Source organism: Aulonocara stuartgranti (assembly GCF_965226115.1).
Source record: "Aulonocara stuartgranti genome assembly, chromosome: 11".
NCBI classification, from domain to species: Eukaryota; Metazoa; Chordata; class Actinopteri; order Cichliformes; family Cichlidae; genus Aulonocara; species Aulonocara stuartgranti.
This window is the reverse complement of record NC_138947.1, coordinates 27,052,465-27,295,847: the sequence shown is the minus strand read 5'-3', so window position 1 is coordinate 27,295,847 and position 243,383 is coordinate 27,052,465. Positions and strand designations below refer to the sequence as shown.

The 243,383-nt window shown below is 40.3% G+C and overlaps 19 protein-coding genes and 7 long non-coding RNA genes across 43 annotated transcripts; 12 read left to right on the top strand and 14 right to left on the bottom strand.

The window, feature by feature from the left end:
- Positions 1-8,737: 8,737 nt before the first annotated feature.
- Positions 8,738-9,657, top strand: LOC309716823. The gene is made up of 3 exons (XR_014279523.1): positions 8,738-8,773; positions 8,955-9,329; positions 9,441-9,657. It is a non-coding gene; the product is annotated as an uncharacterized lncRNA (long non-coding RNA).
- Positions 9,658-17,234: 7,577 nt separating this feature from the next.
- On the bottom strand, positions 17,235-67,371 carry LOC309717614 (fucolectin-5-like). 2 transcript variants are annotated; one of them, XM_082552299.1, is made up of 5 exons: positions 21,287-21,555; positions 20,969-20,992; positions 20,003-20,300; positions 19,447-19,595; positions 17,235-17,962 (listed from the first exon to the last, which is right to left on the bottom strand). In XM_082552299.1, the coding sequence occupies exons 1-5, from the start codon at positions 21,318-21,320 to the stop codon at positions 17,616-17,618; spliced, it is 852 nt and encodes a 283-aa protein (XP_082408425.1). In that variant the 5' UTR covers positions 21,321-21,555; the 3' UTR covers positions 17,235-17,615. The 2 variants fall into 2 exon arrangements, with proteins under 2 accessions (XP_082408425.1, XP_082408426.1); XM_082552300.1 differs by lacking the exons at positions 19,447-19,595; positions 20,003-20,300; positions 20,969-20,992; positions 21,287-21,555 and adding exons at positions 65,046-65,194; positions 65,921-66,215; positions 66,561-66,584; positions 66,879-67,371 and having other exon boundaries at positions 17,240-17,962.
- On the top strand, positions 41,210-42,472 carry LOC309718138. The gene is made up of 3 exons (XR_014279877.1): positions 41,210-41,413; positions 41,708-41,731; positions 42,432-42,472. It is a non-coding gene; the product is annotated as an uncharacterized lncRNA (long non-coding RNA).
- LOC309718139 lies at positions 42,474-44,734 on the top strand. The gene is made up of 3 exons (XR_014279878.1): positions 42,474-42,710; positions 43,118-43,272; positions 43,450-44,734. It is a non-coding gene; the product is annotated as an uncharacterized lncRNA (long non-coding RNA).
- LOC309718141 lies at positions 48,860-50,634 on the top strand. The gene is made up of 3 exons (XR_014279880.1): positions 48,860-49,060; positions 49,467-49,615; positions 49,793-50,634. It is a non-coding gene; the product is annotated as an uncharacterized lncRNA (long non-coding RNA).
- LOC309717618 lies at positions 53,905-55,178 on the top strand. Its single transcript, XR_014279760.1, has 3 exons — positions 53,905-54,114; positions 54,409-54,432; positions 55,143-55,178. It is a non-coding gene; the product is annotated as an uncharacterized lncRNA (long non-coding RNA).
- LOC309717619 lies at positions 55,220-57,709 on the top strand. Its single transcript, XR_014279761.1, has 3 exons — positions 55,220-55,421; positions 55,828-55,976; positions 56,154-57,709. It is a non-coding gene; the product is annotated as an uncharacterized lncRNA (long non-coding RNA).
- Positions 60,110-64,582, top strand: LOC309717613 (uncharacterized protein). 2 transcript variants are annotated; one of them, XM_082552298.1, is made up of 5 exons: positions 60,110-60,475; positions 60,770-60,793; positions 61,504-61,786; positions 62,193-62,344; positions 62,522-64,582. In XM_082552298.1, the coding sequence occupies exons 1-5, from the start codon at positions 60,442-60,444 to the stop codon at positions 62,866-62,868; spliced, it is 840 nt and encodes a 279-aa protein (XP_082408424.1). In that variant the 5' UTR covers positions 60,110-60,441; the 3' UTR covers positions 62,869-64,582. The 2 variants fall into 2 exon arrangements, with proteins under 2 accessions (XP_082408424.1, XP_082408423.1); XM_082552297.1 differs by having other exon boundaries at positions 60,111-60,475; positions 61,492-61,786.
- A 314-nt stretch (positions 67,372-67,685) lies between the features above and the next one.
- On the bottom strand, positions 67,686-84,157 carry zhx1 (zinc fingers and homeoboxes 1). 2 transcript variants are annotated; one of them, XM_082552294.1, is made up of 9 exons: positions 82,941-84,157; positions 80,302-80,632; positions 79,726-80,189; positions 79,199-79,402; positions 78,678-78,893; positions 77,833-77,997; positions 76,454-77,677; positions 76,302-76,330; positions 72,900-75,731 (listed from the first exon to the last, which is right to left on the bottom strand). In XM_082552294.1, the coding sequence occupies exons 2-9, from the start codon at positions 80,516-80,518 to the stop codon at positions 75,701-75,703; spliced, it is 2,550 nt and encodes an 849-aa protein (XP_082408420.1). In that variant the 5' UTR covers positions 80,519-80,632; positions 82,941-84,157; the 3' UTR covers positions 72,900-75,700. The 2 variants fall into 2 exon arrangements, with proteins under 2 accessions (XP_082408419.1, XP_082408420.1); XM_082552293.1 differs by lacking the exons at positions 72,900-75,731; positions 76,302-76,330 and adding an exon at positions 67,686-72,860 and having other exon boundaries at positions 82,941-84,154.
- A 325-nt stretch (positions 84,158-84,482) lies between these two features.
- atad2 (ATPase family AAA domain containing 2) lies at positions 84,483-97,577 on the bottom strand. Of its 2 annotated transcripts, XM_082552291.1 has the most exons (30): positions 97,025-97,577; positions 95,853-95,986; positions 95,464-95,519; positions 95,164-95,350; positions 94,940-95,033; positions 94,709-94,790; positions 93,954-94,124; positions 93,718-93,838; positions 93,334-93,348; positions 92,408-92,509; positions 92,086-92,194; positions 91,860-91,975; positions 91,429-91,603; positions 91,245-91,333; positions 90,747-90,906; positions 90,499-90,589; positions 90,115-90,292; positions 89,876-90,012; positions 89,563-89,689; positions 89,168-89,354; positions 88,337-88,522; positions 88,003-88,138; positions 87,580-87,776; positions 87,129-87,288; positions 86,886-87,008; positions 86,435-86,605; positions 85,625-86,335; positions 85,242-85,375; positions 84,915-85,043; positions 84,483-84,689 (listed from the first exon to the last, which is right to left on the bottom strand). In XM_082552291.1, the coding sequence occupies exons 1-30, from the start codon at positions 97,217-97,219 to the stop codon at positions 84,657-84,659; spliced, it is 4,506 nt and encodes a 1,501-aa protein (XP_082408417.1). In that variant the 5' UTR covers positions 97,220-97,577; the 3' UTR covers positions 84,483-84,656. The 2 variants fall into 2 exon arrangements, with proteins under 2 accessions (XP_082408417.1, XP_082408418.1); XM_082552292.1 differs by lacking the exon at positions 93,334-93,348.
- A 195-nt stretch (positions 97,578-97,772) lies between these two features.
- On the bottom strand, positions 97,773-101,711 carry psma2a (proteasome 20S subunit alpha 2a). Its single transcript, XM_082552301.1, has 8 exons — positions 101,603-101,711; positions 101,023-101,099; positions 100,740-100,872; positions 100,508-100,630; positions 100,170-100,251; positions 99,967-100,040; positions 98,802-98,859; positions 97,773-98,720 (listed from the first exon to the last, which is right to left on the bottom strand). The coding sequence occupies exons 1-8, from the start codon at positions 101,641-101,643 to the stop codon at positions 98,604-98,606; spliced, it is 705 nt and encodes a 234-aa protein (XP_082408427.1). The 5' UTR covers positions 101,644-101,711; the 3' UTR covers positions 97,773-98,603.
- A 1,307-nt stretch (positions 101,712-103,018) lies between these two features.
- Positions 103,019-105,265, top strand: mrpl32 (mitochondrial ribosomal protein L32). The gene is made up of 3 exons (XM_082552302.1): positions 103,019-103,220; positions 103,386-103,582; positions 104,751-105,265. Exons 1-3 carry the CDS (start codon positions 103,124-103,126, stop codon positions 105,000-105,002), a joined length of 546 nt encoding a protein of 181 aa, XP_082408428.1. The 5' UTR covers positions 103,019-103,123; the 3' UTR covers positions 105,003-105,265.
- Positions 105,266-108,298: 3,033 nt separating this feature from the next.
- LOC309716712 (telethonin) lies at positions 108,299-109,715 on the top strand. Its single transcript, XM_082550682.1, has 2 exons — positions 108,299-108,614; positions 109,025-109,715. Exons 1-2 carry the CDS (start codon positions 108,481-108,483, stop codon positions 109,383-109,385), a joined length of 495 nt encoding a protein of 164 aa, XP_082406808.1. The 5' UTR covers positions 108,299-108,480; the 3' UTR covers positions 109,386-109,715.
- A 184-nt stretch (positions 109,716-109,899) lies between these two features.
- Positions 109,900-113,456, bottom strand: LOC309716711 (coiled-coil domain-containing protein 127-like). The gene is made up of 4 exons (XM_082550681.1): positions 113,212-113,456; positions 112,550-112,687; positions 111,578-111,822; positions 109,900-111,361 (listed from the first exon to the last, which is right to left on the bottom strand). Exons 2-4 carry the CDS (start codon positions 112,677-112,679, stop codon positions 110,915-110,917), a joined length of 822 nt encoding a protein of 273 aa, XP_082406807.1. The 5' UTR covers positions 112,680-112,687; positions 113,212-113,456; the 3' UTR covers positions 109,900-110,914.
- A 58-nt stretch (positions 113,457-113,514) lies between these two features.
- Positions 113,515-125,047, top strand: sdha (succinate dehydrogenase complex, subunit A, flavoprotein (Fp)). The gene is made up of 15 exons (XM_082550680.1): positions 113,515-113,621; positions 115,739-115,822; positions 115,963-116,124; positions 116,257-116,400; positions 116,692-116,856; positions 116,959-117,107; positions 117,190-117,314; positions 119,389-119,557; positions 119,650-119,845; positions 119,946-120,117; positions 120,392-120,510; positions 123,179-123,290; positions 123,399-123,529; positions 123,616-123,729; positions 123,853-125,047. The coding sequence occupies exons 1-15, from the start codon at positions 113,559-113,561 to the stop codon at positions 123,937-123,939; spliced, it is 1,992 nt and encodes a 663-aa protein (XP_082406806.1). The 5' UTR covers positions 113,515-113,558; the 3' UTR covers positions 123,940-125,047.
- A 12,166-nt stretch (positions 125,048-137,213) lies between these two features.
- On the bottom strand, positions 137,214-152,601 carry LOC309717011 (uncharacterized protein). Of its 2 annotated transcripts, none has more exons than XM_082551201.1 (6): positions 152,537-152,601; positions 152,120-152,388; positions 151,766-151,985; positions 151,525-151,660; positions 150,782-151,102; positions 137,214-138,545 (listed from the first exon to the last, which is right to left on the bottom strand). In XM_082551201.1, exons 4-6 carry the CDS (start codon positions 151,648-151,650, stop codon positions 138,387-138,389), a joined length of 606 nt encoding a protein of 201 aa, XP_082407327.1. In that variant the 5' UTR covers positions 151,651-151,660; positions 151,766-151,985; positions 152,120-152,388; positions 152,537-152,601; the 3' UTR covers positions 137,214-138,386. The 2 variants fall into 2 exon arrangements, with proteins under 2 accessions (XP_082407327.1, XP_082407328.1); XM_082551202.1 differs by having other exon boundaries at positions 151,766-151,894.
- Positions 152,602-154,266: 1,665 nt separating this feature from the next.
- fxyd3 (FXYD domain containing ion transport regulator 3) lies at positions 154,267-165,778 on the bottom strand. The gene is made up of 8 exons (XM_082550838.1): positions 165,572-165,778; positions 159,559-159,592; positions 157,991-158,023; positions 157,783-157,806; positions 157,461-157,535; positions 157,314-157,350; positions 156,824-156,867; positions 154,267-155,079 (listed from the first exon to the last, which is right to left on the bottom strand). The coding sequence occupies exons 2-8, from the start codon at positions 159,590-159,592 to the stop codon at positions 155,060-155,062; spliced, it is 267 nt and encodes an 88-aa protein (XP_082406964.1). The 5' UTR covers positions 165,572-165,778; the 3' UTR covers positions 154,267-155,059.
- Positions 165,779-168,237: 2,459 nt separating this feature from the next.
- Positions 168,238-168,752, bottom strand: LOC309716796. The gene is made up of 3 exons (XR_014279517.1): positions 168,728-168,752; positions 168,601-168,633; positions 168,238-168,311 (listed from the first exon to the last, which is right to left on the bottom strand). It is a non-coding gene; the product is annotated as an uncharacterized lncRNA (long non-coding RNA).
- A 6,808-nt stretch (positions 168,753-175,560) lies between these two features.
- On the bottom strand, positions 175,561-177,911 carry LOC309716816 (secretory phospholipase A2 receptor-like). The gene is made up of 3 exons (XM_082550876.1): positions 177,370-177,911; positions 176,666-177,284; positions 175,561-176,277 (listed from the first exon to the last, which is right to left on the bottom strand). The coding sequence occupies exons 1-3, from the start codon at positions 177,648-177,650 to the stop codon at positions 176,077-176,079; spliced, it is 1,101 nt and encodes a 366-aa protein (XP_082407002.1). The 5' UTR covers positions 177,651-177,911; the 3' UTR covers positions 175,561-176,076.
- Positions 177,912-180,405: 2,494 nt separating this feature from the next.
- Positions 180,406-185,033, bottom strand: LOC309717608 (uncharacterized protein). The gene is made up of 6 exons (XM_082552290.1): positions 184,744-185,033; positions 184,311-184,425; positions 183,705-183,931; positions 183,069-183,216; positions 181,721-181,843; positions 180,406-181,631 (listed from the first exon to the last, which is right to left on the bottom strand). The coding sequence occupies exons 2-6, from the start codon at positions 184,393-184,395 to the stop codon at positions 181,549-181,551; spliced, it is 666 nt and encodes a 221-aa protein (XP_082408416.1). The 5' UTR covers positions 184,396-184,425; positions 184,744-185,033; the 3' UTR covers positions 180,406-181,548.
- A 653-nt stretch (positions 185,034-185,686) lies between these two features.
- On the top strand, positions 185,687-190,945 carry LOC309717423 (cell adhesion molecule CEACAM6-like). 3 transcript variants are annotated; one of them, XM_082551985.1, is made up of 7 exons: positions 185,687-185,837; positions 187,006-187,353; positions 187,449-187,670; positions 187,759-188,031; positions 188,218-188,299; positions 188,400-188,433; positions 188,538-190,945. In XM_082551985.1, the coding sequence occupies exons 1-7, from the start codon at positions 185,798-185,800 to the stop codon at positions 188,571-188,573; spliced, it is 1,035 nt and encodes a 344-aa protein (XP_082408111.1). In that variant the 5' UTR covers positions 185,687-185,797; the 3' UTR covers positions 188,574-190,945. The 3 variants fall into 3 exon arrangements, with proteins under 3 accessions (XP_082408111.1, XP_082408110.1, XP_082408112.1); XM_082551984.1 differs by having other exon boundaries at positions 187,003-187,353; XM_082551986.1 differs by lacking the exon at positions 185,687-185,837 and adding an exon at positions 186,777-186,875 and having other exon boundaries at positions 187,003-187,353.
- A 90-nt stretch (positions 190,946-191,035) lies between these two features.
- On the bottom strand, positions 191,036-196,977 carry LOC309717421 (lachesin). 2 transcript variants are annotated; one of them, XM_082551981.1, is made up of 9 exons: positions 196,896-196,977; positions 196,649-196,791; positions 196,334-196,416; positions 196,030-196,235; positions 194,145-194,405; positions 193,417-193,728; positions 193,157-193,256; positions 192,301-192,364; positions 191,036-191,953 (listed from the first exon to the last, which is right to left on the bottom strand). In XM_082551981.1, exons 1-8 carry the CDS (start codon positions 196,948-196,950, stop codon positions 192,304-192,306), a joined length of 1,221 nt encoding a protein of 406 aa, XP_082408107.1. In that variant the 5' UTR covers positions 196,951-196,977; the 3' UTR covers positions 191,036-191,953; positions 192,301-192,303. The 2 variants fall into 2 exon arrangements, with proteins under 2 accessions (XP_082408107.1, XP_082408108.1); XM_082551982.1 differs by having other exon boundaries at positions 191,036-191,949.
- Positions 196,978-196,988: 11 nt separating this feature from the next.
- On the top strand, positions 196,989-221,849 carry hpn (hepsin). 6 transcript variants are annotated; one of them, XM_082551978.1, is made up of 14 exons: positions 196,989-197,078; positions 197,766-197,801; positions 199,592-199,734; positions 207,860-207,967; positions 208,148-208,213; positions 208,391-208,520; positions 208,607-208,726; positions 208,916-208,956; positions 209,243-209,408; positions 209,721-209,911; positions 210,839-210,934; positions 211,193-211,335; positions 211,519-211,683; positions 220,970-221,849. In XM_082551978.1, the coding sequence occupies exons 3-14, from the start codon at positions 199,698-199,700 to the stop codon at positions 221,012-221,014; spliced, it is 1,308 nt and encodes a 435-aa protein (XP_082408104.1). In that variant the 5' UTR covers positions 196,989-197,078; positions 197,766-197,801; positions 199,592-199,697; the 3' UTR covers positions 221,015-221,849. The 6 variants fall into 6 exon arrangements, with proteins under 6 accessions (XP_082408104.1, XP_082408105.1, XP_082408102.1 ...); XM_082551976.1 differs by lacking the exon at positions 196,989-197,078 and adding an exon at positions 197,096-197,149 and having other exon boundaries at positions 197,724-197,801; XM_082551975.1 differs by lacking the exon at positions 196,989-197,078 and adding an exon at positions 197,526-197,603 and having other exon boundaries at positions 197,724-197,801.
- Positions 212,220-215,928, bottom strand: LOC309717424 (uncharacterized protein C14orf93-like). Of its 2 annotated transcripts, XM_082551987.1 has the most exons (7): positions 215,540-215,928; positions 215,284-215,345; positions 215,087-215,184; positions 214,887-215,005; positions 214,439-214,756; positions 214,274-214,332; positions 212,220-214,184 (listed from the first exon to the last, which is right to left on the bottom strand). In XM_082551987.1, exons 1-7 carry the CDS (start codon positions 215,621-215,623, stop codon positions 214,076-214,078), a joined length of 849 nt encoding a protein of 282 aa, XP_082408113.1. In that variant the 5' UTR covers positions 215,624-215,928; the 3' UTR covers positions 212,220-214,075. The 2 variants fall into 2 exon arrangements, with proteins under 2 accessions (XP_082408113.1, XP_082408114.1); XM_082551988.1 differs by lacking the exon at positions 215,087-215,184 and having other exon boundaries at positions 215,284-215,645.
- An 80-nt stretch (positions 221,850-221,929) lies between the features above and the next one.
- LOC309717419 (B-cell receptor CD22-like) lies at positions 221,930-228,080 on the bottom strand. Of its 2 annotated transcripts, none has more exons than XM_082551973.1 (11): positions 228,032-228,080; positions 227,893-227,947; positions 227,440-227,778; positions 227,140-227,364; positions 226,255-226,533; positions 224,912-225,202; positions 224,654-224,732; positions 224,035-224,065; positions 223,722-223,883; positions 223,526-223,635; positions 221,930-223,203 (listed from the first exon to the last, which is right to left on the bottom strand). In XM_082551973.1, exons 2-11 carry the CDS (start codon positions 227,930-227,932, stop codon positions 223,143-223,145), a joined length of 1,617 nt encoding a protein of 538 aa, XP_082408099.1. In that variant the 5' UTR covers positions 227,933-227,947; positions 228,032-228,080; the 3' UTR covers positions 221,930-223,142. The 2 variants fall into 2 exon arrangements, with proteins under 2 accessions (XP_082408099.1, XP_082408100.1); XM_082551974.1 differs by having other exon boundaries at positions 224,654-224,729.
- Positions 228,081-230,267: 2,187 nt separating this feature from the next.
- On the bottom strand, positions 230,268-239,974 carry LOC309716438 (sialic acid-binding Ig-like lectin 10). Of its 3 annotated transcripts, none has more exons than XM_082550237.1 (19): positions 239,865-239,974; positions 239,689-239,799; positions 238,879-238,977; positions 238,625-238,736; positions 238,373-238,518; positions 238,183-238,303; positions 237,643-237,779; positions 236,552-236,674; positions 236,152-236,298; positions 235,543-235,648; positions 234,806-234,969; positions 234,519-234,668; positions 234,237-234,368; positions 232,648-232,729; positions 232,383-232,431; positions 232,159-232,245; positions 231,886-232,019; positions 230,965-231,087; positions 230,268-230,824 (listed from the first exon to the last, which is right to left on the bottom strand). In XM_082550237.1, exons 2-18 carry the CDS (start codon positions 239,735-239,737, stop codon positions 230,985-230,987), a joined length of 1,941 nt encoding a protein of 646 aa, XP_082406363.1. In that variant the 5' UTR covers positions 239,738-239,799; positions 239,865-239,974; the 3' UTR covers positions 230,268-230,824; positions 230,965-230,984. The 3 variants fall into 3 exon arrangements, with proteins under 3 accessions (XP_082406363.1, XP_082406362.1, XP_082406364.1); XM_082550236.1 differs by having other exon boundaries at positions 239,689-239,754; XM_082550238.1 differs by having other exon boundaries at positions 230,268-230,765; positions 239,689-239,754.
- Positions 239,975-243,383: the final 3,409 nt, after the last annotated feature.

The following is a 243,383-nucleotide window of genomic DNA, read 5'->3' as shown; positions in this document are numbered from 1 at the left end:
TCTGTGGTCCCTGAACTCCACAGCACTCAACCAGCTGTGAGACATGAAATGTGTGCAATTTTAATTTAAAATGCCAGCTGTTATTGAGCTTCACTCTTGATAGGTTGATTTAGAAAAGTTTATATTTCATACTTGCTTGAGGACAGAACCCGATTCATTTTTGCTTTAAATAATGCTTCATGAAACGTGAGGTCCGGACTAAATGGCAATGCTTTGGCTGCTGAGACTAGGCAACAGTAACTCAAATATCCACTCGTTAGAACCAAGGCATGCAGAAAAGTATCTCTGAACACAAAACATGAACACAATTTCTTGACAAAGGCAAATTAGACATAAAACTCTGGGAATGCTTTGCCTACTGAACAGCCTCACTCTGAACAGGAGAAATGTATATTCCATCTGCTGATCTTGTTGATCTGTTTATTTTCATATTTTTGTGTTCCAGGTGCTGTATGTTTGGTTTTCCTTATATTTTTCTATTTGTGCTCAATGCTTTTATTATGTAGTCCCGTATTTTCCCCCTTGTTCTTTTTTTTCTCCATCCTGTCCACTTAGACAACACATGAACAAGAAGAGCCTGTAGAGAATTTATAGAGAACAAGTTATAAAAGCAAAATGTGTTGAGCCCAACAGTGCTTTCAGATTACAAGTGTGCCTGCAAAAGCTACAAAACAGGACAGGATTTTAAGTAAATAAAATAAATAAAACCAGCAACAACAATGAAACACAACATGTTAGACACTGAAGCATCAAATCAAACAGTGTTTCTAAGTTTATAGGTTGATTTTGAAAAGATTTATATTTTATACTTGTTTGAGGTCAAAACCCAAAAAAATCTCGATTAAATTATGTGAACAGGTGAGAAGCATTTGCTTTAAATAATGTTGCATCAAGACTGAACTGAATGTAGACACAGAGCAGAAAGCAGGGCTTAATGGTTGACTGGTTGAGGGGCTTTTTTTTCTAGCAGTTTGTTAATGATTTACTGATTGTTACAGTAATTAGTTTTGTTTTAGTTGTTGAAAAGAATTACTATCAATTAGTTATAGAGTAGATCAAAATTTATAATTTAGAAATTGTAACTGTAACATTATGTTACTCGATACCTCATTATTCACCCATCTTCTACTTGTTATATAAATTTCCTGGTATGGAAAAATATTTGCATGTGCTGCTACTTACGGACAATGTAAACTGAAACATAACGACCGTGGTATGTTCACAGATGCAAATCAGTGTGGGGATGCTTTGCCTAATGACCATAACAGCCTCACTCTGAGTGTTAACAGGAGAAATTTATATTTAGCTCACAGTCCCAATCTGTACAAATTAGAGATGGACCGATCCGATATTACGTATCAGTATCGGTCCGATACTGACGTAAATTAGTGGATCGGATATCGGAGAGAAATAAAAAATGTAATCCGATCCATTAAATATCAAAAAAGCACCTCACAAAACTTGCGACATGGCGTAACTCGGCTCATAACTGTAGCACGTAGTAGGTGTCACGTGATAGAGCGGCTGCCTGTATTTGTAGCCTCACTACCAATCCGGCATTTCATCTCCGAGGAAGTTATTCCAGAGAGAAGTAAAGCAAGTGTGTAAGTTCATCTCTGAATGTTTGTAAAGCATTCCCATGTTAAGCTTAACAACCGATATATGGAGCGACTGCCTCTCTCTCCCTCTCCTGCTGCTACTTCAATCATGAAACTGATCAATGATCAGCTGATCGTCGCGAGTCTGTCTCTCTGGTTTGTTTTTGGCCCACTTTGCACCAGAAAGAGGAAACCAGCGGCTGAACAACAGCAGCACGTTTAAGCTTGATAAGCTGTTGTTAGAATGTATTTAATATAACTTTCTACACCAGGATCTTTTTCTACGTAGCTGACCGCTGGTAACTGTGCAGGGGCGGATCTAGCAAAGTTTAGCCAGGGGGGCCGATAGGGCATTAACAGGGAAAAGGGGGCACAAAGACATACTTTTTTTTCTTATTCTCATTTTAAATGTCTAGCTTTTAATAAATAATTATCTGAATCTTACACCCAAAGTTTTAATCTGATGTAAAATATATAGAAGTCCATTACTGTATATAGTAACTGTTAAGTCTAATATACCCTAGTAAGCTATAGTACTTTTTCCTTTGGGAAGGTACCATCTGTGCAGTCTGCAGTTCTGTTGAAGAAAGATGTTGAATCTATTTAATTATTCTTGAAAAATAATTGATTTCAACATTATGCACTCCACACTGTATATAAATGCCACTTGTTTTGCACATATTCAACTCTGTATATTTTATATATTTTATTATTATTATTATTATTTTATTTTATTTTTTTACTATTTAATTTGTAAAAATGTGTATACACACACACACACACACACACACACACACACACACACACACACACACACACACACACACACACGTAGGAAAATATTTAGTATACACATCCAGAAATGCATACACTATTATATATTGTACATATATTTATTAGTTTCAGGTTGGCCATTCTTGTATTTTGCTCGTTTGTGTTGTTGTGTTTGCACATCTCTGTTGCTTGTGGGGCTCGCACACAAGAATTTCACTCGCATGTGCTGTGCCAGTGTGCCTGCACATGTGATGTGACAATAAAAAGTGATTTGATTTGATTTGATTTGATTTCTGGGCATTTTTTTCACACTGCATCAAATTGAAGTTGATTACGTCAATTAAGCCTTTTTTGTGCCACGGACCGGTTTATGCCCGACATTATTTTTCACAGACCGGCCTTTAAGGTGTCGCGGATAAATACAACAAAATAAAACTAGTACCGGTACCGAAAAAATGAGGATTTATTCATGACACACGTGAAAAGACCCAGGAAAACAGAGTTAACGATAAAAACGATAACAAAATAACGCTGAAAACCGATAAAAATCCCTGAAAACTATACATTTCACACCTGAGTATCAACTCTCGCGGCCTGGTACCAAACGACTCACGGACCGGTACTGGTCCGAGGTCCGGGGGTTGGGGACCACTGAATTAAGCATCATGAGGTGGAGGGTGGTTCCTTATTTTATTTTTTATTTTTTGCTGGGAGTTTTAGAACCCTATTAGTTAGGTTGCTTACTCTTTAAAATACCAGAATAGGGAGGATGGAGTAGGTTTAAGTTTATTAGATTGATCAGTATTGATGAACTATGAAATATTTTGGGTGCAGTGTATTTTTTGCATACAGGTATAACAGAATAGCTTTAGTGTTTTGTTTTGTTTTTTTAACTTGAGTATGAACTTATACAAAAAGCAGCAAAATATTAAAAAAAACAGTTTTATTGATTAAAAAACACACTATATCGGATTCATATCCAAATTTATGATATCGGTATCGGACATAAAAAAGTGGTATCGTGCCATCTCTAGTACAAATATAATGTTTACTTTGTCTCCAAGGTCAGCATCTATGAGCATTCATATCTGAGGGATCAAAGATGTTGTCTCTGCAGCAGCTGTGTAGCCCACTGCCCTTTAACCCCTGGCACTGGTTCAACCTGGGACAGATGTGTTTGCAGCTGCTGGACAGAAACACAACCACAGATTGGCAAATTGTCGTGATACATTAACACTACTTTTTACAGCAGGTCATCAAACATATAACATTTTCTATCAGTTTCATCAGGACAAGGCAGAAAACCAAACCAAAGCACATGCCAGCTTCACTGAAGTTGCAGCTAAAATAAAAATGGAGGAACAGGCTTGATGTTTAGTGAATGACTGGCATTTGTAAGATTAAAACCAAATAAGTAAAGAACACTTTCATTTGAACAAGAAAGATATAATATGCAAATACCTCACTTATTTTAAATGCATTATTTGCAAAAAGGTTTAAAACATCAGCTTAGATATATTTTTTTCCCCCTAAATTACCGTCACAGCAGGCAAAGCATTAAACACATATCAGAGGACACCACTTAGGGAAGGAGGAAAATATGTAATTTTGTAATAGTCAAAATTCCCTTGAAAGAGCAACAGGTCTGATGTTTAGTGTATGATGGTGTCACAATGTGCTTTGTGGAAGGTGGTTGTTGCTTTGCAGACGCAGATGCAGAACACAACCCACATCCTCATCTCTACTGCTCAACCCACAAATGCATTTTCCTTACAAATGTGGCACCACTGAGGGGAAAATAAACAGGCTTTCCCACAGTGTAAGATTTATTAGTAAGAAACATTGTTACAATTTTCTTTAAGTTACAATTTTTTTTTACCATATTCAATATGTTTTCACCCCAAATTTGTTTAAGGAGGACAGAATTCTGATCTCAGATCTGTCTTTGGAAAGGATAAAACTATTTACTCACCTTTTCTGTTTAGTTATCCTGTATTGTGCTGTGCGACGACTAAAACAACTTTCTTAGCATTAGAATTTTCACAACACAATTTCAATTTGTAAACATTCTTACACTTGGTACACAAGTTAAGTATCTGCATAACTGCACTAAGGTGTTAATGATGCAAAAATCATATTTTGATTGGAGCTTTCATGTTGAAACTTCTGCACTTTGGTAACTTGTCTCTTTTTTCACATGACATTTTGTTAATGTCAAAGAGTTCACAAGTGTTCAAATACTTTTTCTTTAAATATGCAAATTCTTCATTATCCTTTAAATGTGTGTGAATCTGTGTAAATCACAAGAACTGTAATCTGAACTCTTGACAAGCCAGGTTAGGGTTTGTTTTTTGTTTTATTTTGCTAACATTTGACACTGAACAGTTTCTAAATATTCTAGATATAGTCCTAACAAAGTGGCTTGAGTTATAAAACCTGCTGCAGGTTAATCTGGATCAAAATCAGAATAATCCCTGAGGAAATTATGTATTTCCTTGTAACATTGCAGTAAATCCGTTAGATTGGATCAAATTGGTGTGGAAATGATTCATTTTTACAGTGCTGTGATTGTTCTTTCTTAATAATCTGTATCAAAATTACATCCAGACTGCTTCCTTCAATAATGCCTTTCCAATTTCTTTGTACTGTTGTACTAGGTATGACTGTGCAATGACAATAAAGAGTTATCTTATCTGTTATCTTATCTTATATACTATTCACATAATTTTGCTGCCAAACAGACAAACAGTCAGCAGTGGTTGACAAACTTTGCATACTGGCAAACCTGTATATCAGCTGTTTACAGGTTTTGATTTAATCCTCTTATCCACTGCAACACTCTGTGCTACAATGTTTAGCCAATCTGAATTCTATAAAAAACTTAAAATATAACACAAATCAGGTACATGTAAAGGGGTATTGCAAGACTGAAATCTATTTAAAGCATGCAAATTTTTCCCTGTTTTTTATATATCAGATTTGTATATTTGTTATACCAATCTCAGAGAAGGATTCTTCCCTGTCTGGACATTTGCAGATGTTGGTAAAAGATGGCAATACGCTGGAACAAACTGGTCATCAAAGCAGACGTTTCCCCCAGGAATCTGGAATATTTCCTTCTTTCTTTAAAGTGACAGTGTTTTGTGTTTTGATATTATTTATATCTAAAATACTGAAGCTACATGGTACAGCTGGACAGATTGTGCTAAATGGAAGAGAGACTTAATTCTGGTATCTTAAATCATTTGTTTTGTTGCATTTGACTAAGTGCCTGGGAATACTGCACATATTCAATAAATTAAGAAAAATACATTAATATTGTTGTAAATTATTATATTTTATAGAACTGAACTTGACTGGTTAAAGACCCCAAATGTTACCCTGACAGCAGTAATAAATATGCTTATTACTATTTTTAATAAGTAATAAATACACAGACCACCATGTTCCCTGAAATAATTTTGCTAATGTTAATGAGATGCAGCCTAAAAAGGCTTGTTTTACATCAAAATCATTCTTTATTCTACTTAAATACTTATTAATGTGAACAGAAGTTTGGCTACAGAAATTAAAGAAATGATTTAAATAAAAATAGTCATTCTTTAATTCATTTATAAATTCATTGTGTATTCCCATCCGTGGTACAGAGCTACAGCTTTCAATAAAACAAGTGTTGTAGGTCAAGTAACCCAGGTAACAGAATTAATATGCTTACAGTTTTTGCCCACTGCTTGAACACATTTTGCAAAACCCCGCTCGCTGTGCCAAAACTGTACACACAAGTACACATGACACAACACTGGGAAATATACCATTCACATCTGTGCCAAATTGGAACTCTACTCCCAAAACCTAAACTCTGCTGTCAAAACCTAACATTCCTTTGTCAAAATGTAACTCTGTTGACAAAATGACACATACTTGCATCATATGCAAACACTCACAGATCAGGGGGAACACACTAGTCTGCTGTACATAAAACACTGCAGTCCTTGATTCCCATTGTTTATTCAGAAGGCACATTTACAGGAGACACATTTCCAAACAACCATAAACGCAAATAGACCTACTCAATACTGTACATTGCAGTACCATGAATACAGGTACAGCAAATAAAACAACAACAACAACACAATAGTACTGCAATAGAAAAAACACTATACTGTAAACACAAAAAACCATGACAATTGTGCATAAGTGGGCTCATGGATCCCGCCGTCTGTTGGGGTCTGGCCACAGGACCTCATCAACATCGCAAGCAATGTCCTCTCCCGCTAGGCACCGGGGTAAATATCCTCTTGCTCTCCCTCCATCCATGCTTGCAAAGTTCTTGGAATGGCTACGCTGAGGGCTTTTTGTAGTTGGCTAATTGGTGTTCGGTTTTGCAAGTAGGTGCCTTCAGGTGTGTATTTGAGTGGTTGCAATTACCCGATGTGTTTTGTATTTTGGATACATGTGTTTTCCGAATGGCACCCTGAGATTTCATTTTGTGAGCGAAGTGTCTTATGTATGAAATAGAGTGTAGCATGCAGGACCATGTGTGTTGCATGAGGGAGTAGGTGTGTTGCATAATTGGTACTGGGGTGCAAAGCAGCGCTTTTGTTTAAGGTAGGGGTACATGTGTTTGAGGTATGGTAACAACAGCTTCACGTTGTGTTACTTTAGTCTAAGCATGGGTTTATAGTGTTCAAGCAACGGGCAAAAACTGTAAGAACATTAGTAGTCACAACGACACACATAATTAACGTCACAACAGATTTGCACATTCACCTACCATCTGTTGCACAATATTAATGCTGAGTTGCTTTTTGCATGAATTATAAATAAATTGTAAAAAAAAAAAAAAAAAAAAAGTCTGTTCAGAGTAAAAACTTTATACTTTAGTGTTCAACACATTGTTTCACAAATGCAAACAAAGATACTGAAATTTAAACTTCATTTGATTTTTGTTGTTGTTTAAAGAGGAAATGAAACACTAAACATGAAGGCTAATTTACACCACTGAGACATGCTTTTATATGTAACACTGTCTGTGAGCTGGATTTACGTAGCGTTACGTAGTAGTAACTAGTAACAGAACCAATAACTCAGGGGACAATAAGGACACAAAAACTAAAATTCCGTCTAAGGGGATCAATTTTGTGCTGCCACTGGCTGTAACAACCATGTTTATGTTAAAACTGTCCAGTTTCATTCTTTATTTCCTAAGCAGTAAGTGGTTCTTTGTTGTTTGGCTAGCTGCGCTGAACTGTTCGGTTTTGTAAAGTTTTAATGAATGAGGACTGTGTGGAAGTCACCAGATCTCAGTCCAGTAGAGCACCTTTGGGATGTGATAGAAAAGGACTTTTGGATGAGCAGCTGACAAATCAACAGCAACTGTGTGATGCTATCATGAGGCAACACACATAAACATTCAAACACATAATTCTCTGCACAGATTGTTTTCCTTTTGACAAAAATCTGTTGTCAGTTGAACAACAGATTGTGCTGCATCTCTTCTTCAGCACAGTATGTTCATGGTGACACTGCCTCTGATTTACAGTTTTTGCTCGTTGCTTGAACACTATAAACCCATGCTTAGACTAAAGTAACACAACTTGAAGCTTTTGTTACCATACCCCAAACACATGTACCCATACCTTAAACAAAAGTGCTGCTTTGCACTCTGGTTGCAATTATGCAACACACTTACTCCTTTATGCAACACACATGGTCCTGCATACTACACTCTATTTCATACATAAGACACTTCGTTCAAAAATGAAATTTCAGGGTGCCATTTGGAAAACACATGTATCCAAAATACAAAACACATCGGGTAATTGCAACCACTCAAATATACACCTGAAGGCACTTACTTGCAAAACTGAACACCAATTAGCCAGCCACAAAAAGCCCTCAGTTTAGCCAATTCAAGAACTTTGCAAGCATGGATGGAGGGAGAGCAAGAGGAAGAGGAGGAGGAGGTCAAAGAGGCCATGCACGGACCCATATTTCTGATGATATAAGAGCAACTTTGGTGGACCATGTCATCAACCATGGCCTGACTATGAGGGAAGCTGGGCAGAGAGTCCACCCACATCTAAGCCGCTTCACAGTGGCATCTGTAATAAGAAAATTCCGACTAGAAAACAGGTCTGTCTTCATCTCACTGCCTTCTACTCTACTCAGATGGTTTTCATAGTACTGTTCTACAGTTACCATATCAAGTGTACAGGGTATTGCAGGGTGCTAATGCTCCTTTTGCAGCCAAAGTGGTAGTTTCTATGAAACATACCATGATTACTTATATTGAAGTACAGTGTTGTACAGTGGATGATACAGTATATACAGTGAAGTACTGTAAGAAAAATAAGCAAACCGATGACAGGGTCAAAGGACTTCGAGCTGAATATGTACGGGTACGTGTAACTGTCCCTTACATTTACAATAGAGTATTGGTGAAGTCCAGTAGCAGCTGAATATGTACCATATCAGTACCACATGGATCCATTCTGAGAGCTACACAGGTACCTGTGTGATGGGGTGAGGGTGCTGTATGTGTAGCACTGTAGTACAGTGATATGTTCCCCTTTTTTTCAGAGAATCTTGGCCATGGATGGAGCTGCACAGCCTCATGAATACATTTTCATTGATGAAGCTGGATTCGACCTGAGCAAAACAAGACGACGGGGTCGTAATGTAATTGGCCAAAGGGCAATTGTGCACGTCCCAGGGCAGCGCGGGGGAAACATCACATTATGTGCCGCCATATGCCTTCGAGGGCTTCTGCACCATCATGCAATACTAGGTCCATACAATAGCCAACACATACTCACATTTCTAGATGCTCTCCATGATATAGTTGTACAGAACAGACCAGATCAGCCCAGGTTTGTGGTGATATGGGATAATGTCAGTTTCCATCGGGCTGCTCTGGTCCAGGCCTGGTTCTCCAACCAAAGTCAACTTGAAGTGGTATGCTTGCCCCCTTACTCACCATTTTTAAACCCTATAGAGGAATTTTTTTCGGCTTGGAGATGGCGTGTATATGACCGCTAACTACATGCCCGCATGCCTCTTCTGCAGGCAATGGAACAGGCCTGCGGCGACATTCAGGTGACAGCAATCCATGGATGGTTTTGACATGGAAGAGGATATTTTCCCCGGTGCCTAGCGGGAGAAGACATTGCTTGCGATGTTGATGAGGTCCTGTGGCCAGACCCCAACAGACGGCGGGATCCATGAGCCCACGTATGCACAATTGTCATGATTTTTTGTTTACAGTATAGTGTTTTTTCTATTACTGTATTATGGGGGTTTTTTTGTTTTGGTTTTTTTTGCTTTATCTGAATTCATGGTACTGCAATGTACACTATTGAGTAGGTCTATTTGCTTTTTTGGTTGTTTGCAAATGTGTCTCCTGAAAATATGCCTTCTGAATGAACAATGGAAATCAAAGACTGCAGTGCTTTATATAAAGTAGACTAGTGTGTTCCTCCTGCTCTGTAAGTGTTTGCATATGATGCAAGTATGTGTCATTTTGTCAACAGAGTTACATTTTGACAGAGGAATGTTAGGTTTTGATAGCAGAGTTTAGGTTTTGAGAGTAGAGTTTCAATTTGGTGCAGATGTGAATGGTATATTTCCCAGTGTTGTGTCATGTTTACTTGTGTTTAAGGTTTTGGCACAATGAGCAAAGTTTTGCAAAATGTGTTCAGGCAACGGGCAAAAACTGTAAGATGGTGGGTAATAATGTTTTCTACCAGCATTTGGCGCCTAAATTGTATTTATTTTATTACAGTTTTTTCTGATTGCTTAAGCACATTTTTTGTAACTATTGGCTAATTTTGCAAAACTCTTCACACAAATAAGAAAACCTGTCACCCAATAATCAAAACATTGTAGTTCTCTTGCAAAAGCGAACACAGCTAGATTAACTCTTCACACCTTCGTAAAAATGGTGTTTCCGTATCAAACAGTACACACAAGCCATCATCTACTAAGCACACAATGCGCCAACTGCACACTGATGGTATGAATACAAAACACATCTGGCTTTTGCTTTCTCTGTGCACAAGGTAGGCTATGTCAGTTTGAGCTCATACTTCTGTCATAGATCCATAAGCATAGAGGGATCCAAACTTCAAGTACTGGTGTTTATTCAAACACATCAAAACAAACACAAGTGTTTATTTCCAAGTATAGGATTATTTTCAATCGCCATAATGACTATATGGGTTACTTGGTCTGCAGTGAACATGCTTCCTCTGCCCCCAGCATCTGGTCATCTAGCAATTCTGTAAAGTAACAATTTCAGTATTTTTACATCAATGGTATTGGTGTGTTTCTCATTGGCATATGGCAGTGCTACAAATCTTTGTGCGAAGTGACTGTACTAACCGATTCTCATTTCAAGATGTCCCTATGGTACTTGCTACAGTGTAGCGGCTCGAGTTAGGCTGGACCCGTTGGCCAGCTACCCTCAGGGTCATTCCACGGTTGATTACATGGTCCACTATTGTAGCTCTGATGTCATCAGCAATTCTATTTCTTACTCTTCCTACCCTTCCTCTCCCCCCTCCTCATCTTCCTCTCCCCCCTCCTCGTCTTCCTCTTGCTCCTCCTTGTCCTTGTCGTCCTCTTCATCCTACTTCTTCACCTCCACGTCCTCTTCCTCGGCCTCTGTCACCACTCTGGTGACAGTGGCAGAGAAAAGGACATTAAAGAAACTGATGGACATTATGGACAATGCTAGGCATCCTCTGCACACGGCCATAAACAACCAGAAGAGTCTGTTCAGTGACAGGTTGCTTCTCCCAAAGACAAGAACTAACAGACTTAAAAACTCCTTTGTCCCACACGCCATCAGACTGTTTAACTCCTCTCTGGAGGGGAGAGGGAGGGGAAACAGGAGGACAAAGGAGGGGGGAACAACTAAGCTGTAGTGCCTCTGCACCTCACTGTACAATACCTTGTGCAATACTTTTGTAAATAGTCAACGGTGCAATAGACTCAATACTTGAAATGTGCAATTCACTTGTATTTTTATTTTTATTCCTATTTATTCTATTTATCCCCTTTGTATATTTTATTTATATTGTCTCTGTATTTATATATATGTGTGTGTGTATAACTCTGTAACTTCTGTCGGTGCTGTGCTTTTTTGGAAATCGAATTTCCCAGAGGAACCCACCCGAGGGATTAATAAAGTTCTATCTTATCTTATCTTATCTTATCTTATCTTATCTTATCTTATCTTATCTTCTACTTCTCACTCTTTCTGCTCCCTCCATTGTACTCCGCACACACAGCTTACCTGTATTATAGTGCTTAGGCTGATTGCAAAGTGAACTAATTATCTAAAAAAGTTTTCACATGTGAAAGTGTGCCAGACAGTTGGCAAGTTAGTGTTAATGATAGCCATACATGTGTATACTTTTGCTAGGAGTGTGTTGGAAATTTGGAAATTGAGTGTTGTGCAGTGAATTGTGCCTACAGTTTTGCAAAGTGTGTGTTACAAAATTGCAAACTGAGTGCAAAGCAGTTTTTGTGCTTTTAGTTTTGCAAACTCAGTGAGTGGTTTTGCTATAAGTCTGAATAGTTTTAGAGATTGTGCTACAGGAATCACAGTTAGGGTTTAAGCATTCAGAAAAAACTGTAATAGAGTTATTAAGTTTTGTCATAGCCCTTGGAGGAAGCACTCTCTAAATACTGTTTTAGTTCAGTTTTTTAGTTCAGTGTCTTGGTTGTGTGTTTTGTTTTGTTCTTGTGGTTTTGTTTGTTTGTTTGTTTGTTTTCCCCTTTCTTGATGATAAAAAATATAAAAAGGAAGCAATGTCAGCCTATGGGGCAATTTGTAATTGTTACTTGTGCTTGGTGCTTCACAATAAAAATATCTGAAGAGAGAAGAAGAGCTTAAAGAGCAATTAGAGAACTGTACAGATTCATTTCCATGTTACAGTTTTTTACAGACGCTAGGACACATTTCTCAATACTTAGGTCACGTTTGCAAAACTCCTCACACAATGAGCACAACAGAAGTCAATGTGGGCTAAACTGAGGACCAGTTATCATTGTTTTGGCACAAAATGCATTCAATGACTACATCTCTCAAATTTCATGAATTATCTTCTCACTCAGACACAACAACTGCCAAAAATCTTTGTACGTACAGGACATTTTGCATGTGCTTACATACTGTTTTCAAAACTGTTAAACTTATGGCCAAAACAATAACACAATGCAAAACTTAAAAAGACAGCAAAATGCAACAGCAATATTTTATTGAAACATATTTTAAATCTAAAAATGCAGTTTAACCAGCCACAGCTGATTCTCATTGTAGATGAACATCTACACAGGTGTTACTCCTTCAATTTTTCAACTCCTTCAATTCTGGCATGCCAGAAGATTCTTTCCTAGGTGTATTGCCCTAGATGACATAAGATGTGATGTGGATGAGAACCTGTGGCCAAATGGAGGAGACCGAGTAGATTAGCATTACTATTGTATGTGTATCAGTGGATGGTGTGTATACAAATTCTTGTATTTTGGGATTACTTAGTGCAAAAAAATAAAAATACATAAACAAATATTAACGAATTCTGCATGATGTCTGATTCATTCCAGTAACATATATTGAAATTATAAACAGAGATGTGTCCTTGTTTTACACAAGAAAACACTGTGTAATGCTACATGTTGTTAGTGTTTTTTAGGTCATTGTTTTGTGGGTGACAAAGTGTGTTTGTCGGCTGTCAACCTTTGCTAGTGTTCTGGAAGAATGAGTTTATTTGAGACCTGAATAAAGTGTTTTGGTAGTTGTAGTGCATTTTGAATGTGAAATGAACTGCTTTGCCAAGCTGACGGTCAGTTAGGAGGATTGTGTGAAGTGTTTTGCAAAAGTGACCTAAGTATTGGGAAATGTGTCCTAGCGTCTGTAAAAAACTGTAATAAAATAAAGCCTTAATTTTTAACCTGACTTCATACAGTTTTCAAGTCACAGTTCTTGAGATTTAGAGATTTGTTTAAACATTTTGAGGCAATGGAGAATTTCTGTATTTACATGAACAACAAGTAACTGTATTAATTATTAAAGTGTACAGCTATGAATACAGATTAGAACGTTCACTATTCACAAACAAAATGCAGTGTGGAAAATAGACGTGTGTTTTTACTTTTTACTTAAGTCAACATCAAGTGCATTATGTATAGCTGGCACAGGTTAAAGGGAAAAGCAGCAAAACACAGCATGCATTTCACTTTCATAACATAACTTTCAAAGTTGGATGCAGACCTCAGATCAGAATTCTGTCCTCCTGCAGATGCGCTGCTGCATTACGACGTCACTGCTGTCACTGAGAACAGAAAACTCTAATCATGATCTCAGCTGTTTGATTAGAAACAGACAATCACTGATCCTGCAGGAGCAGGAAATGAATTACAAACCTTTGTAGCCCTCATTACAGTTGTTCGTTCTACACCGTGGCAGTGGTCACAGCGTTTTAAGTGGCTTAAGCTCTTAAAGCTGATCTTTAATAAAACTTTTGATAAATATTTAGCCTTCCCCACATGAATGAGAGTTCAGTTCGAAGGCTTAATGACGACCACATTCACTGTGCTGTTTATTACAGCCATCTTCAGCTCGTTCTTCACTTCCCTCCTGTCTGTGTGCACATTTGTAAACAGTCTACACTGGAGCGTGAGAATGTGTTTTATGCTGCTGCCAATCAGTCTCTAACAGGCCTGTCAGTAAGATCTTGTTCCACCAGCGCTGTCTGAAGCTGTGCAAACACACAGTGGCCCGGCTCTCTCTTTCCTAGTAATCCTCCCTCATCTTCTCTGGGAGATGAAAGAGAGAATTAATGTTGGTGTGTGAAAATGAAGAAGTTTAACCCCAAACAGCCTGGAATTTAATCTTTGTCACAGTGTGTGTGCAAGAAGCAGTGCATCTCACCTCAGTGAGATTCTGTTAATGTTGCAGATCAATTTACCATATAAGCTTCCTCGCCCTATAACGGTTTAAGCAAATCTGGGGTGAAAACATAGTGAATGTGGTGTCACATGGTGCCTAATGGTGCCACATTAAATGGTGCCACATTTTTAAGGAAAATACATTTATGGACTGAGCAGTAGACATGAGTTTGTGGGATGTAGCCATAAAACACTTGCCAAAATGTCAAACTGTCTAATTCTTTTTAATTTATTGTCTCAGTCTCTCCTTTGTCCATTGTTGAGTCATGTCGTGTGTGTAAAAGTGCTCCTGCAGTCTACACAGCCAGTGGACTCCTCCTCAAATCCAAGCTTTGAGCCAGACTCTGTCCTCACTGAGCTCTGATGCCTCCTCAGTGTTTCTATCCTCCTGCTCATCATGTTGATTCACACAGATCTCAGATGAAAAAGATCCTGTAAGGTTTAAATATGGCAAAAACAAACAAACATATTCATAATATTTCTGTAACATAATTCTATTTATCAGGAGATTTTGAATAATTAGTTTTGACTGGCTGTTGTGTGTGTCTTTCGTGTCGTGTCATTTGCTGTTAGGTGTCATAAGTATATTGGATGCAGATAATTTTAAAAAGCTGATAAAAAGTCACATGATGGGATGGTCACATGATAGCTGACAGTATTCACTCTGACTGTTCCTCATGGAAAACCCAGTCAGGTAAAGAATTACCAGTAACTGGGCCAACTCCAGCGCTCTGTCTCTCTGTCCCAGTCTGGTGCAGCATCGGGCCATCCCCTCCACTACATCTTGTCTAATGGTCAGGTTGTTGTCAGCGATCCACTGCAGGCAGCTGCTGTAAACCGCTGGTCATGAATGAAGACTTTTTTGCATCATTTTTAGTTTGCATCAGCTGTATAGGTTTGTCAAGAATGAAAATACTAGCTGAGCTTAAGCCGGATACTATTTGAGGAAGTGTTTGATGTAAGAGAGCACAGACTAAATTGAATGAGTGACAGTACCTGATAGTTTCCTTGTCTCACAGCCAGGTCACCTCTGAACTTGTAGACTTTCTGCTTCTCCAGAGAATCTTCAGTATCCAGAGCAGCACTGTCACAAAACCACTGCAGAGAGGAACAACTTTACCACACAGCACAAAGCTGTTAGAGGATGCTGCTCAGTCAGTCACTGCCAGAGAAGTACATGTCTCCACGTCTATGATATTTTTTATACATAATGCAATTTATGCTCAGAACCATAAATATCAAAGCAATATTATCTATTATTTGATCTTGAACTTGAACTTCCATGCAGAATCATGATGAAAAGAAAGTACACCAAAATCAAAGGTCTTGCACATTAGGGCATAGAAATAATTTATTTTCTGCCAAGTTCTAAAACTATTTAACTACAACCTGAATAAATGAACATCAACATTTGTTCATAAACAACAAACACAAGGCTAAAACATTAAAGTCCACAAGTCTCGTGCAACATTTTTGTTACACTAGTGTAGAGCAACAAAAGTGTTGCACTACATTTTGCAACATTGTTGTTTGTCCTGCACATAGTAATTCATGGTAGACATTTATCTAAAATAGCTAGCATACGTTTTTATGGCAGCTTATGACTGTTGTAAAATCTCGAACTTGCTGACTTATCTAGTAACTTACAGCAAGTAAGGGACTCTCACAGCTGGTGTTCTAACAATAGAGAGACACTCACTCAGTCTGTGGCCTCAAACAGGCATCTCCATCCTTCCTGTGCCTTTCCCCATGAAACTGCAAGTGCATCTAATGACCGCAGACTCACTCACTGTTTAAAAGAACTGAGGTACAGTTTTGAAATTGAACTTCTTTTTCTTTGGACATCTCAGGCACCTGGTTTGTAAATTCATTGTTCATATATAGTTTGTTGTGTTATCTGGCAAGAATTTAGAGGACTGCTTTAAGAGGATTTTGGTCTTATGGTTTTAGCTGTTTATTTGAACATTTTCAGAAATTAAACATTCTTAAACATCAAGAAAGCATGACGATTGTAGACGGCCCATGATCACTTGTATTCCAGACACACTATACTGTTGAATATGATGTTGGCCCACCCTTCAGCTATGACAGCTTCAACTCTTGTGGAAGGCTTTCCACAAGGTGTGTTAATGGGAATTTTTGTTCATTCTTTCACATTTGTGAGGTCAGACACTGATGTTGGACAAGGACGCCACATCAGGATGCCTGGCTCATAGGCTCTGCTCTCATTCATGTTCTAATTCATCTAATCTAATTCATCTAATCTAATATGGAGTCATATTGGAACAGGAAGGGACCATTCCCAAACTGTTCCCAGAAAGATGGGAGTATGAAATTGTCCCAAAAAATATGCTGAAGCATGAAGAGTTCCTTTCACTGATAATGGAGGTGTTTAAAACACCAGAATTCAATGATCTGGATGAGTGAATATAGTGTATGAACACATATCAGCTTTTCTTGACACAAAACACAAATGTGCACATCCAGAGTGTCCTCCCAGCTAAACAGATGACTGCGCACAGATAAGAGACACTTGCTTCTGTGCAGAAAGTACCGTAGAAAAATTTGAAGTATCATATTTGACCTCTGACCTCTCCTTCAAATTCAAAATGATAACATGTTCATTAACCTCCTAGGACCTGGCATCATATTTTGGGTTGTCTAGACCAAAATACTTAATATTGCTCTACAAGGCCCTGATATCCACTTACGAGGACATTATACTGCCACTTTTCTATCGAAAGTTAAAACTAATGTCCTCATATGTGGCTCTCATTTTATCAGAAACAAAAATCAGGTAAAAAAAAAAAATCAGGTAATTCTTTGTTTTTACATTCATCAGGTCCCAATAAACCCAAAGAGCAAAGAGAAATTAAAAAAGGATGTCATGAAAGAGTTTGGGTCTTAGGAGGTTACATGCAATTCAGATAAAAATTATACAAATTATATATTTTTTTTTATTTTTTTTATTTTTTTCACAGCAAATTTTCATGAGACATACATGAGCAAATCAATAACTCCCAAAAAATTACCTTCAAGAGAACAAAAGCAAATTAAGATTAATTTCTATTTATAAACTGCATTTAATTAGATTACAAAAAAAATATAAAATTGCGTTATTATACCACAGAATGATTATTTTTTCTTAATTTCACCACTGTTTATCTTCCTGCTACACTGAGCCTGAACCCATCACCTTTGATTTATTAGAGGAAAGTTTGCTACAACCCAACAAGCCACTACTGACACCTGTCTAACTGAATAAACAAAACCAACCCATGGATCTTCTTACACTGCACAGATGAAATTATATTTATCATAAATAGACTTCTTGTACCACAAATGGTTCCCACTTGTATTCATGGCACCACTTATGCTACAGTCTGCTGTTCTTGTGTCATCTGGAGCCCACTGATTAAAACCTACACAATGATCATCAGCCCAGAACCAGAGGTGCAGGGTGCAGCTGTAGTGAAGACCCAGCCAGACAAAGGGAGTGTCAGCCTTCTGAGCCTCCAACTCAACCCAGACCTGGGTCTTGTTATCAAGGATGGAAACCAGATCCATGTGTTCCTCTCTGCAGTGGTACAGGGCGTCTGCCCATGTCTTGTTCTCTTTAATCAGTTTAAAGGGCTCTAAAAGGAAAAACATCAAAAACATGAAACTTAGAAGCATCAAACCAAACAGTGTTTCTGAGTGTCTAACATGCTGCGTTAATCTAAGCACATAATTCTTCTTACTTATTCTCGCTTATTCTTTAAATGGTCTGTATTTATATAGCGCTTTACTAGTCCCTAAGGACCCCAAAGCGCTTTACATATCCAGTCATTCACCCATTCACACACAGATTCACACACTGGTGATGGCAAGCTACATTCTAGCCACAGCCACCCTGGGGCGCACTGACAGAGGCGAGGCTGCCGGACACTGGCGCCACCGGGCCCTCTGACCACCACCAGTAGGCAACGGGTGAAGTGTCTTGCCCAAGGACACGACGACCGAGACTGTCCAAGCCGGGGCTCGAACCGGCAATCTTCCGATTACAAGGCGAACTCCCAACTCTTGAGCCACGATTGCCCTCAAAGAGTTTCTCAGTCTTGTTCTCTAAAACCTAAAGAATTATGCGTTTGATCAACTGGTCCCGTAATGGAATTGATACCCTGCTGGGCTTGGGAGAGCCCGATTGTCCTGCGGAGACGTTTGCTGCAGGATACTCGATGGTCGGTTGCGTCGTGTGTCTGGCGACACTCTCGATGGAGGACATTGAATGACATCTACCAATTCGGAACCACAATAACAGAGTTCTGGCTGATTGGACCTGGCTTATCGAAGTAAAAGAAGCGGCTACAGCTGTTCAAAATCCCATAAGGCTGCCCGACATGATAGACAATGGGCAAGGCTGTGAGTACTCAGATTGTGTTTTGAACGCAAAATGGATAACATCTTGGAGAAGAACAACAGGAATTGAGAGGATTGGTGCCAGCTGAAGGCCTGCCAAGGTTGAAGCTGACTGGAACAACAAAAATTCTTCCATGATAACAGGATTGTTGTCAAAACTCTTTGTCCCTCCTTTAAGGCCATCCGCGTTGATCGAAGATTGTTGACTTTTGCTTAACCGGGTGAAGGGACACTTTCTCTCGGCTGAACACAGAAAACACACACACACACACACACACACACACACACACACACACACACACACACACATGCATGTACACTGACACAGACCTGCACTCACCCCCCACCCCCTCCAAATGCCTTTGAAGCTTATGTCTTCTATGTTGTGAGATGTGATCTTTCATGTGCTGAGGTGTTTTTTTCTGTTCTCAAACTGATCTCGCTGTTGGAGCTCAGCCTGGGGGGAGTTCTTTTTTCTCCTCATCTTTCCTCATGTTGTGCATTTTCCATTGTTATATCTCTCTGACCTGACTTCCCCATGTGATGCTGTGTAATGTGTGTATGGTCGGGAGGGTAAGATGGCGCTGGCAAAGGTCGGCAGCCTTAACCCAATTTCCCTCGGGATGAATAAAGTATTACCAATCAATCAATCAATTTACACATTTATATTGACTCTACTGACTGACCAGTTAACTTAGTGGGTAAGAATGTTTTATTGTACCTTTTTTTGTGCCTTTCATCGTCACCTCACACAGAATCACAAGCCCAGATGTGTTTTTGTACACAGTTACATAACGCCCCCACTTTGGTCCATTTTCACAGTTAAATGTTTTATTTTCTTCTCTAGTAGTTGTGCTTATTGTTGCACACCTGTAAACAAAGACAAAAGGTTGGACAGATGTACAGAAAGAGTTTCTGGCTCTGTTTGATTAAATCATGCTGTAAACAGTGGAGACAGTCGAACAGCTGGATAATAAATGTGAGCTGCTGTCTGAGAACATTTTAGAAAGAAGGAAAACACCTACAAATAAACAACAAAGGAAAATGAGAATAAATAAAGATTTTTATATTCTTCACATATACTTGATTATTACTCCAAACCACATCACATCATATTAGACCTCCTATTTCATCTGATAGAACTGATACAGGGTTCTCTGTGTTACTGTATTACTGGATTTAAATGCACTTAAATGTTCATAAAATTATCTAAAAACATTGGACATGCTGGAGCCTGACTGAGAACAGAATGATTCAAAGTAAGATGAAGGTATTACTCAGTGGTGTCAGCAGCATTTCTCTCAGATGAGTTCCCGATGAGGATGTGAGCGCCTTCTAGATCAACATTGTCTTGAAATCTGTTGTAAATACTGATGCAGGAAATTTCATATAGACCCAATAAGTCAACTGTCCACCAGCTGATGGGCTGATATTCTACAGTGTTAGAACATGTTTCTTTATTTCCGTCCAAAGCTCTGTCAGCAGTGTAATAAACACCATGCTGATCTGTGTAGACTGAAGACTGAAATGCCACTTTGTCATCCAGTTTGATAGTTTCCCATCCTGGACTACATCCTGATGATGTGACAGAAAGTAAAGTAAAGTAAGAAAAAGAAAAGAAACAATGTCAGTGGCAATAATACTTCAGACCAGGTCTTCTAGTGTTTTTTAGGAAAAATCTCCTTTTCACTCCTAAATAATGAATCTGAATTATGACTTCATGATCTGACTAAATCTTTTGTGGCAAACATATTACACACACACACACACACACACACACACACACACACACGCACACACAGGTTATTTCCAAGCAGCCTCACTACATTATAAATGTTGAATAGTTTTGCAGTTAGTGAATAAAAATTCATCAGAATTTATGAAATGAATAATTTGACTCTCAAAACATATCAAAGACTGCACGTTTATCAAAGCATTTATTTCTAAATCACGTTGATCACATATCATAGAACATAATTCAATATAAATTTACATTTATAACATATATTTATACAGATGTTTGTAAAATTGCTTCAGTCCAACAGAAAATCCCCACATGAAACATTCCCACAGATATGACGTCTACTGTGATGCAATAAATAAATAAATGAATTGAAAAATAAAATATAAAAATAATTAAAAAGGCATAAAATTAAATACTTTACAAATAAGTATATTCAGAACAGAAGCACCATCATACTTTTGATATAACCTGAAGAAACTGATTAGAAATGCACTCTTACCTGGATCCTTTTGAGTTGATCTTCCTGTGAAGTTTCAGAGAACGATGTAAGAATGAGTGAATTACTGCCAGCTCTGATATTGTTGTTTGGTAATACAGCAGAAAGCACAGAATGTAAACCATCCTTCAACACTCAGAAATAAAACTGGCTTTACTAAAGTCAAATCCTCTTTAAACTAAATGAAACGACTTTTGCTTTATCGAGCAGTTTGGATCAACTCACAGTAAAACTGAACTGTTATATTTGATCTTTTTCATTCTTTATAACGATCATTGAAACATCACTGTGCCAGGCAGGAACATCAAATGATCCACTTACCAATCAAAGTGATGAACAACAGACTCCACAGCATCTTTACTTTAGACTCTTTGCACAAATGTGTCCTCTAATAAGAGAAAGAAAAGACTTCTACCCTCACTCTGGAGTTTTCTGTAGACACACTGATGTTGATATGATCCCCTCTCTGAGTCAGAGCTGGATTTGTATTTCTGTCACTTCCCTCACAGCAGAAAACATGAAAATATTCATTTCTCTTGTTTACACTCAGAGTGAGGCTGTTATGTTCAGTAGGCAAAGCATTCCCAGACTTTTACATCTGATTTGCAGATGAGAACATACCACGACTGTTATGATCACCATGTTCAAACTACATTCTGTGTGCATCCAAGTACATGCAAATACTTGATACTTAGCATAGCAGGAAATTTACTTCACCAGTGGAGGCTGTGTGAATAAAAGGTATTCAGTGACATTTCAATAGGTGGACATTTGGTCTACTTTAAAGAAAAACAGAGACATTATTAACAATCGGTCATTCATTAATAAGCTGCCGGGAAAAAACCTTCACAAGTCCATCATTGTGTCTACTTTCTGCTCTGCATCTGCATTTAGTCTGGATTTCATGTTTCATGCAGAAATTATTTATGGCAAAGTGCTTCACACACTGCTGAGTATTTGTAAATGTGTGCATGAGGGCAGGGATGCATGTTTGTGTCTGTGTGAGCCTGTTTCTCTAAGTCTATGTCAGGCTACCCCCAGGTGTGGGACCGATCTCACCACACTCCATACCAGTGGTTGATGCCCTCGGGCATCGGTGCGTTGGTTCAGAAGCCGGGCCTGGAAGTCCCAAAGTCAATATGGGAGACACCGCCAAGGGTGGTCAAGAATGACCGGACTAAGATCCTGTGGGACTTCCAGATACAGACGGACAAACTGGTGATAGCGAACCATCAGACATACTAGTGATGGACAAGCCACTATACCGAGTAATAGCAGCATCAGGAATAACGAATACCAGAAGCTGGAAAAACAACAAGGGCTGAGAGAGGAGGTTAAGAAGATGTGAATGGTGAAGGCAACAGTGGTCCATGTAGTAATCAGAGCACTCGGGGCAGTGACCCCTAAACTGGGCAGGTGGCTCCAGAAGATCCCAGGAATGACATCTGAGATCTGTGTCCAGAAGAGTGCAGCTCTACGAAGAGCAAAGATACTTTACAGGATCCTGGTAAACATTTGTAATAACGGATGTGTGTGACTCTGAGTGAGGCACAGGATTGCTAGATCAAGGCTAGCGACCTTAAAATGGAGATTCCAGAAACTTTCTTTACCGCGATGATCAAGCATCAACACTTAAAATTCGAGAGCACTTCAGTCAATGTGATATTGATGTAGTTATTTTTATTCTCAGATGTTACCTGGGTCATGGGTGTGGAACCTTTTCTCGGAAGACCAGTGGAAGGTTTCCAAAGCCTTATCAATTCTCCTACTCACCTTTGACCTCAAAAGTCAAGGAAAAGAGGTTTGGAAAATGAGACTGGAAGCACATTTGGAATGCAACCTGGGTTAAGAGGCAAGAGGAAACAGGTGGAAGCACAGAAAAAAAAACATAAATACGACGAAGCAGGGGAAGTACACACATCAGAAACAGAAAACAACATTTACTGCAAAAACACAGGAAGACACAACTGAACACTTACTTAACTGAATTACTTCTAATGCACTAGTGGTTTATAAAACAGAGTGAAAAGGAAACACTGTGTCCCTGTGGTTCATGTTTTGATTTACTCTTTGCATGTGACATACTGAATGTAAATACAGAGGTTACAGTCACACGCTGTACTCAGCAAAATCTCCAGTGTTAAATTAACACTGGAGAGTGTCTATATGGGTCCACACCTCTGAGTGTTAAATACAACACTGTTGAGTGTTAAATTAAGACTTTTGACAGTGTTATATGTTTAAAAGTAATCTAGTCAGTTTTGAAGATTAACAAAGACTAACACTGAGCAGTGCTGATATTCTAACACTGGAAAATAACTCAAAATGTTAGAAATATTCCAGTGTTAATTTAACACTGGAGATTTTGCTGTGCTTGTCCTGATAACTTCATATATAATTTTTACACTGTAAAATGCTTGTTTCAGTTAAAATGGTCATTTGCACAAAAGTGTCTTTTTAATGTTTTCAAAGGGAGACAGTTCAGTAACGACCACCACCCGATGCCCCTTTTATTCAATCCATGAATTTGAACCAGTGATAACTATTCTGAATGCGTCTGTATGAGCAGTGAAATTACGGCATTTAAAGGGTTTTAATAATATAGGCTTCATTAAAGCCACAAAAACAACTGAGATCAGGTTCCACACCCATGACTGTATTTTGAACGGATGTAACACTGATTTCATCAAAAAAAGGACCAGAACTTCCTGATATCTTTCAAAAGACAATCTGTGTTTTGTGCAGGATTTCCAACAGGTAAGCTGTGCAATAGTGAGCAACTGAGTGTAAAATCTTTACTTTCTTGAAAATCGTTTTTTGCAGTGTATGTAACTGAACTGATTTCTTTTGACACACATCTTTTTACTGACAGTCTGTCACCTAACCAGCCTCCTGCCGCTCAAGTCAGCTTCAGTCTGAAACTGCTTTTCATTAATCATATTTTTTAGGGTCTTGTTTCCCTCTGACAGCTTTGAATCAGCAGATGAGCAGGAGAGTGAGGGACAGCAGGAGGAGACCGTGAAGCTCAGCGAGGACAGAGTCTGGCTCAATGTTTGCACTTTTCAGGACAAGGTACAGCGTGTGACTGTAACCTCTGTATTTACATTCAGTATGTCACATGCAAACAGTAAATCAAAACATGAACCACAGGGACACAGTGTTTCCTTTTCACTCTGTTTTATAAACCACTAGTGCATTAGAAGTAATTATTAACCCCTCAAGCATGCACGCCTAACCCTAAATGCGATCTCCTCCCTTTGCCCCGTATCTGGGGGTGTTGGTGCTTCAGAGGTTAAACTCTCTCCTGTAGTTTAACCTCTGGACCAGCTTCTGGTATTCGTTATTCCTGATGCTGCTATTACTCGGTATAGTGGCTTGTCCATCACTAGTATGTCTGGTTGGTTCGCTATCACCAGTTTGTCCGTCTGTATCTGGAAGTCCCACAGGATCTTAGTCCGGTCATTCTCGACCAGCCTTGGCGGTGTCTCCCATATTGACTTTGGGACTTCCAGGCCCGGCCTCTGAACTATGCCAGCCATTTGGTTATCATGTTCCATGTATGCCCTGCACGTTAGCATCTTGCACCTTCCTGCTATGTGGTTCATAAAAGTCATTCCTTATTTTACTGCCCTCTGCCATGGCAAAGTGCAAGTCCAGCATTAAACTTATGTGGTTCAGATTTATTAGTAAATGGAAAACTTTCTTCCATGTAAATAATTCTGTGTAGATGAATGGAATAGAAGACCATTCATGGCCACCATGAAAGTCAGAGCATCTTATTCTAAAAGAAAAGAATAAAATTATTCAAACAGCATCAAGGTGGGAAGAAATTTCACAAACTGACTTGTTGCAGTGGCGGTATCCTTTTACAGTAGCATGCTCGAATTCAGTGAGTTCTTTAAAATTACAAATTTTGTTTTATTACAAGAAACTCACAGACCTGTCACAGGTTTAAACGAACTTAAAACACCTGAGTTTCCTAACGTCTAAACTATCAATATTGAACAAAAAACTATGTATTGTAAGTATATATGGTCCAAATGTTGATGAACCCTCATTCTTCCACGGAATTTTTTAGTGCACTCTCTGAACACCTCGATTGCACACTCATTCTTGGCAGCGACCTCAACCTTGGACTAAATGAAGAAATGGATAGGCTCAACACAACAGGAACTCAGCGCAATTGGCAATCCACAAATATAATCAAACAGTATATGAGCGACTTTGGCCTTCGTGATGCATGGCGCTCCCTTCACCCCAACAGTAAGGAATATACTTTTTTCTCACATTTTCATCACTCCTACTCTCATCTGGATTATTTTTTGGTCAGCAGCTCACTGCTGAGTGACATTTCAGACACTGAGATTCATCCTATAGCTGTCAGCGATCATGGTCCTGTATCTTTAACAGTGGCGTGTCCAGCGGGGTGGCCTGGGGGGGCACAGGCCACCCCCCCAACCAGACCGGCCACCCCAGGTGCCACCCCAAAGGCAAAACAATAAAATTCAATCAAATATCAAATGTCCGATTATGTTTTCACGGTGAAGCTCAGATATCCGAGTGTAAGTGAATGCAGCATCGGCTTCTGCGCTATGCGCATCACGTTAGCAAAGGTAGGAGAGCCAAGCTCGAAAGACGGCACTGCAGGAAACAATTTTTCGGTGAAAGAAAATGAGGACAGAATAAATGTCCCGGTAAGTAATATTAAGTTTGTTGAGTTTAGTAAACTTCGGTGAAATTAGAATACCAAGGAAAAAATAACACTTAAAGAATTATTGCAGCCATGGAATATATCAGACAGTATGCTACTGAGGGCAGCTAACATAAGAGTTATGAGTTATAAGATATAATCTAAGTCGTAACATTGCTGTATGGAGTTGCAGGTTAACATAACTGGACTGGCCATCGGGCATACCGGGCATATGCCCGGTGACTTATTTTTTATTTATTTTTGTAAGGGCATGAACAATGAGAGGTGGTGGATTGGCCAGATGCAGGGGCCCGTTCTTCGTACCTCGCTAAGTAGGTTAGCTGGATTAGATTGTTGACGATTTCGCGTGATCCTGGATCGTTCGGTTCCCCGAAGCTCATCCGGGACTTGCTGTCATAGCAACAGAGCCGTAAGCGTAAACCTGCTCGGGAGCAGGTTTACTTTATGTAAACAGGATTAGATCGCGGCCACGCAGGTATGTCCGCTTCATTTATACGAAAGCAACAGCGATAAATAAATAACATCAATGTAACTGAAGATAATGCAGCACTTGATCCTTTTATTGATTTCACACAGATACATACAGGTCATTGCCTAAAAAAGGGAAATGTACTATTAACATTCTATTACATGTATGTGATTATTACAGATGTAATTCATATTTCAGAGTAGTAATTGTAAATTACTTCGTGTAATCAAGATGAGAGACCACGGCTATAAAAGCGAAGGTGGATTTGGGAAGCCTGTCGCAGCCATGTCCTGTCCGTTTACGCGAGCAACCCATTGCGGAAGGTGCAAGATTGATAAGGAGAGTCCTCAGAATTCAGCGTATATTGCGGGATAGACAGGATCCTTTAGCTCAGCGCGACAGTGTGCTCATTGAGAGATATCGATATTCCCGTGAGGGTATTATTCACTTAACCAACTTGTTGACGAGGGGGTGCAGGACCACCACCTGTCTTTTTTTGCTCTGCCCTTTTCTTGGTTGCTGTTATAAACAAACAAACAGAGTATTCCAGGGTCTCTTTCCAAGAGACTAAAAGCAATATAAGTGATAAATATTACCATTCTGTAGAATATTCTTATATTTCACTTTTACTTGTTCCCATGTTCTAGTGGGTCCTGTTGTGGCTCTAATGTGAAAGGGGATATAATATAACAATATAATATAATGTAATATAATATTGGATAATATAGTGTGATATGATAAATCTACCCTACCGCCTACTGGTGTTGGCCAGAGGGGCCGATGGCGCGATATGGCAGCCTCGCTTCTGTCAGTCTGCCCCAGGGCAGCTGTGGCTACAACCGTAGCTGCCTCCACCAGTGTGTGAATGTGAGAGTGAATGAATAGTGGCATTGTAAAGCGCTTTGGGTGCCTTGAAAAGCGCTATATCAATCCAATCCATTATTATTATTATTATTAAATTACTTACGAGTTTAATTTGTCAGCAACTTTCTGCCAGCCCTCTCTCCTTGCTTTTGCAGCCTTTGCAGTGTTCCCTTGCGTTCTGATTAAACTCTGAAACTCCTGAAATCCCTCACTCAGGAGTTCTTGCTCTGCTGCCGAAAAATACCGAGCCGAGCGCGCTCCTTCGACATTTTCGCCGACCAATCAGAGGGTTGCCGATCAATGTTTCTACTATCGATGCTTAGCCCCTTTTACGACACCCAGTGATGTCACATTACTGCGTCCAGCTGTAGTAATCGTCAACAGCAGGTGTGTTCGGGGAACCGGATTAGCGAGCTCACGGTTAGCGCGATGATTTGATCTTGGATGTGTCATTTGATCTTGGATGTAGTAAGCGACGTACGAAGAACGGGCCCCAGGTCGATGTGTAAAAATAACTCAGGTGTTTGGTGGTGGCTATGGCGGGGCTTCCACAGAGGCCAGCAGGTGGATGAGGGAAGGGGAGGCAGGAGGAGAGACCCGAGGCAGCCGCCGGTCCTAGTGTCAGGTGAACTGAACTTCAGGTAAGAAGTTATGACCTGCAGTCTATCTGGGTCAGATATAAACCAAGTTTAGGTGGAGTTTATTTTCGTTGTGCTGACTTTTTACCGTCAGTTGCAATAACTCATACTGCGTTCTAGCCAGCTTGACGGAGTTTTTATACAGCTGGGTGGGTGCTATGATGTTACTGATAGTGAACTTTATTTTATTCATACGTTTAGTTAGTAGAGTTGCCAACGGCTCCTTAAAAAATGGAATGGTCCCTCAATCAGAGAAAATATTACACGTTTCGTATTGAGCCAAGAAGGAACACAGTTTGTCCCGAACTTCAGCTAGAATGGAAAAAGACACAAAGCTGGAGTTATTCTGTGTTTACGCTGCACAGCTGTCTCTTCTTCTCTCATTCTCTCCCCTCCCTCTCCTGTTTCTACTTCAATCATGAAACTGATCAATGATCAGCTGATCGGCTTTTCTCTCTTGTTTATTTATCGCCCACTTTGCACCAGAAAGAGAAAACCAGCGGATGTCGCGCTAAACAACAGCAGCACGTTTAAGCTTGATCAGCTGTTGTTAGAATTTATTTAATATTAATTTTTAATATCAGCTGATGTTTGCTGGAGCCACAGCTGTAAAGCTGCTGGTCATGATGTCAGTTTGGTTATCTGGTGAGAGGGAAACATGAAGATGAAACCAGGAGATGTCCTTACTGAATCATCAGAGCTGTGATGGAGAAACAGGTTTACCTTTTAGGTGACATGAATGAGTTGAAGGGAAGTTATGGACTGTTTCTGAGAGAAAAATAACACCAGGATCCTTTTCTAAGTAGCTGACAGCTGGTAACTGTGCAGGGGCGGGTCTAGCAAAGTGTTGCCAGGGGGGCAGGTAGGGCATTAACAGGGAAAGGTGGGGCACAAAGAAATACTTTTCTTTCTTATTCTCATTTAAAATATCTAGCTTTTATTAAATAATTATCTAAATCTTACAACCAAAGTTTTTATCTGACATAAATGTATAGAAATCATACATATACCAACAAGACGGTGTACATATGGAAAAGATATATATAAATTTTATAAAGTTTGTAAATGTCTTGTGTGAAACTTGTATGAAAAGCATACAAGAGTAAAAACAGATATAAGATCCCTTGAAAGATTATATAATGAATCTTGTATGTTTTGGATACTTACTAAAACAATATATGAAAGTAATGAGAAAGTGGCCACTTTCATGAGTTAAGTCATATAAGTTTTTACTATTTCTTTTCCATATGGGACTGTCACAACAGCATTTGTTTTCATTCAAAGTCTTTATGGCTTTACTACCTGGTGGGCCGGTCTGTAGTCAAAATGCCCGATTTTCTGTCCCAGTCCAGCCCTGCAGGTTAATACTGGCAGTGTCACCATGCCAGCTGACTGTATTTCATCATCAGCCAGTGTTGTTCTTGATCAATATTACCAAAGTTTACCATAAGGCAGCATAGAAAGTATTTACTTGCTTTCAGGTTTTATTCAAATGTTAGTCTTTTCATTTGTTTCCCCACTTTTTTCCTGTTTCAAAATCAAACACCAGTTTGTGAGAAGATTATCTTCTTTTTTTAATAGGCAGATAAAGTTTTGCATTGGAATGGCTAATTTGTCAATTGTTTGTTACAAATGTTCGTATTTTAATATTCAAAAATGTTTTTGCCCAAAACATATGTGCAGTATATGTCAGTAAAAATACTATGCAAATATTGCTGTCCTTGACTGCTGAATAAACACTGACTGATTGTATCTCTTGTACTTTATCAACGCAGTATCTAAAAACTTTGCACCGTAGTGGTTAAAATCTCATTCTAATAAGAGTTAAAAGCGCATTCGGTTATTAGGTTTATAGGATTATTGAATTATGGTTAACGGTTGGTTGAATTTTTTTTAAACATTATCTGCCAATTACATCTGCCACCCTTCTCCAAATCTGTGCCCCTACCTGGCCCCCCCAACAAAAATTTTCTAGACACGCCACTGATCTTTAACACTAATGCACAAGAATAATACTACGCCAAGTAAAAACTGGAGATTTAATACATCATTGCTTAAAGATGAAGACTTTATTAAATATTTTAAAAAGGAATGGACTTCATATTTAGACTTTAATGACACTCCTGGAATATCTGCTTCTGTTCTATGGGAAGCAGGGAAAGCTGTGATGAGAGGTAAAATAATTTCTTTCTCATCACACAAAAAGAAAGAAGAAAACAAAAATATTCAGGAATTAGAAAAAACCATCAAATCACTAGAAGAAGCCTACGCATGCGACCAAGATCAGGAAACATTGAACAAAATACGCAAAACAAAACTAGAATTAAATGAAACTATTAATAAAAAAACACAATTCCTTATACAAAGACTTCGCTTGCAGAATTTTGAACACAGTAACAAATCAGGTCGATTTCTAGCTAACCAGCTAAAAATAAATAAAGAAAAAACAACTATCAGAATCAGAATCAGAATACTTTATTGATCCCTGGGGGAAATTATTTTTTGTTACAGTGCTCCATTTTAAACCAACAACTATATGTGCTGCTAAAGATTTATCGGGGAACACAATATATGACCCTGGAAGAATAAACAACATTTTTAGGGATTTCTATGAAACTTTATACTCACCACAAATAAACCCATCTAAAAATGAAATTGATCTGTTTCTTGACAACGTAACTCTTCCAAAATTACTAGACAGTCAAGCAATGGAACTGGATTCGCCACTGACGCCAAGTGAACTCCAGGAAGCCCTGATAAGCATGCCCAATAATAAGGCTCCAGGTCCAGACGGCTTCCCTGCAGAATTCTACAAAGAATTCTGGACAATTCTGGCACCAGTATTCCACAGCATGTTGCAGGAAATCGAGGAAAAGGGCAGACTACCACCAAATATGAATTCTGCCAACATTAGTCTCCTGCTAAAACCAGGCAAAGACCCTTTATTTCCCTCAAACTATCGTCCAATTTCTCTTTTAAATGTAGACCTTAAAATAATCTGCAAAGCTCTCTCAAAGAGATTAGAGAAAATAACCCCCCTCTTAATTCATCCTGACCAAACTGGTTTCATAAAAGGTCGGCACTCCTCAACAAACACTCGTAGATTACTTAATTTAATAGACTACTCATACGATAAAAACATCGAAACCATAATATTATCTCTAGATGCAGAAAAAGCATTTGACAGAGTTAACTGGAAATTTTTATTCGCAACTTTACACAAATTTGGTTTTGGAAACTCTTTCATAAACTGGATAAGAATATTATACAATTCCCCAACAGCTCGTATCAGAACAAATGACCAGACATCCTCCAGCTTCTGTCTCCTGAGGGGCACCAGGCAGGGATGCCCACTCTCCCCTTCACTTTTTGCAATTTTTATCGAACCTCTAGCAGCAGCATTTAGACAGGCTACAACAATTAAGGGCATAAAATGTAAGAGCATAGAACATAAAATCAGTCTCTATGCGGATGATGTGTTGCTTTTTCTGCAAAACACACAAACCAACCTCTCTGAGGTAATTACTCTAATAAACTGGTTTTCAAGAGTTTCAGATTATTCAATTAACTGGCCAAAATCTACAGTTCTTCCCATTAACTGCTCCTTCCATAATTCTTCCTCTGCCCCACTACACCACCAAGTGCGGCACATTTCCTTACTCTTAAATCCCCCAAATTATTATCTAAAATATACAGAACACTTTCTAAGTTAGATGAATCAATATCCCTTCCTATTGCAAAGTGGGAAGCAGATTTATCAGTCAGCTTAGACCAAAACTTCTGGTCTCAGGTATGCTTAAAAACCTTTAAATTGATTAAAAATCCCAGTTTGCAATTAATACAATACAAAACACTACATAGAGTGCACTATACAGGTCATCGGATGTTCAAGATGGGCTTTACATCTTCCAACAACTGCTCACACTGTCAAGGCAATACACCAGACAATTATATCCACACTCTTTGGTTCTGTCCACCAGTGCAGAAGTTTTGGCGCGAGATATGTGAAGACTTATCAAAGTGTCTGAAATGTAAAATTCCAACCTCCCCTTTAGTATGCTTGTTGGGAAAATTGGATGAGGTCACTACAGAAACTACTACAATCCACATGGTTTTCACTGCCCTATGCATCGCCAAGAAAACGGTCCTCATGAACTGGAAAAATAAAAATAATCTTAATTCTAGCCAATATAGAAACTTCTAATGGATCACATTAGTCTCGATATAGCCTCTGCCACCACATTAGATCAATCCCTCTGGGCTCCATTGATCGGCTCCATCACTTAGCGGGGGTAGGGGGTCGTGGTTTGGTCCTGCCTCAGCTACTGTGGTTAATATGGAGTTGGGACAGGCTTAGGGCGCCTGGAGGACCCCTAGAGACATTATCCCTGGAGGGCTTAACCCGGGGGTTGTGTTCATAACCTGGTTAGTGGCTCTGGTCGCTCTTAGAGGTTGTTCTCCTCGTGGCTGCGTGCAGCGGGGCTGGAGGATGGTCTGTACTGGTGGACGTAGGTTACTGGCCTGGTGGCCTGGCTGCCCCTGAGTGGATCCGGGGCAGGCGTGGGGGTTTGGGGTTCGGGGGTGCTTCGCCTCCGTGCTGGGGCTCTGGCTGGGCCTTGGGGGCTTCGGTCCTCGTCGGTGTGTCACCGAGGTTGTGAGCGGGTGGGTGCACGGGGACTCAGCCCTGGCGCAGGGGGCCTCTTGTGCATCGGCCTAACTGGGGGGCTCTTCAACTGGCGGGGAGGTTGTTCCATCCTTGCAGGAGTCCACTCTGCAGGTGGGGGAGAGACATAAGAGAGGTGGAGAATAAACTTAACCTGGGTGTCTGTAGTCTTGTGTAGTCTGGGAGACGATTGAATGTTGGGGTGGGTACAGTTTCCTCTGCGGTGGGGTAGGGTGGGCTGCCCCGGGTCCTGTGGGGCTTGGCAGTGCTACCGTAGGCCCCGGTCTGGATGGACCTGGGCTCCCTTGCCTTGGTGGGTACCAGAGGACGAGGGTACCTACTGGGGTCAGCGGGGGAGCTGGCCCTAGGGAGGGGCATCCTCCCCTCCCTCCTTTTCCTCCCCATCCCTGGCTACCTCCCTCTTCCCGCTCCACCACACTCACCCACACAAGTAGGTCCTTGGGGTGCGGGTGTGTCACAAGGGTGCAGGGGAGACACCTGCTGCTCTCTGGCAGCAGCACCATGCTCTCCCTTGTTTTAAATGCACTTTAGAACAACACGCAGCAACACTACACATGAGCGGGAGGAGGGAGGTATGGGGTCTTCACACACCCCCGTTCTCTGCTAGCCATCGGGGCGGGGGGGCTGGGAAGAGATGTTAGCTGTCCGATTGGCCTCCCTGCTGCTGCGGAGCCTGGGACGGTCTGCTTGCCTCCACCCCGGGGGGAAGGGTAACATCTCTTGGGTCTGGGTTCTGTTTCCCCCTCTGGGGGCGAGGGTACCTGGACCCGGGGTATAGAGTATGTTTGGGGAGTGTGATTGTGTGTACATGTCCATTTATGTCAATCCTTACGTTGGGTGAGTGCTGAGTGTTTGTATATGTGTGCATGAGGGTGGGAATGCATGTTTGTGTCTGTGTGTCTGTGTCTATTTGTCAGGTCGGGTCTTAGACTCCACCTCTCTGGGAACTCCCAGGCCCTCCAAGGCCTATCTCCCCTCACCACACTCCCTGCCGGTGACTGATGCCCTCATGGGTCGGTGCATTGGTGGTTCTTGGTGTCCGGGGCTGGGTACTGGGTATGTACCGGCTCACTCCCGGTGGCTACTTGGTAGGGCCTGGCGCCTGTTGCTCGGTCAGGCCTCCTCCTCCTCTGGGCCTGCGGCTCGGTGCACTCTGGCTCAGCTGGCTGCCGGCAGAGCCGGCGGGCACGCCGGTGCAGCCCCCTCTAGCTTCTGCTCGGTTAGATTAATGCGATGCTGTTGTGTTTAGTATGCTGGTTGGGTTTTTTTTTTGCTTGTTTTCTATTCTTCTTCTCTCAACAGGTGATCCAGGAGATTTTTTTCTCCCCCCTTTTCTCACTGTCCCTCTCCCCTTCTGTTTTTCTTTTCCTTCCTCTTTCTTTCTCCCTTTCCTGTCCCTCACTCATGTCTGTCCCGTCTGTAACATCTGAAAATAAAATATAATAAATAATAAAAACAAAGGTCAGTCAAATGGACCAATACGGCAATGCCACGATGATCCATTTGGCAAAGTAAATCCATTGGGTATCCTTGTTGGTCTTCAGACAACAATTCTGATGGCTAAAGAACCAAATAGGACAGGCAAAAGAAAAGAAAAAAAAGAATGACAAATTTTTCGGGTTTTTGTAAAGACAAACTGCAAAGCTGAGTCTTACACATCCATGACCAGGGTGCATTTGTGTGAAAGACCCAGAGGAGCTCAGATATGTTTTTCCCCACAAAAAAATACTTCAGGAACCAGTGATGCTATATACTCTGAGCATGTACTATGGTCAATGTAACCTCTATGAACCTTCATGAACTTTAACTAATTAAATTCAGAGATTAAAAAAGTAACCACATTGTTTATAATAATATTGTAATGTTCTTAAAATAAGTGTAAATCAACATCTGCAACATTTCCAGTCTAATATTTTCCTCCTCAGACTCATTCTAACACAACAATACGCTTTAAGACACCACTTAGCAATACTTGGCCAGCTACGCCACTTAAAATCAATATTTAATATGAAATCATTTCCAAATACTAAATCTTTAAGTGATGCCACTTTAAAGAAAAAAGTTATTCATTTTTCACTATAGTAGATTCCAAATAACACACTGTGGTTGATGATGGAGGTTTTCTGCTTTCTACCAGAGCTCCATCTACAGTGTGCTGCTTGACCTTTATGCATATCTGCAAATCTCAGGAAAGGAGGCAACTCTGTTACATTCACTGAGATCAGCAGACGTTTAGAGTTTGAGAGTCAGGCTGCTGTGTTAACATTAATAAAAATAAATGAACCTACTAAAAAAGCCTTTTCCTGCTCCTTCTCTATCTCCTCTGTTAAAACCCTCTTTGCTTCCACTGGTCCATTCAACTCGATTGTTTTTACATCCTGCTACTACCAGTCCAACTATTTATATTAACCTTCCTCATCCTGCTATTAATAATAATATGGCAATTATAATAATGACTGTGGCTCAAATGTAATAAAATGATTTTTGTGGTTTTATGTGATGGTCAGTGACCAACATGCATCATAAATATTTTTAGACATGGACACATGCAGGTAATAAAATGTTAGTGTGCTAATATATGCTGTGTTATTGCAGATAAACTTGTTAGACTGTAGTGGACCTCTTATCACTTCTGAAGGCTGACTCATGTGTTGAAATTGGTTTAGGAGCAGTTCTGAGCTCAGGAGCTGCTTCATGTTTGAATCTCAGATCCTCATTTTATGCAGCAGCGCCACCTACTGCTCAAAGCAATGAACTACCAGATGAGGTTGAATATTGTCTCCTTGGTCTACACACCTCCATGTTCACTGAGCTGTGTGCTTTATCACTACTCTTTCACCCTCTTTTACACATGAACACAGTGACAGACCTGAGTCTGAAACCAAGTACCAATGAAAAGGAAGTAGATTAGTTGACTTTTTTGCGAAATAATAATAGTCAAGAAATCGTAGTGATCAAAGAGGAGAAAATGAACTAAAGTAAATAAAAAATAAACAGTGGATTAGTGTTAAAGTAATGATAAATAAATTGATAAAATTAACAGTGACATTTAAAGGTGATCAAGTACTCAAGGATGAATGGAGAATTTGATTGCTGACTGTATGAGAGCTGTTGGGGTGAAAGGAAGATGAGGTTGGAGGAGTGAGTTAACAGGTTAATGTGTGGGTGTAAAACAATGGGGTAATAAAAAAAGAGAGAAAGAAAAATCATGAAAACAAAGAAAATAAAAAGTGTGGAAGTGTGAGTGGGAAATTGTCTCCAACTGGGGGAAGCAGTGACGCTACAGGTCACTTTCTTCCCCTGCTGGACACAAAAGAAAACATAATTAGGAGTGTGGTGGATGAAAACAATTAACAACAACATCAAGAAGATTTTTGTGTTTGCAGTTAAGACCAAATAAAAATTTCATTTTTGGGGTTTAAAGTCAGTAGAGTTCAAAACAAAATAAGCAGAGATGTGTTGCTTTAGGAGTGATGAAAACATGTGCAGTCACAGTGAATAATGAAAGTCTCTCAGTCTGTCGATTACAGGTGGGGAACGGACCTGGATCAATTCTCCACGGGCAGCAGTCGGAAGAAAATTATAGGTTAAAATCATTAGAAAAAATGGAAACATCCAGCCAGAATTTTTTGGCTGAATTGTTTTGCAGCTTCCCGTCCTCATCCTGAACAAGCAAGCTCCAAGGAAGCTAATCTCTCCCTGAAGACACAGAGTGCAGTTTCAGAAGCACGAGCATGAACATCAACAGTGGACAGAAGTCCAAGAGACAATACCAGAGTCCTGAGCAGAGAGGTCCAGCAGCGCTGTGGGCAAACGGCATCAGAAAGAGAAGAACCAACATCTAGATTGGATGGATGGAGATGCGTTTCCAGCAAGCTGCAACCTCACTGTGTCTGAGCTCGACATTTGCCATGTTTGGAGTGAGATGGCAATGAAAGAGACAGTGGGACAAAGAGAGACACGGGACAAAGCTGAAGAAAACTGACTGCCATTGGACTGAAAAGTGGGAGAGAAAGGAGCAGAAGAGGGCTGAGGCTGCTGTTTTAGTGTGGGGAATCAAATTGGGTGAAGGAATCCAGGGAGACAAACGACTGCCTGGAAGTGGAGGATTGACACAGTGTCCAGACCACCACAAAAGGGGGAGGAAGACAAGCACTGAGGTATGCAAGTGTACTGTTAGAAAAATGGAAAGGTGACACCACACATGCACATAATATGCACTGGAGATAACAAAAATCATACACAAAGTGTTACACATTAAAAGAGGGTATTTGTAGAAGGGGTTAACAACACTCAGCGTGGTTGCCTATGGTAACCTGCAAGCATTTGGGGTTTAGCTGTGCCTGACTATGACAGAGTTTTTCCATTTAGATGTTTCTGAAACAAAATTTGGAGTGAACCGAGTTTTGTTTCAGAAAAAAGAGGGAAGGTACATAAAAGGATACATAAAAACAGAAAATGTATTAACCCGACTAACACACACACACACACACACACGTAATGAAGATCAAACACAATTTTAAGTAGGCAATACTGTTACCATCATCCTGTCTGGTTTATTGAGTGGGTTGAGAACTGATACATAGACGACTGAATTAGTATTATTTTGGGGAACATGATAGCAGGGGTGAACAGAATCCTGAAGCCAGAGTTTAAATGAGTGAAACTAACAGATTTTTGTTTTGTTTTGTGTTTTGTTTTGTTTTTGTTTTTGTTTCTGAAGTATGGGTGTTTTCTCACCTATAAGAGAAAGAATATTCTGTGACAAGCCTTAAGACCGGGCTTCTGTATTTTTTCTTTTTCTTTTGTTTTTCAGTTTTATTTGCCATTTTTCATTTCATTTTTATTTTTTGAACAGTGCACTGATTTTTATTTGTGAATTTCTTTTCTTTAAGCAGATCTGCACGTCGGGAATTAAAAGTGCTACTCGTCGTCAAGAAAATTGTTGCAAGTGAGCTTCTCCACATTAAAATGGGCTCAGGAGAAAGCCACTTATTTGGGACAATTAGAAAATGAGAGTCCCTGCCTAAAAAGGATTCAGCGAGGTAATCCGATCTAAAGTTCTTCTTTTCTTTTGAAATGACGTCATTTTGCTGAAAGTGGAAGCTAAATGCGACGACAGGTTCCACTATCAGCAAAGAAAGAAAGAATGGATGAATGAATGAATGAATGAATGGAAATAAAAACAAACTGACTGACTGGTAAAAGCTGACAAGACTTGACTACGACTCAAGGTTAACCTCCACCTAGACAGGACAAAAGGGTGGATGAATTTATGTGTTTCCTTTTCAGGAGCAGAAAGATGACAGCAACATCCGAGGTTGCGTGATGATTTATCCTTTTAAATGCCATTTTCTGTGTTTGTGAATCTACCAGGACATTGAGGGCTATCAGGAGGGACTATGCGCTTACCTGCTGCTCTCTGGCAGGTAGCTCCATGCCCTCCTGGGTTTTAATTGCACCTTAGAACACATATGCATCAACACTACAATGAGCGGGTGGAGGGAGGTTTGGAGTCTTCTCCCACTCCCGTTCTCTGCGGCCTGCTGGAGCGGGAGGGCTAGGTGGAGTTGGCCGTCCGACTGCGGTCTGGGGTGTGGGGCCTCCCTGCTGCTACGGAGTCGGGGTGGTCTGCCTCTCCCCACCGCAGGGAAAAGGGTAACACCACCTGGGTCTGGGTGCAGTTCCCCCCTCCAGGGGCAAGGGTACCTAGACCCGGTTTGTAGAGTACGCTTGGGGAGTGTGATCGTGTGTACAGCGTCTCTTTATGTCTGTCTCCACGTTGGTTGAGTGTGGAGTGAGTGCATATGAGAGCATGAGGGTGGGAATGGATGTTTGTGTCTGTGTGTGCCTGTATGTCTGTGTCTATATGTCAGGCTGGGTACCAGACGCCACCTCTCTGGGGACACCTCAGGCCCTCCAAGGTTTGGAGGCCTATCTCCACCTACCACCACTTCCCCTGCCGGTGGCGGACTCCCTCAGGTGTCGGTGCGTTGGTGGTTCTTTGTGTCTGGGGGTGGGCGTCCAGGTACACACCGGCTCACTCCTTGGCGGCTGCTTATCGGGGCCTGGAGCCTGGGGCTCGCTCGGGCCCCTTCGGGGGTGGGGTGCCCCCGGCCTCTCGGCCTGGGGCTCGGTCACTCAGGCACAGCTGGGGGCCGGCGGAGCTCATGGGCGCCACTGCAACTCCCCCTGGCTTCTGCTCCGCGGCTGCTGAGTGAACCCTCATCGGGGACTCTCCTCAGCTCTTACTGGAACAGTGGCGCGGCTGCCCCTCTGTTGGTCTTCCATGGTCTCTTGTGTTCTGGGGGCCTCTGGATGTCTGGAGTTTTGATCTCCTCCATACCTGCTTCACACCCTGGAGGACGGGGCTGTGGCCCCCCCACACTCCCTAGCAGATCGTTACATGGAGAAACCTTTGGAATACAAGCGCGCTGATCCACACAGGTATGCACACGGGTGTTCACTGCTCGTAGACCCAAATTACACCTTTCTTGGCTGCTACTTCGAAGCACATCTGTCCTGCGTGCTGCACAACAACATTGAATATTTAGTATTTACTGCTGTTTACACTTAGCTAGATTAATGCGATGGTGTTGTGTTTAGTATGTTGCTTTGTTTTTGTTTTTTTTGTCTTTTTTTTGCTTGTTTTCTATTCTTTTCTCAACAGGTGATCCAGGAGATTTTTATTTTTTTTTCTCCCCCCCTTTCTCACTGTCCCTCTCCCCTTCTGTTTTTCCTTTCCTTCCTCTTTCTTTCTCCCTTTCCTATCTCTCACTCATGTCTGTCCCGTCGGTAACATCTGAAAATAAAATATAATAAATAATAAAAACAAAGATCGACCAAATGGACCAATACGGCAATGCCACGATGATCCATTTGGCAAAGTAAATCCATTGGGCATCCTTGTTGGTCTTCAGACAACAATTCTGATGGCTAAAGAACCAAATGGGACAGGCGAAAAAATAAAAAAATTAAGTGAGCCATGTTTCTCCAAAAAAAAAAAAAAAAAAGCTTCTCGGATGAGAGGTGAAACGTCTTCAAGCAACTTAAAGAAGTCCAGACGCTTTTCTTTGCAAGCTCCTTTGACTACACCCATAGTGTTTTAACTGTCACGCACACACATCCACACAGGGATGCGCACACAGTCACACACGAGCACTCACATAGACACATGGGAACGTGCACATGTAGGCATTCATGTGCTCGTGCACATAGACACAGACAGAGTTTGCAGCACACCGTAGGGGTTTTATGATGGGGTCCTTCTATAAAACTGTGTTTCACAGACAAAGGGGTGAAGATTTTTGCAGAGGGACACCGGCCTCGTCTTCCCTTCTAGAAGTGCATGCTTAAATGAAGATGAGTAAATGAAGATGAGTAAGGATGAATAAAGATTTTGTGAAAATGACTACTGAGTCCGGTGCCATCTCTGGATGCTCGAGGAATAAAAAGAACCGGGGTAAAACTGATTTCGCAACATATGGAGTGGGGTGAGCTCGGCCCCCACACCTGGGGGTAGCCTGACATAGACTTAGAGAAACAGGCTCACACAGACACAAACATGCATCCCTGCCCTCATGCACACATTTACAAATACTCAGCAGTGTGTGAAGATAAGATAAGATAAGATAGAACTTTATTAATCCCTCGGGTGGGTTCCTCTGGGAAATTCGATTTCCTATAAAGCACAGCACCGACAGAAGTTACAGAGTTACAGAATATTATATATATATATATATATATATATACACACATACACACACACATATAAATACAGAGACAATATAAATAAAATATACGAAGGGGATAAATAGAATAAATAGGAATAAAAAATACAAGTGAATTGCACATTTCAAGTATTGAGGTCTATTGCACTGTTGACTATTTACAAAAGTATTGCACAAAAGGTGTCGCACAGTGAGGTGAAGAGGCACTACAGCTTAGTTGTTCCCCCCTCCTTTGTCCTCCTGTTTCCCCTCCCTCTCCCCTCCAGAGAGGAGTTAAACAGTCTGATGGCGTGTGGGACAAAGGAGTTTTTAAGTCTGTTAGTTCTTGTCTTTGGGAGAAGCAACCTGTCACTGAACAGACTCTTCTGTTTGTTAATGGCTGTGTGCAGAGGATGCCCAGCATTGTTCATAATGTCCATCAGTTTCTTTAATGTCCTTTTCTCTGCCACTGTCACCAGAGTGTCCAGCTTCATGCCGACCACAGAGCTAGCCCTCCTGATCAGTTTCTCCAGCCTGGATGAGTTCTTCTTTGCTGTGCTGCTCCCCCAGCACACCACAGCATAGAAAAGTACTCCAGCAACCACCGACTGGTAAAACATCCTCAGGAGCTTCCTGCAGATGTTAAAAGACCTCAGCCTCCTGAGGAAGTACAGTCGGCTTTGGGCTTTTTTATACAGGTGCTCTGTGTTGCATGACCAGTCCAGTTTATTGTCCACCCACAGCCCGAGGTACGAAGCACTTTGCTATAAATAATTTCTGCATGAAACATGAAATCCAGACTAAATGCAGATGCAGAGCAGAAAGTAGACACAATGATGGACTTGTGAAGGTTTTTTCCCGGCAGCTTATTAATGAATGACCGATTGTTAATAATGTCTCTGTTTTTCTTTAAAGTAGACCAAATGTCCACCTGTTGAAATGTCACTGAATACCTTTTATTCACACAGCCTCCACTGGTGAAGTAAATTTCCTGCTATGCTAAGTATCAAGTATTTGCATGTACTTGGATGCACACAGGATGTAGGTTGAACATGGTGATCATAACAGTCGTGGTATGTTCTCATCTGCAAATCAGATGTAAAAGTCTGGGAATGCTTTGCCTACTGAACATAACAGCCTCACTCTGAGTGTAAACAGGAGAAATGAATATTTTCATGTTTTCTGCTATGAGGGAAGTGACAGAAATACAAATCCAGCTCTGACTCAGAGAGGGGATCATATCAACATCAGTGTGTCTACAGAAAACTCCAGAGTGAGGGTAGAAGTCTTTTCTTTCTCTTATTAGAGGACACATTTGTGCAAAGAGTCTAAAGTAAAGATGCTGTGGAGTCTGTTGTTCATCACTTTGATTGGTAAGTGGATCATTTGATGTTCCTGCCTGGCACAGTGATGTTTCAATGATCGTTATAAAGAATGAAAAAGATCAAATATAACAGTTCAGTTTTACTGTGAGTTGATCCAAACTGCTCGATAAAGCAAAAGTCGTTTCATTTAGTTTAAAGAGGATTTGACTTTAGTAAAGCCAGTTTCATTTCTGAGTGTTGAAGGATGGTTTACATTCTGTGCTTTCTGCTGTATTACCAAACAACAATATCAGAGCAGGCAGTAATTCACTCATTCTTACATCGTTCTCTGAAACTTCACAGGAAGATCAACTCAAAAGGATCCAGGTAAGAGTGCATTTCTAACCAGTTTCTTCAGGTTATATCAAAAAGTATGATGGTGCTTCTGTTCTGAATATACTTATTTGTAAAGTATTTAATTTTATGCCTTTTTAATTATTTTTATATTTTATTTTTCAATTCATTTATTTATTTATTGCATCACAGTAGACGTCATATCTGTGGGAATGTTTCATGTGGGGATTTTCTGTTGGACTGAAGCAATTTTACAAACATCTGTATAAATATATGTTATAAATGTAAATTTATATTGAATTATGTTCTATGATATGTGATCAACGTGATTTAGAAATAAGTGCTTTGATAAACGTGCAGTCTTTGATATGTTTTGAGAGTCAAATTATTCATTTCATTAATTCTGATGAATTTTTATTCAGTAACTGCAAAACTATTCAACATTTATAATGTAGTGAGGCTGCTTGGAAATAACCTGTGTGTGTGTGTGTGTGTGTGTGTGTGTGTGTGTGTGTGTGTGTGTGTGTGTGTGTGTGTGTGTGTGTGTGTGTGTAATATGTTTGCCACAAAAGATTTAGTCAGATCATGAAGTCATAATTCAGATTCATTATTTAGGAGTGAAAAGGAGATTTTTCCTAAAAAACACTAGAAGACCTGGTCTGAAGTATTATTGCCACTGACATTGTTTCTTTTCTTTTTTCTTACTTTACTTTACTTTCTGTTACACCATCAGGATGGGAAACTATCAAACTGGATGACAAAGTGGCATTTCAGTCTACACAGATCAGCGTGGTGTTCATTACACTGCTGACAGAGCTTTGGACGGAAATAAAGAAACATGTTCTAACACTGTAGAACAACAGCCCATCAACTGGTGGACAGTTGACTTATTGGGTCTATATGAAATTTCCTGCATCAGCATTAACAACATGGATCATTTCAAAGTTGATCTAAGAGACGCGCACATCCTCATCGGGAACTCATCTGAGAGAAATGCTGCTGACACCACTGAGTAATACCTTCATCTTACTTTGAATCATTCTGTTCTCAGTCAGGCTCCAGCATGTCCAATGTTTTTAGATAATTTTATGAATATTTAAGTGCATTTAAATCCAGTAATACAGTAACAGAGATAAACCTGTATCAGTTCTATCAGATGAAATAGGAGGTCTAATATGGTGTGATGTGGTTTGGAGTAATAATCAAGTATATGTGAAGAATATAAAAATCTTTATTTATTCTCATTTTCCTTTGTTGTTTGTTTGTAGGTGTTTTCCTTCTTTCTAAAATGTTCTCAGACAGCAGCTCACATTTATTATCCAGCTGTTCGACTGTCTCCACTGTTTACAGCATGATTTAATCAAACAGAGCCAGAAACTCTTTCTGTACATCTGTCCAACCTTTTGTCTTTGTTTACAGGTGTGCAACAATCAACACAACTACTAGTGGAGAAAATAAAACATTTAACTGTGAAAATGGACCAAAGTGGGGGCGTTATGTAACTGTAACTGTGTACAAAAACACATCTGGGTTTTTAATTCTGTTTGAGGTGACGATGAAAGGCATAAAAAAAGGTACAATAAAACATTCTTACCCACTAAGTTAACTGGTCAGTCAGTAGAGTCAATATAAATGTGTAAATGTTGACAGTAAGAATTATGTGCTTGAATCAACGCAGCATGTTAGACACTCAGAAACACTGTTTGGTTTGATGCTTCTAAGTTTCATGTTTTTGATGTTTTTCCTTTTAGAGCCCTTTAAACTGATTAAAGAGAACAAGACATGGGCAGACGCCCGGTACCACTGCAGACAGGAACACATGGATCTGGTTTCCATCCTTGATAACGAGACCCAGGTCTGGGTTGGGTTGGAGGCTCAGAAGGCTGACACTCCCTTTGTCTGGCTGGGTCTTCAATACATCTGTGGCTTCGACTTCTGGATCTGGGTCAACGATCAGTGTGTATTTTTTGATCAGTGGGCTCCAGATGACACAAGAACAGCAGTCTGTGGCATGAACACTGCCATGAATACAAGTGGGAACCATTTGTGGTACAAGAAGTCTGTTTATGATAAATATAATTTCATCTGTGCAGTGTAAGAAGATCCATGGGTTGGTTTTGTTTATTCAGTTAGACAGGTGTCAGTAGTGGCTTGTTGGGTTGTAGCAAACTTTCCTCTAATAAATCAAAGGTGATGGGTTCAGGCTCAGTGTAGCAGGAAGATAAACAGTGGAGAAATTAAGCAGAACTTTTCTATTAACACTCAGAAACATGTTATTATTATAAATTACTTTTGATTGTATTTCATGATACACTGATATGATGATTATATGACACTTAAAAAACTTAAGCATTCAGTGTTTTCTATAATTTTGAATTGACATATATATATATTATTTCCTTTAGTTGTAAATGGATTGTTGGCCTTTGAATTGTTTTACTCGCGTCTCTCATGTTTAAACCTGCTGAACAAATAAAACATAAACTGGAAAACAAATGTTTGTCAATTCAGTTTATTTTTGTTGGGATGTTTGTCAAGTTTACAGACATTCAGTGACTGTGTTTGTGTTTCAGATTGTCTCCTTTAAATTCACTAAATAACTCCATATATGATTTTTACACTGTAAAATGCTTGTTTCAGTTAAAATGGTCATTTGCACAAAAGTGTCTTTTTAATGTTTTCAAATGGAGACAGTTCAGTAACGACCACCACCTGATGACCCTTTTATTCAATCCATGAATTTGAACCAGTGATAATTATTCTGAATGAATCTGTATGAGCAGTGAAATTACGGCATTTACAGTGTTTTAATAATATAGCCTTCATTAAAGCCAAAGACACTGAGAAAAGGTTCCACACCCATGACTGTACTTTGAACTGATGTTACGTTGATATAATCAAAAAAGGCCTTAAGTTCCTGATATATTTTAAAAGACAAAATGTGTTTTTGTGCAGGATTTTCCAACAGTTAACATCTGAGAATAAAAATAACTACATCAATATCACATTGACTGAAGTGCTCTCCTTTTTAAGTGTTGATGCTTGATCATCGCGGTAAAGAAAGTTTCTGGAATCTCCATTTTAAAGTCGCTAGCCTTGATCTAGCAATCCTGTGCCTCACTCAGAGTCACACACATCCGTTATTACAAATGTTTACCAGGATCCTGTAAAGTATCTTTGCTCTTCGTAGAGCTGCACTCTTCTGGACACAGATCTCAGATGTCATTCCTGGGATCTTCTGGAGCCACCTGCCCAGTTTAGGGGTCACTGCCCCGAGTGCTCTGATTACTACATGGACCACTGTTGCCTTCACCATTCACATCTGGTGACAGCTCTTATGCAATAGCCACCATGAAAGTCAGAGCATCTCATTCTAAAAGAAAAGAATAAAATTATTCAAACAGCATCAAGGTGGGAAGAAATTTCACAAACTGACTTGTTGCAGTGGCGGTATCCTTTTACAGTAGCATGCTCGAATTCAGTGAGTTCTTTAAAATGACAAATTTTTCGGGTTTTTGTAAAGACAAACTGCAAAGCTGAGTCTTACACATCCATGACCAGGGTGCATTTGTGTGAAAGACCCAGAGGAGCTCAGATATGTTTTCCCCCACAAAAAATACTTCAGGAACCAGTGATGCTATGTACTCTGAACATGTACTATGGTCAATGTAACCTCTATGAACCTTCATGAACTTTAACTAATTAAATTCAGAGATTAAAAAAATAACTACATTGTTTATAATAATATTGTAATGTTCTTAAAATAAGTGTAAATCAACATCTGCAACATTTCCAGTCTAATATTTTCCTCCTCAGACTCTCATTCTAACACAACAATACGCTTTAAGACACCACTTAGCAATACTTGGCCAGCTACGCCACTTAAAATCAATATTTAATATGAAATCATTTCCAAATACTAAATCTTTAAGTGATGCCACTTTAAAGAAAAAAGTCATTCATTTTTCACTATAGTAGATTCCAAATAACACACTGTGGTTGATGATGGAGGTTTTCTGCTTTCTACCAGAGCTCCATCTACAGTGTGCTGCTTGACCTTTATGCATATCTGCAAATCTCAGGAAAGGAGGCAACTCTGTTACATTCACTGAGATCAGCAGACGTTTAGAGTTTGAGAGTCAGGCTGCTGTGTTAACATTAATAAAAATAAATGAACCTACTAAAAAAGCCTTTTCCTGCTCCTTCTCTATCTCCTCTGTTAAAACCCTCTTTGCTTCCACTGGTCCATTCAACTCGATTGTTTTTACATCCTGCTACTACCAGTCCAACTATTTATATTAACCTTCCTCATCCTGCTATTAACAATAATATGGCAATTATAATAATGACTGTGGCTCAAATGTAATAAAATGATTTTTGTGGTTTTATGTGATGGTCAGTGACCAACATGCATCATAAATATTTTTAGACATGGACACATGCAGGTAATAAAATGTTAGTGTACTAATATATGCTGTGTTATTGCAGATAAACTTGTTAGACTGTAGTGGACCTCTTATCACTTCTGAAGGCTGATTCATGTGTTGAAATTGATTTAGAAGCAGTTCTGAGCTCAGGAGCTGCTTCATGTTTGAATCTCAGATCCTCATTTTATGGAGCAGCGCCACCTACTGCTCAAAGCAATGAACTACCAGATGAGGTTGAATATTGTCTCCTTGGTCTACACACCTCCATGTTCACTGAGCTGTGTGCTTTATCACTACTCTTTCACCTTCTTTTACACATGAACACAGTGACAGACCTGAGTCTGAAACCAAGTACCAATGAAAAGGAACTCTTGATTAAAATAACTTAGAATATATATATATTTTTTTAAAAACAAGAACTTCACACTGTGATAATAAAACACACCATGACTTAAGTCTGATATGTAGATTCCTGTGCTTTCGCAGCAAAAACCATGATGCTGCTTTACTTTGAATATCCCAGCTGCTTCTCTGCTCCAATGACCAAATGTATTTAATGTGCACAAATCAAAGTGAGAACTGCACTTCAAGACTGTACATGATGGAATTCATGTTATTAGTGATGAATAGGACTCACCCTGCAGCAAAGGTGCAGAAGCTACAGGGGGCTGCAGTGATGTGTCTGCAGGCTGTGCTGGCAGCCAGCTGCGGCAGAGTGCCGGGCCCAGCCACGCGAGGTATGAGGGCCCCCTGCCTTCTGGTAGGGGCCTGACCGAGCCACGGGCGCCAGGCCCCGCCAAACAGCCACCGGGAGTGACCCAGTACATACCTAAGTGCCCAGCCTGGACACCGAGAACCACCAACGCACCGATACCTGAGGGCATCAACCACTGGTATGGAGTGTGGTGAGATCGGCCCCCACACCTGGGGGTAGCCTGACATAGACTTAGAGAAACAGGCTCACACAGACACAAACATGCATTCCTGCCCTCATGCACACATTTACAAATACTCAGCAGTGTGTGAAGCACTTTGCCATAAATAATTTCTGCATGAAACATGAAATCCAGACTAAATGCAGATGCAGAGCAGAAAGTAGACACAATGATGGACTTGTGAAGGTTTTTTCCCGGCAGCTTATTAATGAATGACCGATTGTTAATAATGTCTCTGTTTTTCTTTAAAGTAGACCAAATGTCCACCTGTTGAAATGTCACTGAATACCTTTTATTCACACAGCCTCCACTGGTGAAGTAAATTTCCTGCTATGCTAAGTATCAAGTATTTGCATGTACTTGGATGCACACAGAATGTAGTTTGAACATGGTGATCATAACAGTCGTGGTATGTTCTCATCTGCAAATCAGATGTAAAAGTCTGGGAATGCTTTGCCTACTGAACATAACAGCCTCACTCTGAGGGTAAACAGGAGAAATGAATATTTTCATGTTTTCTGCTGTGAGGGAAGTGACAGAAATACAAATCCAGCTCTGACTCAGAGAGGGGATCATATCAACATCAGTGTGTCTACAGAAAACTCCAGAGTGAGGGTAGAAGTCTTTTCTTTCTCTTATTAGAGGACACATTTGTGCAAAGAGTCTAAAGTAAAGATGCTGTGGAGTCTGTTGTTCATCACTTTGATTGGTAAGTGGATCATTTGATGTTCCTGCCTGGCACAGTGATGTTTCAATGATCGTTATAAAGAATGAAAAAGATCAAATATAACAGTTCAGTTTTACTGTGAGTTGATCCAAACTGCTCGATAAAGCAAAAGTCGTTTCATTTAGTTTAAAGAGGATTTGACTTTAGTAAAGCCAGTTTCATTTCTGAGTGTTGAAGGATGGTTTACATTCTGTGCTTTCTGCTGTATTACCAAACAACAATATCAGAGCTGGCAGTAATTCACTCATTCTTACATCGTTCTCTGAAACTTCACAGGAAGATCAACTCAACAGGATCCAGGTAAGAGTGCATTTCTAATCAGTTTCTTCAGGTTATATCAAAAGTATGATGGTGCTTCTGTTCTGAATATACTTATTTGTAAAGTATTTAATTTTATGCCTTTTTAATTATTTTTATATTTTATTTTTCAATTCATTTATTTATTTATTGCATCACAGTAGACGTCAGATCTGTGGGAATGTTTCATGTGGGGATTTTCTGTTGGACTGAAGCAATTTTACAAACATCTGTATAAATATATGTTATAAATGTAAATTTATATTGAATTATGTTCTATGATATGTGATCAACGTGATTTAGAAATAAGTGCTTTGATAAACGTGCAGTCTTTGATATGTTTTGAGAGTCAAATTATTCATTTCATTAAATCAATAAATTTTATTCACTAACTGCAAAACTATTCAACATTTATAATGTAGTGAGGCTGCTTGGAAATAACCTGTGTGTGTGTGTGTGTGTGTGTGTGTGTGTGTGTGTGTGTGTGTGTGTGTGTGTGTGTAATATGTTTGCCACAAAAGATTTAGTCAGATCATGAAGTCATAATTCAGATTCATTATTTAGGAGTGAAAAGGAGATTTTTCCTAAAAAAAAACACTAGAAGACCTGGTCTGAAGTATTATTGCCACTGACATTGTTTCTTTTCTTTTTTCTTACTTTACTTTACTTTCTGTCACATCATCAGGATGTAGTCCAGGATGGGAAACTATCAAACTGGATGACAAAGTGGCATTTCAGTCTACACAGATCAGCGTGGTGTTCATTACACTGCTGACAGAGCTTTGGACGGAAATAAAGAAACATGTTCTAACACTGTAGAACAACGGCCCATCAACTGGTGGACAGTTGACTTATTGGGTCTATATGAAATTTCCTGCATCAGCATTTACAACATGGATCATTTCAAAGTTGATCTAAGAGACGCGCACATCCTCATCGGGAACTCATCTGAGAGAAATGCTGCTGACACCACTGAGTAATACCTTCATCTTACTTTGAATCATTCTGTTCTCAGTCAGGCTCCAGCATGTCCAATGTTTTTAGATAATTTTATGAATATTTAAGTGCATTTAAATCCAGTAATACAGTAACACAGAGAACCCTGTATCAGTCCTATCAGATGAAATAGGAGGTCTAATATGATGTGATGTGGTTTGGAGTAATAATCACGTATATGTGAAGAATATAAAATCTTTATTTATTCTCATTTTCCTTTGTTGTTTATTTGTAGGTGTTTTCCTTCTTTCTAAAATGTTCTCAGACAGCAGCTCACATTTATTATCCAGCTGTTCGACTGTCTCCACTGTTTACAGCATGATTTAATCAAACAGAGCCAGAAACTCTTTCTGTACATCTGTCCAACCTTTTGTCTTTGTTTACAGGTGTGCAACAATCAACACAACTACTAGAGGAGAAAATAAAACATTTAACTGTGAAAATGGAACAAAGTGGGGGCGTTATGTAACTGTGTACAAAAACACATCTGGGTTTTTAATTCTGTTTGAGGTGACGATGAAAGGCATAAAAAAAGGTACAATAAAACATTCTTACCCACTAAGTTAACTGGTCAGTCAGTAGAGTCAATATAAATGTGTAAATGTTGACAGTAAGAATTATGTGCTTGAATCAACGCAGCATGTTAGACACTCAGAAACACTGTTTGGTTTGATGCTTCTAAGTTTCATTTTCTTGATGTTTTTCCTTTTAGAGCCCTTTAAACTGATTAAAGAGAACAAGACATGGGCAGACGCCCGGTACCACTGCAGAGAGGAACACATGGATCTGGTTTCCATCCTTGATAACGAGACCCAGGTCTGGGTTGGGTTGGAGGCTCAGAAGGCTGACACTCCCTTTGTCTGGCTGGGTCTTCAATACATCTGTGGCTTCGACTTCTGGATCTGGGTCAACGATCAGTGTGTATTTTTTGATCAGTGGGCTCCAGATGACACAAGAACAGCAGTCTGTGGCATGAACACTGCCATGAATACAAGTGGGAACCATTTGTGGTACAAGAAGTCTGTTTATGATAAATATAATTTCATCTGTGCAGTGTAAGAAGATCCATGGGTTGGTTTTGTTTATTCAGTTAGACAGGTGTCAGTAGTGGCTTGTTGGGTTGTAGCAAACTTTCCTCTAATAAATCAAAGGTGATGGGTTCAGGCTCAGTGTAGCAGGAAGATAAACAGTGGAGAAATTAAGCAGAACTTTTCTATTAACACTCAGAAACATGTTATTATTATAAATTACTTTTGATTGTATTTCATGATACACTGATATGATGATTATATGACACTTAAAAAACTTAAGCATTCAGTGTTTTCTATAATTTTGAATTGACATATATATATATTATTTCCTTTAGTTGTAAATGGATTGTTGGCCTTTGAATTGTTTTACTCGCGTCTCTCATGTTTAAACCTGCTGAACAAATAAAACATAAACTGGAAAACAAATGTTTGTCAATTCAGTTTATTTTTGTTGGGATGTTTGTCAAGTTTACAGACATTCAGTGACTGTGTTTGTGTTTCAGATTGTCTCCTTTAAATTCACTAAATAACTTCATATATGATTTTTACACTGTAAAATGCTTGTTTCAGTTAAAATGGTCATTTGCACAAAAGTGTCTTTTTAATGTTTTCAAATGGAGACAGTTCAGTAACGACCACCACCTGATGACCCTTTTATTCAATCCATGAATTTGAACCAGTGATAATTATTCTGAATGAATCTGTATGAGCAGTGAAATTACGGCATTTACAGTGTTTTAATAATATAGCCTTCATTAAAGCCAAAGACACTGAGAAAAGGTTCCACACCCATGACTGTACTTTGAACTGATGTTACGTTGATATAATCAAAAAAGGCCTTAAGTTCCTGATATATTTTAAAAGACAAAATGTGTTTTTGTGCAGGATTTTCCAACAGTTAACATCTGAGAATAAAAATAACTACATCAATATCACATTGACTGAAGTGCTCTCCTTTTTAAGTGTTGATGCTTGATCATCGCGGTAAAGAAAGTTTCTGGAATCTCCATTTTAAGGTCGCTAGCCTTGATCTAGCAATCCTGTGCCTCACTCAGAGTCACACACATCCGTTATTACAAATGTTTACCAGGATCCTGTAAAGTATCTTTGCTCTTCGTAGAGCTGCACTCTTCTGGACACAGATCTCAGATGTCATTCCTGGGATCTTCTGGAGCCACCTGCCCAGTTTAGGGGTCACTGCCCCGAGTGCTCTGATTACTACATGGACCACTGTTGCCTTCACCATTCACATCTGGTGACAGCTCTTATGCAATAGCCACCATGAAAGTCAGAGCATCTCATTCTAAAAGAAAAGAATAAAATTATTCAAACAGCATCAAGGTGGGAAGAAATTTCACAAACTGACTTGTTGCAGTGGCGGTATCCTTTTACAGTAGCATGCTCGAATTCAGTGAGTTCTTTAAAATGACAAATTTTTCGGGTTTTTGTAAAGACAAACTGCAAAGCTGAGTCTTACACATCCATGACCAGGGTGCATTTGTGTGAAAGACCCAGAGGAGCTCAGATATGTTTTCCCCCACAAAAAATACTTCAGGAACCAGTGATGCTATGTACTCTGAACATGTACTATGGTCAATGTAACCTCTATGAACCTTCATGAACTTTAACTAATTAAATTCAGAGATTAAAAAAATAACTACATTGTTTATAATAATATTGTAATGTTCTTAAAATAAGTGTAAATCAACATCTGCAACATTTCCAGTCTAATATTTTCCTCCTCAGACTCTCATTCTAACACAACAATACGCTTTAAGACACCACTTAGCAATACTTGGCCAGCTACGCCACTTAAAATCAATATTTAATATGAAATCATTTCCAAATACTAAATCTTTAAGTGATGCCACTTTAAAGAAAAAAGTTATTCATTTTTCACTATAGTAGATTCCAAATAACACACTGTGGTTGATGATGGAGGTTTTCTGCTTTCTACCAGAGCTCCATCTACAGTGTGCTGCTTGACCTTTATGCATATCTGCAAATCTCAGGAAAGGAGGCAACTCTGTTACATTCACTGAGATCAGCAGACGTTTAGAGTTTGAGAGTCAGGCTGCTGTGTTAACATTAATAAAAATAAATGAACCTACTAAAAAAGCCTTTTCCTGCTCCTTCTCTATCTCCTCTGTTAAAACCCTCTTTGCTTCCACTGGTCCATTCAACTCGATTGTTTTTACATCCTGCTACTACCAGTCCAACTATTTATATTAACCTTCCTCATCCTGCTATTAACAATAATATGGCAATTATAATAATGACTGTGGCTCAAATGTAATAAAATGATTTTTGTGGTTTTATGTGATGGTCAGTGACCAACATGCATCATAAATATTTTTAGACATGGACACATGCAGGTAATAAAATGTTAGTGTACTAATATATGCTGTGTTATTGCAGATAAACTTGTTAGACTGTAGTGGACCTCTTATCACTTCTGAAGGCTGATTCATGTGTTGAAATTGATTTAGAAGCAGTTCTGAGCTCAGGAGCTGCTTCATGTTTGAATCTCAGATCCTCATTTTATGGAGCAGCGCCACCTACTGCTCAAAGCAATGAACTACCAGATGAGGTTGAATATTGTCTCCTTGGTCTACACACCTCCATGTTCACTGAGCTGTGTGCTTTATCACTACTCTTTCACCTTCTTTTACACATGAACACAGTGACAGACCTGAGTCTGAAACCAAGTACCAATGAAAAGGAACTCTTGATTAAAATAACTTAGAATATATATATATTTTTTTAAAAACAAGAACTTCACACTGTGATAATAAAACACACCATGACTTAAGCCTGATATGTAGATTCCTGTGCTTTCGCAGCAAAAACCATGATGCTGCTTTACTTTGAATATCCCAGCTGCTTCTCTGCTCCAATGACCAAATGTATTTAATGTGCACAAATCAAAGTGAGAACTGCACTTCAAGACTGTACATGATGGAATTCATGTTATTAGTGATGAATAGGACTCACCCTGCAGCAAAGGTGCAGAAGCTACAGGGGGCTGCAGTGATGTGTCTGCAGGCTGTGCTGGCAGCCAGCTGCGGCAGAGTGCCGGGCCCAGCCACGCGAGGTATGAGGGCCCCCTGCCTTCTGGTAGGGGCCTGACCGAGCCACGGGCGCCAGGCCCCGCCAAACAGCCACCGGGAGTGACCCAGTACATACCTAAGTGCCCAGCCTGGACACCGAGAACCACCAACGCACCGATACCTGAGGGCATCAACCACTGGTATGGAGTGTGGAGAGATCGGCCCCCACACCTGGGGGTAGCCTGACATAGACTTAGAGAAACAGGCTCACACAGACACAAACATGCATTCCTGCCCTCATGCACACATTTACAAATACTCAGCAGTGTGTGAAGCACTTTGCTATGAATAATTTCTGCATGAAACATGAAATCCAGACTAAATGCAGATGCAGAGCAGAAAGTAGACACAATGATGGACTTGTGAAGGTTTTTTCCCGGCAGCTTATTAATGAATGACCGATTGTTAATAATGTCTCTGTTTTTTTCTTTAAAGTAGACCAAATGTCCACCTGTTGAAATGTCACTGAATACCTTTTATTCACACAGCCTCCACTGGTGAAGTAAATTTCCTGCTATGCTAAGTATCAAGTATTTGCATGTACTTGGATGCACACAGAATGTAGTTTGAACATGGTGATCATAACAGTCGTGGTATGTTCTCATCTGCAAATCAGATGTAAAAGTCTGGGAATGCTTTGCCTACTGAACATAACAGCCTCACTCTGAGGGTAAACAGGAGAAATGAATATTTTCATGTTTTCTGCTGTGAGGGAAGTGACAGAAATACAAATCCAGCTCTGACTCAGAGAGGGGATCATATCAACATCAGTGTGTCTACAGAAAACTCCAGAGTGAGGGTAGAAGTCTTTTCTTTCTCTTATTAGAGGACACATTTGTGCAAAGAGTCTAAAGTAAAGATGCTGTGGAGTCTGTTGTTCATCACTTTGATTGGTAAGTGGATCATTTGATGTTCCTGCCTGGCACAGTGATGTTTCAATGATCGTTATAAAGAATGAAAAAGATCAAATATAACAGTTCAGTTTTACTGTGAGTTGATCCAAACTGCTCGATAAAGCAAAAGTCGTTTCATTTAGTTTAAAGAGGATTTGACTTTAGTAAAGCCAGTTTCATTTCTGAGTGTTGAAGGATGGTTTACATTCTGTGCTTTCTGCTGTATTACCAAACAACAATATCAGAGCTGGCAGTAATTCACTCATTCTTACATCGTTCTCTGAAACTTCACAGGAAGATCAACTCAACAGGATCCAGGTAAGAGTGCATTTCTAATCAGTTTCTTCAGGTTATATCAAAAGTATGATGGTGCTTCTGTTCTGAATATACTTATTTGTAAAGTATTTAATTTTATGCCTTTTAAATTATTTTTATATTTTATTTTTCAATTCATTTATTTATTTATTGCATCACAGTAGACGTCAGATCTGTGGGAATGTTTCATGTGGGGATTTTCTGTTGGACTGAAGCAATTTTACAAACATCTGTATAAATATATGTTATAAATGTAAATTTATATTGAATTATGTTCTATGATATGTGATCAACGTGATTTAGAAATAAGTGCTTTGATAAACGTGCAGTCTTTGATATGTTTTGAGAGTCAAATTATTCATTTCATTAAATCAATAAATTTTATTCACTAACTGCAAAACTATTCAACATTTATAATGTAGTGAGGCTGCTTGGAAATAACCTGTGTGTGTGTGTGTGTGTGTGTGTGTGTGTGTGTGTGTGTGTGTGTGTGTGTGTGTGTGTGTGTGTGTGTGTGTAATATGTTTGCCACAAAAGATTTAGTCAGATCATGAAGTCATAATTCAGATTCATTATTTAGGAGTGAAAAGGAGATTTTTCCTAAAAAAAAACACTAGAAGACCTGGTCTGAAGTATTATTGCCACTGACATTGTTTCTTTCCTTTTTTCTTACTTTACTTTACTTTCTGTCACATCATCAGGATGTAGTCCAGGATGGGAAACTATCAAACTGGATGACAAAGTGGCATTTCAGTCTACACAGATCAGCGTGGTGTTCATTACACTGCTGACAGAGCTTTGGACGGAAATAAAGAAACATGTTCTAACACTGTAGAACAACGGCCCATCAACTGGTGGACAGTTGACTTATTGGGTCTATATGAAATTTCCTGCATCAGCATTTACAACATGGATCATTTCAAAGTTGATCTAAGAGACGCGCACATCCTCATCGGGAACTCATCTGAGAGAAATGCTGCTGACACCACTGAGTAATACCTTCATCTTACTTTGAATCATTCTGTTCTCAGTCAGGCTCCAGCATGTCCAATGTTTTTAGATAATTTTATGAATATTTAAGTGCATTTAAATCCAGTAATACAGTAACACAGAGAACCCTGTATCAGTTCTATCAGATGAAATAGGAGGTCTAATATGATGTGATGTGGTTTGGAGTAATAATCACGTATATGTGAAGAATATAAAATCTTTATTTATTCTCATTTTCCTTTGTTGTTTATTTGTAGGTGTTTTCCTTCTTTCTAAAATGTTCTCAGACAGCAGCTCACATTTATTATCCAGCTGTTCGACTGTCTCCACTGTTTACAGCATGATTTAATCAAACAGAGCCAGAAACTCTTTCTGTACATCTGTCCAACCTTTTGTCTTTGTTTACAGGTGTGCAACAATCAACACAACTACTAGAGGAGAAAATAAAACATTTAACTGTGAAAATGGAACAAAGTGGGGGCGTTATGTAACTGTGTACAAAAACACATCTGGGTTTTTAATTCTGTTTGAGGTGACGATGAAAGGCATAAAAAAAGGTACAATAAAACATTCTTACCCACTAAGTTAACTGGTCAGTCAGTAGAGTCAATATAAATGTGTAAATGTTGACAGTAAGAATTATGTGCTTGAATCAACGCAGCATGTTAGACACTCAGAAACACTGTTTGGTTTGATGCTTCTAAGTTTCATTTTCTTGATGTTTTTCCTTTTAGAGCCCTTTAAACTGATTAAAGAGAACAAGACATGGGCAGACGCCCGGTACCACTGCAGAGAGGAACACATGGATCTGGTTTCCATCCTTGATAACGAGACCCAGGTCTGGGTTGGGTTGGAGGCTCAGAAGGCTGACACTCCCTTTGTCTGGCTGGGTCTTCAATACATCTGTGGCTTCGACTTCTGGATCTGGGTCAACGATCAGTGTGTATTTTTTGATCAGTGGGCTCCAGATGACACAAGAACAGCAGTCTGTGGCATGAACACTGCCATGAATACAAGTGGGAACCATTTGTGGTACAAGAAGTCTGTTTATGATAAATATAATTTCATCTGTGCAGTGTAAGAAGATCCATGGGTTGGTTTTGTTTATTCAGTTAGACAGGTGTCAGTAGTGGCTTGTTGGGTTGTAGCAAACTTTCCTCTAATAAATCAAAGGTGATGGGTTCAGGCTCAGTGTAGCAGGAAGATAAACAGTGGAGAAATTAAGCAGAACTTTTCTATTAACACTCAGAAACATGTTATTATTATAAATTACTTTTGATTGTATTTCATGATACACTGATATGATGATTATATGACACTTAAAAAACTTAAGCATTCAGTGTTTTCTATAATTTTGAATTGACATATATATATATTATTTCCTTTAGTTGTAAATGGATTGTTGGCCTTTGAATTGTTTTACTCGCGTCTCTCATGTTTAAACCTGCTGAACAAATAAAACATAAACTGGAAAACAAATGTTTGTCAATTCAGTTTATTTTTGTTGGGATGTTTGTCAAGTTTACAGACATTCAGTGACTGTGTTTGTGTTTCAGATTGTCTCCTTTAAATTCACTAAATAACTCCATATATGATTTTTACACTGTAAAATGCTTGTTTCAGTTAAAATGGTCATTTGCACAAAAGTGTCTTTTTAATGTTTTCAAATGGAGACAGTTCAGTAACGACCACCACCTGATGACCCTTTTATTCAATCCATGAATTTGAACCAGTGATAATTATTCTGAATGAATCTGTATGAGCAGTGAAATTACGGCATTTACAGTGTTTTAATAATATAGCCTTCATTAAAGCCAAAGACACTGAGAAAAGGTTCCACACCCATGACTGTACTTTGAACTGATGTTACGTTGATATAATCAAAAAAGGCCTTAAGTTCCTGATATATTTTAAAAGACAAAATGTGTTTTTGTGCAGGATTTTCCAACAGTTAACATCTGAGAATAAAAATAACTACATCAATATCACATTGACTGAAGTGCTCTCCTTTTTAAGTGTTGATGCTTGATCATCGCGGTAAAGAAAGTTTCTGGAATCTCCATTTTAAGGTCGCTAGCCTTGATCTAGCAATCCTGTGCCTCACTCAGAGTCACACACATCCGTTATTACAAATGTTTACCAGGATCCTGTAAAGTATCTTTGCTCTTCGTAGAGCTGCACTCTTCTGGACACAGATCTCAGATGTCATTCCTGGGATCTTCTGGAGCCACCTGCCCAGTTTAGGGGTCACTGCCCCGAGTGCTCTGATTACTACATGGACCACTGTTGCCTTCACCATTCACATCTGGTGACAGCTCTTATGCAATAGCCACCATGAAAGTCAGAGCATCTCATTCTAAAAGAAAAGAATAAAATTATTCAAACAGCATCAAGGTGGGAAGAAATTTCACAAACTGACTTGTTGCAGTGGCGGTATCCTTTTACAGTAGCATGCTCGAATTCAGTGAGTTCTTTAAAATGACAAATTTTTCGGGTTTTTGTAAAGACAAACTGCAAAGCTGAGTCTTACACATCCATGACCAGGGTGCATTTGTGTGAAAGACCCAGAGGAGCTCAGATATGTTTTCCCCCACAAAAAATACTTCAGGAACCAGTGATGCTATGTACTCTGAACATGTACTATGGTCAATGTAACCTCTATGAACCTTCATGAACTTTAACTAATTAAATTCAGAGATTAAAAAAATAACTACATTGTTTATAATAATATTGTAATGTTCTTAAAATAAGTGTAAATCAACATCTGCAACATTTCCAGTCTAATATTTTCCTCCTCAGACTCTCATTCTAACACAACAATACGCTTTAAGACACCACTTAGCAATACTTGGCCAGCTACGCCACTTAAAATCAATATTTAATATGAAATCATTTCCAAATACTAAATCTTTAAGTGATGCCACTTTAAAGAAAAAAGTTATTCATTTTTCACTATAGTAGATTCCAAATAACACACTGTGGTTGATGATGGAGGTTTTCTGCTTTCTACCAGAGCTCCATCTACAGTGTGCTGCTTGACCTTTATGCATATCTGCAAATCTCAGGAAAGGAGGCAACTCTGTTACATTCACTGAGATCAGCAGACGTTTAGAGTTTGAGAGTCAGGCTGCTGTGTTAACATTAATAAAAATAAATGAACCTACTAAAAAAGCCTTTTCCTGCTCCTTCTCTATCTCCTCTGTTAAAACCCTCTTTGCTTCCACTGGTCCATTCAACTCGATTGTTTTTACATCCTGCTACTACCAGTCCAACTATTTATATTAACCTTCCTCATCCTGCTATTAACAATAATATGGCAATTATAATAATGACTGTGGCTCAAATGTAATAAAATGATTTTTGTGGTTTTATGTGATGGTCAGTGACCAACATGCATCATAAATATTTTTAGACATGGACACATGCAGGTAATAAAATGTTAGTGTGCTAATATATGCTGTGTTATTGCAGATAAACTTGTTAGACTGTAGTGGACCTCTTATCACTTCTGAAGGCTGATTCATGTGTTGAAATTGATTTAGAAGCAGTTCTGAGCTCAGGAGCTGCTTCATGTTTGAATCTCAGATCCTCATTTTATGGAGCAGCGCCACCTACTGCTCAAAGCAATGAACTACCAGATGAGGTTGAATATTGTCTCCTTGGTCTACACACCTCCATGTTCACTGAGCTGTGTGCTTTATCACTACTCTTTCACCCTCTTTTACACATGAACACAGTGACAGACCTGAGTCTGAAACCAAGTACCAATGAAAAGGAACTCTTGATTAAAATAACTTAGAATATATATATATTTTTTTAAAAACAAGAACTTCACACTGTGATAATAAAACACACCATGACTTAAGTCTGATATGTAGATTCCTGTGCTTTCGCAGCAAAAACCATGATGCTGCTTTACTTTGAATATCCCAGCTGCTTCTCTGCTCCAATGACCAAATGTATTTAATGTGCACAAATCAAAGTGAGAACTGCACTTCAAGACTGTACATGATGGAATTCATGTTATTAGTGATGAATAGGACTCACCCTGCAGCAAAGGTGCAGAAGCTACAGGGGGCTGCAGTGATGTGTCTGCAGGCTGTGCTGGCAGCCAGCTGCGGCAGAGTGCCGGGCCCAGCCACGCGAGGTATGAGGGCCCCCTGCCTTCTGGTAGGGGCCTGACCGAGCCACGGGCGCCAGGCCCCGCCAAACAGCCACCGGGAGTGACCCAGTACATACCTAAGTGCCCAGCCTGGACACCGAGAACCACCAACGCACCGATACCTGAGGGCATCAACCACTGGTATGGAGTGTGGTGAGATCGGCCCCCACACCTGGGGGTAGCCTGACATAGACTTAGAGAAACAGGCTCACACAGACACAAACATGCATTCCTGCCCTCATGCACACATTTACAAATACTCAGCAGTGTGTGAAGCACTTTGCCATAAATAATTTCTGCATGAAACATGAAATCCAGACTAAATGCAGATGCAGAGCAGAAAGTAGACACAATGATGGACTTGTGAAGGTTTTTTCCCGGCAGCTTATTAATGAATGACCGATTGTTAATAATGTCTCTGTTTTTTTCTTTAAAGTAGACCAAATGTCCACCTGTTGAAATGTCACTGAATACCTTTTATTCACACAGCCTCCACTGGTGAAGTAAATTTCCTGCTATGCTAAGTATCAAGTATTTGCATGTACTTGGATGCACGCACAATGTAGTTTGAACATGGTGATCATAACAGTCGTGGTATTTTCACATCTGCAAATCAGATGTAAAAGTCTGGGAATGCTTTGCCTACTGAACATAACAGCCTCACTCTGAGGGTAAACAGGAGAAATGAATATTTTCATGTTTTCTGCTGTGAGGGAAGTGACAGAAATACAAATCCAGCTCTGACTCAGAGAGGGGATCATATCAACATCAGTGTGTCTACAGAAAACTCCAGAGTGAGGGTAGAAGTCTTTTCTTTCTCTTATTAGAGGACACATTTGTGCAAAGAGTCTAAAGTAAAGATGCTGTGGAGTCTGTTGTTCATCACTTTGATTGGTAAGTGGATCATTTGATGTTCCTGCCTGGCACAGTGATGTTTCAATGATCGTTATAAAGAATGAAAAAGATCAAATATAACAGTTCAGTTTTACTGTGAGTTGATCCAAACTGCTCGATAAAGCAAAAGTCGTTTCATTTAGTTTAAAGAGGATTTGACTTTAGTAAAGCCAGTTTCATTTCTGAGTGTTGAAGGATGGTTTACATTCTGTGCTTTCTGCTGTATTACCAAACAACAATATCAGAGCTGGCAGTAATTCACTCATTCTTACATCGTTCTCTGAAACTTCACAGGAAGATCAACTCAACAGGATCCAGGTAAGAGTGCATTTCTAATCAGTTTCTTCAGGTTATATCAAAAGTATGATGGTGCTTCTGTTCTGAATATACTTATTTTTAAAGTATTTAATTTTATGCCTTTTTAATTATTTTTATATTTTATTTTTCAATTCATTTATTTATTTATTGCATCACAGTAGACGTCATATCTGTGGGAATGTTTCATGTGGGGATTTTCTGTTGGACTGAAGCAATTTTACAAACATCTGTATAAATATATGTTATAAATGTAAATTTATATTGAATTAGGTTCTATGATATGTGATCAACGTGATTTAGAAATAAGTGCTTTGATAAACATGCAGTCTTTGATATGTTTTGAGAGTCAAATTATTCATTTCATAAATTCTGATTAATTTTTTTTCACTAACTGCAAAACTATTCAACATTTATAATGTAGTGAGGCTGCTTGGAAATAACCTGTGTGTGTGTGTGTGTGTGTGTGTGTGTGTGTGTGTGTGTGTGTGTGTGTGTGTGTGTGTGTGTGTGTGTGTGTGTGAGAGAGAGAAATGTTTGCCACAAAAGATTTAGTCAGATCATGAAGTCATAATTCAGATTCATTATTTAGGAGTGAAAAGGAGATTTTTCCTAAAAAACACTAGAAGACCTGGTCTGAAGTATTATTGCCACTGACATTGTTTCTTTCCTTTTTTAATTTTTTTTTACTTTACTTTCAGTTACATCATCAGGATGTAGTCCAGGATGGGAAACTATCAAACTGGATGACAAAGTGGCATTTCAGTCTTCAGTCTACACAGATTATTATACTGCTGACAGAGCTTTGGACGGAAATTATTTGACATTTTCTGCCACTGAATATGAAACCATCAGCTGGTGGACAGTTGACTTATTTGGTCTATATGAAATTTCCTGCATCAGCATTTACAACATGGATCATTTCAATGTTGATCTAGAAGGCGCTCGCATCCTCATCGGGAACTCATCTGAGAGAAATGCTGCTGACACCACTGAGTAATACCTTCATCTTACTTTGAATCATTCTGTTCTCAGTCAGGCTCCAGCATGTCCAATGTTTTTAGATAATTTTATGAACATTTAAGTGCATTTAAATCCAGTAATACAGTAACACAGATAAACCTGTATCAGTCCTATCAGATGAAATAGGAGGTCTAATATGGTGTGATGTGGTTTGGAGTAATAATCAAGTATATGTGAAGAATATAAAATCTTTATTTATTCTCATTTTCCTTTGTTGTTTATTTGTAGGTGTTTTCCTTCTTTCTAAAATGTTCTCAGACAGCAGCTCACATTTATTATCCAGCTGTTCGACTGTCTCCACTGTTTACAGCATGATTTAATCAAACAGAGCCAGAAACTCTTTCTGTACATCTGTCCAACCTTTTGTCTTTGTTTACAGGTGTGCAACAATCAACACAACTACTAGTGGAGAAAATAAAACATTTAACTGTGAAAATGGAACAAAGTGGGGGCGTTATGTAACTGTGTACCAAAACACATCGGGAGGAATTTTAATTCTGTTTGAGGTGACGATGAAAGGCATAAAAAAAGGTACAATAAAACATTCTTACCCACTAAGTTAACTGGTCAGTCAGTAGAGTCAATATAAATGTGTAAATGTTGACAGTAAGAATTATGTGCTTGAATCAACGCAGCATGTTAGACACTCAGAAACACTGTTTGGTTTGATGCTTCTAAGTTTCATTTTCTTGATGTTTTTCCTTTTAGAGCCCTTTAAACTGATTAAAGAGAACAAGACATGGGCAGACGCCCGGTACCACTGCAGACAGGAACACATGGATCTGGTTTCCATCCTTGATAACAAGACCCAGGTCTGGGTTGGGTTGGAGGCTCAGAAGGCTGACACTCCCTTTGTCTGGCTGGGTCTTCAATACATCTGTGGCTTCGACTTCTGGATCTGGGTCAACGATCAGTGTGTATTTTTTGATCAGTGGGCTCCAGATGACACAAGAACAGCAGTCTGTGGCATGAACACTGCCATGAATACAAGTGGGAACCATTTGTGGTACAAGAAGTCTGTTTATGATAAATATAATTTCATCTGTGCAGTGTAAGAAGATCCATGGGTTGGTTTTGTTTATTCAGTTAGACAGGTGTCAGTAGTGGCTTGTTGGGTTGTAGCAAACTTTCCTCTAATAAATCAAAGGTGATGGGTTCAGGCTCAGTGTAGCAGGAAGATAAACAGTGGAGAAATTAAGCAGAACTTTTCTATTAACACTCAGAAACATGTTATTATTATAAATTACTTTTGATTGTATTTCATGATACACTGATATGATGATTATATGACACTTAAAAAACTTAAGCATTCAGTGTTTTCTATAATTTTGAATTGACATATATATATATTATTTCCTTTAGTTGTAAATGGATTGTTGGCCTTTGAATTGTTTTACTCGCGTCTCTCATGTTTAAACCTGCTGAACAAATAAAACATAAACTGGAAAACAAATGTTTGTCAATTCAGTTTATTTTTGTTGGGATGTTTGTCAAGTTTACAGACATTCAGTGACTGTGTTTGTGTTTCAGATTGTCTCCTTTAAATTCACTAAATAACTTCATATATAATTTTTACACTGTAAAATGCTTGTTTCAGTTAAAATGGTCATTTGCACAAAAGTGTCTTTTTAATGTTTTCAAATGGAGACAGTTCAGTAACAACCACCACCTGATGACCCTTTTATTCAATCCATGAATTTGAACCAGTGATAATTATTCTGAATGAATCTGTATGAGCAGTGAAATTATGGCATTTACAGTGTTTTAATAATATAGCCTTCATTAAAGCCAAAGACACTGAGAAAAGGTTCCACACCCATGACTGTACTTTGAACTGATGTTACGTTGATATAATCAAAAAAGGCCTTAAGTTCCTGATATATTTTAAAAGACAAAATGTGTTTTTGTGCAGGATTTTCCAACAGTTAACATCTGAGAATAAAAATAACTACATCAATATCACATTGACTGAAGTGCTCTCGAATGTTGATGTGTTGATGCTTGATCATCGCGGTAAAGAAAGTTTCTGGAATCTCCATTTTAAGGTCGCTAGCCTTGATCTAGCAATCCTGTGCCTCACTCAGAGTCACACACATCCGTTATTACAAATGTTTACCAGGATCCTGTAAAGTATCTTTGCTCTTCGTAGAGCTGCACTCTTCTGGACACAGATCTCAGATGTCATTCCTGGGATCTTCTGGAGCCACCTGCCCAGTTTAGGGGTCACTGCCCCGAGTGCTCTGATTACTACATGGACCACTGTTGCCTTCACCATTCACATCTTCTTAACCTCATCTCTCAGCCCTTGTTGTTTTTCCAGCTTCTGGTATTCGTTATTCCTGATGCTGCTATTACTCGGTATAGTGGCTTGTCCATCACTAGTATGTCTGGTTGGTTCGCTATCACCAGTTTGTCCGTCTGTATCTGGAAGTCCCACAGGATCTTAGTCCGGTCATTCTCGACCAGCCTTGGCGGTGTCTCCCATATTGACTTTGGGACTTCCAGGCCCGGCCTCTGAACTATGCCAGCCATTTGGTTATCATGTTCCATGTATGCCCTGCACGTTAGCATCTTGCACCTTCCTGCTATGTGGTTCATAAAAGTCATTCCTTATTTTACTGCCCTCTGCCATGGCAAAGTGCAAGTCCAGCATTAAACTTCTGTGGTTCAGATTTATTAGTAGATGGAAAACTTTCTTCCATGTAAATAATTCTGTGTAGATGAATGGAATAGAAGACCATTCATGGCCACCATGAAAGTCAGAGCATCTCATTCTAAAAGAAAAGAATAAAATTATTCAAACAGTATCAAGGTGGGAAGAAATTTCACAAACTGACTTGTTGCAGTGGCGGTATCCTTTTACAGTAGCATGCTCGAATTCAGTGAGTTCTTTAGAATGACAAATTTTTCGGGTTTTTGTAAAGACAAACTGCAAAGCTGAGTCTTACACTCGCTGTTGGAGCTCAGCCTGGGGGGAGTTCTTTTTTCTCCGCATCTTTCCTCATGTTGTGCATTTTCCATTGTTATATCTCTCTGACCTGACTTCCCCATGTGATGCTGTGTAATGTATGTATGGTCGGGAGGGTAAGATGGCGCTGGCAAAGGTCGGCAGCCTTAACCCAATTTCCCTCGGGATGAATAAAGTATTATCAATCAAGCAATCAATTTACACATTTATATCGACTCTACTGACTGACCAGTTAACTTAGTGGGTAAGAATGTTTTATTGTACCTTTTTTTCTGCCTTTCATCGTCACCTCACATAGAATTAAAGGCCCATATGTGTCTTTGTACACAGTTACATAACGCCCCCACTTTGTTCCATTTTCACAGTTAAATGTTTTATTTTCTCCTCTAGTAGTTGTGTTGATTGTTGCACACCTGTAAACAAAGACAAAAGGTTGGACAGATGTACAGAAAGAGTTTCTGGCTCTGTTTGATTAAATCATGCTGTAAACAGTGGAGACAGTCGAACAGCTGGATAATAAATGTGAGCTGCTGTCTGAGAACATTTTAGAAAGAAGGAAAACACCTACAAATAAACAACAAAGGAAAATGAGAATAAATGAAGATTTTTATATTCTTCACATATACTTGATTATTACTCCAAACCACATCACACCATATTAGACCTCCTATTTCATAGGTGTCAAACTCTGGCCCGCGGGCCAAATTTGGCCCGCAGCCTAATTACATTTGGCCCGCGAAGCTATACCAAATTATTATTAGAGCTGGCCTACTGGTATTAAACAGCTAATACATATATTGTTTAGTATTAAGCTTTGCTTGTTCCATATTCAGTTTTCCAGCAAAACTTATTTGAGTCCATAAGAAAAGATTCATTCCTATATCTGGAGGAAGATTTTTTTAAAAATAAATATTAACGTTAGCCCGCGACTTTGTTCCAGTTTTGAATTTTGGCCCACTGTGTATTTGAGTTTGACACCCCTGTCCTATTTCATCTGATAGAACTGATACAGGGTTCTCTGTGTTACTGTATTACTGGATTTAAATGCACTTAAATGTTCATAAAATTATCTAAAAAACATTGGACATGCTGGAGCCTGACTGAGAACAGAATGATTCAAAGTAAGATGAAGGTATTACTCAGTGGTGTCAGCAGCATTTCTCTCAGATGAGTTCCTGATGAGGATGCGAGCGTCTCTTAGATCAACATTGTGTTGATTTATGTTGTAAATGGTGATGCAGGAAATTTCATATAGACCAAATAAGTCAACTGTCCACCAGCTGATGGGCTGTTTTTCTACAGTGTTAGAACATGTTTCTTTATTTCCATCCAAAGCTCTGTCAGCAGTGTAGTTGAGACCATTTACTGTGTAGACTGAAGACTGAAATGCCACTTTGTCATCCAGTTTGATAGTTTCCCATCCTGGACTACATCCTGATGATGTAACAGAAAGTAAAGTTTTCAAAAAAGATGATGTACGTGGTACTAACACTTCAGATTAAGGCTTTTGCTGTTTCTTTATCAAAATCTTCTTTTCACTCCTAAATAATGAATCTGAATTCTGACTTTATAATCAGATTAAGTCTTTTGTAGCTACCATATTTAGCACACACACACACAATTAATATTGTGATGCACAAATAAATAAAGGGAGAAAAATATATAAAAATAATTTAAAAGGCATAAAATTAAATACTTTACAAATAAGTATAGTCAGAACAGAAGCACCATCATACATTTGATATAACCTGAAGAAACTGATTAGAAATGCACTCTTACCTGGATCCTGTTGAGTTGATCTTCCTGTGAAGTTTCAGAGAACGATGTAAGAATGAGTGAATTACTGCCAGCTCTGATATTGTTGTTTGGTAATACAGCAGAAAGCACAGAATGTAAACCATCCTTCAACACTCAGAAATAAAACTGGTTTTACTAAAGTCAAATCCTCTTTAAACTAAATGAAACGACTTTTGCTTTATCGAGCAGTTTGGATCAACTCACAGTAAAACTGAACTGTTATATTTGATCTTTTTCATTCTTTATAACGATCATTGAAACATCACTGTGCCAGGCAGGAACATCAAATGATCCACTTACCAATCAAAGTGATGAACAACAGACTCCACAGCATCTTTACTTTAGACTCTTTGCACAAATGTGTCCTCTAATAAGAGAAAGAAAAGACTTCTACCCTCACTCTGGAGTTTTCTGTAGACACACTGATGTTGATATGATCCCCTCTCTGAGTCAGAGCTGGATTTGTATTTCTGTCACTTCCCTCACAGCAGAAAACATGAAAATATTCATTTCTCCTGTTTACCCTCAGAGTGAGGCTGTTATGTTCAGTAGGCAAAGCATTCCCAGACTTTTACATCTGATTTGCAGATGAGAACATACCACGACTGTTATGATCACCATGTTCAAACTACATTGTGCGTCCATCCACGTGCAAATACTTTAGCATACCAGGAAACTTACTTCACCAGTGGAAGCTGTGTGAATAGGTTTTCAGTGACATTTCCACAGCTGGATCATTATGTAGGGAAACAAGAATTTATGTTTTCATTTTTAACAGGACACTATGCCAGACTTTCTGCACAACATCTGAATTTAAATGTCCTGAAACTTCATGTTTCATTATTTAAAGCAAAATGCTTCTCACATGTTCACATCCTTTGATCCAAATTTATTGGGTTTTGTCCTCAAACAAGTATAAAATATAAATCTTTTCTAAATCAACCTATCAAGCCAGAGCCTCAATAACAGCTGGGATTTTAAATTAACATTGCACACATTTCATGTCTCACAGCTGCTAGCTACAAGCTGAGGAGTGCAGGGACCACAGAGAGTATTTTCAGCCTTCTACAGCAACACTGGAGAAACAATCACACACACCAGGATTAATCAAAGGTCATCACAGAAACTTTAAGTTAGTGGAAATGTTGGTTCCACAGACGCAGAGTAACAAGGATTTCAACTTTGTAAAAGCCTCAGTAGGTCAGTTTCATTCAGAGAATCTTCTCCAGTCAAAGCCTATCAGGAGATTATTTACAGCTATAGGAGTCGGTACCGCAGTTAAATTTAGGAGCGATATATTGAAATGGCTTCAAACCACTGGTTAAAGTGGAGCGTACATGTGTTCGTCCTGCATTATCTGTGTCTGTGGAGAAACAACTGTAACTAATTACATCCAGACACTGTCATGAATCAGCAAAAACAGATCTGAAGGTACACAGAGTACTGATGCAGAAAAGAAAACACTTGGGATCCAAAGCAAACCGCACTGACATGAAGGAAAAATCTGATCAGAATACAGAAGGTAAAAACTTTACAGTGAGATTAGAAAAAAATCAATTCATGTCCACAGTTATTTTCAAATCTGACAACGTGTATTTTCTAAAACCAAAAAGCTGGCAGCTGTAGAGTGAAAACATCTGGATTGCTGTAAGAAACATTCAGCTAACTACCTTTAAATACAGAAAACAAGTGAGGACTATAGCAGAAGTACAGCAGGTACAGATATGACATATGAGCGTAATAGGACCGCAGGTAAACTACTCAGATCACAACGTTAGCTTTTAGCTCTACAGCACAAGGTTAACTGGGATACGTGATGAATGCTGGATATAAAATCATAACTCAGTGAAAAGACACGGCAGCCTCGATATAAGCTACACATCTGTGTATTTATAGCTTCAAGAACTGTAAGACCAGATTAGACTTTACCAGAAAACATCTTTGAACAGCTGCTAATGGGACCACATCACTAATATTTATTGATGATGTGACTGCTGACAGAATTAGTAGAATGAATTTTAAAGTCTACAGGGTTGTACTCTCCTCTCAGACACACTCAAATGCTGTAAAACTGTACAACCATTAATACAATTCTTTCTTTAAATGCCTTAACTTAAAGCTGAAAGTCTGCACTTACATCACATCTAGATTGCTTGATTTAAAATCAACTTGAACTGTGGTGCTGTACATAGGCACTAACACAAAAGAAAAACGTGCCAGTGTCCAGATATTTATGGTTCTGACTGCATGTTTATAAAGTAATTTAGGATTAACATTTGAGCCCGAGCGATCAATACTGGTCAATGTTAATGATTTGCTGACCTACTGGTATCAGCATTTATATTTAGTCAATAAAAACTAAAATGCAAAGAAAAGGCAGGAGAACCAATCATGTTATGAGTCCTAACGTTGCACAGTTTGTCCACCAGAGGGCACTCTCAACTTCCCATGTTTATAATCTGCACTGTCATTTTATCATAATAAGGACTTAGTAATAACTATGTATGTTCTGAGAATGTTTAGGTGCGATTTTCTATGTCTAAAAGAAAACAATACTGGCTCATAACTTTTGCACTGTCCACTTCCTGCTGTGACAAAACAAATTTCCCACATGTGGGACTAATAAAGGTTATCTTATCTTATCTTATCATTAGTTGTGTTCTAATTAGCACCTCAAATATGAACACACTATTAGCAAGCACAATTCATTCAAACATTAATCCAGCTGACTGCATGTCTTTTCTCTTGAGTTATGATTCTACATTTTTGCAAAGTACCAAAAAGCCACTTGTGCACAGTGAACTCTAAAACTGATTCTAATTAAAAACACTAATCTATTGTACATATTGAGCCTGTCTTGCTAACAGGAAGTCCACTGTTGACTGGATAGAGTTGCAATGACAGTTTTCATAGATAGAAACATATAAAAACCATTCAAAACAGATCGACTATAATAATGAAACAGCACACTGTAAAAGACTGTGGGCTGGATACCTGGGGGCAGCATGAAGCCTAACCTGTAGACTAAATTGAGTACTGACTGCCATTTTGTACCATGTATAGACATTAGCATATGAGATCATAAATGCTTAGAAAAGAGCACAAAACGGCTGCACTTGGGGTGTTTTTTAAAAAAAAAATGTTGTGCAAAATAGAAATAAGTCATTAAAATAAGCCCCTCTAAACTAAAAGTAGCTCAAACTTAGCAAATATTCCAGTGATTTGAGCAACATTTTCAAAAGAAAACAGGTCCTCAAATCGCATTTTTAAGCTACATTTTCAGTTTAACCAGGATGAGGCTTCTACTGTGCCAAGTATACCAACCCCAAATATGTACAAATGTTGTTTGTCTTGGTTATTGCATGCAGTATTAGACAAAAGTATTCTTTAAAACGGTGACTCTGTTATTTTCATGACCAGGCACTCGTCACATGATGACCAAACAGATAAAAGGTTTCAGCTGGATTAAAGCTAAAGATGTTGGAAATCTAACCGCAGTGACTTCTAGTGCGACAAGTGCCCGGGGATACGTTCTAAACACTATCAAAATTCAGAACTTCAAGGTGTCTGTTTAAGGACTTAGAACTGAAGTTACCAATGTTAGCTTCAGTGTAGCTAGGCATCTAACAGCGTCAGCAGAAAGCAGAGCTCGCTCATGCATCATCATTAGTTTGAACAATCCTTCCTTAAGTTTACTGATTTCCAAAGTTGAGAGTTGGTGAAATTCTGTTCAAAACAAGCGACGAGCCACGTAGGCACAAAGGTTAACCTGCAAAGCTTCATCGGTTTCTCTCTCCTGTCAGTGAAGAACAGCAGTCGGGACAGTTCGCAAAGAGTTTGAAAGAGTCAAGAAAACAGAGAGTGGAGCTTTATTTGGTAGTCTTCTCGCCGCAGAGGGAAAGCTGTGCCACGTCTTCATCACAACGATTCCTCCGATGAGAGAAAGCAACTTTATCCAAGAACGTCTTTTAGTTTTCCAAAGCGTTTTTCAGTTTTCAGTCCCTTTGCCTCTGTGCCTGCTTACGCTGCAGACAATTTACCGAGACAGAGAGCCAATACGACGCTGCTAATGTTTACACCTTGGGAAGTGCGCATCATGTAATAGTCACTTATTTGACAAACAACACAGGAGGAGAGGGGTAAAGCAGCGGGCAGGGGGGTGTAGAAACAAGAGGGAGACGCGGGAAACGGTTCCCTTGATTTAAAGCAACAACAGGATTACAAGACATATAATGCAAATGCATTTTCATACCAAGAAATCTTGAAAAATTGGGCTCAAATTGTGCAATTTAGTGAAACAACACGTTGGGTGATTGTTCTATTATTTTCAGCCATATAAACATCAAACTATGAAACAAATATATTATTAAAAAAGTGATTAAACTGGTAACATTCCAGGTTAGTACAAATAAAAAAAAAAGGCAAAACACTGGTTCAGTTTGTAGTCATACAAAACAGATTTGGTCTTCCATTTCATGGAATTAAATGAGATTAAGGTGCCTAATCAGTATTTAGTCCACTATGAACACAAGTGGACAAAGTGCATTGATTTTTAAAGTTTACTTTAGGTGCTTCAGGTTTCTCTCTTCAGTGCAGAAAGGAGTCAGATTGTTATTTGAAATACTGCCTAACTGTTTTTGCTTTTATTTTTCTAAAGTACGAGTCAGAGCCATCGTGATTCACAGGCCTCATATCATTGATGTGGTGCTAACTCCAGTCTTGTTAAGGTGAGAACTTGCTTTTATTTGCACGATTTTAGGGAAACGTACAGGTCACAACTAGTAAAACACTGCAGCAAAGTTTTTGCGTCTGTGTTGTTATCTCAATGGAACCAGAGGTCCATCTCCCAGTGGCCCTTATTTAGTGCACAAATGGTGCCTTTGTAGCTCACTGCCCAGAAGACAACACATTCAACTTCACATAAATGCTCTCATTCTCATGATCTACACAAGCCCCTTTAAAAAGGTCAGAACAGATCACAGGAGGTGTTTTATCAAAAGGTGAAAGCAGTGCATATTAAACGCATTCTTTCCCATCCGACCTGTAGGTGTTATGTTAAAAATCTATAAGAGTAAAGAAACAATGAGCAAGTATAAAGGGAAGACTTGAATAGACATCCTGTGTTATTTAATGCCTGGCCTTGGCATTCATTCAGCATTAAGGTACTTTTTTTCTCATATCATTTCACACAGATCATCAAATTCATGTCAGCTCGAATAACCTGCTGATTCTCTTGATCTGCTCTTCACAGGTGCTAAAAAACAGGTAAAATGAAATCCCACAGTCATGTGCTGGTTTCACTGGATACACCGCTCAGCAGTGACATCTAGCTGCAATACATTTTCAAGCACCTTTTTAAGTACAACTGCTCAGAGGAGGGTGGGCATTCACAGAATTACAAATTGATATTTGAATTCAGGCCCTTGCTCACAACTTATCAAACGCTCCTTCCAGAAGAAAAGCAGCATCAGTGTCTGAAAGGGGGCAGCTTAGTAGCTTCATTTAAGCAGGCAAGGAGTGCAAATTAGAAAGGAGCAAAATCTGTCGTTTAGACAGTTTGCTTCCTTTAAAAAAAAAAAAAAAAAAAAAAGGGTTTAATGGATGTGTTTGGATTCAACATATTTTTGGATACCTATCTCACTGACAGTTGTCATCCTCAGCTCAGCTTGAAGATTGTATTTCACGCCATTCCTCTTTATAAACATTATGTAGGTGCTGCTTTATAAGCGTTATCAAAGTTTCATGTGCCTCTGTGTGGGGTCGGATTCTTGTTTTCACCTTAGTTACAGTGAGAGATTGATCTAAAGCTAATAGTCCGTGTCTTAGTGTCACATAGACGTGACTCGGAAACAGCTTGAAAAGCAAATGAATGTGGAGAACTACACATGCAAATCAGTGGATAAAAACACTTGGTCTAGCTAAGTGCCGTCCAGCGTCGATTCCTCCAAACAGTATTTCTTGTAACATTCAGTTAAGCTTCACCCTGCTTCCCCACAATTGCTAGTCTTCAGAAACGGACAAAGATTTCTTGACGCTGCGTGATGGCTCCCAAACCTCACTGTCGTCTGTGTCATCACCATCCTCCTCCTCGTCCTCCTCCTCATCTTCTTCATCTCCCTGCCCTGCGCCTGTCTGCTCGTCGGTGGCCATTGACTCTCCCTGCGTCTCCTCTCCTTCCTCCTGTGTTCCTTCGTCTCCATCAGTCCTCTGTGCGCTCGGTTCCAGGAAAGGATCTAACCCCCCGTCCAAGCGTCGCTGCACCTCGGCGAACCACTCCCTCACCTTTCGACAAACAGAGAAAGAGGAGGTCGTGACCTCAGAAGGTTATTTCTCAGCTTCGAGGTGGTTGAAAATACTTTCACTTTACTAGTGAGTGTTAATGACATGAAGACCAGTTAGGTCCATGCAACCCTTAGTACGTTTTCTGTAACAATCCTGATTATCTTTTAACTAGTGGCACAGAGACAACCCTAGCCTCAGGGGGTCACAAACTAGCATAGTGCTGGTCCAGGATAAATGGAAGGTTTGCCTCAAGAAAGGAATGTGGTGAAAAATCTGTGCCAAATACCAAATCTGTGTCAAATAAAGTGGACTCATTCATTGCGGAGAGCCATGGAGAAATAAGAGAGCAGGCAAAAGTACTTTAACTCATTATCTTTTGACTAAATATACATTATTGGGCCACATCTCTTAATCTTTGAATTCAGCTTTTTTCCAATGTCATTGCAGCAGATGTACAATATCAAGTAACTAGCATGACAAAGGGCCTTTATAAACATTTGTAAAAGAACAGGTTGTTCTGCAGAGATCACTGAATTTAAGCGTAGTGCTGTAATAGGATCTCGTCACTGAAAACATTTCCAGATATTTCTAGGTACAGTGTTTCACAATCAGTGGTAAGTGGTAATACAGCAAAGTGGAAGTGTTTAGGAACCACAGACACTCTGCCGTGAAGTGAAAGTTACAGAGCGCTCTGCTGACTCAGTAATTGCAGAGATCCAAACCTCCTTTGACATTAACATCAGCATCCCAGTGTCGACTGGGAGCTTCATTGCACTAAATTCAATAACTGAGCAGCTCCTTTAGATGTTCCATGTAGGTGGCCCAGTATTTTGTCTATACAGTATACAGCGGTCCCTCGCTATAACGCGGTTCAGCTTCCGCAGTCTCACTGTTTCGCAGATTTTTTTTGTGCAATTTTGCATGCTTTTTTTTAACAGAGCATTGTGTTCTGCGTCCTGATTGGCTGTAGATAGAGCTGGGCGATATAAGATTTTTTCATATCACAATATGCTTTTTTCATTTCAGGCGATAACGATATATATCACGATATAACCCAAATAACTATATTTGTAAGATTTAAATGTGCCGTTGCTCACAAGTAAAATGTGAAATAATCAGCAGCTTGTTTTGATTTAAATATTTATTTCCCATAATAAGTTCAACAGGGTAGATGTACTTAAAATGAGGCTTCAGTTTAGGCAAAATAAAGGCAAATATTACAAACTACACAAAAGGGAGCCGTTAAAGCGTTTAAGTTTCAAAATAGAACAAACAAAACAGACTGCTAAATTGTCAGTTCCACGTAGAAACAAAATATTAATTCTAAAAATAAATCTTAGTTTATTTTACAGAAGAAGAGACAAAATTGACTAACTTTTTTAATATTGCTTTGGAAGCACTGTCTGAGAAATGTTTATGTCCAAGGAGTTGGTAACGAGGATCCATTACCTTAATTAGCTGCTTGAATCCTTCATTGTCGACCGTGTTTATTGGTAGCATGTCTTTAGCAAGACAGTAAGCTATGACATTCGTTATGTTGCTATGTCTCTTAGCTTTTTTGTCATATGGTAAGACGCTGGAGAAAGCCAACTCAATTGACTGTTGCTGCTTCTCAGGGATTCCCCCTGGTTGTTTTCGATGACGAATTAGCGCTTTCAGTCAGAGATTGAGCGTGCTCTAGTGGGTGGCACTGCTTCAGGTGATAAAAAAAAAAAGGTTTGTTGTATTTCCAGACTTTGTGGGAACATGCTTTCGGCACAATTTACAGTGGGCGTTACTCTGTTTTTTGTCAGACTTCAAATAGCTGAAATACCTCCACACTATGGAACTTCTCTGGCCTTTCCTTTTGACAATCTCTCCGGCATTGGAACCGTCATCTGTGTTCTCTTCGGTAACCTGGTCACCCAAGCTCTCGGTTGATTTTTCTCTAGTTGGCACACTCATTTCCTCCATTACCCAGCGGCTGGCTGCTTCCCAAACAAATACACACGTGCGGCTTGGCACTTGCGCGGCTTGGCACTTGTGCTCACAAGTCACGTGACGTGGTTCGGCTCTGCGCTACTTAATTTGGATTGGCTGTTCTTTTTTTTTTATAAGAGAGGAAGAGCGAGAGAGATGAGGTCTATTGCAACAGTTTCATTTTTCTATCGAGAAAAAGTTATTTCGCAATACATATCGTTATCGTTCTATCGCCCAGCTCCAGCTGTAGACCACTGTCAATCAATCTCCTCTGTGCCGTGTCTCCTGTACAGTACAGAATGCGTTCAGCTTGTCAAATTTACACAAATCTTCGATCGCTAGCAGTGTGACTCTGAAGTGCTGCACTGTGTGTTTGTAAGTTTTCTCCCCAACAAACACAACAATGCCAATAAAACGTTTCGCACCGCAAAGGCAACCGCGGGTGCCTTTGGTTTCATCCTATAATACTGATAGTGTTTAAACAAGAGAGAAAAGTGTCTGAGAAATGTGTATAAAGTGTGTAGTGAGGGGTTTTACAGCCTTACAAAATCTATAATAACTGTAAAAAAGAAAGTTGGCTACTTCGCGAATTTCACTTAACGCGGGTTATTTTTAGAACGCAATAAACGAGGGACCACTGTATACCAAATCATCTCATAAGGGGTTTTTTTTTAGGTAAAAACAAAGTATTTAAAAACCAGAATGTCAATAATACAGAAGCTTATCAAGCTCATAATCCAACACAGTCCACAGGCTACTGTAATGAGTGAAGAACAGAAAGGAGTCTAAGGAGCTTGAAAAAGAAAAGCGTCTGGACTTTTTTAAGTTGCTTGAAGACGTTTCACCTCTCATCCGAGAAGCCGCTTTTCTTCCCAAGCTCCTTAGACTACGATGACCTGGATGACTGAGAACCTTCACAGACAAACAGAAAGGAGGTTACAAGTTTTCCTGTTACTATACTAACTAAATTGCACAAACTAAAGATAATTAAACTAAAACTAATTAAAATCTACAAGAATGCACACAAACAATCATATTCATGGTTATGGGCACTTTTCCCAAAAATTGCTACTCAACCTAGGGCAAGGGAGTCCAACTTCAGGCCTCTAAAGGCAGTCTCCTGCAGGTTTTAGATATCACCCTTGGTAAACACACCTAAATCAACTGACTAGTTCACTACCAAGCCTCCGGAGAACTTCAAGACATGTTGAAGAGGTAATTTAAATCAGCTGTGTTGGATCAAGGAAACATCTAAAACCTGCAGGACACCGGCCCTTGAGTCCTGGAGTTGGACACCCATCCCTAGGTGGTGTAGCGATTCTTGGGAAACGTGTCTATAAAACTATAAATACAACCCTGACACTGAGCAGAATTTAGGTGAAGACCTTTTAAGTGATCGCTGTGCAAGTTTCTCTAAAATCTGACCAATATTTATAATTCTTGTGAATTGCACTATGAAGGACGGATGGACAGATGCCTCACCATTGCATCCGTCCATTTGGCTGGATGAGCTAAAATAGGAAGAGATTTTAAAAAAGAAATATTGTTCAATTCTGCAGTTATTATTGTTATTATTATTATTTTACTTTCCTCACCTAAGAGGAAAGGTGGTCCTAGGAGTTACTTGTTCTTACCTGTTCATAGCTCATGTTGGTCTTGGTGACAAGCTCGTCCAGATCTTGCTCATTCAGGAAGTGGTGCTTCAAGTAGTACTCCTTCAGGATCTCCTTCCCAGTCTTGAACTTCTTTGATGGGGTTGGCCGGTCGACATCCGAACTTAAAGAGGTGGACCTTCTTGGCTGCTTCCTGGTTCGGGATCGTCCCCACCCACGATTTCGTACACGTCTTTTCCGACTGCCGCTTCCCAGTTTACTCCCACCTCCGCTGTTTGGTCCTTCGATGTTGCCACTTTGGTATTGAAAGAACCACTTCAGGTTTCCGTTCTTCCAGGAATACCGAGAGTCTCCGAACCAGCTGACAATGTAGGAGCGAGGAAGGCCGCTTTCCTCTGCCAGCTGATCGTACTCCTCTGGTGTGGGCCACTGGGTCCTAACAAAGGCACTTTTCAGAATATGGAGCTGCTCCGGAGTCTTTTTACTCTTGTCCTTAATGTCCTTCTTGTTGCTGCTGGGCAAATGCTTGGTGCGATTCCCAGGAGGAGTTTGACTACCTTTTCGAGATGAGGAGGCAGGAGGTGAAGAAGAGGCCGTTGCTCCTGTTCCTCCCCCTTCTCCTGCTTTTGCTCCATCTGTTTCTATTTTTCCTCCTTCAGAGGAATCTGGAGACGAGGTGCTGACGGATGGCATTTTTCGTCTCTCGGTGAACCAGGCGTCAATTTCCCTCCGTGTCAGTTTAGTCTCCGTCCTCAGACGGCTCAGCTCTTCATCTGAAGGTGTGGTGTTCTTCTCAAAACTCTCCTCCAGCACCACAAGCTGCTCCGGCGTCTTCTCCTTAAACTTCTGCAGGGTAAAGTCTGGAAACGGGTTCCACGTTTTGGGACGGGTCTCCTTCTCCTTCACGGGAGGTGTACGTGGAGGATGGGGTGATGTCGGGGTCTCGTCGCTGGAGTCGATAACAATGGTGGTGTTAGCAGCGCTGCTACATGTGCCCCCGCTTCTACCACCTCCGTCGTGAAACACGATGACGTGGCTGTTCTTGGAGTTGCGCTGGTTGTACCTGGTGTCACTGAACCACTTTTTGATCTCCCCTTTCGTCAGGTTGGTAAGTTTCATCAATCGGGCAATTTCAGCATCTGTGACAAAGTGGTTCTTCAGGTAGCTGGCTTTCAGCTCCGCCAGCTGCTCTTTGGATTTCTTAGGTCGCATGCTGAATGTGTCAACACTGAGGGCTGAGTTCTCCTTAGAGACAGAAGGAAAAAGTTACATTTTATTTACATTTTGTTTCTCCAACACAGTTCTAGCTGAAAGAAACACCACAAGGTTATTTTTGTGTACTGATTATAAAGCCATTAAAGGTTCTTCTTGGTAGCACGAGCTGTAAGTGCTTTCCACACCTGTGGTGAAAGAGAGGGAGGCTGGATAGTGGTAGCCCGCTTCAGCTCACTGTTTGTCAGGGTGGGCTGGCAGGAAACTCTGCTGGAGCTCTGGGACTGGCTAGGCAACCCTGCCACTGTCAGGGTGATGGGACTGGTCACTGGAAGGTTGCCTCCTGGGCCAACCTACATAGCATCAGAAAAAAATAATAAAGGACAGAGATGTGATGTTTTGTTTAAAGGGAAAACGTGTTTATAAAACAAAAGTGGTTTTTTTAAGTGTTTAACCGCTGTAATGTTTTCATGTACTTGTGCTAGTGGCTTTTTTGGCAAGACTCCAATTCCCATCTCCTCTCATGTCTGGCTAAAGACCAAAATCAACAGAGGTCAGAACATCCAGCTCACTCAGAAAGAATTCAGTTCTCACACACCAAAGTGAGAGTAATAATTCACCTATTTGTTCTGCATTCATTTGGTATAAGAGGCTCGGTTCCAGAGATGCAAAGCAACGTCAACATTGGGTGTAAAAGCACGAGGGAAGTCTGTGTGTCCATCAGTACTGTTGTTTCTGAGTGGCTAATTTAGTATTACTGGAATTCAGAATGCAATCGCAGCCAGCTTTTATGGAATTGGTTTTTCAAACAGTTAAAGTGATGTGCTCATTTTCAAATCGTCACTGTGACATCAACAGGAAAGCTATTCATATGCGCACACCTTCTTAGATGGATTTGTAATTGATTACTCCTTTGCATTACATTACTACTCATTCAGACTAGTTCATTGTACCTGAGACAAGATGAAAAGCTGAGAAACCCAAGCCAGGTTAAGGCTGGGTCAAATGTAACACGTGTTTTTTCCTTACCTACCTGTGTGAACACGAGGCCAGGCTGGCCCACTATCTGGCAGGTCTGAAGGATGGACTGCAGGCCGTTAGCAGCAGCCGACAGCTGGTGAGCAGGTATGACAGTGATAGTCTGAGGCACAGTGTGCACCGTGCCATTAAACTGCTTCCTCCTGGCCTCTTCCACTTCTTCTGGAGTCCAGCTGACACCGTGCTTCAGCCTCTGAGCTGAGAACCACACCTGCGACACAGATCGAGCACATCTGACTCTAATATTTTGTTTTAAAGTATACTTTAAAACAGTCCGTTTGTAGATGAAAAATGGGAATTCCAATTGAGGAAGCTTTTCACTTGTAAAACAACAAGTAATACTACACTACAAAAACAATGATGGCCATAACACAAAAGTAATTATCAGTAATGAGCCTCTGAATTCCTTACTGGTGACTCACCAATATATCCGATTTTAGTCCTACTTACTTAAATATGTGAAAAATATTCAAAGTAAGAACTAAGAAATCATGAAAGCTTTATGCGCAGAGGTACCTTGATCTGTTCCTCTGTGAACTGTGTTTGTGCTGCCAGGCTGCTGATCTCAGCCATGGAGGGGTAAGGGAACTTCTTATATGTGGTGCCCAGCAGAGGGTTGGTGTCCATAGCGGCACTGTAGGAGGGGATGCTGCTAAGTGGAATCAGCAGCTGGGGCTGAACTGCTGCTGTGTTTTGCTGGGCCTGGAAGGCAGAGAGCACCTGGAACAAAGACAGAGAGGGATGGAAATGAGAAATGTTATCCATGTAGAGCAGCTAAAGGAGAGATGGTGTCCAAGCTCTATTTGGCAGGCTTCTGACCAGCTGAAGTGTTCCTGAACGAGGCAATGAATATTTATCAGCTGAAGGGCTGCTATTATGCTGTTGATATTTAACATTACAGCAACCCTTTGTCCAAAAGCTTGCAGCAGGTTTTAGGTACAGACCGCTGCTGGGTCTCACCACATGCATTAATTGCTCACAGGCACTGGTAAAATCGGAATTCGTACAGCTGTAAAACACATGACATTATATAGTGTCTCTACCTGTGCCAGACCAGCAGGCAGGACTGTAGGATTTAAAATGGATGACTTCCTCTGCTGTTCAAACTGAGGGGTGATCAGCAAGCCGCCTCCCCCGAGCTTCATGGAGTCGTGCATGAGCATCTCCACAGGCGTCATCGGCCCCGGAGGAGCTTCAATGGGTTCCTGCTCCCCACCCAACTCTCCATCGCCACCTCCTCCAAAAGCCTCCGCTGCCTCGTCTGCCGATTTCAGGGACACAGCGATTCTCTTGGGTTCAGATTTGGTCTTCATCCTCATGATCGGGGTCTTGCTGAGAGAGATGGCAGCAACTGCAGCGGGGTCTGCTCCCCCCTCCTCAGGGGTGTCACACTGTTGCTCGTGGGTGGGCTGATCGCTGCTCAGATCCTCAGGAGGATTTGTAGTGCTGCTTTTCAGTGACGGACCGACAGCCTCTCTGTTGTCTACAGTAGATACACCAGGTTCATCTGTAGTATAAACAGTAACAATAATGCAGCATTCATTATTTACAGCACATCTGTGTATACTAAGTATATTACAGGTTTGTCAGGTGAGAATGAGACCAAGAAAGAGTCTTACCTGAATCTGGTGGAGCAGGAACAACAACTACAGCCTGCCCCAGCTCCTCTGCAGTCAGCCCCTCCTCCGTTCCCTCCTTCACCTTTCCCTCCTCCTCCTCCCCAGCGTCTTCCTCCTTCGTTTTCTCTGTTTTCTCCTCCACCTCCTCTTGCTCCTGCTCAACCACATCAGAGGGCACCACCATGCAAGGTGTGGTGGATTTCCGGCGGCTCGACATTGTCAAACCAAACTTTTTACTTCTCCGGCAAAACTAGATGCGTGGCAGAACTGCCGAGACTCACATATCGCAAGCAAACGTGCTCCCACTTTAAAGTCCCTGAATTCTGTATTTCTGTTGAAAAACACACACACAGACAGAACAATTATTCAAATAATCTGCCCACTGTTGCTTAAGCGTTCCTATTGTTGTTATCAAATCTTTCCTTTGCTGCCAAAGGTAAGAAACTGTGTGTGGGACAGGAGTTCAGTTTTCAGCTGTGTATTTGTTACTGAGTTGAGTGTTTTAAAGAGGCACGTAGGGAAGGGCATTACAAGTAAGCCCAAGCTATTTAACCTGAGTGAATGCAGGTTTAATTAATTACAAAGCGTAATTACGCTGAAGGCTTAAAACTCCAACTTATTCTTACAAAATGACTGGACGGGTTTTTATTTATTGTTTCTTTTATTCTTTGTGTTTGATTTTATTAACAAATGACTTCAGGCCCCCGGTTTGGACGGGCAATCCTTAGGAAAGCTGCAACACCACAGTCTGTAACATTCGCGCTATTTTAAGAACAGAAGCTTAATGATTGCCTAAATGTCATGCATTTAGGAGACATCTATGAACTGGAGCTACACATGCTGCACTAGCTTTGTACAATTACCACCTTCAGGATATGATTCATAAAACCCACATAAGACTTTCACTTCATCTTTAAGGCTTTTACCACTTAACTAGCAGTAAAGGGGTCAATGACGGTGGGGTTAACCTCTGATACTGTTACCAATTTCAGTTTAGAGCATTACTATGGAATCATGCTGACCGGCAGCAGTCACTATTTAAGATTAAACAATCACCCAAACAAATCATTGATTAACACAGTGAGTTCCACTCTATGCTGCAGATGAAGTCCCCATGAGGTGATTTCTTTTTTCATCTCGAATGAAGTTATTCATTATGTTCATTCATCAGTATACTGCAATATGTGTCTTTAATTACTTGATGTGTGATGTGACTTAATGATGATGTTATAATAGTGAGACAACTAGGCCAGTTAAGTTATATTTTTACATAGTGCACTGCACAGGCTACGAACTGCACAGTCCTTCAGATGATGATGTAACTGCATGAAATTGTGAGGCGTAACTAAAACTTGATCAGCTGAGTTCTCTGCCTCCTAAAGTCATCACAGACACTTGTGAATTTATACCAGAGACATTAAAAGGGAGATACTGCAACAGCAAACATGGTGCTACAAGCATAACTTCAAAGAGTGAGAAGATTGTTAAAAACAAAATCTCATTTTAAGGCAAATTCAGCTAAATTTTAAGCATTTTTTTTTTTATCAGATTTGATGAGTGATTTGATACATGTGGTATATTTGACCGTTGAAAACAAGCAGCATTCAGACAGTGTATGTCACATGTTATTAACAGGTTATTATTAGACTATTAATAACAGGTGTTACACATAATACATTGGGCACAGAAGGTAACAAGAAATAATCATACAGGACTTAAAAGGGGCCGCATCCTCATATACAGTCACGTGAAAAAATCTGAACAAGCAGAGACTGGATCCACTTTGAAACAGTTAAATCCAGCTGAAGAAGATATTCAAATAAATGACAGTAAATTTACATTTAGATAAACAAAGGAGATCCATAAAATTTGAGTCAGGTGTTTGAGATTAGGTGTCGGTGATAACAACCTTCTTCGGAAGTGACAGTGAGTTCTGTTTTATTTAAACTTTGACATCTGTGATCTTGAAGTGTGTGATCCTGTCAAGTTCTAAAGAGCCCTTTGAGGCCTTCAGAATACATCTTGTAGTTGTGGAGACTATAAGTTTGGCAAGGGCTTTTAAAAAGGCCGCTAAAATGACTTAAATTAGTCAGATCAGGATATATTAAAGCAATTATGGTAGGGGGATCATATCATAATCTATTTCATTATTTACATCTCGCTTTAAGGCACAGATTTCCTGCTCAAAAATAATATTTGAATTCACTTTGCATGTGTCTTTGCGAATTAAGAGTTCAACTTAAAAGCTTATGGATGCCAGGTTGTTGACTGTGACACAAGTGCTACAGCAAATAAGCAAACATTTTCCTCTAACACGCCTCTGCACACGCTTTGAGCCAACTTCTCCTGACTTGTTGCTGGTAAAGTCACCCTAACAGATTACACAGAGGTGTGGACGGCATGCTACGCTGCTCTGCCATCATGCGCTCATTTGCATCAACTGTTAGCAACTCAATAATGTGGAGGTGTGAGCTAGCTCATTCGTTATAATTATTAATGCCACGTTCAAGCTACGAATTATTAAACAAAATATGGTTAGTTCGACTCTAAAGCATCCGACACGTACAAAGAAATGGGCCAACTAGCCAGTGTTAGCCGGGCCAGTCATAATTATTGATCACGTCTGGCGGTAAACTTACTGGAACTACTGAAATGTGCACTGTGTTGCTACCAGGCTGTCGAGACAAGGCGAGGAGTGATTTCCTGGGTCTCAGCAGAGCAGCTCTCAGCTCCTCTCTGGTGGTATCTGTCGGCGTTTCTGCTTTCCCCCGGCTAACCGCTCAGACCCGAGCCTGGCCCGGGACCGCAGCAGCGTTAACGTTATCCGGGCAAACGGGTCTTCCCAAACCCAGCCGAGGGACGCAGACAGACAGACGGACCGGTCTAACGGCTACGGCTGTCGTTGGCAGATGCTGGAAAACACCGGACATCTCCCTCTCTCCCCGTCGGAGCAGGTTACTTCACGCCAAAGCGGGGGCTTCTTTGTCAAAGTTGAACCACCGAACGAACGCACGGGAGTTACATTCATACCGTGCTGTTTGCTGACCCAATTCTCTGATTTTTTTTTAACGGCAGATTTTTTTAATGATCAAACGGCGTCATCATTCAATGTAATACGTCCTGACGTCATTCCTCGGCGACTCTCTCTGTGCTCTTAAAATTTTTGGGGAGAAATTTTAGGCTACAAAATGCCCAATTTAACAGCACTACAGTGGACTCGGTGTGAGCTTGTTTTGGCCGTGATATCCTTAGAGAGTAACTGCGTGTCAAACAGCGTGTGCGGCGGGCCGTAAACTCATCATTTCCCCGATCCGGCTGCGTGCCAAAATGTCCTTACATGACCTGTCAGGGCACGATGAGAAGCTACTTAAGGACAACACTGACAATGCAGACTTTCCTTTCAACACACGCGATACTGTGTACAGTTGCTGTTCAGGCTTTTCTCGTGATTATTTTCACTTTTGAAAAAAAAAAGGGCTATTATGTAAAGAGCTTTTTAAGCTGCCGTAAAAAAACGTCTTTTATATATTTAAAATAAAACGAGGTTGTCGCCTCCTTTTGGCTATAAACAATAACAAGAATGCGTCAGAGTATAATGCAACAGTCATACATGAAGCGCGGTATAACTGGTTAAACACTTCAGGTTGTATTTACTTCGCTTTTTGTTATCCGTTAGTTATCACTGGCATTACGCAACCAAAATCAGTGTGTGGATCATTTTAAATGCACTTCATTGAATTAATGTGCCATAATAAAGTCACATGGTTGTTAGGAGACAAGTTATGAGCATCTGTGAAGGGATGAATGCCTAAAATGGGGTCACATTTTTAAAAATCCTGGATCCTCAATTTCCCATAATGCAATTATTTAATCTCTCCGGTCTACCTATTCTTAACAATGGTCGTTAAAAGTATTATCTATATATAAGATCAGATAAGTTTGTTTGTGTAGTCCCGCTGCAGTCGCTGATAACAACTTGTAAAACTTTCTAAACCTGATTGGCTTTCGAACAGTCAACCACAACTTGTAGTAGTGAAATACAGGAAGTGATAGTATTATGATGCTTTCTAATACAGTCTGCTGATACCCTGAAGTGCACAAATATAGCAGATTTCTGTGGACCTAGTCATTTTTAAATGATCAGCTTGGGGATAAAAAAAAAAGAAGGCACACAACAACAGTTAGAGGAAACCCATTTAATTAAATATAAACATGAGAAGTAGTACAAAGTATTAGCTAATGCAAATATAGGTGCCTGTGGATTTCTATGAAAATAGAACCAATTTGTTTCTATTTACACATATGGAAGGATGGGAATAACTATTAAAAATGACATTGCTGTTCATGTGGACATGTCAACAGAAGTCTTCAATTTCTTGCTCCATCTCCTAATAAAACAAACACACAAGGGAAGAACTACAGATTAGGAACATTAAAATACTAAAGCAAAAGTAGACATCTTTGAAAATAAAATACAAAACAAAACTGATCAACAAAGTTCAATTGTGATAAAATACTCATAATCATACAGAGACCCATCATTAAAGTTATCAGTTACACCAACTCAGAATATCTCCAGGAGCAAAGTTTACCAACGCTCCTCCAGTAATCACCTGTATTAGTGCAGTTTTGTTGTAGTCTCGTCTGTGTCTATAGATGCTCTGGCAGAGCAGAGCATACAGTTTCTCCAGCTTATACACCTCATAGCCTTCTGTTTTAGTTACCACCTGCTCCAACAGCACCTGAAAACACACAGGACAAAAAAAGGAATGGAATTACACATTTACAATATGTATGTATGTATATATATATATATATATATATATATATATATATATATATATATATAGAGGGAGAGAGAGAGAGAAATCTGCAGTTGAGCAGTTTAGTTCTCTTTTTCCCTCGTTGTCAGCACACACTACACAGATGGTATCCCACACCTTTAATTTGTCTTTGTCCACAACTACAGGAGGGGTTTCCTCATCCAAGATCTGCAGAGCTTTGTCCACATTGATCATCTGCTGCTGCAGCACAGCGTTTTTCAGAGCCCGAGTCATTCGCCTCACGTTCCGCTCTGAGACACCAAACAAACATGCACACACAGGAAAACACACAAAATGTTTACACGATTGTAACAGACGATAGCCTGCTGGTATTTTCACTCTGAGGCCCAAGGACTGTGGTCTAGAAGCACTATACTAGTAATCTGCTTTCCCTGCTGGACATGACGTGTGCTTTTTTTCCCCTTTCAGCAACATTTTCAGCTAAACATCTGGTGTCACATTAAATGTGAGAAACCAGTCTTAGTGTGTTGACATCCAACCTGTGCCTGTGTCCTCCTCTCCTCTGGCAGCTGTGCAGGCATCTGTGGTTGAGGATTCTTCCACCTCCATTGGTTCAGCAGTGATGTTCTGCTCTGCCTCCTCTTCTGTAACTACCTTGATGTTTTCTTCCTGGCCTACACAGCGACTCGGCTCAGTCTGAGTTTTTGACAAGTTTAGAGTTTGAGCATCTACTGCGCGGGGATGCTGGTTATCTGCTTCAGCCTCAATGTAGCTGTGCTTGTTAGTGTTCACTGAAAGAGGTTTGTGGTTCTCTTCTGCTTCCTGTCCTAACAGCTTGTTTTCCTCTAAGTGATGTGCAACAGCATCGTCCACCTTCTCTTGTTCATTCTGCGTCTCGCTGTGATTTTCCAGTTTTGCTTTTTCACATGAGTTGACCTCATCTTCAGGATCTGCTTTCTTCTCCACTCTCCCCTCCTCACTGCTTTGCATTTTCTCAGAAAGTCCAAAACCATCTATGTGAGTTTCTGCAGGTTCTGACTCTGCATCAGCTATTGTATGATCCTCCTCTGCTCCATCGCCCTCATCACATTCTTCTCCTGCTTTCTCAACTTCATCCTCATCATCTCCATCCTCTTCCTCCTCATCAGACCCAAGCTGATCATCATTTTTGGACACGTGAGGAGAAATGGACTTCTTCTTTGCATAGTAGCCAGTGGACCATCGGCTCTTCCGACGTTTCTTCTTCTGGGCTGGGGGAAAAAAATGTTGTAATCCATAAACTGAGAGATTATTTGCAACTGATTTATGTGTATGATTATTTGCTACTAATTTAAGTGTATGATCTTTACCTGTATTTTTGGGCGTTGTAAAAGCAGAGGAACATGGATTATTAGTAGCTGGAATTGTGGATCCATCCAGCTGCTGTGAGCTGCTGTCGGTGATCTTAGCCTCAGCAGGAGATTTGGACTGTTTGGGAAGGACGTGGTAGAAGGAGGGAGTAAATCGTGCAGTGGAACAACCTGAGGTAGTCAAAAATAGAAATATGTACACTTTTACTTGTTTAAAACTGCAAATGAACTGCTCCTTAAGGAAACCTGAGACAAACAGAGTTTGTTATATCACATTAAAACTAAAAATTTCAGATTACTCAAGGTTTTTTTTTATTTTTTTTATAGCCATTATTGATTGACCCCAGATTGTTTATTTTATAACTGAGCTAAACCAAACAGTCTTTTTAATTCCATTGGACCAGGACAAATGTCAATAATCATGCACACACACATAGAGACACAAACTGACCTCTTGCTCTGCGTGACTCCTTGGTCTCCTCACAAAGCTTCTCAAAATCTTCATCCAGTTCATCTTTGATGATAGCATGGACTGTGTCTTTCAGTGCACATGCTCTGTGCCGTATCTGACGATCTGAGAAAAAACAAACATTTACACTCCAATCAGCCTATGTGTGAGCACTTTGTATTTCACTGATTCTTCTCTTATCCATGGTGTATGTGCATGTGTGTGTCTGTTGTCCACTGTGTGTACCTGAGGGATCCCTGTCTGGGTTGTATTCGAGGGCATTCTGCCAGATGAGATCCACGTCCTGAAGGAACTCTTTGACTGTTCCGTACTGATGGAGGTCTATCCTGGAGAGGACTGTTGACAGGTCCATAGGCTTCTTGATCACTTCAGCATAATCTGGAACCTGAAACACAGGACAGATGCTGAGTAAAGGAAAGAGATGAAACCAAACATTTCAGAGGATCTCAGAGGACAAAATCGGTTGATATGAGCACGGCAGTAAATTGCACATTAAACTTGTCATTTGTGGGGATAGGTTTGCTGCCCCCCAGTGGCAGTATCTAAATACATACTTTAGCTAGGCAAATCTTTAACCTTCAGTCATTGCTCCCCTCCTGAAATATTCTCTACTGTAGTAATCCAGTGCTGTCTAAGGCATTGTTGGAGTACAAGGTAATAATAATAGCACTACTACCTCCTCTAAATCCACTGGCTTTGTAAAAGCCTTGAAGCGCTTATCTTGGGACAGACGGTTGGTGACATCACGTAAAAAGAGGCGAAGCTCTCTGAGGGTGTCTTCCTCCTGCTCCTCCAATCTCTGAGTCTCCTCTTGTGTTAGCTGACGTGGAGCTGGTGGAGGGGCGACTGGCAGCACTTCCAATGCATGAAGCACTGAGACAAGTGAAGAGTTGACAGATTTAATTCAATTATGTTTTGCAAGAGACAAAATGTATATCTTGGAAGCATCTGCTTTTAGCTTCCATCTAGGATAAGATGAACATTGCCGCACTGTGCGACCATATGAACAGATGTTGCACACTTAAACTACAAGACTGCTGCTTTGAGCCAATTTTAGTCATGAGCTGGGAGATATGTTAGTATGAATGTATAGGCTTACCAGCTTTCTTATTTGAGACAGGGGCCTTAGCAGCCTGGTTGAGGATTAGATCCTCAAAGAAGTCTCTTCTTTCCCTACTGGTGGGGACCTGAACTTGGAAAACCTCTCCGTACTCAAGCCGAAACAGCTCCTGTACCTGAGATGAAGAAGGTGAAAGGTGAGACTACCGCAGATGAATGCAGCTCTAAATTTTAGCAGGCCCTTTTGCATTCAGTAAAAACAGAGACACTGATTTATTACACCTTGTAAGAACATTTGACAAAGCAGATAATAACTGTTTATCCTCTGGCACATTTGCAACCCATGAAACAGAGCATTACTCATCTTTCCATACCTCAGTGCTGAGTTGGTCATAACGGAGGCTGCAGGTAGCGAGCAGAAGGATAGGAGAGAAGGCCGGGATGGAGCTCAAGAGACTCAGGAAAGTAGCTCTTAAAGCAGGACCAACTGTTTCCCACCACTGGCCAATGTGAGGGATGTACAGGATACTGGGGGAGGTTCTCTTGGCTTCAACAAAAATCTGCAGAACATGTGACAAGAGCAGTAAATTCTAATGCAATTGCAACATCTGGACTGAAATCTACAGACGTGGGTATGGACGTGTAACAGCCGTCAGTTCCCTGCCCCTCCTTCATTGTGACTAATCTATTCTGTGTGTTTTCCTTATGCTAAACGCTCCGCTTAAGCCTCGCCCAGGACTGGAGCATTAGTTTCTTCTGTCGTCTTCTCTTTTCTGTTCTCATGACCCTGAATGGACCAGTACCCCAGTTCCTGCTTCAATGATGCTGCACCATCAACCATACCTCCTGCTTAAAAGTGCAGCAAACTAGGGTGGCTTATGATTGTGTGTGAGAAGCCTGCTGCCATGCATCACTGTAAAATAACAGCATCTTCTTTCATACACGCACTTGTCTGTAGTACATAATTATCCCCACTGCTCATGGTACAAGGAAGTGGAGCCCATGAACTACAGTTTTTCTGTGGCAGCCATTTTGGCCAGTCAGGTCCACTTAAAAGAACACACTGAATTTGACAAGGCTGCAGAGGCAAAGATTGCTTCCAGACCACCTCAAGTCAACATGTACCTCTACATTTTCTTTAAATGCAAATGATCCAAATGTAACCATAATATCACATATTTAATTTGGCTTTATAGCTCATGTACCTGAGCACATGTCTCTTCTGGTGCAGTTGCGCTGGCTCCAAACAGCATGGCCATGTCCAGTGTGTACACCGTGAACTTCTCCAGAGCGTGGAGCACAGCAGGAGCTAGGTGAGAGCTCTGGCCTGAACCTGGTCTGCCCTCCAGCAGCAACCGGGGACGGTAGGATGTGGGCTGGCTCAACACGCTCCTACACAGGACAGACAGAGATACTGAGATGGTGAAGTAATAGGAATGTTTCACTTCAGTAACATCTGGGTCTCAGGCATTCCAGATAGCTAACAGAGAGGCAATGTAGAGACACAAAGTGGTAGAAGTAGATGGCCATTTGATTTAAAATTGATTTCAAACAGTACTTGTCAAAAATACCACCTTATATTTGAGACTATGTGTCCTACCTGTGGAGGTTCAGGAGGCCGTTAGCGGCAGGTGTTTTGTGTTGGGAGGTCTGTCCAATGGGGCAGACCTCAGAGTCCTCTTCCTCACTGAACATCAGATCATCATCAGATACAGCAAAGGCCACATCTTGGATCACACAAACACAGCAGGTAAATAATTACACCCTGAATTAAAGAAAATGAAAAAAGCTCTTTGTGTGTCGCATCTTTTTATTGTTTCTCTCAGTCTTTGATTTCTTGAAAGAATTCCTATGATGAACATAACATGCGTGTAGCAACAGAGCAAGAATAACAAGGTAAAGCAGGACCGCACCTTGTTCCCTCTTTCTCTTTAAGCCCATCTCAGCATGCGGAAACACTCTGCTGACTGTGAGGAGGATGCTCTGCAGGGCTGCATTCAGCAGTGGACGAATGGCAGGTACCAGAGCCTTAGCTGGTGACACTACCGCTCTAAAATAAATAAATTATCATAATCATTATCAAAAGTACTTAACAGTATGTATGCAGCAACCAGGCTGCATAAGGACTGTGAAGACAGCACCAAAACTTTACCTCTGGGCAGCAGGTACCATCTTGGACATGGCAGACATAAAATCTTTGTTAGTGATGGAAATGGAGTTAACGTCAAGTACAAGTTTCTGTGATGAGGAGTAGATCTGTGGGTAGCGGCGCCGCAGTGCGCACAGGGCTGCCTCTGAAACGACCGCCTTGATGTCCGCTCCACAGTAACCTTAACAACAGAAAGTTTATTAATAAGCAAACTTTAACCTGTATGGCCAGAAAACTTCATGTGATCGCTTCCTAAATGAATTCAGGATTGTTAGTGTCTCAGGTTTATTCCTTCCTTCTTCCTATCACATTTCAACTTACTTATACAGTATGGACAACTATAACTTAATGAAGCATGTATCTCTACGTGACATGTGCTCAACTTACCAACACATTTATCTGCCAGTTCCTCCAGAAAAGCCTCAGAGAGTGGAGGAGTCCACTGTCTGGTATGGATCTTTAGAATCTCCTTTCTTGCCTGCCATACAACATAAGATGCCAACAATTCATGTTCAGAACGAGCAATGCTGCTTTTTTTCTACTCATGCTAATGTGCAGCAGTATTGAAAACTACTAATATTTACAAAATACTACCAATATTTACTATATCGTATTGCTGAAACTACATTCCTCACCTCTCTGTCGGGAAGGCCAAACAGGAACTCTCTGTCAAAGCGTCCGGGTCTTCTCAGAGCTGGGTCGATGGAGTCCAGCCTGTTCGTAGCTCCAATCACAACCACTTCTCCTCTACTGTCCAATCCATCCATCAGAGCCAGGAGGGTCGACACAATGGAGCTACAGACACAAAGGGTTAGATTTAGTTTTCATTAACAGTCTTCTCTGTAACAAAAAGGACACACAGTGACACAACAAGCCCTAAATATTAAGGCTCACTCTATCAAGGTACCTAACTGAGACAGTGTAAACTGGAAAAAACAAACAAACAAAATAAAGACCGTTCTGCTTCATTTTTCTGGTGCGTTTTAGGGCTCTACATTTAGGAACTGAAAGAAGCTTCTGTAACAATTTCCTAATGTAAATTATACTTTATTCCTAATAAAATATACAAGCAAATGTTTATTTTACAGAGTTGTTAAATTTGAGATAAAGTCAAGACTGCAAACAAGCCTGACCTGTGAATCTGGTCCTGACGGCTGGACCTGACTGGAGCCAAACCATCAATCTCATCAAAGAAAATAATGGAGGGACGCATCTGATATGCCTGGAAAGAACCCAGTAAGAACCTATTAACACCTGATACATGTACAGGTATTAAATTTTTAATTTTCAACATAAAGGCAGATGAGTTCAGTTTACCTGGTCAAACAGGAGACGTAACTGTCTCTCAGATTCTCCAACCCACTTGCTGAGGCAGTCAGCTCCTTTCCTCATGAAGAACGAAACCTTTTTGTCGCCCTGACTGCACTCACTGGCTAAAGCTCTGGCTACAAGTGTTTTACCGGTGCCCGGGGGACCATAGAAGAGACAGCCCCTGAAAGACAAGGGAAAACCATAGCGATAGGGCTGTGCGATATGACCAAAATCTCATATCCCGATATAAGACATCTATCGTGCAAACATGTTTGTGTAATATCCTGTATATCTTGCATACATAGTGTAGTGTACTTTATGTAGCCTCATTATTTGGGAAAATAAATTGAAAAAAATCTTCAAACTACATTAAAAATAATGTGCAACCGTGACTTTTTGACACACAACTTTCTCCTGTTCACAAACACACTGCTTACCTGGGTGGCTGTATCTTGAACCTCTCAAACACCTCTGGGTAAAGCAGCGGGAACACCACCATCTCCTTTAGAGCTGAAATGTGTCTGCTCAAACCTCCGATGCTGTCAAACCGCACCTGATCGCATTCACAACAGAGTTACATTAGGATTACATGTTTAATGTGCTTTCGTGTAACATGTTTTTTCATTGCATCTGTTAATCGGGCCATTCTCTGACGCAGCTCACCGTCCTGTCAATCTGCATGGGGTCCACATCAGCGAGGCTAGCTCCGATCTTCATCCTGTCTTTGTGGATCCCCAGCAGGTCTTCTTTCACAAGGTTCATAGGTAGACATCTACAGGACACACAAACAAAAACTGTAAATAGCACCAGCATTTTATTATTATAAAACACAACAATCAGGAGTTCTGGTATTCTCACTAATGAGTCACAAGGCTAACCACAAGTTTTTCTTTAAAATCATTTGTACAACCTTTTATGTGTCTTATTTCACATTGCAAAAAAACCAGAAAACAAAACAACACCTTGATACACCTACTGCTCTCACCTATTGACTGACCGGCTCCTGTTCTTACTCCTCCGTCTCTGAAATTGCTCGTCGTCTGAGGAGGAGGACGTGGAGTCGCTGCTGTGGATGGCATGTCTCCTCCTGTGCACCAAAAGATGTGAACACAGCTTCTTGTAAACAAACAAGGTTATCAGCATGGAGGCAGGTTACTCTCACCAACAATGAGATTAGGATTAGAAGCCATCTGTAGCCACATATAAACTGTGACAAACAAAAAACAATACACCACCATTGGTCATCATTCATTAGTAGAAATCATATTGAGGAAAAAACAAAGCAAAATATCTGATTTGTACAAGTGTAGCAAAACAGGAGTGACTCATCCAACCACTTTAGATGACACCATCACCTGACGACACCTGAGCAACACACAGGGAGAGCTTCACTTGCAGAAAACTTAAAAGGCTTGTGAGGCCAAACCAATTGCACAACATTCAAACGTTTTTAAAGTGACAGAAGTTTCAGATTAGATGTGCAGAAATGAAAACAAGTGCACCCAAAAAAAGCTGTCAAATGTAATACAAAGTAATACAAAAATAAACTAAAATAGAAAGTTAGGGCATTTGCTCTGTAACGAGCAACAGGGGAACATAAAACTAATTAATGAATAATCAAGTTAAGTTTTTTCATTATCTACATTTTTCCACATGGTCAAGACTGATATTTAACTTATGATTATTCACTGACGAGCTCGGATTTTTTACAGCAGCCTAAAAGAAATGCTCTAAAGTGCATAACGTTTGAATGAAGATTGGTTCATCATCTCTTTACTCGCCACAGCAGAGTGAAACTCAAATGCACCAACAGCAATTACCAACAACCGCAGAGCTAACAAGGAGAGACTCTATTAAAGACAAACTACAAAAACTGTAAACACTGACAAAGAAGAGCAGTGAGGGTCTTACCTCTCAGAACTACTCCTGATGGTAGGACGGGGAAAAAAAGAGGAAGAAAAGAGGATGGATTTGTCATGCAGTGATTATGCTAGCAACTAGTAGAAACAGTGTTATGGCAATAGCTGTCAAAGAATCTGTTTGAAATCAAGCCTTTGCCAAACATTTTTGAGTATGTCTGAGATGAGGATCTAAACAGGTATGTGACTGTTTAAAAAAGTTCATAGATAACCTGAGAAAAGTGGACAATGCGCTAAAATAATCCTGTCTGATTTAGTAATAAACATCTGTCACGTGTACAAATTTAAGAAAAACAAAACATAACAACATGAGGTGTTACTCCTGCATATGCTGTATGTACAGGGTAATGTTCGGTAGCCGAGCTGTGACACTAACCTGCTGGTTCTCCTCCTGTTGTAGGGGCTCCTCGGGGCTGTGGAGCTGAATCTGAACCTGCGCCTGGTAGATGAGGAGTGGTCCTTGAAGTACATGCTGCGCTTCCTGGTCTCTCTCGGTTCTACAAAAGAAAAGAAAGCATCCTTCAACAGTGCAAAATGACAAGACAAAAGCAATTTAAGCAATTATTCTAGTTAATCATGATGATGATCCACAGCTCTGAATGGACAGCATACCATCTAGTGGGGCCTGATAGCGGACCACGGTCTTTCGCTGTCTTAAGTCATAGCGTCTTTGGTTTTCTTCTTCCTCATCTTCAGCATCCTCATCATCTTCTTCTTCCTCCTCGTCATCTTCTCCATCTTCCTCCTCCTCTTCATCATCATCATTATCATCCTCATCCCCTCCTGTGAATTCAATGAAAATGTAAAACAAAAATGAAACACCACATGACACTGCTGCTGTCCAAACTTCACTATATGTTGAGATTGATGTTGAGATTAATCCTCCCCTGAAGAAGATAAACTCAGACCAGCATGCCTTCAACTAGAAACGTTCCTGGTGACTAATAAACGTGAAAAAAAAATTAACTAACCGACTAGCCTAAAACTAACAAGCCCCTAGATATCAAGTTTTATTTGAGGAGCCTTTAATGGAAAATCTCAAAGCTGCCTAAACAAAAAAACAAGAAGGCAGTTTGTATCCGCAAAATAGCCAACAATAATAGCCCTAACAAAAATTTCAGGTCTTGATTAACAGAGTGATGGCATTTTTTTTAAAAACAGTGACTGCAGCTCCATCTGGTGGCAAATGGCTGCATAATATTCAGGACACAAACCCTGCATTGGGTATCAATTCAAATGTTTATAATTAGATTAAACAACTGGTACGTCTGGTACTGAACAGTGACAGTAGCAAGTTGTGCACATTCCCACTGCACACAGTATTCCTAAACTGTGTTCCTAACATTACTAGACTTTAACCATCTCACCTTGGTTCTCTTTCTCAGTTTCTTTAGTCTTCACATTGTTCCTCAGAGACCTTCTCATTCTGCCACTTGTGTACACACTCAGCTGCTCAGAGGAAACAGAAACAAACACTCATCAGTTCAACAGCTCGAAGATGGCTTCACACCGTCAGCTACTAGCTACCCACTCTCTATAAAAACACTACATTACAGAGCACCATGCAGAACTGTGAAGTTTCCTGTGTGGATTATCACCTCTTCCTTAGCGTCTCTATCCCGGTCTCGGTTCCCCAGCCTGCGTCTCATCTTCTGCATGTCGTCCATCTTCTGGAGAACAGCTTCAGCAGTGCTGAGGGACAAAGGAAGAATGGGACATTCATGTCTTATCTAATCCCTCATCAGCCCGCAGTGTATGGAACCGTGTTTGTTAAATACTACTAGAGATGACAGTTTTGCTGAGTGAATTCTGCTGAACTCACTTAGTAATTAGGCGGTCATACAGCACAGACTGGTTGCGGGAACCCAGTTTGTATCTGGTGATTCGAGAGCTGCGACGCACTGAGCGATGATCCTCGTCTTCCTCCTCTTCTTCCTCCACTTCTGGGCTTCGTAGGTTAAAGCGGCTCCTCTTGGGAGTGGATGAGCCTTCCACTTCATCCGGAACATCTGGGATGCAAAACATAAGCTCTCCCAAGTTAGATGTATAGAGACTAATATAGAAATATTAGTTACTCTACACTGCTTTAATTTAAAAGCATGGATTCTACAATACATGGTACCTGCTTGCTGCTTGCCATTCAATGCCTTTCCATCTCTCTGCAGCCTGGAAGATTTCCTGACAAATGATGACAAAATAATAATTTTCTTGTGTTATATTGCTGCATTTCATATACATTAAGCACTGATGGAAATCCACTGAGAACTAGATTTTGCATACAGCTGGTGAACTTGGATGGCAAAAATATTACAGTTTAAATTGGGCATTGATTCAGCTAGCTTACGAAAATATAAAAATCTCATTTTTATACCCATCAGTCATTTTAGTGAATGGCAGGTATTACACATTTAACACACAACCTTCAAATCTGCAAGTAGAGGCACCAGAGAGCTTGTTAAACAACACGACTAAAAAAATAATCAGTTAACAATGTGAGTGGTGTTGGATTACCTGGTACAGCAGCCTCCAACTTTGTCCTCATCAGCAGGGGAGCTGTTCTTGGGTCGCGAGTCCGCAAATGAGACCTCAAATTTAACCTTTTGCCCTCTGGTCCTCAGAGAGTGGTGGAGACCACTGTCCTCCCCCTGTTTCATATCAGCATGTGAGTGACACACAGTGCTGTTATAGTTTACAGAATATGTAGTCGGGAGTTAAAAGCTGCCTGTCCAATGAGTTAGGAAGTCAATCTCATGCTCAGATTAAGTGCAGTTAATGATTAACATTAGAGTGAAAAACTGATGTGCAGAGAGTGCACATCTACTAATCAGTTATCACCTGTGTACTGAAAGGACCTATTTATATATCATTAATTTACATAATTTATCTAGTTCACTTAAATTCCTTCACATGTAGTATCTTATATTTGAGATCACTCTTTAAAACGTGCTCACACACACACAAACACTAACATGTCTAACTCCAACTATGTTATGAGCTATAGGTAATTAATTAATTCAAAGCAAATATAGCAAACCGAAGCTCTGACATGAATGCAAAGAGGACTGCTGGGTGGAAGTGATGGTCATATGACTGAACAGCTATAAACTTGCTTTCCTGTGCATTAAACACGATAGTATCTTGGTTTGCTCTAGTAACTAAACCACTATTTGCTCCTCTAGTGCTGCGGCTGACCTCGGTTCCTGCAACTATTTATTTTCCATCAAGCAGATTTAAAAAGTACTTTTGTTATAAAGTAACAGACGGGTCTAAGATAAAGGTCAATGAAGAATTACTGAATGGACAGAAGCCTTATAATCTTTCTACTAACAATACAAACACGCACACGTAACTAACAGTGAGTTTAATTATGTGATATCATACGATGTTGTTATATGATTATGATGCAAATCAATAAGATGATTTAGTTAAGAAGTCATTTAGACTGCGATAATAAATGATTGTCACGCATGAATAAAAAATAATGTGACTATGCTTTTAACTCTTTCGATACATCATGATAGGTAACAAAGCGTCATAACTTAGTAATGCAGAGGAGAGGATAGTTTTTAGCCAACTTAGCATGGTAGCTAAACTAGCACAGCAAAGTTGCATTCATAGCAGACTTATCCAACCAACAAACGGTTACTACTTATCTGACCAGCTGTTTCAGTGTGTGTTCTCACATTCGCAGTGTTGTTTTCAGGGCTGCTAAAGCTGTCATACGGGGCCCGGGAAGATCGGCTGAGCCGGGCGGACTTTCTCTGCGACGCGGGAAGCAGTGAGAGAAACTCGGAGCTCGTATCCAACTCAATCGTCCTCGTCGGTGTTGTCGCTACCGGCTCGGCTCCGACACTGCCGCTGCTGCGTAGTACCACCATCTTGGCTCTTAAACAACCTTATAATGACATGAACGACGAGCAATAAACTGTCAATCTACATTAAAATGACTGGCGGTTACGGAACCGCCGACACATTACATAAAACGGTATATCCACCAGCTGACGCACACTAGCTCCTTACTAAAGCCTTGATTTCTGGCGCCATAAACGTCATCAGAGGTTATGAGGTAAGCGGCAACGGCCTGCCGCTCGCAAAAATAGACCTCCTAGCTAAATGCAAAGCGGAGTAATAAGATGAACTTTACACGGGTAGTGAAAATAACTGTTAAAGTAGATTTATTTTCATCATGTCGATATTACGGCGGGTTTGAATGGTCGCAGTATTCGTAAAAACATTAGGAAGCGGAGGGACACACTACAATTTGAAAAAAAGGTGTTCCGGCTCATGTTAGAGCGCGCTCTGCTGTGAAGTACGCGCTCATTTAAGTCCGCAGATATTCAAACGGCTCATTCGCAGTTTGAACATAAAAACACCGCGATAAGGCTGCCATTTCACAACAAAAGCACATACATTAAACACACGGAGTCATCACAAACTCACCGGCTTTTATTTGAATAAGTGACAGATATCAGAAGAGAGAAAAAAAATACAAACTTTGGAACTGTTTGTAGGCTAAAAAGAAAAAAAGAGTACATCATGTAAAACTGCTGTACAGGCAATCAGATCCTGACAGTAAAATCTCAGAATCTCCCATTAGATCCTCCCTATGTGCTTCTTTTGTTTATCCTCTTTCCTAGTGGGTTTCAGAGTGGATGAGGAAGAATTAATCAGGGATGCAAATTAAGGCTTCTCCTGGGCTCAAGAAGTCTCACTTACATTTAAAACCCAAGCCATGTCTAGCAATACCACTTTTGAATAAATCCATGCTCGATCTTAAGTGCCTTTCAAACATTAATGAGCAACAAAAACAGATTTGATGGAAGACTTGAGATTTTACTCATCAGAGTCCACATTCCTTTTCATTTGCACAGTAGCCAACTGTCACATTTCACAGCACCAGGGTGTGTTCAACAACAATACCAACTGGTTAAAGATCTGTTATTTGCCACTGGCAGATTTTAGTCAATGCACAACGGCTGCCTCATTACTTTAATGGGTCTGGTCAGCCGGCCTGTTGTGATGGTCAACAGGCCATTTAATTCTGTCATACAAGATAAGAATGCATAATAATAACAACTATGAATATGAAGAAGTTACAGCAGTTTTTTTTCTCCGGTGTTTGGAGAACAGAAGCTGTCTCATCATAAGACAATGGGGCCATATTATCTTTATAATGGGTTTACAAAAAAAAAAAAAAAAGCATCATGAGACAATTGGCTACTGTGCTGGCTTTTGTCTTGAATGTGACCGAGGGGGATGTGTTCAAGCAATGGCTGCCAGGTAGTCTTTCACCTCTGCTGGGGTGAGTCTTTTGAAGCCAGCCTCGTTGCAGATGCCCACCTCAATGTTCTCCTCTGTCATCTGACCCTCAAAACTCTCCTGAAACACAAAGACAAGATGGTTTGAATAACCACCACTAAGGTGGAGTCACTAAGCCGTTTCTGGTTACAAGCTGCATACCTTTAATGTCAGGATGGCTGTGTGGATGGCGTCTTCTAATTCCAAGTCATTGTTATACCTGAGGAAGAAAAACAAAGTGGTCAAACCCTTGAACTATTGAAACAATAGACCCCTTTCACAGCAGCTCCTTTTTGCATTAAATGGTGCTGTGTGTTAATGGTTCTCTATTCAAGTACAGAGCCTTTAAAATGCATTTACCCAGTCTTCATTTTCAAAATAGACAATTTAAAGTAGGTCAACAGTCTAAATTCAAACTGTGTGAAGAGCTTATTGGTTACCACTCATTCAAACTGCTTTATAATAAACCACAAATGAGATATAGCACTCTAAACACAGTTTACACATGATCATTGAGACAGCTACAGTAAATACACAGAGCTCTTACTGTGGGAGTTTGGCCACCGAGCACCAAATACATCCAGTACAAAATATCAAGCTCAGTCCATGGAACAGAAAATCACTGAATTTTAATTAAACGTGACTTTATAAATGGGACCTATAATTCTAATTTCCAACAATATATTTTATTGTGCGGCATCCCTTAAGTTGATGTGAAAGGCAACTTACTTATCTTATGGAGCCCTTCAGATTTCATATAAATGATGCATCTATCCCACTGGTTAGTGGACTTCCAGCACTTCTTATTTATGTTCTTGAGTTTGGACTTTATGCATTGCCATCTACTATACTCTGAATATGTATCATTCTTTCATTAAAAATGAGGCTCAAACTGTGTTACTAAGGCCATAAACTACTTAAGATTTTTTTTAACAAGATAATTCAAGTGAGTTGTATGGCCATCCTCTCAGACTTCTAATTTAACAGAGGTCGCCCTCTGCAGGTTTAAGTCACTTTGGCACTGAATTCACTTTTCAGAACCATCTTTCAACTCAAAAACAACCTGTTTTAGCCAAACCGCACCTTTGTAAAGGCTTATTTTTTTCTAACAGGCCAATATCTGGAAGCCTGCAGAGCGTCAGTGCTTTTGAGCACTAATGTACATAAGCGCATAAGTACTAAAGTTGGCCTTAAGCAAACAATCATACAGAAAAACTGTGACAGAATCAGACGTAATATATATTCCTTATAAGTTTTACATAAACATGCAACAATTTAGTAATATGAATGAAAACAGGGAAATAATGAGTTACTCATTTACGTGTACCTTTTTTCAAGGAATGTTTTTCCATTAACATAGTTCTTCCCCATGGCTGTGGCTTTCCATGCGAAATATGCACCCTGCCAATCACAAACAGAATAAAAAAAAACTTTAGGTTAGCAGGATGACCTGCAAAAGCATTTTTAAAAGCACAAGCAATATTTAATCCTGAGCTGTAGGCAGCAGTGCTGAGAACTAGAAGAACGTACAGAAGGGTCCGACTGGAACAAGTAGGGCTGGTCTTCATCCCATCCAGCTATCAGCAGAGACACACCGAATGGACGCACTCCACTAGGGATGGAGGGGTGAAAAAAAGAGAAATATTACACGTCACTAATTAATTTCTCTCTAAAGACCTCGAAACTGTCAAGCAAAATCAGTAACACATTAACACGTCTTTTAAAGTGGACTGAATTTTGAGAAAATATCACAGCAATGCAAAACAAATTCTACCCCTAAAGCATGTCACTAGTAAACAGCAGTGCGTCTACCTTTGTGTGTGTGTGTGTGTATGTATGTTTGTTTGTTTTGTTAAGTATATACCCACCCAGACTGTGTGTACTCCTGCATCACAGAGGCCACCCTCTGGACAAGCTGGCCTGTAGGAATGGGCTCCTGGTAAACCAGGAAGTACTGTTGTGCCAACTTGCGGGCTCGCCGCACTAAAACCCTGCCAACATGACACACTCATTATTTTTCTGCAATTAGCTTTCAGTTGTCATTTCAGTTGCCTAACAAAATGTCACACTATAGTCTGCAAAGCCGTTGGCAACACTCACCGGTAGTCAGGCCCCATGCCGCTGTAGACCATTCCTATGTGTTTAGTGATGGGCTCCACTTTATGGACGCTCTGTTCATCATACAGTATGGACTTCTGTTTTTTCTCTGTTGCCAAGACAACGCCATTGGAAGCTGGAAATCAAGAGTCACGCAGTTATTGAATAATATGCGTTTCTAACCAGTTTCAACTCTGCTTGAATGTGCAGAGCTCTCAAGTATGCTTTGCGTCGCTAACATGTTGACAGATTCACTCTCAAAGCTACAGTCGAGTTCTGGACTCACCTTTGATGCCCACCGAGGGGGCTCCGGCTGCTACAGCTGCCAGAGCATACTCGATCTGTACCAGCTTACCGGAGGGGCTGCAAGAGAAAAAAAAACACAACAAGCTGCTTCACTATGTGTTAAAGTCAGATAAACGATTGGAAATCCGAATTAGCGTATTGTAACTAACAGAGACGAAACTGAAAGTAAAATCTAAAACAACTGACTCATTTAAGCTAATTCGACGCTTTGCCAAAATAATCTAAATATTTAGCATTCAAAACCAAGCCGTCCATTTCAGTCTGCTCGGGTACTGTTCCGCATTAAAACAGGTGAGCTTTTGTTATGGGTTTGAACAAAGTTTATCTTTTCGAATGTTCAGTTTGGAAAAACTGTTAGCCAACATGCTAATAGGCGATGTTAGCCGATTCATTATCCGGCAATGACAGTGCATCAACTCCAGCGGCTCCAAAACCTCATCTACGTTTTGAAATAAAAAGTAATGCATACATGTGATGACGCTACTGCCACAAAGCAATTGTTACATGCCATAAGCTTCGATGCGGCTACTCAATTTTATCCATATTTTGACAAAGTTTACCTAAATGTGGTGAGAGAGAAACTGTAACCACGTTCCGCCATCTTGAGCTTCTTCTTCTTCTCTGCTGCTCTGGAGAGCTCCAAGTGCGATCACGAGTGAACATCGCCACCTGTGAAGATTGTGTGTTCGATCAATATTATTTTATGACTCCGTTTTTTATCATTTTTACTTTGCATTTCATTAAACTTGGGAGTTTAGTCCTTTCCACTGTTTTGAAAAAATATTTTTCTTAAGTATATATTATTCTTTAAAATAAAATAAAATACATATTTACATATTTTGAACTGAGTGTAGATATTTGTGTGATTACATATCATTATGGTTAACTAAAACTAAAAACTAAAACTAGACTTCTGAACAAAAAAATTAAATGAACTGAGATCATTTTGTGTCCGTTAGGGTAACTAAATTAACATAAAACTAAAGGTTTATTTATAGAAAATACTTAGTTTTAGTATTTGTTAATTTGGTAAAAAATCTTATTACAAGTTGCCTGATGCGGCATTGGATGGTGTGTTTATTGAAACTCTGGATTTCTACTTTTAGAAGGTTCTGTGTTTTGTTTTTTATAATAAATTGACTGATTTCCCTAAACCTTGTCTTTGACACATGCCCAGTATATGGTGGCTTTCTCCACCAAGCTTGTATTATGTCACAAAGATTACATAAATATAAACCAGAGTTCTCTAGTCTGTGCTTTAAATGTGGCATTGAGGAGGATTCATTCCTGCACAGTACGTGGTTTTGCATAAAGGTAAACACATTCTGGCAAAAATGTCAAAACTTTTAGAGTTACTCTTTTCTTTAGATCCTCAAATATGTTTATTAGGAGACTTTACAAATGTTAGTACACTATTAAGAAAAAGCCCACAGAAGTTCCTGGAATTGGCACTATGCATTGTCAAAACGTGTAAACCATTACCCGGAAAGCTGGAAAGCTGCCTATTTTTTAGATTGATCTCAGAGATGAATAGTTGTATTCCACTTGAAAACATCACCTACACTCATCTTTATTTTCGTTGTCGTTGTTTCTCCTCTTCTGTGTGCGTGGGTTTAGAGGTGTGTTTTGTTCATGCTTCGCTAAGTGGAAAATCGGAAAGTAAAGTATTGCAAAAAAAACGATCACAACTAAAAGTAAAACTAATAGAAACGAAATTAAAACTAAACATTTTAAAACAATCAAAAAAAAGCTTAAACAAGAACATTCACTCTGGATACTAAACTGAACTAAATAGCAAAAATATAGCTATAGCAAAAAAACAAAAAACAGCTGGAAAGCTTGAACTCAAATTTCCACACAAATCTAAAATATGCACACAAGGATTGAGACACAGTTTTGCTACAATAAAAGCTCCACGGTTCACCGCTAGATGGCAGCAGCGTACAAAATCTTTCCTTTTGTGTGCCGGAAATTAAACAGACGAAGTGCAGCTTGGCGTCGCTGTTTTACGACGTAGGGATCCTCAGTGACCGTGAGCTGTTTGACATGCTGGGAGAAGAGGAAGCGTGTTGGTAACAAAAATGATGAATTTATCTGCGTTAATTCACAGCCTCAGGTGCTCTCTGCTGCGCATTGAGAGTAGACTGTTGCAGGCGGTCGGACTAGAAGCACAGTTGGGTGAGTGAGCTGCTGCTAATAGCCTCTTTTTACGATGGGGTCATTCACACAAACATACTCATTAAAGACATTTTTCATTTAATACCACCAGTCCGTGTCGTGTTGCTGTTTCGGTGGAGTTAAAGTCGTAGTGATTCCTGTAACGTTGTTTCCTTCTGCGTGCAGCTCCGGGTCTGGCTGTGAACGGCCCCAGCCTCCTGCCTCAGCTCGACCAGGAGCAGCAGCTGGAGGAGCAGCAGAGCCCGGAGCAGCAACCCGGCCTCTTGGACAGCATCATGTGGATGGCAGCACCCAAGAAGAGGCGCACAATCGAGGTCAACCGCACCAGGAGGAGAGCTGAGAGCAAACTTATTAAAGTCAAGGTACGCTCCGCAGTGACTGGATGATCTCATTGGGTCATTTCAACCTTTAAACCAAATTATAGCTTCATCTGTCTTACTGGTACCTAATTTTACTGCAAAGAGGGGTTTGATTTGTGGCAAATAAACCATTCAGTACGACGAGTCACTGGTAATATTTAGGATTTAAGGAGAGCACCTCGTTCATTAACGTTGGGTCCAGCTGGAGTGACTTCCATAGATCAGAGTACGCAGATTGAAATGAAAGTGTACTTTGTGAAAGATACTAATATTTTAAACTGAATCCAAAATCTTTCTAGGAGGCAAACATTTTAGCATTGGCACGGACCTATATAGGCAATTCTTCTAAAGCATCATCTAATTTAGCTGCAAAGTCAGTGAACTTTGGCCCAAAATACAGTATTTGAAGTATTTTTTCCTTCGGAAATTATTTTTGTCTCCCAAAGATTTTTATTTATACTTCTTCAATTGCTGTTTCTCCTCTTGAATGTGTCTGATCAAACTATCTAAACAGATTCAATTACGGAGAAATGAGATTATTTTTATTTTACTTTAGTTTCATGCTTGCAAGACCTGTGGCATCCCCTGGGTCAGTCCTCATAGACTCCCAGGTTAAAATGTTAATACTTGTAAGCCTATTTTCCAACTCCCTTAGAGCAAAAATTCCTTGAGTGAGGAATTTTCTTTGGTCTGAACTCAATTTGTACACTTTTTAAAACACAGTTTCATAGAAATTTCGAACAGAATAAAATGATATTTTGTATTGGAGCGCTGAGAGTTGAGCTTCACTTAGACATCACTATGAAAACAAAAAATGACACTATTCAGCTCTACAACTGTGTAATAGAAGGGAGCGTTGTGACCATGTCACATGTGATAAGAAGCTGAACGGGTCACACTAATGTCAAGTGGCCACCTTCAATGTGTGTGTGGTGCAGCTCTCCTGTTTGCTGGACAGAAAGAAAGAAAAATAAAACTAGCTTTATTTTAAAGTGATACCTAACCCCAGTGATGTGTAAATGCTACCATTGATGTATATAGGTAGTGTTTACTAAAACGAGACCACAAAGTGTGGTGCAGGAATATCAAAGATGATCAGAAACATTTAGAGAAGCAGTCGCTTGCATCCATTGACCCTGTTTGCTTTCCCCTGCACCCCTCTCTTCCTCAGAACAACATCGAGCCGTGTCCAGAGTGTGGCCACTTGAAACAGAAACACATCCTGTGTGGCTTCTGTTACACTAAGGTGTGCAAGGAGACCAGTATGATTCGTCATCAGATTCAAGCCATGGAAGGAGGCCCATTGAAGGCCCCCACTGTTGAGACTGTGGTCTTATATGAGGGGGAAATCCCAAAGGAGCAGGACAAAGACAAGAGGATAGTGGAGAGGCCCAGGAAAAGGCCTGCATGGTTCAACTACTGAAGCTGTGTGTGACATATACCACGACAAACAGCATATTTCAGTCTCTCTGGGTCAGTTTTTCTTCCACAAATTAAGAATTAGTTTGTTCAGAACTGATCCAGAGAGCTTAAACATCAGAAACGTGTTTCCAGTAGAAAATATGCCTTTGGAGTTGATGATATCATAGTTCGGTTTTTCTAAAAGCCAAGACTGTCAGATTATGGACATAATTCAACTGCATAATACTTTTGATGGTTTGACAATAAATTCCTTATTTGAAATAATCTGCTTTGGGTGAAGGTGAATGACTTCTTCTGCTTCATGAAACAGGAGGAAACTTCCAGACTGTTTATGAAACGTTCTCCAGTCTTCTGAGCATTGGAGGGACGCCATTAATTCTTAAAAAAATGAACATATTCTAGTTTATCAAATCCCATTTAAACCCTGTTGTGTGACCTCTCTCCTTAAAGTAGGAGGAAAATGAACATATGCAATCACAATTATTAGTGACGAGAGGTGCTTTCACTATAAATGGAATAATGACTCAGAGTCTGATGTTTTTAAGATCTGGAACACTTAACATCAAATCATGAGTGTCACTGTCATGTTTACTGCTTTCTAATGCTTATCAGAGTCTGGCTGCACAATTGCTTGTGGTAGAAAACTGTCGGTTAACAGGATCAGACACTGGTGTGTACAAACAAGCAAGCAACGTCGCTTCAGCCACAACTTCCTTTAATCAGGATTCGGCATTAAACCAAAGTCATGTAACGGTGGCTCATGTGTCGCTGGAGTAGACTGTTTTTGCTGGGATGAGTCCAGCATACCTTCCACTGCCTCAGTGTCCCTGTGATTCAGTTTCCCCCTCATAGTTTGATAAGACCGGGCTTATCAGTGTTCCACTGAAATTACTTTGGTTTACTTGGTTTGCACAGCGCTGTAATCTTGCTTGTTATGTTCTTACCAAATTCTTTAGCAAGAATTTAGTATATTTTTAAACAAATGCTTTCACTTGCTTTTTAATTAAGGCTGCCAAAAATATTTTAACCTTAAATATTTTGTAACATCTGCAGACATTTGTATGCAATCCATCAAATTAATCGTTAACTGTATTTGTGTTATCTCTCTTGCTTTATCAAATGAATGATACCTAAATTGCAGGTGTACAAAGGTGGTGAACCCGTGAACTGTAAGTGTACAAAAGTATAAAAAATGATTTAATATTGGCAAGTGTGTTTTATCAGCACTGTTTCAGTATTTTGCCTATCATGCTAATTTCTAACACTTTATCTTCATTGAACTATTCTAGGGCAGCTTGAATTAAAGCTCAGAATAATCCTTATTTACCTCTTAGCTCCCCTTCCTTTAAAGCTAGATTTCTTTTGATTGGCTGCCCCTCATTAGCACAAAGTTTGAGCAGCAGGTGGGAGGGGCTTCTGTGCTCACAGTCAGAGCTGTGTGTGCATGAAATGGCTTTATTAGAAAAAAATCCCCTCACACTGACCATCATGCAGATCCCAAACATGACAATTACAATCCCATTTTCAGAAAAGTTGGGAAGCTGAATGAATCCATTTTTATTCACAATAGAGCCTAGAAAACATTTAATCTGAGCTATTTTAATGCTTCATGAGCAATAGTAGCTAATTTTTAATTTAAAGGCAGCAACATGTCTCAAAGAAGATGGAAAAGTAAGCAGAACTACAAAAACAGCCAGAGGAACATTTTACAGCTAATTAGGTGAATTGTGAACAGGTTAGTAACATTAAAAAAAGAGCATCTTAGAGAGGCAGAGTTTCTCAGAAGCAAAAAAACAAAATCAAATTGTGGAACAATTTCAGTGTAAGACTTTAAAAATCAAGGTCAGGTGGGTGCCTTTGCCTTCAAGCCGTCAGGCGACTCTCCATCAAACAGGTTTCTGTTGTGAAAATCACTGCATGGGCTCAGGAGCACTGTCTGTGAGCACAGTTCACCGTGCCATGCACAAATGCACGTTAAGCCTCTATTATGTGAAGAAGACGAGGATCCAGGATCTAGAAGTGACGTTATCTCCTTTAAGCTCACTTAAAATGGACTGAGGCAAAATAGAAAACTCTTCTGTGATCAGATTAACCGAAATATTAAAATCTTTTTGGAAAACATGGATGCGCCATCCAGCAAACTAAAGAGGAGAGGGAACATCTGGTTTGTTATCTGTACTCTGTTCAAAGGCCTGCATCTCTGATGGTTTGGGAAGGCATTGGATATTTCAACAAGACAAAGCTAGACTACATGCTGCAACTATGACAACAGGATGGCTTTGTAGTAGAAGAGTCCAGGTGATCAACTGGTCTTCCTGCAGTCTACACCTTTCAGCAACTGGGAACATTTGGAGCAATCTTGAAATGGGAAATGTGGGAAAGGAGACACCGGATTGTTGAGCAGCTAGACCCCTGTATCTCCTCTCTTTCTTGTTTTTCTTCAAATGCTTCATGTTCCCATATTAAGTAACATCTCATGTATGACAGGTCATAAGGAAAGGCCGGGTCCCTCTTAATTATTGTAGCAATCATCAGTATAGTGATAACCTGCCTTCCTTTATATCTTTCCATCTGAAATCAAAGACCTCTGTTAAACTCAAAGCTGCTACCACTCATCCACCATTTAATTACTAAGTAAACTGTTTAAGAACTGAATGCACTCTACTGATCTGCTGTAGCAGTGATGACTGCGACAGAGTACCTTTGTAGCGTGGTGATTTCAGCCGAGGACCTGACGCGGCTTCGGATTAATGAGTTAGATTGTGAGTGTCAGTTAGCGCTCTAAGTGCCTTCAGCTGTTTCCCCACAGCAACATGTGACACTTGAGGAGCAAGAGGCTGGATTCTCTGACCCGATCAGATAGGCGATCTTGCATTCATCTCGTTTAAGCAGATTAGTCATTTTATATTTCCTGTCATCACACAGAGATGAATTAACACGTCCCGCAGCTTTAAACGCACTGATCCTTACAAACATATACAGTATAAGAGAAAAAAGTGTATTTACAAACCCAAGAGACAATAAATGTGACTGAATAGTTATAGATTAAATGTTAATGTTTAAGATTACTACTTAGTTTTATCCAAGAGTACATAAAAATCTAAAAGATGAAGTCAGAGAGGTCCACGTTCAGCTTTCATTTGGATTATTCTGGTTGGATCACATCATGGAAAGAACTAAATTCCATTTCATGTGAAAAACAACCTTCAGGATGTCTTAAGCAGGGACATTCACTACGTTCACTACAATGTGACACAGAGGAGTAAAAATAGAAACAAGACTGGATATTTAAGACATTGGCCAACACACACACACACACACACTTCTCACGGTGTTTTGAACATACATTTAGCATGATTTGACAGATCGTTGTATCCTTTATCCCACGAGTTTTATTCATCTGTAGAAGCACCCACATGAAAGAGGACATTCATCTTGGAGCAAATTACTAACATTTGAGTTACGGACAAAACCGCACCATGCACTGTGTGAGCAGAGGAGGCTGCTACCTGGTGAACTCCTGGTGTGATCTTCGGGAGGAGAACAGGTGGAAGAAAGAGAGCTATGAAGCCTGCTGGGTGAGCCTCGTCCTTGAAACCAGACCACAGTACAGGTAGGTTGCTCACATTAGGTACTGAGCTGTGCATGACTCACTAAATATACTTTTTTGGAGGGTAAAATATTCTGTGTTGCGCTCATTTGAGCTTTGCTGTGTATTTGTAGTTTGTTGTGGTGTTTTAAGATGTAGTATTACACTGAAGCAGCCTATTTGCTCACTGTAATTTGGCAGTAAAGCCATGACATGTGATGTTGTATTTTAACTTAGACGGAATAGCAGTTAAAATCTGCTTTGCTCAGCAAAATGACTTACCAGGCTCTGATCAGTCAAGCCTGTACAGTGTGTTTTATTGCAGTTAACAATTCAGACGATTCAAAATGTGAACTAACACAGAGGCAGTGACGCAGCTGTATACAGCGTTAGTGTTTCACGGATGTAAGAAAAGCTTGATTTGTGTGTTGCAGGCTGAAGCTGTCAGAGAGCGACAGCATTCGCAGAGAGAGTTATAAACAGCAACAGGTGGCCCACTTCATGGTGGAGAGGAGCCCCAGCCAGATACTGATGCTGGGCAGCACCAGTGGAGCGATGACAAAGCACCAGCTACCCTTATTCAACACCAGCAGGGAGGTGGATCGTACTACAACCAGCTTTAGGCACACAGAAGAGCCTGTTATAAAAGAGAAGCTGATTGCTGGAGCAGATAGACAGGGAACAGGAGCCACCACAGATCAAGATCTTAGCAAGCCGGTTAGAGTGAACTTCAGGGCCTCGAGTCTGATGTCCTCTCCCAGGGAAATCTCTAATCGGGTTCAGAGAAGGGAGTGATCACAGCCTTTGTTGTAGCAAATTTCTCAGCAGTATTAACAAAATCAAATATTCTTCTAAAATTGACTATTTTAGAAGTACTATTTTTATGCACATCAAACTCGAGGATGTTATCTCACATGCTATACTTATATTTGTAGTAGTGTCATATCTTCAGCAGCTAAATAATACTAAAAAAAGATGTGCTATAATTTGCATAAAAGCTCTGGGTGCTGCAGAATTGAGTCTGGTGTGAACTGTAACTTTGTTCCAGGAGGAAAATGCAATTTTGTCACACCTGGTGATTTTTATGGTTTGTAAAGCTTAATTAAACACAAACCTCAATCAATATTCTCGTGTCAGTTGTTTTTACACATTCCTCGTGCATGCACCTTTTTAATCATGCATTATGAGCCTCCACATAGCTAACGGATTAAATTATATCTTTCCTGTATCTAAATCCAGATGAAGCTGCTCCTTGAAGCCCCCTCCCCCAAAAAACAGTCTCTATGGACAAAAAGGACAACCTACAAACTGAGTTCTAAACAAAAACAAATGTATTTAAATGACCACACAGAGTTGTAAGTGTCAGTTTAGCATCCAGCACTTAATCACCAAGGTCAAAATGAAAACATGGCAGCACAGAAAGGCCTGATAACCAAAGACAAATGCTACAGATTCAGTAAATCCTTTCATTGCATGTGTGAATGTGTGTTACAGTAACAAATTAAATGTGCTTTTTTTTTTATTTTACTTTTTTTTTTTTTACAACACATTATATTATTCAGCACTATTTTGCATACATGCACCGTCGGTTAAGTCCGGCGTCACTGACATTAGTGAGGTACCCACAAACCAGTCATAAGAAACATCCTCCCTGTTCTGCTCGATCATGAGATCAGGCTTGTTTTAAATGGAGGAAACTCAATGAACAGAGAGGTTGTTGAAAACAGAAAGTCCCAGAGTTGTCTTTATAAATATCTCCCACATCACTCCTTCAACAACAGACTTAAATTATCTACAAAAACATAATAATAGATTTGATAGAGTGTTATGGCATCCCTGAATTCCTATCTAAGGAATAAAAAAATTGTTCTTCCGAGATATAATCTTAACTGACAATAATTCATGGCATTCAAAAATATGGACGTTAAATCGACATTTTTATAGGGGCTAAATTATAAAGTTTTATCATCTTCTATTTAATAAACCATGCATTTTTGTATCCAATATGGATATCACCTGATTAATCCTACTAATATTTCTGTTTTTCTTCAGTTAAATGAAATAAATCCTTATCTGAGCAGCTGAGGTTAACTGCTATAAGCGATATTAGTGCATCATCAAAATGTGATCAAGGGTGGAGTTTTCAGATGGTGATATTCAGCTTGTTAGACCTCACTGACCTTCTGTGTGTTTGCATAACATCCCTACAAGTAAAGGTTATTACACAGAGGGGATAAAGAAAACAAGAATTTTCCATTTCTAAACCACACCCTCGCCACATTCTTCAAGTCAAACCAAAACACCAGCTTAATGTTGCCTATTTGTCACTTTGTGTCTGAGTGGATTTTTCCTCCTAATATGGCTTCCTCGGCTCTTTTGTGTTTCTGGACGGTGATTTGCAGCTGCCAGTACTTGAGGTACACCCACATGAGGCTTCCGTTCTTCCTCCTGTCCATGTTTAGCAGGTCAGCACAATGCTTGTCTCTCTTAAAAATATCCTTCAGGTCAGTCTCTAGATCCAGGTCTGGCCCAATGGGATCTTTAACGACCTTAAGCAGCATGTTCTTCTCCATCTCCAGCCGCTGATCTCGAGGCTGGATGAGGGAGCAGTAGGCGTTCTGCCGCTCCACAAGTAAACCCTCCAACTCCTTCAGAGTGGCTGTGGCTCGGTTGTACCAGTTCTGCTCTTTTTCCAGAGCTTGATGCAGCAGAGCACCTGCAGCTCCTGATTTCACCAACTTTTGCTTCTCTTCCTCTAAGGACTCTCGCTCCTTGTTAGAAGACAGAATACAAGGTTAGTGAGTAAAGGCTATGCATTACAAAGGAAAATGACACAATGATAAAATGGGTGCAATGTTCAATGTAAAAGGAGGACAACAAAAGACATATGTGTGGCAGGTAACTGAGATGGAAGAAAACAAAGGTTTAAGACAGATTTCTACTCATTAGCTCCGTTATCCCTTATAAACCCTTCAGCAGATCTTTACCTGCTGTAACTGCTTCCTTTCTTCCATAAGCTGCTGGCTCTGTGAGACCAGGGCCTGCTTGTACCCTTTGACCCGCTGTCTCTCTTTCTCCAGCTCCAGCTCCAGCGTAGCTGCTGCCCTGCGCCTCTCGGTAAGAGTCTCCCGGTAACGGGCCTCCATATCACTTTTTATTGTAGACACATCTTTGTCATACTGAGCTTTCACCTTCTGGATCTCCCTCTGAGATTCTCTGGTCCAGATCCATCCTGAAAGGGCAATGGGATAAAAAAAAATGGGGAAGATGTTAAGTGATACTACCATGATTTTCTGAAGAGTAGAGTAGCTGGAGCTACTTATGAACTGAATTTTATAAAATCATGGCAATGACTTTATCTAAGTAACAGAGATGATCTATCATACAATCACACACAGATCAGAACAGATGCATGCTGGGGAAGCACACAAGCAGTTGTAGGTTTTTCCTCTGCCCTATACCCATCTTCCTAAAAATTTTTGGGAGGTTTGCGCTAAGTTTTATGGTGATGCTGATGAAGGCAGCGAGCCAGAATGTGTGCGTCTTGTCAATAAAAAACAAAACAAAAAACAACAACAAAACAAAAAATTGTTCTGTATATTACAACTGTTGCAGGTGTTTCCCCCCTGTTTTACAGTATGTAAAGTTGTGCAAGAAACCTCTGCTGTGCTTAACCTGGAAGGGTCAAAATGTCTCCTTTTAGTGGAATAATTTTTACTGATCTGCAGTTTAGTCTACTTCCCCCCCCCCCACTTCTGTGTTAATCATTAAATGCCATTTGGCATTCTAATGACAAAAGAGACTGTGTGTCTGTAAGCCAGACACTCACTCACTGATCATCATATTCTTTTGACTGCTCCCTTTAAGGGTCACCACAGCAGATCATTTGAAATTGATATGCTGTTCTACTCTGTTGTCTCATCCACAATCACACAGGTGAATCTCCTTGTGTAACTTACGAAATGCAGCCAGTCCCAGCATGGGGACCAGCAGGGCGTAGTTCCACTGGTTGCCATCGCCTGCTCCCGCCCCCCTTCCTCTGGGATCTGGTTGGATGTTCCATCTTGGGGGATCATTCAAGTTGTTCATGGAGGCCGCTGTTACACACACACACACACACAAGCACGAAGAGAGCTCAGCCCAAAACATCACCAACAATTGACTCTTTCTCGGTTTTTATTTGTGAGTAACATATAATCTCAGAGGTGTTTTCTCTTTGACACGTCTATAATTTACTCTGCATTAACTATCACATCATTTGCTACTGGCTGAATAAAGAGCAGTGAATAAACGCCAATGCATCTGCTAGGGTGTGCAATCTGCAAAACAGTGTTTGGAATAAGCACTGGATGTGAAAGTGCATTAACAAATAGCTTTTTAGCATGAATCCAAACAATGCACCGGGCATGCAGGGCGAAAGGAGCCTCTCATGATTCGGAAGTTTGACAGCTGAGCTAACCATAAACAAAGCTAGCTATGTGCTACATGCTAGCCAACATTTGGCTTCGTGGCTCGTCATTGTGTTTATAAAAAAACACAACAGAACGAAGGGGCTTCATAGTTTTGCAATCCTGACAACGTGTCAGCGTACGCCTGTTAAATGTATGGAACTGTGTCTCACCTTGAATGAAAAGTGTAGGTCACTTATGCATTTGTTCCTGCACACGCAGATTATACAATTTTAACGCTTTAACGTTCCACCTTAGCCGGCAGAGGGTGATTTTAAAAATTACTTTCAAAAAGAACCTGTAAGTGTTGCAGTAAAAAACCCTGTATATTTACTCAGATGGTTTCAAGGTAATAATTTAATAATTACCCTTAAAACACATGGCTAAATGCTTTAAATAATAACTATCATATAAATATTAAATAAATGAGTGACCCCTCTTTTAGCACATTGGATTAGTCCGGTCCGGCAGAATATGTGTTCCTCCGCAGCGCAGCAGGAACGATCCTTCATCTGACAACATGGCGAGTGTCCGCGCGGCGTCCCGTCTCCTCTCCAAGAGGGTTTTATCTACTGCGAAAGCAGTGAGTAGTGAAAAGATGCTTTTAAAAGTTAAATATTTATATATGTAGTATATTGTAAAAGATAATATTTTATTTTCCCTTTTTTGTTTCTAAAACGAAGCTTTCATAACCGGCGGATTCTGACTTGCGTAATCTGTTATGTAGCTGGTGCTGTTTCAATGTGACACTATGAGCAAAGGTATTTTGCAGGTCCAACAAAATGATTTATATTATATCTATTACACTTCTATTATCTCCACATTACACTTTGTTTCTAATGCCCAACCGAGACGTTTCGTCACCATGAAAGTCGTAAATGCCGCTGCCCTTGTGTAAAACAGTTCTAAGTATGTAGACGCTGTTGTTAGCTACAAAAGTAAAATGGGGCAAACTGCAGATATGAAAGGTTTAGACCGACGAAGATGAAAAATAACCGCCAAGAGCAATCGTCACTATAAAAATGGTCGTACGTTTTAATGCTTTTTGTTTTTGTTTTTGTTTTTGTTTTTTGCTATGGGTTGTTTTGGTAAATGCCTTCACAGCCATTATTAAACATAGTGCTGTAAGGCTGTTAACAGAAAGTTTTGTGCAGGAGTCCCCCCCCCTATTATAAATCACTGCTGATGTCGTGGCACAGGTATAGCAGATGCTTTTGGTTGGTATGCTGCTTGTATTTTAGCAGATCATTTTTCAAAGGCAGGAGCCACCTGACAGTTGATCAGACTGTAACCTCCCTGTCACTTCTCATGTAGATCGTTAAACTTATAGTTTCAGCTTAACATTAATTTGTTCTTTTTTTTTTAATTTCTAATGTGAAATTAATATAAGTTACACTTAAATTAAATGAATCTGTTAGTCATTTCTGCTGCTTTCTGACACTTGTAAGCATCTGATTGTTGATGCCCCACAGGTAGGGAAGACCAAACAGAAAAAAAAGAAACAGATTATTTATTATTCACCAGGAATTATTCTTTTTTTTTTCTTAAAAAAAAAAAATCCTGCATATAAGATATCGGGCTATTTTACACCAACAGATGCCATTCGTTCTTTTTTTTTTTTTTAACATGGGGATCCTATTCTGGCAAATTTAAAAATATAACGATAAACAGCTTATTAATGTAAAAAGGAGATTTTTTGGTATACTTTCTACTTGATTCTACTGATAGAAACCCTGTAAATCGCCTGCATTCCCCAGTACATCCAAAAGTGACAGAAATAACAGAAACTAGCCAGGTGTAGTATTATTTACTCTGAATTTGCAGCAAGTCTTATACTATACTTACCCACAGTACAATTTCTCAGGGGATCATGCTCGGTATATGAGCACACTTCAAGATGACCATTGGATAGTCTCAGTGTCCTCCTCTGTTATCGGTTGGCCAAGCAGACAGTCAGTTGATCTAAGAGATGCTAGATGATAATTTACATGATAAATCATCACCTGTGATTTATATGATATTATCATTTTAGTGTTTAAGACCCTCCTTGCTATAATGTATAATGAGCTTCTTCCCAATATGGAGAGTCTGTATTTGCATCAGTGGGATTGGGGAACCTCTTTTTCACTGTGCTGTGAAGAATAAAATGTTGAATAGTCTTAATCACATTGTGTCAAAGGGCAATGAAGATCAACGGTCTGCTAGCTTAGTGTAAGTTGTTTACACTAAAGTGATTTTGGGAAATTCAGTCATTTAGTGTAAATGGTTTATTCATCATGTGTGAATAAGGATATCTCACACAAAATTATTTTAATTACTTCACATTTTGTCAGGAAAGTTTAAGCACGTGGGGCACAGTGTTGTTGTGTCTGTTAAAGTGATGCATTAGTTCCTCCTACTGGCAGGTTTGTATACTTTTAAATTCAAGTCAGTGTTGAACCACAGAAGGTTTAAAATACATTTGCATCTGACAAGATCAGCTGTGTAAATGCTGGTAACATTTTCAGTGATGAATGGCTCAAAATATTAATGATATGAATTATGGGTTGTGGAGGTGCCAAGACTGAACGTTTAAAGCTTTAAAACTTCACTTCATTGAATAATCATTTTGTTGTGTTTATTAGCAGAGTCTGGTTTTTCAGTGTGTTTTATGTTTGGGATTAATTTTAGTTTTATTTAAGTTGCTTTTTCTTCTGCCAGGTCCCTGCTGCTGCAGTTCAAGGTTCCAGGAACTTCCACTTTTCCATTTATGGCAAGAAGAAAAATGCCAAAGTATCAGATGACGTAAGCCACATTAAGTTTGTGTTTTTTTTTAATGCAGAACAGTATGTATATGATATGAAAACCAGGACTCCGCATACGTAGAGTACACTCTCATTGCTTCAGAAATGTTTGCAGTACATTGTCTTTTCAACTGGTTTCAGATCTCCACTCAATACCCAGTTGTGGATCATGAGTTTGATGCTGTGGTGGTTGGAGCTGGTGGAGCGGGACTGAGGGCAGCTTTTGGCCTGTCTGAGGCTGGCTTCAACACTGCCTGTGTCACCAAACTGTTCCCCACCAGGTCTCATACTGTCGCTGCACAGGTAAATCAGTGGTTACAGTAAATGATTTTGTGTGTCAGTTAGGACCAAAGTCTCAATCTCATTGCAAATATTTTACTAATCTTGAGTCATCAAGTAAACACGCATAATGTTTAAACTTACCTTGGTTAATAGGGTGGGATTAATGCGGCTCTGGGGAACATGGAGGAGGATGACTGGAGGTGGCATTTCTATGACACAGTGAAGGGATCTGATTGGCTTGGAGACCAGGACGCTATCCACTACATGACAGAGCAGGCTCCTGCAGCCGTAGTAGAGGTATGATCTCTCTTAGAAACACACTAACATGCATAACAAGTCATTATGTTAACTGGCAAGTACTAGGCCTTAAACAAAAGACATAAATGAGTGTGTAAGCCATGTGATCTTTAGGAATACCTCATTGCATAATAAAAGCCGAGCAGCTTATTGGTGGATTTAAATAATTATTAATTTATTTTATTTTTAATTTACACCAGATGGGGGTCATTCCACCCAGAGCTGTGTAAAAAGACAGTTACAGCAGATTAGGAATTCATGTTGCTCTTGTTTCCTCTTTTTTTTTCCTAGCTGGAGAACTTTGGCATGCCATTCAGCCGCACTGAGGAGGGCAAGATCTACCAGAGGGCCTTTGGAGGTCAGAGCCTTAAGTATGGAAAGGGAGGTCAGGCGCACCGCTGCTGCTGTGTAGCAGACAGAACAGGCCACTCACTGCTGCATACGCTGTATGGAAGGGTGAGTACACATACTTTCCTACCTTCTTTCTGCAGCGTAATCTTTGTGTTGCCGAGGAGCACCAGTTAAGTGCCTCTGTGCGTCTGCCTGACTTGTCTTCAGTCACTTCGTTATGACACCAGTTACTTTGTGGAGTATTTTGCCCTGGACCTGCTGATGGAGAATGGAGAGTGTAAAGGGGTGATCGCTCTCTGTATGGAGGACGGGTCTATCCACCGCTTCAGAGCCCAGAACACTGTTATTGCTACTGGGTAGGAGATGCCTTTGCTTAAACATTTCTTCAACTGTCATTTTATCTACAAGCTTAGAAATAAGTTCTGTCTTTCTTTCCAGGGGTTATGGAAGAACCTATTTCAGCTGCACATCTGCTCACACAAGCACAGGAGATGGAAATGCGATGGTGACCAGAGCGGGTCTGCCCTGCCAGGATATGGAGTTTGTCCAGTTTCATCCCACTGGTGAGAAAAGAAACTTAATTTATTAAACCAAAAAATGTTGCTGAAGCATTGAGGAGAGTTTTATTTTGAAAGCGAAAGCTCCACAGAAACTATACAAATTCCTCAAAGATATGTTTGGAATACCTACAGTAAAGTTAACTAGTATAGATGCTGTATCAATAACAAGTCAATGTCTAGTAAGTGCAAATGTAATATAGTTAAGAAGAGATTGGAGAGAAAAATGAATGATTTTACATAGTTTGGCCACCAGAGGGCACTCTACAACTTCTGTTGTCAACTTCTGGAGTCAGAAAAACAAAAACCAGCTGATCTGAGTGCAGTCTGGCAGAGCATAAAGGAGTAACCTACGACTTGTGACAATAAAACAAAATTATTTTTTAAAATGCATTGTCATATTATCTTAGTTGAATTGAACTGAATTGAAAGCCTTTATTGTCGTTATACATCGTATAACGAGATTAGAAACAGCTCTATAAAAGTGCAGACGTGCTTTAGCACATTAAAAACTATAGAATAATTTAACAATACACTTAATATAAGTATAAATACACAGTACAGTAATGGATAACAGAGACAGACAGGCAGAGAATTGATGATATTTCAGTGCAGATTACTTTTTGTGCAAGTTTGAGTTGAGTATGGTTATAGCTTTGGGGAAAAAGCTATCCCTGAGTGTGTTTGTTCTGGTCCGTATGGATCTGAAGCGCCTGCCAGAGGGCAGTAGGTTGAAAAGATGGTAGCCGGGATGGGTAGTGTCCTTTAAGATGTTTCTGGCCCTGCTGATACAACGGGAGTTGTAGACGGCAGACAAGGAGGGCAGGGGGCAGCCGATGATTTTTTTGTGCTGTGTTTACCACCCTCTGCAGTCTCTTCTTATCTGCCTCCGTGCAGCTGGCGTGCCACACTGTCACCGCATAGTTTAGCAGGCTCTCGATGGTGGATCTGTAGAAGGTCACCAGCAGCGGGGTGTTTAGTTGCTCCTTCCTGAGCATCCTCAGGAAGTGTAGCCGCTGCTGGGCTTTCTTGACTAGCGCCATGGTGTTAGCTGACCAGGAGAGGTCTGCAGAGATGTGGACCCCAAGGAATTTGAAGGACTCCAGTCGCTCTACACATTCTCCGTTGATGTGCAGGGGCAGCTCTGTTCCACCTGAAGTCCAGGATGAGTTCCTTGATCTTGGTAATGTTAAGTGCCAGGTTGTTTGATGCACACCATTCTCCCAGTTTCAGGACCTCATCTCTGTAAGCCGCCTCATATCCCCCTGTGATCAGCCCCACCGCTGTTGTGTCATCAGCAAATTTGACAATGATGTTCTCTGGGTGGGCAGGACTGCAGTCAATATGTGTAGAGGGAGTAGAGTAGTGGGCTTAGTACACAGCCCTGGGGAGAGCTGATGTTGAGAGTGCGAGGGGAAGAGAGGTGAGGACCCAGTTTCACCCGCACTAAAAATTAACTACACATAAAAAATGTAAGGGAAACCTGTTCATGTTTCATGTGTCTAAAAGAAAAAACTATTGACCAATATTTCAGACTTTTAACTCACTAAATGTCTACATTTTACCCTGAAGACAACTTTCTTTTTCCTAAAGGTCATGTTTATTTTTGTTTTTCCTGGATATCATGATATCATTAAATATGGATGAAGTAGCACATGTGCCCTGTGGCATAGATGCTCCATCTTTGTAAATGCTTGTTGCATAAGGGCAGCAGACTTCGCCATGTTTCATGCATAACTCTGCTACACTGAGGGAAAACCTATGATTTAAATTGGTTGGTGGATATAGCAGGAAAAACGTACAGTTTTTCACAGATTCTAGAGATAAAACTTTAAAATTGTTAGTGAAATTGCTTAACAGTACTGGGTCTATAAAGCATAATGTCTTTGGTTTTATTGACATTATATTGTGCCATGGCAATAAAACCTTGTGGATTTTACATTTACAGTGTTGACCTTGTGTTTCTTTGATGGGAATGAAAGCTTATAACTACTGTTGTTATTTATTCATAAATATTTGGATGTAACAGGTTTTTTTTTTTGTTTTGTTTTTTCTTCTTCTTCATGTTTCATGCTTACAGGAATCTATGGAGCCGGCTGTCTGATCACAGAGGGCTGCCGTGGTGAGGGAGGAATCCTGATTAACAGTGAAGGAGAGCGCTTCATGGAGCGCTACGCACCCAACGCCAAAGACCTGGCTTCCAGAGACGTGGTGTCCCGTTCCATGACCATAGAGATCAGAGAGGGCAGGTATGCTCAACTCACCTGTCTGTGTGATGTCTGTCAAAGCTTTTAAGCCAGTTCCTGTTCCTTACTGACGTTTACGTTTTTAATTTCTTCAGAGGTGTTGGTCCAGAGAAGGACCACGTGTACCTGCAGCTTCACCACCTGCCTCCTCAGCAGCTGGCCGCAAGGCTGCCTGGTATCTCAGAGACAGCCATGATCTTCGCTGGAGTCGACGTCACCAAAGAACCCATCCCTGTCCTGCCCACCGTCCACTACAACATGGGTGGAATACCCACAAACTACAAGGGACAGGTACATAATCTCTGCATGTGTCATCTCCACGCGTCGTGCACTAACACTGTTGTTGTGAGCACAGCGGGCTTGCTTAGGATTTGTAATATTTGGCCCTTAGGTGATTACTTACGTCAACGACGAGGACAAGGTGGTTCCCGGACTGTATGCCTGTGGAGAGGCAGCTTCTGCCAGTGTCCATGGAGCTAACAGGCTGGGTGCCAACTCCCTGCTGGACCTGGTGGTGTTTGGCAGAGCTTGCGCCCTCACCATTGCTGAGCAGCACAAACCTGGTGAGAACCTCTGCTTTTCACAGAATACTTTATTAATCCCAAAAGTAGTGTATTTGGTTAAATTTATTACAATAAAAAGTTTCTTAATCTTAAAAAATAAGCATTAATAATGAAAAAAAAAATCATAAAAACAACTGATTAAAACAGACTTAATACTTTCTGTTAAAATATTAGCAGAAAATATATCTGTTCTACATTCACATTCGGAGAAAAATCACTTTTGCTGTCTCTGTGTTCATGCTGACGTTGGCTTTTTTTGTCTTTTCCTGTGCAGGAGAGAAGCTGTCCCCTCTGAAGCCCAGCGCAGGAGAGGAGTCTGTGGCCAACCTGGACAGGCTGAGGTTTGCCAACGGAAGTCAGAGGACCTCTGAGATCAGGCTCAACATGCAGAAGGTGGACATGCTAACATGAACACAGACATATTGATGTATAAATTATATTTGTACTTAACTAATATTTGGCTTTACATGAATTATTTATTTTTATTATTATTATTGTTAGATATTATTTATTATATACAACTCTACACCTTATCTGTAGATCTTTTCTAAATGATAATAATCATCAGGACATAAAAATGTAATGTATAATTACCACCAAATCTCTTACTAATGGCTACAATTTGGAAAGACCTGCCACAAAATAAGGTTTAGAAAACTTTTCTCTCCACAAGAAAGGTTTTTATTTTTCATTCCCTTTTTTTTCTTTTTGTTAACGGGGTATTGTCGTGACCCAGGTGTGGGGAACCCAAGTTTATGACTGCAATAACTCAAGAAGGAAGTCACCCAGTACTTCCAAATTCATACCATAGGTGCATCTACTATAAATCTCAGAGGAGTTTGAATCCCAGTGACCTTGAACTCAAGGTCAGTGGTCAGGTATTATGAAAATCGTGTGAATGTGATAACTTGAGACGTCGTGATACAATACCATACATGCATCCAGTAGGGATGAGGGCAGGTGCCAGTGGGGTTTTTTTTGTGAATTTTAGTTTCCTTTTTTTGGTTTCTAAGGATACTTTTCTTGTTTCAGTTCTGCTTTTATCAGTTTTAATATTAGTCAATATGGGCGGCATCTGTTAGCGGCAGATTTAGGAAGTTCAAACCAAGCTAGTGTCAATAAACTCATGTAGTAGAGCTCTTCTCTCTACCTCTTCCTCAATATTACTTCTTCACTAACAGGTCAATCAAACATAAATGTTCTTACTTTTGCTGTCAATAAAAAAAACAAAAACTAATTAATCGCACCATTTTCTGTAATTTATCGCGATTAATCACATTATTTGATCAGTAGCCTGGTTGCAATTACATTTTTTTCAACTTTATATTTAAGCTAACAGACACTTATGCAATATCATGTAGGGCTGTTCGATATGACGATATGAAAACGTCTATCATTTCATATTACGCTATCGTTTGTTTCATGGTGTCTACGGCAATATTATTTTGATGATTTTGATGGTCACAGTAGAATTCCTTAAAGTTCTTTCTTTCTCTTATATTTTAAATAACAACACTACAGACGGACAAGCGACTGTTTTTATGCGTCGTCTTTAGCAACAGCGACGGTAAAACCATCGCGTGGCTCTGCCCTCCGCTTGTTTATTTTCCACATAAACCTTTCACAATAAAGCTGAAGATCCTTTTGAGACTTTTCAAGATAAACTGAATCATGTGAAATAGTATGCAGAGTGTTTATGGACGAGAAGCTAAAAAGAGTGTGCTACTACTAGTTTTTTCCCTGCAGCACGCCGTGTAATAAATACAAAATTCCGGCCGCTTTAACGTATGTAACACTCGACTCCAGCTGAAAACACTTCACACAAGTCGAGTTGCCCGAGATTCACAGAATTTACAGAAAATGTAAAATTTTTGTGATGTATAACGTTGTTGGGACGATAAATGTCTTATATTGGGATATGAGATTTTAGTCATATCACACAGGCCTAATATAATAAAATAAATGCAGAATAAACAGAATGTATGCTTAAATTCAAAGAAAATTTGAATAGTTTTCTTCAATCGTTTAGCACAGGTTCTCTCCTGCAAAATACAACTTTAAAAAAACTTATATACTAATAGGCAAGTATACGCTAATATATAATATATATTAGTGCTGTCAAACAATTAAAATGTTTAATCAGATTCATCACAGGGTTACTGTGGATTAATTTTGATTAATAACAATTAATTATCATTCATTTTTATTCTATATTAATAGCATTTCATTTGCCTGAGCAAACAGACTCGAGAAAAAAGGCAAAATATACGCACTTACCATGTCACTCTTGGGGAGGCACTTCAAGTCCTTGAAACGAGACATCAAAGCTATGTAAAGCACGTGTTCTCAACGATATTAATAGGTCTGCAGTTTGTTGCAATCCACTTGGCAATTGTGTCAGTCAATATGTCCGAGGTAGACTTACTGAGTCCCCGATGCTTCATAAGTGGTTTGGCTAACGTGTCACCCAGCTTGCGACAAAGTGCTAGCAGCATGCTTGGCTAACGTATGCTCTGCGTCAATGTGATATTTCAAACTGGAGGTGCTTCGGTGAAAAGAAAATTCCTTCTTGCACAATCTGCATAATATTTTATGTCGGTCGACTGCTCCGTCTTGTTGTTTTTTTTAAATACCCAAATTTCCCATCTTCCATACGGAGTTGATTGGTTCAGCTGCCCGTCACTACCAGATCAACTGCCCATTTGCGCATTTGCGAAGGTAACTACTTGGACAAACTGCCCGGAATGCGTTGACAGAAACAGTTCAGGGATTTTGAGTTATTCTGCACTCCAGATGTGTTAGTTGCATTAAAATAATTTAATCGCGTTGACCGTGATGGCAGATTAATTTGCATTAATGCAAATTTTGACAGCAGTAGTTCTTACATATATCTTTACAATGATAATGAGCATTGGCCAGGATGACTTGATATCTGGATTTGATTACCACCACCACACAGGTTAAACAGGTGTGAAACACCACAACTGGCCCCTGTGTCATCCATGAGATTTCATTGTCGTGGTTCATTTAGAGTAACGTGTTTCTCTGCTTCTGCTTTCAGACCATGCAGACCCATGCTGCGGTATTCCGTACTGGCTCTGTCCTGAAGGAAGGATGCGATAAGATGGATGCTATTTATCAGACCCTGGAGGACATCAAGACCTTTGACAGAGGTACTGCACCACACTGCTGCTCTTCTTGTGCAAAAAGTTGTTGGAGGGTTACTTTGAAATGGGTTTGTTTTTTTTCCTCCCCTCTAAATTTCATCCTCTCTCCTTCAGGCATTGTGTGGAACACCGACTTGGTGGAATCGCTAGAGCTGCAGAATCTGCTGCTGAACGCCGTCCAGACCATCAACTCTGCCGAGCAGAGAAAGGAGAGCAGGGGAGCCCACGCCAGAGAGGACTACAAGGTCTGCGTCAACATGTTTAGCGTAAGGATGGAATTAATGTCTATACAATCTGCTCTCTGCCAACATTTCTTTGAACTGTGCTTCAGGAACGTGTGGATGAGTACGACTACTCTAAGCCCCTGCAGGGTCAGGAGAAGAAGCCGTATGACCAGCACTGGAGGAAGCACACTCTGTCCTTCGTTGATCAAAAGACTGGAAAGGTGATGACCCCCTCAGTGTGTGTGTTTGTCTGTGTCTTACAGAATAATTTAAACAGTTTTTGAAGCTATTGACAGCTTCAGCTGTCAGTATCCTCATACTCCTTTGCTTTTGACCAATCACAGGTCACATTGGAGTACCGCCCTGTGATCGACAGCTCTCTTGATGAGCAGGACTGCGCCCACGTTCCACCTGCCATCCGCTCCTACTAAGATGATTCCCTCCTGCCCTCCCCTTTATTCCCACCCTTTGCCCATCACATCCACCTTACTCAATTACAGAAGGCTCATTTATCTATTATTAAGGAAGCTAAACTTTCTGTGCTAGAGATAACATTCTGAGACAAATTCAGACTTTTATTGCACATTTGTATGCATTTAGATCTGTTCAGTACAATACTGTCTATACCATTTTGTGTCACTTCCTGTTTCTCTCTTTCTCTTTTTTTTGGCGTGTTTTGCCTTGATTTCAATCTGTTTGCAGAAACTAAATTTCCACATGGTTCTCATGGCTTCTCGCGCTGTGTGAGCAGGTTGTGTGTGCGTGAGATATATATATATATATATATATATATATATATATATATATATATATATATATATAATGAGGGGAAGAACAAAGTTGACAATAAGCCTGGCTTTTTGTGATGACATCATACTCTCATTTCCCAGTCTGGCATTGCAGTAAGAGCTTCTTGTAACCTCTTTCTCCTTTTAGCTGAGTTGAAGAGATGATGGAAGTGATTGTAATTTCAACCACACACTTTGCAGGCAAGTTTGAAGTATGTAAATATTGCATAAATGTACAATAAATATGGTGAGTTGTACTGTATGTACTAGTTAAAGTGCAAGTCTCACATCTCGCTCACTGTGGCCTTCATTCTTGTGGAATACTCATTACACTTTGTGCATGTGTTCAACACTTGCCGCTTGTTCTGTAGATAATCAGCTAACAGGCTGTATTTGGCTCTAGCGTTCTACAATTTCGCGCTATAAGTGTTAATTATATTAAATTAATGTCTTCAGCCACATTACAGCCTCTCAGCTATTGGGATAAATGAACTGCTTTTTAAGTTACTTTGTTGATGTTGCTTTTTTTAAGACTGAGGATAAATTTCAGTAAGGTGGTGTAGCTTTCTTCAACTCCTTAAATGACTTAAATATCAAAGGTGAAAGATGCGCTCAGTGTTAAAATGTTGATGCCTCTTGTGCTGAATCAACAGTGACTTAATTTATTTGCTACAAAAAGTTAATCCTCTGCTTTTTGCTGTTTGTACTTTCGTTTTCATATGTTCAATAAAGTCTAGGCTGTGGATAGAAACGAACGCTTTTCTTTTTTTAAGCTTTTCTTTTAGTTTAGGTTTTAGTAAGAGGCCGGGAAAGTTTAAGACAAACACCTTCACAATAACCGTGAGAAGAATGAAACTGAGGAAGGGATTTTGTCACAGGTCTAAATATAAATGTGATTTTTGTCCAGTGGAGGGCAGCAGAAGCAAACATCCACATGTCACCCAGGAACAGCTGGTGCATGTTTGCTCTGCGGCTGCTCACTTGTCCTGCTATCATGATCTTTAGGAACATATTTCTATGTGTTACTGATAAGGGCCGGCACAATAATGACTGGATTTGTTCTGTAACAGCCTCATGGAGCTGCTTTGCCTAACTGTAAATGTAGTGGAAGGCTGTTATCGCTGAACAAACGGGACTGTAACCTGAGCCCTTCTCATATTCCCGGCAGCTGTACAAGCCCAGCTCGATGACGGCTGAAGTAAACAGGGTTGGAGTCAGGTATCACACTCCTGTTGGAACAAAGGAGAGGGTTTGTTAGGGGGAAGATAAAGGTTGGTTAACCTTTATTTGCTGTGGCAAATCGGTTGCATTTTAAAGTATGAATACATTTGATGAAAGGTGGATTAAAAAGGAAAAAGCGTGGGAGGAGTCACTGTAACTGCCTTTACAGGAAATCATACTCGCATTCTTTACGTTAAAGCTCATACGCCCACTCACATCTTGAAGTCATTATCAGCGTCTGGATTTTTTCCACCAGTGGGAGAAAAATGTTCTGTACTCATGAACATCCTCTAAAAGGAGTTAAAGTGTCAGTTCAAATAATTTAAAGGTAAATACAAGTAACTGGTAGACTGGGGGAAAATAAATACTACAGTGGAAACAAATGAAAAGCTGTTAAATTGAGTAGGAGCTAAAAGAAGTCAGATTGAATCTCACCGAATCTTAAATATAGCATCCGTGTAACCAGCACATGCAATTTTTCCTCAGTCAGTACAGCTTTAAAAATTCTTATGACAATTCCAGTCTGTGATTCTCCTTTTAAAGCCATTTAAGATATTTCCCAAGCGCTGTTAAACAGCAAGCATAGTTTTAACATAGCCTTTTCTAAATATCCTGGTTTTATTTTGGATATTGTAGAAACAAAACTACAACAAACAGCTGTGTGTTGTCATTTTCAACAGTCCCACACATCCATTCTTTCTTGGCGACTCTCTCAAGGTCCCCACAAATTTGCAGTGTGATTCTAGTCAGGGCTTTGTGCAAGCCAGTCAGTAATACTCCCAATGGTTTTCTGGAGGTACTTCTACAGGAGCGACATATTTTGTGGCTCTTTGTGTTGTTGGAATACAAACCCAGACCCAGATTTGTGCTGAGTGCTTGCATTTATTTCTTTTTTTCTTATTTTCACATGTCCTTCTTTCTTCATGTTTCCCACAGCATAATGCTCCCACCACTGTGTTTCACTGTGGGGACAGTGTTCTTTGGATCGTACACCTCTCCCTAAGAAGGATCTCTGTGGCCAAAGAGCTCTAGTTTCATCTCATCTGACCAAAGGACCTGTTTCCAAAGAGAACCAGACAGTATAGAACAGTATGCTAAGGATGACCTTTCTCCTGGTTGTCAATATCATACTTCAATCTGGCTTCAGTCAAGTGAAGATTTTCTTGATCTTGCAGTCAATTCTTGTGCAAGGTTTTAGTGACCGCCTTCTTTGAGAGGACAATTCATGACTTGGCTAAGTCATTCACTAATGTCTAGGCAGTTGTTCTTGAGACACATTTCACACTAGTTTTCTTTCAGAAATCAGAAATCAGAATGGGTTTATTGCCAGATGTTGAGGTTTACAACATTAGGAAATTGCTGCGGTGCTTCAGTGCAGACAATAAGAATTAAAGTGCTATGTCGAAAGAAAGATATGTGCATGAGATATACATGAGATATATACATGAGAATAAGAATTATGAGTGCTACGTAGAAAGATATATACATGAGTGCAGGTGGTGATCAGTGCCAAACATGAAATGATGCAGTTACACAGCGTAGGGTCATATGTTAGTGGCGGGGACAATCATGTGGTTATTGTTCATGTGTCCAACAGCAGAGGGGAAGAAACTGTTCTTGTGGCGAGAGGTTCTGGTGCGAATGGACCGGAGCCTCCTGCCTGAGGGGAGCAGGTCAAACAGACTGTGTCCAGGGTGAGAAGGGTCAGCTGAGAGTCTTTGAAATGTTTCACTTCCTACTTATACCAGGCTCATTCTATAACCATGTGTGACTCGCCTTGAATTTCTTAAAAATACTTCTCACTGCAGTTCTTACACTTGGAAATGCTTTGACTACTTTGTATAGCCATCTCCGACTGTGTTAGTGTTAGAGTCAAATTGTTAAATGTTGCCATTATTGTACTTACATTTGTAAGTCTTAGTTCAAACAAAGACATTCCTTTGTTTCTGACCCCCGATGACGAGCCAGAACCATGCAGGAGCGCTGACGGGCTTCAGCCTGGGTTGAAGCCCGCCAGCGCTCCCCAGGACGATGATGACGTGCTGGACATCGGCCTGGACATCCATGGTTTGTCGGAGGATGAGCAGGAGAGCTCATTGTCGGCCCAATGTACTGCCGCTGCTGCGCCGGTCGGCCACGATGACACCTCTCTTTTCTCCCTGTTTCGCCGTGCTGCTGAGAAGCTGCAGGTGGACTGGCCCTCTCCTCCGCCAGCTCAGAAGCCGTCGCGGTTCGCGGGGTTTTTCCTCCCACCGGAGCCCGCAACGGCCAAAAACTGCCTTCCCATGTTCCCAGACTTTCTCTGCGAGCTAACAGCATCATGGGACAAACCTCTGTCTACCCGCGTCACTGTGCCCGGCTATGGACAGTACATGGAATTGGACGGCGCTGAGGGGGCTGGCTTAACTAACCCACCCCCTATAGAGCCGTCTCTGGCTGCTCATCTGGCCCCGTCCCATAACCATGGTGTCGGCGGCCCCGCAACTCTGCCGTCCAAGCACTGCAGATTCTCTGCTTCGCAGCTGGAGAAGATTTATCGAGCTCAGGCCGGCACTGCTCGCGCCATGAGCTCTGTCACCATGCTCCAGACGTACCAGGCAATGTGCCTGGCGGAGCTCGGATCGCTGGTTCCTGATGACAGCCCGCTGGCACCTCTTCTTAACGAGGTCAGAGTCGCCACAGATTACATCCTCCGTGCGTCTCGCTGTGCAGCGCTCTCCCTGGGCAGAGGGATGGCTTCGACAGTAGTGGCGCAGAGGCACCTGTGGCTGACCCTCTCTGACGTCCCGGATAGGGTCAGGGCTGTATATCTGGACGCACCAGTGTCTGCGGCTGGGTTATTCGGACATTCACTTGAAGCCATTCAGGCTAGATTCGATCTGAGGAAGAAGCAGACGGAAGCTCTGTGCGACATCATCCCCAGACGTCAGCCGAAACCCAAGCCCGCAGCTAGCTCTCACAGGCCCGCCGCTCCTCTGCCGACTGGCAAGAGACCGGCGCCCACTGCTGAAATGGGTGTGCCGCCAGCGAGAGCACATCCTCCGGCCCGAGCTCCACGCCAGTCGGCCTGGAGCAAAGGCCCACCCTCGGGCCCCCGGCGGGACCCGACGCCCAGGAGGAAGAAGCCTCAGCCCTCCTAGCTGTGGTTTCGAGTGGAGAGGGGGTCCAGCAGCAGGGAGACGCTGTTTTTACCCCTCTGTTGCCGCACAAGAGGTGCCGCTTAAGTTCTGTTCAGGTTGTCAGCCCCAGAAGGCGCTGCACTTTCCTAACACTGTCTCCCAAGCACAAAACCCCTGCACACAAAATGCCTCAGGTAACTCCCTGTTCAGGTGTGTTAAATGTTCAGGTGACCACATCGAGTGTTCCCGCTATTTTTCATTGTTGTGCCTTAGAAAAGGTGCCTCCAACAAAATGTATAAATGTACATGTTTCCATGTTAAAATCAATAAAGAGGGTTGTTTATTCTCAAACAATCACAAATGCTCAGCCTGCAGGCAGAATGTGCCAGGTCAGGCAGGTGATGCAGTCCCCTGCAGACACACTGGGGGGTGACGACACACTGGGGGGCGACAACGCCCCGCCGACGGTCAGCCGGCTGGCTGCTGACTTCCCTCAGTGCTGTGCTTGCGCCCCCTCTCCATGGGTGCTGCGAACTGTTGCCATGGGTTACCGGTTGCAGTTCCGGGTCAAGCCGCCTCGTTTCCAAAGAGTCGTAAACACGACTGTCAACACCGAGGCGGCCATGATACTCAGAGAGGAAATAAAGGCGCTATTGCAGAAAAGAGCAATACGAGTGGTCCCCGCTTCGGAGACAGACAAAGGTTGGTACAGCCGTTATTTTGTTGTTCCGAAAAAAGGGGGAGGGCTTCGTCCCATCCTCGACCTGCGAGTCTTGAACACGTATCTACGAACGTACAGGTTCAAGATGCTAACACTCAGACAGCTCTTGAATGCGGTCGGCTCGGGAGATTGGTTTGCAACAATCGATCTAACAGATGCTTATTTTCATGTGGCTATACACCCGAAACACAAGCAGTTTCTGAGGTTTGCATTCGAGGGCGTAGCCTACGGATACCTAGTGCTGCCGTTCGGGCTGTCGCTTGCTCCTCGCACCTTTACGAAATGTGCCGAGGCAGCACTAGCGCCCCTCAGAGAGAGAGGAATCCGCATCTTAGCCTACCTAGACGACTGGGCTCTCGTAGCTTGCTCCAGAGAGCAGGTAGAGACACAGCTGTTGCTGGTTCTGTCACACATTCAGACACTGGGGTTCTCTGTGAACTTTCAAAAGAGCTCGCTAATCCCGAGTCAGCAGATTACTTTTCTCGGTTTGGAAATATGCTTGCTTTCCAGCCGCGCGCGTTTGTCGGAGCACAGAGTGGCCGCGTTTCATCGCTGCCTCGCTCAGTTTCATTTGGGACGCAGACTGCGTTTCCAGACGATATTAAGCTTGTTGGGCATGATGGCATCTTTGATCGCCGTAGTGCCACTTGGACTGTTAAAAATGAGAGCGTTTCAGCGCTGGACTCTCTCTCACCGTTTGTGTGCATCGCGTCACCTCTGGAGGAGGCTGCCGGTAACCGCGTCTTGCATGCTAGCTCTCAGTCCTTGGAGGGAGCCCGGGCTGCTCCTGTCTCGCTCTCTGCTGTTATGGTGCAGTGTTCATTTTCTCTCTCTAAGAGCCACCCATGTCCCGGGCCACCTGAACCTGGGGCCCGACCTTCTCTCAACGGGGGGGTCCTCTGGTGAGAGAATGGAGGTTACACCCTTTAATAGTGGCTCAGATTTGGGACTTATTAGGCAAGGCGCAAATAGATCTTTTTGCTTCCAGGGTAAATACTCACTGCCCCCTGTTCTTCTCCATAATCGACCACGATGCACCCTTGGGCTTGGACGCGCTAGCGCACCAATGGCCAGACGTGCTCCTGTATGCATTTCCCCCAGTGGAAATGATATCTCCAGTTCTAGAGAGAGTGCGTTGGCATTCCCTCTCTCTGATTCTAGTGGCCCCTTGGTGGCCCGCAAGGTCGTGGTATGCAGAGATAATCAGCCTGCTAGCAGCGAGTCCTTGGCAGCTTCCTCTCTGCAGGGATCTCCTCTCTCAGGCGGGAGGAAAAGTGTTTGATCCGCACCCAGATCTGTGGCGCCTTCATGCTTACCTGCTGAGAGGTTAAACTTGATTGCTAAGGGTTTGCCACCTAGTGTGATAGCGACAATTCAGAGCGCTAGGGCCTCATCTACTAGAGGCTTGTATGCTTACAAATGGCGAGCCTTCGAGCAATGGTGCCAGGACCACCACATTCTCCCATTTCAGTGCTCTATTGTGGATGTTTTGACATTCCTGCAGGAGCTGCTGGATAAGGGCCTTTCATTTTCGACAATTAAGGTTTATTTGGCAGCTATATCTGCTTGTCATATTGGCTTTGACGGGGTGACACCAGGTGCACATCCCCTCGCCATACGTTTTCTGAAAGGAGTTCGCCAGCTGAGGCCCGTGCTTAAGTCCAGTGTCCCTGCTTGGGACTTGTCTTTGGTGCTGGAGGCCCTTTGTAGCCCCCCGTTTGAACCCATTGAGTCTGTGGATATGAAATTTCTTTCATAAAAGACTGCATTACTTCTCGCTTTGGCTTCGGCAAAGCGAGTGGGTGACCTTCATGCGCTCTCTGTGCATCCCTCCTGCACACAGTTCTCTTCTGATGGCCACAAGGTCGTATTGCGTCCAAATGCTGCCTATTTTCCCAAGATCATGCCTGCATCTTCTAGCTCAATGGAGTTTGAGTTGCTGAGCTTTTGCTCCCCTCCTTTTGCATCTGAGGAGCAGAGGAGGATGCATTCTCTTTGTCCAGTGCGTGTGCTACGCACCTACATTGAGCGCACTCAGAATGTGCGTTTATGTGACCAGCTGTTTGTCTGCTTCGCTAATCCAAATAGAGGTAGAGCTCTGTCGAAACAGAGGCTGTCCCACTGGATTATAGAAGCTATCTCACTGGCATACGGCTTGGTCTTGCTTTGCCCCACGGGGTGAGAGCTCATTCCACCAGGGGGATGGCAACCTCATGGGCTCTTTTTAAAGGGGTGCCTGTAGCTGATATTTGTGCGGCAGCTAGTTGGGCATCACCGCACACTTTTGTGCGGTTTTATCGGTTGGACGTTACAGCCCCTTCGATGGCTCATGCTGTCCTTTCTGCTGGGTCTACCATTCACTAAGGATGTGGTGGTCCGATTCCAGTTCGGTGGCTGCTCTGTGGGGCGTGTATATATGTCCCATACTTATGTGTTGTACCGAGTAAATCGACTGAAAGGGAACGAATAGTTATGTCTATAACTTCTGTTCCCTGAAGGAGAGGAACGAGGTACAACACAAGGTGGCCCCACTGAGCAGTTTGGCTTGGTGAAGAGCGGCTATCGAACTGAGGGATGACTGTGATGACAGCGGCTATATGTGCAGGCGGGGCCATGCGCGTGTCATCACACGTCATCTGCCTTAAAGGCGTGATTAAAGGTTTCTTCAGCCAGGACACGCGAGGGCGTGATATCCCATACTTATGTGTTGTACCTCGTTCCTCTCCTTCAGGGAACAGAGGTTATAGACATAACTATTCGTTTTACAATGGGTGTTTGTGGAAACTGGTGAACAACAACTGGTGCAACAGTGCGAACGTTGTTCCTCTCACACGCTCCTGCACACCAAATCTGGAACTACTGTCCATCATGTGTCGTCCTTTATATCTACCTCGGGAATTTACATCGGTCATTGTAAGTGCCGTTTATATTCCACCACAAGCGGACACGGTCACCGCCTTATGCGAGCTGCATGAGGCACTCACACAGCACCAGACACAACACCGGGACGCTGCGCTTATTGTGACGGGGGACTTTAATAGTGCCAACCTCAAACGCGCAGCGCCGAACTTTTATCAACACATCACCTGCCCCACCAGAGGTGAAAGGACACTAGACCACTGCTACACTACGGTCAAGGACGGCTACAAGGCACAATCCCGCCCTCCGTTTGGCAAATCCGATCACCCCGCCATCTTCCTCATGCCAAAATACAAACAAAGGCTGAAACAGGAAGTTCCGGTTCAGAGGAAGATCAATCGGTGGCCGCGTTAAAGGACGCACTCGATGACGCAGACTGGGGCATGTTCAGAAACAGCTCCGAGGATGATGTCAACGTGTTTACGGAAGCAGTTGTGGGATTCATCGGGAAACTAGTGGATGATACCGTGGAGACAAAGACTATCACAACGTTTCCCAACCAGAAGCCGTGGGTGGATAAAACCATCCGCGACGCTCTGAGATCCCGCACCGCTGCCTACAACACGGGACTCACGACGGGGGACATGGACCCGTACAAAGCCGCGTCATATAACGTGCGGAGGGCGGTGAAAGAGGCGAAGCAGCGCTACGGGAGGAAACTAGAGTCACAACTCCAACAGAGTGACTCTAGGAGCCTGTGGCGGGGACTAAGGACAATAACGGACTATAAAGCACCAACAACCGGTATGACGAACGCGGCCGTGACTCTGGCAGACGAGCTGAACACTTTCTATGCTCGCTTCGAGGCTGCAGCTAAGGACTCCAACAATGCTAGTGCTAGCGGCGCTAACGGCTGCAGACAAGAAGATACTGCCAGCACCGGAAACGTTCTCGTCATCTCCGAGCATGAAGTAAGGAGAGCCGTCAAGAGAGTGAACACCAGGAAAGCAGCAGGACCAGACGGCATCCCAGGTCGTATCCTCAGAGACTGCGCATACCAGCTAGCTCCTGTGTTCACTGAGATATTCAACATCTCTTTATCTCAGTCAGTGATCCCCACATGCTTCAAAGAGTCCATCATTGTTCCTGTCCCGAAGAAACCCCACCCTGCTTCTCTCAATGACTATCGCCCTGTAGCCCTCACCTCAGTAGTGATGAAGTGCTTTGAACGCCTGGTCAGAGACTTCATCATTTCTTCACTACCAGACACACTGGACCCACTACAGTTTGCTTACCGTCCAAATCGTTCCACAGACGATGCCATCTCTCATCTCCTCCACACATCACTCACTCACTTGGACACTAGAAGGGGGAATTATGTTAAAATGCTCTTCATAGACTACAGCTCTGCATTTAACACCATAATTCCCTCCACACTCACCACCAAGCTGGAGCATCTGGGACTCAGCTCATCTATGTGTCAGTGGATCTCCAACTTCCTAACTGGCAGACCACAGGCAGTAAGGATGGGCGGACATGTCTCAGCCTCCACCACTCTCAGCACTGGAGCCCCCCAGGGGTGTGTTCTGAGCCCCCTGCTGTACTCTCTGTACACATATGACTGTGTGGCCACTACCAGCTCCACCACCATCATCAAGTTTGCTGACGACACCGTCGTGGTGGGCCTGATCTCTGATAACAACGAGACGGCCTACCTGAAGGAGATTAGGAATCTGGAGAACTGGTGCCAGAGGAACAACCTCCTTCTAAACGTCAGTAAGACAAAGGAGCTGATAGTGGACTTCAGCACTAAGCAGGAGAGGAACTACCAGACCCCCGTCATCAACGAGTGCCCAGTGGAGAGAGTGGACAGCTTCAAATACCTCGGAGTTCACATCACGCAGGACCTGTCATAGTCCTGTCACATCAACACCGTGGTGAAAAAGGCCCGACAGCGTCTCTACCACCTCAGACGCTTGAGAGACTTCCAACTGCCCTCCAAGGTGCTCAGGAACTTTTACTCGTGCACCATAGAGAGCATCCTGGCGGGAAACATCTTAACCTGGTTCGGGAACAGCACCATGCAGGACAGACGAGCTCTACAGAGGGTTGTGCGGTCAGCTGAGCGCACCATCCGCTCCGAGCTCCCTGACCTGCACTCAATCTACAGCAGGCGGTGCTGGACCAAGGCCAGGAAGATCGTGAAGGACCTCAGCCATCCCAACAACAGACTGTTCTCTCTGTTGAGGTCAGGAAAGCGATTCCGCTCCCTGAAGACCAACACAGAGAGACTGAGGAGGAGCTTCTTCCCGCAGGCGATACGGTCTCTCAATCACACCACCACACAGTACTGACCCACACATATAGTTCTTACACACACACTGGACATTCTGGACATTGTTTTCACTTCATCACTTAAATCACTTTAAGCATATTTGCACTGCACAAGACATAATGTGGATTGCACAACACTGGTTACTATATTCTTCATTTCCAGTTAATACTTGTACAGCTGCTGTTATTGTGAGTACAGGGAGTGCAGAATTATTAGGCAAATGAGTATTTTGTCCACATCATCCTCTTCATGCATGTTGTCTTACTCCAAGCTGTATAGGCTCGAAAGCCTACTACCAATTAAGCATATTAGGTGACGTGCATCTCTGTAATGAGAAGGGGTGTGGTCTAATGACATCAACACCCTATATCAGGTGTGCATAATTATTAGGCAACATCCTTTCCTTTGGCAAAATGGGTCAAAAGAAGGACTTGACAGGCTCAGAAAAGTCAAAAATAGTGAGATATCTTGCAGAGGGATGCAGCAGTCTCAAAATTGCAAAGCTTCTGAAGCGTGATCATCGAACAATCAAGCGTTTCATTCAAAATAGTCAACAGGGTCGCAAGAAGCGTGTGGAAAAACCAAGGCGCAAAATAACTGCCCATGAACTGAGAAAAGTCAAGCGTGCAGCTGCCAAGATGCCACTTGCCATCAGTTTGGCCATATTTCAGAGCTGCAACATCACTGGAGTGCCCAAAAGCACAAGGTGTGCAATACTCAGAGACATGACCAAGGTAAGAAAGGCTGAAAGACGACCACCACTGAACAAGACACACAAGCTGAAACGTCAAGACTGGGCCAAGAAATATCTCAAGACTGGTTTTTCTAAGGTTTTATGGACTGATGAAATGAGAGTGAGTCTTAATGGGCCAGATGGATGGGCCCGTGGCTGGATTGGTAATGGGTAGAGAGCTCCAGTCCGACTCAGACGCCAGCAAGGTGGAGGTGGAGTACTGGTTTGGGCTGGTATCATCAAAGATGAGCTTGTGGGGCCTTTTCGGGTTGAGGATGGATTCAAGCTCAACTCCCAGTCCTACTGCCAGTTTCTGGAAGACACCTTCTTCAAGCAGTGGTACAGGAAGAAGTCTGCATCCTTCAAGAAAAACATGATTTTCATGCAGGACAATGCTCCATCACACGCGTCCAAGTACTCCACAGCGTGGCTGGCAAGAAAGGGTATAAAAGAAGAAAAACTAATGACATGGCCACCTTGTTCACCTGATCTGAACCCCATTGAGAACCTGTGGTCCATCATCACATGTGAGATTTACAAGGAGGGAAAACAGTACACCTCTCTGAACAGTGTCTGGGAGGCTGTGGTTGCTGCTGCACGCAATGTTGATGGTGAACAGATCAAAACACTGACAGAATCCATGGATGGCAGGCTTTTGAGTGTCCTTGCAAAGAAAGGTGGCTATATTGGTCGCTGATTTGTTTTTGTTTTGTTTTTGAATGTCAGAAATGTATATTTGTGAATGTGGAGATGTTATATTGGTTTCACTGGTAAAAATAAATAATTGAAATGGGTATATATTTGTTTTTTGTTAAGTTGCCTAATAATTATGCACAGTAATAGTCACCTGCACACACAGATATCCCCCTAAAATAGCTAAAACTAAAAACAAACTAAAAACTACTTCCAAAAACATTCAGCTTTGATATTAATGAGTGTTTTGGGTTCATTGAGAACATGGTTGTTGTTCAATAATAAAATTATTCCTCAAAAATACAACTTGCCTAATAATTCTGCACTCCCTGTATATATATATTTATTTATTTATATTTCTTCATACATTCTTATATAGTTCTATACTGTTTATTTTGTTGTACAGTTATTTTATTTTCAACTTTAATTTATATATTTTATCTTATTCTTTCCCAGTTAAATTTACCCTTCATTCTAATTTGTGTTGTACAGTTATTTCATTTTTAACCTTAATTTTTATATTTTATTCCTTCCTAGTTAAATTTACACTTTTTAATTTTTTATATTTATTTCCTATCTTATTCATAGCCTTTTCCTTTTTTTTTTCTTTAGGTCACGAGCAGTTGTCTAAGCATTTCACTGCATATCGTACTGTGTATGACTGTGACAAATAAAATTTGAATTTGAAACTGCGTGTCACAGAAATAAAAGGCTGCAGTGGAAGCTGGTTCTTCGAAGTGGTCTGACACCAAGGGCAGAAGGGCTGCTCTGAGATCCTTCCCTTGCTAGCATGTGAAAACCGGTTGAGCTGCTCTGTCTTGCTTTGTTAACAGAAATAAGTCTAAACCAGTGGGACCTGTGGAAGTGCAGGCCCCGCTCAAGTCTAAACTTGTTGTTTTGGCACGATGCTTTCTCAAATGACACTCAGACCCTTGAGGTTTTTATACCGTGTGTACATTGGAAAATAAAACCCATCGCTGGTTTGTGTTATGGTTTCTAGGGGGGTGGGGGAGCTAATAATATCCACTCAAATCATTTTGTTTTTTTAATGGAATAATTTTGTAGTTGTGTATTAACAGAAACAGTTTTCTTTAAAATGCACCTGTACACCTGTAAAATAATGTATTCAACAGTTAAGCTGCAAACTCACTTATTCCACAGTTGTGTTCCCAAGGTTTCTATGGGAAGGCTCTGAAACTGGTCTGATAAAACTCATCCAATTAAACAACACAAACATTTTTCTCATGACATACTTCAACTTTATTTATAAAGAAATTTGGTATACAGTCTTAAGCATTGGCTACAAAGAAAACACAGAGCGCAACAGAACACCAGCGATACCTACACAGAGCGAATTGGAGCCCGACTGAACTGCTCCTCATAATGCCTCAACTGTTTCTACTTTACTGCTGATTTCGTGAGAAGCTTTGCACTCCTCTAAACAGTCTATGACATCCTGTTTAAGATTGCAAAACTGATGATCAACAGACTTCAGTCTTCCACTGTTTTTCAGCATGGACAAAACACATGTCTCCATCAGTGAGGGATTTTAATGTTCGTAAACATTTTAGCCTTTTAATACTTTCACAAAACTCAAAGTCAAACTTTAATCTCACAACCTAAAGTTGTGATAATCATTTGCCATTTAATCATGAAACATAAACTTTGTATGGCATGAATTCTGCTTGTGTAATGACAGCACAATAAACTCTCATTCATAAGGCATCAAAATTGAGAAACAAAACCCCATACATGTCAAAAATGTGACGATAGATGCGTGATAACATACAAAAGCAAATCATAAGCAAAATAACTGATTAGTAAATATGAATCTTTGGCAATAGATGCTAGTCTTCACACTGCTGAAGAGTAATGGGTTGCAGTGATTTGGATGTATTCAGCAAGATCATAACAATAAATTGCCAATCACTGTTGATAATAATTTGATTAACTCTGTAAGACCCAACCCATCAAAAAATAACCAGAAAAAATTCAAATTGTTTTGGAACTGAGATGTTTAATAACCCTTATAACCAAATCCACATTTTCTGTGCTATATTATGTTGTTTATGAGATATTTATGAGATATTTTCTTTGTATCACATTTGATACATTGGGCGTTTTTGACAATTTTTTGTTAACAACAATGTTAAATTTAGACTCTTTTAAAAAAGAGTTTTGTCCATAACATTTTAAAATTATGGAAGGTATTGATTATGTTGATGAGAAAGAGGGCAAATATGATACAAATGCCATTATAGGGTTAACGTCAAAGATTTTTCAGCACATTAGGGGCCACAAATTTAAAAAGTTTCCAATAAAACGTCATCCTGAAAGCCAATAATGTTCCTGATATGATCACATAACCTGTTTCTGAGCATGCAGAGGCAATATAGAAAAAATGTTAAATCAGTATTTGCCAACGGCATTTATCACAACTGCCACATAAACAATTGTGAGGATCAGGCCAGCAATACCGAGTCCCAAAGCCACATGGTTCAGTGTCCTGGCTGTCCTGCTGCTCCGCTCCGCTGACATCCGATCGCCAACGTGGTTGGATTCCCGAGTCTGAAAGTGATAAGGAAGAAAAACAAAGCAATTTGGTTGTTGTTGCTGCTCTTGGTTGTTGGACCTCCACTACACAGGATGATACTTGTTTAGAGCTTAAAAACCCAGAAAGCATATACTCTGATCTTCTGAAAATGGAAACGTGTGGAAGATGTAATGTTTTCCAGCAGTTTGAACATTGAGACATTCTACAACCGTCAACATTCATAATGTAAAGAAAATTATTAAATTACATAATAAAAAGAATGAGAAGTAGCATAGCCACGCAAGCCAGGACGTTTTACATTATCTCAGTAAGAATTCCAAACCAAGTTTTCCTGCTTGATTATCAGAATCAGAATACTTTATTAATCCCGAAGGAAATTATAGGTTACAGCAGGCAGCACGCTAATGGCGCATGCACACTTACAAAGGAACCTTCTGACCAAACTTACACAAACAACACATTGGGAAGACATGTCAGAGAGGTAGGCTGATAGGAAAGGATGTGTATTGCTGTTCTGAGTTCTGGTTCAGGTTTTCATTTCCCTATTTGGAGTTTTTGGTTACATTTTGGCTTTAGTATCCTGGTAAGAACTGGTTGTGTCCCTCTGTGTTCCCTAATTTGGATTTGTGTTAGTGCGTGTGCCCCTGCCTCTATCATCATGTTTACTGTGGGGATTTCTATTGCTGTGTGGCATTGCTTGCTTGGTTCCTGTTTTACTTTCACAGTCAATTGTCTCTTCTAACCGTCGTGATGTTTTCCCATATCTCATTCCCCATTGGTTTCCTGTGAGTCCCACCTTCCTCTTCCTCCTTTCAAATTGCCCGTTGCTCCTCCTAATGTGCCTCAGATTTACCTTGCCTAAAGAAATTGTGTCTCATATGTACGTTTCTAGTTACATCCTTTGTTGGATTTTTGGGTTCTCCAGTTTAGTACAAACCCTTTTGTCAAGTATTGTTGGCATCCTATGATTCTGCACTCTGCATTACTCTGTAGTGGACATGCATCAAGTTCATTTTTTCTCATCAGCCATCTCATCTCATCCTGCATCCTGTTCCCTCTTAATGATGATGTAAACAAAGATTATTTTTCACTTTGGAAAATTTGAAAACGGAGTATTGAGGAACTGATGCATGCACTTTCAGAAACACAAAAGCTTAGCAGTAACTCTTCACAAACACAATCATGGCACAGAACACTCTAAATTACTGTACCAACTGTTATGTTGTTAGAGGTGTGGCAAGAACGTTTAACTTACGGAAAACAAGCTGACTGTTGAGACTGTGGAACAAATGGCCCATGACGGTGATATGCACACACTGAGAAGGAACTCTATGTGATGATTACTACTTATGGGTAAACTGTAATTTGCGAGCAATTGCTGTTTAAGAGCCACACTGCAGAATATTTACTGAGGCAATATGAAGCACTCCCATCGTTTTATCTCTTAAATAGAAGTTTACCAAGAGTTTTAATCCAATATTTACTCCATTAAAAAAAAAAAAAACCTTTTAGGCCACATGAAAACTTAAACTGACATGTTGGGAAACGTGGGAAACCACAGGACTTTTAATAAAATAGGAAACAACAGACCAGCTGTTGTTAGCATACTTTATTCAGTACTTAGACTGGACCACACCTATCCTCCATCTTTATTTTGAGCTCCCACTAAAAATGCTGAGGAGACATCTGCTTAATGTTTGTCTAATCCATTAGTTTAAAAAGTACCTTGAAGCCTTGAAGACTAATAGGGGCCACAACATACAAAAACAACATCACATTGCATTCAGTGACTCTTACAACTAGCAATCAAGCACAACCTCATCAAGTGAGGTTGTACACAAGAAAGCAAAGGGCTGTTTTCCTACAAACATTTAAGAACCACAGAGTCATCTCTGCTGCCAATTAGGGGGGGAATTCCTACAAAAGCCAAGGAATAAAACATTAAAATATATTCTTATGGTGATATTACAGCTGAATTATTTGTAGGAAGGAGCTTGGCTAACAGGATTAGACAGTCCATTCAACAGAACAGCAGGCCCAAGGGAAACAAACTAATCTGATAAAAACACAGCCCAAACTGGTTTGTAGAAAGGGCAGCCTTTCTACAGACTAATGCACTAATGCACTAATGCACTATTGCACTAGACTAATGCACTAGTGTCCCAAAATCGAGAAAGTGCTCTTTGAAAGCACGGCTCTCCTTTCCTTCTGACTAGCTTGCCTTGTTGTAGGTTAGACAGTATAATCTGTGTGCCGTCTCAATGGAGGGTTATCAGTGTGTCTGCCCGTGCTGCTTCTTCGTCTTCTTTCTGCATGGGATTTGGTAACATTGCAGCAAGCACAGCTGAACGCAGCTGATAAAAAAGTCTGCATAGTTTTGCCACAATGAAATGAAAGCAAAGTGACGGGCAAAGAGTAGTTTAGCTAGCTTATTCAGTGAGTTAATATTGTTCAGATGTTCTTGTTCTGTCTCTGTCTTTTCAACTTACAGTTTACCAACAGTTTAGAGATTTCCTGGAACATGTACAACATCCTCAACACATCTTAACCACACAAAATGTCACTCACCTCTGTGAGCCATCCGAATCTTGTGGTAAGGCTAACAGCAGGGGGGTTGAGTGGCATTTTACTCTTTAACAGTTTTATGTATTTGTGGTTGAAACTCAGAAGCATATTTCTATGTTAAACACGTACCAACACGTACATACTTGTGATATATACGGAGTCATGGGAAAAAACGTTTTCACAGCCTTTTGGCCAAAGGTCAGACTGTTCAATACTCAAAGAAATTAAAAACTAATAATACAACAACAACAACAACAACAACAACAACAACAACAACAACAACAACAACAATAATAATAATAAGAAAATTCAAGAGCCAATGACAGTACAATTAGAAGAAGCACAGCTTGTATGGAAGGGTTGCCAAAAAGAGTCTTTCCTCTCTAAAAATAAGATAGCAACAAAGCTTAGGTTTGGAATTTTCACAAGACTCCTGGAAAAATGTCTTTTGGATGGACAAGCACAAAGTAGAGATGGTTGTTACGGTCATAATGCACAGTGCCATGTTTGGGGAAAACCAAACGTGGCATATCAACACAAACAGCTCATACCAACTGTCAAGCACAGAGGTGTGGAGTGATGATTTGGGCTTGTTTTGTAGCTATAGCATTTGGGCATAGCTCTAAAGTGATTCTGTTTCCCACACTACGCCGCCACAGTAGAACTTGGGGTTTTTCATTATCTGCCAAATCACAAATCTGTCTGCGGGCAGGATGTGGACCTAAATGTACTCAGAAACAGGAAGCTAACAGTTGCGTTATTTGCTAAAACACTCTTTGTAAGAAGTAAACTTTACAAAAACAAAACAAGAACCTCAAACATGAACTAACTAGACTCAGGAAACTAAAACTAGGAAGCATAGACTAGGAGAGTGGAACTGGGAACCAGAACTTCACCAGAACACAGAGGGATGAGACACAACACGGAGAAGGTGTGGATGACGTTAAAGATGTGACACAGACAGAGAGAATCGCAAGGCTTAAATACACAGACTGACAACGAGAGGATAGGGAACAGGTGATAACACAGCAGGAATAAATCAGAGCTAACAAGACACAGGAAGCAACGCAGACCAAACGCAAGACACGAAAACTTAACACAAAGACATCAGACACAGCAACAGGGAGGGAACACAGATGTGGGACCAGGACAGGCACAGAGACACAGAACAGGAGCTAAAAATACAAAACAGAAATCAAACCCTAAGAACAAGAAAATCTTAAGAATTAATCTAAAACATAAGATAACAGTATTCAAAACCAGTGAGTCAACTCAGGACCACGACAAAATCTCAAATTGAACTTTTAAAAACCCAATTGTTTTTTTCTTCATTACATTTGCAATTTAACTTGAAATAAAGATTGTATTTACCTGCATTATCATAATTATTTTATTATTATAACTAAGTGGCAGGTGAAGGTTCAGATAACACTGCACAAAAATAGGTGCTACACAAATACCTGTGCGTCTACTTAAGTGACAATTGTATGTGCTTTTCGCACTGCTCTGTTGCCCTGCTTTTAGATTTGTTAGCGATGACTTTAAATAAATAAACTTTTTACAGTCAAATATGCCAAAAGTTTTAGACATCAGAAAGGAAAGGGTTAAAACCGGATTCAGTACACTCAGTGATGAATTCTTACCTCACTGCACAGCTCTAATCAATGTCTTGCTAACCACTTATCATGGTGAAAACAAAATAATCTCTCATTAGATCTTTTTCACATCTTTCTACAGTTCTCCTGTCATCAACTGTTATTTCATTTAACCGAGTGAACGTAGAAAAGACGCCATTCACATCTGTCAAATAACATTTTCAAGTAAGTTTAATGTAATGTTCAGATAGAAAAGTGGTTATTTCTCTTTAGAAAAAAAATATAATGTAAAAAAACAAAACAACCAAACAAAAAAAACAGCTTCTTGTTGCTATCAGGTAGTTGGTCACACTGATCTGAGTAAAGTCCTGTCGGAACAAATATTTACTTTGGCTTTATCGGTTTTGGTGACTACAGACAGTTTTACATGAAGATCCTTTTACAGAATCAAATCTAATTTTCTTTAGTGTTGATCAAACATTTTACACTTTAATATTTAAATTTACCTCAATCAGATGCTACAGAGCACCTGACATTACAGCCAATGACCAGTGTTTGCCTTTATGTTGCTCTCTGTAGCTCCGTGGTTAAACACAAAACTGTCTCCACTTTGATTTCAATACGTAACATGACAGTTCAGTAACAAGAAATGCCATGTTAGACCAAAAATAAATTTGTATCACATTTTAATGTGACACAAACTAAAATGTATGCCACATTTTAAGGTCAGCAAGAGGAAATAACCTTAAATTCCAGTTAAAATACATCACCCCTCTGCAGAAGAATTAGCTCATCTGAATGTTCACTCATTGTAAATAAGGGCTTCTGAAGAAAATGCTGGCATTTGGGGAATGTTAGGGAGTTTTTATTGTTTTACTTGCTTATGCTTCAAAAGTTATGTTACACATATTTCACCAGACACAGCTTTCTGTTGAAACAGGAAGCTGACCCTGTGACACTGACAAGAGATCAGTACAGAAATACACATCTGCAGAAGTTGACTTGCATTATATTATTCTTAGAAATTGACTTGCAACACACATACTTTGTGACACACACACACACACACACACACAGACAGCATCAGGACCTGCGTAACAGGAAATGTGATTATATTTGCATATTGACGATGTAACCTATAAAAATAAACGAATACTGCAGTTCGGTGTGATTTGCTCTGAGCTTTTCACCCGTGCCGCACGTTGTCAATCTTAAGTGTCTCAGTGTTGTTTATTCACCTGACTGTTTGTTAACTGTAAATCTCTGACAGGGAAACAAAGAGCTGTTTGGTGATGCCTTCACAAAAGCAGGCAATGCCCTTGAGCTGAGGTAACTGACTGCTCGAGCCTGATTGCGACAAAAGTGGGGATTCTTGGAAAGCCCGGGGGCATGTAGTGCTACTGAAAGCTCCACAGTATTTTGTCATAAAGCAATTAATTCAGAAAAGCTCACAGAAAAGGAAGAAAAACCCAGAACTTTTCCATTAGAAAGAATGGAAACAAACACGAATCACCGTTACCTCAAATTGTTCATAACAACAAGCCACAAGTTGTTAAGCCCCTGTTGCAACTGGCGTTGTTGCTTTCACAAACAGCAGCGTGCACCAAAACCTTTGGTCTTTATTCCGCTGGTTGTGCACCTCTCAGTGTCTGTCACCTCACACATGTGGTGTGGCAGGTGGTGCCAGGTTGAAGACATACAGTGGGGCAAAAAAGTATTTAGTCAGCCACCGATTGTGCAAGTTCCCCCACTTAAAATGATGACAGAGGTCAGTAATTTGCACCAGAGGTACACTTCAACTGTGAGAGACAGAATGTGAAAAAAAAATCCATGAATCCACATGGTAGGATTTGTAAAGAATTTATTCGTAAATCAGGGTGGAAAATAAGTATTTGGTCACCTCAAACAAGGAAAATCTCTGGCTCTCACAGACCTGTAATGTCTTCTGTAAGAAGCTTTTCTGTCCCCCACTCGTTACCTGTATGAATGGCACCTGTTTGAACTCATCATCTGTATAAAAGACACCTGTCCACAGCCTCAAACAGTCAGACTCCAAACGCCGCCATGGCCAAGACCAAAGAGCTTTCGAAGGACACCAGGAAAAGTATTGTAGACCTGCACCAGACTGGGAAGAGTGAATCTACAATAGGCAAGCAGCTTGGTGTGAAAAAATCAACTGTGGGAGCAATCATCAGAAAATGGAAGACATACAAGACCACTGATAATCTCCCTCGATCTGGGGCTCCACGCAAGATCTCATCCCGTGGGGTCAAAATGATCATGAGAACGGTGAGCAAAGATCCCAGAACCACACGGGGGGACCTGGTGAATGACCTGCAGAGAGCTGGGACCAAAGTAACAAAGGTCACCATCAGTAACACACTACAACGGCAGGGAATCAAATCCCGCAGTGCCAGACGTGTTCCGCTGCTGAAGCCAGTGCATGTCCAGGCCCGTCTGAAGTTTGCCAGAGAGCACATGGATGATACAGCAGAGGATTGGGAGAATGTCATGTGGTCAGATGAAACCAAAGTAGAACTTTTTGGTATAAACTCAACTCGTCGTGTTTGGAGGAAGAAGAATACTGAGTTGCATCCCAAGAACACCATACCTACTGTGAAGCATGGGGGTGGAAACATCATGCTATGGGGCTGTTTTTCTGCCAAGGGGACAGGACGACTGATCCGTGTTAAGGACAGAATGAATGGGGCCATGTATCGTGAGATTTTGAGCCAAAACCTCCTTCCATCAGTGAGAACTTTGAAGATGAAACGAGGCTGGGTCTTCCAACATGACAATGATCCAAAACACACCGCCCGGGCAACAAAGGAGTGGCTCCGTAAGAAGCATTTGAAAGTCCTGGAGTGGCCTAGCCAGTCTCCAGACCTCAACCCCATAGAAAATCTGTGGCGGGAGTTGAAAGTCCGTGTTGCTCGGCGACAGCCCCAAAACATCACTGCTCTCGAGAAGATCTGCATGGAGGAATGGGCCAAAATACCAGCTACTGTGTGTGCAAACCTGGTAAAGACCTATAGTAAACGTTTGACCTCTGTTATTGCCAACAAAGGTTATGTTACAAAGTATTGAGTTGTATTTTTGTTATTGACCAAATACTTATTTTCCACCCTGATTTACGAATAAATTCTTTACAAATTCTACCATGTGGATTCATGGATTTTTTTTTCACATTCTGTCTCTCACAGTTGAAGTGTACCTCTGGTGCAAATTACTGACCTCTGTCATCATTTTAGGTGGGGGAACTTGCACAATCGGTGGCTGACTAAATACTTTTTTGCCCCACTGTAAGTGTACCATGTCTTCAGGCACATGCTGCTGTAAATGCCATAAAATTGGTTTTACTGCTGTTTCAATGATTTGTCAGTACTGAAGCTAAGAGATTCACAGATTACACAGAGGCAGATTAAAAACAAAAATAAATCAGTGGGCATTCTCCATATTGCCAAAATGATGAGATCCTCATGACCGCGTGATCACCAACAATCTGAAATTCCTCAGCTTGACAAAAGAGCCAGTGTCTATGAGAAGAACTGCATTATTATGTCTAATGTAGACCAAAATGACCAGCCCCAACACAGAGATACTGTTTCTACAAGACAACACCAGACAAAGTGTTAGACCCAGCGGCTGTGATATAGTAATGGAAAGAGGTGGGGCTGCTATAATGCCAACTTTGTGTAGGCACAGACAAAACAAGGGCCAGGATGCGTGAACCTGCAGGAGAGACGAGGAAGACAGAGAGGGAGACATCGAGGAGTTCATGTTCTTCCAGCACGAACTGAAAGTGTGTCTATGCATGATTCGGGAGAGCAACAAATCATCAACCTTACATAAGTGCCCTTTATGAATGTGAGAGTGAATGAATAGTGGTATTGTAAAGCGCTTTGAGGGGTCCCGAAAAGCGCTATAGAAATGCAACCCATTATTATTATTATTAAATGCTAAAAGAGGCCGAAATAAGCCTTGAGTGATTAATTTTAAATCTTCTGCCTTAAAGCATAAACTTAGTGAATAGAGTTTGTTGATCTTATCGTGCCTTTGTCGTATCCCAGCATTTGATGCTAATTTTTTTCATATTTAATCCGCACTGGTCAATATAGATGCCTTTTTAAAAATTGTATTTATTTATTTTTAAGCAATAATCCTACAATGTTATGTAATGGTAAAAAATATGTTTTAGTTTTATTCTAATTAGGTTCACAACAGCAACTGTGGGAAACTGTGGACAACCACAATGTAAATACTGAAAGATACATGTGTAACATTTTAAAAATAACAGCTCGGAAGCATCTGCTGCTTTGGAAGGTATGTGTCGCGAGTTATAATTAGCACAGCATGACATGTGTAGTCTCAGCCATAACTTTAACAAAACCTAGCACAGGAAATTTAGAAAAGCTTAAAAGCTTAATGACTCTGTTTTTTCATCTGTCATTTTCTTTGTCTCAAGAAAGGCTAAAAAAAAAACAACAGAAAATGCAGGGCAATATGCACGCTTTGTGTTTCTGTAGGCTTCTGAATACTGATGAAAAAATAAACATAATATAAAACATTGTGCACAGTCACATAGAAGTGCATTGCAAGTCACTATGGCAAAAACATTTACATTAAAGGCAAGGCAAGGCAAGGCAAGTTTATTTGTATAGCACAATTCAACAACAAGGTGATTCAAAGTGCTTTACAGAGACATTAGAAACAAGAACAAATAAAAAGCATGATTTAAAATTGATTAAAACAAGCAAATAAACTAACTAACTAATTAACAAACAAACAAACAAACAAACAAACAACAGTATATAAAATCAAAACAGATAAAATCAGAACAGTAGATAAAATCAGTAGTTAAATGTAAGTTTTGAAATTTAAGCTTAAAGTGTGGATTTGGTGCTTTATTCAAATGCAGCTGAGAACAGGTGAGTCTTCAACCTGGATTTAAATAAACTGAGTGTTTCAGCTGATCTGAGGCTTTCTGGGAGTTTGTTCCAGATATAAGGAGCATAAAAGCTGAATGCAGCTTCTCCGTGTCTGGTTCTGACTCTGGGAACTGATAAAAGACCGGATCCAGATGACCTGAGGGATCTGGATGGTTCATACTGGGTCAGGAGGTCATTGATGTATTTTGGTCCTAAACCATTCAGAGCTTTATAGGCCAGCATCAGAACTTTAAAGTCTATCCTCTGACGGACAGGCAGCCAGTGTAAAGACCTCAGAGATGGACTGATGTGGTCCACTTTTTTGGTCTTAGTGAGGACTCGAGCAGCAGAGTTCTGAATGAGCTGTAGTTGTCTGACTGATTTTTTAGGTAGACCTGTAAAGATGCTGTTACAGTAATCAAGCCTACTAAAGATGAATGCATGGACTAGTTTTTCCAGGTCCTGTTGAGACATCAGATCTTTTATCCTTGATATATTCTTGAGGTGATAGTAAGCTGACTTTGTTATTGTCTTAATGTGTTTTTCTAAGTTTAGGTCTGCATCCATCACTACACCCAAATTTCTCGCCTGGTTTGTGGTTTTTAGATGTATAGATTGAAGTTCTCTGGTGACCTGTAATCGTTTTTCTTTGGCGCCAAAGACTATTACCTCAGTTTTGTTTTTGTTTAGCTGGAGAAAATTGTGGCACAACCAGTCATTGATTTCCTCAATGCATTTACCAAGAGCCTGTACAGGGCCTCGGTCTCCTGGTGACATTGTGATATATATTTGTGTGTCATCTGCATAGCTGTGATAGTTTATTTTGTTGTTGTTTATAATCTGTGCCAGTGGGAGCATGTAGATGTTAAACAGAAGGGGTCCCAAGATGGAACCTTGGGGAACTCCACATGTGATACTTGTCTGCTCAGATGTGAAGTTACCTAAAGCTTCAGAAGTCACCTTTATTTAAAAGTGATACTCTGCAGGAGTCTCTGTGAATGCAGTAAAATGTAAGGTTATTTTTGGCCTTTAACTACAAACATGGAGGAAGCAAGGGTGTCTTTTCCATCCTGTAAGAATCAACTACCACAACTTCCAGAGACAACGTGCATGCAGTAGCACTCTAATGAGACCGTGTTAAAAAAGGCATTAAAGAGGGCTGTTCTGCTCATTTTCACCTCCATATTTGTATTCCTGGACTAATTGTTGTAACTTTGAACAGTTACTAAAACTAAGATTTGTTCTAGTACAGCTATAAAGCAATGGCTTTAAGCACATCCTGCTTTATAGCCCTTCTTGACACTAATAATGACCATATTTTACAAAATAATCATCATATTGTTTTCAATACCACTTAAAACCAGGGACCATAAACTCATCAGAAAAGGCTTTACTGAGACCATGGATAAAGGGAGCCGTAGACTGTTTTCCCCATATATTCCTGTTTAACAATATTTGTTACCACAAACATAAGAATTGCCCCCTGCTGGCTGGTATAAAGAATGCAACTTCCACATTGGATTCACTTTGAGACCCCTTTTATTTGCAGCCTACGGAAATTCTTTTTCTGTCCCTTTAAAGCCCCTCAGTAAAGACCTACTTTCTTTTAATTGCTCTTAATTGCAAATGACAATTTTTCAAATCTACAGTTATGTCTTGGAGCCAGAATCTCGACTCTACCAGAATACAAAGAGCCCAACGTCAGCAGCAACAACGATTACAGCAGGACGTGCCTGTAAATATTGCATTCACTTATTGTGGTGGATTTAGTCCCTGAATAACTGGGATGGTTGTTGTTGATGATCTCTGGTGAAACGCTCTGCAGTGCAAGGGTTTCACTTGCATTCACTTGCAACGCCTCTTTGCTGCTCACTGTGTGCCTCAGAGGAAATTATGTGGGTCTATATTCAATTACGCCGGTAATTACAGCTGCCTTCTTTCAAATGCAAGTGAAACCCTTGCACTGCAGAGCGTTTCACCACCAGCGTGTTCTTACTGCTGAGTTTTCCCACAATGGTTATCTACTCTACTCTCTCTCTGTCTCTGTGAAAGTCACACCTGCTGACTCGAAAAGACAGCCAGCTGTTTTATGATGGCCACACCCAATGCAGCCACTACTTACTCTTCTCCCTGCCCTCTGCAAAGACATTCAGGTCAATCAAGTCCAAAACCAACCATTTAAAAAGCCATTCGTTCCAGATGGAAGTAAAAAGCAATACCCATCCTCCCCTCCTCAAGACTGTGGGTACAATATTTTTTGTTTTGTTTTTAAACATCTCGCTCTCATCTCTCGTGCCACATTGGATATGGCATCTTTACTTATTCCCCTAGTCTTTTTGATTTCCATGTGAATTCTTGTCACACAGTTATTGCACATCTTTGCATCTTTCACTTCTCCTTTTCTCTGCACAAATTTTTACACCTTCTGGTAACCTAAGCATGTTCTCTAATCTGGTTCCCACGCAGTAACATGTGGGTGTTAGATGTTGTTCTGAACAGCATGGTTTACTTTAATACCTCAATGAACTTTATACTGAATGTTTTAAAACTATGGAGGGCTAAATGTGCTAAATGTGGGCTAAATAAAAAAAACTGCGTAAATAATAAATGAATACATTAAATTTATCATTAATTAATTAACATTTCAATTTGTTTAATTAAACATATCTTTAAATATTCCACTTTTTAATCAATTACTTCATGGTTCCTGTCCTGGAGTGCACCATAAAATTATTTTAAAATGTAAATTCTTGCTGTGGCTTTTCAACAGACCCCAACATCTAACAGCAAGTCAACACAGATTATCCAAGGTACTGAGTTGATGCAGTGTTACAGTCAACTGAATTGGTGCTGGTGTGGACTTGATGTAGCCAGGTCTCCCAAAATACATTATAAATGAAACCACAAGCATCAGTGGTGGAAGAAAGCCACCAGAACTATTAGTAATCTTTGAGTTTATTATTTTGATTATTAGTAGAATTATTATTTATTCCCAAATTTAATTACTTAATGACAAATTTAATTTATTATTTCATTTCATTTTAGAACTCTTGGAATTCTTTAGGTATCATCTCATCTCCTTAAACAAACAGCTTTATGATGTGTATTTATTGCAGTGCAACAGTCCATGAAGAATGAAAAACTTTCTTTTTTGAGACTCACCAAGATGGAGAAGATAAGGGCAGCAATTCCAAGTGGCAGGCAACAGCACAACATGGTGAAGATGGAGTAGCCCAAGTAGTCATTGACGGGGTTAGTTAGAGGACCCTGAGCCACATACACTGTGGGCTGGACCACGACAGTACCCTGCTGAGGTGCAGGGTACTGTCCACCCATGGGATGAGCTGGCTGTCCATATCCTGCTCCTGCAGGCTGTCCATATCCTGCCCCTGCAGGCTGTCCATAACCTACTCCTGCAGGCTGTCCATAACCTACTCCTGCAGGCTGTCCATATCCTACTCCTGCAGGCTGCCCGGGATAACCCTGCAGGACACAGAGGTGAAATAAGACCAACTCATTTCCACTGCAAACGAAACAGGTGGTTGAAGTGGGAAAACCGGTTGGATAAGTGATTTATGGAAAAACGAGACTGTTGTTGATAGAGGTTAAATATAGAAGGAGTACATCTTACCTCGTCTTTAGATCTCTCTCTCTCTCCATATTATATATATATATATATATATATATATATATATATATGCAGCTAACCAACTCAGCAGGATGAATATCATAATAACACAACCGAACGAACCGATGGGAAAAGTCATGATTACATGATAACATTGTTTAGCAGTCTATAGGTAAATAGAGAAAATATAACTAAAGTTTTTATTGGATTAAATACCTCTCTCTCTCTCTCTTTTTTAGATTGTCTTAAAAAATGTGTCTTTAAATGTGCTGGTTACCTGCAGTGGATATCCAGGGCCAGGGTTACTGTCGTCCTGGTAGGGTGGAGGGGGCGCTTGGCCCATGGAGGACTTCTCACTGGACCATCCCGCTGGTGGAGCGCATGGGTGTTTCCCCGAATCCATAATGCAACTTCTAGGTTTTCACACAAAAAAGAAAGTCAGCCTTGTTTTTTTGGCGCCGGGTTCGCGTATAGCTTACTTCTCTAAAATATTTAATTTTTTTTTCCCTTTTTCTTACCAAGCCCTTTTGAATTTTACAGCTGAACACGGTCCGCTACACGTCGTAGTCCTATTCCAAACGCTTGACAGTCAGCGTAGCCCCTCGTCGAGCATTGCATATCACACTTCCGCTTTCAAATTAAAAGAGCTGCGGAGCATATTCGCGGTTTTATTTTATCTTGTACCTGCTCATGCCGCGGTATTTTTGGTCTTGATCAATATTGGTCATAATGAGAAAACTGAAAATACAAAAGTAAAACAAACAAACAAACAAAAACAGCTGGGTCTGTACTCGATTTCACAACTTGAATTTGATTATGGTTTTCAAAATTAAATGTCTTATAGTTAACATATAAATGTAATTTACACGCACCTAGGAAAAATGCATAGGACAATGTGCTTCAAAAGGTCCCCCTGCGATGCTCAGGTCCTGCTGTAATGTAATTTTAGTCCGTCGTTAGGTGGTTGCCAGGCAAAGTGGGTGCGTCATGACTTGTCATGGTAGGGATTATGGTTGGAGTTAAAGTGACGTGATGCTTTAAGATAAGTCTTGGGTTCATACATGTTTAAAATTTGTAATTTTTAGTCCGTTAGTTGGTGGTTGTTAGGAAACGAGATGATGCCTGCCTTTCTATGTAGGCTCTGGAAACAGGTGAAGAGACAATATAGAATGAAAACAAGCTTATTTTTACCCTCAGCCTCCACAGACACATGTACAATTTAACCAAACCAATCTTATGATTATATGGGTCACACGAAACACATATCAACAATAAAACCCGGAAAATACCTATCTATAGCTACAAAAACACGTATAATTTCCACATCCAAAATGGTGTCTCCGTCTTGTTTCTTTACGGTCTTCAACGCAGTACGCTTTTATTTTGTGAATGCAAATATGCTTAATTTCCGGTCTCAATGGCTGGCTGGACATATGTAAATCAGGACCTATAGAGCCTATAGTATGGGTCGGCTCGGTGGGCATAATCAGGGGTGACGGTCTCTCACAAAAACTGCGAGTTAACTGGAAAACAGCCCTTTATGTGAATAACTGAGAAATATTATGGTCTTATGGTTTGAAGTTGTCATACAGTTAATTAAAAGAACGACTCATGTCGAGTTCTTCTCTGTAGATTTACACACCATGTAGTTTTGTTACTCAAGTATTTAAGTCTGTATCTCACGGGTAAACACGAGGGCACCGCATGATTGGAAGGCTCATTATGCGGTCTCACTACCTTAATCAGGCAGGGGGAAACAGATTGTCCACTAGATGGCGACAGAGCATGTCTAATAAAGAAGAAAGAACATGGCTATGAAGGCCACTCATTATACTTCTATTCATTTACTTACTTTGAAAACCCCTTTAACGCTTACACAAGATGCTTTATGTGAGCTCCCTTTTTGATATAAAAACCAGCACAACTATTTTCAAACAATAAAAGTGAAAAGACAGCACTTTGTAACCAGCTTTTACGTCCCCTCAAGTCATCTTAAAAGACAGAAGCTACGGAAGTTTCTGGATTGTTTTTGTGGATGCAGTGGCACCCTGTGTTCACTGAACATAGGTAATGTGAGGATTTCCACTTTAAGGTTGTCTGTTTTTTATCCCACGACACAGAGTGACACATTTTTATTTATTTTTTGTTCATTGTATACTTTTTTGTTGTCTTTTTCACCCTTGTATACAGCGACTTAAACCTCAAATTCTTTTCTACATTTTTCCAACAGATGAGGAAATCAGCAGTTGATACATAACATGGTACACAGCCTTTTAAAAAGTGGTCGACTTCTTCTCTCGGGTGCTCCCTTTAGGGGTCGCCACAGGGATCTGCTCCCATCTCACCCTGTCCCTAGCATCCTCTGGTCACATGTATGTCCTCCTACACTACATCCATGAATCTTTGTGGTCTTTCTGCCCCCCGACCGCTCCATATTCAACAGCCCTATGCCTCGTTTACACATTTCCAGCTATTCCTCTCCAAATTGCTCTGATATGATCATTTCTATCTTGCTAATCCTTTTCAGTGAAAATCTTCATTCTTCTACTACTTCCAGACCGACCTCCTGCCTTCATCCAAACATCATAGCAGGTCTCACTACCACTTTCTGTCACAAACCACCTCTGACACTCATCTCCACCCACTTCACCCTGCCTGCACTGTATTCCCCACCTGTGTTGTAAACTGTCCGTTGCGTCAGAACGTTGACCCAAGGTATTTAAATTCATCTACCTTCACTACACCTACTGCTTGCAGATTGTTACACCCATGAGGTGAATCTTTCCAATTCTTTACTCCTTAAAACATCTTTCAGAAAATCAGACACACAGCGTACAATGAGAAGCGTATCCAGTTAAGCCTCATTCAATTGTTGGAAACAACACAGCTCACTCTCAACAACTACATCATTTTTGTCTCTGTATTACTGCCTTCGGTATACTGGTATTGTACAGCAGGCCTTAATTTGAAACTTCATAAAAAGCCCCTTTGTAAAAAAGTAAGAAGTAAAGAGCACATAGGTGTTTCAGCATTTCTTTTATAGAAACATGACTCTCTGAACAGTGCAATCCACTACACTCTTTCAAAAGGCAAAACATGGAAACGAACAGATTTTGATGAATTCCCAGCAGCACCCTAATTACTCATGAATACATGGATTTCATATAATTCACACAAAAGCACACAGGGTTAGGCCGGCCACAGTAAGTGACTAACATCTACATCAATGTTTGACTCAGACATACAGTACAGGTATGAGGAGTAATGTGAGACATTTATTTGGGAATAGGTTTGTGCTACTATTTTACTTAGATACATTCAAAACTACTAACATAAAAAAAAGACCTGTGTGTCAATGACCAATTTCTGTCGTGAGCAGCTGGGTATCACAGCTGGTTAATATCGATTTATTCATTTTTATTTTTACACAGTGTGCAGTATCACAAAAGGTAAACTGATTGAAATGAAAGTGGCAAAACCGTGTGTGTGTGTGTGTGTGTGTGTGTGTATGTATGTATGTATGTATGTATGTATGTATGTATGTATGTATATATATATATATATATATATATATATATATATATATATATATTTATTTTTGAACGTGGGTGTATGGGTTGAGGGGCGGATTGAAGATCAGTAGCTCAGGTAGAAAGCGCCACACCTCAGATCAGGTGCACACAGACTACTCTTTGTTTATCTCTCTAAATAAACAACAGTAGGGTGTTGTGGGTTGTCACGAGTCCCAGTGCTCATCCTCTGCGGTGTCTGTTGCTTGCAGATTTGGGAAGTCGGTGTGTTCTGGCTGACATCTAGCAGTCGCAGGCACGACCTACAGAGACACACACAAAGGAAAGCATGGTTGACTTTCTTCCTGAAAATATGATCGCCAACATGAGGCACAAACGGGGTCCTTTAGTAGGGTCTGCATGACTTTGCTTTAATCTGCAATATAACTCAAACTGCATTTTTAAAAAAAAAATTAAACCTCTAGACTTTAGAGAACACTGTGACAAAACATTGCAGATTTAACTGGGATCTTGTGACAGCAGTAAACATATTTAGAGAAGTAACTACTGAAAAGTGTGACTTTTTTTTATTAGGCATTAAAAAAAGGAAAGAAGAAGCAAAATACTTCAAAAACAAACAAATAAAAAACACCCCCCAGCTCAACCCCATCATGGCAAGTGAGGCCGTAACAACGTAGCAATCATAATTTTATGTAAAATGATGAATGTTTGTGGCTCTTTGTAGAAAATCCACTCTTTGTTATATGCTGCTCATCATCTGAGAATGAACGTCAGAAAGAGGAAGAGTGTGTGGGCCTGTGAGTGGAAACTGCCTAACAGTGCAGTATGTCCCTGTGGGATCCTGCTGAGTTGCCTGTATACACACCCAGTGTTTTTTTCCATATGGGCCACCTGTGTGTTTGTCCTATATTAAAGCTGCTAAAATCAAAACAGCTTGGCCTCAGTATCAACAGCTCCAACACAGAGTATACAAATTAACAATATTTCTGTGTTAAAAAAAACAAACAAAAAACGCTAAAAAATGCAAAGTTAAATGAAACAGCAGTACTTTTTGCCTTCCTCTCTCCTTCCCTTCTCTGCCTGCCAGACTCCCAGAGTCCCTGCACCTGTTGAACAGCGAGGTCTGTGCCATCTCAGTCCAGCACTATGAGCGTTTTCCATTCTGTGTCAGTGTGTGCGTGCGTGTGAGAGACACATGGGGATGTCTACAGTGAAGCAGATGAACCGAGTATATATAACTTGAGATCTAGGCAGGATGCCAAGTGGGTGATAAAATTGTGAATATGTTGATAAGAGAAGAAGTTGTTTATCCGGCTTCACACAACTCATAGGTATGCATTAAAAAGCTGAAATAGAGTGTCCTATACAGGAACAAAATATTCCATTTCCAATATTTATAACTTCATCACATGACAGAACATCAAACTTTTTTCCTCTTTTTCACTCAGTTTAACTGTCTAATGAGTGTTTTTGTTATAAACATTTATGTGGTTGTTCCCCCACTTAGAAGAACTTTATCTTTGCTCTCTGAGAGGAGCCTGCACACTGTGCCGAATGGGACATTAAATGGACTGGCCTGTAATCGGACACACGTGAGGCTGACCAGTCAGTCACTGATTCAGGGTGAGAATGCTGGACAACAGTCTCTGGCCGGTCGACTGGTGCACCTTTAGTTTGTGAACCAGTTAATAAGGTAAAGAGTGTTGTCAATGGGGCGACCGTGGCTCAGGGGGTTGGGAAGCGTATCTGTAACCGGAAGGTCGCCGGTTCGATCCCTGGGCTCTCTGTCCTGGTCGTTGTGTCCTTGGGCAAGACACTTTGCTCTATTGCCTACTGGTGTTGGCCAGAGGGGCCGATGGCGCGAAATGGCAGCCTCGCTTCTGTCAGTCTGCCCCAGGGCAGCTGTGGCTACAACCATAGCTTGCCTCCACCAGTGTATGAATGCGAGAGTGAATGAATAGTGGTATTGTAAAGCGCTTTGGGTGCCTTGAAAAGCGCTATATAAATCCAATCCATTATTATTATTAATCAGGATGTATGCATTACCTTGATCGGTAAGCATCTGCTGAGCATTGCTTCCTGTCCTCCGCCTGCAAAGAGAAGCAAGAATTCAAGAATTGGGGTTGAAAAAAAACAAAACAAAAGCCTAACATGACTTGCAAGATAATATTTGATATGCGGTGCCATTAAGGTCCGTCCACACTGGAAGTGCTTTGTTTCTTGTGCATTGCTTTGAAACTGAGGGCTGGTTGCAGATATTCGAGGCTCCAGTTGTCAGGAGTATCCTGTGCTCTCATTGGCAGTTGCTTCAATCGCTTAGCTGGAAGTGCCACACAAAATGTGAGAAAAGTTTATCTCAGGTCCTGGCCGCTTCATGTTGCCAGCGGTTATTTAACCTGTAGTCACTTGTAGTCAAATGTGATCACTTTCTGTGGTCTCTGGTGGGCACATTGCTGCAAAACATTTCCGGTGTGGCCGCAGCGTTAGTTTACTCCTGTTACACAGATGTTTTTTAAATATTTCGATGACAGATCACCTCTTATTCTGGTTGAACTTGCACCTGCAGTGGCCGCCTGAAGTGAGAGAAAAGAAGCAAAGATGACTGCGTGCCTTTGATGGAGTCTATTTATAGCTGTGCATATATTTGTATAATGCATGTATCTGTGAGTATTTTGCCACTTACTGAGAAGGATGGTGATGCCAATGAGACAGAGAACGGCAGCTAGGATGAGGCCTCCGACACGCAGTCTGTGATAGTCTGCACGAACACATCATGTTAGCCATTAGACAACAACAACAACTTGAAGTAAAAAAAAAAAAATAGTCAGACAAAAGGTCGAGACTGAAATCGATGCACCAACAAGTAAATAAATATTATAGACATTTACCCAACAATATTTATATTGCATTCTTCTTTTATATAAGGGTGCAACAATCAATATAAGGCATCATCTTCTTACTTTAATCAACTGACATAAGACAGTAATAAATTTACAGATAATTACCAAAGGTGAAGGGGTCATCTTCCGCTGTAGGAACAGAAATAAAGAGGATCAGTTAAAAGCAGACACACGGGAAACATTCAGAAACATCTAAGTAGTGTTATCATCAGTGGTATTATCAGAGTTACTAAATCGTGGCATGCCTAAGTGTCAGGAGGACAGGTTTCAAACATTAGGCTCTATTGAATCTGACGTCCAGGACTGTACTTACCGTTCTGTTCTTCTGCGAACACCTGGGACACAACTGCAAGGGATCAGACACAACAGTGAAACAGAGCCAATCTCGTGCTGCTGATAAGAGATCTTGAAAGTGGAAGCTGATGTTAAACTATTTCATGCAGCATTCAAAGAAAGGCAATGAAATTCTCTCAGTGGCAATTCATAAATACCCCTTAAAGCTTTCGTATTTAAAATTATAAATAAAGCTCCGTTTCACCAAATATCATCTCTAGTTTCCACTTGATGAAGCCTCGCTTCATTACCAATGGAAACTACACTGTCAGAAATTAGTTCCACATACGGTGCTGTGAAAATGTATTTCCCCCCACTTCCTCATTTATTGTTTTTTTTTAAATGTAACATATTAATGACACTTAAATGTTTCTGATAAAACATTTTATTTTTAGACAAATATAATCAAAGTGAATACTAAAATGCAATTTAAAAAAAAAAAAAAAAAAAGGATTTTATTTATCATGGGAGAAAAGTTACCCAGACCTATTTGACCCTGTGTGAAAGAGTTTGGTTTGAGGTCACAATAAAATATCTCGATCAGTTTTCACTCAAGATTGTTTTTTTTTGGGTGGGTGGGTGTGTGGGGGGGGGGGGGGGGGGGGGGGGTTGTATTTTGAGCCATTCACAGGTGGACACGTGGTATATCTAACTGAAGTGTTCTTGAGCTTTAGGACATGAACTGATGGATGGACATTCTCCTTCAGGACTTTCTGGTAGAGAGCAGAAAGCAGCCCAGACCATCACACTACTGCCACCATGTTTGACTGTTAGAATCTCGTCAGTGTTTAGAATATTTTCTGCAAAGTTTTGGGGGTCATCAAGTTTTTTTGGTAAATGTGAGAAGAACCTTTGGGTTCTTTCTGGTCAGCGGTGGTTTTCTCCTTAGAACTCTCCAATAGATGCCATTTTTGCTCGATCTTTTTCTTGTTGTTTAATCATGAACTCTGACCTTAACTAAGACTAAGTGAGGCCTGCAGTTCTTTAGTTGTTGTTCTGATTTCTTTTGTGACTTCCTGCATGATTTCTCCAATCATCAAGTATTTTTTAATTTATGATTTAATAATTGAGGCAATTACTTTTTCACACAGGTAGGTTTGAATACCCTTTTCCCTTAATAAATTACATCATCATTTAAAAAGTGCATTTTGTATTTACCCAGGTAGTCTTTGTCTAGTTTTTCAATTTGATGTGCAAGAAAAAGGAAAATCAGAAAGAAGCATATACTTTTACACAGTACTGAATTACTGTAAACCTAATTAAACCAAGACTGAAATGGTGACCAGATGATATCTGTAGCCACTCATGAACTCTGCTGTTTATTTTCTCCCCCCACCACGTTATCAGGAGTCCTCAAATATTTGTACAATGTGCTGACAGGAGAGAGACTTGCAAGCTCTGTTAGAAGGAAGTGAAGCTAACTGGTCATGCTTTCCGATTTAACAAATGAATGAAAATAACTTAAGTTTTTTTTTCTTTTTCTAAAATGAGAAAACGTGATACAATTTTTTCCCCCACACTATATTAAAAGACTTGAGTTTTACTTACTTGTCATTAACACCAAAACACAGATCTTCAACATCTTCAGGATTTACATAAGGACAGAAACACAAGCTCTAGTTAGTTGAAACATCCAGAACTTCATGTTTCACTTGTGCATGCATGTTGACTGAAACCATTAACTTCTAGTCAGTACAAGGCTCTGGCTAGTACCAGCCAACAAAGTCAACAGACATGATGCAACATTTAGCCTCACAGTATTTTCTGAGGGGCAGTAAAAGGACTAAACACACAGAGATACGCTTACAGGACATGCATCTGTCCCCTTTGAAGCACACACAAAGTCAAATGATCAAATTCAAATGGATACAAAGTGGCCCCTCCTGCTTTATTTTCACACACAGAAACTTGAGCTGATGTTGATGGACACAAAGTGCTCTAATGGAGCCTCAACAGGAGAATTACATCTCTCGTGCATACTGCATTGCACTGCTGCCATCTTAAAGCACCGAAGCATTAATGTTCTATAGCCTGAATATAGACCACATTCTAATGTCATCATGCATTATATATTGTGTGGCCACAGCTATGGTGACTGTCCAGGTGTTTGAAGTTTCCTGTCAGTTTTTTTTAAGTCTTCTTTGTAAATTAGCTTTCACTTGCAGATAAACAGGATAAATCCACAAGAATATGGTAAGTGCACTCAAACTTCACAGCTATTTCTGTCTGAAAAAACAAGAACAAAACAACTGAATTCAACTTTTTTTAAAGGTGAACTGTGCATTGGCCAATTGAGCTATTTCTACTGTTGCCTGAGGAGCTTGGAAGAAAAGCATCTGGACTTCTTTAAGTTTCTTGAAGACGTTTCTCCTGTCATCCCAGAAGCTTCCTCAGGTCTAGGAGCAATGGTGTTCCCTTAGAAGTGAAGAAGATTCTCAGATGAGAGGTGAAATGTCTTCAAGAAACTTGGAGAAGTCCAGATGCTTTTCTTTCCAAGCTCCTTAGACTAAGACGACCTAGATACATCTATAAACTGGTGTCACTGTTTATAGAGAAATGTATTTCCAGAGAAGGGCACCCATATTAAACACACTATCTGAGGTATTTGTGCTGTGTGAGGTGGAATATCGGAGCAGGGGTATCATGTGCTCTCAGAAAGGACACGCCTTAACCCCCTGCCCCTGAAAGAAAAAAACCAGGGCAGCGATTTTCCACTTGGCATAAACATTCACACATTGGAAACCTTTAAAAAGTCTGGCATCCCCTGACATCCTGAGACAATGGGTTGGTCTGAGTTTTCAGTCATAGACTATAAGACTTTTGCAAAGATCTGGGATCTTGACAGGATTAGTTTTTTTTCCCCCAAGACTGCAACGAGATTCTTTTTGGGATTATTCTCCATCATGCTCCTGGTGGAAATTTACAAGAAGAAAAGCTGTTGATCCATGGGGGAGAAACAGAAGCAGCGTTTAGTAACGACTGCCTTGGATTGAATGTTGTTTGCATGAGGCCAGACACAAAAGTTAAGATAACATTAAAGAGAGAGGGCTCCGACTGAGCTTTGCGGCCACCTTACACCAAACAAACCAGATGGGGGACACAAATTTAGCAAAACTGTCATGTATGCCCTGCAGCATTTGTCTGTGAACTGAAAGGCTGCCATAAGAGGAGATCTGAGTGCACCCCTAGTTACTTGTCAAATTTGATGCCCCACTTAGCTTGTCTAAACTGTCCTGAAACCAGTAACAGCTTACCACTTACCCCCCTCTGTTTTTCATGAAACTACTATTTCCTGTAATTTCATGAGAAACATGAGAAATTATTGATTTTCTCCACCATACTTGATATGGGAAAGACTATCTTTGGATTTTGGACTGACAGACAAAAACAGACACCTGCCAATGATCTGATGGGTCTGTGAGAAAATCTGTATTTTTCACGTGTCATTTTATATACAAAATTATTAAATTGGTCAATTAATCTGGTATCTTCTAGCATTTTTGCTTGTGTGAAAGGGAGACATGGTGGTCACTATAAAGAATGTAAGCAAGAACAATGTGTCTCCCTGTTCAGCTGGTGGTATTTCGGAGTTTGGCAGCAAAGAGGAGAAAAAGAAGATCAGGACGAGCGCCTCCATCACAGTGCCTCCCCACAGCAACCCAAGGCGAGCCAGGGGGAATGCACAGTTGCTGGAAATAGGCCAACAACCACTGGAGAATGGTTTACCTAGTTAGAAAGGCACCGGGGGAGAGAGAAAGGTGGGAGAAACAAAGGCAAAAGCAGACAGAAAGACAGTAAGAGAGAACAAAGATGGAAAAAAAGAAGGGCAGCTGAAAGGTCAGGCAGGGGAGAGAAAGGTGGCGCCTCCCAGCTCCTACTGAAAGATCATATTCTAACGCAAATGTTAGTGTAGGGTGGGGCGAGGCAGTAAGTGATGAAGGTGTGTATCCCAATCATTGTGTTCATGACTTGCAGAAACATAAGAACAAACCACCTGGTGTGTAAGTAAAGTGTTCAAACTTGGCCAGAATATGCGGATTGTTCATGAATAACTCACATTTACACAACTACTAGATTTTTCATGTATAAAAAGAACAAGAAAAGCTGCAGATCTTCAAATTGTAAATGCTGGAAACATCAATCTATATTGTATTTTTGTTTAAAAACCTACAAGAGTCACTGGCTAATCATCCTGTTGTTTCTGACCTAATTTAGTTATGGTTTCAGGCCACTTGGAAATTACAAATGTTTCCAGAGAACCACTAAAAACCTATATTCACAACTGCGGGCACCAACTCCCCGTGGAGCTTCTTCTGCTCCAAGGATAAAGAGCTTTCTGTTCTGGCTCTCCCCGCCTGTCTCCGACTATCCCTCGCGTTTTGTTGTCAGCTCTCGGAGCATCCCTCTCCCTCCTGACCTCGGGAGTGCTTTACACTCCGTCTCATGCTCTCTTGCTGCGTCCTTTCACCCATTGCTTCTTTCACTTCATCTTCTCTGTCCTCATCAGAAAGTGTTCAGCAATCGCATGTTTGTTTAAACACTGCTGTTTCATACAGCTCTTCTGTTTTTTAAGCTCCTGTTACCCTTCCAGTGCCCTCCAGTCAGTTTAGACCTCTCCTTTATTCTCTACACTCTTCAGTTCCTGGACACGCTTCGTCACGTCCTTGCACTTTCCCCAGCATTCTCTTGTTTATCCCTTCCCTTACAAATTCCCTTGAAGATAGGCTCTCTACTCTATACACTCGAGCCCATGGTGAGCTTCCCTTTTCCGCCCAACACTCCTTCTCCTCCCTTTTCTACAAGTGAGGTTACGCAATAAACTTCAGCTACGTTCCACTTCGACTTCTGCTAACAAGTAAAGCTTCTGCAAACTGATTTTTAAGTAACGTGAACATTTTGTGATCAGAATTTTTTCCTTGTGTTGGTGCTACTGCAGGAAAGATCGTAGGGATCCAAAATACACAAGGAGCGCTCCTCGGCTACCATTCAGTGTCAAGAAGATGATCTTTGGGGAATGAAATGAGCAAAGCACACAAACATGTGAGCACCTCGGCTTTGAATGTGAGCCAACTGCCAGTTCCACCAGATCATGCTTAAGCTGCTTAACTATGTTTTGAGCCATGAGGGTAAAGTACAAAATGAATCAGTGATACAAGTACGCGTGTATGAAAAACACACGCATGCAGTACGTTATAACTACACTCTAAGTCTTAATATCAGAGCTTCCTCTACTGTGTGTGTGTTTACAGCATGTATGACTTGGTTTCTGTCTTCTAACAATCCCCCCACCCCCCGTCCACCTGTTTGAATGCTGGACACTGGTGTGCTTGGGGTCATGTAATGCACTACAAAGCCAGCTGCCTATTTTCAGAGGCATTTTTTTATTCCTAAATTAGAAGCAGTGAATTCCAGTATGCAAAACATCCTGTACGAGTCACACACCCACAGGGAAGTCTTTGTCCTCGAAGAAACACACTGCACACAGTGTGAACCTGCTTTAACCAATACTTTTCCTCTACTTGCCCAAGACAGAGCAGAACCTCCCTTCACTTTGTGACTCCGGCGTTTGATGATTTTCCAGAAACGAAAGGCTGGAAACGAAATGTGTGATCACAAATGCAAGCTGAAAACAGCAACCACAAAATGGGCTCTGTTGTTGCAAAACTGTGTGGACTCCATTGACAAGTAAAGAGAAACAAGCAACAGAGAAAGGAAGGAAGAGGAATGAGGTGGAGGAGATCAGCACTGGCAAAGAAAATGAAAGAGTGACAAAACTGAAAAAAAAGGGAAAGAAATACATCACATGACATAAAGTTTTGAAGTAGGATTTAAGCTGACAGTGAGTGGGAGAGAGGAAGATGAGGGAGAGTGCGGTTGGGTAAGAGAGGGGAAGAGGAGGGACACAGAGAGGGAGTGGAGCATACTAAAGCCATGAATCACTCATGGAAACCACAGTGAGCGGCTAGAAACAGTCTTTATGTTGTAGAGTCATACTCAGCAGATCAACAAAGACCGTACATTTCCATAATTTAACCTCCTCTTACACCCATCAATCTCCCAAGTGCTGACTAGCAGCTGCTCAAAACAAAATTTTTTGGAAGACCTCTATCATCTGTTTCTCTTCCAACATTATCCCAGAGAAGGAAAGGAAATGCTCTGAAGGTCACAGTCACATGGCTGATCTAAAATCAATGTCTTCTTGTTGCAGTTTCTAAATTTGTGTTTGTCAGCCACTGAACTGATGCAATTAGGAAAGGTGAGCAGCAAGTGTGCCACCTAAGAGCGCTTCCTCGTCCTCCCTTTTCTCTCCACTGCTGGTCCCGTTTTCTTTTTAGGCTTTTGTAATTTACATGAGGAGGAGAGGACGTCCAGACAAGTCTGTCTCAGCTAAGAAAGGAAAGAAAACGCCATTGCAAATACTTTGACTATATAAGTGAAGTTATTATCATCACAAAATCATCTTATTTAGCTTCTGTCCTGTCTTCTTACCATCTCTTCTATTATATCACCAGCCTATTATCCTAATGTTTGCCCCCTAGCTTATATCACTGGAAAAACAGGGAAGAACTGTTGGGAGAGAGTTGATCATCATTTTCCACAGAGTACATTTGCTCTGCAGCACTCCCATCACGTCTTTGCACAACACATTTCACAGCCTCACTGTGGTTATTTGGTTCTGTGGGGGCTTTATTTTGGTGGAAAGTTAACTTATTTGCTCCATATCTGAATTCCTTGTGCTCTTGCAGAGTCTTCTTTGCACATGCACAGTCTGTATCTGAAACCATGACGATCAAATGATTGCTTTGATAAATTAGCAGCATGCTATGCATGTCCTGTGCAACATAATCTGACTGCCTGTGTCCTTGTCCCACTCTGTCCTGGTGGCACACAGTCACTTCTGCTCTTATCAGCTGGTCACACATAGCATTTTGCAGTCCTGTTAAAAAAAAGACTGTGTATACAGCCTACAGTATGAGCACGTTAGAAAAGTCTAAAGTAGGAAAGCTTACAACCGAAAACGGAAAAATAATGTGCGCTTTTTAAAAATCCAACTCCTTATTGGTGCGATAAAATATGCCGCAAATATTCCTTTGAGTTTTTCCTCTTATCTGATGACTTTAAACAAGGACCTATCTACAAAAAGCTGGTGTACATTAAGCCTGTTGAGCACTTAAAAAAATAGCAAAGAAGGTGATGGACACACGCACGCAAATAAGCGCGTGCAGTCCCGTTGTCCTGGCACTGGTGAGCTCGATGGAAACGGCCAAATAGACGTTATAGGCGCCTGACGCTCTGCTTTTCCGCCTACGTTGTATTTACTCGTCTTATTTGAACCTTTAAGTGTAGAAAAACACAATAACAAAGTTTTCCCCCCAAAAGTTCTTCTTTTCTAAGATGACAACCTAAATGTGACGTGACCCTACAATTAGCCCGGAATGAGATTAATGCTTTCAACTGACGAAAAAAACGTAACTTCATCAACAAATTTCCGCAACTAAGGATAGACGAGGGCGTCACTGCTGTGTGAAATGTGAGCTAATTTATTTGTTTCGGCACTTACCTTTGTGTTTAGCAGCGACAAGCAAATCACGAGGAAATTTCTCACGAGCGGACGGATACGTGACACTGAAACTGCGACTTCTCTCCACGCGCTGCGCCAACACCCTGCCTTCAGCACTCCGTGACACTCTACAGGTTGGCTGGGTTTTAGGGAAAAGGGGGCAGAGTTTAAACTGCTGGAGCTTTGTTGCCGTATCCTGATCCCAGGTCAGTTTTTGGGGGTTACGTTTGTCAGCAGAAGGGTTGGCGGCTGGAGAAGAGCTGGGTGTGGAAGCTGATCCAGAGTCAGTTGTAGGCGCAGAGTTGGAGAGGAGGGGAATGTTTGCTTGTGGAGAAGGAGACGAGGTTTGTGGGGTCGGGGTTGGCTTTTCCTCCGCTCTGTGATGTATGTTTACAAAAACGGGCAGTAATAATTTTATAAGTACTGTAATAATAGCATTTGTCACCATTACAGTTGAATATGAAATAACGTCTTATTTTACTGCTGGAAATGAAAGTTTGCTAATTTGCTGTAGGGAAGTTATGAAAATGAGACTCTTGGTTATTGACACCGACATTTATTTTGACTTTAATTTCGAATTGACTCAGGATATTTGACAGAATACACTTTTCATGATTATTCCAATAGTTTAGAGTTTGACAGCATCAGTATGGACAACTGATCAAAACAGCAGGTAGTAATGCTAAAATGCTAACTGTGTATTACTTAATCAGCTTTACACAATATTAATAACTAAAGAAGCACCATATGGCAGACTGGATATGATGCATGGATGAGTGTGTATTTACAAAAATAAACATCAACGTATCAGCACAGAAGTGGACATTTACTTTTTCTCTTTGCATCTCCTTCTAGCAGACCGGAAGGAAGTGATGTCAAATTTGAGCAGTACTTGATTAAAAAAAAAAAAAGGATGTGTCTTCACACAGGTATCTGAGCAGGTGAGCCTCCTCTGAACCCCCCTGCTCTCAGGAGGCAGTCAATCTCTCCGCCCCATCTCCTGCCAGCTCTTCTTTCAAGGCCAAAACCAGTTTGTCAAGCATCAGATCAGATTTCACTGCTGTTGTCAGTATGTTTTCTACAAAGTGACAGAGGAGCGAGAGGAAGTAATTAGTGAAGTTTCAACAGAAAGACGGAGATGGAGACAATAAATAAGAGTCACTCAATTAGGGCTGTCCCAAACGATTATTTTGATAGTCGACTAGTCACCGATTATTTTTGCGATTAGTCGACTAATCAGATCATCATCCATTGGACGTAAAACGTACAGCTCATTGCACCAGCATGCATCTGCTCTTATATAACTATCATTAGCTTACAGCTTTAAGTGTTTAAGGTATGTGCTAACTAAAAATAAAGACAAGATAGTTTATTAAATTTAAATGAAATTTGCAGATTGTTTCGGTGAAGTTTAATAAACTCCTTGCTATCTAAAATATAACAGGACACCGGAGTATATTCTCAAGCATCTCACACTTCTGATAATCAGTTGTCTGCTTGACGTTTATTCAGCTGTGTATAAACTATAACTTTAATCTCAGCCAAACCGATTTACTCAGGAACAAATACTGAAAAAAGCCAAACACTAACATTTTTAAGTTATCTAAGTGACATATATATTTAACCTGAGTAGCGAAAGACGGCGGTGGGTTTGAAAACGATTTTCCGGTCCGGTGTTCTCACGGGCTCTAGTGAGCCTTGCCCCCGGCTAACTATCGAGCTAGTGGGTAACAGACGTCTCTGAAAACTTCGGAGCACTTTTGAAAATATGTGGTGTCTTGATAAACTGAGCAGATATTTCAAGTTTACACAGCTACATTAACATAAAATATGTTAAACGTTTATTTTGTGACCAGAAAGAATAATAAGAGTAACATTAAAACTAAGTAGCTGCCGCCATTGTTGGAAACTGAGCTGGGCTGCACTATGAATTCTGGGACACAGTTTCTTCTTCTCCGGGGTTTAACGGCAGCTGGCATCCTTGTACATGCAGTGCTGCCATCTTCTGTTTCAGTCCGTTATTACACTCTTAAATCCTGCCACTTATTCCTGCGTCTTTTGGGATCTTACAAAGCTTCAAACAACGCGTCGACTATTAAATTAGTCGTCGACGATTTTGATAGTCGACGTAATCGTGACTAGTCGACTAATCGTGGCAGCCCTACACTCAATTTATTTTACAAAGTGAGGCTTAAAAAAGACACAAAAAGAACAGCTTACCCTCTCTTCTTGCATTTGCCATCTGTGGAGAGAAACCATGATGTAGTCAGTCCCAACTCAATTACAGTGACCTTTTTTTTCTACAGAGGTTCAGAGGCACATTTTTGTCCATGTGTGTGTTTTTGTTGCGATTACAGTACTTACAAAGCAAAAAACCGATTCCTGCACTGATCAACAAGATGGCAAAGACCAGTCCTCCAATCCGTAGGCTTTCATAGTCTGTTTGATGCAAAGCAAACACATCCGCAAATCAAGCAGAGAACCAGCACATTTTCATTTATGATATGGATTAAACTGAACAGAATACACATTGTCATACTCTGTTCTTTTATAACTTTTTAATGAGCATATATTATTGATGTGGTAGATTTCAAATTGTATATGATAAAAGAAATAAGAGCATGTACACTTACTGTAAACAAATGAATCTTCAGACACATGAAGGAGGCGATATAAGAGAGGGAAAAAGAAGTTAGTGACAAATTTGAAGTAGTCGTGAAGTGTGACAGCATTTGGTTTCCTTGAACCAGAGGAAAGAGAGAATGTAAAGCAAATGGAAATAAATAAATATGGTGTGGTAATGACATTCTGTGAATTATCAGTTGAGTAGCTATTATTAGAACTAAGCAAACTGATTTATCTGCTCTGCGATGACCTTCTGCAAACAGTTTGACTCTAAAAATATTAGTCAGGGCTGCAGAAGAATGACTTTGATTGTAGGGAGAAATACATTTGTGGATGGCTTGTTTATAAACCAGGACTGCGACAAACCCATTCTCAAGGTTAGGTGCACGTAGTTTTGACCTTACTTGCTTCGGCTTCCACAAAAAGGCCGAACAGCACTGCAAGAGAAGCAAGGGTGATAAAATATGAATTCTATGGATTTTATGTGGACTTTGTCTTTAATGTCATTTTCTGCATTTCTGTTTTGTTTACCTGTGAGAAAAGCCACAAGAGTGAGATGGCCCATCTTCAACACAACTGAATGAGACAGATGGAGAGAAATGGTGAGACACGATTGCGAGACATCACTTTTTCTCACATGCATACATAAGAGAGCCAAACAGCGCACGCTCTGCCCTCTCCTCGGGAAGATTGCCCTTGCCGTGTGAGAGGTCGGTGTCTCGTCAGCAGGGATGCACTCCGAGTGTTTGGAGAGTAAACAGCGGATCGCTTTTTGTTTTGGGGAGGAACCCAGCGGGTCCTTTCCCTCAGCCTACGCTCAGCTCTGCAAATGTTCATTGCAACTGGATGAATGCTGTCATGTGCTTTCCAGTATCGTTTGTTTTGGAAGTAACATGCTCAGTGGAAAAAAAAAGAAAGAAAAGTTTTGCAGTCTTTTAAAATGTATGGTGTCTGAGGAAATTAACCTCAGCGTCATCCCCGAGTTCTGAATGACCTTGGAAGACCCCTGGGCTGGCAAGAGTCAAGGCATTCTAGAAATTTAGCACCTTTTCTCTTATTGGCTCTTCTCTCTCTTGCTAAAAGTGATTTTCCATCACTGTTTGGATTTTTAACAGCCATGCCTCTTTTCAAACCACGCACAAAACCCAGCAAGATAAAAGACACCTCGTGCTTTTAAAACACATCAGATTTGCCTGTCAAGAAGATCAAAAAACACCTTGATGCATAAATATGCCGTCTGATTTTTTTTCACCATGCATTGATCCAAAATCACAACTGCACAGAGTGATAACGGAGTTTACCAGGACTGGGAGAATTTCTGAAAAAACCCATCAAAAATGAAAAAAACAACAACAACCCCAAAACAAACAGACCGTGGTTGCAGTGGACACCTTTCTCAGTTTCACTTCAGCTCTTTGTAAGCTATAAGTTTGTAGTTCTCTATGGCTCACCGATGGACCAATGTCAGCAAAAACACAAGTAGTACGAGGTAGGTAGACCGCTTGTTTGAAGCTACATTCAGACTGCCAATGCATCGCCAGTGCACTAGAATGGCTGAACCATAATTTGCCCATCAGAAAACAGAGCAGCAACATGTTTCGTTTTTACAAGATCATTGATTTGATCTATCCAGAATTGACTTTTCAATTCTGAATATGCAAAGAAGACACCAAGACAAAAAACATCCTAAATATGGAAAAAGATAAAGTTTTGCAGTCTTTTAAAATGTATGGGGTCCGAGGAAATTAGCCTCAGCGTCATCCCCGAGTTCTAAATGACATTGGAAGACTCGGTGCATAAATAAACCAAATATCCTAGATGCCCTTAACAAGTCTACAAAACAAAAAAGATTTGCTAAGCACTCTCTTAAAGCAAGCTCAGCACACCTACACCATCACCGAACAGCAACTACAAAGAATCATAACCTTGGCGCCTGATTCCTAAGTCCTAATTCCCATTGTACCTCGCTGCACCATACCTGTGCTTACCTGAGCTGATGGTTCAGTGGCAGTGGTGTGTGCGGTGACAATGTTCTAAGACACTGTCTTGTTAAAAGCGTCTTTCTTATTTTACCTGACTAAGTGCTCCCTCCTCCTCCTCCTCCTCTTTATTTGGGATATAAACAATTGTGTGTACACGTGTCCGGTGTGGATGTGAGATTGGCTGCTGTGTTGACGCATTTACACATGTATCAGAGACCAAAGTCACTGTTGCTACATAAACATCTGCGTGTGTATGGGGATAGCAGGAACAAAGCCTGTCATAATGTCCCTCAGAGAGGACATTCTTAAACGTAGTTGAGAAACTCTGTTATATATGTTGATAGACATTATTATCATGCTCTAAGCTAAGCACTGCTTTGAACTGCAAAGGATGCTTTGACATAACGGTGAGTCGATGAATCCTTTAAATAGACTCATTTGCTGTCCCTGCTGCTTTCAGAGTGGATAGAAGTCAGGAAAATACACACACCAACTCCCTGACAGTAGCATATAGACCACCTTGCTAGCAACAGGTTAGGTCCCTTTTGCCTTCAGTTCTTTAATTTCCGAAAGATCAGCAGTTTCTGAATTACTCAGACTGTCCGGTCATGTCTCCTTCAAAGTCACTTACATCACCTTTCGTTCTCATTCTGATGCTGGTTTGAATTTCAGGGGGTCATCTTGACCATGTCTACATGCCTAAATGCATTGAGTTTTTGTCCCAGGTTGGATTTTCTAGCGTATTTACAGAAACACTAAATCAAGTTGAAGCTTCAGCTCCCTGCACAGGTTTTTCTATGGATTTGCTACGGATTGGCTAAGCCCCTCCATGATCTTAATGTGCTTCTTCTTTAGCCCTTTCTTGCCTTGGCAGTATGTTTTGGGTCACTGTTATATCATGAGACCCATCTACTAAAATATAACAGAATAGCTCTTTATTGTCATTGTACATGTACAATTTGTTCTGGCTGAGGGAAATAAGTTCTTATGGTAATCCACAACCAGTGAGGCAAGACCTTGCTTGGAGATTCATACTGAGGGCGATTGATGGTCTTTTTTATATTTCTTCCATTCCTGAATAATCACAGCAACACTTGTCACCTTCTCGGCAAGCTTCTTGGTGATGGCCATGTTGTTCAGTCCATTGTGTGTGTTTATAATCTTGTCCCTTACATCCTTTTGCATGGGATGGAAGAAATTGTTTCTGCGGACAGGTGTGCTTTGCACATATAATGAGTTGCGATCAGGATTGATTGATCAGTGGGTCACATGGGCACACAGCCAAGCTGTGGGAACCAGAATTCTGGCTGTTATTCGAGATCAAATACTTATTTCAGTCAGTGACATGCAAACCGTTTTATAACTTCTATGTAATGTGTGTTTCTGGATTTTTGTTTTATATGCTATCTCTTTTCATTAAAAAATTAAAATACCATAAAAAGTAGAAACTGTTCATTCCTTTGGAAGTGGCAAAACTTACAAATTCAGATATCAAGTAAGAATTTTTTCCTATTTTCTACTCTATTCATTTTTTGTATAGTGTTATATATTTATCAGTTTTTATGTTTGAAAGTAAAATTTTGCCTGAATTATTAAGGCTTACCTCTAAATGTAGCCTTAAATAAAGACATGCTTGTGTGAGCCTTTGTCATACATGTTATTTTTCATTTCCTTCTCCTTCTCCTTTTTTGGTCATGCCCCCCCCCCACACACACACACATATTGTCCTGTTTCTGCCATTTGAAGATCTGCTAAGTTTCCAGGTATCCCCGGTGCTCATCTTTCTGTGGAATATGTTGCACTGTTTTGGTCTGATGGTTGCTGGGCATTTTCCGTTTATTTGTCCTGGGCAGGATATAGAGGTCGTTCTGAGAAGAAAACTTTCAGCTTTCTCCTTGGTTAAAAGATAGCATAAACAAAAACACAGTTTTCAAATTGCGATGTGTTTGTTTTTGTTTAATAAGGTGTTTGTGTACAAGTATGCTGGTTAGTTATCCGCGTAGATTTTCTTTGGTGTTACATTTTATCATGCCGTATAGTGGTGCCATTCCTTGTTCTGTCACACAGCAGAAAAAAGCCGAGGTAGACTGTATCCGTCTGATACCTGCAAGGTTAGAAAAGAGAGACAATGACACAGACACAAGAATGTAAAGTATGTGTGCTGAGGTTTTGGTCTATGGGAGAGTAAAATACTTTGACACATGATAGTGGCAAAGCTGATGACAAGAAAGGAAAATGGGGGAGTGGAAAAACTAAAATCCAACATTTTTTTTTTACATCCCAATGCTATGCTTATGCTTAGCTTAACTCATTTATAATTCATCAATGGTTTGAAGTTATTTTTTATACAATTAAATCACATTATTAAGCATACAGGGGTGAAAGAATGAGGCACTCAATAACAGCTGTGTGTGTGGTGTCTGTCTGCATAAAGCACCACTTGCTTGTCATAAGTGAGGTTAAATAAAGGTCATTTTCTTCCATGACATTGGCATGTCACTGATAGAATTACAGGACGTGTCCTGTACAATATGTAAAGGACACTCATGCATTTCTTTTTGTGAAGGTAAGAGGTTTCTATCTGCAGGCGCTGTTTTCTTCTTCTCTGGCCTCCTATCTATATTAAAGAACATTTTAACAGCAATAAGAAACCACAGTAAAGTTTATCCTCGAACAGGTATGAAACTACTCTGAAACTACCCCAGGTCAATATAGTATACTATTGTTCTTTGACAGTGAAGCTGTTGAAAGTCTGGTTCTTTTCTTTAAATACAGGTTGTAAAAGTAAAACAAGCTCTCAAAAATAACATTTACAGTCGCAGGACATCATTACAGTTCGTACAGAACTAAGAAAGAAGGCATTTTCTGCCCCGTCTTCAAGGACTAGATTATAGAAGCTCTCTCGATGATCGATTTCACTTGCAGACTTTAAAAGACATACAAATGACCTTGTGAAATCATCACTGGGAACTAGTTCCTGTTTTTGACATGACTGTGTAAACATTAGACAATTCTTTGCTCTTTTTATGTTTTTTGTTTTTTTTATTGTTGTAATTTTAATATGTTGTCTCTCTTGTATTTGAGACATTGAGTCTCAGTGGGACTACCTAATAAATAAAGGTTAAATAAATAATGTCAACTACTTGTTTTGGAGACATAATGTTTTAAAGCATGGCATAAACCAAAATGTTTATAAAATATTTATGTTATGTGTTGATTTTTGGAGAGCAAAATTTAAATTTCAAATCTCTCAGGAGCTCTCCGAAGGCGAACAAATCCTCCTTAAAAGCACAAAAAAATAGAGGCTGTATCTAAAAGTTGTAAAAGCTATAAAACTGATCAACTGCCCCACAACTAACTCAACTCGGCCAGTGCTACTAGTTATTACTAGTCTACTACTAGTCATTTCTTTCGATATAATGGAACAAGTTAAATAGTTTCATTGTATTTGACAAAGGTCATCTTGAGAAGACACACTGAACAGTGGACACACACGTGCGCCTCTGTTATGGTGGTATTTGAGGGTGTTTTTCCATAAACAGGAGAAAGAAAGGTGTGAGGACAGGTAAGCTTACGTAATAGTTAGAAGTCAGACCTAGAAATGTGTATAATAATAATCCTTGCACATAATTATCCTTACAATGATATCATTATAATGATATCATAACAATAACAATAAAAGCCCAACAATAACAATAAAAATGATAAAGCCCTTCAAAATAAAGTCACAACATGGTTTATACGCAAACAGAAAGTCATTCAGATTTACTAGTTGGTGGCCATGTGAGAGTCCTGTGTGTTTAGACAGTTAGATTTAATCCCAGCCAGAGTAAGAAATAAAAAGTGAGGAACATAACCTGACTGGCTCCTAAACACATATCCATCATTTTCCTCATTCATCTTTTAGCCATGCTAACACTACGGGCTAAGATGAGACACTAGAATATGACAGAAACCTATCGTGGTGCGGACCGAGGTGCAGATGAGCAGCTGAATCAACACTTTGCTCCAAACTACCTCACTGTATCAACTAAAAGTTGAGGGAGAATTCTCTCCTGCTGATCTCACTCTCTCTCTCTCTTTCTTTCTCTCTCCCTCTCTGTCTGTGTGTGTGTTTTGCTGGGCTCGTCAGTCAGGTGTCACAACACACAGCAGAGTGAGTGAGGATCCCAGTCAAAGGCAATCAAATGGCAGGGTAAGCGCTGTATTACTAATGAGAGACTTGGTCCCTGTTTTATGCACCCAGACGTGGCACGTTTTATGAGTAGCAATGTTTTAGTGAAGTTGGAGAGAACTTTAGCAACATTAAGTTTAGAAATAAATGGTTAGTTTATTGGAAATGTTATGAGCAGCTTGCTTAGACTGACATGAGGGTGGAAAGTTAAAAAAAAAGCAAATACAAGTAGGTAGTAGCTGGTCCTGAGACAAACTGTAATCACCACCAGGGGGAAGCAAAACACAAGAGGTCGCTAAAAGAGATTTACTTCATATCAACAGGGAATTAAGTCCATGCTGAAGTGGCAAAAACTGCAGTTCAACACAGACTCTTGTGATAAAAAGTCAAATTTTAGAGGATTCAAAAGCATATTTACTCACTGTAAAAAGGCCTTTGCATGGTTTCACCATTCATAACAAAACTGAGAAGGGTGGTTTATTTATTTATTTATTATTATCATCATCATCATTAGTAGTAGTAGTAGTATGCATGTATGAGGCCACCTCTGGCTTCATTTCATGGCTCAACAGTTTTCTCTGGTATCAACTGCCTACTGTTATATGCTACTAAGTCACTCTGAGAGTAGATAGTTAAGCATACTGTAACTCAAATTTGTGTGTAAGACTAATGCAGACATTACGCAGTGGAGTTCCATCAGGAAAAGTAAGGCAAGTAACGCTTGCCTTACTATCACATTTAGAAATAGACATTAATTAAATAATACCGAAAAAAGGGATCTCTCTCCTTTCATTTCAGACAGTGCTGTCATAAAGCTCCTTGCCTGTTTACATCCATCCGTTACATTATTGCCATCTGTATGGTGTATCCATCTCCTGTTAACAATGGCTTGAACTGGGCAAGCTGAGAGGCCAGGAGCTTTTTTCTGTTTTTTTTCACATTTGCATCATCGATAAACCTCTGCCATGTTAAACAGATGTGGGGAATCATCTCTGGATGCCTTTCAGTGGTCCTCGACACTGACATAGCTTTGACAGGCAGGATTTGCTCGTCTTGGTTCAGGTGTCCATTGTTCTTGTGGTGTTATCATTTGGAGGATTGAAGGTGAAAGCTTTTGCAGATTGAAGAGCTTTGCTATGGGCTCAACATGTGGTCATAAATATTTTGTACTTGTAAGTCAGTTTTGTACTTGTAAATCAGGATTTGTATGTGTAAAAAGATTTGTGTGTGCGTAAAAAAGATTTGTGTGTGGACTTAGCCAGAAAAAAACCCTGCAAGTTACAAGTACGAATTTTGACCCTGTTTTTCTTCCTTTCATCTGATTGGTCAATGTCATGTCAATCACAAATGTAACAATCCAATCAGAGAACAGATGGGTTTTCAAGAAGTCATCTAAAGTCATTTAAGGTCCTTGAATAATATATCTGTCATTAAAGGAGCCTTTGTCACTGTAGCTCAAAGCCATGTAATGCTTTCGTGTTTTAATGATGCAACTGATCTTGCCTGATCTGCACTTCTCGTTTTAAAGTATCTACAACCTCAGAGTACACCGTTGTTTTCAGAGATCATAACATATGTATATGGTATAATGTGTGTTACAATGAAAGGATTAATAAATAATATTAGCATCACACTTAGCATAGATTTGATTAGTGCATAACTCTAACGTACAGATAGAACAACCATTACTATCGCATTTGATGTTAAGCTGCCAGTTTCATTCACTATGGGGTCACTTCAATGCAGACAAAGTTTCTTCTGTCTGCGCAGTCCCTGATCATCCACGTGCTGTTTGTGTCAAACTTGGACAAAGTCCCACAGTGTTCCCAGTTGGACGGACAGTCCGGCAGCATATCTTTGGGACCTGGTTTGTCTCCATTTAACCAAAACCATTTTCCTCCCAGGAAGCGCAAGCCAATCCAAGCCTGAGAAACACAGGACAAAACTGGGAGAGTCACTCCTGGCTGTGGAAGTGTTGATATAAGAGATTTCTATTTGCAAATTAAGCCGGACACAAATACTCATTACCGAGGCTTTAGTGAAGCCTTTCCTGAAATGAATATTGATCCTTTTTTTAATTTACCCCCACCCCCTCCTCCCCCCCCCCCCCCATGCAGTTGTTTTGTACAGTATAGATTTTAAACACATTGGACATGAAAGGACATCTCCACAGCACAGCCTGCCTTAAAGCACTGAACTAGTAGAAAGAGTAAAGCCACTTGAACGTGAACTCCTCTGGTGTTTAATGCAGAATCTATGAACAAGTGATGCATTTAGAAGAACATCTATAATTCAAAACTAATAAACTCAAACCTCATCAGTGGTTGCTCTGTAGATCCTGTCTCTGACATAGTTGTACTGAGAGACATCGGTCAGGCTCAGGAGGTCGTATGTACAACCAGCACATGATGCTTTCATCTCTCTGCAGTGAATCAAGGCGTCCTCCCATGTCTTGTTCTCATTCACCACCACCAGGTTGTCAACAAAACAAAAAGGGTTAAACTTTTCAGAGCAAGCATAGCCTACCCAGCCTCCGATAAAAGCATGCAAAGAGCCACAGTCTGCAGTGAGGGGCTGTCCTGGTGCCCAGTTTCTGTAGCTAGATGCTAAACTACCCGTCCAGTTCCAGGTCTTGCCTCCCACTCGATACAGTCCAATCCAGCCCCGTTTGTCAACATCACCTGAGTTTACCTGGGTGACAGTGGCTAGGTAACCATAGTTTTCCATACAGAACTTTACAGCATCATACCAACTGAGCATAACAGTGTGATACTGGATTACATCACCTCGGGAACAGTAGACATTATTGATACTTGAACATTGTGCACTGTACCACATGAGGTCATCTCCTACAACTGCACAGTAGTCCTGCTGTGCAGAGGCCCATTTGCTGGTATGTGAGAGGTCATCACCTGAGACACCTTCACCTGTTCTGAAATCAACACAACAATCATCTCAAAATCAGCATAAACAGACATGGATATTGACATAAAGGTCATTTCAAAATTGACACTCACCTTAGATTTATAGACTTCCAGAATGAGTCATCTTCAGGATCTCTGAGCAGACCAATCCAAGTGTTTGGGATATTCCTTTGGACCAAAAATGGTATAATAACTTTCATATTTATCATCTCCAAAGTAGCCAAGTCAACATAATGTGTCTGGCAGAATAGTCTTGCTTGTGTCCAGTTCCTTTTCCCAATAAAAATTTGTGTGTCACGTTCAATGTTTCCTTGTAAGCCACAGGCAGCCGTTAGTACGAGGCAAAGTGCCAGTTCAAAGTTGCTTTTCCCCATATCTGCTCCTGTTTGGACAACAAGCCACACAGATCAGTTTTCAGAGATTGTATTTGCTGTCAGTCAGTTTATGATGTGATCCGTGGCTGCTGAACAGCAATCACCCTGCTTTTATAGCAACCAGCTATGTGATCAGTGCCACCTACACACACCTCAACATCCAGCTTACCAATAGGAACTCTGCACAATTTCAAATACATTTCAAATGGCCCTGTTGTTGTACTCTCCTGTTGTCACCTTTGACTTTGTTCTTAAAGATGCTCTCCTACTCTACTGTGACACTACATGTTTTATTTTATATTTGTTGAAATAGTTTGGGAAAACTCTTCCTTTCTCTCTAATTGGGAAACTAATTGCATCTGTTTGAGAATGTCTAATTTCTTTCTTAATAAGTGTGCAATCCAGTTAACTCCCACTACTACTAATAAGTGAGGTTTTAACAACAGCTCAATCATATTCAGTCTTGTATGGAGCTTGAAACAGAGTTAATCTTAGTTCAATCTTAACCCTGTATCCCTAGCATTACCCACTGCTAAAACCCCCACCAAATCTGGTATATATTTATACGATATTTGCATGAATGGGGGTCTTTGCTTCTTTCAAGCAGTTACAAAGGAAATAGGGATTGCAAAGTAACATCTTATCCCTGCTACCTGCAGGTAACGTCAGGTATAAATTAATTTTGAGACTATAATAGAGAGTAGCATGTAGAAAAATATGTTAAAATCCCACCTGACGCTCTCTTGTCTGCAGGCGCCTCCTCTTCTGCTAAGCGGGAAAATTACTTTGGAGAATGTATTCCAGACGACATTTGGGAGAACTGCCTTGAAAACATACAAGAACGCTTTCCATTGTCTCATTCAGTTTAAATTCATTCCCAGGCTTCATTATATTGTCAGGGGATGTAGCTCAGTGGTAAAGCACATGCTTTGCATGTCTGAGGTCCTGGGTTCAATCCCCAGCATCTCCAGGTTTTTATACCATCAAGCTTCTGAGCTACAGCTCAAAACTTCTACTGAATTTCCTGGAGGAATCCACCCGAGGGATTAATAAAGTTTCATCTAATGTAATCTACTCCGAGTTGCTGTATAATATGTATCGAAATGTGTCCAGAGTTTTTGACTATCCCACAAAATCCAGCTTTTTTTGGCTGAGATATGTACCCCAATGTATGCGGTCACTAAGAAACTGTTTAGACCAGAACCTTTTTTTGCTCACTCATGGTGTTTCTGAGACTTTCAGAAACGTTTTCTGTCATATTGTCTTTTAGCAGGCAATAAATAAATAGATAATAAATAGACTGCCCACTCAACCTGACAAATACACTCCATCTAAAAAAGATAAGACACGCTGGGGATGACAAGAGATGTACCTGGAAAGACTGCTGAGTGAGTGAGATTCTACATTGGACTTATTTGTGGATGTGAGAAGGATTTTTATTTTCTTTCTTTTCTGCCTCCACATCAATCTTTCCCTAAAGTTTTCATAAAATGTAGGTGTGTCTAACAAAGGATCAGACGTTTCTTTCTACTAGAAAAACCATGACAGTAAAAGTGGCCTGATCTCATTTGCTCCTTATGTAAGAAAATGGGAATCGTAAAAAAACAAATTTTAAGTAAGCACATAAAGTGGACCCAAATGCAGCCATGTGTGGTGGAGTAAAAGGCTCTGATGCTCTGTGTTTTAAAGCCCCAAAGAGATTTTCTACATTCAAATCCAGCCAGTCTCTGGGCTTAGTTGGCAAATTAAGGTTAGGTAAATGTCTGAATTTGAATCTTATTCAATATGACAGGCTACTGACCTCTGTCTCTTTCACGAGTCTTAGTTATTGGTCCAAATGACTGAAGTGCAGAAGAAGATGATGAAATGATAAAAGAAGATATCAGCAGAAGGCAAAAGAGCAAAGGACTTTCAAACTGGATCTGTTAAAATAAAACCTTTGGTATGGTCGGCCGTTCTGAAATATTTAACTGACTCAGGATAATGAGCCAAACATGTGAAGGGAAAATCCATCAGTTATCATCATAAAGCTTCATAATTCATAATGTGGATCAGCTGTGGACTGCCTTTCTTAATTTTGAATATAAACAGAGAAGAGAAGAGAGTACAGTCTAATACTCTAAAACCATCTGCATTGTTGAAGCCGGATTGATATAAAAGTTCACTTTAACTAGAACCAAGACTGCAAATGAAAGTGATGTGCAGTTATAGGTAGAAAAATCAGATTTTATACAACAATTTGTATTTGTTGTATAAAAATGTGGAATTTTTCATAGATTCAACTAAAGAAATGGGAGCAGATGTTGCGCCGGATATTGTGATGTCTAATCGCATTACTGACTCGTGGTTGCAGGGACAATTCATCCGGGTGTCTTGTTCTAAAGTGAATACAAGAAGGTCTGACCAGCACAACATTATAGAAGGAAAAAAAATCTGATGGTAAACTTCCTACAGACTACAGAAGAAAATCAAGCCTACATCTACAACAAATGTCATAGACATAGACATCCAGATATCTCATTAAACACAACGAAAGGCCGTATCAAACGTAGTTTTTTATCTAACTTATCTTCTTAGGCTTTTCTGGGCCTGGATTCTACAAAAAACATGGTCATAGAATGATTTTTTGATATATTGATTAGGAGTTAGAGCACCTAACCTGCTCCTCTAATAACTAATGACCCAAGATTACATAGTGACCCACAGAGCGAATCAAACAGCTCAATATGGAGAAAAAAAATCAGTAAGGGCTGGATTAAAGTGCACTCAGCTTTTATTTTTAACATCAGTGTGTCTCATGAAAAGTGTGAGCAGCTGCAGCGAGATATATGTAAAGAAACATACAAATATATTTAATATATGAAAAAATTAAAGTAGAATGCATAGACGGCAAATAACCACATACACACAAAGCATAAAGAGTGATACACCCTGAGCTGTAAAAACTTAAAGCAACTCTGCTCTGTGCTGTCTTTATGGAAAAAGCAACATATAAATATAGATGCTCACTTCATTCAATAAACTCCAGTACATCAACATCTACAGTGTACTTTTAATTTATTAGCATATGCAAATTATGTTGACTAAGAGTTTTTATTCACAGTCATTCTTTGATGATCAGCTTTTCCTCAGAGTAAGTGCTTCCCTCAAGTGGACAAACTGACCTACTGTTAAAAGCACATGTAGTTCCTGCATTAGTGAGCAGCCCATTGTCAGGCTGAAAGCCTTCAAAAGCAGGCATAAATGGAGCAGAGAGAGAAAAATGTCAGTGCCATGTAGTAAAACATGGCACCGACTGGCTACAATGCACCGTCATTTCTTTCCTTTTCCTTCCACCTGGAGCTGAGATGAAAACATGTTTACAGATTCAAAATCATCAAGTGATACTAAATTACCTGTAATCACAATTTCAAGTTTAAGTGGCCTAAATCACATCGTCCTTTCAATAAGTAATCAGAATTGGTACAGGTGATTTTTGCGTCGTTGCACTGCATAAATGTGGAATTATAATATTTCCAAAATAAAACAGCTATAAAATACCAGTGTTGTTTTTCAAGCTAAGAGAACGACTTATTTAGATGTAAATGAGCTCATTGCTCTTTGTCTGCCTGATTTTTCTTTTCTCTACACACATACATACACTAATTTTAAGTAAGTAAGCAAGATTTATTTGGCTTGTGGTCACGAATAATTTAAAGCGTGAGAAGAAATTATTCAAAGCATCTAAATTGAACAGATCAAAGTGTAGGAACAGATTGTCTCGTCATATCTATGAGCACTTTCAGTAAAAGTATTGATTTTAAACATTTGCAACAGCATTATCTCCAGACCTTGGCTCAGTCCAGCTCTCACTTTAGCTAGCCTGGTAACAAAATAGAAACAGTTTGTGTATCTATTTTCAGTCTGTCACATCCTGACTTGATTTCTTCTTTTGTTCCGTTGATACAATAGTGATCATATCATCTTCGGTTTCTTCCCCACCTAAAAGCACAGACACATTGTATATTAATTGTCAGTCTATTTATTCTTCTCAGTCATTTCTTGTGCTAATAAATTTATCCATCACTCACCGAAGCATTCCTGGAAGGACTCAGATTTGACCAGGAAGGTGTATAACAAAGCTGCCACTAACAGGACGCCAAAGAATCCTCCAAGAATACAGCCAATGAGAAGGACATTGGTTGCACCAGTATCTAGGCATAAAGTAAAAATAAAAACAACATGAGTGCAAAACAGGACACCGCCATGTAAAGGAAACTTTACATGCTGTCTCAACTACACAGGCTTTTCGTGGTCTCTGCAGATTGAGCCAGCCTTGTTGCATCGTGTTTAAGAGAGGTCTCACCTTTCAGAGGGTATCATTCTTTTTCTCCTTATCAGAGGAGAAAAAGATCACTATATCTAAGATTATAACTGTATCTGGATCCTATGTATCCAAGTCATGCCATGAACAGATATGATGAAGAAGGCTTTCAGTTTTAAGGCATTCCTCAGAGATGAGCACCTCCCTGTAGTTTGTGTGCTTAGAAATGTTCAAAAATCTCAATGCCCATATATGGATGAGGTGGATGATGTAACCAGAGCAGCCCTAGTCTCGGCAAAGTAAATACATTAGAAATTAGACTTGCACCTGATTATGTACTGTGTGTGTGTGTGTATTTAACTGAAAAGGCTGAAAAGACGCATTGCTTATTACACTTTCAGTTTGTCATAAGGTGCGTCCTGCTTCGAGGTAGGTAAAACTATATGCTCTCTATCTCCTCTTTTCTGCCTCACTCAGTCCTCTACTTCCTGGAGAGATTGAAAATGAACACTGACAAAAAAACAAACAAACCACTCAATAAAAAGCTAAAGGGTTAAAATGACTGCACATTAATGAAATGCTGCCAAATTGAAGTTAAGAATCTCATATTGAAGAAACAATTTGAGTTTTAGTGGTTTATCTGCAAAAAAATGATCACTTAAACTTGTTGCCATAAGATGTAAAAGCTGCAATGCCCATTGTCTGTGGAAAGTCACTAAGCTCAGGGTGTCCTCTTGACAGTACAGCAGGACTCCATAGACTGCAAACATTTTGTTGGGCACAGTGGTCTCAGACTTAGTGTCCCCCACAGAGAATTGACAGGTCTTAGTGTGTAATGTTGAGGTCCTACAATTAAGAGAGAAAACCCAAAAGTCAGATGATCCCCTCTGAGAAAGAACTAGGAGATGATGTTATTTCTCCTTTTAACCCCCTTTTAATGGTAAGAAACTACGGGAAACGCTCAAAGTGGGGCAACCATCTGATTAAACTGCAACTACTGAAAGGTACAAATAAAGCGACTTGGACCTGAACCCAAGAGACTACTGGATTGAATTAAACTGAAGACATGCAACGTTAGGCAATGCACTTAGTTTTACTGTATTTCAATACTTCACCATAAACATGCAGGACGGCAGAGAGCGCTCTCGGGTTGCTCAGCTGCTGACAAACTACTCTTGTGCCGTTGTGGGGCAAGGCAGTTCCCAGGAGGGTCCACGTAGCCAGCGACTCTCCATTCTTCATTTCACAACGTCCATAGACAGCCTGAGGATGGAGAAAGAGGAGAGAAAGGAGACTGAATAAGGGATTCAAAAGTGCTTCAAAAGAAGACGTTTTCATAGGGTGATTGATGGTGGTCAATTTACAATGTCAACACAATCTTAACACACGTAAGACGATGATACTATAAAATGATCCTGGGTCGTTTGATGGGGATGAGTTGAAAATGCACCATAGTGCAAACATGTTAAACTCATGATTGAATGTCCTTATAATGACCACTTACAATGAAAAAAATGAATATGCAGACACGCTTAGAATATATAAATCCACGGCACAGTGAGGGCTGCTGTAACCTTATTGTAAATGTGACTTGGTTCTACTTTGGTTTCCTAGAAAAGCTTTGTCATATTTGTTCCTCAATGTGCACATCCTGTTTCTGCTTCTTCAGAAAGACTCCCTGTAATCTAATAGCAGCTGTTTCCTGTCAGAAAACAACAGTCACATGGTCACTCCCCCCTCCCCTCCCTCACCTGGGGGATGTCTTCCACGTGGCCACCGGGGCAGGTGAGGCTGTAGTTGTGATTACTCCCATACAAGGTAAACGTGAGGTTCGGATGTGCTTCGGGCACGCCACAGTGAAACACTGCAGGCTCTCCCACACCCACTGAGATGTTAGATGGCTGTGTGCTGTACTTGAGAGCACCAGTGCTTGGAGCTTTGGTGGTGGTGCTAGCAGTACTCAAAGTTGTGTTTTGAGCTGGAGCAGTGATTGGGTGATCAATGCATGCGCGTGAGAGAGAGAGAGAAGGAAGAAAAATGATCAGGTAAAAAGTAAAAAGTTGCAATTTAACAAATGCACTGCTAACCCAAATATATCAGCAATTTATATTTGGTAAAACTAAAGAGTAAAAAAAATTCTTATAGAAAGTAAATAACATCAAAGTTATTTCACAAAATAAATACAAAACAAATATCCAAATACAGAGTCACACCTCCTCTCCTAAATGTATATCTAGCCTAATGACTGGAATGAAATGGATGGAAAGATTTGCGACGATGGAATGAGGAAGCGTGAGAGAGGAATGTCTCAGTGACTGCAAAGTATATTTTGGAAGTCATGGATGTGGTTGGTTTACCTGAGGAAGGTGTGCTGATCTGGAGCACAGTCAGAAACAAGCACATCAGAGGAAGCGCCCTTCTGCTCCTCATTTCTCCGTCCATATTTTCTTCACTATAGTTCCAGTTAGTAACCTGCAAACAACAAAAACTTCATAAACCATAAAAGAAGTTCAGTGAATGCAAAACCAGGTTATACGGGTGCCTGTGTGCGGGAGTGTGTAGATAACCAGTTATTTATGCAACCATTCTTTTCATGGGTGTAGTGCAGCAGTAGATGAACACTGTTCTAGAATTAGATATAGCAAACTGAGAGTGTTGACAACAACATAGTTTTAAAAATACTATAAATTAAACATACACGCAATCTAACATGCTGCTCTATGTCACCTGAGCAAATGACTTACTTTTTTCATTTTAGAAAACATATGAATTTCAAATGAAATTACTTACACTGAGCACAAAACGAACTGGAATTTCCCAACCAGCTCTACAGAAAGCTTCCTTATTTGAAGATTGTTTGACGGTGCCTCTTTAAAAAGAAAATCCTATTTATTGCACAGATGTGGTGGAGACCGGCCGCTGTGACGAACATCTGCGCCCACTGTCCATAACAGTGTCACTGTCCTCACACTTCTTACCCTTCGCTGCTTCACTTCTTTCTGCCTATCTCCATCCGCTCGCTTCAGAAGTTCAGGACAACAGGGCGCTTTTAGGAATGTGGAGAACTTCCTTATGTGCAAGCTGGATTGATGAAAACAAGTAACAAACAGGTTATGCAGGCCCAGCCTGAACCGATTATAGCTGGGTCAGACGTCAGGTTCGCGCACGCGCACACACACACAAACAAATGTCTTAAACCTGTCTTCTTTGTTCACCCTTCAATCAGTGATGCTTCTCTTTGAATGGTTTAAAAAAGGCACAAGGGACAAAGTTCATGGTAAATGATCGTGACCTGCCAGAAATGCCTTCCTTCTGTTAGAGGGTTTTCTTCATTTTTACATTTTGGTGTTTGGCTGGATGGAAAAAATAATCGAGGGGCATTTGTTTTCAAAGTTGTCATATTTTCATTACGAAGTGAGAGTAATAACAGAAATGGAAGTTGAACTAGTGAAACACAAGTTCCCCATCTGCCAGCTTATAAAAAAAATCTTGAAAAAAGTGAATAATAAGTTACAAATAAATGAATATTTGCTGTAATTTATTTATGAATGGGTTTCACAAATGTTATTAAATTAGTTTAAGGCCAAAATAAAACCATTCTGTCTTCTGTTTTGTTGTTTTTTCACCTGACTTTAAATTGTCACATTTTTGGCAATGAGTCATAACGGAGGATGGGTGAGAGACCGCTGAGCCCTCCCACTGTCTGAATCTCAAGTTCATGCAGAGGTCTCAATGCAACTCTACAGAGCAGAATGCAGAAATGTGTAGCTGGCGTCTACTGTATCAGCTACAGTAGACGCCAAGACTTCAAAGCTGTGTGGAAATATTGCGCATTGATGTGGAGATGATGATCGCAGTGCTGCTGCTCCTGACTGTGAAGTCAGGTAAGAAGATTATTTATCAATTGAGTTTTAAGATAACATAAAAGCTTGGAATGGAATAAAACTTCTTTTGATTGCAATTCTAGACTTTTTTTTTTAAGTATACTTAGTAATTATCTGTTATGTCTACACTGCATGGGGCTGCTTTTACTTTGTAAGAGCCAAAGAGTGAATGTGGAACATGAGGATAGAAAATAACACAGTTGTTAAGATGACTGTACCTGCTGAAGCAATGATGCATCAAACAGGAATAAATAAAAAGATGAGACAATGAGTAGAGGGATTATATTATTCTGAAAGCAGGTACTTTCCAAGATTCAAATTTTTACAACCAACCATCTTTTTTTCTTCAAAGTTTCACTTTGATGTTTTGGACTTTCAGTTGCTAATGTGTAGCAGTGGAAGACTTAAATGCTGAAACAGTTAAAATGCTGTTTAACTGTTTCAGGATGTGTGATTTTCAGCGACTGCAGACACTCAAATACAAAAAAGTACTCAGTGGGATTTTCCTCTTTGAAAGTTAAAAGGCAACAAATGAGCAAGAAAAAACATTGATGAGGATGAGAACAGCAATATTATTCTCCTTAAATTTTATCGGAACCGATTGTAATCCATCAAATATGAAAAGCTTGGTAGAGAGCTGCCAGAAGAATATTATCTGATAGCAATTAGACAGTCACGTCACAAAAAAGAAACACACCCAACCTCTACTTGCTCTCTTAAAGGAACCTACTTACTTTCCTATTCTGTACCCAAAACACGTACCCAGTTTTCACTGTGGCAGTTCACATGCACATTTGAAAGTATTTGCATTACACGCACTGCTGGCAATCATGTAATCGGGTAATTTCCCCTGATTAACTGACTGTTTTAGTATCTGTCAGGTCAATGTTTGGTTATTTGTTTCATTCTGAAAAGCCAAACCAAAATGATGACAACAAAAAGCTGCAGTTAGTGGAGGCCGAATAAGAGTGAACAGCAGAGTGATCTTCACCTTCTTGTTGTTGCCTTGTTTTGACAACTTAACTTCCTCATTTTTTTGTAAGAAGTAAAAAACACACTGTTCAGCGGTTTACTTCAATTTCCCCTTTACGTCTTGTCTTTGAATTCTCCATAATAATAAAAGAAACTAACAAAATATGTTCTGTCGTGTTTCATCACCTGTCAGCAGGAACTGTGAGTGCTGCTCGGTCAGTGACATTTGAAAACCCAGATCTTTGTGCTATAAAGGGATCATCTGTGACTTTTAGGTGCGTATACAACTACACAGCTGGGGAAACTGTTAGAACGACTGGATGGTACAAGGGACGTTTGGAAAACGGTGTCTGGAAACGAGTTGAGCTTTCAGTCGACCTTCTGTCGTATCGCCATCGTTATGAATATCTTGGCGACCAGCAGCACAACTGCAGCCTGAAAGTTCATGACCTGCAGGTTAATGACACTGGATATTACTACTTCCACTTTGGCACGGATACGATAGGAATGCGTAGCAAAACTTCTGTGCATCTGACCGTCTCAGGTAAAGTGATTTTACATTAAACCTGCTCTCCAGACTTAATGTTTCCAGCCTCTTGTTCTTTTTTAAAAAAAAATATTTAACTGACCCACATCCAGAGATGAGAGCCACAGTGCAGCCGGAGAGAGTGAGAGCTGGAGAAAAGGTGACTCTTGAATGTGTGACATCGTGCCAACTTGGAAGCACACTCTGGTTCAAAGATGGACATCCAATGACAAAAACATTGTTGTGGGCGCAGGCAGAAGACACTGGGAAATATTCATGTACTGTCAAGGGGTATGAGTCAGTGCAATCACACCCTGCTGCTCTGGATGTTCAGTGTAAGTAGATGAAGATAATATTGATTCTTGCAAGCTGAGTTTTTACTCATACAACACAAAGTGCAACCAGTGACTTTGTTTAATGCAGATTCTCCACTGAACGTGTCTGCTGAGGTGAGTCAGGCTGGCCTCCTGTCAGTGGGCAGCAATGTGAATCTTACCTGCAACAGCGCTGCTAACCCTGAAGCAGATAGTTACACCTGGTACAGCTCCAGCTCCAGGCTTCAGGTGGCCTCGGGCCGGGTGCTGTCTCTTCCCTCTTTGGAGGTGTCCCACAGTGGAGTCTATCTCTGCCAGGCCGGGAACAGTCTCGGAGAAAGCAACTCGACGGCGGTCCTGCTGGAAGTGGAAGAAACAAAGAGTGAGTCTGTCAGGCGAGTGGGCATAACCTATTGTTCAAATGATGCAAATTATTAGTAGATATTTCATAAAATTGTTAAGAAATCCAATCTAGTGGCTCAAAAAAATGTGCATTTATTTTTACATTTTTGCAGAGGAAACTATGCAGGCTTGGTCATTTGTCATTTTCTCCTACTTTTCTTAACAGTTGATCGTGTTATCCTCCTTTTTGGTATTGGAGTCAAAGTGGTTTTGATGCTTTTCCTTACACTGATTATTATCTGGGTTCGGTAAGTGAATCATACCAACTACTCCTAATTTAGTAGCAGTTGGATGATTTTGAATGTTTTTGTGCTGTGTTTGCAAACGTCTCTCGTTTCCTTGTTAAAGGAAGGGGTGGTGTAATCCTGCTGGGGACAGTAAGGTGAGAAGGATGACACGTTGGACTCGGGTCTGTTTGAAATATTGATTCAAACTGATTATAACCGTCTCTCACAAAATGTCTAATGCTGTCCTTTTATGTTTCAGATGGACAGCAATGATTATGAAAATATGACAATGTGAAATGGGTAAAAATAACCCAGAAAACAAGAATCCACACATACTATTATCATTTGCTAAATGTTGTCAGTACAAAAGCAGCAGGCTTTAAAGCAAGTTTTAGAGATAGGAAACATTTTATGAAAGTTTGACCTTATTCAACCTTGAAGAAGAGATCAGAGGTCTAAAGTAACATGATATTTAGAATATCCATATACAGCAGGTAAAACTTGTATATAATATAATATAATATAATATAATATAATATAATATAATATAATATAATATAATATAATATAATATAATATAATATAATATAATATAATAGGGGCACGGTGGTTAGCACTGTTGCTGCACAGCAAGAAGGTACTGAGTTCAATTCCACCATCAGTCTTTCTGTGTAGAGTTTGCATGTTCTCTCCGTGTTTGCGTGGGTTCTCCCCGGGTACTCCGGCTTCCTCCCGCAGTCCAAAGACACGCTGTTAGTCGGGATAGGTTAATTGATTAATCTAAATTGCCCATAGGTGTGAATCTGAGTGCGAATGGTTGTCTGTGTTTCTATGTGTTAGCCCTGCGACAGACTGGCGACCTGTCCAGTGTGTACCCCGCCTCTCGCCCCATGACAGCTGGGATAGGCTCCAGCGCCCCCCGCGACCCTGGAAAGGATAAGCAGAAGCGAATGGATGGATAATATAATATTTAAGCATTGACTACGTCAACAAGTAAATATACTTCCAAAGGTGCTAAACTGATCAAATCCACACATTATGCAATATTTTGTGCAAAATCCTTTGTTGGTGACTACAGCTTCAAAATGCCTCCTATTTAAAGAGAAATTATTTGCATGCATTGCTCAGTCGTGATTCTTCCACACAAACAGTCCTGATGGTTCAGTGGACCCTTTCTGTGAACTCTGACCTTTAGTTCTTTCCATAGATTTTCACTTGGGTTCAGGTCAGCTGATTGGCTGGATCATTTTAGCAGCTTTATTTTCTTCCTCTGAAACCAACTGAGAGTTTCCTTTGCTGTGTGTTCGGGATCATTGTCTTGCTGAAACGTCCACCTTCATCTTCATCATCCTGGCAGCAGATACATTTTTTCATTCATCCTTCCTTCAGTTATATTAAACATGTTGGCATGGTGTTGTTGGGGAGATATATGTAGTGCCTTTTAAACATGGTGTGTTTTTTGGCATCTAAAGAGTTTTTCAATTTTGGCCTTGGCATTGCTTTCTAATTACTGATAGATTTCCTCTGGTGCCATGACTTTCCACATCTTTTTGTGTCTCCCTTTTTTCCTGGGTTCAATACTTTTTCCCTGTGTCATTTCCCATTATTACACCTAATTTGTGGACATCTGTGGTTTATTTCCCTTGCATGTGTGGATTGGATGGGTTATTACTGACATCTGGTGAGAATTTCATGTCAATAGCACCTTTAGAAACACATTTACTTAGAAAATTGGTGACATGATAAATACTTATTTTACCTGCTGAATCAGTCCTTATGTGCCCAAATGTTGTTAATAAAAACAATGGTAATATAAATGTAGTTGTAAATAGCTCTATATAGCATTAGTTACTTTTACCTTGGAGGAGAGGTCAGCGGTCATGTGACATGAAATTTAAAATCTTCATACAGTGCTTTCTATACGTTGCCAATACGCACCACACTTGATGGTCTTATAGTCTCTAAGTTATAAGGATTTTTATCTTTGTCCAATAAATGATTAACTTGACCTAGACGACCTTGGTGGATGTAAGCCAAATTTTAATGGATCGTTAACGTGACCTCACTCTATGTTCCTACAAAGTTTTATCGGAATCAATTCAGATTTTTAGCTGACAGACAGAATGACAAGCACAGAAAACATAACAGGTTTATGCAGAAAGAAAGAAGAAGAAGAAAAAGCTGAGCTGCAAGGTTGCCTTCGTTAATACTGGGTCATTGTTCAATTTCACGGCGCAGGGAGGGAGAAAATATAAATGTTTAATTCAACAATTGAGGCCCACAAGCCTTAGTGTGAATAGGAATTCTCCTGGGTGAAACTGAGAGGACATGTGATCTCTTTAAGTCTTCCTTCACACCAGTGTGTTATGTTAGCCACATTGCTGATGTGTGGACATATGGCTTTCATTGGTTACAACACTTTCTGCTCCCCCTTGAGTTACAATAAGCATGTGCATTCTCTTCTGCTCACAGGTCACATGACACCATCGCTCTCATAGTCTTTTCTGTTGCTAGAACTGTGGTTAATGTTTTAAAATGTTCAATGTTAATTGTAACAGAAGCTTGGATAAATATTTGCTGCCATATAACTGTATAAAGATTATTGTGTAAAACTTGTTGCCTTTTGATCTGCTTCCGGCTCTTCTTTTTTTAACTATTTTTTTTTAATTTCCAAGTTCAGTTTGACTTTGAAAACGGTCCGAAGTCTGAGTTTTGTAAGTTTTGGTCCCACTGCAGTTTGCTGGATGCTTTTCAGTATAATTTTCAGCTCGTGAGCATTTAATGAAATTATAAGTTGGCACTGACAGCACAATACATGCTCTACAGATCACATGAAAACATCAAATGGCTGCAAAAATGTGTATTAAATGCAACTTGTTACAGCTAAGAGTCACATGTGCAAAACTGTCTCTTTGGATAGTTGTTAATGAAACACTTTATTGTTTATTAAAACAACTTTGCACGTCACACCTCACTTTAATATGGCAAATCAAACAAAAGCAAAATCCTAAAATAGTGCAGTTTTTAGATGTCTGGGTGTTAGAGTCACTGTCCTCTTGGTTTTCATCCTCTCCCACTTCTCCTCACGCTCTGCTCAGTATCTGCTGGAGGCTTATCGCTCTCAGGAGTTTACTCAAAGCCACACAAACAGGATCCAGTTGGACTTGCCAGCAGCACTTAATTGGGTTATCATCTTCGCAGTCATCATCACTGGCAGGCCTTCAGTAATAACTTCTTCAATGTTTTCTCTTTCTGGACATTGCTTGTACATTACCCGGTGCACTTTGTGCTGTGTGGTTACAACCCTGTGTCAGGAAGTGTTAGCGAGATCTCCGGATGTCGCCTGTAGTCGTGTTATGCAATGAACCGTGGAGGATATTTAAATTCAAATCTGTTACGGCAACACTCCAACAAACTGAAGCGAATAACATCAAATAATAAAATAAAATACAAATAAAATAAACTTAAAAACAGTAATAAATAAATTTGAGGTCATATGAAGGGGTAACATTTGTTTCCTAGCTTCTTTCTTTTGGAATAAAACCTTTTCTTAGAGATGCATCACTTCATCCTCGACTCAGTACTAGGCTTAATCCTAAAGAAGAAATGCATTTAAACTAATGGAAAACAAGCGGGTGAAATACATTCTGACGGTGCTCCATTGTTCGCTTCTTTCTGAAAAGGAAACGAAAGCTCAGGTCAGTGCTTTGAAATCTGTCGCATCCTGCTTGCTTGAATGAACATTGATGTTTATCACATGAGCTGCACACGCTCACAGCTGGTGAGAACTGGTGCCAAAATTTGATTACCACCTTAGACTTCAGCCATAGTGTAATAATCATTTAAAGTTAATGTGATGTGGTCTTACTTTGGGGAAAGTGATGTTAGTAACCACACAGGAGGAGCTGAAGAAAAATATTTGCTCTGTGTGTGTGTGTTAGAGAAATGTACAGATCTGTTGTTGGTGCATGTGCTGCACTGTGGGTAAGATTCTAGGTAGAATAAAGCCTGATTTCACTGACTCTTTAAGGCTCTGACGCAGTTGCAGTGAGCACATATGACTGACGTCTGGATGACTTCTGTCTCCTGAAAGCAAAAAGAACAAAACATTTTAAGAATAAAGACATTGTCACTGCAATCTAAAGTCACTTTTCATGTTATATAATGAACTAAATTCATTAATTCATCCTTTCAGTCATATTTAAACCTACTGTTTAACTATTTTGGTTCCTTAAATGATCAAAGTTAGTAACCAATCAATCTACCTCAGAGATTTAATTAGACTCAACTAGACTTCTAAAAAGGTATTTGATATATGAAATTAAAATTAACAGCAATCATTATATACTGTATATTCAAACTTCGGGCCATAACATTTTTATGCATCGGTGATGACTCAGCAGACAATATTTTTTAAAAATATATGATTATATAAGAGAGACCCAAGTCTTGAAAATGAAAATGTGCACATATTTAACTACATCATGTTCAGTGTTATAGTTACAGTACTATGTAGAAACGCTCTGATATATGGAATTAAAATTTCACAGGACTCATTATATAAATTCAAACTTTCTATCATAAAATTTTTATCCAAATCTGAGATGGTCGAGCAGAAATCTCGTGTTGATTTGAGATAGAATGACCCAAGATAATTGATTGATTTATCTTTTTGGTCATATTTAAACCTAACCTTTAAGTAATAACTCATTTGCTTAAATGATCCACGCCAGTAACCAATGACTCTGACTTAAGCAATGACCACTCTCATTTGATTTTAATGAAATTATTTCACACATATTGTGCACGAGCCCAGCTACAGGGACTGTGAAGTGAATTATGATGAAAGTTACTGGTTGTAAACAAACAAAGGCCCACCTTATGACACAGATGGCTATGACAACAATAACCAGAAGGATTCCAATGAACACTCCAGCAATCACCCCTTTTCTTTTTCCAGAGAGGGGTGGGATCACAGCTGCAGTTGACAACAAAATACACATTAGTAACACTTAATGTTTGAAAAAAATGGATATAATGATATTGTGGTGGTAAAGTTTGGCTTTATGTGATGTTTGACACTGTAGGCAGGGAAAGGTCTTAATATTATATTAAGACCTGCCTCTTCATACACCTACCTCTGGAGGCTCTGGGCGTTATACTGAAAGTCTGAGATCCATGTCTGTTTCGTGCCACACAGCAGTGCTGCCCAGATTCCTCAGTGGTGATGTTGGCACTGCTGGATGTCTGGCTGCTTCCTGTGGTTGTAGCTACAGTTCGTCTGCCTTGATGAAAGCTTTTGTCTGCGTCACTGAGACATGCTGCACCCTGGTACCAGATGTATGTGTGCACGGGCGGGTTAGCATCACTGCTGCAGGTCAGAGTCATGGGGAGCTCGTAATCTAGCTGTCCAGCAGGTGACACTGAGACGGTTGTGTTTCGAGGAGCATCTAGAAGGAGGCATTAGAGATAAGTTAAATCTTCAAGTGAGTTTGATTCAATTCAAATCAGTTTTATTTATATAACACCAAATCACAATAACAGTTCTTCAAGGCACTTTATATTGTAAAGTAAAGGCCCTACAATAATACTGAGGAAACAGAGGAAATAAAAACTCTGTAAGAGCACTGCTTGTATCCCTGTTACAAAAGGTTAACCCAGGCTTAATGCGGAAGTTTCTTACTTTTAGAATTTCTCTAGAAAGAGTTAAAATGCTTCGTCAGCAGCACATATTTTAAGCTTGAAAATTTTCTTTCTGCTCTTTGGAGTTCTGTGTGTCAAAACAAGCTTAATAAATAAACAGATGAATGACCTTGTATATAAATGTTGATCTGATTTTTACATTTATAACAAAAGCTTGACTTACACTGCACATCAACTGGTAGTATGGTTGAGTTATGCACTTTGGCTCCAGTTTGCATCTGACAGTAGTAGCTGCCAGAGTCATCTGATTTAACTTCAGTAATATTCCACACCTGTCCAGTGTGTGTTACGCTGTTACTTGTGCTCTTGTGCCAAGTCACATTGGCCTGTGACTCTGCAGGGCTGCAGCAGGCCAAACGTAAGGTTGCACCCTCTGTGATGCCCCTGGATGGATTTGCTAAGGCAGTGACTGCACTGGGGGAGTCTGAAGGGAAAAAAAAACAGAAACAGACAAAGCACATATGTGGTGAGATTATTATTTCATATATTCAAATGGAAAAAACAATCATGAATTACAAAAAGCTAAAAGTCAACAACTTTTAAAACACTATCCTAATAGTTAACTAGTTCATTTTTGTTAATGAGGACAGTATTCAAGGAACAAGCTCTGCAGCTGAAAAACAAAGCCAAAGTAAAAAAAACAACAACAAAACAGTTCCTCTAACGGTAACTGGAGGCTGACTCTAAAAGTGAGTCAGCCTCCATAGGTGCACATGTAAAAATGCGCAAATAGAGCAGAAGGAAGTACACTTACAGCCTGGTGTCTGTAGTCTTTAGGTACCCGTCCAACAATGCAACAACCAAAATACCACATTTGAGTCTAAAAAAAGTGGTTGGTAAGCCAATGGGTGGAGTGATTTATATACCATTTGTACATGCCTATTTTCTATTTAAAGGTAGGAGGAAACCACTATGAATGCTTTCTATTCCATTGTTTTTTGGGCCATATCACTATTACATGTGATAGTATGTATGTACTATTTAATTTCTTTATAGATCCACAGAAGACCACCAGTTTTAAAGGACAGGACTCTGATGCTCTCATATGCATGCAGAACCAGACAAGCTATACCAAGACATAGAGCTGAGAGGCTCATATTAAAGCACACACACAGGGAATGTGTTTTAATTTAATGCTAAACACTATTATTCCACAGTGTCTTAACATAATCATATAGCTATTTGCTGTCATTTCTCACACCAGCTTTATGTAAGACAGACAAACTCAACTCGATTGCCTCTCAACAGGTTATAATATCTTTTTCTCCCAAGCTCTGCAAATACTAACCCGTCTTTAATGTTTAGCTCTAAGAGTAATTTGACTACAACCTCAAAAGCATCAAAGGTTATGAAACAGAGTCTTACATCAAGATTACTTAAACCCAACAAGTCGTCGGTTTCACTTCAGCTTCTCATAAATAGCACAAAATGTCAGACAAAGGGTTGCACAAAGGAAACTGTTACTGAATATTGCAATGGTGCTAGAAAAAGCAACGAGCTTTGCTAAGCAGTCATTTAAGAAATACAGTAAGGTAAACTGTAAACGCTGCTAGCTTTAGGTTATTGGACAGTAAATGCTGGTCTCTGACTGCGCTGTGTTTCTGACAACAGGGAATCACACTCAGATCCATTCATCAAGAAAACAAAATAAGAAACAGAGCAAACAGAGATATATTCTGTGACAAGGAAGTTGAGCAACTTACAGAGAAGTTTTTTTTTAATCTTACTTACAGAGAAGTTGACCAATACATAGCAAAAGAAAGAGAAAGACAGACAAAACCACAATGCACATAGAAAATAATAAGAAGGGATGTGTGGTTTGTCTTTAATGGTTTGCCAGGTCATACTGATGTGACTCATCCAGGGTATAAAATGATCATGACAACAGGAGGAAACTCATAAAAATAGATATAAAATAAGGTATCTTTTCTTGCGTACTTTGCAAATCTATAAAAGCTTTTGAATGATGGGGGGACGATGCGTTTGCTGATTGCACACCATCATTGTTAACGATGAGAATGATATTTTTACTCATTTAAGGTTCACACCTGCCACCAGGAGCTGTACGCCAGCCTGCTCTGGCATCTTCTCTGTGGAGTGGTTGGTGATGAGGTAAAACACGTAGGTCCCGCTGTCTGACTGCCTTAGATCAGTAATCCTCAGAGAGCAGACCTTGCTTCCTGGTTCTCCCAGGTACTGCACCCTGTTCTGGTAGGATAGATCTGGGAAGATGTGATCGCTGTGGTACACGTATCTAACACAGACAGAGGGACAAGCAGACAGACTTAGACACCTGTGCTCTTTACTTCCACCCTCGTGTGTGTTTCTGTGACTTCAACACATCATTGTTACCTTGCCGTAATACACCGGCTGTCTTCAAGGCACCACATCTCAGACAAAACCATGTACTTTTGTCCTCCTTCACCTCCTCCACCCTAACAGATACACAGAGCTTTTTAAATCAGTGGATACTGTAAAGTGGAAAATTCTAGACTAACTTGACTGTATCTGTTCAAACCACACCCAAAACATCACCTGTAAGCTTAGCATAAAAACTAATTTTGGCTAGTTTTTATCAAAGAACTGACACTTGTTTTTATTCTGACTGCAGTTTTTAGCTCTTAATGCACAGTATAACTGCTAACAATGCCTTCTTTATTGAAATACCTGAGCAGAGGGCCACCCCTCTTCCCTGGTTTCATTGGAGGTCTGCGGGTAGTCATAGGAACACGGGATTTCTATGGAAGAACCAATCACAGCACAGATGGGACCAGATGGGAGATGAACTGACCAATCACCAGCAAGAATACCTGTAATACCAACAAAAAAAACCCCTAAATTCTAACCATCACTGTCTTTGCGTGAAGCTCGGATCCCAGCATGACTGCTGCAGCGCTTTTATATATGTACCTACCTTTAAGAGAGAGTGTGACCAAGAGCCAGCAGTTCTGAGCCATGCCTCCATGCATCTTTTGCCTTCTTTGCTGTCTGTTTAGCTGTGGTGCTCTGATCCTCCCAACCTTCTTTGGCTTCACTCTCACCCTGTCTAACAAGGCGTCCTCTTCTAGTCTTTGGGTAATTCAGTGCAGTTGTATGTGTAAGTCAAATGTCAAATTCCCTTTTATACTATCTGCCAACGAGGAACTAGGACCGTGACTAGGCTTTCATGTCAGTAAAGAGAACTTGGTGTGTGTTTGTGTGAGAGAGAGGGTGCCGGCTGGTGGATACTGCATGCATCTGCTGACTCAGATTGAGGTCAACAAGTTCAGTATAATATACAAAATAACAGCTGACAGTGTTTGTCTCAGTGAGCTTGTGTTTATATGTCGGTGCGTTGAGCTGCGGCAGGTCTGTAGGGGTCCCGAGAGAGCCCTCGCGCGCGGTTTGTCCACTCAGAAACGTGTGCTGACGTCACTCGTGCCCCTCTCTTGTGCGCAGATGACCGCTCGCAGGACGACCACAGCACACGCACACACAGAGCGACGAAACTAAAAGTTTGTTTTAATTCGTCCAAATGTTCATCTCTCTCCAGTTAGAAGCGAGCTCTGGTGGTTTTGGTTGACAGGAAGAGCTGTCGTAGAAAACGGCTATTTACTGTTTTTTCTTCGTCTTCTTTGTTGGGGTCAGTAACCTGTGGAGAGAGCAAAAAAAGGGGGGGAAGGATTTACTTGGCAAAAGCTCGGAAAGTTTTGGATTTATCCGTGTTGGCGTTTAAAATTGCTATCCAATTTCTTCCTATTAGAGGTTTTATGGGCCTTCTTTTGATTTGTACATCTTTTTAAAGCGAAAGGCTCCACCTGTAGCTGAGGAAAACAGACAGGTGAGTCATTGTCTGGAAGGCGATTTGAATGGTGTCTTTAAGCCTTGTTGGTTATTAGCAGTCACGCTCATTTCGTTTTCTCCTTAAGGAGTTAACCTTGCTCAAGTTATTTGAAATAGTCTAAACTAAAGTTGGCAGTGATATTTTAATTATTTAAAGTTTATATGGCGAGCTTCTTAAAATGCCCTTGGGTCTGTTTAACCTGTTTAATCAGTGACACTCAGCGGTTTAAATTAGTCTCCAATACTCACTGCCAATATTAGCCTACAAACAAACACTTTTCAAACGTCACAGCACAGGTTTTACATTGTGATGTATAGAATGGCAATGGGATAGACTTTTATACAGCCAGGATACATTACTTTAAATGAGATCTTCAGATCTCAGCGATCTCATTTGTATGTTGTATGTATGTTGTGCTTTTTCAAAAGCAGCAAAAATTGTAACTAATTTTTAAATGACCATCATCCACTTATCTGTTATTACGCACATGTAATTACACTCACTAGCCACATTTTTAGGTCCTTGGCAGCAAACCGATGCATTTAGGCAGGCAGACATGGTTAACACAACCTGCTGAAGTTCAAACCAAGCATCAGATTAGAGAAGAGGAAGGATTTAAGTGACTTTGAACGTAGATTGTTGTTGATGCCAGATGGACTGATTTGAGTATTTCAGAAACTGCCGATCTGCTGGGATTTTTCCAACTCAACTATCTCCAGGGCTTGCTGGGAATTGTCAGAAAAGTAGAAAATGTCCAGTGAGTGACAGTTCTGTGAGAGAAAATACCGTGTTCATGTCAGAGGTCAGAGGAGAATGACCAGACTGCTTTGAACTGATAGAAAGGAAACAGCAACTCAGATAACCACACATTACAACGAAGGTATGCAGAAGAGAATCTCCAAACTTGTCAAACCTCGAAGCAGATTGGTTAATAACAGGAAGTCGAGATTTCAATTCACACAGGCTTATCCTGTGTGTTGTAATCTAAAGCTGGATAATAGGAGACTGAAAAAACATTATCTGGATTGATGAGTCTTGATTTCTGCTGATAGGGTCAGAATTTGGTGTTGCGTGGATCCACGCTGCCTTGTTTTATATGTTCTGGTCGATGGTGGTGGTATAATGATGTGGATTATCTTAATAATGAATATTATAATAATGAACCATGTTGCAAAGTTCAGATCATCTCAGCCTGGTTTCTTGAGCACTGCAATGAGTTCATGGTACTCAGATGGCCTCCACAGTCACCAGATCTCAATCCAACAGAGTGCCTTTTTGGGATGTGATGAAACAGGAGATTCCTAGCAGCCATCAAGTCTGCAGCAACTGTGTGATGCTGTCGAGTGGATATGGACCAAATGTTTCCAACAAATTGTTGAATCTATGACATGAAAAATTAAGGCAGTAGTGAAGGCAAAAGTGGATTTAATCTGGTACTAGCAAGGTGTACCTAATAAAGTGGCAAGTGAGGGTGTAATTCATAGTCGAGCCCAATGTAACAGGAACTTGTTGGAAAGCCTGGATGGGTGTGGGTCTTGGGTATAGAGAATAGACATACATCCTCCGAATTAAACAAAGTCAGTGACTAACAGCTGCTGTAACATCTCAGAGTTTCAGGAATTAATTGAAAATATAAAGATCAGATGTTTTAGAGATCATAAAATTTATCAAAGCAGGTTTTGAGTGAATTGTTTCTGCCCAAAGATAGACTATAGTACAATATTATACTACCCGCTTTATCGATTTTTTATCTTTTTTACACAATCCTATCAATGTCATGCTGCCAGACAAAAGGGAGCACCAAGGACTTGGACCATCTGCCTCAAGGAGTCAAGGAGAGGAAGAGAAAGGAAGAAACTGCCGCTGTCGACTGTTGCTTCCTGTTGTGCACAAATGTATGCTGAAAAATTTGTGACTGAAGGAAAGATGGGTGAGTGCGCATGTGAAATATACAAGTCTTTGCAGTCTTATCTCCTGCCTTTCACACACACACACACACACACACACACACACACACACACACACACACACACACACACACACACACACACACACACACACACACGCGCATGCATGCATGCATACATATCTGAAGATTGAAATGCTGCGCTGGTCATGCTGCAGCCCATGCTGCCTACTTTCTGTGTCTGGGAAGAGACATCAGTCCACATGACAGTTAACCATTAACTGCTTTTTGCAAAGCTGGCTGTCTCTATGATAGTCACTGGAGTTATTTTTGAGGTTCTTTTAGGGTGAAAAACATATACTTGAACTGGCTGATGTTTTTCTCTTACAACAAGAATAAGCACCCAACCCAAGTAGAAATCTGATATGTCAAAGTCCTTTGCACACTAGCACGGTAAACTGTAACACAATATACTAACTGCAATAACAACATCATCCCTTGGCAATCGTAAACTAACTACTTACTGTAACCTTAGTTCTCTTGTTTTATTCCAACAGCATCAGGGAAAACCAACATTAAAAAGAAACCAGAGACTCCACATGTCCTCCTGTCTTTTGGTATTAGCTAAAATGTGATGTGGCACAGTTTTATACGCAAGTTTTACAGCTGCAAATGACTTGATTGTAATTTATGGAAGGAAAGATAAGATTATTTGCCATGTTATTGCTGAAAGGCACTTGTGTCAGTATGAACTGTGACATTCTGTTTGTGATGTCTACATAAATATGTGACCTTTCAAGAGCTCTTATCATTTTAATCCTAAAACAGTACTTTAACACTGTTTTTATCTCTTTTAAATGTGCTACTTATAAGTTGCTTTCCTTACCTTACACGAGGCACAGCTTTCCAGCATTGAAGCCGATAGTCTCCCAGGAAATGAAGTTTTCCTTAAAATGATTTCCACATCTTCCTCGGTTCTTCTCCTTCGGCAAGGCTTTGCTGTAATTTACTTTCTGTGTTTCAGCATGGGTTTGCGAACCACTAATGCCTCACAGAAAAGGCGTCCACCCAAACACAGGCTGCGTCTTTCATGTGTGTAATTATATGGAAAACACACTTCATCTTAGGTGTGTCACATATGTTGTGGCTAATTTTGTTTTTGTCTGAGCTAAGATTAGGTGGTACGTCATCAGCTTTCAGAGGCAATCTGTGTTTGACTCAACCTCTACATGATTATATACCACGTAAGTGTGAATAAGTAAAGAAAAGGAAATATGCACATGCGTGTAAGCACACTCTTCTCATAGGATAGTGTGTCTGTCTTATTAGATTAATATTTCCTGTGTTCGTGTTTAATTTTAGTCGTGTTGTAACTTTAGCTGTGTGTGAGGTCTCTTTCTGCTCCTGTACTGTTATTATCCCACTCCTACTGTACCACACCTAGGCTTACTTGATGATGGACATTCCTCTGTTCGTTTTGCGAACCCCTTAAACCTTTTTCCTATTTATATTGCAGGGGATGTGTTTGTTGAAGCAAGATCAGACCTGTTTTGATGAACCAGTTACATAAATATCTGATCTTCCTGGTTTCCCCATGTCCAAATGTCGCTGCTTAGAGGATAAAGGATGATACATTAGATGCTGACAATGCAGTAAGGAATGGAGAGGGTCAGCAGACCTAATAAACATTAGCATAGCACAGGGGTGTGAAACATAAGGCAGGGGGGCTGAAATTGGACAGACTGCGATCCGGCCCACTGAACAGCTTTTAAAAATGTGACGGAGGGCAGATATTTTTACTTTAACTGTAGTTTAAATAGGTTTTTATAGTTTTTCCTACTGATAAAAGTCCCACCCACATTTTTTTTTTACAATAGGTTCACAGCAAAATAAAGAAATTAATTATCAGATTTTTTTCTGTAAGCAAGGTCCATAAAGACATGGATGAGCGAGTTTAGTGTGGAAGAACTTGACTGGCCTGCACAGAGTCCTGACCTCAACCCGACAGAACACCTTTGGGATTAGAGCAGAGACTGTGAGCCAGACCGTCTCGTCCAACATCAGTGTCTCACCTCAGAAATGTATTTCTGGAAGAATGGTCCAATAAATACACTTATAAACCTTGTGGAAAGCCTTCTGAGACAAGCTGAAGCTGTTATAGCTGCAAAGGGTGGGCTGACATATTCAATTAAATTCTTCATTATTGATTAAGAATGGGATGTCTCTTAAATTCATGTGCATGTGAAGGCAGATGAGTGAATACTTTTGGCAGTATAGCGTATCATAAAATGCACTGTGGTAACATGACAGTAGTCATGTGGTGTGGTGTTTTTGTGTTTTTGAACTTGGTTTAGGGAGGCTTAACCTGTCATCTGGTGCATAGCTGTTGCTTTTTAACCAGCAGTCAGATGCTACATGCGATGTTAAAAGTATAACGTCCAACATCCCACAGAATGACTAACATGTGACTCATGATTGAGAACAGACATTGGAAACTATAAAAGAGTTTGTGGATGATCTGCACGTCTCTGTGGATTGGTCATGTACTATATTATGATTCATTCTTACCCTTATTTGCCATAAAGACAACAAACCATGGCAACAATCTATCCAGACACACTTCGTAGCAGCTCTAAATTTGGAATTCATGGTAAAATTACACCAAAACAGTGATGTTGCTAATACACACTAACTAAAATGTTTTTGTTGACTAAGCTTGTTGTTAGCAAGAGCTCAGGGCTCAGACTTTGTATCTTGTAAAAACTTTTGTTAGTAGCTTTTATGTTTGGGTTAGCTGTCAAGATAAATGAACAGGATTTGCTAGTGCGTTCTTTCAGGGTAGCATATATTCCTAATATCATTCATATGGACTACACTCAGTGCTTTATAGGAACATTAACTATTTTAATCCAATCATCGACTATAAGACCACAGCGATTTCAGAAAGCCCTGCCTCATAATACACACATTGACATGTATACCCACACACACAAGAGAAAAGTGGGTCTCAGGTAGAGGTAGATACAATGGAGAGCTTGTTCTGACCTGCTTTGTGATTAAGAAAATGGCATGTGGGGAAGTATAGCTGGAAAAAAGAAGGAACGGCCAATATGAGGAACAAGAAGGGTGAGTGGCACCAGTCTAGAGATGTTTCACATGTAAACTGGGTATACTGGAGAGAGAAACAGTTAGAAAGTGACCTTTATTCACATGTAGAATATGATTACATGTAGCTAAACAACAAGTCTATATGATGCTTTGTCATTTCTTCAAACACATTAGATTTATGTGTGGGTGTTGATGGCTGGAGTGTGCAGGTGGCAGGAAACACTATGCCCACTAGTGTGAATTCTCTAGACAGTTACTCTTGTCTCTTGAGTGGGCTCAGCTGGCCATCACATGGAGTTTGTAATAGGAAGATGGAGGGGTATACCTCCTTTAATGTCTGACCTGACTGAGTTAGACATTTTTTGGTCTCACGTCTCTGTTGGATGTCTATCAATGTTCAGGGCTGCAGTGTATTAAAGCAGCAGTAGTGTAGTGGCTCTATCCAGAAATCCCTGTGGGGTTGTGCCAAGAAGGACATCTAATGTAAAAACCAACAACATTTCTTTGTGAAAAGAGAACAGCCAAAAATAGCTTTTTGGCATGTTTTTGTTAGAGCTGAGGTATGGTGGAAAGAAAATGTGAAAGAGCAAACATGGGTCGTTAAGCTTAATCATACATCTCTATACCTCTGTTTCTATCTTCACCATCTCCTTCTGACCTTTTGGTCACAGCTGTTACTCACAGTTTCAAAGAACAATAACACCATTGTTTAGCTGGATGGGAAGCCTGAGGACAGGAGAGGTGGAGGAGAGGACAGGTATGGAATGGGAGGAGGAGAAGGAAAAAGGTACAAAGAGAAGAGAGGGAGGAGGCAAGAAAGACGTAGGGAGTTTTCAAGCATCTGTGTACAGGTAGAGTTAGTCAGGGAGCAGTATCGGTTTTTGATACCGGCGACACGGGCGGTTGCCCGGGGTGGCATCATGGTGGGGGACGGCATCACGGGCATCGACCAAAAAATAAATAAAATTGCTCGTACTCATGCTGCCTCGACGTCATGCCAGCGCATATTGGGAATGCCATAGGCACCGATCGGTTTTCTATCGCCCATTTGCTGGGAGTAAGGGCGCCCTCCGTTTGCGAGGTGCGCCTGCTGCTTGCGGCACAGGGAGGAGAGGGCGGGGCGGCGGGGGATTCTCTGGCTGGCTGGCTGGCTGGAGCGGCGTCTAATAACCAACTCGCAAAATAAAACAAAATAAAAACAAAACAACAAACACGAAAACACCAGACATCATGATACAGACTTATAATTTGCACCGATGTTTTTTCGAAATTCTATACACGAAAAGTGAGCGCGAGAGCCCTCGGTGCACCTGCTCGCTGCTGAAGTCAAAGTAAACTATACTGTCGTCTCCGCTACTTACAGTCCAGTATATAGAGAGACGAGACGACGAGGCTCCAGTTACAAACAATAAATATAAGAAGAGTAAGAAAATAAACATATACATTAGGAAAGGGATCAATGACAATTTAAAATTTATAATTTACAGTTTGAAGATTTAAAGTCTTACACACAACCCTTCGAAAGGGTCAAAAGCTCTTTCCAAATAGAGCACATTTCATTCATAATGTTGTAAATCCAAGCCCATAATGTATTATTATGTATTCATGATTTGAATCCCGGGTTGTGTGAAATCCAAGAAATAAACCCTAGACAAAGCATATCTGTGAACTAAGGTGTAGGTCTATTAGGTTATGTTGTGGTGATCCTCGAGTTGGGGGATGGGTGTTCATACTGGAGTGCAAAATTAAAACCAATGGAAGATGGACAAGGGAGTGTTCGCCCAGGGCGCCAAACAGGCTAGGACCGCCACTGTCAGGGAGAGGTTATGTTGTGCAGTGTGAGGAGTTAGCAGAGTAGAAGGTTAAGGTCCCTGGATCAGCAAGTCTACACAACTATCACGTTTCTTGATAACAACATAAAAATTCAGCAACTGTGGAATTGAACAGTCTCACTATATTTTCTTTTTAATGCAGTTTAATGCAATTTTTAAGATTTTTTAAAATTTTGCTGTTACACTTCTGCTGATCACATACTGGACAGAAAAATCCACATAAAGTCAGTACCTGTGGGGCAGGAGGGCTGATGGGGAGTAGATCTAATAAGAAAACCATTTAAGAACCCTTTAAAATGACCTGATCATGTTTGTTTCAGTGACATGTGTAGGCCAACTCAATGTGTCTGAGCCACAGATGTCAGGCATGAACTCTGGAGGTCAGAACTGCCCACCAAAGGGTCCTTTGATGGATTTGCAGTTTGAAAATTGCAGAGGACACAGGCATAATTTTCATACTGTTCACTGTTATTAAGAATGAGTCACATCATAAGACAGATTGTCTAAACTGTTAATTTATCCAAACTAGTGTTCTGAAGTATCATTAGGTTTATCCATCATCTGCCATACTACATCAAAGTAAGGTAGTCAAGCAAAGGAGCCAGGGTGACATGTAAAGACTAAAAATATGCAGAAAAATGAGACATATTGTTGAAAGTGCACTCATTACTCAGACATCTTGAAATGGTTATCATGTTTAGGGAATGTCATGGTAATTTCTGGGCTTTGTTATGAACTGTTCTCTTTTAAAAGTGGAACGATTGTACAGCATGCATCTTTAATGACTTAAAAAACAATAATTGAGTGCACAAGTTTGTATTTATTTTGGAGTTACACAGACTCCCACTAATATTGATTAAATGTCTATTAGCAGCGTGCACCTTGACCAGATGCTTTTTACAATCATAAACAAGCTTTGGCATAATTCTGGCTGGACATGTGACCACTCTTCACAGCAGAAGAGTTGGTTGGTTTCCTGACATTGAACTGGCCTTTAAACACAGAACACAGATTTTCAATAGGATTAAGATCTGGAAGTTCATTCCAGACACGTAATGGGCCATTTCTCAACTACTGCGGAGTACAGGATCTTCAGTTTAAGCAATTGCATGTAAGTACAAGTTATTCTGATATGTCATCACTTTGTCAGTCGGTGCTGAGCAAGAAGGAAGTTCCTTTTCTAAAATTGACATCTTCAAGCTCGAAACTTGTAGCCAAATGCTTTCTGGACAAACATGTTATGATCAGACGAGACAAAGATTGAACTATTTGGCTAAAATGGCAATAAATATGTTTGAGGGTGAAAATGTGAGGTTTTCAAACCTAAGAAAAATGTATGAGCTGTCAAGTATGGTGGTGGTAGCATCATTGCTGTTCAGCTGCCAGTGGTACTGATACATTGGACAAAGTGATGAAAGAACGAAGATGGACTGCCTCCAGGTTCTTCACCTCAAATTATTAGCTAGATGGTTGAACCTATGACACAGCTGAATAGTCCAACAGCACAAGGATCCAGGCACACATCAAAAGTTTTAGGAATGTACAAAGTATAGTAATGTTAAGCTTCTGAAATGGCTTTTTCAAAGCCCTGACCTCAAACTTAACTAATATTAGTGTACATATTCAGCTCCTGATGCTGTGTGGATTTGAGAAAATCCAAAAGAAATCGTTCAAATTCTTGTTTTTTAGATACTTTAAAGACGTATGCTGTACAGTCATTCCACTGACTGTACAGCATACGTACAGTGATCAAGGAAATTAATGGAAAGCCTCAAATCACAATGCCCATGATGAGTGTTTGTAAACTTCTGACCACAAGATGTAGGTATCTTTGCATCTGTCCCCATGATCTAAAACGAGCTTAGATCTCTGTATTCCTGTCTTTATTAAACGACTTGAACGTGAAATGACCAGCAATACTTTTAAACACTTGTTCACATAGCTGAGGCTAGAATGCGGTGTTCTTATTATTAAATTCAGGAGTACATTTTAAGGTTCTTTACACTATAAGGTAAAGATGCTACAGTACAGTAAATGACTTGTCAAATTGTGAAGCACTTGTGTACTCAAGTAGCCACTTGACATATTACAGTTTAGTATTTCCATAAGTTTCATCATGGCCAGTTAATAACTATACTAATGCTGGTGTGCTTAAGTATATCATAAGTGAAATATAAGTTGATATAGTCAGTGTGGTTGGGTATTTTATTTATACTTGTATCACTGTGGATGCCAAGGACATGAAGGAGGAGGAGAAGTGGAAGTACAGTAGTAAAGATTTGAAGCTGCAAGTCATCTGATTTTAGATGTGCTGTAGTTATAACCTTGATGAAGATTGTAACGACAGTGGGTTTGTGTAAATGGTTGGTAGTGGGAAGAGACACGGGGAGACATATAATTCACTATAAGGGATTGCATGGCAGACTGACAGTTATCGTAACGAGTTTCTTTATTATTATTTGAGTGAAGTTTAACAAACTTGTCAAAGCAAGAACAGGACTTATGAAACTGTTACAACAAACTGCAGACCAAATGGTTGTAGATCATGACAGTGAGCAACCCGACACAATACCAGGAACTTGAGACTGGCATACTAAAATGCTGTAATACTGTTAGGTTTTCAGTCCATCACATGTGTGCAATGAAAAATGAGTAATTACTCAAGGTCAAGTTGACAAGCTGTTCTCACAGCAGAGAAAAGCAGACAGGAGGGGAAACACTGAGAGCGACACCCCAGTGCAGGTGCAACACAAACAGACAGTACGTGCACTCAGGACAGCTTTGGCACTATATCATAGTTGAAGAGTTTGTTCTTGCTTGGTGGAGAAATCCTAGACTTTAGACTATTGATCAGTAAGTGTCACTTGTACTTTTCAGTTTGTGCCAGGGAATGTGCTGTATGTCTGCTCTCACTGGGGCTTGAGCCATCTCTGTGAGGGTTTGAAGGGCAGCTGGAAAGTAAAAACATGAACTACACAGCAGCTACGCAGCTAGTATAGCTCACTATTTACTCTTTTAGATTTCATCACCTTTTCAGCAAAGTGTATTTGTTGGTGTGTTATGTAACGTTAAAAGCTGGAGTGCTGCACAAGCATGTTAGCATGCGAGCTTTTGTGCTTGTCAGTGTGTTGCTGTGCAAAGATGCTTTTATATTATCCTCTGCTATTTTATGTATGCTTGTTTGTGTGTCCTCAAATGTGTGTGTGCAGGGAGCAGGGGCATCTCTCTGACCTGTGTACTGACCCCCTGTCGGGTAATTGGAGTGTGTGTAACGCTGATGACCTTGGGAGCCATTGGAGCAGCCGTTTGGGCCGTAGGTCAGACTGCAGTTCTTGCACACCTACACACATTTGGTTCAAAAGTGTTGACGAACATAATCTGTTATTGTTGATATTTCAAGCAGTTGATATTCTGTGCTCTGTGCTCTGTCTGATGATGCAAATGCTTTCATTGTTTGCTGTAACAGACTGATGTGCTGTTTTTATTAAACTTTGTAGTTACATATTGCACAATGGAGGAAGACATAGAACAGTATGATGGTGAGTCTACTGATAGCTTTGAATGTATGTCTTTCTTTCTTTTTTCTTCATTCTTTAATTAGTGATACCGTCAGAACCCCCTCCACCCCCCCCCCCACACACATATATATATATATATATATATATATATATATACTACATTACAGGAGTATGTGCTATTGGACCAGTAGTTTTAAAAGTTGCTCTTACAACTCCCCACAGTTCAGGTAAATTCACCTGACCAGCATCTCAGAGTCTTCGACTCCACTCACAGGAGGTGGCGTCAGGTGTGTTCCTCCCCAGTTGATGAACTGCTAGCTAGCATCAGCTGTGAAGAAGTGGGATTTGTCAGGTGTGGTAATTTCACAGTTGTATCTCGTTGTTTCAGTGTGACACACTGTCATCCTCGGGACTAATGTGTGCGCGTGCTTGTTTCAGCGTGGTGAATTACTCAGTCACAGCCGTGTCAGAGGCCAGCGGCGATGCTGGAGACTTCTTCTGCGTCAGACAGGAAGAGCTCAGCTATGGCAAGAAAATCAAAGACTCTTTGTATCCATGGTAACGCATACACCTGAGTGGCTGTCTGTCAGCGGTCTGCCCTTCTACTACACTGTCCTCTCTGTTGCTCTTCCTGTCTCTTCTTTCACTCGTCTTCTCTGTTAACATAGAGGACAGCCGAACACTGGCTTCAGTTTTTGGATGTTTTCTGTGTCAGGTTGTTACTAACTCTGTCCGTCTTTGTTTCAGTGACTGTGAAAGCCGGGAAGTTCTCACACTGTTGTGCCAAGGTAAGATCGCAGATCTCCACTCATTCTGTCTGACACACTGGCCCACTTTATACACCGACACCCAACACCAACACTGTTTTCACCCCGGTGTGTAGAGCTCCCAGACACGGTCTGTTCTTGTCTTCTTTCTACTAATCTCACATGTATTTATTAAGCTATTGTCTGCTTTGTTTACTTTTTTAAATGGAGCTATTCTCATTGATTTCTTGTCCATAATATATCAGTCTTTCAACTAGAGTTTAAAAAGTAACTGGTCTTTTTCCTCACTGTTACTATCTTAAACCAGACTGCGGCAGACGTAGTTTTGCGGCAGACCGTATAGTGGGTGGTGTGGACGCCAGGCACGGCAGCTGGCCTTGGCAAGTCAGTTTGCAGTACGATGGTGTTCATCAGTGTGGAGGATCCATTATCTCAGACCGCTGGATTGTTTCTGCAGCTCATTGCTTCCCAGAGTAAGTGAAACAGATAGATTTAACACAGAAACAACAGCTTGATGGATTATTGTAGCTTTTTGGAAAATCCAAGGCATACATGAAAGTTTAATAAATTTGTACAGACAGTTTGAATGAAACTGTAATTTTACTTCTATGAAAAGTTCATTTTCAGCATAGCTGTGTGTGTATTTTGCCCTCGCCACATAGGGACAATCATCAGACTGCTCTGCCTGCTGTTTTGTTTAACGTAGTGTTTGCATGTAAATTTAGATGTTTGTGTGCATAAAAAAACACATCACAGCTCTCCTATTTTTGCTCTTCTAATGCTAGGCGGTATCGCTTTGTTAATCGCTGGCGTGTGCTGTTGGGCTCCATCTACAATAAACCTGTCAATGCCAACGTAGCGGAGGTTAAGACCATTGTTTACCACAGCAGCTACCTGCCCTTTGTAGATGCTAACATTGACGACAACAGCAGAGACATCGCTGTCCTGGCCCTCACTCAGCCTCTCACTTTCAATGGTAGGACGCATTTGCACATCATCAAAATCTGCCTGGTTTCAGTAACTTACCTCCTAAATTTGATCCAACATAATTGTTTCAGGATAAAAAAAATTGCAACTGTTGGTTGTTCCTGATGCTTTAGGGTGACACTAAAACTTAAACAAGCACTGTGTGCAGAATATTTTACATATTTTAAAAACATATATATATATATATATATATACATACATACATACATACATACATATATATATATATATATATATATATATATATATATATATATATATATATATATATATATATATATATATATATATATATATATATACACACACACATCTTGGTAATGTGATAGACTAGAATTACTACAATCAATTAGTTACAAGATTTTAGGGGAGGAGAAAATAAATATCAGAGCATAAACAGTATTTATACTGAATAAAATACTGGGAAAAGTATCAAACAACTCACTCAAAATTCTGAAATATGAAATAATTAATCACAGGTTTTTAAAAATCTAATGTGACGATACCTTATAGGCACTGAACTAATTACTTCAATTACTCTAATTGAGAAAGACTGCAGATAGGAGATGAAGTGCGTCAGATACTGTTACATCTCTGTGCTGTCATCTACTACAAGTGTTATTCCAGTACATCATGTCTGACATCTAGTGTTCAACATTTAGAACTGCAAAAAAAGAAAAGAAAAGATGGAAACACTTTGGGTGATGTCAACAAGAAAGCATGAATGAAAGGGGAACAGCTGAGGGGTTTGGGGGAATCAAGTAAGAGGGAAGGTAGGAATGGCTGGCTTTCTTCAGGGGGTGACATGAGTTAATGAAATGTGACAAAATCAACTGCCTGCTATTTTCATTAAATGTATGCATTTGTTTTTGTTAATAAATATTTGTTTGTGTTTCATGTTTGTCTCTGTGTGTAGAATACATCCAGCCTGTTTGCCTACCTGCATATGGCCAAAGGCTGATAGATGGACAGATGGGAACAGTGACAGGCTGGGGAAATGTAGGGTACTATGGTGAGTATACGTTACATTAGTTATTGATAAATTTGGTAATATTTCTATAGAACGTCGTCTTCTTGCATTCAGTCGTTGTTTTTGTATTTAAACTTATCATATTTTGCATGAATACTGCGGTGCACTAAATAACAATAACATAAATATAATGGGAAAGGTTTCAGTAGCGTGACGATAACAACTATTCATACGTGACTGTTTATATTCAGGTAAAAACACAGTTGCTCATATTTAAATTTTGATCATTCTAAACTATAGGCCATCTAGCAGATGTTCTACAGGAAGCCAATGTCCCCATCATCAGTGACGCCGTCTGCAATGCTCCTGACTACTACGACAACCAGATCACTACTAGTATGTTCTGTGCTGGCTATGAGAAAGGAGGCACTGATGCCTGTCAGGTCAGATTGTGCTCATGCAGCATTTCTGTCTACTTTTGTTTAGTCTGATAAGTCCTTCTTTTACTGGCATGAATATAAATTGGCATGCGTACTGATTTGATGTTATATCAGTGTCATGCATGTGATTTTCTCTTATATTTTCCCATGGGTAGTTAAAATGTGAGTGTGTGTCTGTTGTTTTAGGGAGATAGTGGTGGACCCTTTGTGGCTGAAGACTGCTTGTCCAAGACCACTCGATATCGTCTGCTAGGAGTAGTGAGCTGGGGAACTGGCTGTGCCATGTCCAAGAAACCTGGTGTCTACACAAGAGTGTCCCGATTTCTGCCCTGGATATCCTCAGCCATGAGGGTAAGAGTCCTGCCATTTTTCATTTCATCGGACACTGCATAAAAACTGTCTGTGCAGCCCCATCCACTCAGCCAAATCTCCTTCAGTCCCAGCACTTTCGATCTTAATTGTTTGCAACATGTGATGTTCACTTGTGCAAGAATGAATCACTTGCAGGGGATGGGGTTGGAAGTCTGAACACATCTAATTAGCATCTGAAAAGGAGTGACTACATTCGCTCACATTCTGTCACTGGAAGAAGCCACCAAGAAATATCACTTGTGATTTGTCATAAATACTGATCCACTGTTATACAGGCTTAGGTAAACACCTTCATAATCACAAGTCTGTGTCAAAAGAGACTTGTCAGAAGCCTCTGGACTACACATTCCTGATTTATATTTGTATTGCAGTTGCACTATATTGCATTGATAGAAATCATTGACTTCAGGTGTCAATGATTCTACTTTTATGGCCACAGGTGTGTAAACCAAGCCCCGAGGCATGCAGACTTCTACAAACATTTGTGAAAGAATGAGTCGCTCTCAGGAGCTCAGTGAATTCCAGTGTTTTATTGTGATAGGGTTCCACCTGTGAAATTTCCTCTCTATTAAATATTCCACAGTCAGCTGTTAGTGATATTGTAACAATATGGAAGTGATTGGGAAACAACAGCAACTCTCTTTGGGGGAAAGAAGATTATGGCATTGGGTTGTTTTTCAGGAATTGGGCTCAATTTCTTAGTTCCAATGAAAGGAAACCTTAATGCTTCAGCATACCGAGACATTTTGGACAATTTCATGCTCCCAGCTTTCTGGGAACAGTTGGGGATGGCCCCTTCCTGTTCCAATATGAATCTGCACCAGTGCACAAAGTGAGGTCCATAAAGACATGGATGAGCGAGTTTAGTGTGGAAGAACTTGACTGGCCTGCACAGAGTCCTGACCTCAACCCGACAGAACACCTCTGGGATGAATTAGAGCGGAGACTGTGAGCCAGGCCTTCTCGTCCAACATCAGTGTCTGACCTCACAAATGTGTTTCTGGAAGAATAGCCAAAAATTCCCATAAACACGCTCCTAGACGTTGTGGAAAGCTTTCCCAGAAGAGTTGCAAAGGGTGGGCCAACATCATATTAAACCCTATGGCTTAAGAATGGGATGTCCCTCAAGCTATTGTGCATATGAAGGCAGACAAGCAAGTACTTTTGGCAATGTTCCCAGACCTACGAACTGGTGGGTTTACTTCTGACATCCTCAGGCCTGTAAATCTGCAGTTACACCCAAGACTATATATTTATGTTTCCTGTGAGCAGAAAGTGCAAATATGCAAATACAGCTGAAACTACTGGATCAGTTAGTAATAATAAAGTAGATTTTTATAGCACCATCAACATGATCTCATACACACACAAACACACACGCGCAAAAACACAATAAAGAGCAAAGTCAGCTTGAATAAATAGGCAAGCATAAAACTTAAAACAACACTCACTTTATCTCACAAAGTGTTTCATGGAGTGGCACAGTGGTGCAGCAGTTAAAAACCTGTTTTATGGTATTGCTTTTAGGTATTTGACTAGGGAAAGGGGTATGCAACTATTGCAAACATGAATATGTGCCGTCCTCCATGGACCCTCAATGTGGTTGAACATTAACTGGTTGAAAAGTGGGCTGGAACAGTGGTGTTCACCACAAACGAGAGAAGCGCGAGAGACATATCAAAAACATAAAGCATGAAAAGAACAGACACAATGGACACTATTTCACTTCTGCTCTTTCTGTGTTTTAACTTTGCTCTTCTCTGCTGCTGGCAACGACCAATAACAGCACTAACAAGAGTAGTCCACAGGCCAGTCATGTATGACCATAATCAGCTACAACATGTAGACAGCAGTCCTCAGAGCGGTCTCTAGGATGTGACCACCATTGAACCATGTTGATGCCTGAACATTGCCACAAAGTTCTTGGTTAAATCCTGCTGGTTGCTTCTTCTTCACGATTTTCCAGAACCCAACAATATATTTGTCGGGTTAATTTCAAACTGGCAGCAGGTTTGGATAAGAGAGTGATTTCCTGCAGCTTTGTAATGGATTTGCTTGTCATCCTATGTCAACTGTGACAATCATTAAGAAAATGGATGGATAATTGTGTGATAAAAAAATAAAACAACTGCTGTATCTCAGAGGCTTGATGATCTCCTGAGAGGAAAAATTGAGACACTAAAAGGAAAGAATGGACTGTTGTACATCGGCTTCATGTCATACTGTGATAGAGAGGCTCAGGACCAGTTCAAAAGAGCATTTCCTTTTAATTTCAGCTCTGCCGTTCTAGTCCCCCCCCCATGTATACAGGTCAGTGGTAGTGTGGAGATTGACTTGAGGTGACATTCAGTCAGAGATTTAATTCATTTCATTAGGCCACAGTCACACGGAGGATCTCATTATCCACGCGGTGATGTTCTGGACTTTCAGCTAGAGCGTCGTCCAAAGGAGGCAAGTCTGTGTCATCGGGCGAGCTCAGTCTGTCAAAACACAAAGCAAATACATCATAAAACATACAGCAGGTATTTAAACAGAAAAATGTGTCTCATGCTTTTGTTTTTAAACTTACAGTTCTTCAGTTTTGTAACTAGTGCAGTCGTTCTCAAAGTTGTGATGATTCATAGCTCTCTATAAAAAACACACCAAGACACAAACTGGATTATAATCTTTTTCATCTATATTCTTATAAGGAAGCTTGAGTGCTATGCAGTTGTTAATAAAACCATCACCCAACCTGGGGGATAAGATGCTCTTTGAAATGTTTCTTTGCTGCATCTGGATTGTATGCGTTTGGAGGATTTCTGTCTGAATCCGGTCCAATATGCAGACGTCTGTGATGTGTAGATGTGTATTTTGGATTAGCTTCCAATCTAGCCTGAAGAGTCGCACACAGATCGGTGAGTTCTTTGCTTCGAAAGGAAGGAGGCCTAACAATCCACCCAGCCACCCCTTCAACAGCACCATCCTCCTCCTCGGACATCATATCAATTGTTACACCCCTCCAGAAGTCCAGTTCATCTGCACTGAGGACTCCCTGCCTGGCTTCCAGCAGCTGTAAGCAGAAGCAGTACATACAGTTGTGGATGTGCAACCTCTGTGTGGTGACAGTTTGTGCACTAATGTGACTGAAAAACAGTGCAGCAGTACTGTCAGTGAGTTTAAATCACATCAGATAACTTTACCCTTTTCCTTCTCTGACGGCTGCGGGCTGCAGTCTTCATTGCTTCAGCCTGGGCTGCAAGGTCCGGCTGGCTGTAGCGGAAATTCCTGCGTATGGTCTCATAGTATGTTTTACAGGCAGCTGGAACCATTAAGAGAGCATGTCACAAACCTGGAAACAGACAAAGCTACAGTAAAAGAGTAAAGCACAAACAGTGCTTACATAGAATGGCATCTCTAGCCAGGTTGTGCAAATCCGGACTTTCAGCCAGAGCTTGGACCAAATGAGACGTGACTGCCTCATTGTGAGGCGAGCTCAGTCTGCGAAATCCAGATGTTTACACGTCAGCGATCACATTGCGATATATATGTATATATGTATTATACAGCCTGTACAACTTACACGACATAATATCTCACCCTTCTTCGGGATTATAGCGCTTGCGATTTCCCTTGGCGTTATGAAAACGACGCACCGCCTCCTACAAAATAAAACACCATAATTGACTTTATGAACAAACTCTCTCATCCAGCTGTTCCCAGCTCGTCAGATGTGCTAGTCGTTTAGAGCTTAGCAGTTAGCGGTGGCTTCTCTCTGCCTCTCCTGCTCGGGGTGTTTGTGCGGCTCTCCTCTGCCTCCTTAACGCACACGCCGCATACATGCACACATACATACCGCAATCTTGGGATTGTGCGCCCGTCTTTTCCTCTTCTCCTCCACACAAGCGCGGGAGTTCACTACTTCTTCTAAAGCGGTCATCCTCTCGTCTATGGAGTGCAGCTTTGCGTTTACCGCTGTTAGTTGGTCATTCACATCAGCAGCAAACCGAGTCAGCTGACGAGACAGCCCTCTCACAGCAGTGAGCAGTTTGTGGTCTCTGCTGTCCGGAGCAGCCAGCCCCGGTCTGTGCGGGGAGTTCCCGGCATTGCACGGAAAATCCAAGCCGCCAACACACGGTGTCCTAAATCTACCCAGCCTGACAACTTCTCACCAAGCGGAGAATAACATGCTCATATGGTAATAAGAGACGCTCTTCGCGAGGTTCCTCCAATCACCTGCAAGATCCTGGTCACATGGAAACCTCATCCAATTATATGCGAGGCTAAGGTCACAGGTACTCCCGGCCGGTGTGGCGCCCCCCGCCCCCAACCTCATTTGCATTTTTATAACTTACAGCATTTTCATTTGCGTGTGAAAGCCTCCACCTTACCTGGGTGGTGCCAGGCTTCTCTGACATGCAAAACTAGCTGAAATTCAAGTTCAACATAGATTCCCAGCAGTTCCTGATTTTATGTGCTGCCTACAAATTCCTGATCTCTACCTGCACCTCTGCTGCAATTCACTGTGCTGCTTACTTCAAAACCCCCACTTTCATGTGGTGATGTTCTTATTAGCGTTTTACTGTATTACTTGAATTTTATTATCTTCTAATAATAACAGAAACACAATGGTGGTGTTTACATATGTTGGGCAACATAACCTGCTGAAGTTCAAGAAAACATCAGAATGGAGAAACTGATAGGAAGGCAACGGCCTGTTACAACAGAGGTATGCAGATCTCTGAATGCACACCAGCCACAGTGATAGTACGTTTATATTTTAAGTCTGTGGAAAGATGTCATTCTAAATAAAGAAATTACAAAACAGCTTGCAAACCAACCATGACATCTTTCCACAGACTTAAAATATAAACGTACTATCAATTACAACCTAGTGGCAATTTCAGCTTCCTTTTACATCATCTTTATGATTCAATTCTGTCATAATCAATTGAGTCTGATTTTGCTTTTCAAAATGAAAACCCAATATGTGTTGAAACAGCAATTTTCATTTTTAAAACATTCTGAAATAATTGAAAGAGTATATCACATATGGACAAATTCGACGGGCCATTAATTTGAAAGGCGAAATCAGACCAACATGAAATTTACATGGTTTTACTGTCGGGTTGGATACTGTTGATCTAAAGTGGAATTATCCTGTGGAAACAGCATCTTTCAATTTAAGAGCATTTTGAAATCGTTAAACGAGTAGGTCGTCTACGGGCAATTTGAAAATACTTTTATTTTGGAAGGCAAAATCAGAGTGACTTGATCTTAACATCGTATCTCTGTGGGGTTGTATACTGTTGATTTAAAGTGAAATTATTCTGTGGAAACAGAAAATTTCCTTTTTAGAGCATTCCGAAATCACTGAAAGTTAGGTAAGTTATTGGCATTTTCAACAGGCCATTATTTTGGAAGGCAAAATCAGAATGACTTGAAATTGAAGTAGTACCATGGTGTGGATGTACACTTTTGATCTAACATGGATTCATCCTGTGGAAAGAGCAAGTCTCATTTTTAGAGCGTTCTGAATTCTTTAAAAGAGTAGGTCGTATATCGGCAATTTGAAAAGTCTTTTATTTTGGAAGGCAACATCAGACTGATTTGATATTGATATGGTATCACTGTGGGGTTGGATACTATTGATCTAAAGTGGAATTATGCTGTGGAAACAGCAATTTTCCATCTTAGAGCATTTTGAATTCGCTCCAAGAGTAAGTCATATATGGGCAAATTGAAAAAGCTTTTATTTTGAAAAGCAAAATCAGACTGACTTGAAATTGACATGGTAACATCGTGAGGTTGTATACTGTTGATCTAAAGTGGAATTACCCTGTGGAAACTGAAATCTTCCTTTTTAGAGCATTCTGAAATCACTGAAAGTTAGGTAAATTATGGGCATTTTCAACAGGCCATTATTTTGGAAGGCATAATCAGAATTACTTGAAATTGATATGGTAACATCGTGAGGTTGTATACTGTTGACCTAAAGTGAAATTATCCTGTGGAAACAGCAATTTTCACTTTTAGAGCATTTTGAAATCTTTAAAAGAGTAGGTCGTATCTTGGCAATTTGAAAAGTCTTTTATTTTGGAAGGCAAAATCAGAATGACTTGATATTAATATGGTATCACTGTGGGGCTGTATACTGTTGATCTGGAGTAGAATTATCCTGTGGAAACACGAAATTTCCATTTTAGAGCATTTTGAAATCACTGAAAGTTAGGTCAATTGTGGACAATTTGAAAAGGCTTTTACTTTGGAAGGCAAAATCAGAATGACTTGATATTAATATGGTATCACTGTGGGGCTGTATACTGTTGATCTAAAGTGGAATTACCCTGTGGAAACAGGAAATTTCCATTTTAGAGCATTTTGAAATCACTGAAAGTTAGGTCAATTATGGACAATTTAAAAAGTCTTTTATTTTGGAAGGCATAATCAGAATGACTTGATATTGATATGGTATCACTGTGGGGCTGTATACTGTTGATCTAAGGTGGAATTACCCTGTGGAAACAGGAATTTTCCATTTTAGAGCATTTTGAAATTGTTCCAGGATCAAGTCAGATATGGGCATTTTGAAAATGCTTTTATTTTTGAAAGCAAAATCAGAATGACTTGATATTGATGTGGTAACATCGTGAGGTTGTATACTGTTGACCTAAAGTGAAATTATCCTGTGGAAACAGCAATTTTCACTTTTAGAGCATTTTGAAATCTTTAAAAGAGTAGGTCGTATATGCTCAATTTGAAAGGGCATTTATTTTGGAAGGCATAATCAGAATGACTTGATATTAATATGGTATCACTGTGGGGATGTATACTGTTGATCTAAGGTGGAATTACCCTGTGGAAACAGGAAATTTCCATTTTAGAGCATTTTGAAATCACTGAAAGTTAGGTCAATTGTGGACAATTTGAAAAGGCTTTTACTTTGGAAGGCAAAATCAGAATGACTTGACATTGATATGGTATCACTGTGGGGCTGTATACTGTTGATCTAAAGTGGAATTACCCTGTGGAAACAGGAAATTTCCATTTTAGAGCATTTTGAAATCACTGAAAGTTAGGTCAATTATGGACAATTTAAAAAGGCTTTTATTTTGGAAGGCATAATCAGAATGACTTGATATTGATATGGTATCACTGTGGGGCTGTATACTGTTGATCTAAGGTGGAATTACCCTGTGGAAACAGGAATTTTCCTTTTTAGAGCATTTTGAAATCACTGAAAGTTAGGTCAATTATGGACAATTTGAAAAGCCTTTTATTTTTGAGAGCAAAATCAGAATGACTTGATATTGATATGGTATCACTGTGGGGCTGTATACTGTTGATCTAAAGTGGAATTACCCTGTGGAAACAGGAATGTGCCATTTTAGAGCATTTTGAAATTGTTCCAGGAGCAACTCAGATATGGGCAGTTTGAAAATGCTTTTATTTTTTAAAGCAATATCAGAATGTCTTGATATTGATATGGTAACATCGTGAGGTTGTATACTGTTGATCTGGAGTGGAATTACCCTGTGGAAACAGGAAATTTCCATTTTAAAACATTTTGAAATCACTGAAAGTTAGGTCAATTATGGACAATTTAAAAAAGGCTTTTATTTTGGAAGGCATAATCAGAATGACTTGATATTGATATGGTATCACTGTGGGGCTGTATACTGTTGATCTAAGGTGGAATTACCCTGTGGATACAAGAATTTTTCATTTTAGAGCATTTTGAATCGTTAGAAGATTAAGTCAATTATGGACAATTTCAAAGGGCCATTACTATGAAAGGCAAAATCAGACTGACTTGATATTGATATGGTATCACTGTAAAAAGACTGTGGTTGGAAAGTGTTGATATAAAGTTCAAATAGTATTTGGAAATACGACTTTTGCTTTTAAGAGCATTATTAAGTCATTGAAAGAGTAGTTCAAAAATGAAGATTCACAGGGCTTTTACTTTGAAATCCAAAATAAGATGGCCTTGATAGTGACAGGGCACAATTAGGGTACAAGGCTGTGTCATATAGATCTAACATTAGAGTTTGTAAAAAAAAAAAGCCTAAATTATATGTTATTATGTTCTTAACATATCTGTTAATTCACTCGAAGTTGGCTTTTATTTTGAAATCCGGTTTCCACATCCATTCCCGTAATACTTTGAATACACAGGGAACGTAAAACAAACTGGAGGCTGGCTTGACTGCAAGTCTCGAATTGGAGGCTGGCTTGACACCAGTGCCACAGGAGTGATGGTGTCACTCCTGCCAGCAAAGAATGGAAAAATTAGACTACACAGGCTCGTCAAAACTTGACATCAGAAGACTGGAAAAACACTGCCTGGCCTGATGAGCCTGCACAATTTGTGAGGTCAGACACTGATGTTGGATGAGAAGGCCTGGCTCACAGTCTCTGCAGCAATTCATGCCAGAGGTGTTTTGTAAGATTAAGGTCAGGACGTTGTGGAGGTCAGCCTTCCACATTTAACTCGTTCATCCATGTCTTTATGGACCTTGCTTTGTGTATAGTCATGTTGAAACAGGAAGGGATCATCCTCAAACTGTTTCCACAATGTTGGGAGCATAAAATTGTCTAAAATGCCACGGGGCGACCGTGGTTCAGGGGGTTGGGAAGCTCATCTGTAACCGGAAGGTTGCTGGTTCAATCCCCCAGCTCTCTCTGTCCTGATCGTTGTGTCCTTGGGCAAGACACTTTACCGTACTGGTGTTGGCACGATGTGCTTCTGTCAGTCTGTCCCAGGGCAGCTGTGGCTACAACTGTAGTTTGCCTGCACCAGTGTGTGTGAATGAATAGTGGAATGTAAAGCGCTTTGGGTGCCTAGAAAAGCGCTATATAAATGCAGTCCATTATAAAATGTCTCTTTATGTTGAAGCTTTAAGGTTTCCTTTCACTGGAACTAAGGGGCTGAGCCCAATTCCTGAAAAACAACCCAACACCATAATCCCCCCTTCACCGAACCGAGTTGCAGTTGTTTCCCAATCAGGGATACTTTGTTATAATACCACTAACAGTTAACTGTGGAATATTTAGTGTTACATTGAGACCTGAGAGCGACTCATTTTGTCACAAATGTTTGTCGAAGCAGTCTGCATGTCTTAGTGCTTGGTTATATACCTGTGCCCATGAAATTGATGAGAAGACCTGAAGTTAATGTTTTGGATGGGTTGCTGAATATTGATGTTTTAAGATGAATAGAATGATACAATTAAGAATTTCATCCTGTTATAACATGTTCAATTCTGCTTTTGTTTTTCCTCAGAACTATCAAAACTCACCCGGTGTTCATAAAATGGCACGGACATGAGATTCCTGCTTTCATGTTTCTGCTTTTTCCACTCTTGGATGACAAAATGGACAGTCCCCATAAGTGATACTGTGACTACATAGGTGCTACGACAGGGGGAAACAAGGCTGTGATGTTCCCCTCTCGTCAAGCCTTCCATTCTCACTGAAGCATTTTTCTGAGGATTTTAACAACTCTCTGAGCCTTTACTGTAGAGTGAAAAGTCTGGACACACATGAAGGTGTGACACAGTCACACCTTCATACCGTACATATTATCAAATGTTAACAGAGGCTTATGTCTTTGCAGGGATACACAGACAGAGCCCAGACATGAGGATCTCAAGTGATGAGCTTACTGATTCACTGCAGTAATCAGAACCACTACAGTTTGTAAACTACATTATTTTTCTGACACCATTTTCTTTGCATTTCTGTGGAAAAAAAAAAGTTACCAGAAGTAAACCTATAAATACAACATCAGTTAATTGCGTACTTATAAGGTCTGTTTGAAGAATTCATGATGTAATTTCAAGCCTCATTTTATGAAATTCTTCTTTATGTGGAGATTTTATTTGTTCGCCCCACACAAGTCACTTTCTTCAGTGTTGGTCTTCCTGCAGCCTTCTACTCAGCAAGCCACAGTGAGTGCACCCTGCATCATCAATTAGTACTAAATACTTAAAGTACTTTGGTCTTAACAGAAAACTAGAGATTAGTGCTAATTAACATGTAGAGAAATCCTGGAGTTTCTGTTTTTTAAACTTAAAACTCATAACAGTCATTTACAGTTCAACCTGTACGTGTGTGATACACGCCATATCTTTTTATATGCAGTAGCTTTACTTTTTTATAATAAAAATAATAATAAATCATACAGATTACAGTTAAAATCAATCAGTTTTTTGTTGTTGCCTTGTAAATATTAGTCAGTGTCTTGTTTATGTAGATGTTTATTTGTGACATTTTACACATGTCTAAAAGACTTGCTGATCTGAAGAGCCAACAGTGCAATACCGACTATAATCATGTTCTTATTAAATATGTACGTTGCAGACTTTTATACTTCTACTTGTGACTTTCAACTTTCAAATGCTAAAGGTGTCCCATCACATTAACTGGTTTTATTCCTCCTACACACATATACGCACACACATTACTGTATATCTTGGTTTTGTTCTTACTTATTAGAGTGGCTGCTGAAAATTGAATTTATACATGACCCAAATAAATGATTCGATATTCTACATCAAGAACATCAACATCTTTTTATGATGTAGGCGTCAGTGGTAAGATTGACTTGTAAACAGATTTTACCAAGCAGGAAGTACTGCAGTTCAATCAAGTCTGTTCAGTCTAATAGTTACTATTTCGGACCACCATGTGGAATAAAATTGTTTTACACTTACAGGATTTATCATGTGCATACTATAAATATTGTAAAATGTAATTGTTGCATTGAGTGTTGCATTGAAATAAAGCTTTAATTGGCCGCAGGCATCTTGTAACAATATTCATTGTTCATTCATTCGAGCTAAATAAATAAATTCAGCTAAATAAAATAACAGTACAGAGCAGTTTTACAGTAACCCAGACTTAACAGAAATAACACGAGTACTCTGCCACTGCACAGCGTACACCCCTGCACCCACAGGAAGAATATCGAGACCTGGATTCGTTTGTGATGTTTCTTGAGAAAGTCACACTTTGTCCTGTCTGTAAATAGTAAAATATTATTCTTGAAGAAATTCCTAAAGCGCCAATCTCCTCCTCCCTGTCAGCTAAAATTGTGACTCATATCTGTTTATAATATATTAATCAATCCCATTAACAAATTAATTCACAAGCTGAACCAGTCTCATTACCTCTTAGCTGATGGAATGACAGAAATGTCATTTTTTCTCCCTGCCATCCTTTAAAACATATTTTAAATTTCACATGCTATTAATTTGATCAGTTGTGTTTTTACAACATAAACAGTGCAACAACATGATTGCTATAAATAATTAAAATTATTTCAATAAAAAACATTTAGTTTTCAAACGTTTTAACACTCCTGAAAACAGGTTTGCCTTAAGATGACGGTACACTGAGCTTTAAACTTGCTTATTTTCTTGAGAGGAAGAGGGCACATGACAAAATGCAGAGACTCAGCTGGATTTAAACACAGAGGCGTAGATCACAGAGTCGTTGTTTTCTCTTGCTTCGGACCTGAGGAGAAAACAGTGGAATGAACAATGTGGTTGGGTCGCAGTCTGAAGCTGTGTCAGGTGTCACTTCTGTGATAACCTTTATGATGACACACCGATAGCAACACTGAGGCAGTTTAAGATCAGTTTTGTTATCATGGAGTGTGGTTGTGTCTCCTTTAGTAACGTTTCTAGAAATGTGCAGGCTTTAGCCATTGTTATAAAGATAAATCTTAATTTTTTTATCTGTGATGATTTCAGTTATTTTGCTTTAGTTGGAGACGTGTGTGGAAACCCTACAATGCTGTGCTGTGAACATGTCAGAGTTTGGAGAGGAAGCATACCAGGAGTGCTGTGGCCGTCTGTTGGAGTTCAGGTGATGTGGAAAACTGGGGTCTTTGGGCCTGATGGTCACTGTGGAATAGGTAACCTCATCTTCATAAGAAGTGGTATCCTAAGAGAAAGAAGAAGTTGATGTAATATGAGTGTGTTGTGTTTAGTAGAGATGCTGAACAGTTACGACTGTGGATCATTACTTACATCCCGGTGTGAGCTCCTCTGTGAAGCCGTAGAAATGGCCTGAGGAGGGACAGAGGGAGTCGAGGATGGAAGCGGGTGGATGTTAGCATAAGTGGTGTCAGGTGGATCTTCGGCGGCTGAAGATCTTGATCTTGTTCTGATGAGCCTGGAGTCAAACACTCTCTGCCAGAGTGGACACATCAAAATCATCACTCCACTAGAATATTTGGTCTGCTATCTGTGTGTGTGTGCATGCTCTTCAGCGGGATACTTCCCAAACCTGTGTGTAACTGACAGATATGGCTTATTTAAAGATTTTTTTGCATGTACTCACTTTCTTGTCTGCGCTAGTCTTCTGTTTCTTCCTGCCATGACAACAAAATTTAAAAAGATAAATAAATCAAGAGTTAAATATGTCAAAAGTTGTGCCAACTCAGCCAGGACAGAACGTTCTTCTTTGCTCAGTCACGTTTCCTAATGTTTAAGGGAAGCTGTTATGTAATACTAGCAAACACAGGCAGCTTACATGCTAAAATACTGCCTTCTAGGAGTTTCTTAATATATCAAAACTAACTAAATGTACAGACACAATCTATAAAGAATCCATGAAAGTCGTTTTATGTATAGTAGTGACCTTCTGTGCTGATATGGACCCTAGCAATGAATGCTCCCCTCCCTACTAAATGCCAAGATACCGACTGTCAGTGTAGAAATATGCTGCGGTGACTGATGTGTTAAAAATGGCAGCAGCAGAATGGAAATTCAGATGACACACACGGTGCATGTTAACACTCATTACAGCATTAGGTAAGACACGTTTTTAAAAGTTCTGCAACACGTGAAAAAAAATACAGTGACATAAGAAATATGCACATTTAAGTAAGTGTTTAAGTGCAAAAAATGACATGAGTCAGCCTCACTAAAGCCTCACTCTCCATCTCTTACTGACTCACCGGAACAGAAGAAGCGCCACCACTAGTGTCACAAGAAGAGAAACTCCAATTCCAGCCACGACTGGGAGGGACTGCCCTTCTGAGGGGAAAGCACACACTCAGCTTGGAAATAACATATAGTCAATTAGCTCAATAAATTTCAATAAAGGAATTGAGGCAATTTAAGATTTATTTTTCATATCAGATTAAGAGGTTGTGGTATTTGGCACAGATTGCCTTTTGAGGATACAACGAGCATCTGTAAGTATTGGCTCCTACCATCCTGCTTTCTCTGCATGGACAGCAGCACCTGAGTTGAGTTGCTCTCCCCGAGACTGTTCCTGACCTTGCAGAGGTACACTCCACTGTGGGACTCTTCCACAGAGGGAAGGGAGAGCAGCTGTCCTGAGCCCACCTGCAGCATGGAGCTGGTGGCGTCAGAGTCAACCATTTTGTACCATATGTAGCTGTCTGCTGCGGGGTTAGCCACACCGCTGCAGGTCAGATTGACACTGCTGCCCTCATCAAACAGCTGTGGATCCACTGAAATGGAAATGTTCGTTGGAGGGTCTGAAAAAGCCCAAACATCACGATTGTTAACAGATTTGTTATAAAAAGACAGGAAAAATGGTGATATGTGATCAGCTGTTCACAACCTCTTCTTCTTTGAGTGCTAAAATCTGAAGAGACACATTACAACTAAAATAATTACATTTAAATGTGCTCTCTTGTCTTCCTAATAAAAACAGAAGAGATACACTTCTCAATAGCTTTAAGATCCAAAATGTAAATTAAAAAAAAGGATGACACCCCCCCCCCCCGGCACACACACACACACACACACACACACAAAAGCTGCTGACTTTAATTAATTTGGTTGCATGTAATCTTGCATCTAACTTTGATGCCTAACTTCAGTGGAAAATGTTACATTTGTTGGAATCTTGTTAAAGATTAATTCTTTGAATGAATAAACCTTAAGAGTATCAGTTAAACTCTAATTTCATCACGTATTTGTTAGGACAGGACAGACTTTGTCTTCCAGAAGTGATCTCTAAATTAAAGTGGGCATGTAGGACTAATTTGGACCATGGAGCCCTAAAAAACTGTTATAGATTTAACTCTTTCCGTGAAGCTCAATTTAGGAAATAAATGTTTAAAATAAAAGTTTTTAGAACCCACATAAACCCACCTAAACACTAAAAAACAGTCTAAGGGGGTCACCTTAGACTGCAACAATTAGATTTTTTAAAAATGTGTTTCTGGTCCTTTCATTCATCAGTCTCTTCTCCCTATGGACAACACTAAAGAACTTGTTAACTTGTGAATAATCAGGTCTTAGAAAATTTCCTTTTTAAGTAGATGGTGAAACCAGTTAGACGACATGTGTGCTTTACTGTAAAAAGTTAAAAAATGATGCATCAGCATGGATATTTTAATATCACTTCCTCCAGACTGAACTTTTTGACACATTGTGACAGCAAACAGACAGACTGTAGCAATCATCAGGAAGTTGTGATATCAGTCAGTTGAGGATTGCCTTTGAAATGTCTGACACTGTACTCATGACCATGTGTCTAATTGCCCTCCTAGATAGCTTCCAAGTAACCAGACACACTCACATCTAACGTCAAGGTGAACCTCTGTCGAGTTGATCAAGTCGATGCCCCTCCAGCTGATGTTATTCCATGCCTGGCAGTAGTACCATCCTCTGTCGCTGGGGAGGATGTCAGAGATGATGTAATTCTGCCCTGAACTGAGAAGCTGTCCATCCTTATACAGGCTGTATCCGCTGTGTGCCACAGGAGGGTTGGCATCGCTGCTGCAGGTCAAAGTCGCTGTCCCTCCACTGCGGATGTCTCCCCATGGACTCACTGATAGTGTCACTTCTCTGGGAGCGTCTGCTTGAGAGGAGATAAGGAAGTGTAGCCACATGGACGATAAATCCTGATCGTAATGATGGAGTCATTAAAAGTGTCAATACATGCAACAAAAATAAAATACAATGAAGGAAAATTTCAGTATTTTACTTCCCCTTTTCTGTTTTTAAAACTAATTTTTACAAGCCACAAAAAAACTCCTCTGTCATCCTGCTGTCTCTTATCTCATCGGCATGGGCCACAACAATGGTGCTCATGCTGGATAAAACATAACCTTATCTGACCTTATTTCACACTTAGATCAAACTTCAAGCAGCCTTTAACCTAATTTCCCAGAGTAAAGGTGATATATTGTGATGTCCAAGTGAGGATATGTAAAAGTACAACTTGAGCCAATTTCTGGACACAATTGTCCAAAAATGATTCTAATAATTCACATGATCAAAGTTATTGAAATATTATGATGAGATTCAAGTGTACTCCTGTAACAATTGGTCTTCCTCACAGGAGACAGAAAGAAAAACACAGTCATATATAATAAAGTTAATCATATATTCATGTAGCACGTGAATAGAGCGGGGCCTGTAACTTGAATTCTGTGGTATGCTTTCTTAACCCTCTACTCACATTGAACATTCAGAGCCACAGGTGCGGATCTGACTGATTCCTGTCCATGGACTGCACAATAGTAGTCCCCAGCATCCTCTCTCCTGGCCTGGAAGACTGGATTTGACACAGGTTGCCCATCTCTGAACCAGACAATGTCTTTAGGCTCAGGACAGCCTGACATACAGGTCAGCGCGACATGACCTCCCTCTGTCACAGTGCTCGGCTCGATGACTGTGGTCAGCTCTGATAAAGAAACATAAATCAATAAATGTTTGCTAAACTCATCGAAACAGAAATGTTCTCGTAATTAGTTGTTACCTCCCACAGACAAGTACATCGGTTTTATGCTCATCCATCTGTTGAATCTTGTGGTAAAACGAAAATAGTAAGCTCCTTCATCAGTGTGTTGTACATCATTGACCTTCAGACTGCAGCCGCCGCGGAAGTTTCCCAAATATTTAAAGTGGTCCAGACTTGAAGTAAGTTTATCAAGAGGAAAAAGTCCCCATCTGCCAGATGCATACAAGTTTTTAAACCAGCTGACAGAAGTAACAGAGTGACCTACAGGGTAGTCATATTTGCAGTTGATCAACACTGATGTTCCTTTCAAAGCACACTGATTTTCAGACGTCACACTCCAGTCTCCGCTCCAGACACCTTTGGACAAAAATGCAGAAAATGAAGAAAAATGTATTTCCAGAATTAGCGCTGCAGTTCCATTTTAGTCATCACATATCCTGTTTATTAGATTAAAAAAATAAATCTCCTCACCTGGCGTTATTACCAGAATGATCAGGCTCCAGCTTTCCATTATTTGAAGTTTTACCTGCAACAATCATGACACAGGTCAATATACACCAGCTGTCCCAAAAAATAAAGAAACCATGAGTTAGTGATCAGAAGTACTCACCGGCTGAAGCAAAGTGGCTTATTGCTTTACACATTCTTCATTTTTGTGGTGCAAAAAGCAGAAGTAGGCACACATCCTTTCGTTGCTTCCTCTAATGTCACACTTTCAGAATGATTATGAAAAGTTATAGTTTCATTTTTTTTAAAAACGGATATCAACACAAATATTTCAATTTATAATTAACCTATTAAAATGTTTCCATACTCTATTAAACAAGCATTATCTAATAATTGTATTTAAAAAAAAGACAACTAATTGATACAGCTTACATCTAATGAAGATGTTTTATTTATTTAAGATGATCAACTCTGACTTCGACTAACATCACTTTAAAATGACTGTTCTTAATTAAGGATTTCTCATTTGTTGAATGCTCGCTGTTCTAGCTCATCGCCTTTTTTTTGCCGAGGAAAGGAGTCAAGGATGTAGGAAGGGCTTGTAGACGACCTGAAATATATTTTTCCACCAGGTGGGGCTACCGCTCTATTTAAGTGAAGCTGGAGAACCCACCGGTGTCTTCATAGATATTTTTTGCTCAAAGTGCAGCGCTGTGATCGTCTTAACGTATTTTCATGTGATACCTCTGTGTGCAGCTGTCACTCTAACGCTGTGGCAATGGATTGTTTTGTGTTTTGGATCTCGCAGGCGTTTAAGTATCAAAAGCAATGGATTTTAAGAGCATGTTTCATGACTCATTCAGGTTTGTGGTTCTTGTATCCAACATAAGTGAATTATGCTGTGCACTGTGGTTGGTGTCCATGAACAGGAAGAGCCTGTTCTCAAAGGAACAATCACCATGTGATTTCCTCTCCTCTCCGCTGTATTTAACTAAGGCATTATTAAGGTACTTTTATATCGTGCGTCCAACAGGATGATTGTAACATCATGATTTGTCATGACTGATTTCTTAACGTTGTCTTTTCTGGACACATTGCCCCACGAAATATTGCAATTGCTGCAAAAGAAAGGAAATGTTACAAACAGCGCATTAGTGACACATTTATAGGCAAAAACATTTTCTAAACTTTGAAAGTTTGAAGCTATAGGATGAAGTTCTGCATCAGGTCAAATATGTAGACTCTTTCAGAAAGAGTGAGTGAGCCTCTAAAGAAATTTGTGTACAAATCTGGGACTCATCAATACTTTCTTGAATTTGTTCGTACTCTACGAGCAAATGTAGAAGCGCTTCAGAACATATGAAAAAATGATAAAAGCCCGGATGTCTTAGAAAATTTAGTCACACATCTTTAAACTGAACACTACAACTACTAATTCTATTACTAATACTGGTTATTATAAGTTTCTTCATCATTCAAAGGTTTCCAAAACACTAAAAGCTTAAAGTGCTCAGAATTAGAATGAAATATGTGACAAATGTGAACACTTTTAACCTTTTTATTAATAAGCATATAACAGCTAACAAAGGCATTGTGGTGTCTAATCTTATCTCATCTTAAAATATTCTTCATTTCCATCCAGCAAGTATGGAAGATGAAGAGTATAGTTTCATTTCTCCACACTGTCCCAGCTTTGCTCGTGATAGTGGATGTTTTTCAATAACTGCAGTGCAGTTTCTCATCTGAGGCTGACACATCCTTGTCCTCAACTTTTTTTTCCCAATATCAATTTAGATATATTCCAGCCCAAGCCTGGTGTTTTCTGCTTAAAAAAAGGGAAACAATCACTTTAGAGTAAAAATGCACTTTTTCTTCAGAGACTATAGTTTCAGTAGCCTCAGTCAGACTTCATTTATGAATTTATTTCCATTAATTTCAAGATAAAGAGATTTCTTTATATAGAGAAAAGAGGGTGTGGTATGGAGATTATGGTAGCAGTCAGGAGTAGTTGAGAGTGAATCCAACAAACGCGGTGATAACTGGGACAATACTGGTTCATGTTTGAGGTTTCACTTTCTTTCTTTTTTTGCGCAATAAGAACATTTAGGTTAGTGAATGAGACCCAATATGTGCTTATTTTTCCTTTTCAGGCTTAAAATCTAAAGTGTTGCAAAACAAGACGTGGATCACCACAAGAAGCAAGACGTTCTTGAGTCGATCCATGTCACTGTGGAAAGTCTCAAATGTCCGGTGAAAACCGTGCACAAAGTACACAGTCATAGATAAATACATAAGATTCTTGTGAGAGTTAATTGTTTGAAATATTTATTATTTTATTACAAATGAATTAGATGATATTTTAAAATCAGCAGCAAAGAAAAACAGACATGCACAACTGATTGATTTTATTTTATTTTATTGACAGCTCATTTGCATTGATTGGATATAATACAAGCTCTATCAACTGCACAAACATCTAAATTTAGTGGAGAAGATCAATCAGTGTGGGAACTCATCAATGTGAAGTGCTGTATATCCTTTATGCATGTCAAAAATGATTCTACACGATTTCTCCCTCAGATATCAAGCTCTTATTTTCATACAAATCATCACTGCAAATGATAAAGTAGCAACCGCTAATAATTGGTCATCAAAAATTCCACTGTTAAGTATCAACAAACAGGCAACACTAGAAATATGGCAACCTGCAACGTGGAGTGCAAGCAAAAAGGCATTCAGTGTTATTGCTGTTCAGGTGCACAGAAAGAAACAGCAAAGTTAGGAGTTGGACTCCAGGAAAGAACACATGCTTCTCTCTTAGTGAATCCATAATGTGACACAATCCGAGTGTCTGATCCAGAACGGTGTACGGTGTCACCAGGGTGAGTTTCCTGTCCCTTGAGTGGACAGAAGCAAAGTGATTTGCTCAAATGAGGAAAGCTGATGTGCCATTCAGCTAAGAAAGAAAACAGGAGAAGAGAATAAAATATAAAACCTGCACTTAAACAGGGAGCGTGTCCAGGTAAGAAAAGCAACAACAAACCTACATCACAGTGCTGTTGCTGTTTTTGGCACGAGCAGCTGTAAGTGACTTACCTGAAGCTGCTTCCTCCTGGTTAGTGACGAGGCTGGGGCAGTAAAGTGTAAACAACTTTGGAGGAATCCTTTGGTTTTTTATCAGCACCCAGTGGCCGGTTGTGCACCTGCACCTGATCTGTGCTGCACGGACAGCAAACAGGAACCACATTAGTTCATCTCACATCATATCATAAAAGTAACAGGTCAACATAACATAAAGCAATAGTAGAAAACAGCAAAAGTAACAATAGTACTGTGGACCTAAACGTTGGAGAAACAAATCGACAGTGAAACAGGAAGTGGGTCTTAAATTTGGGGACGATTACTGGGGAAAAGTAATTGGCAGAATTCCTCACCCTCATGAAAAAGACTCGCCCTTATTCAGGTTAAGACTGTATACAGATTGCATTTGTAAAAATCAAGACGATCTAAAACACATCCCGGCATCCTTTTAATACCTCTGCCCGTGATTTAACTTGCATGTTTTTTACCAGCTCAGTCATGCTGGACTTTTTATTTTGAGGTGCTTGCGCATGTTTTGATCGTTGCGCTGAAATCTCATCCACTAGTTTCCATTTTTGGTCTCTGAGGATTCCACTCTAAACCTTAGTCGTAAGCTGATGGATGTTTTTGCATTTACTTCAGTGTTGATGTAGAATTTTGCTGTCCTCACCCTCCAGCTACATCACTTTGGCTGAAAGATGGTTTTTTTTAAACTGTGAAAAAACTAATTCAGGCTCAGAGGGAATGCTAATAAGTTCTTGTACATGTGGCGGCTGTTTATCATTTATTTTAACTGCTTGAACACAATTGTACTAGGCTAATTTTGAGTGTATGTTTTTTAAATTAAAATTTTTTTATATATTGGGTGGGACCTTTGGGATGGGGAAGGTTTGTAGTTTGCGTAATATGGGAAAAAGATATGCAGGTGTGCCGTACCTGGACAACCTGGAGTAGTGCACAGTGATGTAGTTGGAGGCAAGGCTGCAACTTTGACCTTCTGTGATTGGTGGAGCATCCTTCAGAGGAACAATGGAGGGATGGGAGCTGTCACTCAAATCCTCTGGCTCCTCCTGCACACACACACACACACACACACACACACGCACACACACACACACACACACACACACACACACACACACACACACACAAATGCAAAAACTGCATTTCTCATCCATAGCCATGAATGCCTCGTAAATATTTTCTCACCGGTATGTCGGACATCTTGCCCTTCCTCACTGGGTAGATATGTTCAGCTGACTCATAAAACATAGTGTCAGCTGTCACTGATGGACACTGTGGGGGAAACGCACGAAAACACACACACAGCAGAGAAAACTGAGAATTAGACTTACAGCAAAACTACAGCAAGAAATGAAGAGATAGAGCAATTCCATAACTGATCAAAACCAATTAAACAAAGATCACCGTACCTTGTTTGTCACGTCTACTGACTCTGTGTCTACTCTGTGCATGTTTTTACTGGGAAGGTAAAGAAAAGGGATTGTTAGCAAGTGACAACCCCTCTAACAACACTAATACAAATAAGCCAAAGGGAAGAAAAACGAGCAACTGACAAAACTGTCATATGTTCCTCCTTAAAACAGAGGAAGAAATTGTGCTTTTTTTATGTCTGCGTAAGATCACAGAAATAGCCCAGGAGTAGTAATGGATAAATAGCAGTGTACTTCCTGTCACCTGATCATAACAGCCACTGTCAGTGTGATGAGTCCAGCAGAAACACCCACTGCTGAGGCCAAGGCAATGACCTTTAAACGACCTGCCAATGGAAGGATTACAAGGGTTATCAGTGTGACTAGAGGGGGGAAGAAAGGAGATGAAATGATGGAGTACAGAAGTGCCGCAAGCTAAAAAAAGATCAGAAATAAAAATAGAAAGTGTATGTGACTAAAGAGGGAAAGAGCACGGCATTAGTTAGCTGCTGTCTAGACTTTAGTCTTGTGTTTCCAGTCCTGATTTCCAAACCCAGCTCCACTTCTTCGGCTGTCTAGACTCACAGAGTCGTTTTCCACAGCACCTCATCACCTCCTCCTCCCCCCTTGTAGAGAGAGGGCTTTAAGTGACTCACCATGACTCATACAAAAACAGTCAGAAATCATGAGACCATATACAATGAAGACCAGAGCCTGCGATACTGACAGGAAGGTTTCATCACCATTCAGACAAAGGAAAATCTATCCAAACATCTCCTATGGTAAAAAATTGCAGATAAATACTCGAAGCCTTGTTGAGTCTGCGCCTGATTGAGTGTGAGTGTGTAAAAAGTGAAGAGATCCCCCAAATTACTACAGTTTATCCGGAGGAAATGTGTACATTGTGTATGTGAGGACAAAGTTTAAAAACTTTCCAATGATTTTTGAGCTTTCATTTTGATGATCTCTTGCTGCTTCCAAAGAGCAATATCCTGGGAGGAAAGTACCAAAAACTGAAGTTCTGAAACTGGACATTGGCGCTAGCTAGTGCCAAAAGTGAGTCAATCTAAACTTGGGCAGAATTAGACCAACAAAGCTTTTTTCTATGGTGCTAACATACCTCTTTATTGAAAACTGTGCGGATATTTATGTTATTATTAATGTTTTTGGGGGGAGTTTTTCTAGCTAAAACTACCTATGCTGGTAAGGTTTGGCTAAAACCAACTGCTAAACTGCTTTTCTGCTCTCTGATAGCGCTTTAGCTATTAGCTATGTATTGCTTCAGCTAATAAGAATAAGAAGGAATTGTGCCTGTGGTAGCATTTTTAAAGCAATTATATAATGAATATCCTTCATTTTTTTCTTATTAACTGTGCTTTTTAACTATAGCTTGTTTCACACACATTTGGTGAACAGTATTCTAGTATCATTTTATTTTCATGTTAGCTCTAATTAGCAGGGATATGTGTCTGTTTGCAGAAGCACTTTGCTAACCACAGCAGGAGGCGTTAGCTGGTAACTTAGCACTCCACTCTGTCATAATCAGTTTTGGCTGCATATAACAACAAATACACTAAACTTGAGGCTTCAAACCATGCACATCTTTATATATATATATTTTTATAGTCTGTAGGTGTTGCTAGTTAATCAGTGTTTGGATCCTCTTTAAGAATATTCATGTCCCTACGTAATTTCATCTTTGTTCAGATATTTCAGTCTCAGCCAAAGTGGCGGGCAGACCAAACAAGTTGCACTGTGGTTAAAAATTACAGCCATATTTTTATAAACTAACAAAAAAAACTGCTTGATAACATCCTGTTGACAGACATGTAACAAATGTGAATGTGTTTGTACCTCTGACTCTTACGGTGAGGACTGGAGAGCTGTGGGCTCCAATTCGATTCCTGGCCTCACAGTAGTACTGACCGCTTGCACTCGGGCCAACCTCAGAGATGGTAAAGACAGGACCAGACTTGGTGACCCAAGCTGCATGTCAGAGCACAGGAAAGGAGATTCTTCTTATGCATGCCACAACACAAATTCATATAACATACTTCCTGTGGAGGATCCTACAGATGGAAATGTTGCCTTTGTATAAATGCTTTAAAATGTATTAGTTAGTTTTTATATGCTGACATTGCACAGCCCCTCCATCCAGAGCTAATCGGTGCCATGTGAAGTTGTCCACTGCTGGGTTCGCCTGACTGCTGCAGGTCAAGGTCAAAGGTCTGCCAGCATCCACAACACTGGAGGGACGAGCCAGAACTGAAGTGTTCTTAGGGGGATCTTGAGAGAGAATAAGAAAGAATTAAGACAGCTTCAAACTTTACTCTATGAAGAAAAGCCACAGGAGTACAAGCAGAGCAGAAACTGAGACAAAACTGCTAAACGACACGAAGCCAGCCAACACATTCATTACTTACACAGCACAGTGAGAGTAGCAACAGGTGACGTTTGGTATCCTAATCCGTTTGAAGCTCTGCAGTAGTACTGACCAGCATGGTGAGCACGCACAGACGACAATGTCAGGTTCTGAAAGGCACCTTTAGCAATCACCTGGTCACCAATGATACGATACCAAGCATACCTGTAGCAGAGAGGTGATTATGGGGGTGGGGATGATGATGATGATTAGGGTGAAAATGATTCATGGGACTGGGCAAACATGAAGCAATCATTTTTTGTTAGTTTTCCCTGGTAGAAGACTGAAGATTAGGGGGGACAGGGGCTTTTAGTCTGTGGCACCCAGACCCTTTAACAGGTATAATCAGGCCTGCTGTTGACATTCATTTGTCTTTAAGTATTTTTTTTTAAATTCTGTTTTAAGATGTTTCTCTATTGATGTTAATAAAAGTGTCTTAATTGCTGTACAGCACTCTGTGCCTTTTATGGCCACAAAATGTGCTAACTAAATAAACTTTACTTACTTATATTTTTAATGACTGATAGTGCTGGGGGGTTTTCGGTGAAGAAATAATAAAATAATTCAGGACTTGCAAAATATCCAGTTTTAAATGAGAAACAAGACTGAAGTTTGAATTTACATAATTTTAATGTGGTGAAAAGCCATGAGAGAATCATGATACTGACGAGGAAAAACACCAAGACAAGGAAAAAATACGTAGTAGAATTAAACTTGGTTGTTGCTGTACCCTCATACCTGTTGGCAGGAGGGTTTGCGTGGCTGACACAGCTCAGGTTTGCAAATGAGCCCTCTCTCATATCCCCTCGAGGACTCACCAGCACATGAGTGTTCTTTGGAGAGTCTAAAGAAGCGGACAGACAGTCAAAAAAGAAAAAAAAGATGCTATTATTTATAATGATTATGCAAATTGGTCAGGTTGCGTCAGTAAGGACGTCCAGCATAAATTTCCAAATCAAACACACAGAGCTAAACACTGTGACAAACCCTTGTGGTAAGAGAGCAGCCAAAAGAGCTTTTTTATTTGATTATTAAACTCAATCTGTGTGGAACAGTATGAAAAAAAAACTGTCTGAGCTGAGGTTGTATCACTTCCTGTTCCTTTATCCATATGACATTTATTTGAGTACTCGCTTCATATCTCGCTTAAAATAGAGTCGTTGCTTAATCAGTTTAACCCAGACTGCCCTTTGACAGATTTACACAATAAGAACTAGAATAAAACCCCGACTAGAATAACCATTTACAGAAAATGACACCAATCTATTACTAAACACATGATTTTGATTGGTTTAATTGGGGGCAGATTGTCTCTGTGATATTAATAAAAACATGCAACAAACTTACAAGTGACATTGAGTAGAAGCGCTTTGGAGCGATCCGTTCCAAGTGAGTTACGGGCTACACAGAAATACTCTCCTCTGTCTGTGTATTTGAGGTTGGACAGGTGGAGCTGAGGCCTGAAACTATCTGGGATGCTCCCACTCTCCATGTCTGGAAAACACACAAAGGATTAGTGCAGGCATAAAATTTAAGTGTGGTCATAATCCAAGAAATATGTTTTCTTCTATAGTACACTGTTTCCAAAACTTCAGTTAGTTTAGATTTTTTTATTTCTACAAATTATTCATTATTATGTCTACTTATGTGTAACTGTCATCAACCAGTTAGTCCATCCATCTCAATCAGGTGGACGTGGATGTATCACATATAATTTAAATACAATGAACAGAGGTGAGTCCGGTACCTTTGAACCAAGCAAAGCTCTCGACAGGCGGAGCTGCATCGCTGCTGCAGGTCAGAGTGACGGAGCTGCCCTCTGACACCTCTCCTACTGGAAAGACTGTGATGGAGGTGAAGCGAGGACCATCTGGTGAGCATGAGAAAGAGCAAAGAGGGACAACCCCATTACCAAAAATCTGAGAAGATGAGTAAGTATAACAAAATGAAAACCCTGTATTTAACAGAAAACAGTACAGACAACATATCAAGTGCTGAACTAGTCGAATTTTATTGAATATGCTCATTGCGAATTTGGTAACAAGAGCATGTGTGCAGTATATTTTATGTTTGTGATCTGAGGAGAGCAGATGTTGTTGTTGCTTTTTTGAATTGGTTGATTTTGGATTGCAGAAGCACAGCAGTTTAGGGGCAACTCTGTTGTATTTTTGTTCTGTGGAGTTCAAAATGTTTCTATTTCAATTTTTCTACAAATCCATGCTGTACATTTAGAATGTAGTTTGGCATTGTTTCACTGTAATAAGAAAGACGATTAAAGTTAATTTGGTTGGTCAGACCTCAGGATAGTTTTTGCAAATGTTCTTTGGAGGGCAATCAGTGTTGGTTTTCAACCTTGTCCCTGAAGGTTCGGATATTTTCTCTGGATACTGAAGACTTCATTGTGGAATTATTGAACTGTTTAGCCACACTATATTTTATTCTGAAAGGACCTTTTTCTGCACATTACTTGGTAACCTCATTAGCTATGACATGATTAAAAAAAATTAGTGTAACATACTTATGTAGTCTTTGTATGATTTTGAATTAAATATAAAATTTAATTGATTTCTAAATAAATCGTTATGTGTAGATTTACATTGTGCACAGCATCCTAATGGGTTTGTACACAATTTAACGTTTATCAGGGCCAGTAACATGCATATATGCCCTATATGTGTGAAGTTCAGTAAAATCTGAAAATTTAATTGCTGATCTTTCCAGCAGTTACATTTTCCAGCTATTCCAGGAATATCCTCCTACATGCCTGTGAACATGACATGAAGAGATAAACTAGAAGATATGAAAAGCTTTCAGGTTTGGTTGCCTGAGGTTGCTTACGTCCCAGTGCCAGTGAGAGTGATGGAGACTGTACGTTCTGGGGTGGGATCGGTCGACAGGTGTATGCTCCGGCATGCTGCTGGTCAAAGCGGTTAATGATCATCCATTTCTCATAAGAGCCGAGGTTTAGACCATTCCTGCGTGCACAACAGCACAGAAAATCTACACTTAACATGGACTGTTTTTATAAATGCTCAACAGACTGGTTCTTTTTTCTAACACTCGAAGCATTTTACACAACATGCCTCATTCACACCCATTCACTCAAGCACTTTTCTATGCTTAAGTGCTTTCTGTCTAGCATTCACACACCGATGGATGCATTGGAGAGCAACTAGGGTCTCAGTATCTTGCCCAAGTATACTTTGGCATGCAGGCTGGAGCAGCCAGAGATCAAACAACCAGCCTTCACATTAGCTGATGACCTCCTCTACCTCCTGAGCTACAGCCACCAACAACAAACAACATAATTCTAACTTTACTCTAATAACAGCTGAGAGACATGTACGGTGTGTACTGTGTACATGCACACTCACGCACCTGTAGAGCGCAAGGCTCCTTCCTGGAGCAGCACATCCTCTGGCCTGGCAGCCCACAAACACAGTGTCTCCGAAGCCGAACATGTTGCCAGGCCTGGCTGGATGCAGCTGGACCTGGAGGTCTGAAGCACAGCTGTTAAGACCTTATTACATAATAGCAGTCATAGCAACTTTCATTAGTGTGAACCTACCTGTTACATCCAGAGTGATGGTGTCCGGGGAGGTCCATCTCCCCAGGGGCTGATCTGTCTCAAATCTGAAGTGATACTGACCTGCATCACTCAGCTTTACACCGCGAATCTGGACTGAACAGCTGGAGTAGCTACCCCCAGTATAACTGGAAGATAGATTTATATTAAAACACATTATTTCTAGAAGTGTTAAAAGAACTTTCACAACCAAACTTTCACTTTAATGCATCTGTGATGTGCGGGTGGTCCCACCGTGTGCGTCCGCGGTATGACAGGCTGATCTGGTTTGGGTCGGTGTGGTGGGTGAACTCCCTGCGACCCTCAGCAGACACACGGAACCACATGACCCGCTTTACAGTGTGACCTGTGAAGATCATAAAAACAAACATACAAACAAAAACTGCAAATTTCATCTTTCTTTAACGCTTTACATTTTTATACTATTTCTTACTATCCAGTGTTTATCTGATAGTACAGAACCCATCTACCATACCCATCTTCTGTACCTGATGGGTAGTCATATCGACAGGGCAGAGTGACGGTCGTTCCTGCCCACACACAGATCTGCTTCCTAGAAAATGAGACACTCCACCTGCTCTGGATGCCTGCAGGGGGCACAAACAGGTATAAGACAGAAATATTGAAGAACACACACACACACACACACACACACACACACACACACACACACACACACACACACACACACACACACACACACAGTTAAAAGAAAGCCTACAAAAACCACATGTGTATGATTCACCATCTCATCACGTCATCTTATAATACAGGCTCCACCAGGGTCAATGAATACATATTTGGGAAGTAAAAGAATAAATCTCAACAACCCACAAGTTAGAGTGACTCCTCGGAGGGAAAGCTGTCAAACCACAGCTCTCACTGCTCCGTTCAGAGGGACACATAAAAGTGAAGCAGTGTAAATGAGGCTTGATGAGCAGCCATTGTGACTTCCTGTGCGCCTAACAGCCTGCCTCGGCTGACTACATTGCACAAAAGGCAATCAATACTTATAAATAACCTGAGCGTAAAGGCAAGGACACCTGGCTGCAGAAGCCTTGGTGCACAATACATCTGTAAAAACTGTTGTTGTTTTTTTTACTCCTGTCATGTAAATCCTTTTGCATGTGATATACTTTTCAATAAAAATCAGTTTAATCTTTGATTAAAAAAAACAAACAACCCACACATCTAGTAATTAATCTCAAAGAATGCACAAAGGTTTAGTTTGCTTCTTGTTTGATGCACAAAATGGAAAGAAAAATGTCATACTTTGATCTCTCTGTGATTTCTCTTACCTGGTAAAGCTGTAAGGATGGTGCCCAGAACTAACGCACCTGCCAACATCTCCGCTGACACGAGCGCTGGAATGTCACCGGAGACGGAGAAAAACACGGGCAGACGGAGCGCTAAAGATCACATCAGTCAAATTTTTAAAAAAAGTCATCGAGTCAATTAGATCTGAAGTACTCACCTCTCAGAGGGTTTACTTTCACCTCGGCCAGTCAAACAGAGTTGTGGGATGTTTGCTACCCCTGATAGTGATGGAGGTGATTTTTATAGTGGTGAGAGTTGCATGGTGAACTGAATCGGCTGGCAGGAGGAGCGGAAGGGGCAGGAGGAGGAGGAGGAGGAGGAGGAGGAGGAGGAAGAAGAAGAGGAAGTATAAGTAAAAAAGTAACCTCTGATTTCTCCTCTGTCTTCATCTTGAAGCATTTTCACTTTTACTCCCATAGCTTTTTTAAGGTCACTCCTCTGGTGACTTACAGTTCCTATTTTGTGTGGCTGTGAAAATGTGACATCCTTGTGATCATCTCACTTGGCAATGTTGCAATTATTCTTACTGCAGGTTAAATGTCATTGACCGGTGGTACGTACAAATAGGTGGTCAATCAGTTCGTAGTATAGCCAAACTAAAGAAGTGATAAAGAACTACCAAGATCTTTGATTGAAAGTGGTTTAAATACGCACAAAATTGGGGCATACTGACCATTAATTTTTTCATATCTGGTCACAGGCTGTTGCTGTAACACGTCTCCCTCGATTTTCTAAATTGTTTTTAATTCTCTGTAGTTATAGCATTATGAAAAAGTCTTGAGCTATCACTCATTTTTTTCAAATATTTTTAAAAAGGCAAATGGGAACTGTGTGAAACAAATGCAATCATACATGGAAATACAGCATACAAGGCAGAAAAGAAGTTTGTAAAACTAATAAGCTTGAAAGTCAAATATTTGCCATGACCACCTTTATTTCAGGGATAGCTCTTCACGAAGGACATCCAAAGCTCTTCTTTGGATGTTGGCTTCCTTTTGGTCTGTCAGTAAAGTTGAGGTTAGGACTCTGGGGAGACCAATCTATGATAGTGTCCCACTGTGTTTTTTCTATCCAGGTATGCTTTTACTCCCCTGGCAGTGTATTTGGGATTATTGTTAAACTGAAGAATGAAGCCCTTTCCAATCAGACGCTGTACTAGTGGGTGGAAATGGGAAGCAATGTTTCTGTATTTATAATTCCATCAGTTTTGAAAAGATGCCTAACACCACTTTTTAAGGCATTTGACATTTTTCATGGATTCAATCAAAGATATGGGAATAAATGATCTGCTGTTGCAACAAAATGCCTAAAAATGCAATTTACCAATTTACCAATTTAAAATTGGTTCTTTGCTAAGTTGTCTGTCATGTGGCGACACGGCACTGATTAATCTCTTGAATTAGGTGCTTTTTATGCTTTATTCACAGGTCAGTGTTAAGTGGTTAAAAAAACCCCCCCAAAAAAAACCATTCTTCTGAAAATGGTCAGGTGTTAGGACTGGACTGAACTTGAGCAGCCAGTGTTCAAAGAAAAAATTTGAAAGTCCTTCAGATAGCCTGGAAAACTACTGCTCAAGATCACTTTATAAATTAACAGTCTGTGAAATTGAATTTTTTTTTAAAATTTTGCTTCCAAAGGGCCAGCCAGACTGTCACATGGTACTGCAATTACAGTGTAAAATGGGTAAAATAAGTCTAATAAGTGTTTACTATGCTTTTTGCATGTTGCAATGTTTAAACAACTATGCTTATGTCCTTTTGGGTTAGAAGAGTCAGGCTTCTAACCCAGAAGCTTTACTGAACCGTTTTTTATGCCTTTTTTCTTCACTGGGAACAAAACTGAGATTGGGTCCAAGAGTTGACTCCAGTTGGTTCCAAATGACATAAATTGTCTATGTACTATCCAATTTGTTGCGACCACTTCACTGTGAGGGCCAACTGCACACACTTCCTTCAAGCAGACTAAAAAGCAGTATAATAAGAACAGCTCGTCTGCGGTATCTGCAGCTGTCCATGTGCGTCAGCAAGGAAGTATAACCTCAGCCTTCACCTCAGTTCCTGCTGTTCCTGCTGGCAAGTGCACTTCAAAGCAATGTACAGAAACAAACGGCTCATTAATAAAATATTAAAACAGAGTAGAGACTATTTCCAGTTTTTATCTTGGTATCTACCAATCTACCTCTATGGTAAGTTTTGCCATCTTTATGTTTTGTGTTGAGCAGGTAATCTACCGTGAGTTCATCAGAGATTTCTAGAGAAAAGAAGAAGAAGGAGCGCTAATAAGAATAGTGATGAATCTGTGTGAGCTGTCTGCATGAGCAACACCTTCCATGGATACATATTTAACCAGTTTGTTGAAATAAGATCAATGCAGCATGTTAATCCTGCAGAAATGCAGAATTACTGATCTAATTGACTGCAGTGTAAACGACACTGACATTGTCACAGACTGGTGGAACTCTGACCATCCCGATTGACTGATGCGCATGCACGGTTCATTTATGAAACAAGACCAGGCCTGTTGGCGTACATTAATATACATTAGTCAAGTAGACATTGACTCAGCAGCCCAGATGTCCTCTCATCCACTGCTCTAATTGAGAATTGTTGGCACTGAATCTACCCACAACCAGACGTGGGGAGGTACGAGACCTCTCAGTCAACTGTGTCCACTTAGGCTGATGAGTCTAAATGACTTTAACATCCTAGCCTGCCACAGCTTGGCCAATAGATGTCAGTTTAGCGTCACGGCTCGGCCAATTGGCTACTTACTCCAGCTTTGACCGAGGAGTAATGATGATGTACAGTTTAACATATAAGTCAATCTTCATTCATGGGCATAGAGTAGAATAAAGTGTGTGGGGGGGAGTTCAAAGTTTCAGAGATGATATTGATCACCATCTGGAAATGAAGCTTGATATTTTGCTTTCTAGCCAGCTGATCATGAAAATGATGGCGGGTGGGCGACAAAGGGAATGCTGTCCGATTATATCCAATTTATACGCTGCAAGATTTCAGCATCTGTAGGTCTAGCTTTTGTTGGGCTTCAGGGAAAAATGAGAATAGTTGTCATTTATTAATACAAATATATTGGTGGAGTGTTAGGTTAATGACACTCCATATGCTCCCAGTTTGGGTTCCTAAGAAGAGAATTTTGTTCAAGGGTTCTGCACTAAGTTTAGTGGGAAAGCTCAACTTTAAAAAGCAGCTTTAATCAGGAACAGAATGTCTCTGGTTGGGAAAGTTACCTTGAGAACATAATGAAAGTTTTCAGGATATGAGGTTAAACGAACAATATACTCCAGTTCACAGATTGCTTGGTTGGATTATGAGTTGGACCCCACTCTACTGAGCCTCCACATGACAAGAAGTCTTGTATGATTTAATGATCCTGGATCCCAGCGTAAAAAAGTCATTTTGGTCGCTGGCTGAAAAGTTTTTAGAACCTACACTGATTTTTTTCCTCTCCCCTCCAAATACTGTCTGTATTATGTTGAGTAAGAAGATTGGTGGGCTTTGAGCTTAACCTGTAACCACAGAATGACTTCAAAAGGATCACGGCACACTAATAGGTCAAAGCCTGATGTAATCTTAATCGAAAACAGAGGGGACTAAATGAATGAAGAGAAACAGATGGATGGAGCTAGATTAAGTGTGACTGACCACAAACAGAGAGA

Excerpts from the sequence above, each read along its gene's own strand:
- LOC309717614 (XM_082552299.1), bottom strand. The coding sequence starts at position 21,320 with ATGCTGTGGAGTCTGTTGTTCATCACTTTGATTG. Across the intron at positions 20,993-21,286 it reads GTTGTTCATCACTTTGATTG|GAAGATCAACTCAAAAGGAT; the intron begins GTAAGTGGATCA and ends GAAACTTCACAG. Across the intron at positions 17,963-19,446 it reads GATGAAAGGCACAAAAAAAG|AGCCCTTTAAACTGATTAAA; the intron begins GTACAATAAAAC and ends TTTTCCTTTTAG.
- LOC309717613 (XM_082552297.1), top strand. The coding sequence starts at position 60,442 with ATGCTGTGGAGTCTGTTGTTCATCACTTTGATTG. Across the intron at positions 60,794-61,491 it reads ATCAACTCAACAGGATCCAG|TTACATCATCAGGATGTAGT; the intron begins GTAAGAGTGCAT and ends CTTTACTTTCAG. Across the intron at positions 62,345-62,521 it reads GATGAAAGGCATAAAAAAAG|AGCCCTTTAAACTGATTAAA; the intron begins GTACAATAAAAC and ends TTTTCCTTTTAG.
- zhx1 (XM_082552293.1), bottom strand. The coding sequence starts at position 80,518 with ATGTCGAGCCGCCGGAAATCCACCACACCTTGCATGGTGGTGCCCTCT. Across the intron at positions 79,403-79,725 it reads TGCCTGCTGGTCTGGCACAG|GTGCTCTCTGCCTTCCAGGC; the intron begins GTAGAGACACTA and ends TCTTTGTTCCAG. Across the intron at positions 78,894-79,198 it reads TCACAGAGGAACAGATCAAG|GTGTGGTTCTCAGCTCAGAG; the intron begins GTACCTCTGCGC and ends TCTGTGTCGCAG.
- atad2 (XM_082552291.1), bottom strand. The coding sequence starts at position 97,219 with ATGGTGGTACTACGCAGCAGCGGCAGTGTCGGAGCCGAGCCGGTAGCG. Across the intron at positions 91,976-92,085 it reads CCATGCAGATTGACAGGACG|GTGCGGTTTGACAGCATCGG; the intron begins GTGAGCTGCGTC and ends GAATGCGATCAG. Across the intron at positions 90,013-90,114 it reads ATGGTACCTGCTGCCCAGAG|AGCGGTAGTGTCACCAGCTA; the intron begins GTAAAGTTTTGG and ends TATTTATTTTAG.
- psma2a (XM_082552301.1), bottom strand. The coding sequence starts at position 101,643 with ATGGCGGAACGTGGTTACAGTTTCTCTCTCACCACATTTAG. Across the intron at positions 101,100-101,602 it reads TTCTCTCTCACCACATTTAG|CCCCTCCGGTAAGCTGGTAC; the intron begins GTAAACTTTGTC and ends TTTCTCTTGCAG. Across the intron at positions 98,721-98,801 it reads CAGCCATCCTGACATTAAAG|GAGAGTTTTGAGGGTCAGAT; the intron begins GTATGCAGCTTG and ends TTTGTGTTTCAG.
- mrpl32 (XM_082552302.1), top strand. The coding sequence starts at position 103,124 with ATGATGAATTTATCTGCGTTAATTCACAGCCTCAGGTGCTCTCTGCTG. Across the intron at positions 103,221-103,385 it reads CGGACTAGAAGCACAGTTGG|CTCCGGGTCTGGCTGTGAAC; the intron begins GTGAGTGAGCTG and ends TTCTGCGTGCAG. Across the intron at positions 103,583-104,750 it reads GCAAACTTATTAAAGTCAAG|AACAACATCGAGCCGTGTCC; the intron begins GTACGCTCCGCA and ends TCTCTTCCTCAG.
- LOC309716712 (XM_082550682.1), top strand. The coding sequence starts at position 108,481 with ATGCACTGTGTGAGCAGAGGAGGCTGCTACCTGGTGAACTCCTGGTGT. Across the intron at positions 108,615-109,024 it reads GAAACCAGACCACAGTACAG|GCTGAAGCTGTCAGAGAGCG; the intron begins GTAGGTTGCTCA and ends TGTGTGTTGCAG.
- LOC309716711 (XM_082550681.1), bottom strand. The coding sequence starts at position 112,679 with ATGAACAACTTGAATGATCCCCCAAGATGGAACATCCAACCAGATCCC. Across the intron at positions 111,823-112,549 it reads GCTGGGACTGGCTGCATTTC|GATGGATCTGGACCAGAGAA; the intron begins GTAAGTTACACA and ends TTGCCCTTTCAG. Across the intron at positions 111,362-111,577 it reads AAAGGAAGCAGTTACAGCAG|GAGCGAGAGTCCTTAGAGGA; the intron begins GTAAAGATCTGC and ends TCTTCTAACAAG.
- sdha (XM_082550680.1), top strand. The coding sequence starts at position 113,559 with ATGGCGAGTGTCCGCGCGGCGTCCCGTCTCCTCTCCAAGAGGGTTTTA. Across the intron at positions 116,401-116,691 it reads CTCCTGCAGCCGTAGTAGAG|CTGGAGAACTTTGGCATGCC; the intron begins GTATGATCTCTC and ends TTTTTTTCCTAG. Across the intron at positions 117,108-117,189 it reads AACACTGTTATTGCTACTGG|GGGTTATGGAAGAACCTATT; the intron begins GTAGGAGATGCC and ends CTTTCTTTCCAG.
- LOC309717011 (XM_082551201.1), bottom strand. The coding sequence starts at position 151,650 with ATGGATTCGGGGAAACACCCATGCGCTCCACCAGCGGGATGGTCCAGT. Across the intron at positions 151,103-151,524 it reads GCCCTGGATATCCACTGCAG|GGTTATCCCGGGCAGCCTGC; the intron begins GTAACCAGCACA and ends TGTGTCCTGCAG. Across the intron at positions 138,546-150,781 it reads CCCTTATCTTCTCCATCTTG|ACTCGGGAATCCAACCACGT; the intron begins GTGAGTCTCAAA and ends TATCACTTTCAG.
- fxyd3 (XM_082550838.1), bottom strand. The coding sequence starts at position 159,592 with ATGTTGAAGATCTGTGTTTTGGTGTTAATGACAA. Across the intron at positions 157,807-157,990 it reads GTTCGCAGAAGAACAGAACG|CGGAAGATGACCCCTTCACC; the intron begins GTAAGTACAGTC and ends CTGTTCCTACAG. Across the intron at positions 155,080-156,823 it reads GCAGATGCTTACCGATCAAG|GTCGTGCCTGCGACTGCTAG; the intron begins GTAATGCATACA and ends GTGTCTCTGTAG.
- LOC309716816 (XM_082550876.1), bottom strand. The coding sequence starts at position 177,650 with ATGGGGAAAAGCAACTTTGAACTGGCACTTTGCCTCGTACTAACGGCT. Across the intron at positions 177,285-177,369 it reads TGGAAGTCTATAAATCTAAG|AACAGGTGAAGGTGTCTCAG; the intron begins GTGAGTGTCAAT and ends TGTTGATTTCAG. Across the intron at positions 176,278-176,665 it reads ACAGAGCAACCACTGATGAG|GCTTGGATTGGCTTGCGCTT; the intron begins GTTTGAGTTTAT and ends TGTGTTTCTCAG.
- LOC309717608 (XM_082552290.1), bottom strand. The coding sequence starts at position 184,395 with ATGGACGGAGAAATGAGGAGCAGAAGGGCGCTTCCTCTGATGTGCTTG. Across the intron at positions 183,217-183,704 it reads ACGTGGAAGACATCCCCCAG|GCTGTCTATGGACGTTGTGA; the intron begins GTGAGGGAGGGG and ends CTCCATCCTCAG. Across the intron at positions 181,844-183,068 it reads TGCCGTCCTGCATGTTTATG|ATACTGGTGCAACCAATGTC; the intron begins GTGAAGTATTGA and ends CTTTATGCCTAG.
- LOC309717423 (XM_082551984.1), top strand. The coding sequence starts at position 185,798 with ATGATGATCGCAGTGCTGCTGCTCCTGACTGTGAAGTCAG. Across the intron at positions 185,838-187,002 it reads GCTCCTGACTGTGAAGTCAG|CAGGAACTGTGAGTGCTGCT; the intron begins GTAAGAAGATTA and ends ATCACCTGTCAG. Across the intron at positions 188,300-188,399 it reads CTGATTATTATCTGGGTTCG|GAAGGGGTGGTGTAATCCTG; the intron begins GTAAGTGAATCA and ends TCCTTGTTAAAG.
- LOC309717421 (XM_082551981.1), bottom strand. The coding sequence starts at position 196,950 with ATGCATGGAGGCATGGCTCAGAACTGCTGGCTCTTGGTCACACTCTCT. Across the intron at positions 196,792-196,895 it reads GGTCACACTCTCTCTTAAAG|GTATTCTTGCTGGTGATTGG; the intron begins GTAGGTACATAT and ends TTGGTATTACAG. Across the intron at positions 192,365-193,156 it reads ATAGCCATCTGTGTCATAAG|GAGACAGAAGTCATCCAGAC; the intron begins GTGGGCCTTTGT and ends TTTTGCTTTCAG.
- hpn (XM_082551978.1), top strand. The coding sequence starts at position 199,698 with ATGTATGCTGAAAAATTTGTGACTGAAGGAAAGATGG. Across the intron at positions 208,727-208,915 it reads AAAGACTCTTTGTATCCATG|TGACTGTGAAAGCCGGGAAG; the intron begins GTAACGCATACA and ends TCTTTGTTTCAG. Across the intron at positions 211,336-211,518 it reads GAGGCACTGATGCCTGTCAG|GGAGATAGTGGTGGACCCTT; the intron begins GTCAGATTGTGC and ends CTGTTGTTTTAG.
- LOC309717424 (XM_082551987.1), bottom strand. The coding sequence starts at position 215,623 with ATGACCGCTTTAGAAGAAGTAGTGAACTCCCGCGCTTGTGTGGAGGAG. Across the intron at positions 215,346-215,539 it reads CGCACAATCCCAAGATTGCG|GAGGCGGTGCGTCGTTTTCA; the intron begins GTATGTATGTGT and ends TTTATTTTGTAG. Across the intron at positions 214,757-214,886 it reads GCCGTCAGAGAAGGAAAAGG|CTGCTGGAAGCCAGGCAGGG; the intron begins GTAAAGTTATCT and ends TTCTGCTTACAG.
- LOC309717419 (XM_082551973.1), bottom strand. The coding sequence starts at position 227,932 with ATGGAAAGCTGGAGCCTGATCATTCTGGTAATAACGCCAG. Across the intron at positions 224,066-224,653 it reads GTGGCGCTTCTTCTGTTCCG|GAAGAAACAGAAGACTAGCG; the intron begins GTGAGTCAGTAA and ends TTGTCATGGCAG. Across the intron at positions 223,204-223,525 it reads AGACGGCCACAGCACTCCTG|GTCCGAAGCAAGAGAAAACA; the intron begins GTATGCTTCCTC and ends TTTTCTCCTCAG.
- LOC309716438 (XM_082550237.1), bottom strand. The coding sequence starts at position 239,737 with ATGTTGGCAGGTGCGTTAGTTCTGGGCACCATCCTTACAGCTTTACCA. Across the intron at positions 235,649-236,151 it reads GCTTCTACTCAATGTCACTT|ACTCTCCAAAGAACACTCAT; the intron begins GTAAGTTTGTTG and ends CCGCTTCTTTAG. Across the intron at positions 234,970-235,542 it reads GCAAACCCTCCTGCCAACAG|GTATGCTTGGTATCGTATCA; the intron begins GTATGAGGGTAC and ends TCTCTGCTACAG.